Consider the following 288,358-nt stretch of genomic DNA (forward strand, 5'->3'; position numbering starts at 1 on the left):
GAAAGAGGAGATGGTGACTTTGTAACCTCACCCTCTAATGCAGGGGTTTTCAGCCTGGGAGTCCCAAGATGTGTTGGCCTTCAACTCCCAGAAATCCTAACAGCTGGTAAACTGGATGGGATTTTTGAGAGTTGTAGGACAAAACCTATGGGGACCCATAGGTTGAGAACTACTGCTCTAATGTCAGGGAAGCATATGTGATTGTGTTATTTGTTCTCCCCCTTTCCTCCCTCCATGGGATTTGGGGTGGCGGGGAGCACAGGAGGGTGTTCAACAACTCTGGCTGGCTGGAGCCATTGAGATTTGCCCCTTTGCAAACTGGCCTAACTAAGCTCCGGGAGACAGTATGGGCATTTTAAACTGCTAAAACTCATTGGCTAAAACTGCTAGGGCTCTTGCCCATTTAGCAATCAGATGTATGATATATATGAAGGCTTGCTACTTCGAGTCTGCATTTACTGGGAGCTAATGCCCACTAGTGTGAAGGGCCAGAGAGTAAGATCAGCTTAGCCAAAAGGTCACCTGAGAGGGAGTCAACTACATCTAATAATTTATTACCCAGCCTCCTGCCTTCCAAGTACACCCTGTACTTCTGTGCAATTTAGACGGAGATAAGTAAGCACAGACATGTGAATGTCTGCGGAAAACCTGGGAAAATGGTGAAGGTTTTTGTTTAAAGAAAAAAATGGGAAAATAGATTTTGGAATATTGTCTTTAAAAATGTTTGAAACAAGGTAGTCATACACTTACTCCCCCAAAATTTATTTCTGAACATTTTTTTAACAGGAAGACCTTTATTTTAAGGCAATGTATAATATTTGTTTATTGCAATTCCTAGTGTTGGTATCATTTTCTCACTTCTTTTTATGAGAATGAATGCATTATGTCTGCCTGACACTATGGAAGACTGAAGGAGACAAAATCACTGTTAGTGGTTTCTTGTTTTCTTTATTTCTAATTAAAGAGCAAAACCTTTCTTGAATAATCTCATAGCTCAATTTCTAAATTTTTTTTTTTTTTAGAAAAAGGGAACCCAGTTTGTAACAATTGTCTGGCTTAATTGTATTTTAATACACCAACCAGGATAATTTTGTGTCAAACGAAGCTGAAAAATTGTATCACATGATATATTTCTGTGCTTCTAAAATAAGAAACGTTCAATCCATAAAGCATGTATTATCACACACCCCTTGTTTCCTGGAAATTTCTGCTTCTTCTTTTTTAAAGACCATAGGAGGAAAAATGATTTTTTGGGCAGTGTATATTTCTCCTCCATTAAGTGAATCCGCACATCATAAAAGTAAGTTCAAATTACTGTTCAGGTTATTCCTTCTTATGTGAAAGCATGATATAATGTAGTTAAACCTTCATTATTGGCAAAACAAATTAATTATTTGTAACTGATTATTCCCAAAGTTTGAATAAGCCTGGTTAACATGCGCATATTTTCACAATTATTTTCTTAGAATGTAATATGTTCTAAAAAATAAATATGCACAAATACATTGTTTGTGTGTCTGTCTGTCTGTCTGTGTCTGTAGGACATAGGTATTTTAAATGGCCAGAAGTGGTACCATGGCTAAGACAGTAGAGTAGTCGGTGCTTGTTTTTGGGTCTCCTGGACAGACTAAACACTTGCCTTTCACCACTCTACTCAAAGAAGAAGATGGTTGTTTTTTTCTTTATAAGAGTTAAGATACAGTACTCACCTAAACCCGTAGACAGGTTAAGGACAGTTTTTGGTTGATTTTTGACTTAAATTATATGTGAGCTCATAAGGTATATTATCCATAGCCATTTGATTTTTTTCTGGTGCAAGAAACAACATATATTTACCTAAATAGTGTGAGGAGTACATCTAGTGACTGCATGACTATGAGACGTAAACCCCAAGTTCAGCAAACTGGGTAGATACTATTGTCATTTTTGATTTATGATGACCCTAAGGCAAACTTATTGCAGGATTTTTATTGCAAGATTTCTTCAGAGGCAGTTTCCCATGGCATTGCTTTGAGGCTTAGAGAGTATGACTAGGTCGAGATTACCCAGGATTGGAACCTTGGTCTCGGGAGTCCTAGTCCAACACTCACACACCACTATGATACACTGATTGTCTGGGAAGATGTGGCTTCTGAAAGACCTATATACTGTGTGCATTCCTTTGTTGTTTCTACATAATTAGGCCTGTGATAACTTCTTCGGGCCAAGTCTACAGCATGAAATCCATTATGCAAACTTTCAAAACTGGCTTCTTCATCAAACAAAGGTATTAAAAATTATACAGGAGAAAAATGGTGATAATGTTAGTCACAGGCCTGAGGTGTTGCCAGTTAAGATGGCATTGAGGGATTTCAGTGCAGGCAGAGTCGCTCCTGTTATTGGCCTTGTGAGGACCAGGGATGAAGAGCAATAAAAGGAAAGACAGGTGCTAAAATGTCAACTCTGTTAAGAACAGTAGAGTAACTTCTCTTGAGATCTCAAGAAAGTTTTCTGTTACTAATGGAGTTAACATTTAACATTGTCTTTTATTGCTTTTTGTCCCTAGTCCTCACAAGGCCAATGACACAGAACATCCATCAGGAAATTGTACATGAAATACAAATTGATTCATATGTGTGTAACCATAAGTGTGAACTTGAGGATAATTCTCCTAGTCAGCTGATGTACTTGAATGTTAAAAAGATACTTGCCATTTTTGATTCTGAGTGTAGTAAGAATGTTTCCTAGAATCTTTTTTGCAACTATATAGGCAATATATTTGTGTGGTGCTTATAGTTTGTTCTGGTAAATGAGATATGTAAGATTACCTACAATTGCTAAAATACAACAAATGTTAATAATAGCTATTTGCATGTATATACAGCCAGCTTGATCATTAGGAAAAATGAAGCAGCTGCCACATGTGATTGATGCTTCCCAAGGTCTAGGGAAGTGGTTCCTAACCTTTTTTTGACCAGGGACTACTTTGACCAGGAACCTGACCAAGGACCACTCTCCAACATTAGTACCAAAAGGGTCACAAACTTTAGATTTGGTTTGGTTATTTGGGGTGTTGATTCAGAAAACTGCCTTGGATAGACCACATCAGCTCTAGTTCATCAGCTCAGACACAGAACATATGCCATCTAGTAGTCACCATTTGCTCACCCACAGAAAACCGTATTTAATAATCTACAGCTGATGTGGTCTATCCAATGCAATTTTCTGAATCATGACCCCAAAGAACTCCACGAACAGGCCCCGGTGCTAATTTTCCCTGCATGTCTCGCAGACCTGATTTTAGGTCTCGTGACCCACGGATTAGGAACCACTGGTCTAGGGGTTGTAGCAAAACAAAGTTTTCTGGCCATTCACCTCTGTTGGAGGACATAACTGAATGCATCACCCTATCTGTTCTATTCACCAGGTGCAGTGAAAAAAGCTATGCCTGTTTTAGTTTTAAGTTAGCAATTCAGTCAGCTTCTGTATGCAGAATACGGCAGTATCTTCTCCTTTGCCTCAGGCAGCAAAGTATCCTGGGATAGTTCTACATGCATGTCCCTTAATGGATATATATAGATTCATGCCAAAAGCAGGAGCATTCTTAAAGTCTATGGCTTGCATGTTCTCTCATGGGTGCTTTGAGGACTGCACGTAATGTATTTAATCCTAGTCTGTTTTCTTGGACCAGTAATGAAGCTGTGTTTGTGCGCAGCTCTTCTTCTTGCTGGTGTGCATGCTTGAGAACTTCTGTGGGTACATGTATAGGGCAGGGTGTACTTACCATCTTTTTTTGTATATGCATTCATGGAAGAGATTTGTGTATTGCGGAGGTGTATGTTTGCTCATGGTAGATTTCTGCTGAGCTTGGCAAAGCCATTTTTGGACTGCTTTTCCTCAAATCCCTAGCAGCTGGCTGTGGGTGTCTGGAAACTACTCCAGAAAGGTAACCTCTTCCATAGTTCAGGGCTATCTGAAATGCATTATAGATACCTAGGCAAAGTGATGCACTGGGCCCTATCTATACCACCACTCACAGCAGCCACTACTGTGGATATGGCCAAGTTCTCACTGGCCATCTCCTATTCTATGATGGATGTTATTTCCTTGCTGCTCGTAGAACCAGGTTATATAGAAAATAAATTGTGCTCCCGCCTTTTTTATATATTTTTTTTCCGTGTCAGGAGTGACTTGAGAAACTGCAAGTCACTTCTGCTATGAGAGAATTGGCCATTTGCGAAGACATTGCCCAGGGGATGCCCGGATGTTTTACCATCCCGAGGGAGGCTTCTCTCATGTTACTGCATGGGAAGCTGGAGCTGACAGATGGGAGCTCATCTGCCCTGGATTTGAACCGCCGACCTTTCGGTTGGCAGTCCTACACACACAAAGGTTTAACCCATTGTGCCACCAGGTGCTCTTGTGTTTCCCTGAGAAGGAAGGAAAGAAGGAAATAAGGAAAGAAAGAGAAGAATGGGATAAAATGATGAGATGAGCACTTGGAGCTGCCTTCACTTCCCTGCCGCCATCTTATTTGTGTTCTTGATTGTCAGAACCCTGCTACTAGAGCCTGGATGTGGCTCTGAGTTTCAGGGTCACTGACATTGATAAGACACCTGCGTCTCAGGACTCGGAGAAGAAACGGCTGCTGGACTTGGCGGGGAATCTGCGCGGGGTTTTGCTGAGCGGGAAGAGACTTTTCAAATGAGGGGGAGGGTATATAAAGGATGGTTGGCCGGAGCCTCCCATTCTTGGCTTTTCTGATGTTTATGTTTCCTGCAGTAAAGTTTCTGGTGATATCACAGAGAGTCTCGTGTGTTCATTCAGGAGCGGCTGTAGTGTGCTGACACTAAGCCAAGAATACAGACACCATCCCGCTGTAGCGGTGAGGTGCAACATGCAAGTGGAGGATGAAGAGCTCTTGGGCGCAGGAGGAGGAAGGTCGGGAAGGGCCACTCCCGAGCCGGACGCTGAGTTCCACCAGCTGGCGGCTCTGGCGTCATCCACCGCTTATGCCCAGCCGAATGGGGTAACCCAGAGGCGTGGAGTGGTGCAGGGAGACAGCACCGGAGGACAGGAAGATTTACCTTCCCCAGCCCCACAAAGGATGGTGTTTCTGGAAGAGAGGATGTCGGCGATGGAGACCACCCTGGCAGTAATGTCGAGGGCGATGGAGCGCCTGGCGTTTTTGGCGGAGCCAGAGAGAGGAAGGGAACTTCGGGCTGGCTCAATGTGGGACATGAGTGTGGGAAGCAGCCAGGGCTTTGCAGACCTCCCAGCACCGAAGGGAAGGGAAATGCGAAAGGAGCCCGGCGCCAGGCCCAAGACCCAAACAAGCCTGACGCGGGTGGAGGAGAGTGACGACGAAGGGGAAAAGCCTCCGAGAATCCCGGCTACGCTCCCAGCTGAGACCCTAGTGCCCCTGGCGAATGCCGGGCGTGGCACAGGGCCAAGAGAAACAGCAGCGGGGCCCCCTGGTCCGCAAGGGGGCTTGCGACGGGCGGAGGATTGGGGATTGCCGCCACAGGGACCCCTACCGAGACGAGAGGAACTAAGGATCGAGTTTGGGGGAGAGTCCTCTGAACTGGATTTTTTCCTTACCACGGTGAGGGGCTATATGGAGGACAATGCTCACACTTTTAGGACAGAATCCAGCCGGATCCGGGCCATTGGTGCAGTGTTGAAGAGGGGAGCGGCTAGCTGGTACGTTCAGCTGCACGCGCGGCGCGACCCCTGTCTGGGGTCAGTCCGACGCTTTATGGGGGCCCTGGAGACCCGTTTCCGAGATCCATTGGAGCAAATCCGGGCGAGGGAGAAGTTGAAGACCGTCTCCCAGGGGCAGAGGTCGGTATCTGAGTATGCGGAGGAATTCCAATGCCTCGCCGAAAAGGTGCCGGAATGGTCTGCAGTGACAAAGATGGAACTCTTCAAAGAGGGGCTCAGGCGGGAGATCCTCTCCTGGGCTGTGCACCGTGATGAGCCTGACACACTGCATGGATGGATTCAGCTGGCGGGGCGCGTCGAGACATTGCTGGCCCAGGCGAGGAGGCACCGAGGAGGGCTACAGCAACGGCCGCAGATGAAAGAGGGGAGCCGGAAGGAGGGATCAACCCCAACCGGGAGGAGAGCGGAGCCGAGAGGGAACGTGAGTGCCAGCAGGAGTGGCTGCTTCGTGTGCGGCCGGTTGGGCCACAGGGCTGCCGAGTGCTGGCAGAGAAAAGGGGAAGGCGGAGGCCCGCCCAAACCAAGAGCCGTGGCAGGAAAACGCGCCGAGGAAGAACCACCGATGAGGCACCATTCGGGGGGGTTGGCAAGTCAGGACAAAGCTATGATAGTGGTCCCCATTCAGCTTGAAAATGGCAGCAAACAAGCAACATGCAAAGTGTTTGTGGATTGTGGATGTTCCAGGAACATCATTTCCCCTGAATTAGCCGGGGGATTGGGATGCGAAAGAACGAGCCTAGAATCCCCAATAGCATTTTCGCAGTTGGACGGATCCACAGCATCAGGATCGTTAGCTAGGCACAGTGCCGAAGATGTAAAGTATAAGATAAGGAGTTGGGAAGGAAAGGTGTCATTTGTGATATCACAAATAGCCAACTATAATGTTATACTAGGCATGCCGTGGCTGGGGCAGGCCAACCCGCAAATCAACTGGGAGGATAAGAGCATGATTTTCAGGATGAGTTTGGAAGAAGGGAGCCAGGAAGTCTAGAGGGAGCCGGGAAAAAGGGGGGAGGAAGACTCTATCAGAATAGCAGAACTGGCAGATAAATTACCCCCAGAGTATCGTGATTTTGTGGACGTGTTTGACGAGAAGGAAGCAGACAATTTCCCACCGAAGCGGAGGGTTGAAGTGAAAATAGAGCTAGTCCCAGGAGCAGAGCTTCCCAAGGCAAAGATATACCCGATGTCGGCTAGGGAAAAGGAGGAACTGAGAAAATACATTGATAAAAACCTAACGAGGGGTTTCATAGAACCTTCGAATTCCCCTTTAGGGGCACCTGTGTTGTTTAGGCGGAAAAAGGACCAAACGCTGAGACTCTGCATTGACTACAGAGGCCTGAATGCAATCAGTACTGTAAATAAATACCCTCTACCCTTAGTGAAGGACTTGATCGCCCAGTTATCGGAGGGGCAGATATTCACTAAATTAGATTTAATTGAGGCTTACCATAAATTGCAGATCAACCCAGAGGACAGGTGGAAGACGGCCTTCTCCTGCGCCTTCGGATTATTCAATTATTGTGTGCTCCCATTCGGTTTATGCGGGGGAGGGGCCGCGTTCATGCAATTAATCAACGAAGTGTTGCATCCATTATTGTACAAGGGAGTTTTTATTTTTTTAGATGATATATTGATAATGTCTCGGACCAAGGAGCAACACGTAGAACTAGTCAGGGAAGTCCTACAAAAGTTGAGGGAAGCGAAACTGTATGCGAAACTTGCCAAGTGCGAGTTCAATAAAGACCAGATAGACTTTCTAGGGTATAGGATTTCATCCCAGGGAGTGGCGATGGACCCTGCGAAGGTGGAAGACGTAAGGGGGTGGGAAGCCCCCAGAACACGGAAGCAGCTGCAATCCTTCCTGGGGTTCGCAAACTTCTATAGAACATTTATCAAGGACTTTGCGCGCCTCACTTTGCCATTAACTGATTTGTTAAAGACTAAAGGCAGGGGAGAAACAGCCAAAGTGAAGGCCCCTGGGGCCAAACTGACCTGGACAATAGAATGCCAGGAAGCTTTCGAAGCCCTAAAAAAGCGTTTTACTGAGGAGCCTGTCCTACAGCACCCTGATATGTCTAAGACCTTTGTAATACATTGCGATGCGTCAGACCGGGCATATGGGGCAGTCCTGCTGCAGAAAGACGAGGGGGGGAATCTGAAGCCATGTGGCTATCTGTCGAAAAAGTTTAGCGATACAGAAAAAAACTGGCTGATTTGGGAGAGGGAAGCCTTAGTGATTCTGAAAGCACTAGAGTGCTGGAGACACTTTCTGGAAGGGAGTGGAATACCGTTTGAGGTGTGGTCTGATCATAAAAATTTACAATATCTGAGATCCCCTCGCAAACTATCAGTGAAGCAGATTAGATGGGCCCAATATTTCAGCCGTTTTGATTTCAGACTCAAGTTCTTCCAGGGGAAACACAACATACTCGCTGATGCTCTCTCTCGGATGCCTCAGCACGGGGGAGGAATTCAGGAATCTGAGGGGAGCCTTTTCCTAGATAAGCAATGGGGCCTGGCAGTACTGACTCGAGCACAAGCGGCCAAAGAAAACAAACGTACTGCCATTTCCATGGGGGGAGGAGAAATATGGGAGGAAGAGTTGAAGCGAGCATATGGAATGGACGAATGGTTACAAACGAACAAAGAACAGGGAGAACTGTGTGGGGATTTGGTGTTTGTTAATAAGAAATTGTATATTCCTGAATGTTTGAGACAAGAAATGTTAAGGAAATGCCACAATAACAAGGGTGCAGGTCATCTAGGCCCTACCAGGACTATTAAACTGTTGGCCAAACAATGCTGGTGGCCCGGAATGAGGAAAGACGCCAGGGGGTACGTCACGCAGTGTGAATTATGTGCAGAGGGCAAAACACCACCTGGGAAGCCCCAGGGGCTATTGCAGAAGGTGGTGGAGCCCATGAGACCATGGGAATGCGTGGCAATGGGTTTTGTAGGCGAACTACCTCCCAGCAGAGGCCACAGATACATTTGGACAATATTGGACCTATTCTCAAAACAGGCGCACTTTGTGGCCCTGCCAAAACTCCCCTCAGCTGAAAAGCTCGCGGATTTGTATGTAAAGCATGTATATCGCCTACATGGGTGCCCCGACAAAATAATTAGCGACCGGGGAGTCCAATTCACTGCAAAATTTTGGGGAAAATTCTTACAGCTGTTAGGAGCAGAAAGGAACCTGAGCTCGGCCTTTCATCCCGCGACCAACGGGGGGGTCGAACGTACCCAACAAACACTGTGCCAATTCTTGAGGATGTACACCAATTATAGACAGGACGATTGGTCAGACCTTCTGCCGTTTGCTGAGATGGCATTTAACGGGGCCGTACATTCGGCCACAGGTCGTGCCCCATTCGAAATAGTATACAGACAGGAGGTGGCACCTTTCCCCAGGCTACCCGAGTGGAAGGAAGGAGAGGGCCAGATCGACAAGGAATGGCCGGCTAAAATTAAGCAAGGGTGGCAGAACGTGGTGGAGGCATTGCGGGAAACGCAAAAGAAGTACAAGCTCTTTGCAGATCGTAGGCGCCGAGAGGGGGACAAATTGGGCGAAGGAGATCTGGTTTGGCTGAGCACAAAAAACCTGAAATTGGGGTTCCCATCTAAGAAATTGGTTCCACGCTATATAGGGCCGTTCAGGGTGGCGAAAAGAATAAACGAAGTGACCTATCAGCTGAGGCTACCCAAGGACCTAGGAAAGGTACACCCGGTATTCCATTGCAGCCTGTTAAAAAAGTATAAAGGAACTCTGGACAGCGGAGAACAATGGTTGTGTTAAATCTTTTCCTTCCAGGATGAAGGAGAGGAGGACGCCATGTCAGAACCCTGCTACTAGAGCCTGGATGTGGCTCTGAGTTTCAGGGTCACTGACATTGATAAGACACCTGCGTCTCAGGACTCGGAGAAGAAACGGCTGCTGGACTTGGCGGGGAATCTGCGCGGGGTTTTGCTGAGCGGGAAGAGACTTTTCAAATGAGGGGGAGGGTATATAAAGGATGGTTGGCCAGAGCCTCCCATTCTTGGCTTTTCTGATGTTTATGTTTCCTGCAGTAAAGTTTCTGGTGATATCACAGAGAGTCTCGTGTGTTCATTCAGGAGCGGCTGTAGTGAGCTGACACTTGATTATGAATTAAGTCACAGAATACAAACTTGCCAACTCTCTACAACAAGTTGTATTTCTTCTTCTTCTACCAAAGTGGGAGATTTGAATGTGGAGGCAGATGATCAGAAAATCAGTCTTAAATTCTGGTTGATGCACAGATTAGCATGGAGCCCCTGTTTTCATGGGTCCCCTGGGCAACTGCCCAGCATAGCTTTGTGTTAAGATGGCTCTGCTTGAGTTCTAGGTCTCGCTCCCTGCCAAGCCATTGCCTATTTGTGCATGAGGCATGCTTTCCAGCCCAAATATTGTATACATGCTATTGTTTCATTGCACACAAGGTGCAGGCACTTCCCCAGACGCTCTTGTCTTTTTCAGAGCAGGTGGGCATGGTGCAGTGGCTGTTAAGGGCTGTTGTGTGCCAGCAAGCAGCTGTGTGGGTGGCATGTTGTTGTTGTTGTTGTCAACATTCTACCCATGACTAGCTGCTTTTCCACTTAGGGGTCAGGATCCCTGCCCAAAAGGAGTTCCTCAACTGCCGCTGCTCTCCTGCGTTCAGGAAGTGCGGTTCATTCTCCAGCTGCCCTGGGGCCTCTGGTTGTTTTCCCTCAGTGGCACCACCTCAACCAGCTGTTGTAGGCGCCTGTGCAGAAGGGGGAAGAGCATTTGACCAAATGTAGCTCATATAGTTACACCTGAGGAGTGGGGGAGGGAGAAGAGTTGCTTCCCAGCTGCTGTAAAAACAGCTGGGCTTGAAGGTAAACTCCATAGCTTCTCTGTCAAAAACACTTTCAAAGGCTCACACTCCGCAGCAGCTGGGAAGGATGGTGGCGACCTGCCCAGCAGCTGTGGCTTATGTCCTCCGATGCTGCAAGGGGGAGAGAGCTTTTACAACAGCTGTCGCCTGCATGGCTGCCTTTGCGGTGGGGGTCCACATGTGGGGCAGGGAGAAGGCCTCCAGTCGTGGCTGAGAGAGAGAGAGAGAGCGGTGGCTTCGGTCGCTCCCCCCCGCTTTGGCAATCCCTTGCACCTGTATTCCAACAACCAGCTGTTGCGCCTGCGCATGCGCGGGAAGGCTGGCAAGGTAGCAGCTGTTGCCTCTTGGGGCGGTTGAGGGGGGCGTCGGAGCGGTGTGCCCACCTCAAAGGCCCTCGGGGGCTTCCCCGCTGCTCTTGAGGGGAGAAGGTTGGAGGCGGAGGAGAGGCCTCTCCACACCCGAAAGGAGGGCGCAGGAGAGGAGAGAGAGAGAGAGACCCCCTTCCCCTCAAGTTCTTTGCGTGGCCCAATCTTTTGCCTCATTATTGCTCTCCTTTCTTGCGACTCTATTCCCCCAATTCTTCCCTTCAAAATGAACCTCTGGGCCGCCTTGCCTCCCAGCAACCCTGTCCCATTCCGTCACGGATGGTAACAAGAGGAAAACCGGTTCCTTGGGCTCCTTCAGACTGCCTTAGAGCCCCCTCCCCCTCCACCCCCTGCTGCTCGTCTCGCCGGGAGTCGTGAGGGCGTGAGCACCCCCCACTCTCAGCTTCTCAAATGTTGCAGCCCACGCGGGGCGGGGGTTTATGTATGTGTGGGAAAACACTGCCGAGGGCTTGTTTGTGTGTGTGTGTGTGTGGGGGGGGGGGGCTGGGGGGGGTAAACGATGGGGTTATAGTTGGGGAGGGGCCGTATGGGGAAGGCAGGCAGGCGGGAGGGCGCACCACACTCACACTCACACTCGCTCTCTCCCTCCAGCCTCCTTCCACGCACGCGCGCAGCCTCCTTCTCCCTCCTTCAATCTCTCCCTCTCCCTCCATCCCTCTCTCTCTCAGATCCAGCCCTCCCAGCAGCGATTGCTAGGAATTTGAATGAAGAGTGGTCCTCTCCCGCTGCTGCTGCCGCTGCCATCTTCCTCCTCCTCCTCCTCCCCCTCCCCTCCTGCTGGATCCCTGGTTGGGATGCAAAACCTGAACTTGGAGAAGCAGCATCTCTCGCGAAGAACCAGGTATGCCTCTCTCTATCTCTCTCTACCCCCCCCCCCCCTTTGGTACATGCACAATGGTGTTGCTGGGTGCATATTGCATTTCAGTCTCCATCTCACCCACTCTGTTCTGGCTAGCTCATCTCCCCGCTTTGGTGTGTGTATGTATGTGTGTTTGTGTGTGTGTGTTGCCTGCAGGAGAAGAGGGATCCGTCCCTTTCCCTTCTCCCCGTTGCCCCCCCCCCCCCCGCTCTCCACCCCCTCTTTCTTCGATCCCTAGGAAGGAAAATGAGGTATCTATGGGAGAAAAAAAAACGTGGGAAGGAGTCTCTGGAAAGGCGATACAGGTGAAGGAAGAGACAGAGAATGAACACATGTGTGTTCCAGCTTGCCCCTGCTCCCTCCCTCCTTGCCTGCCTCCCTCCCCAGTTGAGTTCTTAAGCCTGCTGCCTGCAGCTGTGTTTTGGCTGGATTTCTTTTCCACGATTTGCACGAATATTAGCAGCAGGAGGGAGGGCTTGAGGGTTTGATCCCCCTCCCCATTTGCAACCCTGGTGGTGATGGTGGAGCCTGGTGGTGGCAACAGGAGGAGAATCCCAGCCCTGCATCTTCCTCTGCTTCTGTGTCATCACAGCAAACTTTGGCAGGGGCTCTTTGCAGAGAGGCGGACAGCGCTTGTGCGTGGGTTTTGTGTTTGGGGTGATGGGGAAAAGCCTGGCTCTCTGTGGAAGCGGTTGGCCGAGTCTTGATACAGAAGAGGGTTTCTTTCTCTCTGCATGCGTTCATGTGTGCCTACTGCCCGGTATATAGATATGATATTAAGGTTGACCCAACTGTATGTTCTGGATGAGATGTGGCCATTTGTACCATGCCAGGCGTGGATACTGCTTGGAACGCCTGTACAAGTTTTGAGTGGGCTGTCCATCCAATATGTTTTACATTTTTTTCAAGGGGGTGGGGGGGAGAGTGTTTCTGTGGAAACAGGTGGGTGTATATTTTCTAATAGGCAGAATCCTGCTTTGGGGCACACGGCTCTAAAGAACCGGAACATGGGAAGAAGGCAAACAATTGCAGCACATCCTCACCTCTGGGTGGATAGAGCAAAGCGACTGCTGGTAGTATGTCAGAGCCTTGGTCTAGCCAGAGAGGGGCATAAATCTGAGTGCTGTTGCAGCCCGACGTGCTCAGGAACTGCTAGGCACATGCTTCTTGGAGCCTGCTTGCACATGTGTGTGTGCGCGTGCAAAAGTGCCGATGTAGGCATAATATTGACATTTTTTGATTCTGTTGAGGAAAGGAATGCTTTTTTTTATGTCCCACTAATTTTGAATGGTATCCCCCATTTATATGATTACAGATTTATGCTCCAAGAAATCTATGAATAAATCCATGTTGAACCTTTATAGAAGAAAAAACAGTTCCTCCACCCAGATCAGATTTGAGCAGTGCAGGTAGTAGAGGGGGTTCATATGCATGCTCCTTGGCATAACATAACTGTGCAGGGCAGAGTATATGGGCTGAGGAAATGGTGAACCTATTTGAAATAGGATACGTTAGTCAAAGAGTTTGGTACGATTTGTGCTTTGTATGATTTGTGCTTAGTAAACAGCAGGAGGAGCTGAGAACTAGGGTACTCTATTTGCCCTGGGCATCATGGGACCATATTTTGGTATTTGTAGTGGCGAGTGAATAGCCCCCTCCTGGTCGATCCAGGAAAAGTGCAGCTTGATGAGGTTGCTTACATTTTTCAAGCAAAGGCTATTATTTAAACAAAGCCTGCTCTCTCTCCATTCTCTCCATGATTTCTCACCACCACGGTTCACCTAGTGAGAAGGCCAGGTGATGAAACTGTAGGAGGTAGAGGTTTTGATGGCGATATGATAAAAATCAGACGGAAGGAGGGAGGGAAAAGCAGATCTTGTCTATACTTCCTTGCCTTGGACTGCCTTATGTGCATCATCAGCCTCAGAGATCTGGATACTCTCATTTTTTAAATGAACAGAAGCAAAAAACATAAAAGGAAGGGGTCCTGTAATATTTTTGGCAACTAATCTGCTAGCCTGTGTGATGCTTGTTTGTTTTAGCTCCTTTTCTGAGCTACTCAAATATAGGCAATATATATATGTTTATCTGAAATTGGGGGTCCATTAACACTTGCGTGATAGTGCACTGGAAAGATGTGGCTTTGTCAAATGCCACAAGTTTGGTAAACGTAGACATTTAACTGCTGACAGCCCCGGACATTTAAAAAAGTTTCTAAATTCAACAATGCACTACTGAATAGAGTAATTTAATTCTGAATACTGGTGCTGTGTATTTGAAAAGTGGGGAAATGAATAAATGTGTTTAGGGGCATTCACAAAATTGGTCTGATGTTGTCAGTATGCATATGCGAATGTTCATATTGATCAAAATTTGGACATTAATTGTAACTGTTTCCTGCATTCAACTTCATTCTAAATATGTTTGTTTTTGGAAGTAAATCTTTCGAATCCTCCCAGCCCCTGAGATGTACTTTCACATGTGAATACTTAATGGAAATTCTTCTTTGCGATGGTGGGGAGAGAGTACAGCCCAATATATGTCCTCTCAGAAGTATCTTCCAGGGAAATGGGTGCAGGTTTGCAGTCTAATTGGTCAATTAAAACTGTATAAGAATGTCTTTAGTAACTAGAGTCAGAGATGGCAGGAGTGAGCACTGGATATGGGTCTAAAACAGAAGGATCCTCAGATTTTTGTTGTACTACAACTCCCAGGATCTCTCATATTGTCCAAGTTCACTGATACTCCAGGATATCAAAGCCCAACAACATCTGAGGTGACAAAGAGGGGAAGCTACTGGTTTAAAAGAAGTTGGCCTAAGCATCTGTTCTGTTATGGACTATTTAGGGTGCTCTAGGTACATCTTTTGTCTGTTTCTAATATCCTATGGGAAAATGGGAACCAATAATGATTGCTATCATAGTACTGATTAAAAGAGAAAAAGAACAATTTAAATATGAATAAATGAATTAGGAGAACAGATGGAACTTAGTTGCATGGGTTGTAAAACCAGCATTAAATAGTTGCACTGCTACTGTCACAATGCCTGATGTTCAGCCAGATAATATATTAGTAAAAGGATGGGGAATGCATAGTCCTTTGGATATTGCTGGACTGCAGCTTCACAATTGGGAATTGTAGTTGGGAGAGTTACATTTCCCCAGCTCACCATATACTTTAGTATATGGTGAGGAAAAGGTTTGAGCATGGAAGGCATACACAGAAATGATGGTAGCCTTTTGGGAGAAAGAACTTTGTGGTATGTTGATAATGCAGACCATGAAGAGAGAAAATGCATCTTGTCTTGTTCCTGGTCAAATGTCCTGCTTTGGCTTGATTGGAATTATGTACTGAAGCAGATCTTGGGGGCGGGGATCTTTTTTTGAGCTAAAATTTCCAGCATTTACATTATGGCTCCAGTGGTCATGGTCTTAAAGTTGTGTATACTTGTGGGTGATTGGGAAGCGTAGTCTTAGTAAGGAATGTTTCCAATATCTGGATATTTGCATTTGAATCACTGACAAACCTGCGGTCATGTGCAAGGATGCATAGATCAAAACTGAGTGATCATCTATACTTTGAGTGGAGAATTTCATAGGTTCAATCCTTGGTATCTCTGGTAAAAAAAAAAAAGATGAAGTAGCAGGTTGACAGTGAATATTCTTGACAGCGATATGTCAGAAGGGGAGATATTCCTCTAGACCAGTGGTTCTCAATCTGTGGGTTCCCAGATGTTTTGGCCTTCAACTCCTAGAAATTCTAACAGCTGGTAAACTGGCTGGGATTTTTGGGAGTTGTAGGCCAAAACACCCATAGTTTGAGAACCACTGCTCTAGTCAAAGTCGATAATATTTGGTTAAGATGGTAACAGTATGTTCTAATGGGAACCAACCCATGATGTAGCGTTTAGAGTGTTGGACTATGACTCTGGGGACAAGGGTTTTCATCTTTGTTTGGCCTGGAAACCCACCTGTTGATCATGAACAAGTCATACACTCTTAGGGTGCATCTATATTGTAGAATGAATGCAGTTTGACTCCACTTTAACTGCCATGGCTCAATGCTATGGAATCCTGGGAGTTGTAGTTTGATGAGGCACCAGTACTCTTTGGCAAAGAAGGATACAGACCTTGTAAAATGACAACTCCCAAAATTCCATAGCATTAAACTATGGCAGTTAGAATAATGCCAAGTTGCATTAATTATCCAGTGTAGATGCACCCTCAGATTCAGAAGAGGGCAAAGGCAATTGCCCACTAAACAAACTTTGCCAAGAAAAACCCATGAGAGGTTTGCTGAGGGCAACTATACGTGATTTGAAAGCACACATCAAAATATAAGGCATTCCTTGTTGCTTTGCTTAGTAGGTGACAGAAATGATACTAGCAAACCTAGAGTAGTATATCTCTGTTACAATCTTTCCTACCCTGGTGCCTCCAGATGGGGCTGATGAGAGTTGTAGTTCAAAGCTTGTAGAGGAGTATCAGCTTAGGGAAGGCTGTTCTTTGGAGTTACTTCTCCTGGTTGGCATTTAAATAACTCTGAGTATGTGTGTGTGTGTATACATATTTACTGCAATATAGTTGCCTATATGGGTAAGCTATATAGGTAAAATATGTAGTTCATTATCTGTCTCCTGCTTTACTTCTGGGAACAGGGACTTATTTAATCATTACAGCATCTGTGTTATGTAGGTTAGCTGAAAGGCAGAGACTTGCCTAAGGCCACTTACAAAGCTTCTCAGCAAAGTAAAGATTTAAATTTGGTTTTTTTTATTTCTAATTTGGGTTTTTTTGCCTCATATTTGCCATGCAGACTTAAAAGCCTCGAAGGATTGTATTTGCTGGTGCTATTTGAACCTTCTCCCCAAAAGACTTTATCTCACACAACCATCTGCCATAGAAGACTAATATGCTGTACAGGTTTTTGGATGTCCTTCTGGGGCCCTTTTTGAAAATCCCAGGATCCCATAAAAATCCTGGGATTTTCAAGTGCAAGTGAAATTACATAGTGTGAAAGGATTTTTAAATCAATTATTATTCTAGCATTTGGGGGAGAGACTTGCCACCAAAACAATCTTTGAATACATTACTAGGTTCACCATTTCCAAGAGGGGCCACCACTGACGGGACGGGATCTGAGATTCAACATTTTAATTATCTCGCACGTGTCCCTAAATTAGCAAAATTCTAGGTCTCTGTGCTAAATGAAACCAGCTGCCTCCAATGAGGTGGGATCTAGGAGGAATCATATTAAAATTTACAATTTAGTGCATTGTGTGAAATGGCTGCTGCAAATGAAGGTCTGGGAGCTACCATTTTGATTTCTCAGGCTGGATCTACACTGCCATATAATCAAATTTCAGAATGCAGATTAACTGCTTTGAACTGGATTATATGAGTACACTGCCATGGAATCCAGTTCAATGCAGTTAATCTATATAGAAAAACTGGATTCTATGTCAGTGTAGATGGGGCTACACAGTTCTCAGAATAGTGTTAATTGCAGACATTGTGGGAAATTAAAATAGTGTCATCATCTAAATGCTGCTGCTATCACCCTTTAAACTTGCCAGGAGTAAGAAGAGGAACTTTTCTGAGTTTCACTTCACACCCGAAATGGGCCCTGATGCTGGGCAATGGACAGACATTTGGGGGGCCTCCTTGCTGCCTCTGTGTCTCTGAGAATACAAACTAGAGACTCTTTCTCAGCCCAATGTCCTTCATTGTCTATTGAATTACTCCTTTTTCATCCGCAAGCACCGTTTCCCCATGGTGACTGGGGACAATGGGAGTTGTAGTTTGACACATCTGGGTTACACTAAAGTAGAGGAAGTTCATGTATATACACAAAATTCCATTGTGGATGACTTTTTGGCAGAGAATCAAGAATGTCTTTCAATAAAGTTTATATACAATAATAGATCTGTTGTTGTTGAAGAATCACTGATAAATGTCCCGGGGAGACAGAGAGCATTTGAATGAAAAACAATGTTTTTTGATTCTCTTCCGCCAGTGGAAAGAAGTCTTGAGACGTGCAAATATTGTCAGAGAGTGGATAGAAAGTATATGCTATATATCAAGTAGAGGTATCTAACTATAAGCTGAAGTGCAAAAGATAAAAGGCTATCTTTTTTTTAGTCACGGTTTCCTGTGAAGTAGCTGTCTTCAGAATCTGTTGCCGTGAAAACAACAAAGAGTCTGTGGTGTTTTAAAGACTTGCAGATTAATCATGGCATAAACTGGTGGACAAGAGTCCACAGGACAAGAACAGACCATGTTTTCTTGGAGGTGGTTTTTTTCCAGTGAAATCTTAAAATTAGGCTGGCTGTGAATGCCATAACTCATAAATGTTGGTGCTGACAGTTTGAGAAAAGGAGGGGAGGTTGTCTAAGAGACGGAGTGGGTTTTGTTACTTTGAGTAAACAAACTGCAGCAATATTTACTTCTGCCCTTACTTTGCCATTGGTTGTTTTGGTTTTTGTTTAAAATAATATTTTGCATGATTTTCCATTTAGAAAGAATCTCAGAATGATGTAGAAGAAAATCCATTGCTAAAAGTAAGAAAACAATGATAACAACTGTTAAAACTATAGGTTACTATATTCATTCAATGATTCTGTAGCTCATTCCAGAACAAATGTGATACAGTGTTCCCTCACTACTTCGCGGTTCACTTTTCGCGGATTCGCTGTTTCGTGGTTTTTCAATGAACTCTAAAAAACTATTATAAATCATTAAAAATTACAATTTACAGCCTAAGAAAGGGAGGAAGGAGAAGCCAAAGGGAGAGAAAAGGAGTCCAAGCAGCAACAGGAGGAGAAGGAGGCAATTTATCAACACACAATTGGTTGATAAAGACTTAAAATAGTGTATAACTACTAAAATAATGTATAAATATTAAAATAAATATAGTGTCCCTACCTTGCGGATTTTCACTTATTGCGGATGGTACTGGAACCTAACCCCAGCGATAAGTGAGGGAACACTGTATAGCAGTTTGAACATTGGACCAGGACTCTGCTCAGGCATAAAAACTCACTGGATGACCTTGGGCAATTCATACTCTTTCAACCTAAAGGAAGGATTGGAAGATGCTCCCTGAAAAAGTCTTGCTAAGAAAACCCTATGCTAGGATTACAATGAATCTTGAAGGGTTATAACAACATAGAACCATAGAGTTAGAAGAGATCCCAAGGGCTAACGGTCCCGCTATGCACAATCAAAGCATTCCTGACACCCAGCCTCTGCTTAAAAACCTCCACTCCACAACACTGAAGTCATGCACCTGCATCTAGTGGTTTTGGCTGTTACAATGGGAATGAATTCATTCAGACAGAAAGGTTTAGTCCTCCTTGCTCCTCACTAAAAGGTCTAGGAAGAAAAGGAGCAACAACAATAAGTGGTTGCTAGGAATCAACCATTTATTGTACTAAAGATTGGGACGTTTTGCTCTGCGGTCACGTTTTGGTTTGAACACAAAAATTAACAAGCAAAGTGATTGAATATTGCTGCACTTACAGCTGGGCAAGGACATGGGAGAGGGCCTTTCCTGCTTCCACCTTCACCCCCCAATTATAGAACACCATTCCCTTAGATACCTGATGGGCACCAGCATTGTTGCTGTTTAAATGACAAGTAAAAACATGGCTTTTCATGAAACTATTTGGTTTTAAAACAACCTTCCAGAATCGAGCTTTTAAACTCTTTTAACCTGTCTTTCAATTTGTTAATTGTTTGATGTGGTTCTTAGTCTTTTAAAATTATTTTTATTCATTTTGGATTACATTTCTTATATTTTATTTTCGCCACCCTGAAAACTTCAGATAAAGGGTGGGGTATCAATGTATTTTAATAAACAATAAAATACATTTTAAAACCAACTCAGTGCAATAATTGCAAAAAAGAAATGCATAAATAAACCTGGCTTTATGTAGTGCATTTTTGTAGGTGAAATATTGGACATATATCTGGATCTAGGAAACCAGAGTTCAGACTTCTCCCCATAGCATGGGGCTGGGGAAGCCACCAGATTTCAGATGCCCTTCTCCTCTATCAAAATAGGAATGTCAGCAACCTACCATGCGTGATAATTGTGAGATTAAGCAAGGTAAAGATCATGTAGCAGTTGGCACATTAACAATCTTTCACAAATGAATGATGATCCTAATGGGTAGGAGGTTAAGCTTCAAGAAACACTTCTGTCCTTATTTTCTCAGTGGAGGGCTAAACTGGCAAGAATGTTTTCATGAGAACATTTGTTCTTTTTCCTCAGAAAATGAGACTGATAAATCAGTGTTGAAAAAGACCATTGACAATTTTCTGTGGGCTTGTTTGCCCCATTGCAACTGAAGAGCTTGGGAAATTTGATTTTTTAAAATTACAAGTCATGAAAATCTTCAGCTTTCATGAAGTAAATTAACTACTTGGCAAATTCATGCCCCATGACCATCCTGGTTGGGGGAATCTGAGAACTGTCATTCAAAAGAATAAGTGTTCCAAGCTCTGTTGTGTAGAAAATCCATGAATATTTGCAATCGCATTAGCCTTGCATTTTGGTCACTGATTCAGGACTCACGAGTGAGTACACTGTTAGATTCATCACACCAAATGCTTCACAATCAGTGTTTGCTGTTGTATGCCAATGTTAAAATCTCAGCAGAGTTCAGTGTGTACAATGCATTGGCCGATCTGTACCTCTGTCTCACTACAATCCTTGTGATTCTAAGCTATCTCTTGCCTCCCACCCTCTTGATTTCTCCTTCTATTCTACCAAAGGCAGAGCTGGTTTTCTGAGAAGGCCATAATTTGGCTGTCAACAGCATAGCATAAATAATGAATTTGCCAGCATGAACATCTGAGATGAAGGATGGTCTTAGAGTTAATATGAACTGCCTCCCTTGTTACAGTCACAGGAGGGTTTGTCCCATTCAGGATTCCATTAACAATGGAGAGCAGAAGGAGTGCAGAATGGTCCTTCTTGGAGCGTGCCAGGGACACAATGAAATGCAGAGGGGCCTATGAGGACAGCTGGCAATAGGGCACTGATGGGACAAGAAACTTTTAATATTGAGCTGCAGAGACCATTTCTGACACCCTCTTCTGTATATGTTATCTGCTAACGGTTAACACAGGGGTCCCCAAACTAAGGCCCGGGGGCCGGATGCGGCCCTCCAAGGTCATTTACCTGGCCCCCGCCCTCAGTTTTAGACTCAGGCTCCCCCAAAGTCTGAAATGACTTGAAGGCACACACCAACAACAACAGTTCTACTTAACTTGACTATGTCATTGGCCAGAAGCAGGCCCACACTTCCCATTGAAATCCTGATAGGTTTACTGTATGTTGGTTAAAATTGTTTTTATTTTTAAATATTGTATTGTTCTTTCATTTACTAATATTGTGCTATGGTAATAATATAATATATTGTGTATACATATAATATTGATAATACAGTAGAGTCTCCTTATCCTAGCTCACTTATCCAGGGTTCTGTATTATCCAAGGCAGTCTGCCTTTTAGTAGTCATTGTTTTTGTAGTAAATGTTGCAATGTTTTGGTGCTAAATTTGTAAATACAGTAATTACTACATAAGATTACTGTGTATTATACTGCTTTTCCTGTCAATTTCTTGTAAAACATGATGTTTTAGTGCTTAATTTGTAAAATCATAATGTAATTTTATGTTTAATAGGCCTTTTTCTTAATCCCTCCTTATTATCCAAGATTTTTGCTTCTCCAAGGTTCTGCTGGCCCGTTTATCTTGGATAAGTGAGACTCTACTGTAATGTTATAATGTAATACAATATAACATTTATTTATTACAGTATTTCTACCCCCGCCCTTCTCACCCAATAGGGGACTCAGGGCGGCTGATAATAATAATAAGACAATATAATAATATTAATTATATATTATATATTAAATGTAATATTACCAATAATATTACGGTATAGTGGTTTGGTATAGTAATATATAATGCTAATATTGTGCTATGCTAATAATATAATATAATGTATGTACATACAACTTGTAAGCCGCTCTGAGTCCCCTTCAGGGTGAGAGAGGATGGGGTATAAATGTAATAAGCAAACAAATAAATAATCATTGGGGGGTGTTCGCACTACAAATAAGACATGCACAGTGTAAAATTTGTTCTTTTTTTTTTTTCAAATGATAATTCGGCCCCTCAACAATCTGAGGGACCATGAACCGGCCCTCCACTTAAAAAGTTTGGGGACCCCTGGGTTAACACAAGCAAGCTACTAGTGATGAAGAGTGTCAGAGTATCTTTTCAAAATAATGCCAGGCTATCTCTTGTATTGTAGGACATTTGCAGTGGTTAGAAAAGAGCTGTGTTTAGATTAAGACACAGAGGTAGCAAATTCTTAATAACATTCCTTAGTTCCTCATTCTTGGATTCCCACCAAGGATCTAAAAAAGCAACTGAAGAGACCTTCAGGAAAACCATGGAAGCCAAGTTGATTCTGCCTCTTCCCACCTCGAGAAGTGGAATGTCAAAAATATACACACTTCAACTTCTCCCCATAAACCCACCGTCCTTTTTTGGGTACAAGGATAACTCTTGCTGTCCTGCTGTCTGAGGAGGGAAGCAAAGCATTTCCACCAGAACTTATTGCATATGGTGTGGTAGAACACAACAAGCCAACTGTCATATAGGAAGAGCATCCACTGCATAGGAGGAAGACTCAGTAGGAATAGATGTATCCCTGTACTTTCCCAGCATCGGATATGCTGCTTTGGGGGTCAAAAAAGAGGAGGCAGCTATATGTCCTCTCTTGAAGCACAAGCAACTTTTTAGGCCTTCTCTCCCATAGTGCCTTGGCTCTAAAGACTCTTCTCGCTAGACGTGCAAAAAATAGCTCTAGATAAGAGACAGTTTCTGGAGAGATAGGTGCATCTTGCTACAGCCCTCTCCTCCGGCTGGGACTGCTTCCACTGCACCTGCTACTGCCTGTTGTAGTCCTCGCTTGATTGTCATCATGATCATCATCTCTATCTCCGTCCTCTCTTTATCCTATATCCAGGAAGGATATGGGTGAGCAAGTGGCCAGCCATCTCCCTCTGAGGCATATAGGGGTGCTTTTCTTGCCACAGAAGCTATCACTCAGAGTAGTCGATTCTTTTCTTCGTGAATGAGCTAGCTCTGAAGAGTAGCCTATAGTGGCAGCTCTAAGAAATGTTAATCTGTTTCAGATTACCCAGGAATCTATCAGTACCTGATCTGCTTTCCATCCATCTCTACAATAGAGCACATTTAATTTGCACCTTGGAAGAAGGAAGCATGAAAGCTTGACTTCAGTGGCTACTTTAAAAAAAGGGGAACGAGAGAGAATTGCTGTGAAGCCCCAACAAAATGTTATGGAGCACTGGGAATGTGTTTCCCAATGAAGGACCTAAGAGCATCTCTTTGCTGAGCCTTAGGGCAATTGTCATGCATTTCCCCTCCGACAAGCTTTTGAGGGAATTTGGAGGCCAGTGAGCAACATTATTGCTGCTGTCCTGCATTGCTATCGGGAATTGTTTTGTATGACTGATGTTGTGGTGGTTATACTTGGCTTTGTTTGTTTGTTTTGAAAACTGCTCTGTATTCTTTAAAAATATAAAATATTTAAATACGTACATTGGAGTTGGAGACTCAGGAGGCCTGTTATGAATTTCTAGTTCTTTTGCATGCGTTCTTTGTGCATTCAGAGTACAAGCATTCTTCTCCTTCACAGGGATCTGTCCTCATGCAAAGATACCTTAATGTTTTTGCTGTGCGGCACGCAATGCGCAGATGAGTGCTATCTTGAATGTAGAGGTATTAAGGTAGTGCATATAGATAAGTGTTTTTTCCATTGCTGATGTCAGCACACCATGGTATTTGCATATTTCTGGGTATCATGAGCCACAGATGGCTTCTGCTCAGAGGAACAAGACTGCTGAGCTTCTTCTGCCTTATAATGACTCAGACCATTAGTCCATCACTTCCGATAAAGTTTCCTCTGATTGACAACAGCTTTTCACGTTCTTAAGTCAAGACCTTCCCTTGGAGATGGCAGAGATTAAACTCAAAAATATGCATAGTGATTCTTTACCACTCTGCTATAAATTATTTCATAAGAACTGGACAGTATGTTTTTTAAAAGAAGAAATGCTAGAGAGGTTGTTGGATCACTAATCTTTGGGATTTCCAGGGCCCGAAGAACTACTTTACAGCTTCCATGTAATGGCATAGCAGTGTTTCCCACAGACAGTCAAGTAAGCCTGAGCATCTAAAGAAAGCAAAGCAAGACCATTTTGTTCATGAGAAAAACCATCTCAGGTGGAAGGGTGAAATTATAATTCTTGTTAGTTCTTTGATCCTGTGTTTTAAGGTTTTATTGAGACTTTTGCTCTCTTTCACAGTACCAAACCATGGGGATGGAATGTGTATATTTTTAAAAATATAAAGAACAAGGCTCACCTAGACATCTGGTCACCAGGCAGGTGGCTAATTGCACCCATAGTCTCCAGTGAGAGATGTCAGATCTCCAAAAATCAGATGTTGCCTCTAGTTTGCTGTTGCACTGTGGGTGTATTGTAAGTTGTAATGTTTTACAGAGAACATGGTCAAAGAAGGTAGTACAAAATAGATGCACTTTTATGTGAAAAGGAAAATGGGATGGGAATGGAGGAAATAAAGTCAATGGTTCCTACACAAAACTATTGATGTCAAAACCAGCACAAATATTCAACTAAGCCAACTTAGTTTCATAATGCATTCTTGACAGTGGTGGTGAAGTGAATGTGCTTTAGGTTGTATTCTAAACTGTAAAGAAGCTATCCAAGGTATTTAGATTAAGGGTGCACCCACAGTGTAGTATTAACGCAGTGCGACTTCACTTAACAATTTTGTGCATTAGACAAAGTTTGTGTATACTGAACAAGCAGAAAGCAAAGATGTCACTATCTCAACTACCCATGTGTACAATTGTGCATTTTGGAAAATTTTGGAATTGGTATTCCAGATAAGGGACACTCAACTTGTATATATTATGAATGCAAAGGATATGTTCTATAAAAAAGGAAGTGGTAATCATCAGTTGTTTGATACAAGTAATAGATTCACATTACACAACAACATCATTTTGATGTCATTTTAACTGCCATGGCCATGTGTCGTGGAGTCCTGGGATCTGTAATTTTATGAGATGCTAGGAATTCCTGCTGAAGCAGCCTATACTGTAGTTCAAGAGGATGCACTAGATATTTTAAGTACTTCACCAAACTACAGAAGCCCCCAGATGGCGTAGTGGACTAAGTGACTTGAAGGTTGGGTTGCTGACCTGAAAGCTGCCAGGTTCGAATCCCACCTGGGGAGAGTGTGGATGAGCTCCCTCTATCAGCTCCAGCTCCATGCGGGGACATGAGAGAAGCCTCCCACAAGGATGGTAAAAACATCAAAACATCCAGGCGTCCCCTGGGCAACGTCCTTGCAGACGGCCAATTCTCTCACTCCAGAAGCAACTCCGGTTGCTCCTGACACAAAAAAAAAACAAAACAAAAACCAAACTACAGATCCCAGTGTTCCACCAGACAAAACTCTTGTCATCAAAGTGGCATCAAACTGTATAGTATGAATACATTGAATGTGATGTTTGTAATGCAATATGCCATGTACCTATTATCTGCCAACCATCTTAGTTTATGTGTGTTTTCCATTCTTATTCATTAAAAATGACACCAAATCAACTCCATGCTCAGACCTTTTTTCTAAATGACAGAACATATTTCATGGCTTCTTTCATTAAACGATCTCCTAGCAACATATTTATCTCAAGACATTTTGCTGCCTAAGGAAAAAAATGGCAACCTCCACTCACCTATCCAAGTCAAGGTGCATAATACTCAACGTGAGATTATTTTCATACATGAAACAGAAAATCCCATGAGCACTTTTCTCTGTCTCTGGAAGCAAAAATTACAACAGCTCATTTAATGGGTCTTAATTCATCTTCCTTTTGTGACATGCTAAATCAGCCATCAAAGGCAGATACATCACTCTGCTTTAGAAAAAGGTCAACACTTCCCAAAAGTCCACATATTTTAGGTTTTAACAAGGTTTACGTACAAGGTTTTGCGGATGAATTGTCTAAGTATATTATATTATATTGCTTTAAATGTATTTATTATATTATGCTAAACTGCTTAATTGTTTTAATTGCTTATGTTTTTATCCTTTGTATTGTATATTGGCATTGAATCTTGCCAGACTGTGAGCCGCCCTGAGTCCCTTCGGGTGAGAAGGGCGGCATAGAAATGATGGAAATAAATGATAAATAAGTAAATTAATATAAATACTTCTGGTTCCAAACATTTTAGATAAGCGATATTCAACCTGTGTCATGCAAACATAGTCTCATTAACTAGGGCCAGCCTGACGCTTAGGAAAATGGTGCATTTGTCCCATTTGTCCCAAGTTTCTGTATGAAACTTGTACCCCACACAACGTATGCCAGTATTAAATTTCCATAATAGAATTGTGGGGGGAAAGCAAAACACCGCAAAGATGAATTATAATGCTATACAGCAGTGGTTCTCAACCTGGGGTCCCCAGATGTTTTTGGCCTTCAACTCCCAGAAATCCTAACAACTGGTAAACTGGCTGGGATTTCTGGGAGATGTTCTGAAAACATCTGGTGACACCAGGTTGAGAATCACTTCTATACAGTGAAGCAACAGATCCCACATTCAGATTAAGTAATCATTGCATGTACACACATACACACTTTGCATACTGTTGCTACTGCTGTGAAATATCCTAGACATTTTTTCCAGTAGACTCAGATCAACCAAAAGGAGTATTCTGAGATCGTGAATGAGGCAGGGCAGTGAGTGCACAAGGGAGGGATTGCTGGGAAAAAATCCCTATTTTCTCAGCTCCCAAAAGCCATTGTGGCTGGGGGATTCTGGGACTTGTATTGTTGAAGGCTTTTATGGCCAGAATCACAATCTCTGAGGATGCCTGCCACAGATGTGGGTGAAACATCATGAGAGAAAGCTTCTGAACATGGCCATACAGCCCGAAAGACTCATAGCAACCTAAATTTTGGGAGCTGTAGTAAAAACTATTTTTTTTTCAAAGCTCTATTTCATTTTATTAAGTTTTTTTCTTGAGTGAGGTGTAAGGAATGTGGATGAAGGGCTGTAGACAGTCAAGGCAACAAAGGACTATGGTGGCACTCATAATAATTTGAAAGAGAACTGAAGTTGGCTAACTCCCCCCCCCCCCCCCCCCCGGCCAATTAAACTCTGTCCCCCAGTGTCAAAGACATATAACTGGGTGTCTCTGTATGACATTATTCAGAAACATTCTCTTGGTTCCTGGAGTTAATAGTTCTCTCTATACTGCTCTAGAAACTGCTTCCAATTCTGGGTGTCATGCTAGCACAGCGATGTTGACAAATTGGAGGGAATTCAGTAAAAGAGCAACAGCAAATGATTAAGGGGCTGGATAGATTGATTTATGAGGGATGATTAAAAGAACTAAATATGCATAGCTTGACTAAACAATGATAGGAGAGACAACGGTTTACAAGTATTTGCAAGGCATAAACACCAAGGAGGGGAAGATGAGGAAGTGTTATTTCTGAGGGCACTTGAAAGTTTAATAACTCCTAAGAGCAACATGATGAAAGAAATAGATAGCAGGATTTCAGCTTGCATTTGTGGGGGACTTTCCAAACTGCATGGATCACATGGATGTGGAAGGTGTGGCTGGTGACAAAATTGGTGCTGGCTTAGTGTGTAGGAGAACCATGTAATAACCCAAAGAACTATTTCAGTAAAAATATTGAAGTTTTTACAACTTCAATAATTATTTGATAGTTATGCATTCTGGGGCATTCAGTAGGAGTTGTAGTTCCAATGTTAACTTTGTTAGGCAATGAAATGTTCTAAACCTTTTCCAATCTGCACAGCAAATTCTCTTGGTTCTTTGTCTGTGTTTCAAGTGCCTTCAGTTTGGAAGGTGTTCATATTGCTTTTCACAGGCCAGTCCTCTCTTAGAAGGGCATATAGTCCAAGTAAAGTAGAAATACATTAGAATCATATTAAAAGGTCTCTGATGTTGTCCTAGTAGACAGTAAACAGCAAGACTGCTAACAGATTGAACAAATACAGCAGTTATCTGTCTCAGTTTTCTCATACTTATGCACTGATCAACAGATTTGGATTAGTATTACTATTTGTTATATCCCTTCTTTTTGCTAGGTATAAATGGCCAACAGGCAAATGAAAGAAAATACTAAAAAGTACTGGGAGGTTTTCTTGAGATGGTTATTAGAGATGGCAATCTGAGAAACATCTTTGCATCACTGCTAGCAACACGAGTGTTGCCATGTGTATGTTATATATAAGTGTCCCTGAGGAAGAGGACATGTTTAAAATGGTTACACATTGGTTACTCATTGAGGGTGTGTGGGCACAGGTCTGCCTTTAATTATTTTTCTCTTGATGAAAGCAAGTCATATCCTTTCCTAGGCTGATACTGGAAACCAATCATTTGGTTAGCATTAATTCCACAATGCCCTACATCTTCTGTTTGTACAGGGATAGGTCTATCTTGACTGAATTTTCCATGTCTGTCAAGAATTTAATAACAACAACAACAACTTTATTTTTGTACACTGCCTCCATCTCCCCGAAGGGACTTGGTGCAGCTTACATGGGGCTAAGCCCAAACGACACAGTTTAAAATGTAATGTACATAAAAATGCAATTCAACAATGTGACAAGGTGAGATCTATATTGGAGGGCTCGTGAGTTCATGCTGGGGATGATGGGAGTTATAGTAAAGCACTACTGGAGTCACTGTTTGGGTAACACTGCTATACCCAAGGTATCTATCATAACTAAGGTATTGTTGAACCCCAATTACTGAGAGTGGTAAGCGTTGGTAGAATCCTCATGCTTCATGTTGGAATTCTTCTAATGAAATCCACAATCCAAAAAAATTGGCAATGCTGCTATACTCAAGATATCTATCATAAATAATGTGTTCGGTAAGAGCTAGCTAGGGCTTAGCTAGGTACCATGTTATGCTGGCATCTGAAAAAGGGCTGAAGACCCATTGCAAAGGACTAGTATTCACAGCCCCAGAGACTGGAGTAGCTGCTATTCCAATCTCTGGAGAGATGCAACTGCCAGAACCCCCAAACAACTGTCCAGAGTATTGTTGGCTATACTGCAAACAATAACTTTCCAAGCTCTAGACAGACCTACAGTTCTGTGAATTGAAGCACAATGGTTAAGTGAGTTAGTCACTGACACTTCCATTATGAAAAGAGCTGGATAACAGGTATGAATGTCTCGAGTGTTGCAAATCTCTTAAGGCTTTGTGATGTGTTCGCAGCATTCCTATTCACGATGGATGTAAAGGTGAATGACAGTGCTGCATGTCCCAGTTGTCTGTTAAATAGAAGTTGAAAATAACATCTAGAAATCTGAGAACTTCGTTTTCTTTTTCTTCTTTTCAAAAATAGTTCTAACCCTCAGGGTTACAAAGAGAAACAATGTTAGTGTTAAAAATGTGGAGGATTGATTGGATCATGTTAGAAACCAAAGCCCCAGTGAGCCTGGAACTGCACGTGTAGGAGGATCCGGTCCATCATGTACTGAGGCCCTGATGGGTTCTGATAATAAAAAGATATTTGCTCTGAAATGCTTATCGCCATGATGAAGCAAGGGGTTTGGGGAGGTCAGAGAGAATTTGTTTTGCCAGAGGCAATATAATGCTGGAACAACAGGTTGAGTGATTGTTTTTATGTGCCTTCATGTCATTTCTTACTTATGGTGCCCCTAAGGTGAACTTATCACAGCTGTTTCTTGGCAAGATTTCTTCAGAGGAGCTTTGTCTTTGTCTTTTGTTTAGGCTGAGAGACTGTGACTTGCCCAATGTCACCCAGTGGGTTTTTATGGCCAAGCAGGGATCTGAATCCTTGTCTTTAATACTTTAACCCAGTGCTTAAACTATTACAGTATGCTGACTCTCTTGAGTGGTTTGTGGTATGAATTTCATGAAAATCAACCCTAGAGCCTGACTGCTACAGTATTTTTCATGTTGCGGGGAGGCGGGAAAGCCATGCTGGTCTGTTGCCGCATATCAGAGGGTCTTCTGGCAACTGATAGAATAAAATGAGAAACTTCATCCTAATTGTCCAATAAAATTAGTTGTTTGAAAGTGACATAAAGCTGTTGTTTTGCTTTCCTTCCCACCTACCCTAATTCCAGAATCTGTTACAGTGGGGATATCAGAGTTAGCCAAGGAGAAAAGAGAGATACAAATGCTGATGGTGGTGGGGGTGATGTTGACAGTGATGAAAATAATTTTCAGTGGTTACAAGGATTCAGTTTACCCTAGTGGCCGTGCAAACTTGGGGGTTCTGGTTGTTGTAGTCCAGAAAGGTAATGCTTCCCAAGCTCTGTTGGGAATATTTGGTTGGTGTGGTATGAAAAGGCGCTTTAGAAAGGAAAAAAAAAAACCCAGTATGTGAGTGCTTGTTCTGGGATGGATCAGTTGGTGAGAATCCCCTCTTATGATGTTTCCCATTCTTCATATTGTGACCACTGTTCTATCTAGCTGGCATCACAGTTCATTTATCTATTTTATTTGTTGGTTACTGTTTCTGCCACAAGATAGTGAAAGCCATGTAAATGAGAGCACCTGTGTGCCCTACTTAACAGAGGGCAGACATATTATGGGAAAGTATATCTTGTTCAAGACTGATGTAAATATGCAGAATCGCGAGAACAGAGACCTAGCAGGTCACAAATGTTTATCGTCAACAGTTAGCATATGAACAGCAGACTGAGCAGGTACGAGAGGCTGGAGACAACCAGTTTCCCATATTCTAATAGTTTAAACCTAAAGATCTTTTGGTTCTGCATATAATGCTGGTGAATCAATTGAAATGAAGGAATCAACTGAAATGAAAGCATTTGCACCAGCTGAATTCAAAAGCTATGATATTTCCAGCCTATAGAAGAGCATGCTGTACTTGCCTTCCATATAAAGATTAGGGGCAAAGAGGCCCTCAGAAAGAGGGAGCAATTCAGAACTAAAAGAGTAGAATATATAGGGATTCAAACCCAGCCTGGATTGATGGATCGCTCTATCATTGTTGCTTTCTTTCATATTCTATCTTTCCGTTCTTATATTCTATCTTTCCATCCTTATTCCATCCTTCTTTCCATCCTGAATATATTTTGGTTGTGCTATATCGCATAGAGCAGGACTATGGCACTTCCAGATGTTTAGGACAACAATCTGTTACCACCAGTTAAATTGGCTGAGGTTTCTTGAAGTTGAAGCTCAGAACATCTGGGGAGCCAAAGGTTTGTGGCACAAAGCTTCTCTGCCACAGAGTTCACCTCAGTCATGTTAAATTCTGAGTCCACTGGTGCTTTTTTTCAGTTTCTGGGCCTTTGGGTAAGAGAGAGATATGTTCTGACAACTTGTACTTTCATTGTCCGGCTGCATCCCAGGTCAGCTGAATTGCAGTAAACCATTCTTTTGTGTATTAAAGCAAACAAACAATCTTGCACCAAAGCATGTGGAAAGATTGTTACTAGTCTAGAAACATATAAGCTCACACAATCCACTTGGTGGATAAGACAACTTTACATACTATAGCAAGCTGAATGTGCTTGTCTTTGCCACCTCCCCAGCAGGTGCACAGCTATATCTTTGATGGGATTTTTCTCATCTTCTGTTTCTCATCTGATACGGTTTTAGTCTTATGTCAACATGGCTCTGAAAAGCCAGTATCTTCCTGCCATTTCAGCTTGTTTTTCTTTTTTCATGTTAAATTTTATGTCATAGAATTGTAGGATTACAGTAATGGTTTGAAGGTAGTGCTAAGATGACCTTTGTTTATTGTGGTGCAGCCCTCCCCGCTTCTCTCTATAGAGAAAGAATATGTCTAGGAGGGTGAGAGTGAGATTTGTTTTTTTTTTAAGTACAGGGATCTAAATTCATTTGTTACTGGATCTATTGAATCAATAGACTTTATAAAAATTTAAACCTGGCAGGTCCCTGTTGATTCACTGGATCTACTCTAGTAGAGAATAGTAAAGGTAAAGGTTTTCCCCTGACGTTAAGTCCAGTCATGTCTGACCCTGGGGATTGGTGCTCATCTCCATTTCTAAGCTGAAGAGCCAGCATTGTATATAGACACCTCCAAGGTCATGTGGCTGGCATGACTGCATGGAGCGCCATTACCTTCCCGCTGGAGCGGTACCTATTGATCTACTCACATTGGCATGTTTTTTAACTGCTAGGTTGGCAGGAGCTGGAGCTAACAGCGGCTGCTCACGCCGCTCCTGGGGTTTGAACCTGGGACCTTTCGGTCTCCAGCTCAATGCTTTAATGCACTTTGCCACCGGGGCTCCCTGGATTTAAGCCAGGGCATATATCTGAGCTAGGCCTAAAGCTATGATGAGGGAATTTTATATGGCCCTGAATAATTTTGGAATCCCAGCCTCTCATTTTCATAACACAAATATGCTTTGGAGTGTTGTGTGGTTTCGGGCTGTATGGCCGTGTTCTAGCAGCATTTTCTCCTGATGTTTTGCCTGTACTTGCAGCTGGCATCCTCAGAGGGTCCTCTGAAGATGCCAGTCACAGATGCAGATGAAACATCAGGAGAAAATGCTGCTAGAACACTGACATACAGCTCAGAAACCACACAACACTCTAGTGATTCTTGCCATGAAAGCCTTCAACAATGACTATGCTTTCATCACTGTGCTTCTGATAAACTTGAAAAACTAGATGATAGAACTTCCTCCCCCCAAAAAAGACCTTGATTTGGGAGATTTTAGAAAGGAAGATGTCTCGGTATTAAATCATGGAGGAAATTAATAATTATTGTTTCACAACAGAAATTTCATCAGTCCTGGATAGGCATTCATCAGTCCTGTGCCAATAAAATGCAAGAGCTGTAAAACGTCTAAATTACTCAGTGTTCCATGTTACAAATCCCATGAGTTAAAGCCCAGCTGTCATGTTTTTCCTGATTGTGATACTTACATAAATGTGAGTTTAAGTGAGAACAGTGTCAGTGTTTCAATGACGTAATGTAAGAATGTGCAGCATGAGTGGGGAGCTCATTCAGCTGGTGGCAGAAAAGAAGAATAGAGAGTTTTTTTGGTGACTGCTCCCAGGCTTTGGGACTCCCCCTACCCCCTTCCAAGAAGTCAAGGATTCCCTCCTTACAGTCCTTCTGGCAGAAAGTGAAAACTTTTCTGTTCCAAAAAGCTTGTATCAATTTATCACAAGGTTTTTAATAATTTCTGTTTTGTGGATTTTTACCTTTTTTCTTTAAATCATTTTGTTTCAAAGGGTAACAATTCTATGGACTGTTTGGTTGAATCTATGGATTTTTAATGGTAGTTGATTTACATTTTTGTAAGCCGGTTTGTGTATTAGGATTTAGGGATGAAGTGAAATACAGATGAATAAACAGCAGTGGCACTAATGGTGGAAAACAGAAATGAAGATCTGAGCTCTGCTGTTGCAGCCCATGTGAAGTTTGTGTCAAGGACAACTTCAGCATTACAGCAAATCCAACAGAGGAAGGAGATGCGATGGCAGAGAAACTCTTTCTGGTTTGGGAAAAGCACATCTGTCTTTGAAACACCTAAGCTGAAGGAAGCGAATACAGGATCAAATGCTTATAAGCTCCATGCAGAAAACTGTGAAGCAGGGTTTGCTAGAAGTGGCTAAAGTAATGTACAAGGGTGTTATCAATGGGTGTGAAAGCCATAGCTATTGGCTAGGATTCTTCAGGCTTGTAGATGGTGTTAGACACACATTTCCTATTGAAATGAATGGCTAACTGGCCAGCTTTGAAAGCTGCAAGCAAGAGCTTAGAAAAGATTAGGGGTCTGAGTATGCTTGAATGTGTCATTGACTCAAAGCATCTTCTCAATTTTCCAGCTTCCATTTTTCAGTTTGCATTCAAAACATAAACATCATCCTTCCCCTGCCTGCATGGCTTCAAATGGCCCTGTCTGGGTTTGTGTCTCCATAAAACCAACTGTTGTCAATCTCTCTATATAGTTTCATGACCTCCTGATTGACTGTACCAGTCCTTCTGGCCAGATACGCTTCTACTAGCCCTTTCCAGATCTACTTAGGCAAAGGGTTCCTTTTAACATTCTTAATATTGTTTCTGCATTTAACACTGTATTTAAACTAAGATGAAAGTATACACGCAAGAGTCCCAATGGTACCCATAGGCCTAGAGTAGTAATGGAACACATCAGGGGCTTTCTCAGAAAGCAAGACCCCAAAGAAGTGGCATGAGAAGCATAGTGCAATTGGGGACTGTGCAGAAATTAGAGAAAAGGCTTTTTGGGAAGGGTGGTGGGGGAGTCATGGCTGAACTCACAGAATAGTGAACCCATCCCAGGCTTTATTTAGAACTGTAATTGAACTCTCTAATGTGCTGAACCTAGGTTGGGGATAGGCCTAACACCAGGCATGGGTAAAGTTTTTTTTTTTTTACCTTTGGGCCGTATTGTGGGCCAGGCCAGGAGAGAAGGTGGCTGGACACATGCTGGGTGGGTGGGACAGGCCCGGGAGGGGGAGGGCCTGGGAGAGAGCAGGGCCAGAGGGGGCAGGGCTGGTCCCAGGTTATCCTCAGGTTGTCGTCCTGGCATAAGGATGGGTCTGCTCACCTCATCCTTATGCCGGGAGGAAAATGAGATGCAGTAATTGCCCCAATATTCCTCCCTCGATCTTCAGGCTGTCCTCTCAGTATTATGCAGGGAGAAGGGCAAGACAGGAGACATCCGAGAGTGCTCTGGAGCGCTCTCAAACACTGCGTGCCCATCCTCAGGCCATCCTCCTGATACAAGGACAAGGCCGCTTGCACCATCCTTATGCTGGGAGGAAGGCGAGATACACGGTGGCTGAGAGCACTCCAGAGGGCTCTCAGCTGCTGCGTGCCTTCCTCCTGTCCTTTCTGCATAAGGATGTGGCAGGCTACTGCATCTTTATGCTGAGAGGACAGGGAAAAAGAGGGCCTTGAGGTAAGTGTGTCTGGCCTCTGGGCCTTAGTTTGCCCATGCCTCCCTTACACAGTGTATTTCTTTAAAAATTCAGACTAAACCCTAGAGCAGTGGGTTGGTACTCAGATGTTTTGGCCTTCAATTCCCAGAAATCCTAACAGCTGGGAAATTGGTTGAGATTTATGGGAATTGTAGGCCAAAGCCCTGGGGACCCACAGATTGAGAACCATTGACTTAGAGTGCACATTGAAAGTAGTTGCTACTGGTATGTTTCAATGAATTTCACTATGATCAGTGTAGCATTGACAGTAGGCATTGATGTCTTTTCCTTTTTCTGTCCTTCATTGGTCATCATAGGGCCCATGTCTTCTGACATTTGAAGCAGATGCCATTTTAGTACTGTGTATGTATACTCGTATAATTATACATGACTATAGTTTTTGAAGCAGAGCTGTTGCACAAATGTAATTTGTTTTAAAAAAGAGTTATTGTAATACAGAGGAAATGACTGTAGCAGGCCTTACTTCTAAGTAAAAGGTTGTAAGTCCCATCCATTTTACCCGAGAATGCCTCATCTCTACTCTTGTCGATTTCTCAAAGAGACTTAATTAATCTGATCTAATCAGTTGTAACAACCCATTCCAGTCAGTTTCATAACTCAGATAGAAATCCTCCTGGCTTGATTTTCCTTGATTCCTAATTGCCTCTGAAAATAGAAAGGTACAGCAAGTGCTGGAGAAAGGAGGAGGGGAAATCTTTCACATATCACCCACCTTCTCCACAGTAGCTCCTTCCACTGTGCCTCAGGATATTGTTTTCCTGTCTATACCTGCAAAGAGGTTACATAGCTATTCCTCTCCTTCCTTTTTTAAATGCACATTCTAGTCAAGTGAACTTCCATGGGAATATGGGAGTGTTATCCCTGGATGGCAGAATCACCTGTGTACACAAATGCACTATGGCAATTGTACTTTTAAAATCTCATCTGGGAACATCCTTATGAGATTCAGAAGAAAACACGTATGTGGTGATGCTGAGAGATTTTTCTTAAAGATTGATGGCTGACGGGACAGATCAAGACACATTTTCTCATCATGCCCACTAGGATTTTTCTTCTGTCCGGCTATCATCTTGAGTCCTTTTAACTTTTATGTAGTGTTGGATCTATTCCTTAGTGGAGGAGGAGGAATTACCAACCTCTAAAAACATTCTAAAAATCTTAATTTAATTTCTATACCTTGTAGTTTCTTTTCTTGATATCCAAATGCACTCCATTTATACATTCTGGTAAATTCTTATACAGGATTCTGTTGGGATGCATTTATCCACAAACTAAGCAAACTGCACATTATCAAATTATGAAGGGGGCTCTACAGAAATAATTAAAATTATTAATATGTAGTAATAATAGACCAGAATAAACATGAGTCAGTGGGATTGACTTCTTAAAATGGACATACAGTAGAGTCTCACTTATCCAACATTCTGGATTATCCAACGCATTTTTGTAGTCAATGTTTTCAATACATCGTGATATTTTGGTGCTAAATTCGTGAATACAGTAATTACTACATAGCATTACTGCGTAGTGAACTACTTTTTCTGTCAAAATTGTTGTTAAACATGATGTTTTGGTGCTTAATTTGTAAAATCATAATCTAATTTGATGTGTAATAGGCTTTTCCTTAATCCCTCCTTATTATCCAACATATTTGCTTATCCAACATTCTGCCGGCCCGTTTATGTTGGATAAGTGAGACTCTACTGTACTCGCTTTAGTATGCAAGTAACCTCTGAGTATTCCTTACCTAAGAAAACCCTATGAAATTAACGGGGTTGCAATAAGTTGACAGGTGAGACATTCACTTCAATCTGGCAAAGAGAGACACATAGAATGTGTGGAACAAATATTACACAGCAAGAGGCCACCAAAATGAGTACATGTGTGTCTCATAATTTCGTAAGATGTTTCAATACATGAATTGTGTATTTTTAAAGTTAGATTTATATTCTAGTTTTTTCCCATAAGGAAATGGTATACAGCCTACATTAAAACGTGCCATCTAAAATACTATGAAATAATATAAAGCATTAAATACAAGCTACTTAAAATATTAGTTTAAAATAATTAAAAGCACATTAACACTTTTCCATGGTATTACCCTAAGTCATATTTAATCATGCTTAACTGTTGTGATGGGTCAAGGCTGTGATTTTTATCCGGTTTTGAGATACTTAATTGTTTAAAGTTTTCATTAGCATATTCTTGTGGATTACCCACCTCCCAAGTGGTGGGAGTTAACAATGGTAGTGCTATCTGGTATAATTAACTTGGGATGAAAAATAGATGGGTTGGCTTATTTTTTTTTTAGAATATTTATTTACATTTACAGAAATTGAATAAAATTAGAATATTGGAACAGAATACCATCATTTCCATTCCAACAGTGAATATCAATTCATGTCAGAAGCTTAGGTGCCTTCAGGTAGTTCACAGCTCGCTTGTTTTGTGCTTGATTCTTCCTAGGCTTGGCCCTTTTAGTAGGCAGAGTGAGTTGTTCAGACAACAAACAGCAAAGTACAACTGGTGGAAGGCAGAACTTTGTGTGCCACCTGGTAGGCTGCACCTCGTTAGTAACTCATCAAATAACTTTGCTTAAAGTAGAGGGATCTTGTCTGGTCTCTTGTAAGACTTTCAAAACTCCTAGTCAAGTTGTACAGGGAGCGAATATGGAGTGTCACATTTCCTTTTTGCTTTAGGCAGAAACTGTATTGGATTTGCCTGACATTTGAAAAAATACAAGTCTGTTGTGTTTTTTTTCCTGTCATTCATTTTGTCTCCATGCACTCTCATCAGCTGGAGTGGTATTTTCCCCTTGGAACTGCAGTATTTATCTCCTTCAAAAACACACATAAGGATTACCAATTATCTCCTCTTACTCCCACTGTGGAAACCTAAACCAACCACCCAGGGTTATTAACTAGCAATCTAACGAATGAGTGATCAGCTGGCAGAAAAGCAATATCAAGGGATAATCAGGGACTGTCTTTGATAAGCATTAGTCCCATCTGAAGTATCTTTATACTGAAAAGCTTCAATGTTGTTTGGGGAATTTACTTTTATTAAGAGCAATTTGTAGTGTTTGTGATTTTTTTGGTCATATGAATATAAAAGTCTACTTTTTATTTCTTCGTTTCACATTTTATGATGATTTTTTCAGCATCTTTCTTTCATTCCTTTTATTTAAATGATGGCAAAAGCAAATGTTGATTTTTAAATTTGATTTTTAAAATTGTTTTTTAAACAAGGAAACATTGCAATGAAACATTTATAATTGTATCTAGATACATTTATAATTGTATCTATAAAAATTTTAAAAAGTTTCATTAGAATGTTTTATTATTTTGTTATGCATTGCTTTGATGAGAAGGGCCATGGGACAGAAAAGGAGTAAATAAATACTTTTAAGGACTTAGTATAGTGCACATTTGCAGTAATGATAGTGATTTTCAAATAGTACTAAGTTCATTCTCTAGAGCAGGAACAAGATGTGTGTAGTACACCTATTCTAGAACACATCTAGCACCTCTTAATGTGTGTTATAATACATCAAAACCTGGACTTTTACTTTGGCCTCATGACTGTCAAGCAATGCAAATGATGACATTATCATTTGATAGTAGTATTAAAGTCTGTCCTTGAAAAACTATGATGTTAAATGTTAGTAATAAATATCACCTTATAATATTTCAGAAATGGAAATGGGAAATGTGTGGCCAAGCAACATGGTCAAGCTGGCAAAATTATGAATGAGGGAGAATATACAAGCTAGGAGAAGCTGCCGCAGTTTGCCATTGCCTGGGCCTGTTGGGAAAGGCAAGATTCTGTAAGATCCTTTTTTCCTCCACTCTAGAGTTAATTGAGTACAAACCTGAATTTTCCCATTTTGAACCAGTTTGCAGCAATCGAAGCAAGTTGAGGACAAAAGGGGGAAAGTGGTAGAGAGAGCCTGGGGCATTTCAACCATATCTTAAAAAGTGGGTTGAGAGAAGATCAGTCAGGACCTTCCCTGCCAAATTGGGACAGTTGGAGGCTATGTTTGCAGAGAACATGAGATAGGATTTGCTTCACATAGCTCCAGGACCTGGAACTTTCTGCCAAGGAAGGAGAATCTGGTTTTCTTTCTCTTGTCTTTCTGCTGGCAGTGAAAGACCTTTTTATTTAGGCCAGCCTTTGGACTCTAGGCTGGTCTGCATTTGGAGGATTGGGTGGCTGTCTGACTAGCTGGAAATTAGTAATATCTTGTACTGTTGTGTTTTTTAATTTGTTTCTGGTATAGTTGCTTTTAATGTCATTCCTTTTGGTAGAGAGGAGGATGTACATCCAAGAAAAACATACATGTGCATACTATATATACACACATAGAGAAATACACTCAAGGAGAAAAACGTGCTTACTGCTTCTCTTCTGACACCCACATGTGACCTCGACGCCAGCTGGCCTTTGTGTCTGTTTTGCCTTTATCCCTATTATGCACAAGTAATGAGGATTGGATCCCCCTGTAATTTTTGAAATCGTAGGTCTTTATCTTGAGTTTGCACAAGGTCATGAAAGAACCTTAAGGCACCAGCAGCATTTTCTTTGCCTTGAAGCAAGTTAAAAAATGTCTCAGCAGGATTAGTTGGAGGAGGGGGGGGGGAGTGAATAAAAGAGCGCCAGATTGGGAAAATGGATTTGTTGGGGCTGTAGGAGAGCCAAGCTCAGCATGGTTGCTTACAATCCTCCTCCCAAGAATCATGGACAGCTGGAAATTCCTTGGTGGACAGGCTAGATAATTAAAACGGTAGTAGACCAAAGAGCTTTAGTTAAAATTGGAAAAGTACTGAATCCAAGTTGTAAGTTAAAAGAAGGATGATCTAGCTGGGCAATTAACTTGAGGGTTTCTGTAACTCTCATGGTGATTTTCAAATATTGCTAAGCATAACACAAGGAATTGAGAGTGTGCCCCCCCCCCCCGATTATAAATGATTGCATCTCCCATTATTCCCATAACTCACCATCTTCATAATGTACAGTGGGGATTCATGGGTGTTGTTATTCATCAACATCTAGAAGGCTACACACTCCCCATTCATGTTCTCTGTGAGCTAAGGGGAATGTTGAGCTTTGTTTGGGTGTGAGGAATGATCATTCACACATCTTCACCATCTCAAGGGATAAAGAGGCATTATCACTGGATAGTTCTCTCAAGATCCTCTGATCTACTTTAATGGCTTCCTGGACCAAGTCCAATTAAAAGAGAAAGTGCTTCAAGAGCTTTGTCGTTGCCCATTAATAGCTATTGCTCAGACAGTAGTAAGCACACAGTCTTACTCAACATGTATTGAATTGCTATTGAAGTGATAGTAAATATTTTAAAAAAACTATTATGTACATATAAATTGTGCAACCTTTTTTTTTTGTAAATCTAGACCATCTTTTGTTCTTTTTTCATGTGCCTACCCTAATGAGTAAAAGAGAGACAGTAGGTAGGAACTGAAACTTTATCGCCCTCACAGGTACATTTGGTGGGCACAAGATGGCTGTTCCCTTTCTACGGAAAAAAGCAGGGTTATGATGATGGTGAGGGTGGTTTCAGGGGAAACCACCTGCAAACTAGGAAGGAAAATTTGAACTTTGCTAGCCTGTCTACATAGTCATAATCCATTTTTAAAGCCAAGTTTCCAAATTCTACCTTTTTATCTGTGCATTTTGATATTCTAACAGTATTTTGAAGGCACAAACCCAACCAGGAAACTTGGTTGTGTTGTGTTTTGTCATATCTTTTTAAAAAGCATGTTTAAATGGAGTGTACTGCCTTTTTAAAATACCCACCATTTTCCAAATTCTCCCATAAAAGCTACAAAAAAAGAGAAAAGAATTACACATTACCGCTTGAATTTTCCCTCTGGATTCTGCTTCTGTTCACTTCTATTTTTAGTTTTGCGTTTTTGAGCAGCATGTTCTTTAGTATGCAGTAATAACAACCATTGGTAGTAGTTGCCCATCTAAAAGGCTCTTGTCCTTCCATGATAAGGAGGCAGAGAATTGATTCTGTCGTCGTCCCCCTTAGCCAAGAAATGAAGCTTCTGTTGGAAAACAGTGATGAATAGAGAGGAGATTGCAAGGGAATAACAATTTTGTCACCTCCCAGGTCAGAAATTTGTTTTTGCTTTTGTTGTTCAGTGGGTGGGGAGTAAGGATTGTATACTCTTTGGTTGTTTCTCTTTATAAATTCGTAAAATGAGCTGGTGGCAGTGTGGACCTGGAGTCTGTTTCCTTGATTTTTTGTGGTGATATTAAAGAGCTTCATTTTAGGTTGCCGATTTCAATCCTGCTGCTTGAGCAGCCCTAGGCATTCAGATGCTAGGAGAAGAGGCTGGTTGGGGAGATTATTGTTCTTGGAGACAGAATGATTATAGTGTAACTGGGGTAGAATTTATCAGGCCCAGCATAATACGTTGGCCATCATAGATGAGCCAAGCGGCATCATACCCATTTCTTCTTTGGCCCTCTATGCTTTGGCACCTTAATAAGCAAGCTTTCTGTGAGCAGAAAAGCTGTGCCAACACTCCAGAGGTGCCAGAGACATATTTTCATTTCCATATGCTGCACAGCTAATGCAGCACTCTCCCCCCCCCCCCCCCCCCATTTCCTTCCTATGGCTCATGAAATCAAAACACTGAAAACATGGCTCTGGAATTAGGTTCTAAATGTATACGTATTAGGTGTGAGGTTGTAATGCTCTACTGGTGCTTCTCTAAGCAGCCTGCTCCACAAGACCTTTGGCTATTTCAGCCTGGATACAGATGGGCATAAAGGCTGATAGGAAAGGTATCTGGGCAGTTCAGCTCATTTCTTTTCTGACTGTGCAAACCAAAATGAATAAGATTGAAAGATCTATGATCTGCTCTCCTGCTTTCACCAGATCCCTTTGGTCTACAAATACAAAAGTCATCATGGCCAGTGGCCATGCTGCTTGAAACATTTTGGGAATTAGAGTTCATAAGATTTTTTTCAAGCTCTGAATTTCTTTATTTGTACATCAAATTGTGTATCTTTCTCTGTGTTTTATTTCCCTGATTTAAGTCAACACTTCATCCCCACGTTACTGTTATCCCATTTTTCTTGGAGTAGACAAAATACAGTGGAATAGCCTCTCTAGAACTCTTGCCATTGTAACATTGAATGGAAGGACTGGCTCAACCATTTGGCAGAGTGGCAAATGCTATAGGTGGGACAGAGCAAGCACCTCTATTTCTGCCATCTGCAACCAACTAAGCTATCCCGTTGTGCATCTCTCATGCTAGTCTGTTGCATCAAAGTATGTGGGAGAATTTTATCCTACTGTCTGTATGGTTGTAAGATTGAACAGCCAGTCACCAGTCAAGTTAAAATAGCCAATCAAGATGGCCCCTCTGTACATAGGTGGAATAGGAGAATACAACCCTATTATTTGTGTCAGTCAACAAAAATGAATGAATGAATAAATGAATGTCTTGTACTAGAACAATGACAGAGTTCTGATTATGGGAGTCCTCCATCTTGTCTGTTCTATGCATTGGTGTCTGGTGACATTAGGTGTATGGTGAATGTGATGCGGCTGCTAAGAAAGCCAACGGGATTCTGGCCTGCATAAATAGGGGTATAGCATCTAGATCCAGGGAAGTCATGCTACCCCTCTATTCTGCCTTGGTCAGACCACACCTGGAATACTGTGTCCAATTTTGGGCACCGCAGTTGAAGGGAGATGTTGACAAGCTGGAAAGCGTCCAGAGCAAGGGTCTGGAGAACAAGCCCTATGAGGAGCGGCTTAAAGAACTAGGCACGTTTAGCCTGCAAAAGAGAAGGCTGAGAGGAGACATGATAGCCATGTACAAATATGTGAGGGGAAGTCATAGGGAGGAGGGAGCAAGCTTGTTTTCTGTTGCCCTGCAGACTAGGACACAGAACAATGGCTTCAAACTACAGGAAAGGAGATTCCACCTGAACATCAGGAAGAACTTCCTCACTGTGAGAGCTGTTCGACAGTGGAACTCTCTCCCCCAGGCTGTGGTGGAGGCTCCTTCTTTGGAGGCTTTTAAGCAGACGCTGGATGGCCATATGTCAGGGGTGCTTTGAATGCTATTTCCTGCTTCTTGGCAGGGGGTTGGACTGGATGGCCCATGAGGTCTCTTCCAACCCTACTATTCTATGATTCTATGATTCTAAATGACTCCATAATTTAGTCTAAATTTAGTACTTGACCTCTTTTGGGGTCATTAAAATAACCTGAATTATTTTTATCCAGTTTTCAAATACAGTGGGCTCCAGATAAGTGTAATTTGTAATTGTCCCTCATTTCATTACTGACATCATTGATGTCTTGAGAAACCTATATTCTAATGCAGGCATGGGCAAACATTTTTGCCTTGGGGCCACATTGTGGGCCTGGCCAGGAGGGCCGGACTGGGAGGGCGGGGGGCTGGGCACATGCTGGGTGGGACAGACCAAGGAGGGAGGTGGCCTGGGAGAGGATGGGGCTGGGCCCGTGTCATCCCCAGGTTGTCTTCCTGGCATAAGGATGGGGCTGCTCACCCCATGCTTATGCCAGGAGGAAAAAGGGACATGCAACAACTTCCCCAGTCTTCCTCCCTTGATATTCAGGCTGTCCTCTCCGCATTATGCCAGGAAGAGGGTGAGACAGGCGACAACCAAGAGTGCTCCGGAGGGGTCTCAACCACTGTGTGTCTTCCTCGAGCCATCCTCCTGGCATAGGGACAAGGCTGTTCATACCATCCTTATATTGGGAGTAGGATGAGACATGAGGTCGCTGAGAGCACTCCAGAGGGCTCTCACCTGCTGCATGCCTTCCTCCCATGTCCTTTCTGCATAAGGATGTGGCAGGTCACCACGTCCTTATGCCAAGAGGACAGGGAAAATGAGGAGGACCTGAGGTAAGTGCTCAGGGGGCCGCATTCGGCCCCGGGCCTTAGTTTGCCCATGCCTGCTTTAATGGCTTCTGTCTCCAATCTGTAAAAGACTAGACATATTAGGCAGAGATTTTGTGAAAAGGTACAAAATTAACTTTGTAATTAGAGAAGGTTTTGTATTAATGATAGTCATGACATTTAAGATTAACAAGTCTTCAGTGCCTTTTCCTAAAAAAATACTCAAGTTAAAATCTATAAAAGCCATGAGAAAAGGAGTGGACACTTCACTTTACATATTAAAGTCTTCTCCAATTTGGTGCCTTCCAAATATGCTGAACCACAAATCCTATAGTTCCCTATTCATTATGACCAGTTTGCAGCCCACTATACCTAGAAGGCAGTTCGGAAGGTTGACCAATTGCTTCTCAAGGGAAACCATTGAGTTGATGATAGCATTCTTTCATGAAAAGGAGCAGAACATCATACTGGAATCATTTACTTCAATCTAAAGGTTTATAAAGAAGTGGCTACTACCTAAGGAAGGAAAGACGGCGAAGAAATAGAACACCACAGAAAACATCCCTGCGTATTTGTTCCAGTTTCCACATTCCTGTGAGAGATGCCCTTGATTATTAGTAACGTTATCTGAAATACCCAAAGGTATGGAGATATTTCATTTATTATAGTAAAGCCTGATTGGCTGAGAAGGGTCCAGTATGGGCGGTGGGCTGAAAAGAGGGACAAATGGAAAGGAGGCTTGTGGTAACAGAGAACGAAGGTCAGAAGAGTGTAATTAGCAAAGATGCCAGCAAAGGTTATCAGTTTTAGGCCTGGGAATAAAATCTGGAAGTTCAGTAAAACTTACTTGAAAGAGCATGAAAGTCTACAATTTCTGCTTCTGCTTGGATTAAAGTTGGAGGTGGCGTAAACCCCAGTTTATACTTCCTTTGAAGAGATGCTGCCAGGAAATCCAGAGCAGTGGGAAGAAAAGCCCCTCTGAACAGAAACATTGTGCAAGCTGGCATGATTCTTAATGTGTTTCCAAGTCTGTTTTGTTGAAAGAGATTGCATAATTTAAAAAGTCTGCATTTCTTTATAAAACAGATGTCAGAAACTCTTAGTCCATTGCTTCCATGAAAAGACGAAGCTTTACAGTCCCCGTTTCTCCAGTTAAGTTCCTCTGTTGTGTTGCTAGATGAAGAGCTCTGTCTGGAAAAACAGGGGCTTTGGGGGTAAAAATCTATGCATTTGTAACCACTGGAGAAATGGGCTCTTAGTAAACAGCTCTAAAGACAGGAGTGTTTTTAGGGAAGGTAAATGTCTGATAGGTAGAGTGCTCGTATATTATCAGCTTTGGGAATGGCCAATCAAAGAATTTTAAAACTGTTTTTAATGATTTGGATTACTTTTGATTGTGTCTGAGGTGAGTGGGGGCAAACTGTCTCATCCCTATTAATCAAAGAGGATTAACCTTGGTAAGGAGGAACCAAAGGGTCAGAGTGTCTCAGTGGCTAAATTGTCAAAATAAGGTTGTCACAGGGCTGGCCCTATCATTAAGAAGAATAAATCTCTATCCTCAAACAGCAGATGCTGGGTGCATTCGCTGCCTTTTTTGGGGGGCTGTATTTCCATGTCACCCATTCCCTGTTTTTTGAGGACATATTTGGATATGCTACCTAACTGGATTGCCCTAAACTAATCAACTGCCTTATCTAAGTTGAATGCTATAAAGGTTCAACTGCTAGTTAAGTTGGTTTATATATGTGGCAAATGGAAGAATTATACAATTTTGCCTTTGTTGTTAGGTAGCAAGATGCTCTGGGCCAGCCTTGATTTTGAATTAATTAGGAAAAAAATTAAAGAGAAACGGGCCTGTTGTGTATAGCACATTCTCCCCTAACCTGGTGCTTTTCAGATATGTTAGACTACAAGTTCAATGATTTCAGAGATGTTGGAAACTGTAAGTTCCATGAATTTACAGCAAGGGAGATGTAGCCCAACACATCTGAAAATGGTTTCCATAGAGTTTAGATTTTGAAAAGATGATCTGAAAAGTCATCCCTAAAACATTGTGAGCTGGCTATTCTAGAGGTGCAAGGGAGCCCCAAATCAGTGAGAGTTTGTGTGGCTCCTTAGAAGATACTTTTTGGGGCTGCAATTCCCAGAATGGCAATTAGCCATGTTGGCTTACTGATTCTGGGTATTGCAGGCCCTCCAAATAACTTTTCTGAGCTTTGTGTGTGCTCTAACATGTGGGCAGGCATGTGGTTTTACACAGTTTTGAAATACCTAGGCAATACCTTAGTTGCAAGCTTTTGGGACACTTTCAGTGCACAAATTACCAAAAATGTCTCCACCCCAGAAGGTTAAATATTCCTGTCTTTAATGAAATCAGAGTAAATGCTGATAGCTCACTTTGTCAATCTCATTGTTATTCTTCCTGGGGCCAGCAAGGTATAGGAATCAAGAAGCTTTCATCTTACAACCTGTTTGTTGCACATAAGAAAACTAGATTGCAGATCGGGGTTAGTGGAAAGTTTAGGACTCTCCTTGCAGCAATGTGAATCCCTCTGAGACAGTCTTGTTCTGCACGTTAACAGTGTGTGAAGTTTTATATATATTTAGGACCAAATCTAGAGAATTTACTTTTTTGGATTTAAACTCCCAGAATAAGGGTCCCTTCTTCGACTTTGCAAATTTCGTTTCCTTCTCTAAAGATGGCTCAGGGAAAATCCTGATGGCTTTGTCTGCTCTTTCTCTCTCTCTGTATGTATGTGCATGCATTTATAAAATTTATTTTCTGGTGATGGTGGCTCTTTTTCAAAGGTGCCTATTTTACTATAAATATATTCTGCACCTTTCTCTTTCCTTCTTCCCCCTACTGAATTAACTGCTTGTATTGAATTCAACTGATATAAACTGAAGACAAAGGGAGAAAATGGTAAAAGGAAGAAAACTTGGGCATTTTAAAAGCAGCTGAAAAAAGTGGAATGGCATGATTAAATGGAACTGTTCCTGCCAAATTGGGACAGTTGGAGAATATGGGACTAACGCTGTTAGTATGTTGAACTGGAACTTGAGCTGCATTGAACTTAGAAACTCAGACTGAAAAATTTGAGTGACTGACATTACAGAGATGTTATGAAAAGAAAGTGGGGAACAAGAGAGTCACAAACCATATATACCACTTAGAAGTCCCTTGAGGGAGACCAGGAGATAAATATTTCCTCCTTTCCCTCAAGAATTCCTTTCTGCATACTCAGATTTTTTTGATGGGGTAGCAGATGTGTCCAAAATCTTTGATTGAGAATGTTCCATGCAGTCCTACCTGTGATGTATCAGCGTGGGTGATGCTAGGCATTGAAATAACAAAGCAGTTCTCTATATAATTTAGCAATTAAGCCACATAGCCGCTTGCACTTTCTTAGCCCAATGTACCCCCTGTTCTTAGTTGGTGTTGCCCTTTGCAACTTTTCTCTCTCTGAAGGGGATTTGCATGTGTGATGCAGGAAGGGCACAGCTTGATTATTTTTAACATTGTGCATTATTATCTCCGTTATTAAGGCAACCTCTGCCTCACACGCTAATTAAGATTCAAGGATGTTAATTTAATCGGGAATTCGGGCTGAGACCACACAGAATCAGCTGGATTAAGTTAACCTCGTGGACTATTTAATATGTCTCCTAGAGGGACACTTTGGAGTAATGAGAATCCATCTTGAATGGCAATCAGGGACTCGCTCTTGTTTAAGAAGAGGCCCGAAATAGCCGTGCAGGTCATTTGAAATAAACAGGCAGAGAAGTGTGGATGGAAACAGTGGATGGAAGGGTTAGAGAGGCCCAAAGCATGAATGGGAGAGTTGGGTTGGGGAATGGATTAATTAAAGAAGAGAGGGCTCTTGGTGAGTGGTGAAATGTGTTCAAAGGCTTTTTCAAGCTCATGTTTTGGAACACATTTCAGTTCTCCCTGGACCTGAAGATACAGAGGGCTGGCTGCATGGTATGAAATGTGTTCAGAAGTAGAGTATGAGAGTGTTACTATTTATTTGTGGCCTCTGTGACTCACACATGACCACTCATTGGATCACAGATGACTCCCTGAAGAAGCACAGTTAAAGGTAAGTGACCTGTTCTTTGGTGGAATACAACATCCCAAATTGACATTGATTTGGGGAGTTGCAGTCCAAAAAGTAATATTTCCAAGCTCTGGGCAAAGGAGGGATAAAACAGTAGTAAATTGGAACACAGACTGTCTTATTACCAAACTCTTGACCTTTCCCCATCTCAAGATGTAATTCCCCCCTATAGTTCTATCCCATGAGTAATGAATACATATTTTAAGATTAGTCTGAGCTCCCATATTAAGCACATTATTGCTATAGTTCATGTTTGCTATACATCAAATCAGTGAATGGCTGGAGTGTTCAGGTGTTACAGGGCTCATTTTTGCAATTTACAGGGAAAACATAGGTCATGGCTTTATTATTATTATTATTATTATTATTATTATTATTATTATTGACACAACGATGTTGTATGACACGGCAAACAAGATAGACATGCTGGATTTCGTTTCACAAAACCACAAGTCGAACACTTCCCAAGTGTCTAGGACTGTGTGATGTATTTTCGGATGATGCGTGCAGATCCCAGCAGGGTGGCCTTTTGCAGTTGGCAGATCGTAATTTTGTCAATGTCTATTGTTTCCAAATGCCGGCTGAGATCTTTTGGCACGGCACCCAATGTGCCGATCACCACCGGGACCACCTGCACTGGTTTCTGCCAGAGTCTTTGAAGTTCAATCTTGAGGTGCTGATAGCGGCTGAGTTTTTCCTGTTGTTTTTCATCAATGCGACTGTCACCTGGGATGGCGACATCAATTATCCAAACCTTGTTCTTTTCCACAACTATGATATCTGGTGTGTTGTGTTCCAGAACTTTGTCAGTCTGGATTCGGAAGTCCCACAGTATCTTTGCGTGTTCATTTTCCACGACCTTTGCTGGTTTGTGATCCCACCAGTTCTTTGCTGCTGGGAGGTGGTGCTTGAGGCATACGTTCCAATGGATCATTTGGGCCACACAGTTGTGCCTCTGTTTATAGTCTGTCTGTGCAATTTTCTTACAGCAGCTGAGGAGATGATCAATGGTTTCGTCAGCTTCCTTGCACAGTCTGCATTTTGGGTCATCAGCTGATTTTTCAATCTTGGCCTTAATTGCATTTGTTCTGATGGCTTGCTCCTGGGCTGCAAGGATCAGGCCTTCTGTCTCCTTCTTCAGGGTCCCATTCGTGAGCCAGAGCCAGGTCTTCTCCTTGTCAGCTTTTCCTTCAATTTTGTCAAGGAACTTTCCATGCAATGTTTTGTTGTGCCAGCTGTCAGCTCTAGTTTGTAGTGTGGCTTTCTTGTACTGGTTTTTTGTCTGCTGTGCTTTGAGGAGTTTCTGATTTTTGACTTCAATCAAAGCAGGTTCTTCACTTTGCTTTACATATTCTGCCAGGGCATGTTCTTCTTCTTTGACTGCTTGTTTGACTTGTAAGAGTCCTCTGCCCCCTGATCTTCTAGGCTGTGATGACCCATGGGCCTTGTAGTCCTGCTCAGGACATTGTAATTCCTGATGAAGATGAAAACTTGGGTTTTTTACCTTCCCAGTCTGAACTGGATTCCTCTCAGCCAGATCTTTCCCAGGCAGATCTGGGAACCTTGCACCTGCAAGAAAGTTGTCTCCCAGAAGTATGTCAAACAAGCCCAGAGCCTACTTCTCCCGTGTTCTTGCGCCGGGAGTTTTGTAAACAACAGAGAAGTTTGGAATCAGCTTCGCGCAGGAGTGCGAGGATTGCAGCTAAGAATGTGGCCAATTAAGACTGCTTCTCGTGAGAATCTTTGGGGAGTCTCACATCTGGTCTCAGAGTTTAGCTTTCGGTTCTGATTCCCAGAGAACTGCTTCGGCGGGAAAGTTAGACTCTATTTAGGTGTTTTACCCGCGTAGTAACTTCGCGGAGTCAATTCGTCAGCCTACGGAGCGAGTTGTGTCTGGACAGCGCGCTCCGATTCAAGCCTCGCTCCTGCTCAAGCCTTGCCTTGCTATCCAGCCTTCGCCTTGCTTCCCAGCCTTTGTTTATCTACGGACTTTGCCTTGTTTCCCAGGATCAATCCTTGCCTTGTTCCACGGATTTTATCAAGTTATTCCACGGACCTTGTTCTTGTTCCTAGTTACCTTGTTCCACGTTCAAGCCTTGTTTCAAGTATCAAGTTATTTCCTAGCCTCGCTCAAGTTTCATGGACTAAAGGACCTTGTCATCTCCCCTCACTTTGCTTGGCAAAGTGAGTGTTTCGGTTATTGGATTACAACTTTGGACCTTAATATTTCCTATTGGACATTGCTTTTTTGGACTAATTCTGACCTTTCCTGAAAGGTCTAATTCGGGACTATTTTCTACACTTGTTTTTATTAACTTTATATATTCCTTCAATAAAGATATTAGATAGATTCTGGCCTCTGTGTATGGTTATTGGTGCTCTGCAGCCTGGATCGTGACAGTTTGACTCCGCCACCCTAAGCACCAATTAACCTCGGCCAGAATGTCTACCGGAGTCGTACCTGGGCCGAGCGGCCAGCCGATTACCTACACCATCGACAAGGATGAGGTGGACCGAATCCGTGATAAGCTCAATGCACAGGATGGAGAAATAAGGGGTTTGAAGGAACGCGGAATTCGTCTTCCGGCCATGGCGTTGCCAACCAAGTTTACTGGAGAAGCTTCTAAGGTTCATGTCTTCCGTCGCCAATGTCAAGCTTATCTAGAGGCCCGTGCTGCCGAGTTTCCCCAAGAAGACATCAAAGTGGCATGGGTTTACAGTCTTCTAGACGGGCCAGCGGCCAGCTGGGCGACGGCACTGTACGACCAAGCCTCTCCACACCTAAGATCAGCGCAACACTTCTTGGACCACCTCAAGGAGACTTGGGGAATCGAGGACAATTTGGAGGCAGCCGGTCACAAACTCCGTCGCCTTTTCCAAGGAGACAGACCTATGTCTCAGTATATAGCCGAGTTCCGAGTACTGGCCCACAACACCGGCTGGAACGATGTAGCCCTCAGGGGACAATTCCGGGAGGGTCTCAACATTGAAATGCTGGAAGAAATCTCCAAGGTGGATCCTCCCCAGACCCTCGAGGCACTCATTGATCAATGTTTACGGGCTGAAGTCATGATTGCCAACAGGAAACAGTGGGTTCGAGGCCAGGGCAGTAGAGCCGGGGCAAAACCCCCCGCTCCCGCCAGCGTTCAGCCACGTCCGGTGTGGAGACCCCCACCGCCAACCCCATACCCCAGAGGAGGCGAGGAGGTGCCGATGCAGTTGGGCAATGTGCGTCCCAGACTAGATGCCGCCGAGAAGGCCCGTCGTCAACGCTTAAACCTCTGCTGGTACTGCGGGAACGGGGGCCACTTCGCCAGAGAGTGCCCAGCCAAAGGGAAGCCTGCCGCCCGTCTTGCGGCGGCGTCCTCCACGGAGACGAAGGCGTCTGAGCCGACTGGCACACAGCCGGCGGGGGAAGCCAACGACCGGGTGTAGAGAGGCTCGCCAACCCGGTCAAAAAATCCATCCAAGAGCCGCCAACCGGGGTCCTGTTCCTTCTCGTGGTCACATTATGGTCAGCAAAAAGGGGACCCGTCATGATCCACGCCATGATAGACTCTGGAGCTACCAACAATTTCATCGATAGAGAGTATGCCGACTCTCTGGGATTACAATATCATGATTTCAAGAATGCCCGTGTGGTGCAAGCCATAGACGGCCGCCCCCTCAAGACGGGCCCCGTAAGTCAGTGGTCGGAACCCACCAGGATGTGGATAAGGGAACATATGGAAGAGATTTCCTTCTTTGTTACCGAGGTCCCCCATTTCCCTGTGATTTTGGGAATTCCATGGCTGACTCTCCACGACCCTAACATCTCCTGGTCCAACAGAGAACTGCAGTTTGCTTCACCGTACTGCCAAAACCATTGCCTCGTAGCCAAGGTATGCCATGCCACAGACACCGAGCCCATCATCACCTTGCCAAAGAAGTACTCCGAGTATTGGGATGTATTCAATGAGAAAGAAGCCGAAAAATTACCCCCACATAGACCTTATGACTGTGCCATTGACTTGGTGGAGGGGGCCCCGATCCCGCGAGGGCATCTCTACTCCCTGACTGAACCAGAGCAAGAAGCTCTCAGGGAATTCCTAGAGACAAACCTTCGCAAGGGATTCATCAGACCCTCTCAATCCCCAGCCGCCTCCCCAGTGATGTTTGTGAAGAAGAAGTCAGGGGAACTACGCTTGGTGGTGGACTACAGAGCATTGAACAATATCACCAAGCGGAACAGCTATCCCCTGCCCTTAATCTCGGATCTACTGGATCGGCTTCGAGGAGCCAAGGTTTACACCAAGCTGGATCTTCGGGGGGCTTACAACTTAGTTCGCATCAGGGAAGGGGACGAGTGGAAGACCGCCTTCCAGACCAAATTCGGATTATTTGAGTCCCGAGTTATGAATTTCGGTTTATGCGGAGCCCCCGCAACGTTCCAGCATTTTGTCAATGACATTTTTCAGGACTATCTAGACAGGTTCTTGATAATCTACCTGGACGATTTTTTGGTGTTTTCTAGATCACAATCAGAACATGAGAACCACGTCAAAATGGTGTTACAACGATTGCGGGATCATGGACTTTATGCCAAGCTGGAAAAATGCGCCTTTGATCTACAAGAGGTAGATTTCCTTGGTTACCGCATCTCGCCTCTAGGGCTTTCCATGGATCCAGCCAAGGTTTCAGCAGTATTGGAATGGCGGGCGCCAACTAACAAGAAAGAGGTGCAGCGTTTCTTGGGGTTCGCGAACTATTACCGCAAGTTCATTCCAGATTTTGCCCGCTGGTCCGACCCCATCACTAGCTGCATCCGTGGAAAGCAGCCTTTCCGCTGGACTGACCAAGCAGAGAAAGGGTTCCAGCAACTAAAGAAACTATTCACCTCCCAGCCAATTCTACAGCACCCAAATCCTGGAACCCCTTTTGTGGTGCAAGCGGACGCCTCTGATGTGGCAATTGGGGCTGTACTCTTACAACCGGTGGGAGATCACCTCCATCCCTGTGCCTTTTATTCTCGTCAACTAACCACACCAGAGAGGAATTACACCATTTGGGAAAAAGAACTACTGGCCATAAAGGCAGCCTTTGAAACTTGGAGACATTGGCTAGAAGGGGCCAAATTTCCCATTGAAGTCCACACTGATCATCGTAATCTAGAACATCTAAGAACTGCCCGCAAACTAAATCAGAGGCAGCAACGTTGGGCTTTATTCTTTGAACGTTTCAACTTCCAGATCCATTATGTGACCCCAGCCCAAACCAAGCAAGCAGACGCCCTGTCACGTAAACCGGAATACGCTGCAGGACGCAAGGAGACCTTTGAATCCCAACTGCTACAACCCGAGAACTTTGCCACGCTCACGGTGGGGAACACCAAATCCATTCCCATTGGTTCAACTTCCCCTACTCCAGGACCCATCTGTGCTCAAGAAATCAGGGCTAGTCAGCAAGCAGATGCCTGGGCGCAGGACCAACTTCGCCAAGGTCTGCATTTTCCCTTTTCGCTTAAAGATGGGCTGCTCTGCTATAGAAATCATGTTTATATCCCACCCGGACCGGGCAGGGAAAAAGCGCTTCGTCTGTGTCATGACTGCAAACCAGCAGGACACTTCGGACTATTTAAAACTATGCATTTGATCCTAAGGGATTTTTGGTGGCCCAAGATCCGCAAGGATGTGGAAAAATATGTCAACACCTGCCCAGTATGCCAGCGCTCCAAGATACGAAGGGAGAAGCCCTCAGGGCTTTTACACCCCCTTCCTACACCATCTCGCCCATGGGAAATAATTTCCGCGGATTTCATCACTGACCTACCACCTTCCTGTGGATTCACCACGATCTTAGTGGTGGTGGACCTTTTCACCAAGTTAGCCCATTTCATTCCCTGCGAAGGCCTCCCCACGGCCAAAGAAACTGCGGATCTATTTCTTCAACATGCTTTCAGACTACATGGATTGCCCAAGAGTTTAGTCACAGACCGTGGATCTCAATTCACCTCTCGTTTTTGGAAGGCACTACAAAAACTATTGGGCATAGACTCTCGCTTATCTTCAGCTCATCATCCCCAAACAGATGGGCAAACGGAGCGCACCAATGCCACTTTGGAGCAGTATCTTCGCTGTTATGTAAACTACCAACAGGACAATTGGGCTTCTCTGTTACCACTGTCTGAGTTTGCCTACAACAATGGAGTTCAAGCTTCTACAAAAGAAACGCCGTTCTTTGCAAACTACGGCTTCCATCCACGTTTCTTCCCCCCTGTCATTGAAACTTCAGAAGTTCCCGCAGCAGAAGATTGGCTGCAGGAACTCACAGCGGTGCAACAACTTTTGCTCCAGCAACTGGACCAAGCCAAGGAGGACTATAAACGCCACGCTGACAAACATCGCCAGCCGGGCCTCGAAATCAAGGTAGGAGATCGGGTTTTCCTATCCACTCGCTTTCTGCCCTCCCACCGCCCTTGCCGGAAGTTAGATGCCCGTTTCATTGGCCCCTATCCAGTGGTGGCGCAATTAAACCCCGTGACTTTCAAACTCCAACTTCCGCGTTCAATGCGCATTCACCCAGTGTTTCACCGTTCCCTGCTCCTTCCGGCGGATGGTGTGCGACCTGATACAGACCAACCGGCCCCCCCTCCTGTTTTGATGAATGGGGAGGAGGAGTTCGAGGTTGAGGACATTTTGGATTCTCGCTTTCACCGCCGCCGCCTACAATATCTCATTGACTGGGTGGGTTTTGGCCCTGAGGAACGCTCTTGGGAAGACGCCTCCACAGTCCATGCTCCTGATCTAACCCGTCGCTTTCATCAGACCTATCCCACCAAACCGCGACCTCGCGCCTCGGGGAGAGGGCCCCAGTTTGGGAGGGGCCTTGAGGAGGGGGATAGTGTGATGACCCATGGGCCTTGTAGTCCTGCTCAGGACATTGTAATTCCTGATGAAGATGAAAACTTGGGTTTTTTACCTTCCCAGTCTGAACTGGATTCCTCTCAGCCAGATCTTTCCCAGGCAGATCTGGGAACCTTGCACCTGCAAGAAAGTTGTCTCCCAGAAGTATGTCAAACAAGCCCAGAGCCTACTTCTCCCGTGTTCTTGCGCCGGGAGTTTTGTAAACAACAGAGAAGTTTGGAATCAGCTTCGCGCAGGAGTGCGAGGATTGCAGCTAAGAATGTGGCCAATTAAGACTGCTTCTCGTGAGAATCTTTGGGGAGTCTCACATCTGGTCTCAGAGTTTAGCTTTCGGTTCTGATTCCCAGAGAACTGCTTCGGCGGGAAAGTTAGACTCTATTTAGGTGTTTTACCCGCGTAGTAACTTCGCGGAGTCAATTCGTCAGCCTACGGAGCGAGTTGTGTCTGGACAGCGCGCTCCGATTCAAGCCTCGCTCCTGCTCAAGCCTTGCCTTGCTATCCAGCCTTCGCCTTGCTTCCCAGCCTTTGTTTATCTACGGACTTTGCCTTGTTTCCCAGGATCAATCCTTGCCTTGTTCCACGGATTTTATCAAGTTATTCCACGGACCTTGTTCTTGTTCCTAGTTACCTTGTTCCACGTTCAAGCCTTGTTTCAAGTATCAAGTTATTTCCTAGCCTCGCTCAAGTTTCATGGACTAAAGGACCTTGTCATCTCCCCTCACTTTGCTTGGCAAAGTGAGTGTTTCGGTTATTGGATTACAACTTTGGACCTTAATATTTCCTATTGGACATTGCTTTTTTGGACTAATTCTGACCTTTCCTGAAAGGTCTAATTCGGGACTATTTTCTACACTTGTTTTTATTAACTTTATATATTCCTTCAATAAAGATATTAGATAGATTCTGGCCTCTGTGTATGGTTATTGGTGCTCTGCAGCCTGGATCGTGACATAGGCAGATATAGCCGGTCAACATCACTGCGAGGGTGCAGTGAGTGATGAATGGTCATGAGTTTTCTTGTTTTTCTGTCCAAATTGTCCAGTTCCATCTGTGTCCAGTTTATAATGCCAGCAGTATATCTTATGACAGGCATGGCCCAGGTGTTTATGGCCTTGATGGTGTTGCCTCCATTGAGCTTGCTTTTGAGAATTTTTCTGACCCTTTGTGTGTATTCTTTACTGACCACAGTCTTCACATGTTCATGCTTGATGTTGTCCAGCTGTAATATGCCCAGATATTTATAGGCCTCTGGCTGGTGACACTTTATTGTTTGGCCATTAGGCATATTTATGCCCTCACTTTCAATGATTTTCCCCTTCTTCAATGCCACTGTCGAACATTTGTCCAAACCAAACTCCATGTTGATATCAGTGCTAAAAATTCGGACAGTGTTAGTAAGAGACTGGATTATTATTATTATTATTATTATTATTATTATTATTATTATTAATGCACCACTTTAGCTCCTCCAAAGGGGATGCAAAGTGGCTTTACAGTTTAAAACCCCTCTGATAGAATCCTCTTCCCATTTGCTTTCTAAAGGAGCTGGCAACACATTCAGATGTGTTCTGAGAGGAACTCAGCTGTCTTTATCATTTTCTACCTCATCTCCTTCATACTTTAACTTGAAGCCTGAATACGTTGTTTGTTTGTTTACGTATTTATTTAAACCATTCATCTATCAACTCTTAGATCGAAACAATTAGAGCAGCTCCTTTTTGGACTGCAACTCTCAGAACCTGGGTTACAGTTAAAAAAGAATTCGCTCTCCTAAGTTCCTCATCTTGCTTTTCCACAGTCATTGGGTTATGACACTCGTGTGAGGAGGGGCAGAAGGAGGTGTAACGTTTTAAAAAGCATGTACTATAATTATTTTATGTTGTTTTATATGTACTATTTGTGTACCACTTGAAATTGTATAATCTAGCAATGCATGTGAAAAAAACCTGTGATATGATTTAAGAACAGTATCAAATAATTTAAAGCACTTAATAATAATACATAATTAATACAGGCCAATAATCAACACAGAGAAAGAGAGCTATGGGACTAATTAACCAGCTGGGGAATGACTAAGTAAACACAATACTTTCAGTAGCATTCGTTTGAAGCTGAATGCCATTTCTGCCTTTCAGTGCACTGCCTTTTGGCAGAGTTTTGCTTTTTGAATTCCAAGAGATTGGGTGCCATCACCAAAAAGATCTAATCCTCCAGACTAGTAGCTACTGTTAAGGATAATTGCCAGGTAGGCCCTCCCTCTCTTTCTTTACCAAGTTCTATTATCACTGGAAAATAAAATAAAAATTCTATTACTTAACACAAAATTAAATACTATTAAAATAAAATGGAGAAACAGCAAACAAATCTATTCAGTCAGTTAACAGATGTGTACAGTCTAAAATGCCCTGGCAACTTAAGAACATTTTGATCTGATCCCCCCTAAATATTATGGCCTAAATCTAGCGGCTGCATTCAAGTAGTGTAGACCCTCCTGTGTATCAGAAAGCTTTCCATAAGTCTTGCTGTTCGGCCCAGCAGTTTATTCAGTGTGTCTTTTCTAGCTGGAAGAAGCAATTCGATTTAGGCCAACATTTGCATTCATCTTACTTCCCAAGATTTGAAGCTTCACCCACAAAATGTCCTTGGCCTTTGTGGAAGCTCACTGTACCTCTCATTCCAATGGAAGCCAGGGAATAGAGAATCTGAGGATATGTCTTAAGAGTTGGGCAGTCCTCTATAAGTTGCTGCACCTCAATTCCCAGCAACTGCAGCCAGCATAGCCAATGAAGAAGGATGCTGAGCATTGCAATCTAATAACATCTGGAAGGCCACACAGTTCCCACTCCTGATCTAAGTGCCTAGGCAGGTTGGTAAGCTTGTTCAACTGGTATAGCTGTTTGATCAACCCAATTTTACAGTCATAGAAGTACAGGATTGAGAACTTTAAATCAACCTGCATAATACATTCATTTATATATTGCTTTTTGGATCTGCAGATCCATATACAATTGACCCTTCATATTTCTTTGTTTGACTTTTGCACATTTCATTATTCACAAGTTTGAGTAACATGACCTCCCTAGGGATTTCTAGGAAAATCATGTTACAACTTCTGGCAGACATTAACTATAGAATTACACTGAGGACATAAACATTGCTAAAAGAGCATTCTCTCAGGTCAAAAAAAGTTTGTGGCTTTTTGTTTTTTGCAGTTTTCCCACTTTCATGGAGTCCTGTACCCTAACCCCAGCAAATGTGGAAGCCTGTGTATTTTTTACTGGCGTTATATTTCAAATATTTGCATGCTATTTTTTTAGTAAAGAAAAGTAGTAACACCAAACCAGAACATGTGGTATCCATGAATTAGGGTTTGAATTGTGCATCTTTTCAGATGTTTTTGAGGGGCTGTATTTCCTTATATGAACCTATTCACATTCTAGGATATTTGGGAGAGGCCCCTTTCTCTCACTGCATTCTTGGACTCATTTGGTGGGAACAAGGAAGAGGGCCTTCTTGGTGGCTGCTCCTAGATACTGGAGCTTTCTCACATAAGGAGATAAGGATGGCTCCCTCTGAGCTGTCCTTCATCTGGCAAATAAAAACATTTGTATTCTATCAGGCTTCCAGGGGTTGATTGTGAAAGGCCTTTTAAAAAGCTTTTTTAAAAATTAGCAAAACAGTACAGCATACAATTAATATTGTCTTCCAATACATTTTAAGTGGCTTTCACTCTACATAATTGCTTCCTTGTTTTTTTAAAGTAATCTTCGTAAGATTTTTGTATTGTTTTTCATCTGTATTGGGTTTTTATAATTTGTAAGCCTTGAGTCGCATTACTGGGAAAAAATATGATGTTAACATTTAACTATGTTGACCAGCAGTCCTTTAGCTAAACTGGCTGGGGCTGATAGGACTTCAACTCCAACTACATCTGAAGGGAAATTCCTATCCTTGCTCCAAAAAAACAATTATCTGACACTAAAACCATTTGAAGACATAAATAATAAACAGTAACAAAACAGTTCAGAGAATGTAGTTCCAGTGGCTACTGCACAAAATACAATCAAGCAATTAAAAATGAAGACAGTATTACAATTAAATGCACACATTGCAATCATATATAAAACAATTTAATACAGAAATCAGAATGGTTCTGATTTTAATCACTGTGAACTCCGATTCAGACGAGAATGAGGATATATTTATATATTCAAATGTGGCGTTTTCTGCAGTGCAGTCTTCTTTAACTGCCCCAACAATTCTCTAATGGAATTCTACAGTGCACAACATTGGCTTGCCTACAGCCAGTAAATGATGTGTAAATGTGGATTTGAATTTAATATTCATTAACAATATTTGTGTACTACCCTGAACTGACATTACCTTACTGTTTAATATGTAAAACCATAAAAAATGAGAAGTGACGTATTAAAACAGAATGTCGAGAAGAACAATAGAAGTTACAGTCAATAAATTCACAATAAAATCACAAGCGGCAAAACATTAACACAGCAGAGAGGGGGGAAGAAGCGCTGTATGGGTTTAAGATTAAAATATATGGGAAAATAAAAGGGCCATCATTTGTCATTGAATAGCCCATAATGAGGATACAACATCCAAATGTAAGTTTCCCAACCTGAGCCCCACACTTCTAACTCCTTCGCCACCATAGCTTTTTACTACCTTGTATTGAGGGTCTATTTTATCCCCCATGCTTTTTAACATCTACATGAAACCGCTGGGAGAGGTCATCCAGAGTTTTGGAGGGTGTTGCCATCTCTACGCAGATGACACACAAATCCACTACTCGTTCCCACCTGACTCCAAGGAAGCCCCTCGGGTGCTGAACCAGTGCCTGGCCGCTGTGGCGGACTGGATGAGGAGGAACAAGCTGAGGATCAATCCTGACAAGACAGAGGCCCTCCTGGTCAGTCGCTCGTCGGATCGGGGTATTGGGTGGCAACCTGTGCTGGACGGGGTTGCACTCCCCCTGAAATCACAGGTCCGCAGTTTGGGGGTCCTCCTGGATTCAGCGCTGACGCTTGAAGCGCAGGTGTCGGCGGTGGCCGGGAGGGCTTTTGCACAACTCAAACTTGTGCGCCAACTGCGACCATACCTCGTGAAGTCTGACTTGACCACGGTGGTGCATGCATTAGTTACCTCTAGACTGGACTACTGTAATGCGCTCTACGTGGGGCTTCCCTTGAAGACGGCCCGGAAGTTACAGCTGGTCCAACGTTCGGCAGCCAGACTAATAACGGGGGCGAGTTACAGGGAGAGATCTACTCCCCTGTTTAAGGAGCTCCACTGGCTGCCGTTCATCTTCCGGTCCCAATTCAAGGTGCAGACCATCATTTATAAAGCCCTAAACGGTTTGGGACCCGCCTACCTTCGTGACCGTATCTCCTATCATAAACCTGCCCGACCTCTCCGATCATCGGGGGAGGCCCTCCTGTCGCCACTACCTATATCTCAGGCTCGCCTTGTAGGAACAAGGGAGAGGGCCTTCTCTGCGGTGGCCCCTCGCTTGTGGAACTCGCTGCCCATTGAAATCAGGCAAGCCCCCACCCTTTTAGCCTTCAGGAAAGATTTAAAAACATGGCTCTTCCGGTGTGCTTTCGGAGAGTAAATGTTCTATGCTACTCCCCCCCGATATTTATCCTCTAGACTGGTTCACTATCTGATGTCCCGTCCCTCGAGGTTTTATTCTGATCCCTTTCTCACCCAGAGTTTTAATTTTTAATCTAGTTTTAAATGTAGTATTCATGCGGCCCGCTCGTGTTATATTGCTGTTTTGATCTTATGTTGTACTGTTTATTTTATGTAATGTATTATTTAATTGTATTATGTTATGGTTTATTGTATTATCTTGGGCATGGCCCCATGTAAGCCGCCCCGAGTCCCCGTTGGGGAGATGGTGGCGGGGTATAAATAAAGTTTTATTATTATTATTATTATTATTACCTTAATAGTTTAGTATTTAATTTGTCTATATTTTAATTTTAGCTTTCATTTGACTTATTTTTTTATGACAATGAACTACCCTGAAGGCATTTGCTGTTGTATGTTGTTCCCTATCCATGCCCGACTCCATGTGTTCATATGAGAGATTGGAAAATGTACTTGTTTGGACTGTGCTTCCAGTATCCCCCAACTAGCATAACCATTGGCTGTGGTTGAGATGCAGGCATTAGTGAGATGCACATCCCAGCGGGAATTTGGAACTAGGAAGGTTTCTTCCATGCTGTTATTAGTAAATTAATATCCTTGTTTGGCCACCTTTTCATCACAGTTTCAGTTTTAGCGGGTTGTAGTTTGAACAGCCCTAAAGGAAAACAGCTGGTAGTTCTGGAGGTCAGCCTTGAGAAAATCAATTGAACTGTGTGTTTAAATATTAACCCAAAGAGTTTTCATTTTTTGTGTAGTTGGCCTGTCAGATGCATAAAATGTTCATAGTGCAATCGTGCTCAAAGAGAAAGAAGCATTTTGAAAAGGATCAAAAGAAATCCAAGCAGGATGAAATGGATTCTGCTGGCAGGCACTTTAAAAAAGAGCAGAGACCGGAATCTAGGGCTTCCTTCATTCAATACTATGCTCATTTGGCCACATTTAATACTATGCTCATTGGACCCAGCAGCCAATTGTGTCCACCCAGGACAGGCGTGGCCTGTATAGTACCTCACGGACACTGCTAGATTTCAGCAACCAACCAGGAAACTCCTATGTAAGGCAAACATTTTACTTGTTTTAAATGGCTTGTGGTTTGTGTCTGCAATTCAGTGGCAAACTGCCACCCAAGACATTTTAAAGCATGGGAAATCCTTGCTTTCAATTGAACATTGGAGGTTTTGAGAGAAAGGCATGGCCCTGAGAGGTGCCCACAATATGCATGTTACCCACTCCTGTGTTAGAAAGAGGAGGAAAGATGTCAAATATCTATAGTGGGATCTAGGCACGGATTGTGAACGGCAGGGAAAGTCCTAAACTCTGGTATTGTACAGCTAACCTTCTTAGTGAACAAAATTTCCGAAAATAACAGAATAAATCATTTGGTAGAATCCCATTAGGAGTTTGAGGTCAGAGGAGGATTCCTAAACCTGCCAGCATCTGTACGTCTACAGAAGCGGCCCTTCTCTGAGCCTCTTGTACAATCTGTTCTGCCACTTTAAGTAGTGGCTTTAAACTCAGAGGGGGGAAACACAAACCCTTGGATTGCGTCAGAACTGGAATGGGCGAGATCACTGGCTTGCTTTAGTGCCCCCCCCCCCCATTTGATTCTCAGAGTCACCCCTTCATTTCACAAAGATGAGGAGGGGAAAAGCTGGCTGTGCACAGAAAGATTTGTCCTTCTGGCATTCTACAGTTGACCTTCTTGAAAGGCGGTGCCGGTTAAGGCCATCGTCTACTTGGAAAGGTTAATGAAATGCTGTCCAAATGTAACACTAGTGACGAAGCACCACTACTGCTGCATTAAAAATGATAATTAAGAACAAAGAAACAGGCAAGTGGACTCCCCCATTAACTGGTTGACATGTGGCCTCTGGAGCTGGATATTCTACAAGGAAGCAGATAGCCTGGAATAAGAAGCCATGTCCAACATGTAAGGTGGACAAAGGACAGCATGCTAGAGTCGGGGTGCTAATGTTGATGCTTCGTTTTTCCCTGCATAAAGAGTTTTGACTGTCGCATTGGTGAACTATTTGCTGTTATACAGGCGAATTGAGGTATTAACACTCAGACAGTCTAACCAGCTGACTTTACTAGCAGATGGCATGAAAGGAAGATTGATCAAAACCTATTACATCGTTTGGTTGTTGCTCGCCATGAGCATGGTTCTTAGCTAATCAGAATTATATGTGTTCATGCCAGAATGATATCCTCTATTAGCTGCAGACTCAAAGGATGTAAACTGTGGGGAGAAAAGTGCAGCTTGAGATTTTTCCTATTTGTGTGTATACATGCCTGGCAAAGTTCCTTTTTGTGGAGTCCAAGGGGAATAAAATGAATATAAATCATGCAGCCTATGTGACAATAATTTTATAACAAGGTTCAGAATCATATGGCCCTCAAGAGTTAGGGACTGCATGTCATAGTAGTCCTAGCCTACATAGCCAATAGTGTAAAATTTTGGGATTTGCAGTCCCAGAATGTTTGGAGACCTGCATGAGTTGCAACACTGCTTTATAAAATATCCTACTTTGCAGACATTTCTCTGTTTGAAGCTGTCCCCTTACCATTAGAAGTGTGATCCACTCCAGGACTGGTAAAAAAGGAGAGTTTGGGACATACAGTTGTCCTACCCCTATCCTGGGGTAGATGCCTGAGCATATGCATAGTACCACATTTTCTGTTAAAGAAGTAATGCCCAGGAACACATCTAGTTCATTAACTGGTGTATGACCATATTATATTCTTCTCCTACATAGTATGTTTCTGCTTATAAAAAAGCAGATCATAGAATCATAGAATAGTAGAGTTGGCTGAGACCTCATGGGCCATCCAGTCAAACCCCCTGGCAAGAAGCAGGAAATCGCATTCAAAGCACCCCTGACAGATGGCCATCCAGCCTCTGCTTAAAAGCCTTCAAAGAAGGAGCCCCCAGCACAGTCCGGGGGAGAGAGTTCCACTGCTGAACAGCTCTCACAGTGAAGAAGTTCTTCCTGATGTTCAGGTGGAATCTCCTTTCCTGTAGTTTGAAGCCATTGTTCCGCATCCTAGTCTGCAGGGCAGCAGAAAACAAACTTGTTCCCTCCTCCCTATGACTTCCCTTCACGTATTTGTACATGGCTATCATGTCTCCTCTCAGCCTTCTCTTCTGCATTCTAAACATGCTCAGTTCTTTAAGCCACTCCTCATAGGGCTTGTTCTCCAGACCCTTGATCATTTTAGTTGCCCTCCTCTGAACGCTTTCCAGCTTGTCAACATCTCCCTTCAATTGCAGTGCCCAGAATTGGACACAGTATTCCAGATGTGGTCTGACCAAGGCAGAATAGAGGGGTAGCATGACTTCCCTGGATCTAGACGCTATACCCCTATTTATGCAGGCCAGAATCCCATTGGCTTTTTAGCAGCTTCATCACATAGTAGGCTCATATTTAACTTGTTGTCCACGAGGACTCCAAGATCTTTTTAACATGTACTGCTGTCGAGCCAGGCGTCCCTCATTCTGTATCTTTGTATTCCATTTTTTCTGCTGAAATGAAGTATCTTGCATTTGTCCCTGTTGAACTTCATTTTGTTAGTTTCGGCCCATCTATCTAGTCTGTCAAGATTGTTTTGAATTCTGCTCCTGTCTTTTGGAGTGTTAGCTATCCCTCCCAGTTTGGTGTCGTCTGCAAACTTGATGATCGTGACTTCTAACCCTTCGTCTAAGTCGTTAAGCCACTTTCATGGCTTCCTATGTCTTGTGTTCATATTCTGTTTTTTCACTCACAAAGAGCCTCAACTATCCTCTTATAAAGTTATCAGTGAAAATCCTACCCAACCAGTTGTGTGAGTTTCTATCTGCTGTGCACTGACATCCAGAACATGTGCATCAATACAACAATTGTAATACAGTAGTTGTCATTTTCTAGAAAATGTATGCTTTACTTTTTGCCTTGTAGAGGTTTATTTTTCAGAGATATTTTAAACATTTTAGAATTTTGATAGTGTTTAATAATTTTATCATGTTCTTAGCTATCACACAAATTCAGGAAATGTTCCAGAAGCCTTCTCTCCTGAAGTTTTGCCCACATTGAAACGTCAGGAGAGAATGCTTCTGGAACATGGCCATACAGCCCAGGAAACTCACAGCAAACCATTGATTCCAGCCATGAAAGCCTTCGACAACAGGTTCAGGAAAGTTCTTGATATGAAGCTTTGGAGTAAAGAAGATGGAAGGAAAGTTAGAACATGCACGTGTTTTCAGGTGCATGACCCAGTTCTCTCCCAAGGGACCAGAATATAACAGCAGCCTATAATGGTTAAAAGTATGATGAAAGAGGGTTGGGCATTTGGACTAAAACATCCAGAATCCCCAACCAGTGGAATCATGGGAGTGGTAATCCCCCAAAGAAATCATTCGTCTATGAGTACTGTGCATCATAGAATGAAGACCGACAGATCAGGATCTATAGATAGATCTCAGGATGATTTACAATAGATGGCCAAACTCTCTCCCAGTTGTTCAACAATAGGAGTAATGTAAGGAATCCCATCTCATACCCACTAAATAAAGTAAGTTTTGAGGAAGTAAGACATTAATTGTTATTTATAAAGAATGTGAGTTTAGGTCCATTCTACAAGGAGTAGTATTGCTGAAAACTTTGGTCCAGATACACTGAATGTAACCGATTCCTTGGAATTTATCCAATGGGAGCAAATATGTCTATTCTATATATAACAAATACATTGCTGTATGAGGTTATTTCAAAATCCTTAGTTCTTAATTTAGATTCTTTTAGGGACAGATGGAACACTAAATTGAGAATCAAGCTAAAACCTCTGTGTTCAAAAGTTGCATTGCAATCACATTATCTGAACTGGGTATCTAAACGAGGCTTATATAACAAAAATTATGTTTAAGATATTGTGGACACCAATTTATATTTTTTAATTTTTCCATTAAGCATTTGCCAACTTGATAAAAGATCAACAGATATACAGACAACAATAAAGAAAAAAAAAGACAGTAAAGAAAGAATAAGAGTTGTGAAGCATAGCAAGAAAGGAATTTACATTTGACCTCCAACTTTTCTAACAATAATTATACATATTTATATAAAATAATTGCTGTGATTATGATTATCAGTAAAATATTTCTACTGTTTTACCAAATCTAATTATCAAATCCTATAGTTAACATGTTATTCTTCTTTCTTTGCCAAAAACCAATTAAAGGTTCCCAATCTTTCAAAAATGTCACCAGTGATTTTTCTCTGATCAATGCTGTTAGTTTGTCCATTTCAGCTAAATCCATCAATTTCAGGAGCCAGTCCTCATTATTGGTACAGCTGTATTTTTCAACTTCTGGGCATGCAGTAATCTTTCCAGTCATATATTGTAATAATTTTCTCCTACCAGACCTAGCTGAAGCAGTTCAGACTTCAGCTGAACATCAACTATTAAAATTTGAATCTCAATTTTTTTGGCTGTTCTACAAGTCCACCACCTATGATAAAAAGGTTTCATGTGTTACTCATTTTTCCATCACACATTTTGGACGATTTATTTTTTCACTGTTGGCTTCTCCCTGTAAGATTAGTGCTGAACCTGTGAGTGATTGGAAGCCATTCTTGTACATCTTTCATAGCTCTGTGAAGTTATTACCTCTTTCTCAACAAATATCAAAACAGTTAATGTACGTCATAAATTATTAACAAATAGAAGTTGAATATGTTTTATGGAACCATATGCCTAATTCCTAGGATTTTGGCAGGGAAATTATTTACTAGAATGCTGATAGCTAAATGTATAATTTTATATAATTGGAAACTTCAGAACACTCTTAATATCTGTTTTTGGATTCAAAGTCTTCTAACATTGGTCAATCGAGAAGCAATATTTTATGAGAAACCAAGTTGCAAGCAATTATTATAGTTTTATCAAACTCAGTGTGGAATAAAAATGATGTGTGTTCATAGTCTTGCAGCATACTATACCTTCCAACTATTTGTTTTCCCCTGTGCTTTTTTTTTATTAGTTTGCAACCAATACAGTTTTATTAGTTCATAGCTTTAGCTCAACAAATCTGAAATTATAACTCACTATAGGTTTGGGGTTCTTAATAATTTATCTTCAAACATTCAGCAAGTTAATTTGCCAAAAGCAGTAGGGAGGATAGGTATATTTTAAGATTTGGACTTATTGGTGTTTCAGCCCCTGCCCCACATAACTTTAGAAAAGTTTAGGGTTGGAAAAAACCCAACCCTCTAGGACAGGGGTCCCCAAACTAAGGCCCGGGGGCCGGATGCGGCCCTCCAAGGTCATTTACCTGGCCCCTGCCCTCATTTATAATATAATATTTTATATCAGTTTTAATAATGTATATCCAAAAGATATTGATAATAATATCATTTTATACAATATAATACTAATAATAATACCATATAATAATATTAATTATATGTTATATATTACATATAATATTACAGTATAGTGGTATAGTTCAATATAGTAATATATAATGCTAATATTGTGCTATGCTAATAATATAATATATTGTATGTACATACAGCTGCTCTGAGTTCCCTTCAGGGTGAGAAGGGTGGGATATAAATGTAGTAAATGAATAAATAAATAATTTTGGACTTAGGCTCTCCCAAAGTCTGAAATGACTTGAAGACACACAACAACAATCCTAATTAACCTGACTATCTCATTGGCCAGAAGCAGGCCCACACTTCCTATTGAAATCCTGATAGGTTTATGTTGGTTAAAATTATTTTCATTTTTAAATATTGTATTGTTCTTTCATTGTTATTGTTGTTGTTTTGCACTACAAATAAGATATGTGCAGTGTGCATAGGAATTTGTTAATTTTTTACCTCAAATGACAATTCGGCCCCTCAACAGTCTGAAGGATTGTGGATCGGCCCTCTGCTTTAAAAGTTTGAGGACCCCTGCTCTAGGACTTGTTGAAGACTCCAAATGCTCCTAGTCTCCCAATTTTTTAATTTATTTGGTGATTTTGACCTAATATCATAAAACATAGCATTTTTGCCCCATGTCTCATTCCCAAACCAAAACTAAAGCAAAAGTAAGCTAATTTCACTTCCTGTTTTCTTAGGACACACCCACACGACTCTGGGGCTCCTAATGAAAAATCCCCCAACTCTTCTGAAGTTGCTGATTTTTGCTTTAGTTGAGAAAACCAAATTGTGTCGCCTTTGACATCCCTTCCACTTCCACAGCCACAGCCATACTGACTGGAATATTCTTGAAATTGCTATCCAAAGGGTAAAGTTTGCAAGCACTGCAGAAATTTTTGCATTTGGCTAGAATATGAGTAGCTAGAATAAAGTGTTAGCTTATGCTACAGATCTGGGGGCATGGGTGGTTTTCCCTACTAAAAGATTGGCATTTTCCCCAACAGCATGGTAACCTCCATTTTGATGTTAGTAGGCTAAATCAGCAACTTAAAATGGCTCAGTGGTTGAGTCTACCCATTTAACAATTCAAAATGTATTTCAAAAGAGACATGGTGGTTCCAAGTAGATGGATTATTGATAAAAAGAGGTTAAAGTCTAGCTGCATCCTCAGAGACAAAGATGTTCTTATTCTGTTTTTATATGTTTTTATTTTGGCTACCCTTGCTCCAAATCACCAGATGCTCTGGGGTGCTATTGAGTTATTTCAGAATACAGGGGTGGTTGTTTTTCAACTTATTAGGCACCATTTTCTAAAAGGGAATCACTGTGATTTTGTGTAGGACTAAAACTCTGGAGACCAATGTTTGAACCACTGCCCAGCCATGAAATCTATTTGGTCACCTTGAGAAAGTTGCAATCTCTCAACTTGAGGAAGGCAATGGCAAACCTCTGGCCAAGAAAACTCTGTAAGAGTCTCCATAGTTCATAAACAACTTGAAGCCATACAACAACAGCAATTTTTCTAAAAACAAACTGTCTGCCAATATTGAATATATATCTGTTACAAACAAAAATAAAAACAATTTTAATGGAAAAACCATTTGATAGGTGTAGCACAGAAAATTGCCACTGCATATAACCAGCCTAATGGCAAATTTAATTTTACAAGAAATGAAGCAACCAACTTAAGGATGAAACCTAAGGAAGTGCTCACTAGATGAAATCCTACTTGACAATTTGTTTATATTTCCTCGGTCTGTAAATCAAACAAAAAATCTGCTTTGGCATGATTAGACCTAAAAATAGTTCTCTTCTGCATTTTGTCTTACATTAACAATATTTAGAAACAAATTGTTTTCAAACTTAAAAGATGCTGACACTGGTCTTCAAAATAACCCCAATGAGACAATCTTGAAAAGACTCTGTGCCAAAAACGGGGATGCAGTAAAGAGAATGAATTAAAAGGAGGTGAGCAGTGTAGAAGACAGTACACAGGCAAAAGGGCAAAAGAGAATGGCTTTAAAAAGAACATAAGGTTGATGGGATATAGAAAAAGTGAAATTAGTAATCAACTAAGAATTCTGCTTGTGGGACACCTGTATCTTGACAGTAACTGTGTGTGTAGAATTTTAAGCCACTAGATGTTTTGTTGATGCTGAGAAAACTTGATGTGAAAAGTTATACCTCTGAATTTTGTGGACTGGTTTGAAAGGTTGTGAGGGTGGGAAAGGGGAAAGAGTGGCAACCCTAGAGTTAAGGGTGCTTCCTGAAAGTGTTAGGAGAACAAAGTTGCAGAATAAACAGAAGATGCACCAGAAAGAAACGCACTGATGAGTTTCTCTCATTGGGGTTTTCAACTGTTGACATGCTTTTAACATAAGTTCCTTCTACCAGAGCTTGAAGAAGTTACTTTTGGGGCTATGTCTTCCAGAAGCCTTCCAAGCATCATGGCCATATGTCATACTTAGCTGAAGGAATTTTGGGATGAAACAAAGAAGCAACTGCCTGCTGGACAAACAAAATTTGGAATGGGGCTCTGTGTGTCAAGGGTAAACAAAGTATGGCCTTCCAGATGTTGTTAGATTATAACCCCCATGAGTACTTGCCAACATAGACAATGGCAAAAAATGGTGGGTATTGGTAGTCCAACATTGGGGGAGCTATGCTTCTCCTATCTCTGATTTTTGAACAGTTTGTGGTTTGTTAAGAGTGCTCTCTATATTGCAAAGTTTTCTGTGTGAATGAATGAAACTCCATGAGGACCTGAGGTAGAAGACCAGTTGGTACAATTCTGTGCCTCTCGTATAGTTTGATACATTGCAATCAGCAGCAAGCACTGCAGAGTGAATGTTAGCAAAGGTAAGGCAAATGTTAAGTTGTCAAATGTCAAGCAAAATTACCATCAAACTGATAATAAAACTAACAGAGAATAGTATGGCAAAACTGCTGGTAACCTTGTAGCCATTTGTAGCAATGAAGTGATTGTTGCTTGGAAAGGCTAGACGGCCTGAGTTAATGTAATGGTATAGAGCAGGAACGAGGAACATTTGACCTGCTGGATAATTTGGGGCTACAACTCTCACAGTCCGTTATCTTTGACCATGCTGCTTGGGAGCTGTGGAGGTTGAAGTCCAAAGCATGTAGATTTTAGAAGGCCAGCAGTCCCAAATTCTGATATAAAACATCAATTGAAGAAGACCATATTCAGTATACTTGAATAAGAAGATTTGTAACTGTTTGCTTGGGTGCATCTACACTGTAGAATTAATGCTGATTGACACCACTTTAACTTTCATGATTTTATGCTATGGAATCCTGTTGAGTCACTAGCATTCTTTGGCAGAGAAGGCTAAGGACCTTGTAACAATACAGCTCCCGTGATGAGCCATGACAGTTAAAGTGATGCCAAAGTGTATTAATTTTACAGTGTGGATGCACCCCTTATGTTCAGGTGGCCCAGAACTGCTTGTTCTCCTTGCAATGAGTAGTCATAGGAAGTTACTAAGTGTTGCTTTGATCATAGCTTCGAATCACTCTTGGTGTTCAAAAGGTCCTGCATGTATTCTTTGTTCCCAAATCCAGCTCATGTTCTGTGCAGAGTTTGATGGAGTTCCTGTTTTTGGACTATAGCTCCTAGATTCTCCTAGCTAGCATAGTTTCTTGGGAAATTTTTTTGGGTACAACTCCAAGGACCTCAAACTATAATCTGATCATGTTATCTTGACAAGAAAAATGTACTGCCACTCTCAGAAAGAGCATGGTCACTGGGAAATGTAGGCCAAAACGAAGACCCTCAACTATGTAATATTTCCAAGCTACTACTGTGGAAAAAACGTAGGCTGTGAAAGTAAGGAAAAGGACATCCAGTGCCATGAGGAGGTATGCCTCATTGTCTTAAGTAAGTATCAGAAACAAACATACTTTCTGTTTTATGGCAGAGGTGTATGGATTGCTCAGGAGAAAGAAAATCAGATGAAGAAAGGGTAGGCGTTTTATTCGGTTTGCATTTTGAAGTGATGTGACCTGATCCTCACCTTCTGGAATTATGTGCAGATTGGAACCCACTTATTGTTTGAATTTTCCAGGTTTCCTAATTTTGCAGCACAGTTTGTACCTCAAAAACTGTACAAAAGGGCAATGTACATTTCAGAGAAAAATGTATTTTTGTCAAGCGATAAATACAAAAGAATGTGTCCAAATGTTCATTTTTAAGAAACATAACAGACTAAATTAAAAAAGGATGAATTTATAGAGGAACATATGTGAAAATATCAGAGATCAGAAAGAGTTTGATCCTTCCACCCTCTAAATTGAAATGTTAACTAATGCAGAATTTCAATCCATTATAACAGTAAGCTGATACAGGATGACAAAACATCCCTTCTTTTTTTCTGAACAAATATTTCATTTTTGTGGAAACAATTAACAGTAGCATTTTTATTGTTTGTTCATGAAAATGGGAAGGATGTTTGTTTCCTGTGTTTCAGGCAGCTTGTTTTCCCTGATTTATTTATTTTGTGATAGTGCTAGAGAGGGTTTAGCATAAGGAAGATGCTTTGTGAGCTCGTTGTTCTGTTGAGCTTGCCGTGACGGCCATGTAATTAGCTCACATTATGCAATCAGGCTACTTTTCATACCTTTTCAATCGTTATTTGCATCTGTGACACATCTATAAACACCTGTATTTTACTGCTTCCAAGTTATGAAAGGCATGTATTGTTAAATGCCTCTTGGGATTCCCCTGTTGAAATATGAGCTATTAAAGGAGTCCTTTGTAATGTTACACCTGTTTTCATGGTTGTTGGGAAACGGTTCATAATAACATAAGAAAAGCCCTGTTGAATTGGAATGAGGGCCTATTTAATCCAATACCCTTTTCACAGTGGCCAACCGTTTATCAGCTGGAAACTTCCAGCAGGATGGAACTTCACCAGGAGCTTCCACCTCACATTTGCCAGTAACTGATCCATGGAGGTATATTATCTCTGATACTGATGTGGTATGCAGCCATCCTGTCTAGTAGGTAGCTAGTTATGGCCTTGAAGTCTATAAATTATCTGCCTTCATTTGAAAGTTGTCCAATCCAAGTCGGTAGCCATCATTGTACCTCGAAGCAGTGAATTCCAAAGTTTATCCATTCTGAAGCTCCCTACAATGCAGCTTCAGTGAATACCCTTAAATCAGGGGTCCCCAAACTAAGACTTGTGTGCTGGATATGGCTCTCCAAGGTCATCCACCTGCCCCCAGTCCTAAACTTTAGACTTAGGGTTGCCCTAAATCTGGAACGACTTGAAGGCACACAACGATAACAGTCCTAATTACCTTGATGATCTCATCAGGCAAAAGCAGTCCACACTTCCCATTGAAATGCTGGTAAGTTTATTTTGTTCTTTCATTTTTTTGCACTGCAAAGAAGATTTATGCAGTGTGCAAAGGAATTCATTCATTTCCCCCACCTCCCCAAATTATAGCCTGGACCCCAACAGTCTGAGGGACTGTGAAATGGCCCTCTGTTTAAGAAGTTTGACCTCTGCCCTAAATTCTAGTATTATGAGAGAGGGAAGCACTTTCAGAGTCATTTAAAAGGACTAAGGGTCAACCTTTGTTATCTGAAACTACACATGGGAAAGACTCAGTATGTTTCTGGATGGCAAATCACATCAGCCACAGCCAGCTTGGTGAAGGATGATAGGAGATGTAGACAAACAACATCTGATCAACAGGCATGAGAAATGGTGTATATGTATATGTGTTTTGAAATGGAGGCAGATTTCAGTTCTGCTGCTAGACCCAGGTTTCGTTTCAAGATGAGTGTGGCCTCTACTTGAGAGAAACTTCTATTCCACACTGCAGTAAGTGTTAAGTAGAGAGCTCTCTCTCAAGTGCCCTCTTCCTGACACAGTAGTTGCAACTGGAGTAGCTGCCACAGTGTCAGCATGTCAGGGCTGAGTGACAAACCAAGGAAGCTGGTCATATGTGTTGGTTGCATTCTGTGTGGTGTTAAATCTATGTAGTGTTCCTCTTCTCTGAAGTACTCTCTTTCATTCTCCCTCTTCCCCCTCCAGTCTGCATTATTTAAGGAACGTAATGCAAAAGAGATGTTACGGAAGAATGTGAGGAAGGGGAGCTAATGTAGGTGAAAACAGGGTTTGGGATGGAGGGGAGGGGAGGCTACTAGTTTAACAGACCTAATTTCTCCTCCAGAAAAGTACATCATGCAATGCCTCTTAAAGTTAATGCGACTGAGGGAGAGTCTCTCGAGCTTAATTAAATGGAAAGGGAGTCGATGTGGATGTTGGCACAGCAGGAAATTTGGGAGGTTTCTTTAGTTGCTCTCTCTGTGCTTCCTCTTTTGATCAAGTGAAGGCACATCTTCACAAAGAGGACAGAAGCAGGCACACATTTGCATAGAGTTTTCATGTGCTGATTTATATGTTTGGATGCAAATTTAGAAATGATTATGACCTTTTAAATCAGGGAGGGACAACTTCACTAATTTAAATTTGGCAGACAGGATTTAGTGTGGGCTGCACCCCTGCTGAAAATGCCTTTTGGTTTCATCCTCCTAAAACACAGAGCCAATAATTATAACAGATGTGGACTAAAACAGCACTTCAAACAAAAAATAAAACAGTCCTTCAAACAGAAGCAGCCCTTCAACAGAAAATACAGATATTCCAAAGTCCGCATTTGGCTATATTTTTTTTAGGCTAGCCAAAAAGAAATATATACTTTTATGTGTAAGCTTTTAATATACAGTAGAGTCTCACTTATCCAACACTCGCTTATCCAACGTTCTGGATTATCCAACGCATTTTTGTAGTCAATGTTTTCAATATATCGTGATATTTTGGTGCTAAATTCGTAAACACAGTAATTACTACATAGTATTACTGCATATTGAACTACTTTTTCTGTCAAATTTGTTGTGTAACATGATGCTTTGGTGCTTAATTTGTAAAATCATAACTTAATTTGGTGTTTAATAGTCTTCTCCTTAATCTCTCCTTGTTATCCAACATATTTACTTATCCAACATTCTGCCGGCCCGTTTATGTTGGATAAGTGAGACTCTACTGTAATACATTTTTCATCAGGCAGATACTTTTTAAAAAGAAACATGCAGGAGAAAGGGCAAGGAAATGATGATGTCAAAGTAATGTTGTCTGCATATTTTTGAAGAATGTATGGAGGAAGAATATGGAAATAATTTAGGCTCATCATGCCATAAGCTCAGTGGCTCTGTGCTCATTGGGAGCAACAAAGAAGACCAATACCATTTGGCCTGCCATTTTAGAACGTGTGTGTGTGTGTGTGTGTGTGTGTGTGTGTGTGTGTGTGAGAGAGAGAGAGAGAGAGAGAGAGAGCTTCACAAACAATGGCACTACTGTTCCATGGTGGTGGGATGGGATTGCATGCTTCTTTGAGACAAGAGGTTATGCTGCTGGTAATAGTGCTGTTGGTGGGGATCCTATATCAAACAGGCGTTTGCTCAATGTCCCAAACATCTATTGGGCAGCAGCAGCAGCAATGCAGAGATGTCTCAGACACAATGGCACTGCAACCACAGCCAACACATGTTAGTACTCAGAGCCGGCCCAAGGAAATTTTCAAGTGTAAGCGAAAAAGGATTTTGGTGCCCCCCCAAAAAAAAAACCTCAATCACCGAGAAAGCAGGCTCCGTGGAAATGGGCGATCTGCCCTGCACGCATGCGCACAGGACAGATCGCCCATTTCCGCCCTACCTGCTCAACGCAGGCACAGATCAGCTGGCGATCTGTGCCTGCGTTGAGCAGGCTCCGTGGAAATGAGCGATCTGCCCTGCACGCATGCGCACAGGACAGATCGCCCATTTCCGCCCTACCTGCTCAACGCAGGCACAGATCGGCTGGCGATCTGCGCCTGCGTTGAGCAGGCACCATGGAAATGGGCGATCTGCCCCGCGCGCGTGCGCACGGGACAGATCGCCCATTTCCTCCCTGCCTGCTCAACGCAGGCACAGATCGGCTGGCGATCTGCGCCTGTGTTGAGCCCAGGCTGCAAGGCCGTTGAGCCAAACGGCGGCGGCGCAGCGGCAGCATCGGCGGCGCTACGGGGGCGCTGTCGACGCCTCGACAGCGCCCCTAGCGGCGTGCGCCCGAGGCGGGCGCTTCAGCGGCCTTATAGGTTAAACCGGCCCTGTTAGTACTGCACAGAAAGATGCACCATTTTCCTATACAAACCTATCATGAGGCAATCCAGAATGAAACAAAAGGGAGTGCAGAGAGAAATGCATTCAATGAGCTGGGTCTGCTTCCTTCTGAACTGGGGTACAGCAGAGGTTTTCTTTGAGGAGCATTATGACAAATGACTTAACTTCACTGAAACCAAAAGGAAGTTAAGCTCTTGATTTGCTGTAAGGTGAAAGGAAAGTCCAACACATATTATACGAATATGGAATGTGAGACGAATGAATCATTTGTTAATAACCCCCACAAATATTTGCAAAATCAAACTTGTCACTATCCAGTGTGAAGTTCAAGACTCTCTTTGAAGGTGGAGAGCAGCGGGTTCCTCAGGGAGTCTCTATACTGTCAGGACTGGAGATAAATTTGGGTACTGGATCAGGCTGTACTTGGTAAAGAAAGACATGCCACTTTATCATTGAGAATATACACATTGCGACTTGCATGTAACTGTGGGCAATTGAAGGACTTATCAGGAAGGTTACTTCTGGAACAAAGTTCAAATAGGTTTTGTATAATGAGATATATGTCTTTTAAAATAATGGTTTGGGGAAGGTTGGGTAGTGTGACTGTTCCACTTAACTGTCATGACAACATCATATGGAATCTTGTAACTTGCAGTTTAAGCAAAGTTTGTGGGCTTCACTAAACTACAAACCCCAGTATTCCCCAGGGTGCAGCTATAGCAGTGGAATAATAATAGCAACTTTTAATGTGTGTGTCACAGTCTGGTTTGGTTCTCTCTCTCTCTCTCACACACACACATACATACACATAACTTATTACTTGGTTTCTCTACGTGTGATTATTGTAGCCATTGTGACTGTTCACTGAATGTTTGTGAACTGGCTTAATCAGAAAGCATTGTGTCCCAACAGTTTGAAATGTTCTCAATGTGTGAAAGCCATGGAGGAGCTTCCTATAGTCTTCAAGCATAACCATGTGTGAACCAATCTCAGGTGTGTGTGCTGGATTTAGAGGAAAATAGCCACCATAGTCCACAAGCTCTGTGTCCTGGAGTTTTTTTTAAAATAGATACAACATCAACTGTAGAGTGCTGCATATACATGCTGAATGCACTGATTTCTTTTTCCAAAATCTGAAACTGGGAAACCTGCTAATCTCTGTATTTTGCATCTGCAGGCTATGCCGGCTGTTTCATTTCAAATGTGTCTTCAAGAACCATCATGGCTAGACATTTTCTAAAGCACATACATTGTGCCGCAAATCTCTGGAAGCAATCCAAAATCCCACACTAAATTGCAATCGTGGGCAGTTTTAGAAGGTAAACCCTCCAGTGTATAAAATATCTAGTTAGAGAAACAGCTCCTGTGTATACAGTGATATGTAGATAGACAGATTCTGCTTCTGCAGCATCTGAATTTTGTTATTTCACCATTTCTGATGCAAACACCTACCTTAGAGACCGCATCTCCCTCTATGAACCCACACGTTCTCTTTGCTCGTCGGGGGAGGCCCTTCTCTCTCTCCCACCACCCTCACAGTCGCGGTTGGTGGGGACGAGAGAGAGGGCCTTCTCCGTCGTGGCCCCCTGTCACGCCCCAGGCTGCAGAGCACCAATAACCATACACAGAGGCCAGAATCTATCTAATATCTTTATTGAAGGAATATATAAAGTTAATAAAAACAAGTGTAGAAAATAGTCCAGAATTAGACCTTTCAGGAAAGGTCAGAATTAGTCCAAAAAAGCAATGTCCAATAAGAAATATTAAGGTCCAAAGTTGTAATCCAATAACCGAAACACTCACTTTGCCAAGCAAAGTGAGGGGAGATGACAAGGTCCTTTAGTCCATGAAACTTGAGCGAGGCTAGGAAATAACTTGATACTTGAAACAAGGCTTGAACGTGGAACAAGGTAACTAAGAACAAGAACAAGGTCCGTGGAATAACTTGATAAAATCCGTGGAACAAGGCAAGGATTGATCCTGGGAAACAAGGCAAAGTCCGTAGATAAACAAAGGCTGGGAAGCAAGGCGAAGGCTGGATAGCAAGGCAAGGCTTGAGCAGGAGCGAGGCTTGAATCGGAGCGCGCTGTCCAGACACAACTCGCTCCGTAGGCTGACGAATTGACTCCGCGAAGTTACTACGCGGGTAAAACACCTAAATAGAGTCTAACTTTCCCGCCGAAGCAGTTCTCTGGGAATCAGAACCGAAAGCTAAACTCTGAGACCAGATGTGAGACTCCCCAAAGATTCTCACGAGAAGCAGTCTTAATTGGCCACATTCTTAGCTGCAATCCTCGCACTCCTGCGCGAAGCTGATTCCAAACTTCTCTGTTGTTTACAAAACTCCCGGCGCAAGAACACGGGAGAAGTAGGCTCTGGGCTTGTTTGACATACTTCTGGGAGACAACTTTCTTGCAGGTGCAAGGTTCCCAGATCTGCCTGGGAAAGATCTGGCTGAGAGGAATCCAGTTCAGACTGGGAAGGTAAAAAACCCAAGTTTTCATCTTCATCAGGAATTACAATGTCCTGAGCAGGACTACAAGGCCCATGGGTCATCACACTATCCCCCTCCTCAAGGCCCCTCCCAAACTGGGGCCCTCTCCCCGAGGCGCGAGGTCGCGGTTTGGTGGGATAGGTCTGATGAAAGCGACGGGTTAGATCAGGAGCATGGACTGTGGAGGCGTCTTCCCAAGAGCGTTCCTCAGGGCCAAAACCCACCCAGTCAATGAGATATTGTAGGCGGCGGCGGTGAAAGCGAGAATCCAAAATGTCCTCAACCTCGAACTCCTCCTCCCCATTCATCAAAACAGGAGGGGGGGCCGGTTGGTCTGTATCAGGTCGCACACCATCCGCCGGAAGGAGCAGGGAACGGTGAAACACTGGGTGAATGCGCATTGAACGCGGAAGTTGGAGTTTGAAAGTCACGGGGTTTAATTGCGCCACCACTGGATAGGGGCCAATGAAACGGGCATCTAACTTCCGGCAAGGGCGGTGGGAGGGCAGAAAGCGAGTGGACAGGAAAACCCGATCTCCTACCTTGATTTCGAGGCCCGGCTGGCGATGTTTGTCAGCGTGGCGTTTATAGTCCTCCTTGGCTCGGTCCAGTTGCTGGAGCAAAAGTTGTTGCACCGCTGTGAGTTCCTGCAGCCAATCCTCTGCTGCGGGAACTTCTGAAGTTTCAATGACAGGGGGGAAGAAACGTGGATGGAAGCCGTAGTTTGCAAAGAACGGCGTTTCTTTTGTAGAAGCTTGAACTCCATTGTTGTAGGCAAACTCAGACAGTGGTAACAGAGAAGCCCAATTGTCCTGTTGGTAGTTTACATAACAGCGAAGATACTGCTCCAAAGTGGCATTGGTGCGCTCCGTTTGCCCATCTGTTTGGGGATGATGAGCTGAAGATAAGCGAGAGTCTATGCCCAATAGTTTTTGTAGTGCCTTCCAAAAACGAGAGGTGAATTGAGATCCACGGTCTGTGACTAAACTCTTGGGCAATCCATGTAGTCTGAAAACATGTTGAAGAAATAGATCCGCAGTTTCTTTGGCCGTGGAGAGGCCTTCGCAGGGAATGAAATGGGCTAACTTGGTGAAAAGGTCCACCACCACTAAGATCGTGGTGAATCCACAGGAAGGTGGTAGGTCAGTGATGAAATCCGCGGAAATTATTTCCCATGGGCGAGATGGGGTAGGAAGGGGGTGTAAAAGCCCTGAGGGCTTCTCCCTTCGTATCTTGGAGCGCTGGCATACTGGGCAGGTGTTGACATATTTTTCCACATCCTTGCGGATCTTGGGCCACCAAAAATCCCTTAGGATCAAATGCATAGTTTTAAATAGTCCGAAGTGTCCTGCTGGTTTGCAGTCATGACACAGACGAAGCGCTTTTTCCCTGCCCGGTCCGGGTGGGATATAAACATGATTTCTATAGCAGAGCAGCCCATCTTTAAGCGAAAAGGGAAAATGCAGACCTTGGCGAAGTTGGTCCTGCGCCCAGGCATCTGCTTGCTGACTAGCCCTGATTTCTTGAGCACAGATGGGTCCTGGAGTAGGGGAAGTTGAACCAATGGGAATGGATTTGGTGTTCCCCACCGTGAGCGTGGCAAAGTTCTCGGGTTGTAGCAGTTGGGATTCAAAGGTCTCCTTGCGTCCTGCAGCGTATTCCGGTTTACGTGACAGGGCGTCTGCTTGCTTGGTTTGGGCTGGGGTCACATAATGGATCTGGAAGTTGAAACGTTCAAAGAATAAAGCCCAACGTTGCTGCCTCTGATTTAGTTTGCGGGCAGTTCTTAGATGTTCTAGATTACGATGATCAGTGTGGACTTCAATGGGAAATTTGGCCCCTTCTAGCCAATGTCTCCAAGTTTCAAAGGCTGCCTTTATGGCCAGTAGTTCTTTTTCCCAAATGGTGTAATTCCTCTCTGGTGTGGTTAGTTGACGAGAATAAAAGGCACAGGGATGGAGGTGATCTCCCACCGGTTGTAAGAGTACAGCCCCAATTGCCACATCAGAGGCGTCCGCTTGCACCACAAAAGGGGTTCCAGGATTTGGGTGCTGTAGAATTGGCTGGGAGGTGAATAGTTTCTTTAGTTGCTGGAACCCTTTCTCTGCTTGATCAGTCCAGCGGAAAGGCTGCTTTCCACGGATGCAGCTAGTGATGGGGTCGGACCAGCGGGCAAAATCTGGAATGAACTTGCGGTAATAGTTCGCGAACCCCAAGAAACGCTGCACCTCTTTCTTGTTAGTTGGCGCCCGCCATTCCAATACTGCTGAAACCTTGGCTGGATCCATGGAAAGCCCTAGAGGCGAGATGCGGTAACCAAGGAAATCTACCTCTTGTAGATCAAAGGCGCATTTTTCCAGCTTGGCATAAAGTCCATGATCCCGCAATCGTTGTAACACCATTTTGACGTGGTTCTCATGTTCTGATTGTGATCTAGAAAACACCAAAAAATCGTCCAGGTAGATTATCAAGAACCTGTCTAGATAGTCCTGAAAAATGTCATTGACAAAATGCTGGAACGTTGCGGGGGCTCCGCATAAACCGAAATTCATAACTCGGGACTCAAATAATCCGAATTTGGTCTGGAAGGCGGTCTTCCACTCGTCCCCTTCCCTGATGCGAACTAAGTTGTAAGCCCCCCGAAGATCCAGCTTGGTGTAAACCTTGGCTCCTCGAAGCCGATCCAGTAGATCCGAGATTAAGGGCAGGGGATAGCTGTTCCGCTTGGTGATATTGTTCAATGCTCTGTAGTCCACCACCAAGCGTAGTTCCCCTGACTTCTTCTTCACAAACATCACTGGGGAGGCGGCTGGGGATTGAGAGGGTCTGATGAATCCCTTGCGAAGGTTTGTCTCTAGGAATTCCCTGAGAGCTTCTTGCTCTGGTTCAGTCAGGGAGTAGAGATGCCCTCGCGGGATCGGGGCCCCCTCCACCAAGTCAATGGCACAGTCATAAGGTCTATGTGGGGGTAATTTTTCGGCTTCTTTCTCATTGAATACATCCCAATACTCGGAGTACTTCTTTGGCAAGGTGATGATGGGCTCGGTGTCTGTGGCATGGCATACCTTGGCTACGAGGCAATGGTTTTGGCAGTACGGTGAAGCAAACTGCAGTTCTCTGTTGGACCAGGAGATGTTAGGGTCGTGGAGAGTCAGCCATGGAATTCCCAAAATCACAGGGAAATGGGGGACCTCGGTAACAAAGAAGGAAATTTCTTCCATATGTTCCCTTATCCACATCCTGGTGGGTTCCGACCACTGACTTACGGGGCCCGTCTTGAGGGGGCGGCCGTCTATGGCTTGCACCACACGGGCATTCTTGAAATCATGATATTGTAATCCCAGAGAGTCGGCATACTCTCTATCGATGAAATTGTTGGTAGCTCCAGAGTCTATCATGGCGTGGATCATGACGGGTCCCCTTTTTGCTGACCATAATGTGACCACGAGAAGGAACAGGACCCCGGTTGGCGGCTCTTGGATGGATTTTTTGACCGGGTTGGCGAGCCTCTCTACACCCGGTCGTTGGCTTCCCCCGCCGGCTGTGTGCCAGTCGGCTCAGACGCCTTCGTCTCCGTGGAGGACGCCGCCGCAAGACGGGCGGCAGGCTTCCCTTTGGCTGGGCACTCTCTGGCGAAGTGGCCCCCGTTCCCGCAGTACCAGCAGAGGTTTAAGCGTTGACGACGGGCCTTCTCGGCGGCATCTAGTCTGGGACGCACATTGCCCAACTGCATCGGCACCTCCTCGCCTCCTCTGGGGTATGGGGTTGGCGGTGGGGGTCTCCACACCGGACGTGGCTGAACGCTGGCGGGAGCGGGGGGGTTTGCCCCGGCTCTACTGCCCTGGCCTCGAACCCACTGTTTCCTGTTAGCAATCATGACTTCAGCCCGTAAACATTGATCAATGAGTGCCTCGAGGGTCTGGGGAGGATCCACCTTGGAGATTTCTTCCAGCATTTCAATGTTGAGACCCTCCCGGAATTGTCCCCTGAGGGCTACATCGTTCCAGCCGGTGTTGTGGGCCAGTACTCGGAACTCGGCTATATACTGAGACATAGGTCTGTCTCCTTGGAAAAGGCGACGGAGTTTGTGACCGGCTGCCTCCAAATTGTCCTCGATTCCCCAAGTCTCCTTGAGGTGGTCCAAGAAGTGTTGCGCTGATCTTAGGTGTGGAGAGGCTTGGTCGTACAGTGCCGTCGCCCAGCTGGCCGCTGGCCCGTCTAGAAGACTGTAAACCCATGCCACTTTGATGTCTTCTTGGGGAAACTCGGCAGCACGGGCCTCTAGATAAGCTTGACATTGGCGACGGAAGACATGAACCTTAGAAGCTTCTCCAGTAAACTTGGTTGGCAACGCCATGGCCGGAAGACGAATTCCGCGTTCCTTCAAACCCCTTATTTCTCCATCTTGTGCATTGAGCTTATCACGGATTCGGTCCACCTCATCCTTGTCGATGGTGTAGGTAATCGGCTGGCCGCTCGGCCCAGGTACGACTCCGGTAGACATTCTGGCCGAGGTTAATTGGTGCTTAGGGTGGCGGAGTCAACTGTCACGCCCCAGGCTGCAGAGCACCAATAACCATACACAGAGGCCAGAATCTATCTAATATCTTTATTGAAGGAATATATAAAGTTAATAAAAACAAGTGTAGAAAATAGTCCAGAATTAGACCTTTCAGGAAAGGTCAGAATTAGTCCAAAAAAGCAATGTCCAATAAGAAATATTAAGGTCCAAAGTTGTAATCCAATAACCGAAACACTCACTTTGCCAAGCAAAGTGAGGGGAGATGACAAGGTCCTTTAGTCCATGAAACTTGAGCGAGGCTAGGAAATAACTTGATACTTGAAACAAGGCTTGAACGTGGAACAAGGTAACTAAGAACAAGAACAAGGTCCGTGGAATAACTTGATAAAATCCGTGGAACAAGGCAAGGATTGATCCTGGGAAACAAGGCAAAGTCCGTAGATAAACAAAGGCTGGGAAGCAAGGCGAAGGCTGGATAGCAAGGCAAGGCTTGAGCAGGAGCGAGGCTTGAATCGGAGCGCGCTGTCCAGACACAACTCGCTCCGTAGGCTGACGAATTGACTCCGCGAAGTTACTACGCGGGTAAAACACCTAAATAGAGTCTAACTTTCCCGCCGAAGCAGTTCTCTGGGAATCAGAACCGAAAGCTAAACTCTGAGACCAGATGTGAGACTCCCCAAAGATTCTCACGAGAAGCAGTCTTAATTGGCCACATTCTTAGCTGCAATCCTCGCACTCCTGCGCGAAGCTGATTCCAAACTTCTCTGTTGTTTACAAAACTCCCGGCGCAAGAACACGGGAGAAGTAGGCTCTGGGCTTGTTTGACATACTTCTGGGAGACAACTTTCTTGCAGGTGCAAGGTTCCCAGATCTGCCTGGGAAAGATCTGGCTGAGAGGAATCCAGTTCAGACTGGGAAGGTAAAAAACCCAAGTTTTCATCTTCATCAGGAATTACAATGTCCTGAGCAGGACTACAAGGCCCATGGGTCATCACACCCCCCGGCTTTGGAACTCTCTACCTAGAGAGATCAGACAGACCCCTACCCTCCTCTCCTTCCGGAAGAGCTTAAAAACCTGGCTGTTCCAAAAGGCCTTCGATGTTTAGTTGTTGCTGGATTGATCTATCTGTCCATTCCATAATAGTCCCATTGTTGTTGTCTTGCCATTTTATACCGCACTTTATTGTCCATTCAACTTGAGATTTCCTTTTCCCATTTCGTAACACTCTGCATTTCGCCTGGGATCTACGAATTAGTCTCCTGTTTTTAACACTGTATCCCGCGTGTTGATTTTAATTATTGTTTTTATTGATGTTGATGTTTTTTTACTGGGATAATTGTTTTATTGCTTTGTTGCTGTTATTTGTTTGTTTTATCGGGCCTGGCCCCATGTAAGCTGCCCCGATCAGGCTGTACTTGGTAGGGAAAGACATGCCGCTTTATCATCAAGAGAATATACACATTGCAACTCTATAAAATTGAGTAGATCTCTTAAATCAGTGGAATTTATATAAGTGTCAACTTGGCAGATGCCTTTTGATTCAGTGGCCCTACTCTAGTTGGGATTGACAAATGGAATAAGGGCACTAGTTTATCTGCAACAAATATGGCTGCTGAAGGAAATCACAGCCCAAAATGAAGGGTGGTTCTTCCACCTCTTTTAATCTTACACAAGGTGAGTGTCTCTGCCCCACATATCTGCCTCACACCTTTATAGTGTGTTGTTGTTGTTGTTGTTGTTTGCTTTCAACACACAAGTAGATGCTATTATGTTAGGATTTAGTCAGGAGTGCCATTGCTTTCCTCAGAGGCTGAGAGAGTGTAGCATGCCCATGGTCACTTAGGGAGTTTCTGTAGCTGAGTGAGGATTCAAACTCTGGCTTAATTTTGACTAGTTTTAAAGTACTCTCAAATAAGATTAGCACTACATAGAAAACACCCTTGCATACACATGTCCTAGTATGTTTAATCCAAAGCTTGTTTAGTAGTTTAAAATATTGAGTTGAAAATTGTTTGATAATACTGGCATCGTGAGTAAATAAGTCATTAGACTCCTCTTTTCTACCATATGTCTTTTACAGTGTCTTCACTGTACAAAAAATACAACATAGAAAAAGCATATCTCATCTTCCCATCATGTTAAGAAAGCTTTATATAATGCTATTCATAGCATCCATTTCATGTTGCCCTCTACCATCTCTCCTTACGCTTTTCCATCCTTCCTTTGACCTGGGCACTTTGACTTGTTCTCCCTTCCTAATGTCTGCTTACCATTTCAGTTTATGCTTTACTTTGCTGTATTTAGGATTTGCAATCACATCCCCTGGTGTGTTGCTATCACCCAATTTCACAGCATTCTGGGCTGGTGGGACCTCAAGAATCTTCTTTGCATGCAAATTAGGACTCTATTACCAAAGTGAAGGAGGACAAGAGAGAGAGGAGGAAATTTTAAATCTGTGCAGGCGGCTTCTTCTCTGGACTAGCAGATCCTGAACTGTGGTGGACCCTAGAAAGAGAAAGTGATGGGTAGAAAATGGTGAGGCTAAGGTGAAGAATTGACATTGATCATGGATGTACACAAGAAGTAGTTGAGGTTTATCCCTCATGGCCACTTTCCAACATATAAACCCTGAAAAAAATGCATGACAAGTTGTGCCCCCATAGACTTCTGGGAGTGCTTACTTGCTACTTGGATGTAACCCAATCTGGTTGTTTTGAAAGAGAAGGGGGACATAAACTGGTAATGGCTATCTAGATTTGATACAAATAAGCACTGGGTCAAATGGAAGAAGAAGTAAAGATTCATTGGTTATCACCCTTTCTTGTGAGGCTAGATAATATGGGAAGGCAGAGATATTTTCAAGCAATTTAAAGGCAGCCATGATTCAGTACAGAATCTAGGAGGATGTGTGGGTGGGTTTATGTGTCTTTATGCCTATGCATTCAGTATTTGCTGATGCATATCTCTGTACATTAGGGACTATTTTGTTCTGGTTGTATCTGTGAGATGCTGTGACTTGTCACAATGCTATCTTAGTCTGTTTTTTCTGAGCATTTGCACATTTACTTTTGAGAAAGAGGGACAGGCAGACAAAAATGTAGGTTGCCAGACAGATTATTCAAAGTGCATCCTTTTTTTCATATGGAGTTCAAAACTATTTTCTAAACTTTGCAAAAGCTCTTCATGGTAGGTTATTTGAAGGGCTTGCAACTTTTTCATGCTAAGCTGGTGTATTTTGTGAGGACTGAGCTGGGATTTGGAGACATGTTTTCCCTATCAGTGCATGCTGGCTACTGCACCCCATTGACTGTTATCCCAGTTTTGCCTTTACATATGATTTATATAGTCTCTCTACATTGTATTCAATGTATGTTCGCATCCCTTGCAAGTGAAGAACTGTCATTACAACATGATGTAATGTTTTGAAGACTGGACTACATGGAATCCTAGTGGGTGACATGGCTCTTCTCAGCTACAGAAGAGAACAAAGATAAATGCTCTGTGAACAAATCTTACCAAGGATATTCCATTATAGATTCCCCTTAGGTAGCAATTTAAAGGCACACAACAATCACAAAGTAAGTGAAGGTAAAACATTGTCACTTATATGATCTCAAAAGATCTTTGTAGCTCAAATGATATTTGGTGACATTCCATTTTCATTGTTTACAAAGCATTCAGACAATTTCTTTGCCTATTCAACTATATCTGCTCCAAGTGTAAACAGTTGATTCTCATGGAACAGAGGATCCTACATCTCGAGGACCGTATTAAGACCCTTAAGAACATTCAGGAACTCAAGCTCTTCTTGGATACCGCACATCACTCTGTTCTAGATATGCAACAATTATTGCACCAACCCCAGCATGATACGGTACCTTATGGGGAGATCAATTCAAATGTGGACAACCCTCAGGCTTGGAAGGAGGTCACCAGTAGAAAGAGACACAGGACCAGGCAGCCTCCGCAGAATTCATTTAGTCAGCTTGAGTTACACAACAGATTCCAAATTCTTACACCACTAACATGTGATCAGGAAACACATCTTGTGGAGGACCACCACTTAGATACCACTCATTGGGCCACCCTCAACCAATGCGTGGGGGATAGCCCTGATGGGGACAATGCATCATCACATTCACACTTATACAATCATGCTGATGCTCCATTCCCAATCGTAGACCAGGTGCAACAGGAACACCCTTGGGAGAGTGATGGGCTCTTGGACGCCTTTCAATGGATTGTCCTTGATGAATGCACTTGGGATGTCGAGAAGGAGGACAACAGTTTGCACAATCCACTTCAACAGGAGCACTTTTTAGGGGACCTACACACTACCTTGCACAAAAAGGACCCTGTCAATCCTCAAAGAAACAGGTCTTGGTAGTAGGCGACTCTCTCTTTAGAGGAATGGAAGCCATCATCTCCAGACCGGATGGGATGACTCAAGAAATATTCTGCCTCCCGGGGCAAAAATACACCATATCACTCAGAGGCTTGCCAGGCTCCTAAAGCCCCATCATCCTCCCCCCTCATGTTGATTCATGTAGGAACCAATGACACTGCTAGGCATACTTTTCAAAAAATCACAAACAATTTTTGAACTCTCGGAGCAAAGCTAAAAATATATAATGTCTTTGATTTTGGCAGTTATATGTGAAAACTGTTTACCAAATGGTCTGATAATTTTGCTTGGAAGCAGTTTTTGGAAAAGTTACTTTTTATGTACATCTACCGAAAAACTCTAATTATGAATGTTTGAGAGTTATTGTTCAAAAGATGAATTTTTCAAAGCTTTGCTCAGAGACACAGTGAAACTGAACCACACAGAAAGCAGCTTCTTACTGCACCAACCATTACAAAATCTGGAAGAGGAAACAGTTTTGTTACAAAAGTGGACATTTCTTTAAGAAGCAGGTCATGTGTATGATTTACCGGTAGCTTGTGGGTGTATGTGTAGGCCAACATGGGGTTGTTGATTTGGAATGAAAAGAAACTGGGCACATATATTTCTGTAGCCACTTTATACCCTATCCTTTTTAGGGTGCATTATTACCACAAACAGAGCTTTTGCTCGTGCTATGTTTCCTCCACTGGCCTAGGAAGAGGCAGTGTCTACATTCACCATGATGCAATGGCAACTATGCTTTCAAGGACCTTTGCACTTTTCCCCATTCTGATTAAGGTCTTGGGAGTAATTGCAGGCTGGCTCTTTTCCATGCCACATAGTTACTCAGGGCATCTGTGGTCATGTTGGCAACAGCCCTATTGTAGTTTCGGCCAGCATTATTCCAGTAGTCAGAAGGAAATTCCTACTATGCATTGACTTCCAGCATTATGTTATTGAATAATATAGGAAGGAGATGGTGGGGCACATGGATGGTTTCTATGCTATTGTTACTCACAAATGTGATTAAAGTACACTGCATAGTTTCAACATAAATGATATTGTATGATGGAACAGATCAGAAAGACACTCAAAGCAATTACCCCTATGGTTGTGTGACTGTCTTGTTTGAAAATATTTCTTGTACTTTGCATGTGGGCCTAAAAACCTGGCATTCTCCTGTGGAGTGGCTTAGGCAGGATTGTGTTGGAGGACCCGGGGGGGTGGGGGGACTATGCCCTCTTTCTCACTTCATGTAGGGCCCAGAGAGTAACTATTCCATGTCCAAGAGAATAAATGACCAACCCAAATGTAGATACCTGCTTGCCCATTGCGAAGATGAACAGTCAAAAAAGGCCCTCTTCGCCCTGACTTATGCTAGCATCTCTAGACCCATCTGTCTCGTTTCCCCTTTAAATTCACTTGTCTCGTTCCATGATCATTGATATGCCCTTCTGGGTTATACCCCACACTGACTGTGGAGTAAGCAGCTGTGCACCCCCTCCTTCATTCTCCCATTCTCTCACATACATACACTCAAATGTGCTCACTATTCATTTGTGGCATATCCTGTTGCCATTGGAAACCTAAGAAAGAAGTGAATATACCCTCCAACTCTCTGGCTTTTTCTTCCCCCTCCCTCCCCCCATTCCTTTGCAGACGGAGAGCTTAGCAATGAATCCGCTGAAGCTCCGATCCATCAAAGAGCCAGATCAACGAGGCACAGACCATCCCTAGACGTGATTAAATATCCCTTTCTTCCAAGGCTCGGAGACAACACGGATTTACCTGACCTGTCTTCTTCACGATTTGGCGTTCAAAGCACAACCATCTGGAGGAGGTAAGAGAACCTTCTTGCCTAGTGATATGCCCCCTTATCCCTTTTCCTTTCTCCCACATCTGTTCTCTGTGCAGAGGTGCATCTAAGGTGGGAGAAGAACCTTCCTCACTGCTCATTCTCTGCTGAACTCATGCTCTTGCTTGCTCTCAATTGCCCAGCCTCCTTTGGCAGCTCAGCGTGTAGCTGCTCTTTGGAAATCAGTATGTAGGAAGGTGACCGGTGCGGTTTAGTTGTGTGCCACCCAAAGCTTTCTTCTCTTTACTTGTCTTTTTCTTCTTGCATCTGTTCCTTTCTTGCCTTAACTCTCATTCCTCTACTCAGCACCCTTGCAGTGCATGCCTCTCCTCTCTTTGTCAAACAAGCATTGATTTTTTTGTGTTTGATAAGCAAAGAGAGGGCAATGCAATCCCCCCTCCTTCCACACTGAGTTAATATTATACATACTTGCTTGCAGTGGAGTGCAGCAGGCCGCAGATATTCCTCTTCAGACAACATATACTTTGCAGGTCTTGATGATGAATGGGATGCCATCCCATCGGGGCATCTGCCAGTGGTGTTTGTCCTGAGCTAAACATGTGCTTGGAAATCTGTAATGCTGAGATAACTTCTTAAAATGTCCCATCTCCCCACCATGTGTTTTTAGACATTTAGAACGTTTCTAGTCAATCACATTTCTTTCTCCAAGTTAGCAATTTAGCAGGGTTTAGAGATTATGTGTTCAGAATAGTTTTTTACAATCCAATCGGAGGAGGGATTTCCTGACAATCAGTCAGTGCTTAACTTCTCAGGTTCATAATGCAAGTGGGACATTTTTGGGGGAGGAGAGGGGAAGCTCGGAGATTCCAGATGTTTTGGAACTCATCTCCTAGAAGTTGTAGTAATCACAGCCAATGGTGTAAAGGATTATAGAAGGTGTAGTCCAAAATATCTGGAGAGGCATTGTTTCCCACCCATGTGTTGGTGGGTACTGGCATAGATAAACGAAACAGAATGAAGGCAAGAACTCTAAACTGGATGAAACAACCTCCAAAGTGCTGAAGAACATAGAACTGATGAATCACTGAACTCTATTGTGTATGTAACAATATGTGCATCTTTTATTGCGATACCTGATTCATATGCAGCTTACAGAAATAAAATCCTAACATACAATGTCATTAATGTCATGCAAAATCTACTAACTGAAATGTATTCATACCATTTTAAAATGCAAAGGTCTAATTTCTAAATGTCTGAATAGGCAAGGTATATTCATTTAGAACTTTAACACATTAATAAAAACAATCATAACACCAAAGTGCAGCTAGAGAAAGCAAGACATGATTAGCAAAATCCAAACACGTCAATTACTGGTACTCAGTAATATCCCATTGTATCGAGCTTTTCACATGATTAGATAACCAAAATTCTTTGTTCCTATATTACAGAAAGTAAAGCAAAACCCATATAGAGGATCAAACAATTGGATACATCTTTAGTAAACCATTTTGTTGAATGTTCCCATACATAATTATGCTTTTAAGTAATTGATTATTGATAGACTATATTCTCACAGGTTTGATTACAAAATCTTATTACTGTGGAAAGAAGTAGGATGTGTTTTTAAATTGGATACAACAAGCTTTAAAGGATTTATGTCTAAACCCAACTTGATTTCTTTTCTGAGAATATAATCATAATATAATTTATGTTTTTGGGGGAGTGTTTTCCTCTGTCCACCATGCTATGAAGTTTCATAACTGGATTATATGACTGTGTATTTGGTATTATTTTTATTACATAGAAAGCATCAACCTGGTAACTGTCATAGTAAATGTTATAGTAAATGTCACTAAGTGCATGTTTTTGGACTTCATTTACAATTGCCAGTTATTGTAAGTAGTGGTTGGGGATTGTAGGAGCTGTAGTCCTATAAAATCTAAACACTAGAGTTTTGATACAACTGTTTCATGGTTGTGAGACATTATACATTTAAGAAGATAGTAATAAAAAGGTATTCGTTCACCAAGCTTGAACTGAAGCCAATTGAATTTAGTTGGCTGTCTACAGACTGTAAGGTAAGGCTGTTAAAAATAAGCAAATTAGTCCCAAGCTAAAACATTTATTTATTTATCTCAAAAAAAAATCAGACTCAAAGCAGCTCATTTCAAGCTCAAACCCCAAAATAAAACAAAACATAAACAAATTCAAACACCAAGCCACAATAAGTCATGGCTTAAAACAAATGGAAACACAATTCTTCAGACTCTCCCCATAATGTAACTTGAAGTGAACTACTAAGCGTAAAACAGTGATAAGTTGGCCACACGCCAGATAGTATACAGTATTACCTAAATGAATCTGCTCCCTCCGTTGTGATGGAGGATCTATCCTGTCACCAGTGCTTAAGTAAAATTCAAATGCCAGTCCAGTTTGCTTCTGCATGTAGAGTGTTTCTGTGTGCATGTATGGATTCATCATGTTATTCTTTGCCTCAGGTAGCAAAATGTCTTGGGTTGGCCCCTGTCTATCAGAATCTGGAAATAGAAATGTGTGCTGATGGCTGTTGTGAGAGTACAGGCAAATGAGGATAAACAAATGTGTAGGCACTACTGAGTGTGTTCAAGGAAAAGGCAGGAGGAAGAGGAGGAACAGCTCACTTGGCTAATCATCTACATTGTTGTTTTATTGCTTGTTTTATGAAAAAACTAATGACTCCAAGGTGGGACAGAAATGGGAGAAATAATATCTCTGTCCCAAGGAGAGTGAAGAAACAGGCATGTGCTGTTGTTCAGCAAAAGAGAAGGACTACATTATAAAAACTTATTAAAACCTGGTTTAAACTTATTCAGGGATTAGCAGTTGATTCAGGTATTAGCCATCTTTCTACATGTTAAGCAGATGAGCCAGGGTGCATCTACATTGTAAAATTAATTCAGTTTGACACTACTGTAAGAGCTATGGCTTGTTTCTATAGAATCACAGGAATTGTAGATTAAGAAGGTCTTTAGTCTTCTCTGCCAAAGAGTGCTGGTGCCTCACCAAACTGCAAAGCCTAGGGTTCCATAGCATTGAGTCATGGCTGTTAAAGTGGTGTCAAACTTTATTTTACTGTGTAGATGCACCCATAGTGGGTGATAGTATACGGACTTTTGCCATGCTACTTGTAGCATGTGGTCTGGGAGGGCTGCCCTCGAAGATGACTCTGGGATTACAGATAATGCAAAGTGGAACAAGAAAATGGTTGTTCTTGAGGCCACATAGACAACATATAGCACCACTTTTAAAGGAATTGCAGTTTGCTTCCAGTCTGAATTCAAAGTGCTGGTCATGACATTCAAAGCCTCAAAAGACCATGACACCTTAAGAAATGCCTTTCACTGTACATATCTTCCCAAGGACTGAGATCTGCTGGAGGGACCTTCCCTTGTGACCCATCAATAGGAGCATCCCAGTGATGGGATGCCATCCCCTTGAAAGCCCAACTCTTCCCCTTATTGCTCTCTTTTGATCCCAGGTCAAAATACGGCTTTTTATTTGGAGCCTTATTTAGTTTTAAGCTTGCATATTATTATTATTTTTTTGGGGGGGGGACCAACCTCATTTAGCCTTTTAAGACTGTTTTACTTGTTGAGTTGTTTTCATATGTTTTAAAGTCTTTTAGAAACTATTCATAAATTAAATACGGAATGATTTACATTATTTATATTGTTCTATATGTTTGCTGCCCTGGGCTCTCATGAAGAAGAGGCAGGATACAAATATTTAAACAAACAAACAAACAAACAAACAAATATAAGTACAGTAGAGTCTCACTTATCCAAGACTTGCTTATCCAACGTTCTGGATTATCCAACACATTTTTGTAGTCAATGTTTTCAATACATTGTGATATTTTGGTGCTAAATTCGTAAATACAGTAATTATTACATAGCATTACTGCGTATTGAACTACTTTTTCTGTCAAATTTGTGGTATAACATGATGTTTTGGTGCTTAATTTGTAAAATCATAACCTAATTTGATTTTTAATAGGCTTTTCCTTAATCCCTCCTTATTATCCAACATATTCACTTATCCAACATTCTGTCGGCCTGTTTATGTTAGATAAGTGAGACTCTACTGTAAATGCAAACAAACTTAATGGCAGTTCCCCTCATGTAAACTTCCTTATTCCATCTTCTTTCCTTCTTTTTGCTAGGAATATAAGGAGTACTTGCAAATGTTCTTGTCTTTAGTGCAAAAGGTGGTTTCAAATCAACAATGTTTCCCCTTGAAAAAATGGTGATTTGCCATCAGGTTTTCTGCTTGTGAGACTTTTAAAAATTATTTGCATCACATCGACATTTTTTGTCCAGAATATGAGACATATTACAAAAGTACTCCGTTATCTGTGCAAAATACACAGAAATTATTGTAATCTTGCCTAACAAGGAGAAAAAATTGAGAAATAGTTATACTTTTGCATTTGAAGATAAAACATACAAATATTTACAACCTTAGTTATTTCTCCCACTCCAGAGTATATGCTACTTTGGGGCAGTGACTTTCTTCTTATTTAGTACAGACATACCTCAGTTATCCTATACATTTGGCTGTTATAGTGTTATTCTTCCACTTCGATGGCCATGGCAACATCCTCTGGAATTCTGGGATTTGTGGTGTGGTGAGACCCTGGAACTCTAAAGGTTCCTCCCTAAACTTTAAATCCCAGAATTTCATATGATGTTGTCATGGCAGGTAAAGTGGAAGAATAACACTATAACAGTGCAGTGTGATAAGGAGGTAAACACCTATGACAAAGTAGCATCTTTTAAAAAAATCTTTTTACGGGACACCAACCAGTCTGACCATTTTTTATCTTTTGTCTAGTTGGAGGTGTGTTTGGTTGTTTTGCAGCCACTGGCTTTGAGAGGATAGTAAAAGAGGGGTTAGAGAATAGCAGACTTTCATTGCTGAGTTACAGCATTGTGTTTGCACTAAAGAATACAATAAAACTTGACCTGAGAAAGATTGGGATTCTACTCTAGGTGATCCTATTGCAGCTGTGTGCTTACATACAATAACAGGCAAAATAAACAGCTGCTTCCAGAATCACTTACTGAGCCTATGTGGAAAGCAAAACCAAAGGGAAAGAGGTAAGCAGATTAGCCTGTCTGCTTATCCTGGCATGTTGGAACAGCACAGGCCTATAAGTTTCACTAGCAAAATGGAAATCGTAAGAAAAGTGGAGGATGTTGAAAGAAAAAAATAATACCATAATTCCAGGATGCATTTGAGAAGAAACTTTCAAATACAGTAGAGTCTCACATATCCAACATAAACGGGCCGGCAGAACGTTGGATAAGTAAATATGTTGATAATAAGGAGGGATTAAGGAAAAGCCTATTAATCATCAAATTAGGTTATGATTTTACAAATTAAGCACCCAAACATCACGTTATACAACAAATTTGACAGAAAAAGTAGTTCAATATGAAATATTGCTATGTAGTAATTACTGTATTTACGAATTTAGCACCAAAATATCACGATTTATTGAAAACATCGACTACAAAAATGCATTGGATAATCCAGAACGTTGGATAAGTGAGACTCTACTGTAGTCTCTAGAAGGTTCACAGTGTTTTTGTTTACTTATGCAAGGCTAACTCCCCTGAATGTTTTTGACATATGCAAAATATTAGTTTTGAACTGCGCTTTATTTTTGCAATGTAGGGAACTGTCCATATTTTTTCCATGTTATTTCTACTTCTGCTAACAGGGTTTCTGTTAAAGAAGTGACACCCAGGAGCACATCTGCTTCATTGATAAAGCTGTATTATCTGATAGATGACAGCAAATATGATATTCTCCTGGGTTTGTTCATGCTAGGTTTTCAGAATTTCATGTGATTGCACTTTCTGGTAGTTGTCTGTTTTGGATAGTTAGGAAGTTAAATCATTGTCTCTGATTAAGAAAATTGAAGTCTTAGAGTGCATCAACACTGTCGAATTAATGCAGTTTGACACCACTAACTGCCTTGGCCCAATGCTATAGAATCATTGGAATTGTAGGCACCAGAATTCTTTGGTAGAGAAGGCTAGAGAATAGGCAAAACATCAGGAGAGAATGCTTCTGGAACATGGCCATACTCACAGCAACCCAGTGATTCTGGCCATGAAAGCCTTCAACAACACATTGAAGGCTAGAGACTTTGTAAAAGTACAACTCCTGTGATTCCATAGCATTGAACCAAGGCACTTAGTGGTGCCAAACTACATTAATTTGTCAGTGTTGATGCACCCACAGCCTCCATTAGAGTCCTATCCTGAAAAGCCTTTCAGCCCATATCAGCCAGGCTTCAGCCACTTTAAGCCATGTCAGCATTTGGTGAGACATTGCAGTTGCAGCACACTGTTGCTGTTGCTCCACATTGAATTTATTTTTGTCTGTTTTGGCATATTTATTGTAAGCACTTCAAAAAAATCCCCATTTGGAATCATATTTCAAAAATAAACCAATAAAACAACTGGTTAAGTATCATATGCTGCAAAAGAGAATGAGAGAAGTTGGGAAAGAGAGGAAGAGGTATTGCATATCCTTAAAGCAGAAGGAAAAAAAAGGATCTAGGGGAAGAGCAGGAAAGACATTCAGCTTTTTGTGGCCAAGTGTTGAGTTAGGTTTCAGTCTGGTGCACCCACTTGTAGCCAAACATTCAAATGTATCTAAGGTCATTTGCTTGATGGATTCTCTGCCTGGAAGGTGGGGAACATCTTTCAACCCAATGTTCAGATTTACTTTTAGAGAAATTCTCAGTGACTGTATTCCAGTAGTATTCCAGTGGTGGGCAGGGCCAAAGGCAAAAGGATGGCACAAAAATCCCAACATATTTTAGCTTTATGCTCCTAACTGTCAATACCAAATCCTTGAAAGAGGCACTTCACCTTTTAGAAGGTTGAAGGTTTCACCTATAAAAAGTGAAATCCCACTCAGTGATGGTGATGTCAGTAGTTATGACATTGAGATGGAGGCATGGGTCTCTGCCCCTAATGAAGCACATGGCTTAGTAATGAGTTAAGCAGTCAATGAAGCACATTACTTGGGTTCCTCCATTTGGTGTCCCAGCCACAACCTCAGTGTGTGTCTTTTTGTACATGGAGTTTTCCTCATGACAGCAGACAAGGCAGGGCAGGCAAGATGGGATAGGAAAACCTAGAAATCATGGAAACTGAGCATCAGACTGCAGTTTTGTATGGGATTCTTCCAACCGGCACCCTCCATCAAAAACCCAAGGAGTTGCATGGCATCTCCCAATTCTTCCTTAGAGGGAATGTTTCTGGGGAAGCTTCCTATTCACGCTACTTGATGGGTCAGATGGGCTTAACCTCTGCAGCAGAGCTGTGTTCTTGGTCATGATAGTCTTTTTATGTGCTATTCTCTGTTGCTTGCCTGCAAGGTAGATGTTCACACCTCTGTTTTTCATTTAGTCATCCCCCCCTTCTCTGCACATTTAGAGGAATATGTAGAAGTTGGCATCTTTAACTGTGGATATGTAAAGGGTTTAATCTCTGAAGCTCTGTGTTCACCTTTCACCAGGGCCAGTGCAGTGGATGTAGGGCATTGTCTGGCAGATAATGTTGGCTCAGTAACTGTTCTTTGCTGAAGGGACTTTTCCTCGAATTAGGAGTTGTGCCGCTTGGCTCAAGTTGCTGCTCTTTCATACTTCAAAAACACATTTTGCCTCCCTGTTGCTAGTAAATGAGCCTTGAGTCACTGCACACTCGGCTTCTTCTGTTTATAACTCTGTTCCTTTTACCCAGTTCTATCCTTCACTTCTTAGTCATAGGCACACACACACACATTCCAGGCTTGCAATTCTCATTTTTAATGTTTATGTAATGCAGAGGAGGAAATGTTGGATAGGTTTCCCTCCTCTTCTATTTAGAAACCCTCTATCTCCCTCTCCATACTCCATACTCTGGGAGAGGTAATACATTTGACCATAATTGTTTGTACTGTAGCAGCCTTTACCATTGCTTTGTCCTCTTTTGGATGAGTCTTCATCGAGTGATTGCACTAGAAGTTGTTGTTGTTGTTGTTGTTGTTGTTGTTGTTGTTGGGAGCTGCTTTTGGTACAGAGATGTCTTCTGGATCTGAACTGGACAGGACTTGGAAATAATTCTTTAAATATTAATCTGTTCTTCATTCCTTAAAAATGCAATTCTTTTACAATTAAAATTTATTACTTAATTGTTATGTGCTAACAAGTGTTGCACCTTTGAATAATACATAATTGTTTTGTTAATGTAATAAATTAGTAGTAATCATTTTGAATCAATGGGATTTGAATGTGGAGGAAAGTAACACCGAGAGATTAATTCATATCTAATTCTGCAACCAAGTCATTTGATTCCCATGTTTATAACAGAGGAATACTCGCATCTCACACCAAGTATGTGGAAACCTTTGTTTTTTTTTTGGACTATAACTCCAGCCAGCATACCTATTGGCTATGCTGACTAGACGATTCTGGGTGCTGTGGTGAAAAAAAGATATTGGAGTTTTTCTCATGATCATAGGGACTAGAGTTAAAATTAGAAGAGGAATAAGGCATAGTTTTTGTGTAGTTGAATGCAGAAAGCTGGTGAAAGCACATGAGGAAGTTGACTCACAAGCTAACAGATTTTGAGTATTGCTTGGAAAATTGCATTTAAAAAGTAATTAGTCACAGAGCTGATGAGAATTGCAATCCATCAGTATCTGGAAAGCCACATGTTTCTTATTCATTCTCTAAGAATTAGCAACCCATCTATTAATAAATTGATATCTTTCAATTGCCAGTTTAGGAAACTGTGTCAAAATGTACAATTAATTGTTGTTTTTTTGTATTAGTGAATAGTGTGTGTATGAGGGGCATAGATTGACCTTATAACATAATTTATACTATATTGTACTCAGGATGTGGTGTTTGCAGGGAGAAAGGGCTGTTAGTCTTCTAGTAGAAAAGAGAGTGGAAAGGAAGGAAAGAAGTCAAATATACATCATAGTTATGAAACTCATTTGCGAACATTTATTATTGGCCATTTATTGTTATCATGGAAACAACTTTCTACTTCATTAAAAACTATCAACTGAACAATACAGCCACTGTCCTAACTTCTGAATAGTTCTGGATACTTCCAGTAACATCTCTTTGTATTTTAACAATATTCTAAAAATGGAGAGATAATACAAACCTAAAAATATTCAGTGATAAGCATACAGTTAGAGACTCTTGCATAGGGAAGAAAATGATTTATTCTCTAGTCTCTAGTAAAGGTCTTTAATTAGTTGTAACTCAATAGATACAATTTGTAAGGATGAGTATTTTTTTTAAAAAAAAACAAGAGGTCATAACAATAGAAAAGCAGGTAACAGTGATGATTTAAATGGAGGATTTTTAGCTGATTTAAATCAAGATTTCAATTACAGTCATAGGTACAAGTCTGTTTCTGTTGTGACTAGGTGTTTCAGCTGAAGCAGAGCTTTAATGCCTTTAGAGTCCTTAAAATGGCAAAACAGATTGAAAAACTAGGAAGAAATATGATCTCTGGAAATTTCCATGAACAGTGCAGGTTATCCAAAGTATGGGGATAGAATCTTTAAAAAGCAAGAGTAAAAGATCATTTGTGCTGATATATATGACCTTAAATATCACTGATATAAAATCTGGAATGCAATTTTGGGTATATTGTCATTAGGTCACTAGAAAGGTTGTGTTTAGTCAGACAGAGAAGACTTATGTAATCCAGTATTCTGTTCCTATAGTAGCCATTTACTTTCTCCTTGAAAGCCCACAAATAAGACATGAGAATACATTAACACCTTTCTACCTGTGTTCTCCAATAACTGGAACTTAGAGCTATTTTGGTTCTGATAGTTGAAGATACTGTCTAGCTCTAGCTAATGCCGTAGGTTTGGCATGAATCAGAATGGCACACAACAAACCACCATCAAAAACAACAGATATTGTAAAGTTCTACTTCAAAACTTTAAATCAATTTTAAATTTGACGAGCTTTATTTTATTGGCGCAGTGGGTACCATTTGTAATCATGGATTCAATTCAACTATAGCTGAAATTATTCCCATCCATTTTATAGAAAAGACACCATTTTACTATACCAGGGATCCCTAAACTAAGGCCAATGGGCCAGATATGGTCCTCCAAGTTTATTTACCCCCACCCCAAAACTAGATTTAGTGTCACCCTAAATCTGAAATGACTTGAAGACACACAACAACAACAATCCTAATTAACTTGACTATTATCAGGTAAAAGAAGGCCCACACTTCTCATTAAAATGCTAGTAAGTTTATATTGCTTAAAATTGTTCTTTGTTTTAAATATTGTATTTTTCTTTCATGGTGTTTTTAAAACTAAAAATAAAGCATGTGCAGTGTGCATAGGAATTTGTTTTTGTTTGGTTTTTCAAACTATAGTCCGGCCCCTCAACAGTCTGAAGAACCGTGAACAGGCCCCTGCTTTAAAAGTTTGAGAACCCCTGTACTATGCCATTATATATAATAGCACTTGAGCAGTCACAGATTTTGATATCCATGTAAGGTCTTGAAACCAAATCCCAGCAGTTACCAAGGATACATGTTATATCTAATTCTCTTATAAAGCCTGCTAAACAGTTTCCTCTTTAAAAAGAAAGAGAGAAAAACTAAGTGACAAATGATGTCTATTCTGTTCCTGGGATGGAGAATCTCTTCCGGTTTTGAGCATGAACTTTATAGGTGGAGTTGATTTGGGGCATGCTGTTTAGCATCTTAGATTACATTTTAAAGGTTTGGACTAAGACCTGTAATGAGCTATCAGCCTAACATTGTAATGGTGGCAGCAATTCTATACAGAAAGCTGAAGTGAATATTGTCAGACCTCACCTGGAATGCTGTGGCCAGTTATGGGCACAATTCAAAAGGACTTTGACAAGCTGTATGTGTGCAAAGAAGTGCAACCAAAATGGTAGAATATCTGGAAATGATGTTTTGTGAGGAGTGGCTTAGTAAACTGGGTGTGTATACTATAGAATAAATTAAAAAGTGACATGGTAAAAATTTAAAAATATTTTAAATATTGTTATGTTCAAGATGGAGCCAGCTTGTTTTCTACCGAAAAATCCCAGGGTGCTTCCAGGAGAGGTAGTTCACTGTGTTTTGGTTACAAAGGCACTATTTTGGGAGTCTGGAGAGGTCCAAGTCCACTTTTTACATTGCATGTTGCTTGCCTTGCTTTATCATTTCACTGGTCCAGAATAATTTATGGTGTACTTTTGAGATGGAGAGAAACTATCTTTTGATGTGTTTGGCTACACATCTTGACAAAGGATCAGATGTTTGCCCCTGCAAATTTGCAGTCTTCCATAGCCATAACTACAATGCTCACAATGCACATTTAGAAATTCACTCTGTATAATACAGTGGAACTTATATTTCCAAATAAATATATCCAGAATGGCATTATTTGTGAATTTAGCATAGTAGATTGAGGAAGAACCTCATTAGTCATTCAACATCTTTAAAATTATTAACCACAGATATGATTTGATGAATTAATTAAAATTTTCCACAGCCATCACCACCTTAGTTTAGAATGTACTCAAAGGGAAATCATCTTTTCTATTCCCTATTGTGATATTACTACACTCACTACCTAAAAAAAGCAAAGCTTGATTTGATTTTCAAAACCAAAGTATATTACTTTCCCCCATTTAAACCAAACTGAGCACATTTGGCCAATTACCAATATATAGGTGTGTGAATGAATGCTTGTATGTCTATATGTATTCAGAAATGGTTTCCATTGTCTACTATTAATTTTAGGTCAATATGTACAGTGTTGCAAATCACATATTGTGTGATTGATGTGCTAATGGAAAAAGAAACAATTCATGCAACTGTCAGTGGCACAGTTTTTATACATATTAGGTATGGTGGCTGCAGGTATATTTACATTCACATATACAATCTGGATTAGGCTCCACCCAGAAGAATGGTCTCTTAACACTTTGTCTCCAGTTGCAATCCCAGTCTAGGTCAGGCACAATACACTTGCTATTCTTAAAGGAAAGAAGGGTTTCATTAGCATGAGAGGGAAATCTTCCCCCAATACAAATAGCAAGACAGTGAATCCTGATCTGGATTAGGCACAATGAGTTAAAGTCTCCAAAATCCCTTGGGTGCCAGTTTCAACCATCTATTCCCTGCTCTTATGATTCATTTTTTGAAAAACCATTCACGCAATGGCTAATTGTTTGATTGATATTTTGTCTAGTCTGGCTCTGGTATTTCTTTAATAAGGTGATGGGTACAATTTTTCATTGTTAGTTCAGCAGATGGCTAGAGGGACTGTCTAAAATAGCATCCTTGCAACTCCTGTTATGGTATGAGAGGCAGTTTCCATGTCAAATTGACCTTAGGTTCTTTGGGAACTGCCATGTGCTATGAATGTTTCCTGCTATAAGAGCCTTTCAAAGTGAGGGCCTTTTTTTTGGATACAAATAACACTACTCTCTCGTAATGCTTTGCTAATGTTGCGTCAAGGCACCAGATCCCATCTTATCTTGGAAGCTAAGCAGGGCCAGCCCTTGTTAGTACTTGGATGGGAGACCACCAATGAATACAAGGTATTGTAAGCTATATTTCAGAGGAAGGAACTGTCAAAACCACTTCTGATTTCCCATGAAAAGCCTATGAAATACATGAGGTCATCGTAAGTTGACAGGTGGCTTGAAGGCACATATATACCTGCAAGCGGCTGGAATAACCCCTTTCATCTGAAGGTCTATTTGACCTCATCAAATGGACGACCACCCCCTGCTATTTCACCAGCCTCCATGGCGAAATGGCAGGGATGTGGCATGATTCTGTCACTCTGTGTGCCACTCCCGAATGGCGATGCTTCCCGCATCACACAGGGGAAGCATTTGCAAAGTGGCACTGAAGTGTTCTGGCAGCACAACACTGGAAACCTTCCCATGTTAGGAGGGAAGTATTTTGTGACAGTTCAACTCAGACTGGGGTGGGGGTTTAAACAGGAAGTTTAGTGATGTCATGTGATGGGCAGTATGCCCATTTGTCGCTGGACTTTCCCTCTAGCATCCTAGGATGCTAAAAAAGGTAAGTGTGGTGAGGTCCTTTAAGACATCTTTAAGGAGCCTTCATCAGGGCTACAAATACAATTTTCTTTTGTGTGCTGTTTATTTTAAAGAACTACTAAAAGGAGGAATTGATCTTCCAAAAAGTGGGGATGTGGCATGGAGAGAAGAGGAAATGAACAGAGTGAGAAAGAAGAAAGTGTAAGCAGTAAGAAAAGTGATGTATATAAAGGGAAAAAAGGGTTACTTATATGTTGAGAGGAATATGTATCTTTTATAGAAATACATTTTAATATGTGTATTTGTGGTATTTTTACAATGTTTATGTGCTTTCATTATTCTGCAACCCACCTTGAGCCATGAGGAGAGGCAAATAAGAAATAATTATTATTATTATTATTATTATTATTATTATTATTATTATTATTATTATTATTATTATTAATAATGATAGAATCCAGCTTTGGCTTCTAAACTCTGGAAAGGAAGCCATGGGCCTGAATGTGAAAGACCTGAGTAGTACAGATTAAAGCCAGCCTAATGGCATATAAACAAAAACAGCTCTCTACATGTTACTGCATTGCAACTTCAATTGGTCTTGGTGGGTGTACTTGGTGAGGGATGAGGGTAGTTATCATTCAACAGCATCAAGAAAACTAAACACTTCCTGACTTATTTTCTCTCCAAAATAATAGACTGGCTTTTTGACAAGCGCCCAGCATGGTGGGACATAGAATCACTTCACCAGGTACCCAGCTTGTAATTGCTGTGCCAGCACTCCTATTACTCTTTGGAAGTCTTGTGGTGGCTTGTTGAGTCTCAATCTAGGTGTGCAGTGAAGCAACTGGATAAAGACTTAAAAACATAGATTAAAGACTTAAGCACTATGTGTCTGCTTACCCGTTTTCTCCCATGTGCAAAATTTCACAGGTTGATAGAAACAAATCTTTTGAATGGGAAATGTTCACTTTCTGTATAGAAAGAGGAACAACAGTTTCTGCATTTTGTGGGCAATCTTATATTGCACATTAGGTTGTATAGAATCATAGAATAGAGTTGGAAGAGATCACATGGGTCATCTAGTCCAACTCCTCACCATGCAAGAAAAGCACAAACTATCCTTGACAGATGGTCATCCAGCCTCTGTTTAAAAGTTTCAAGGAAGGAGCTTCCACCACACTCTGAGGCAGAGAACAGCTTGTATGGTCAATTTCAGCAATTTGCTTTTTGCAGATTCCCCCCCCCCCTTTTTTTTTTTTTTTTTTTTTTTTACAAAATTCAGGATTGTGGAGTGTTTGAGTGGTCAAGCACCCATACAAATGGTTGGAGGCCACATTTTACCAGGAGGCTTCACTTTTCTCACCATTATTTTAGGGCAGAGGTGGGCACCTGTAGCCTTCCAGGTGGTTTAGCCTATAACTCTCATTGGCTATACCCAGAATAATCAGTGACCAGAGATGCAGTTGCACTCCACAAACATCTTCTCCTAGTTCGCCAACTCTTTGGTAGGCCATTGAGATTACATCTTCTGGACATTTAATGCAATATTTCCTAACATCTAGATAGTGATGATGACACTGAAAATCTCTTTTTTTATATAATGGAAGGGAAAGTAGTGTGCTGGTGGGACTCAGATGCTCAGGCTATTGACTTCTGCCTTCTTGCTCATATCGATGAACTATGTGTTTTCTGCAGAACACCACAATATTCTGGGATTTTTGTTACAAATCAGATAACTTAATTTAGGTAGAGGTAGAGTCATTCAGAATTAGTTGGTTTCATGTTTGTAGATGGGGTGGCAGCAATGTAGCTGGGTTTGTAAATAACATAGATGGCAGGACAAGGACAATGGCTAACAGTAAGATTTCTGTATGCCAGCGCAGAGGCAAATGTTCTCTCTCAAGACACTGTTTGTTTGCAAATAGAAAGGGAGTTTGTAGTGCTCCATTCTGGAAACAGAGGGAGGATTCAGTGAGGAGGAATGGGCGGGATTCTTTGCTGTTGCTAAACACAGCAGCCATGCCATGAGCTCAAAGGGAAGCCTGGCACTAATAGCCCCCCTTCCCTCAAATGCCTGTTGACAGAAATTGGTTGGGTTTGTAGCAAGGGAAATGAAAAAGAGAGGCACATGCATGTTAATCAAGTTGGATGCAGGAGGAAAAAGAGCACCCAGGAGAGATAGGAATGGACACACCTAGTAAAGGGTGATGGAAAGGATGGCAAAGCTAAGGGAAATAGATGCTCATCTTGAATGGGAGGGCATTGACTGGGAAGCTATTTTGAGAACAAGAAAGGAGATTAAATTAGAATGTAAAGGAAGGGGGAAAGTCATATTATTTTGTTATACACTTATGATCTCCTTACCCACAGTACCTGTGTTTTCACCTATCAGCATCTGACAAAGTATGCCCTCTCTAGGATTTTCTAGGTCCTCTGGGCAATTCTATTGTACGCTTCTACCAGAAGTCACCATGGAGTCACCCCAAGAGAGGATATCTCTCTGGGGATTTTCTGGTTCCACCAGGGTGACACTATGGTAACTTCTAGCAGAAACCATTCATTTCAATAGTGTTTGCTATTATTGACAATTTTCATGTTTTCACTATTAGTTCAGGCGTGTATCCCTACTGATACGGGGGTTATACTGTTTGTATGTTTTCTGTATATATATAAGGGAGCCAGCATGGTCTAGTTATTTGGACTACAACTCTGGAGACCAGGCTTAAAATTCCCATTTGACCATGGAAACCCGATGGATGACCTTGGACAAGTCACTCTCTTAGCCTCAGAGAAAGGCAAAGTCAAATGCTCTCTGAAAAGACCTTGAACATGAGCGTGTGTGGCTTCCCCCCCATAGACTGTATGGCAACACGGGAGCTCTCCCATGTTGCCCTGCCAGTGGCATACGTCAGCTCCGTCCTGTTTCACCCATGGAGTGGACTCGACATCATGTGATGGGAGCTGGCTGGCTCCATGGGTGACTTGGGCTAAAATTGGTGCATGCTGCTGATTTTAGTCCAACAACAATATTCTATTGTACCACTTTCAAATCTAGTAGGGTGCCAGCAGACAGCGGGAGATTGGTCATACCTCTAGCTTTGAGAAGAACAACTTCCTTTTCACATATCAATTGCTCTGTGTCCTAGTCTCTAGAGCAGTGTTTCTCAAACTATGCTCCTCCAGATGTTTTGGACTTCAGCTCCCACAATTCCTAACAACTGGTAAGCTGGCTGAGATCTCTGGGAGCTAAAGTTCAAAACACCTGGAGGAGCACAGTTTGAGAAACACTGCTCTAGAGCATAGTATCATGGACTAATAGTTGGAAGACCACGTGGGCCATCTAGTTCAACCCCCTGCCATGCAGGAAAAGCCCAGAATTGGACGTAGTATTCCAGGTGATACCTGGCCAAGGCAGAATATACTTCTTTTGGTCTTGACAGTATATCCATTGGTACAGCCTAGAACTACAGTAGAGTCTCACTTATCCAACCTTCACTCATCCAACGTTCTGTATTATCTAACGCAGTCTGCCTTTTAGTAGTCAATGTTTTTGTAGTTAATGTTTTCAATACGTTGCAATGTTTTGGTGCTAAATTAGTAAATACAGTAATTACAACATAACGTTACCAAGTACTGAACTGCTTTTTCCTGTTGATTTGTTTTAAAACATGATGTTTTGGTGCTTAATTTGTAAAATCATAACATAATTTGACATTTAATAGGCTTTTCCTTAATCCCTCCTCATTATCCAACTTTTTCTCTTATCCAACATTCTGCTGGCCCGTTTATGTTGGGTAAATGAGGCTCTACTATACATCGCTTTTTTAGCTGCGGCAACACATTGATTAATGTTCAGCCTGTGATCTGCAAAGGATGAAAGATCCCTTTCACATGTAGTTTTCAGTCAAGGATCACACGCCCTATATCAGTGGATTTTAGTTTTTTCTGCTTAGGTTTTCTACTGAAATAAAATCTAATCCATGCTGTCTGTAAGATTATGTAAGATTATGGCAGCTGCATTCCAGAAAAATAATGTTTGCAAGCTCATAAAACCTGCATAATGGCGCCTAAATTGTAGACCAACAATTGCTGTGAAAGTCTGGCCTGCTGCTTGGCAGCACCTGTCAAGTCTTAGGTGGCTATGAATTTTTCACAATAATCTTACACAGATGTTGCCAGCCTTTCTGCCTCCAGATAACTCCACTAATACACAGGGCTGTATTAATAGCCTAAATTGGATGAATGATAATAATGATAATTGATGATAGCTTGTGGCACCAAGCCTCTGAAATCCTAGATTCATTATATCCTTACTGAAAGGCAATTGTGAACCTGTGAATTGTGAATCGATGAATTGATGTATCAAGGTGGAGGCTAGTTGTGTGCTTATTTTAAATGCACATGCAGGGAAAATGCAAGACAGGCATTATCTCCTTTGATCATATATGCATGGATGTACTTGTGATAATAAGACCTACAAACTGATCCTGCTAGCAACTATATGCATCATCATAAATCCCAGAATGTACTACTGTTAATGGACACATATTCAGTAGTGGTGTGCTTATCCAAACTGTCCAAATGTGTTGGTGCATAGCAATAGACACTCTTCTATGTGCACCCCCCACCTACTCAACCAAACAGTATTTGCTGTCCATGGGATTTTGGAGGTTTACTCTTCCTTTTTTTCATTCTTATTAGAACAATGGTGTTTTTCAATCTGATATTTTCCAATGTTGATCTACTAGTAAGGTTTACAAATGTGGCACATTTCAGATGATTTGAGGATTTCTTACTTATGATGTGGGTTGCGATGTTTGATGTGTGTCCCCTGCTATTTTCTACATGTGATCTGCAACCTACAGTCTCTTTTTGGTTCTGTTCCCTCAAATGGCTCCTTTTGGATTTTTAATTTTTTTTTGTATGCTCTCTTTAAGGAGCCCCGGTGGCGAAGTGCGTTAAAGCACTGAGCTGGAGACCGAAAGGTCCCAGGTTCAAACCCCGGGAGTGGCGTGAGTGGCCGCTGTTAGCTCCAGCTCCTGCCAACCTAGCAGTTCAAAAACATGCAAATGTGAGTAGATCAATAGGTACCACTCCGGCGGGAAGGTAACGGCACTCCATGCAGTCATGCTGGCCACATGACCTTGGAGATATCTATGGACAACGTCGGCTCTTCGGCTTAGAAATGGAGATAAGCACCAACCCCCAGAGTCAGTCACGACTGGACTTAACGTCAGGGGAAACCTTTACCCTTTTATGCTCTCTTTATAGCATTAGCACTAAATTGCTAATCTCCATTGATGTTATTGTTGTACTCCCACTCTACACAGTACTTACCAGTCTCCTATCTAGATTGAATTAGTCTCCTATCCAGGAAAACTCCCAATTCCTTAGCAATTCTGCCAGCTAGTAAGACACTCAAGTTTCTGTTGCCTCATCAGGAGTTCATGGAGCTCTTTCTTATTTAACTGCCCACCTCTCTGCTTTTTCCCCCTTGTTGCTTTCTTGCCTTCTTATAACTGTGGCAGGATTTGTTTTGCTTTTCCTTTTCCTCCACACAGCTCTAGTCTAAAGACTTTCTGTATAGGGATGATCACACCTCTTCATACATGTGTTGTTTGGGGGATTCTGTGAGCTGTGGTCCTGAAAATTTACTTTCCCAAGCTGTATTCTATATACTTTCGAAGCATTACTATTCAAGAAACCTTTCTCTGATAATCCTGAACCATTTTTAGAATAGTGTACTAATTAAGGTTAAAGACAATGAGATAAACAGAAAGATAAATATATATATATATATATGAGCTTTCAAAAAAAAACCAATACAGTGAGATCCTTATATCTGTATTTGTGGGGTATATGTTTCTGATTGGAGTACAGTTATATGCTAGTCCTCCAACAAACATACACTCATAAGAGACATGATTATTCTAGTTGCTGCTAAGCAAAACTTGCCCACTGAATATACTGATTTAGGGGTTTCAGTCAAAAATGTAATTTTGCAAGCTCTTTTGCTAGTCCAAGCAAACTAGACTCTTGTTTAGGACATGATTGTTGTTGAATTGCAGTTCCCACCATTCTTGACCATTGACTGTATTGGCTAAGGCTTCTGGAAGTTATAACCCAACAAAATCTGGATGGGGCTATCATGCTGTACCTTAGCTTCAGAATCCTTTTCTAAAAGTGTATCCCTGTATGGTCAGAGAACATACCCAAGAAGAACATACCCTGTTGGTAGGCTCAAGGTTTGGAGAAATAATAATAAAAAACAAGAAAAATATTATTTTATTATTATTTTACTTATACCCCACTTTATCTCCCCAAAGTGGACTCAAAGGGGAAAGCCAACTTAGTGGAAACCATGAATATTTAACAGCTGTGGAACAATGGCAGATTGCTTAGAGAAATGGAAAATTGGTGCTGAATGTGTGTGTTCATTTGGGAGAAGAGCATTGTGGAAGATAGCATAGCTGCCTGGGACTCCAAACAGGTCCTAATGATAATGTGGAAACCTCGCTTTCAGCCGAGCATTAGCAACTGCAGCTTTCTCCCCCCTAAACACCAAGAATAGGAAACCTTAAGTTAGGCATTTCCTCATTCATTCTTGTACTCAGTTGAGTAGTACATGTATCAATCAATATAGCTTTCTTGTGGATCACAGACCAAGTCCTCTTTGGTCTCAGGATGTCAGAGAAAGCAGAAGATAAAATTTGGCTGCATTTATCCTGGAGGAAAAGTAAGTTGTGGGTTCCTTTGATACTTCTATTGAGATGTTTGGGATTGGTGCTACTTAAAAGCAATTGCTCTAGATTTAGGAATAGAAAGTGAGATAGAAACACCAATTTACACTATCAACAAATGATTTTAAGACTATCAGGATTGTTTTCCTTCAATGTAACATGGGAACCAGTATCATATTTGTGCCCCTTGGTTGCAACCGATTCTTTCTTTCCTAATAACACTCCCAGGATTGATAGCCAAAGACTTGGTTCAAAGACCACCGCATTGAATGGCAGTGGTGTAAATGAAAGCCAAGTTAATTAAATCCTACACACTTGTGAAGTGTTCCAAAAAGATATTTCCAAACTGGGTGAGTGAGCAGTAGGTTGAAATTACTATGGGAATTGGGAATCCAAGTTTCTAACTTCTCATCAGGTATGATATTATCTTCTTTTCTCTCTTCCCCTCATCAAAAACAGCCCTCAGTTTGTCCGTTTATGGGACAAAAATATATTCAAAGAATTCCTAAGATGTTTCTTGGATGCAACTATTAAAGTTACCCTGGTTATCAAAAGTGCTATGCATAGAAATGCCAGCTGGAAAGATGGGATGGATATCTGGAGGAAGTGCTACGAAGACTGATCTGAGAGGTATCCTTCATTTAGGCATAATGAGGGAACCAGGTGGTGATTAGTGTGATGGAGAAGGATTTTAGAAGTGCGCAATCTGATCCTCACTGAGCTGTAAAACCATGTAACTGACCGGAGACCAGTCACTGCCTCATAGGATTTTATCACATGAAGCTGCCATTCAGCTGTATTTATGTGATCATAGATACTGGCAATTTACCAGGATGATGCACAACAGCAACGCTTGACTGGTCTATCCTGGCGACACTTTACCGTCCTGCAATTGTGCTGCTCTGTCTGGATTTATTTATTTTTAAATGGTAAAGAAGTGGACTTGCATGAGTTAATATTGCTGGGATCATGGTGCAATCCAGGGCTATTATTTATTTATTTATTTATTTTTCAAACTTATATGCCGCCACTCCCCTAGGGCTCGGAGCAGCTTACAAGAACCGGCTAAAATCAACAATTTAAAAATATCTTAAAAACATCTTTAAAAAACATCTTAAAAAAAATTATTAGTGGGTATGTCTGTCAATACCAGGAGACAGGTTTGTTGTGAGAAGGTGGCAGACTGGCAGTAGATTATCCACAGCATTGTGTGATAGGAATTATCACCAAAGGTGCATTTTGCTTCTATGCTGGTTCTCAGACTAACTTTCTCCTTGACAGGGTGGTTGTTGGAGAAGGTGGCTTTCTGGCAGCAGTAGGAATAATAGAAAGGATGGGGTATCTGTGCTGATAGTGCTCAGTGTGCCTTTTTATTTGAGAGAAGTATCTGGGTAAGAGATGTGACAGATACTGCATATGACAGTTGACAAGTTAGATCTGGGACTCCAAATTGTTAGTTACGCTATACGTTAGCTCTTAGTTTAATGAAGTTACTTTGTTGTTATTTTAAACATCAAGTTGTCACCTTGATACATAGATGCAGTATTACAGGTTCAGGGAATATGTTGAAGGAGGTTTTAATTAAACCTTTGAAGACGGCGAGGAAGTGGCTTGAAGGGAAAGAGAAGAATTTCAACACATCAGGAGTGCTGTGGTGAGAAGGGTAGGAAGGCAAATGAGGAGAAGAAGACACAGACAAAAAACCTCAGAGGGAAGGATGTTTTTTTGATTAAAAAAAATCTACTAAGCCCTATTATGCAATAATGCAAAATAGAAAGGCCTCTGCCAAAACGACTTACAGTCTAGCAGATATGATGCTGAGGGCCAAAGAGACAAAGGAAAGTAAAAAAGTAAGATGCAGGTACATTAGTGTTACATAATGGCCGATGGTACGGTAGTTGATGGAACACTGAACATGTTTTAAATATTCACATCAATTTTAAAGTTGTAATAAAATGAGGGTTTTTTTTAAGGAATGGGTTTAACCTTAGTTCTCTATCTCTGATTCCAGTTACATGGATAGAACATTTCTGTTTTCTCATTTGTTTCAGGTTTAATTTTATAAGGGGTTATTTTTTCAGTTTTATCAAGGAAAGCCTACATCATGAGGCAAAGTGAGTCATTTGATGGCCAATCCTGGAGAATTATTGGACCCTCCCCACCATGGTACTACTTTTTGGTGGTGATGGAATTGTGTGCATCTATGAGGCAAGAGGCTATGAGACATGGAATGATAAGGTAAAAAGGAAATAGGAAGACAAGAATGCTGCATTATTGATGGAGAGACTCAATTAAGGAAGCCATGGCCCGGAATATGCAAGATCTGATCAGAGATGTTGAGAATGGTGATTTAGATCTCTCTCATTCATGGATTTGCCATAAATTGAAGTCAGCTTGGTAGCAACTAACAACAATAGTAGTAACCATTCTCTCAGGCCCTTGGTCATTTCCTTGTTTTGAGGAATAGAGATGAGCATGTTACGAGGTTTATCTAAAACACTATGAAATAACCTTTTGCTCCCAAGTATGGCTGAAAATATTTGGGGGCAAATATTATAGAAAGGCTGAGAATAGAGAACCAGGATGCTGTAGTGGTTTGAGTGTAGAGTTAATCTGGAGTTTGAATCCTGGCTCAGCCACCACAAACTATTGAGTAACCTTAGGCAAATTACACCCTTGCAGCCATATCCCAAGCAGGGACACCCAGTGGTTGGTTCATTTTAGGGTTACCATAAGCTGGAAATGACTTGAAGATGGACAACATCAGCCAGGCTGAGAGCCCTGTCCTGTGGTTCATCTCAACATAAGACTCAGCCTTCAGCTTCTGTGTATGGAGAGGAAACCATTTTGACCTTTTGTTCAGGCATCAAACTGTCATGGGCTAGCTCTGATTTTTTTTGCATGCTTAAAACGTTAAGCAGAGCTTGGAAACATTTCTTTCCTGCATTAAAAGAAAGTGAAATGGCCTTTGATAACTTGTGGATTTGAAGAGTTGCAGTCTGAAAAGGAACTTTTCCAAGCTCTGCTGCAACGCTTTGTGACGTCACAAGCAGCAGGGAAGCCCCAGTGTAACTGATGATACAGAGAGGAGAGTTTGTATAATGTAGCTACTTGTTTGAGTTTCCCAGATTTTCCTTGCTCTTTACCTCTGCCACTGATTCAAAGCTGAAAGGCAATCAATGGAGTTATGGCTCTGCATTGTTCACCTCAAAAGCTCTGATTCACTCCCTTTCATTCTTGGCCTGGTCTCTCTTCTCTCCTTGAAGCTGAACAGCCTGCAGAATTTAGGTGTGTAAAGTATATACTGTATAAGCAGCCACCCCCCATTGTAGTGATTTGAGCATTGGATAATGATTCTGGAAATCAGAGTCTGAGTCCTCACTCTGCCATGAAATCCACAGGGTGATCTTCAGCACATCACACGCTCTCAGCCTTAGAGGAAGGCAGAGACAAAGGCAAACCTCTTCTAAACACATCTTGCCAAGAAATACTTCGATAGGTTTGCCTTAGGGTAGTCATGGTTCGGAAACAACTTCAAGGCATACAAACAAAATCTCCCATTTCCAGCAAGGACCTAGGGTCATATAATGATTTATCAGAGGCCAGCTTGGCCCAAAGAAGCTGAGAGAAACAATACGGCACAGGAAGCATGCTTCTGGAAACTTAGATCATTCTTGAATGGAGATGATGATGATGATGATGATGATGATGATGATGTTTGTTACCCACCTCTCCTACATACTATAAAGATTAGAACATGATAATAATGGAATGTAAATTTAAAATTCATAGTTCAAAGTTGACTGGGTAGGCCTGCCAGAAGAGATCGGTCTTTATTTGTGTCAAAATTTGACAACTTATTTAGCTGTCAAAACTCTTTTGGCAGGTCATTTCACTGTCCAGGGGCCGCTGATAAAAAGGTCCTCTAGGAGATAGTTGCCAATTGGGTTCTGACTGATTGATGTAAATGTCCCTCAAAGGACCTCAGTATCTGGAACGGATTGTATAAGAAAAGGTGATTCTGCAGGTAACCTGAACCTAAACCATGTAGGGCTTTAAAGATTATAACCAACATTTTTTTTAAAATTTTGCCTGGAAACTAATTGGAAGCCAGTGGGGTGATTTTCATATACGTTCAATATGTTCAGCTTCTAGATGTTCCTGTGACCAATCTGGCTGCCATGTTTCAAACTAACTGGAGCTTCTGAACTTGTTACGGAGACAGCCCAATGTACAGTGCATTGCAGAACTCTTTGAGGTGTCTAGTGTGTACACTACCAACTTTAGGTTTTCCCATTATATGAAGAGGTTTGGATTCCTGATGTTCTGATTGAAGGGACACATTAGAGATGAGTAACCTGGACAACTCAAAGGATCAGTTTTTAGTCTCTGGGCTACCTAGATTGAGAACAATGCCAAAGAATGAAATAAGCAAAAGAGAAAATGGTTGAAATTCCACTTCAAGTAGTAAAAATTGGACTTTAAAGGGTATGTGTAACCTAAATAAAAACAAATTGCTGCTTCAGTTGGCTTCCAGGAGATAGAATTCACTCTTTTCTTGAGAAAATATCTCCTTTCCCAATCTAGAGCCTTAGAGGGCTAAATGCAGCCCCAGAGCTGTGTATTGCCTATTCTTCAGTGATACGGTAAGTTTGCTGTGTATCACACTGCATTGCAATTTGCTCACTGTGGATATTACATCTGCGAAATGGTTGGACCATCATTTTCAAGTCCTGAGGTTTTTGGATGAATGGATTTGTATACTGGTTGGGGAAGGTAAAAATTGTAGATCAACAGATCATTTTTTCTTTTTAAAAAAATTCTTAAAAGTAATTTTGTGGTTTATGTAATGGCCAGCCCATTAGAACCAGGCACAGCCCTCAGCTTTGGAAAAGGAATGAGATAGTTCCAAGTTCAATACTAGCAGGACTAGAACATCAATGCTCTGACTGACTGACTTGCACATACCAGCCACTTGGTGCAGGGAAAAACACATCATCTGCTGAAAGCCAGAACAGTTTTTTTCTGAGCTATGTCTAGAAGAAAAAGCTGTGCATAGTGAATATAGTAGAGTCAAAGCTAAAACAGTATGTCTCTGCCTGTGTGTTGAGTTTTAAAGTGCTTGGAACCTTTCTAGCCAGTCTAAGCAACAGAGTTTTCCTTTCATGTAAAAGCTACAGTGGCATCCCTCTTTCTTCCACTATTTCTCTTCTCCAATCCACAGAGTATTTCTGTGTTTGCCTTTGGCTTTGCTCCTTTGAGGCATAGCTGGAAAGCAAACTAGTTCTGTCATTAAGCATCAGCATTGGATGCTGAAGAGGCCTCCACTGTGGCCATTGGCAAAATACTGATGGAGAGTATTTTACAGCCCAGCTCAGCATTTTCATTTGTGGGTGAATGATTCAATTTTTTTCTTTTTGGCCTTTGAAAATATGCACCTCTGGGCCAGCCTTAACCTCAACTGAGTGCACTTCAGATGTGTTGAAGTACATCCTCTATAATCCCCAGTCAGCAAGAATGTTGTGCAGGAGCACTGGAGGTATAAACCTAAATATCTTCAAACATCTTTAATGGCTAGGAGTCTCTTTCTGAACACAGTTAAACATGCTGTTTATGACTGTAAAGCCCTGTATGGCTCTGGTCCAGACTATCTAAAAGCCCATGTCTCCCCTTACAAGCTTACATGAGTCTTTACAGTATTAGAGCAAAGGATTTTTCTCTATTTCATCATCCATATACACTTGCCTAGTGATGACAGAGAGAAAGCTTTCTCAGTAACTGCTCCTGAACTATAAAACTCCCTTTTAAGGGAGACTTGATTGGTCCCCTCTCTGTCCACCTTTTAGCCAGCAGTCAAATAATTTCTTTTTCAAACAGGTCTTCAGCTTTAAATTGGTTGGAATAGGATGTGTGAGGGAGTCAGCATATTGTCGTAGTTTGAGCATTGGACTACAACTGTGTAGACCAGGGTCAGTCATGAAACCCACTGGGTGAACTTGGGCAAATCACAGTATCTCAGCTTCAGAGGAAGTCGTTGGCAAACCTCTTCTGAATGCTTATTATTTTGACTCATTTTTATTTTGGATTAGAGAAAACAGCATGCTGACAATAAGAACTACAATCAAGGAACCATTACAAATTAATACTAATGAAAACTGCAAAGCTAGGTCAAGTTAAATGCCAGTTTTATCCAGCAGTGCCCGGCTATAGTTTATAGGCTGGGTATAAGAAAGAAAACAAGACCCTGGGTGAAATCCACAGTTGATACCATTCGAAGTAGAGTCTTGGAGGTGGGTGAGATTTCTTACTCAGGTACAATAGATTCCAATGAGTCTGTTCTGGGCAGAACTAGTACTGGATTAACTTGTCTATTCTCTGTTTCTAGCATCTGGTATCTTCATCCTAAATGTGGGTGTCTGGTTTACACAATAAATACCCATTGATGGAGCAATTTTCCATTGATATATTTGATCCCCTGTACAGAAATATCTTCCCTTCCCAATAATTATGCAGATTGCACTTGGGAAAGAGAACAGGACTCCCACATCTTTTACAGTTGTGTGGGAGAGGAAATTTCAGCAGATGTAACTTGTTCACCTGTTGACATTTCCTTTCCTACTAGTTGTGTGGGAGAAGGAATGTCAGCAGGTGTAGCTTGTGCACCTGCTGAAATTTCCTCTACTGTATGACTGTTAAAATTGAGAGTTACCTGTTCTCTTTTCATGTGGACATCTTATTTCACACTGAATCCTTGACGTGGGTTATTATCATCCCTATTTCACAGATCTAGAAACTACTCAGTGAGCACCTAGCATCCATTGAGATTTGGTTCCATGATCTCACCCATGTTGATACCAAAATCCATGGATGCTGAAGTCCCCTTATATACAGTGGTATAGTAAAATGATGCCCTTTATTCTAAATGTTTGTTTTCTGGAATTTTAACGTATTTCTGGAATATTTTCAAGATGAGAATGGTGGATTCCATGGATGAAGAATCTGTGCATAAGGAGTTGAGTTTACCCAGCCTTTCCCCCCTGTTTTAATTATTTTTAATCAAAAGGCAGATATTGTAAAGGCTATTTTTAAAAAAATATAAGACTATCCAACTGAGGAATTATGCTGGAGTTGTAGTCCAAAAAGTAACTTTCCCAAAATCTGAGAAGGGTTACATAAACAAAAACCATCCCGGGAATATATTCTTGAACATAACATGCCATAATGCTAATATGTGCTTTATCATCTGGCACTTAATCTGGTGGAACAATCAGAAGAAAAAGAAGCTTTGTTTTCATTTTTAAGAAGATCAAGTTTCTAAATCTAATGGCAGGAAGCCTGATAATCTCACACCAGAGTTTTGTTATTTGTCTATATCTCCAAATCAGAAAACATTGAGAACCAGAAGTTACTAGTTTTTCTCACCATGTGTTTGTCTGTGTGTGTCCTCGAGGCGCCCTTTGACTTTTGGTGACCTCACGAATTTCATGATGTTTCCTTTGGAATGTAGCTTCAGCACCTGGTATTTGATGGAGGTCTCCCATCCAAATACTAATTAGGTCTGACCCTACTTTGCTACCAAGATCAGATGGGATCTGGCACTTTTAGGATACTGTTCAGTAATTAGTAGGGAAGAGTGGGGACTCAGTAGGGTTTCCAGTAACCAGGGGTACAACCCACTTCATTGTAGAATATTTACTACTATTTTGCCCATGTTTTTGGCCCTCTCCCACTTTCCACAAGATTTTAAAGACTTCAAAAACACAAATTTTGCATTCAAAGAAATGCAAGATAGAATATGTTTATTTAATCTGAAGGGGGGATTTTGATTTTTCAGCTGGGAGGTTTGGATGCTTCTAGTACAGAGTTTTCTCCTCCCCTTTCAGTGTTAGTCACTGAATGACGAAAAATGTCAAGGAGCACTTTCTCAGCCGGTAGAGGCCAGTGCTAATTTTATACCTGCTGCAGTTTAAGGCCAGCAAATTCAATTAAAATGATTATTGAAAATAAATTGGATTTTCCATGTGAATTTTCTACCCCACAAGCAGTAGCACCTGAGCTGGAAATCCAAGTCAAAAAGGTTATTTGTTACCATTTTTCTCCCAGGAAGGCAGATTAGCACTTTGCATCCACTGCATGCGAAGAGGTATTTTCCAGCATTATTTCACATGCTGGAGAAAAATCAGGGAAGGGGAAGGAGGAAGAGAGAATGAAATAACTTTTAAAGATGGGTAACTAAAATGAAGAAGATAAAGCTATGGAAATATTCAGCCCTCCATATATTTTCTTGGGTGATTTGGGTCTGGGAGGCTGAGAACATGAAGATGGTCTCCACAACCATATTCCTTTCAAGAAGACCCCAGAAATGGAGACAGTTTTTATTAATTTTTGTTTTTGTACCCCTTCCCTAAGCATCACCATAGAGCATAAACCTGTCACGCCCAGGGCAACGAGAGCACTAAGAACCGACACACGGAGGCCAAAAACTATCTAATATCTTTATTAAAAAAATATGTAAGAATAATAAAAACAAGTAGGAAATATAGTCCAATAAAAGACCTTTCAGGAAAGGTCAGAAATAGTCCAAAATTATATTGTCCAATATTTTATATTAGAGTCCAAAGTTGAAGATCCAAACCGAAACACACTCTATTTGCAAGCAATAGAGTGGGGAAACGTCCAAATTCTTTCCGAAGTTCAGAGTAAGTCCAAAGCAAAGTTAGAAACAAGGCTTGAAACTAAAAACAAGGTCCAAGGCTGGGAACAAGGCAAGATAGTTCTTGAATACTTGGCTAGACAAGGCAAGGCAAGGAACTGGAGTTGCGGACTTTGCGAAGTCCACACTTGGCTGGAACCACGAAATCACTCCCGAAGTAGATCTGTTGACTCCGCACGGAATTCTTCCTGTCGGGCACTTTTATCCCGGTTTCATTTCTCTGCAAAGCAAGTGTCCAGCTTCCTTTCCCAAGGGAAAGGAGAACGAAACACATCTCCCTCCAGATGCGTTCCTCCCTAGAAATTCCCAGGGGAACATGGCTAATTAGTGTCTTGTTTAGCTGCTATTCTCAAGCTCCTCCGAACCTGCTCTTTCTCACTCCTGCCCGCCGCATAGGACTGTTTCCTGGGAAAAGGAGGGGAGGCAGTGGGAAAGGCCTGGTCAAGGTCTTCCGTAATGGGCTCTCGGGTAGAAACATCAACATCAGGCATCTGGAAAGATTCCGGCTCTTGCTGAGCCGGCAGAAATCCTCTATTTTCCTCCTCATCAGCCACCATGGCACTGGGACCAGGACTCCATGGCCCATGGGACATCACAAAACCCAACCTATTATATTAACAAACAGATACAGAATAGCAAGTTCGCAAGGTCCAGTATAGTTGTTAGCAACATGAGATTGCATGAACTAGGATGAGTAAGGGAACATGATATGTCTTCAAAAAGTATAAGGAAACCAATTTGATATCTTCTGGGAGTTTCTTTTCCTAGTATTTGAGTAAAACACTTTATCTCAAACCAATTTCTTCTCTTCTCTCTTCTTTTGTAAAGTGGATGGGTCTTATTTTTTCCCATAAAATATTTTAATGCCACATTACAGTAATGATTGTTTGCAATTCAAATTGAGCATTTCTTATCCAACATACTTGGGACTAGAAGTGTTTTGGATTTTGGATCCCCCCCCCCCCCCAGATTGTGGATACCCGTGTTGGCATATATGTACATAGTGAGATGTCTTGGAGAAGGAAATGATGTCTAAGCACAAAATTCATTCGTATTTTATATATAATGAAATAAAAATACACATATGCTTAATAATTATGTACCTAAAACAAAGTACCGTATGTTCACATTGAACTATCAGAAACAAAAGCATCACTATCTCAACCATTCAAGTGGACAATTTTGGATTTTGGGATTCTGGATAAGGGATGATCACATTGTTGCCATGACAGTCCTTTCCCTCCATCCTCCCCAGCCACTGTGAGGAATGCAATGAAGCCCAGAGAGAACATGGAAGTGTGAAAAATGTGGAAGAAGATACTGTTCCCCGCTGCCTGAAATTGCCTATAGTGACTCCCAGAGCAGACCCACCCCTGAAATAGTGGCTGCCAGCAGCAAAGAAACTGTGAGAACAGTTTAGACTATGACTTTTTTCAATTTTTATGGTCTAAGGTGGTGTATAGGGGATAGTAGGAGCTGTAGTCCACAAAAGTAATTCTTCTAAGTACCTTGCAGGAATGCAGCTGTCACGACCCAGGCTGCAGAGCACCAATAACCATACACAGAGGCCAGAATCTAACTAATATCTTTATTAAGGAATTGTATAAGGGAAATAAAAGCAAGTGTAGGAAATAGTTCAGGAGTAGACCTTTCAGGGAAGGTCAAAATTAGTCCAAAGAAACAATGTCCAATATGAAATATTAAGGTCCAAAGTTGTAATCCAATAACCGAAACACTCACTTCGCCAAGCGAAGTGAGGGGAGATGACAAGGTCCTTTAGTCCATGAAACTTGAGCAAGGCTAGGTAATAACTTGATACTTGGAACACAAGGCTTGAACAAGGCAACAAGAAACGAGGAGCAAAACCAAGATCCGTGGAATTTACTTGGCAAGGTCCGGGAAGCAAGGCAAGATCCGTGGAAGTAAACAAGGCTGGGAACGAAGGCTTGGAAACAGGAACAAGGCTTGGAAACAGGAACGAGGCTTGGAAACGGAGTAGCTGTCCACACACGCTACTCCAGTAGCTGACGAATTGACTCCGCAAGATTCCAAAAGGGGCAAGGAACCTAAATAGGGCCTCGTTTCCCACCAGAGAACACTTCTCTGGGGAAACCAGAAACGAAAGTCAATCTCTGTGTCCAGATGTATGACTCCCTAAAATTTCTCATGGAAGCAGGCTTAATCATCAGAATGCTTTGCTGCGATTCTCAGGCTTCGGCGATTAGCCTGCTGAACTCCTTTTTGTTGTAGATAATAATTACGGCGAGAAAATGGGGGAGATTTTGACTCAGGGCTTGTTTGGCAGATTTCTGGAATACAAACCTCCTGCAGGTGCAAGGGCTCTAATTCAGGCTGGGAAAGTTCCCTTTCTGGCTGAAAAGGTGGAAAACCCAAGTTTTCCTCTTCATCTGTCACAACAGCACTAGGAACGGGACTACATGGCCCATGAGTCATCACACTATCCCCCTCCTCAAGCCCCCTCTCAAACTGGGACTCTCTCCCCGAGGCGCGAGGCCGCGGCTTGGCGGGATAGGTCTGATGGAAACGGCGGGTTAAATCTGGGGCATGGACTGTGGAAGCGTCTTCCCAAGAGCGTTCCTCGGGACCAAAACCCACCCAGTCAATGAGATATTGAAGGCGGCGGCGGTGAAAGCGAGAATCCAAAATGTCCTGAACCTCGAATTCCTCCTCCCCATCCACCAAAATAGGAGTGGGGGCCGGCCGGTCTACATCAGGGCGCACACCTTCCGCCGGAAGGAGCAGAGAGCGATGAAACACTGGATGAATGCGCATAGAGCGTGGGAGTTGGAGTTTGAAAGTCACGGGGTTAAGTTGCGCCACCACTGGATAGGGACCAATGAAACGGGCATCTAACTTCCGGCAAGGGCGATGGGAGGGCAAAAAGCGAGTGGACAGAAGAACCCGGTCTCCTACCTTGATTTCGGGCCCCGGCTGGCGATGTTTGTCCGCGTGACGTTTATAGTCCTCCTTGGCTTGGTCTAGTTGCTGGAGCAAAAGTTGTTGCACCGCTGTGAGTTCCTGCAGCCAGTCTTCGGCTGCGGGAACTTCTGAGGTTTCAATGACAGGAGGAAAGAAACGTGGATGGAAGCCGTAGTTTGCAAAGAACGGGGTTTCTTTAGTCGAGGCCTGGACACCATTTTTATAGGCAAACTCTGACAGCGGTAACAGGGAAGCCCAATTGTCCTGCTGGTAGTTCACATAACAGCGAAGGTATTGTTCCAGAGTGGCATTGGTGCGCTCAGTTTGCCCATCCGTTTGGGGATAGTGAGCCGAAGATAAACGAGAGTCTATGCCCAATAGTTTTTGTAGTGCTTTCCAGAAACGAGAGGTGAATTGGGACCCACGGTCTGTGACCAAACTCTTGGGCAATCCATGCAATCTGAAAACATGTTGAAGGAATAAATCTGCAGTCTCTTTGGCCGTGGGAAGGCCATCGCAGGGAATGAAATGGGCTAACTTAGTAAAAAGGTCCACCACCACTAGGATTGTGGTGAATCCACAAGAAGGTGGTAGATCAGTGATAAAATCCGCAGAGATTATTTCCCATGGGCGAGATGGGGTAGGGAGGGGATGCAGAAGCCCTGAGGGCTTTTCCCTTCTTGTCTTGGAGCGCTGGCATACTGGGCAGGTGTTGACATATTTTTCCACATCCTTGCGGATCTTGGGCCACCAGAAATCTCTTAGGATCAAATGCATGGTTTTAAATAGTCCGTAGTGCCCTGCTGGCTTGCAGTCATGACACAGACGAAGTGCTTTTTCCCTGCCCGGTCCTGGAGGAATGTAGACATGATTTCTATAGCAGAGTAGCCCATCCTTAAGCGAAAAGGGGAAATGTAGTCCTTGGCGAAGTTGGTCCTGTGCCCAGGCATCTGCTTGCTGACTAGCCCTGATTTCCTGAGCACAAAGGGGCCCTGGAGTAGAGGGAGTTGATTCAATGGGAGTGGATTTGGTGTTTCCCACTGTGAGCGTGGCAAAGTTCTCGGGCTGTAGCAGCTGGGACTCAAAGGTCTCTTTGCGCCCTGCAGCATATTCCGGTTTCCGTGACAGAGCATCTGCTTGCTTGGTCTGGGCTGGGGTTACATAATGGATTTGGAAGTTAAAACGTTCAAAGAATAAAGCCCAGCGTTGTTGCCTCTGATTTAGCTTGCGGGCAGTTCTTAGATGCTCTAGGTTCCGATGATCAGTATGGACTTCAATGGGAAATTTGGCCCCTTCTAACCAATGTCTCCAAGTTTCAAAGGCTGCCTTTATGGCCAAAAGTTCCTTTTCCCAAATAGTGTAATTCCTCTCTGGTGCGGTCAATTGACGGGAATAAAAGGCACAAGGGTGAAGATGATCTCCCACTGGTTGTAGGAGTACAGCCCCAATCGCCACATCGGAGGCGTCCGCCTGCACGACAAAAGGGGTTTCAGGATCTGGGTGCTGAAGGATTGGCTGGGACGTGAATAATTTCTTTAGTTGCTGGAACCCTTTCTCTGCTTGTTCTGTCCAGCGGAAGGGCTGTTTTCCCCGGATGCAGCTGGTGATTGGATCAGACCAGCGGGCAAAGTCTGGAATGAACTTGCGGTAGTAGTTCGCGAACCCCAAGAAACGTTGCACCTCTTTCTTGTTGGTTGGCGCCCGCCATTCCAATACTGCTGTAACCTTTGCCGGGTCCATGGTGAGCCCTAGTGGCGAGACACGATATCCCAGGAAATCTACCTCTTGTAGATCAAAAGTGCATTTTTCCAGCTTGACATAAAGTCCATGATCCCGCAATCGTTGTAACACCATTCTGACGTGGGTCTCATGTTCTGATTGTGATCTAGAAAACACCAAAAAATCGTCCAGGTAGATAATCAAGAACCGGTCTAGATAATCCTGAAAGATATCGTTGACAAAATGCTGGAACGTTGCGGGAGCTCCAAATAAACCGAAATTCATGACCAGGGTTTCGAATAAACCGAATTTAGTCTGGAAGGCAGTCTTCCACTCGTCCCCTTCCCTGATGCGAACTAGATTATAAGCTCCTCGTAGATCCAGTTTGGTGTAAACCTTAGCCCCTCGAAGCCGGTCTAAGAGGTCCGAGATCAAAGGCAGGGGATACCGGTTTCGCTTAGTGATATTGTTCAATGCTCTATAGTCCACCACCAAGCGTAGGTCCCCTGACTTCTTTTTCACAAACATCACCGGGGAAGCGGCTGGGGATTGAGAGGGTCTGATAAACCCCTTGCGGAGGTTTGTCTCTAAGAACTCCCTGAGAGCTTCTTGCTCTGGTTCAGTCAGGGAGTAGAGGTGTCCTCGCGGGATCGGGGCCCCCTCCACCAAGTCAATGGCACAGTCATAAGGTCTATGTGGGGGTAGTCTCTCGGCTTCTTTTTCATTGAATACATCCCAATATTCTGAGTACTTCTTGGGCAAGGTGATGATGGGTTCAGCGTCTGTGGCATGACAGACCTTGGCTACAAGGCAATGGTTTTGGCAATATTTTGAAGCAAACTGCAGTTCTCTGTTGGACCAGGAGATGTTTGGGTCGTGGAGTGTCAGCCATGGAATTCCCAAAATCACAGGGAAGTGGGGAACCTCGGTAACAAAGAAGGAAATCTCTTCCATGTGTTCCCTTATCCACATTCTGGTGGGCTCCGACCACTGGCTTACTGGACCTGTCTTGAGGGGGCGGCCATCGATGGCTTGCACCACACGGGCGTTCTTGAAGTCGTGATATTGTAATCCCAGAGAGTCGGCATACTCTCTATCAATGAAGTTGTTTGTGGCTCCTGAGTCTATCATGGCATGGACCATGACGGGTCCTTTTTTCACTGACCACAAGGTGACCACTAGAAGAAATAGGACCCCGGTTGGCGGCTCTTGAGTGGGGTTTTTGACCGGGTTGGCGAGCCTCTCTACGCCCGGTCGCTGGCTTCCCCCGCCGGCTGTGCGCCAGCCGCCTCAGACGTCTTCGTCTCCGTGGAGGACGCCGCCGCCAGATGAGCGGCGGGCTTCCCTTTGGCTGGACACTCTCTGGCAAAGTGGCCCCCGTATCCGCAGTACCAACAGAGATTTAGGCGTTGGCGGCGGGCCTTCTCGGCGGCATCTAATCTGGGACGCACATTGCCCAACTGCATCGGCACCTCCTCGCTTCCTCTGGGGTATGGGGCTGGTGGCGGGGGTCTCCACACTGGACGCGGCTGGACGCCGGTGGGAGCGGGAGGTCTCGCTCCGGTCCTACCGCTCTGGCCTCGGATCCATTGTCTTCTGTTGGCAATCATGACTTCAGCTCGTAAACATTGATCAATGAGTGCTTCAAGAGAGTGTGGAGGATCCACCTTGGAGATTTCCTCCAGCATCTCGATATTGAGACCCTCCCGAAATTGTCCTCTGAGGGCTATATCGTTCCATCCGGTGTTATGGGCCAGCACTCGGAACTCGGCTATGTACTGGGACATGGGTCTGTCCCCTTGGGAGAGGCGCCGGAGTTTGTGGCCGGCTGCCTCCAAATTGTCCTCAATCCCCCAAGTCGCCTTAATGTGATCTAAGAATTGTTGCGCTGATCTTAGATGTGGGGAGTCTTGGTCGAACAGTGCCGTCGCCCAGTTGGCCGCTGGCCCGTCTAGGAGACTGTAGATCCACGCCACCTTGATGTCTTCTTGGGGAAACTCGGCATTACGGGCCTCTAGATAAGCCTGGCATTGGCGACGGAAAACATGTACATTAGAAGCTTCTCCAGCAAACTTGGTTGGCAACGCCAGGGCCGGGAGACGGATTCCGCGTTCCTTCAATCCCCTTATTTCTCCCTCCTGCGCATTGAGCTTATCACGGATGCGGTCCACTTCATCCTTGTCGATGGTGTAGCTGAGTGGTTGGGCCCCCGGTCCGGCTCCGGTAGACATTCTGGCCTAGGTTAATTGGTGCTTAGGGTGGCGGAGTCAAACTGTCACGACCCAGGCTGCAGAGCACCAATAACCATACACAGAGGCCAGAATCTAACTAATATCTTTATTAAGGAATTGTATAAGGGAAATAAAAGCAAGTGTAGGAAATAGTTCAGGAGTAGACCTTTCAGGGAAGGTCAAAATTAGTCCAAAGAAACAATGTCCAATATGAAATATTAAGGTCCAAAGTTGTAATCCAATAACCGAAACACTCACTTCGCCAAGCGAAGTGAGGGGAGATGACAAGGTCCTTTAGTCCATGAAACTTGAGCAAGGCTAGGTAATAACTTGATACTTGGAACACAAGGCTTGAACAAGGCAACAAGAAACGAGGAGCAAAACCAAGATCCGTGGAATTTACTTGGCAAGGTCCGGGAAGCAAGGCAAGATCCGTGGAAGTAAACAAGGCTGGGAACGAAGGCTTGGAAACAGGAACAAGGCTTGGAAACAGGAACGAGGCTTGGAAACGGAGTAGCTGTCCACACACGCTACTCCAGTAGCTGACGAATTGACTCCGCAAGATTCCAAAAGGGGCAAGGAACCTAAATAGGGCCTCGTTTCCCACCAGAGAACACTTCTCTGGGGAAACCAGAAACGAAAGTCAATCTCTGTGTCCAGATGTATGACTCCCTAAAATTTCTCATGGAAGCAGGCTTAATCATCAGAATGCTTTGCTGCGATTCTCAGGCTTCGGCGATTAGCCTGCTGAACTCCTTTTTGTTGTAGATAATAATTACGGCGAGAAAATGGGGGAGATTTTGACTCAGGGCTTGTTTGGCAGATTTCTGGAATACAAACCTCCTGCAGGTGCAAGGGCTCTAATTCAGGCTGGGAAAGTTCCCTTTCTGGCTGAAAAGGTGGAAAACCCAAGTTTTCCTCTTCATCTGTCACAACAGCACTAGGAACGGGACTACATGGCCCATGAGTCATCACAGCAGCTCAATGTTGTTCCCCCTTCAGCCTCAAAGCCTTGCCCCACTCAGATTCCCATTTGCTCCCTCATGCTCTCCTGCAGTGTATTCAAAAACATTCTCATCTCTAAGAAATGTCTTAACAAATTAATTTATTTTAAAAAATAAATCATTTCAAAACTTTTGAAAAAATTGTTTGCATTTAAAAACTATCTTTTTTGTGATGACGAATGTGTTTCTTCTGAAAATAAATATTGAGGGGGTGCAAATTTTGTTCACAGCTGATTTTGTTTTGTTAAAACATGCAAAAAAATGTAAAATGACAAAACGTTCATGATCTCATTCATCAGAGTGAAAAGTTTAGAAACCCTTTGTTCTTGGCAAAGATTTACCTCTATCTATGCATGAGTGTGTGCGCACGTGTGCTCTCTCTGTATATATTTGGCACTTTCTCTCTACTCTGGCTATCTTATAGGAAATGTATCTTCCTAAAGAATTTTCAGACTAATGTTCTTAATGAAACTCTGGTGGCCACATATTTCCCAATAAAGCTTCCACAATGGGAATCCCAAAGGTGGGAAAGAAAGTGATTCGGAATAGAGGAGATGGAGTCTGGGAGGAAAAGTTAAGAAAGCTTCTTTGCAGTTCCTTAATCGCGGCATTCTCCAAAGCTTATTTCTTACCTGAAGACATTTTCCAAGTGCCCCCAACTGGATTTAGATGTATGATTTTTTGAGTACAAATACTTAATAGTACAGGGGGAGGGTTGTGAACACTGAATGTGGCCAAGGGCATTTGATTAATCACAGTCAGTTCAGAAGAGGGATTTTCAAAAACAACAATAAACCACAAGGAGAGAAAGGGTTAAATCCACCCTTTTATACCTGCTGTGATTAATTGGCAGCCTCCATCCCTGCTGCTGCTGTGGATGCAGTTTGCATTTTAAAAACCAGCACGAAGATATTGATATTGTTGCAGAGTTTGACCCTGAGATGCTTAGACATAACTTCATGGAAAACAGTTTTTGTGGAAATGTTTAAATGAAAAGTGAGGTGATACAGATAGGTCAGGGGTTGGTATTATGAGGTTCATAGTTTGCATGCAGCACCAGTAAAGTAATTTTTATTACTTAACAGTCCCATGTCAATGTCATTAAAATGTCGCCATCAACAAATGATTCTCTCAGAACAATCTTAGTATTTGCTGCTGTGGTCCTAGCACTTGCCATTTGGTTCTTCTATCCCTTCAACAAAGAAAGACATATCCTGTGTTACAGAAGTGCTTTTTACATTATAGAGAGCTAATATGGGAGTTGCCACCAAATTGTCATGGTAGCAGCTGCCCTATTGAGTAAATATTCCAGATTTGAAGAATAAAAGTCAAAGCAGTCCAGGGATGAGTAGGCAATATTGTCTTTTAGATCAAGATTTGTTAGGCTATTGATATGCGATTGTTGTTTTAATTGCATGTCATCAAATCATTTCCAATTTACAACAACTTTTAAGGCTATCTGATAACTGGGTTTTCCTGGCAGAATTCATTTAGAGATTGCTTTCCTTGGAGGGCAAGAGAGTGTGACTTGCCCTAGGTCACCCAGTTGTTTCTAGAGCCCAACAGAAATGTTAATCTTGATTTTACAGAATCCATCACTCAAACCACTACCCCACACTACCTGGTCTGGGGACTGGCAGTTTCACCTTCCCTTTGGCAAGGAGCCAGCATTTAGTATTATATTGGTTCACAGTGGGTTCAATGCTTTCTTTTCTGGAAACTTTCTATGGCCCAGAGGCCAATGTCTTATGGACCTACAATGGTCTACAGACCAGCATGCCTTTATTTCATCTGCTGCCATCATATACATACTATACATACATATTGGTCTGTATGCCTGCTTGTCTGGTAAACGTTAATCCACAAGGAAAAGAGGGGACTTTCTTTTCTTTTCTCTTTCTTTCTTTCTTTCTTTCTTTCTTTCTTTCTTTCTTTCTTTCTTTCTTTCTTTCTTTCTTTCTTTCTTTCTTTCTTTCTTTCTTTCTTTCTGAAAAAAGTCTTAAATCTTCCAGCTTATGTATATATTTCACTGGCCTTCTTTGGGGCAATATGCAATCTCACTACAGAAATTTCTGGAGCTGAAAATCTCATTCCATTTACTATACTTTTTTAGTACATAGACCAAAACACGGTGGGCTTTTATCAAAATAAAACAAAATAAAAAGACCATCTGTTGAGCAGTTGGAGATGTAGTTTCCCTTTTTTTCCCAGTAGATTTTGTTGGGTGCTCTCCAGTATCCGTCTCTTCTGATATATTTTTTAGCCACCCTTTGGGACAGATTATCTTTCCAAGGCACTTTGCAGTAGTCAATAAAACAACATAATAAGATCATAGAAAAGGCAGCATCAAAATATTATAACTTAATAAGATTGCACAACAAATGTACAGCAATACCACATAAATCAATAGATCAGATACAGCAATCAGATAAAAAACCTAACAGCAGCAGATACAACAGAATGATTATTCAAAAACTGACAGGATTGAGAAAAAAAGTTACTGCCTGGCTAAAAGCCTACCATGAAGGGGACAAATTTATTTTCCAGGTTAGGAAAGGCTCTGTCCATGGTGTTTACTAGCCTTACAGATGGTTGAGACATCAGATCCTCCATATGCTGTTTTTACAGTTTGGCCAACTACATATGAGTGCCAGTGGTCCTTTAACGTATTTGTGGTCTTTATTTGTTTATAGAGGTTTAATCCAAATAAACAGGCAACCACTATTTATGCAGAACAGCAAATAAAGTGATCAGAATGTCTAGCTCAAAAAAAAAACACACCTTTTGTTGCTAGATTAGTAGTTAGCCCTTGCTGATGTTAAAATCACAGGACCCCAGTGAAAGTGAAGAACTGCACATAATGAATTGCTTTTTTTTTGTTACCTGAGAGAACACCTCTCCAGGAATTTCTAGATTCTCCGACATGACTCTGTGGTCTATTTTTTCCAGAAGCTGGTTACAGAATCATACTAGAGGACTTAGAGATTTAAAGAGAGATCCTTTTAATCACATCCATGAATAATTAAACTCTCAAATGTCAAATCTACAAATGTGGAGGGCCTATTGTGAATAATAGGAGCTTCTGAACTATTTCTAAGAGCAATGTTCACACTTGGAAAGTTTCTTTCAAAAAGTAATTAATGAAGGCAGGAGTGGGAATCATGTGTCCATTTACTCCAAGTGTTGTTTTATCAAAGCTTCCAGCATTCATTACCTTTGGATATGCTTCCTAGGCTTGTTGGGATTTGCAGCCTAATAACATATGGAGAACCATTCCTAATGAAAGTTTCAAAATCCTTAAATAGTCAGTTATTTTTTAGAACAACACAACATCTGAATTCTATAAAATGGTGGCTTATGGTACAAAATTTTGCCCCTCCCATGCACCTTTTGGTTACCTCAAAATCCATGACAGCACAAGATGGCAGCACAATGCAGAACATATGTCAGCACTCGAACCATATACCTCCTATACACCTATACCTCCTCTACCGTTTAGTGAAGCCATGCACTTCCAGTTGTAAAAGCAGTCAAAAATTACAGTTACATTACAAAAAATTGCATTTATGCTACAAAATATTATCTCTAGTTAGACTACTTTGTGATAATCATAATAATTGCTTAATATTCTAAATATTTAGTAAAACTACATAATGTACCATGGTTAAAAAACATATTGTAGTGATACCTACATCAGGCCTATTTTCATCTATATCTGTTTTAATTCCTGCAAGCCATGTTGAGTTCCCCATTCTGGGTGGAATACATGGTCTATCTATTGTCTGTCTGTCTGTCTGTCTGTCTGTCTATCTATCTATCTATCTATCTATCTATCTATCTATCTATCTATCCATCCACACAGACAGATACATATTAAGAAGATAAATACATTAAACTTTTGTTTCAGCATAAAACATTAATTGCAAGTAATTGGTTATTGTTCATTCTGATTTTTTAAAGTTACAGTAAACAAATAACATAATATTCAAATAAAGTCCCAATAACAACACATAGATATCCCAGAGCCAAATTCCTTAGGGCACCATTCATTAGGATCGATATACAGTCTGAGCTCCAAGCCCAAATAACTATGGTCATGCTGAAAGAGTTCAAAAGTGTGGGCAGCAACAAGAATTCCAATTCTATAGTCAACAAAGCCGGCAGGTTGAAGATAGCAGAGTATAAAGTTAAAGGCAAAATCCAAATGCAGAAGTACAGAGTCAACAAGGCTAATAATCCAGAGTCTAGAGTTTCACCACTAAGCAAGATGTTGCCTCCCTCAACAAGACTGAAAACTTGAGAACCTTTTATTTTATGTTTTCAGATGTTGCTTGTGAAGAGCCTGTTTCTCTGCTAATCAATCAGACCTCGCAGCACACTCATGTCTGAATTGTGAAAGAGACAGAACACTTAACCCTTCATCAGCTTGTCCTGATGTCCTGGCGTCTGCTTGCTCCTCCTGCTGGGAAGTGGTAGCTGCTGCTGAAGACCCTTCTTCAGTAAGTAAGGTAGGCTGGGAGGGTTGCTGGGAGCTGCTGATCTCCAACTGCAATACCAGCCCTTTTTGCAACCCCTCGTCCATACTGTCAGAGCTGTCCAGAACACTATTGGCTAGATGTGACATGGGAGAGTTAGGAACAGGATATCCAGTTGGAATCCTAGAAGTGCAACAAAACACTTCTGAAAGATGCCCATCCTAACTTTGTTTAATGAACTTCAAAGACAGAGAGCCCTCTACTTTTTGAGGAAGTGCATCAAACTGTAAAAGAGCTCTTACAATAAAAAGGGTTTTCCTATTGTTTAGGTATAATCTCTTTTCTTGTAATTTGAAGCCACTGGTTCACATTTTAGTCTCTGGAACAAGCCTCCATCTTCTACATGACATTTCTTCTGATATTTAAATATAGCTCAGCCTTCTCTTCTCCAAACTAAACATACCCAGCTCCCTAATCCAATCCAAATAGGGCTTGCCTTCCAAACCTTTGATCCTCTTAGTCATCTTTCTCTGTAGATATCCCACTGGGACTGTGGTGAGATCCGACCACAGCAGAATAAGGTGGGACAACTACTTCTCTTGGTCTGGATGCTATGCTCCTGTCAATGCAATCCAGAATTACACTGGGTTTTTTTTTTTTTTTTGCTTCTGCACCATACTGTTAAATCATGATTCGCTTGTGGTCTACTGAGACCCTGTAAATCTGTTTCACACATACTGAATTCGGGACACTTATCATTTATCCTATATTAGTGTGTTCCATTTTTCCTTCCTAAATGTAGCACATGTTGACATGAGTTTTATTAGTTTTGGCCCTACCTTCCATACTGTCAAGGGCTGTATCCACACTGCAGAGTTATAGCAGTTAGACACCACATTAACTGCCATGACCCAAGGCTATGGAATTCTGGGATTTATATTTTGTGGGATATTCATTCTTCTCTATTAGAGAGCTCTGGTGCCACAACAAACTACAAATCCCAAGATTCCATAGGATGTATTCTTGGCAGTTGAAGTGGCATCAAACTGTTATAATTCTGAGGTGTGAATGAGAGGTAAATTATTTTGAATTCTCTTCCTCTCCTCTGGAGTATTTGCAATATCCTACATCCTATTTGATGTTAACTGAAAATTTGGTAAACATGCTTTCTATTCTACCATCATTTTCACACTGGGCAAAGACAGTACCGCAAGGTCCCCAACTAGTAACTTCTCCCCAGGATGAAGAGTTAACCATTAGCGAGAACAGTGCTTTTGTGCATCGTTTTGAAGTCAAAACCAGGCCAGGGCAGCACTTTAATGAGGCCAACTAGAGCTTTGCAAAAATAGGCAAGATATCAGAATTTTCAGATCTGTTCATGGGGCAAGAGGTTAACAAACAGCAAAAAGGGAGAAGAAGGGGGAAGCTTTACTTGTGGCTGAAGTCATGAAGTCTGCAGGGTTCATTTTAGTTTGCCTTCAATTTAGAAAGAAGGGAAGAAATTTAGATTAGGGCCACAGCACTGAAAAGAAGCTAACCCATTCACTGTTAGGTTGTTTTGGAATTAGTTTACCTGATGGGAGAGGCTTATAGGTGCCATAGCATGCATATCCAGTGTGACAAATAGGGATGAAGACGGTATAAACTGGCCACCTGGGGGAAATGGTTAAAACCTAGTGCCATCCGTCTGATTTAAGCCAACTCCTCTGTTCCTGCTTTGCCCTTTTATCTAAAATCAGAAAGGCAGGAGATTAATCTCACCCTCAAGCAGTGATTCTGAATGTTGTTTTTTTGACGGTTTTCCCTCTCTCTTCAAAAAGACAACATCTACTTTGCTTTGGATACGGTGTGATTTTCCTAGCTTATCCCCTTGAAATAAATAGCATAATTGGAAAAGAAAACATTCATATTTACATAGACAATAGCAACATGAGCAAATCTTAGAAATCCTTTTTTTAAAAACAGCACAAAGGCTGTTGTACTGCCATTGTTTGTTAAAGCGCAACAGACACAATCCAGCTCTAGCAAAGGTTAGCAGTGGCTAAACCATTGGAAATCGATGGAACTTAATGAGTCGTGACTGAGTCTCATTCTATTATTTTCAATGGAACTTAGTCACAATTAACTTTTGCTGGTTGTTGCCTGAGGCTTAAAGGTCAGTTGTCCTACACGTTTTAACCACAGGTTTTCTTCAGCAGCGCCTTTTTGACAAAAGTCACTTTGAGTTTGTTTTTTTCCATAACTTTATTGTCAACTAAGGTTTGTGCTGTGGGATTATGAGAAATCCAGGCAGCTTTCCCACAACTGGCATAGCTTTTGTGGATAAATTGAATTTACTAATGCTATCTTTAAACTATGCTATTTGTTGTTAGAGGTGCATTTATTTATCACCATTGATCCCTCTCCTCCGTAGGAGGGTAACTTGAGCTGTGACTTTATGAAAGTCATAGACATCTAATCAGCTTTTGGACAAGTTGCCCCTTTGGGCTATAACTCACAAAATCTCACAGCTAGCTTGGCTGGGGGATTCTGGGTGTTATAATACAACAGAGTAGTTTTACAAACTATTGTATAATGATCTATGGAGATAAAACAACTCAAAAGATTCAGGAAACAAACTTTTAAAATACTCAGCTTGGAGAACAATAAGGCATTTCAGCAGCATATATATGTAAGCACTAAAGCTGGGTTTACTTTCCTTAAGTTGCAGATCTGTACACCATCTTTCATGTTGTGTGTTAAATTAGTTTACTGCTGCTCCCCTGATGCTAAACACATTTGCATGGTAATGCACTCTGTTTCCAAGAAAAGGATAATGTATTTTTAAAGCAAAAATTGTAAAATGGGCATCTGGAACTATGTATATATGCAAACACGTAGTCTCTGTTAAATTCATTTACAAGCAAGACAAAAAGAGACAGCAGCAACTAGCATGCCCATGCCAGTCCAGTAAACATGTTGCACAGATTTTCCACTGCCCACCCCACATACTCTTCTCCCAATGGCCATCTAGTTCACCCTCCCTCCATCAGTCTAATTAGCTGCAGGGTGCCAGGCGTTGTCTCCAAAGCCCAGCTTTGACTGCAGCACTACTTTTTGCAAAAACAGGGAGTGGGGGCGGGGGAAAGGGCGGAGAGATGACTGGTTTGGATGAAAACTCCTAGAAACCCCTAATTAGCATGATCAAAGATCTGTAATTTCCTGGGACTTATAGTTTGATGAGACACTGAAAGTTACAGACCTTGCAAAATGATGACTCCCAGGATTCCAGAGCACTGAACCTTGGCAGTTAAAATAGTGCCAAACTGTGTTAATTCTATAGTATAGATACACCAATAGAGATTCAAAATTGACAAGAAAAAGTGTTAGGAACGTATGATGGGTCACATGAGTAATATATCTGCATATCACCGTTGGGATGTAAAAACACTGCTAAAGAGTTATTTCCAATAATAGCACTCAGGTTGCTTGATGCAGTGCACCAAACTCCCCTGTGCCTTCCTTTAGTCGTGCAAGACTGAGAATTTTTGTCCTCTGTTCCTCTGTACTTTTTTAACTGCTGTAGTGATGTAACAGGAAGTGTTTTGTGTACCAATGATTAGGAGCATAATAGTGCTGCTATTTTGAATCTGGTGCTTCCTATTCCTAGCCTTTCCTGCCCTCTGGATGATTCCTTCAACTATTACATTTCGGCAATTTTCTTGAATATTCTGTTTCTTTCAGTAGGGCTGCTTGGGAGCCAGCAGTTCATTGATAATTACATCCTTAGCTGTGATCCACAAATCACTTATTGCTAAAGAGCTTCATTGAAAAGCTACAGGACTGCCTCCGTAATTTGTAGATTGCAGCCTTTGGTAATTTACATTGCAGCACTTGGGAGCAGCTGGAGCAGAGATGCAGCCGCATTGCTTCCTGTAGGTTACAGCCTTTGACTCTTGCAGGGCCAAGATACATCTGCATCATTTTCGGTATAACTACCCTGGTCGGTATTCAGTCTCTCATTTTCTTCTTCTGGTTTTTTCCCCCTTGGCTGTATCCCACATACTGTTCAGGAATCTCCCTGAATAAGCAGGTCTAGCCAGACAGTTTGAGTACCTGGAAATCTGCAACGACAGGGAAAATCTGCATCATTCTCCCTGTTAACTTACGTCCGAGATACTCAAACATTGTGATGCAATCATGTCACCCCATCTGCTTTCCGCAAGAAATGAGTCAATGAGGAAAGGTCTGGCATAGAAATTCTAAGTGCATCATTTCCTCTCCATTACGGCAATTGGGAATCTCCAGCCTTAAAATATGATGGCACTGTGCCCACTTGTCCTATACCGCAGCCTCAGCAAACTTCTATCATTGAGGCTTGGCAGCCGAATCTCAGAGTAGTACCTGGGGATACAATGCCTGTCCCAGCCCCTCTGCAGATCAGTGGCTGGAGCTTACCGTCAGAAATGGGGAAATGTCACAGCCGTCCCATTGTGATCCTGGCATTTAGCATGTACAAATTAATTTCCACAAGCTCCCAAGAACTGGAGTTTGTCATGTTGCAAACCTGACTTTGTAGATTCAGGAGAAAATCCTAAAAGCTTTTGGTAATAGAGATTTAGTGCATTTAATGCCGATGGAATTAAAAGTCCCTAGGCACTCGCTGCAAATGGATTTACATCACAGAGATTAGAAAGAGGGAGAGAGAAAAAATTGGTGTCCAAGAGACTCGGGGGAGCAGCTGTCATCGAGTTTCTCTGGAAGATTCTACCCGCTAAGTAATGAGCCAGTGGCTTCTGCAGTCATGTCTTCTGGTGCACTTTCATGCAGACACATACCCCAAACTTTCTCTCGTGGTACTGTTTGGGTCCATTCATCCATATGTCAGGTGAATTGAATTGTCAGGTGAATTGAATATAGCAGAAACAGATGCATGTAGACTCACTGCAGGTGTAATCCTGCGGATAACTTAACCAAGGTTATGAAATTGCATACATTGTAGGCTCTCCTTGCCTAGACCCCTTTCCTCTTTCACAAGAGACCCACAATCTATAATTGTGGTTTTATGTCACATCTGCACTGATACTAACCACACTGTAAAAGTTGAAGAGGTTCCCTCTTAACCACAAATAGCCTCAAATCTTGGCTTGAAAGCATGCTTAAGATGATGATTTAGTACAGGCATGGGCAAACTTTGAAACTCCGGGTATTTTGGACTTCAACTCCAATAATAATAACAACAACAACAACAACAACCGTTTGTCCACGGACAAACGACTGGAAATTTCAAAATTAATAGAGGGGCTAGACAAGGATGCCCGCTCTCGCCTCTAATTTTTATTTTGGCACTAGAAATCTTATTGAGATCAATTAGGGAAGATAAAAAGCTAGTAGGAATAAAAATAGAGAAACAGGAAACAAAAGTCCGAGCATTTGCGGATGACGTAATCTGCATAATAGAAAACCCTAAGGACAATACTAAGCTTTGGCTAAATAAAATTGAAGAATTCGGTAAATTAGCAGGGTTTAAAATTAATAAAGATAAATCGGTAATCTTGACAAAGAACATGACATTACAGGACCAAGAAATATTAAAGAAGCAATCGGGACTCCAACTAGCAAATAAAATTAAATATTTAGGCATTTGGATTGCGGCAAAAAATAATCGCTTGTTGGAGCTTAATTATATGAGGAAATGGAAAGAAATAAAAAAAGATTTGGAGGAATGGAAAAATTTAAAGATATCTCTTCTAGGCAGAATCGCTACAGTTAAAATGTCAGTCCTCCCAAAGATGCTGTACCTGTTCAGAAACATCCCTATAATAAGAAACAATCAACTATTTAATAATTGGTATAAGGATATAAGAAAGTTCATATGGAATAACAAAAAGCCTAGGATTAAACTATCGACGATGTTAACCCCCAAAGAAAGAGGCGGGCTCGACCTGCCAGATCTTAAACTATATCATGAGGCCTGTGCACTGGATTGGATTAGGGATTGGGTGAATCTAAAAAAAGTGAAAATCTTATCACTAGAAGGCTATAATTTAAGAAGGGGCTGGCATGGATATTTATGGCACGATAAACATAAAATAGAAAGAAATTTTGGTAACCACTTCGTTAGATCGGCTCTATTAAGAATTTGGATCAAGTATAAAAGATTCTTCCATGAAAAGACACCGCTCTGGCTTTCGCCGCTAGAAGCGAATCAAAGACGAGAACTAGGATGGTCATCCTGGCCAACTTATAAGGAGGTACTAAACTGGTCAAACACAAAGGAAGGACAACCAGAGATCAAGAAATTAGAAGAAATTCAAATTAACTATAAGAATGTGTCATGGTTTCATTACTACCAATTAAAAGAAAGTTTCAATGTTGACAAAAAAGTGGGATTCAACTCAAGTAATGAGTTTTGGGATATAACACTACAAAGAAATAAAAAGGTGATAACTATTTTATATAATAAATTAGTGGAGTGGGCCACGGAAAAAGAAGTAACAAAGGAATCGATGTTAAAATGGTCAAGAGACTTAAATAGACCAATTCTAATAAATGAGTGGGAGGAGTTATGGAATAAAAAAATTAAGTACTGCCGGGCCACCGACCTTAAAGAAAATTGGATTAAAACAATTCACAGGTGGTACCTGACGCCTAAAAAAATTGCCACAATGTACAAAAATACAGATAATAAATGTTGGAGATGTAGAGAACAGGTTGGGTCATATATCCACATGTGGTGGAGCTGTAAAAAAGTTAAAAAGTTCTGGTCAACAATTAATTTGGAATGTAGGAAAATTCTAAAAATTAATTTGGAATGTAAGCCGGACCATTACCTACTAGGTTTATATAATATTTATGAAAAAGAGAATAAAGTAGAAGCCAAAAATAAGGAGAATTTAGACAAAATCTATACTTACTTAATAACGGCAGCGAGATTGGTAATTGCCAAACATTGGAAACACCCAGAAACACCTACTAGAGAGATGTGGCTAGACAAAGTAATGGACATCAAGAATATGGATAAGCTAACTTTTTTGATTAAAAAAAATACAGGAGGAATAATGAAAGAAACGGACTGGACATACTTTGAAGAATACATAGAAGAAGAGTTAAGAAGATGAATCAAGCAGGAAGACTAACAGAAGATAGTAGAGCGGAAGTCCACCCCATCCCCTCCCCCCACCCCAATTAGGGCTCCTCTCCTACCCCCAATCCCTATTTCTTCCCCTGGACTGCTCCCCCCTCACGCCACCACCCCCTTTCCCCTCCCCAACACCCATCCTATAACCCTTCATCTTCCCTCTCTCCATTCCCTTAGGAGATAATTGTTAAATAAAATTCTACAATAAAAATTATTTTTTAAAAAACAAAAAAAACAACAACAACAATTATTACTATTTCTTGCCTGCCTCTCCACATGACTCAAGGTGGGTTACAACATTGTTAAAACACACATTCACCTAAAAACATTCTTTAAAATACATAAAAACCTAAGTCCCAGCCAACTTACTGGCTGTTAGGAGTTGTAGGAGTTGAAGTCCAACACACCTGGAGGGCCAAAGATTTGCCATACCTGACTTAGTAGGATAAACTGGAGGCAGAGGAAAGGAAAAGTCACATGTTAGATTATGACTATGGAGACCCAAATTGGAATCTCTGCTTTACTATAAAAGTTCACTGGATGACTTTGGATACATCACATACTCTCACTCTCAGAAAACCTTGTGATAGGGTCACTATAAGTTAGAAATGATTTGAAGGCACACACTAGCAACACAGGAAAAGGAAACAATGTTATGTTTCCCCGTCTTTGACAATGAAAGCTGTTGCTTTAAAACAACCACTTTAGTTCATTTTCTTTATCTGTTGTATTTTCCTCATTTTCTGCTGTGTTGGCTTTGGGTAAGCTATCCTTTGTGTACTGTTGCAGAAAGATGTTATTGTTTCAGTGATAGTGCTGTTGCTGATGATACAGAGAAGATTTGACCCACAGAAGTTGCTTATCTGTCCTCCCCCTCTTCCCTTGTTGGGTTCTTTGCAAACACATACAATAACATGTTTATTAATTCCCCAAGATGACAGGTATTGCTTAGACAGATTTTCAAGCTATGTATGTCAAGCTGTGAACGGAACAGTTCTAGACCTGGTACCAAATGAAGGTCTTTGAAGATCTGGGGAGGGCTTGTTGTTTACTAACAAATCACCCATGTTGATGGTCATTTATAATCCAGAAGACTAGCAGGCCTGGGGTGGGTGTAAGCGACATGGTAGAAAAAGGTAATTTGGCATAAAATGATTCTTGTCACTTGTGCTTTTCCTTGAGGTCCTTTCTCTTTTCTTTTAGTTCAATGCTGTGGTGCTAAATCTTGTTGCTGTTGCTGTTGTTAACTGTCATCAAGTCGACTTTGACTTATGATGACCCTATGAACGAGAGACCTCCAAGTCATCCTATCCTCAACGGCCCTGTTCAGGTCTTGCAGACTAAGAGCTGTGGCTTCCTTGATTTAATCTTTTCATCTGGAATGTGGTCTTCCTCTTTTTTGCTGCCTTTTTCTTTAACTAGCATTTTGCCTTTTCTAGCATCTCCTCATGATATGGCCAAAGTATGGCAGTCTCCATTTAGTCATCTTGGCTTCTTGGGAGAGTCCAGGCTTCATTTGCTCTAGGATTTACTTGTTTTGCCTTTTAGTAGTCCACGGTATATGTAAAACCCTTCTCCAGCACCATATTTAAAATGAGTTGATGTTTTCCCTATCAGCTTTCCTCACTGTCCAGCTTACATGGCCATAAATAGAAATGGGAAATATAATGGCCTGGGCAATCCTAACTTTCATATTCAATTATATATCTTGACACTTCAGGATCTTATCTAGTTCCCTCATAACAGCACTTCCAGGTCTTAGTCTTCTTCTGATGTCTTGACTGCAATCATCATTCTGATTAATGGTTGAGCCAAAGTATGGAACATCTTGAATTACTTCAATATTTTATTGTATGCTTTAAAGTTATGTGGTCACTATTTTTCAACTAGAACCCTGCCAGTGCACATTCATTCTGGAATTTTTCAGTAATCATTCCAAGTTTTTTTTGCTATTTTCTGCTAATAGTATGGTGTTGTTTGCATATATTAAATATGCTAAATGTATTAAATGTGTGATGTGCTTTCTGGATTTAGCCAGGAGTTATAAGGATTTATGCAGCCTAAAATGCAAGAATCTCAAATGAATCTCTGCTGTTCCACACTTGACCTTTGGGCCAATGGCTAGGGATTCTGGGAATTAAAGTCCAAACACGTGAAAGCTCAAAGACTAGGAATTATTGCCTAAGACAGTTGCAAGGGCAGAGATGAGCAAATCACATGTTGCCTCACCTGCCAAGTTCACCCTCTATATCCCATTTATTATGTGCATTTTTATTCGACTAGAAATCTATGCCATTCCCATTTTGCAGCTGTAGTTGTATTAATTTCACTTTGTTTTTACAAAAGAAATATTGTGATGGTGGTGATGCCTAACCATTCTGTTTGTTTTTCCTAAATGTTCAGAGCAATTTACACAGTTCATCTTGAAGTCAAAGTAGATTATATGATTAACATATTTGTGTTTTGCAGAGGTTTTCCCCCAAGTGATAAAAGATAGCTGTTTATCATGGCAGGAGTTTCTTTCCCCTCAGTTGTGTATTTAGATGCTTTTACTGAGTATGTTTTGTTTTGTGAATTGTCCTTGGAAAATAAGCACAATTTTATTTTGCAAGCTTGATTCATGGGGCATGTATTTCGGATGAAATCTTGGGACTTCATAACACATGCAGGAGGGAAGCAGGGGAAAGTGAGGGAAAGGGTCGGAAAGAGTAGGGAAAAAAATCTTACCCCGTTCTCAGCAGGGTTCATCTTTGCAATGGCCATCTCACAACCTTTCTTGTCTGCTTTTTGTTTTCTCTTGCTTCCCTCCTCCCTGCTTTCTGGATGCCGATGTTGGGTAATACTCTGACTCCTGAGAAGGGAGTCTTCTCTCCCTTGTAGTATGCTGGCAAGATGCAATACTAGGCTATAAGAATGGTATATATATATATATATATTAGAAAAACAACAACTTAAATGTATATACTCTCGTGTAGGTTTTTGCGTGTGTATTGTGGTATGCTAGTATATAGAGTATTTTCTTTACAGTCCCAACCGGGTACTAACTTATTGTGAAACATATAAAGTAAAACACACATAAACCTCCAACTGAAAACAGTCCACAATTATGGTATATATACAATTATACAACCTTATTGAGTAACATATAAAGTAAAGCATACATCAAACTCAACGGAAAACAGTCCACAGCTGTTGTGTGTATGTAGAACAAAACTATGCAACAACAAGTAATCCCGGGTACACTGCCTCGTTTCGGGAAGTCCTTCTTCAGGTTGTTGTTATTTATGTAAGGTCTTAAATAGTCTTTTGATGTATGGTATTTTTCTTCTTACTGAGATTCTCAGGATCTTCTGCGGTATGTTGTGGATTTATTGCTGTCTCTTTAATCTTAATTACTTGCTTGGTCCTGCTTCAGTTCAAGGCTTTTCAATGTAGTCAATTTCTAAACATAAACATAGGTACATACTAATAGTAACTATGATGGTTATACCAAAATAGATATGTATAAACACCCCATATGTTTTCCAATTCCTAATCTAGTACATAAAAGAGTTTACAAAAATACAATTGACTTACACGTCGTTACTCTTGCAGGGCTCTGTGTTTTTTCTCAAGTTGCAAGTGCCCTATGGCTTGCATGGTGAACTGAAATACTCAATTCACTAAAGATAACAGGTGAAATCAATCCTATCATTCAGTCCTTTGGGGAATACAGAGTTTAATTTAAAGGTCCAGAAAGACTCCCTTTGTAGAAGAAGTCTTTTATTGTCTCCAATGGGTTTTACCTTCTCTATCACAAAGAAATTAGTGTGTGTGTTACAATTGATGGCATATTGGAATTGGAGAAATATAATATCTGGAGAGTATCTAAGCTTTTCTGGTGGTACAGTATGGTTTCTGAACTGTGGGGCTGGCAATTAGATCATCCCAGGGCAAGAGGTTGATTCAGTAATTAGAACTAAATCTGTGTGGATTAGAGATGTTGTGAATATACAAGAAAACATATTTGAACACATCGAGGCACCCCACTGAGCACATGATTGACTTATGGAAATTGGATTTAAAAAACAAAAAAACAGGAACGTTATGAAACAAAATATTTTGGCAAAACAAAATTTTGTTAAAAACAAAAGATTTTCCCACAGAATCCACCACTGTGCACAAAAAGCAGTGTCTTCTAGACAAATATATTTTCTGTACAAAAAAGATTGCTTTGTGAGAAAACCAGATTTTTTTGCACTTTTTTTCCATAGTAAATCCTTGGGATGCAAAGAATTGTTTAAAGTATACAAAAACTCTGATAACCTCACCCTGTGAAGAGAAACCATTTGAAATTCTTCATTCTTACATGAAAGAAGCAAAGATTTACATCTCTAGTTTAGATACAGAAGATGCTGCATAGATGCTGAATAATTTGTTTATATTCTTAATATTGTTATACTGCTTTTTATCACAAGAAAAATAATATGCACAATCAGGAGAGTGCCCAAAAAGTCAGAAACAGCTATATTTTAATGCTCTAAAATCATAATTGGAAGCATTAAAAGCACATCTAAAATGGATTTAAAAGGCCAGGAGGTATCTGGACACCTTTTCTGAAAGCAGAGTGGGAGAGTGATAGGAAATGTGAAAGAAGTGGTTTTAGAGTGACATAGGTTAATGTGCCCTCATGCATGCTCATCAGAGTAAATTCTAGCATCTTCAAAAGTTAAATGTCCAGAATGAGATAGAATTGCCAAAATAAAAAATGAAGAGGATGCCTGTGCCATTAAGTATTTTGTAGAAGAGGTGTTGCTTGTTACCTTGCTGCATGAAAAGCAACACCTGTTGAAATCCAGACTTCTGCACAACTATTATAGGTATAAGAGCCCTCCCTGGTTTTGAGGTTGGGAACCCTAACTCCTATATGGTAGCTAGGTCCCAAGCTACATGGAGAAGCAATGGAAGGTCTAGGGAGGTCACTCTGCCCTGTCTTCAAAGCTTCCTGGACACTCAAGACGTTTCAAAACAGAAAGGATTGGATATTCATCTTTTTTAAAAAAAAGTTTATTTAAAACCTCCAAAAGGTCCCTTTCTTTGAGCTTTAAAATTGAGGCTTGGAAGATTATAGGATACGGTTCTTCATGGCCATGGTTTTTGTTTGCAAAGGAGGCTTGGGGTGTCCTTCAGGGACACAGGGAGTGGAATTCTGATCACTGGTTAGAAAAAACAGCTGAAATTAAGCTTGAAGAAAGCATATGTATAAAATATGTTTCTACACACATTCCTATATCTTTCTTATGCATGCTCAGGCATGTATATGTATATATCATTCAATATATTCACTGCCCACGATATATGAATATTCTAAATTTTGCCTCACATTCTTCCACGTGTGCTAATAAATCCTCTTTTGCTAATATGCATGCATTAGCCTTTACTCCCACGCTCAACAGCACCTATTACCAATCTGTGCACCCACAGCCACCCCGATGTGCTGCTGAGCGCCTTCTCTCTTGAATGTGCCAGATCACTTGACCTCCCTTAGAAGAGTGGAGATTACCTGTGCGCAATGAGATTGTGAAATAACCACAATTGTCCAAGAAATCATGCATATAAGCAGCCTTCTGGTTTTTGAAAGGTTTCTGCGTATGCACTCAGTCAGCATCCTTTCCATAATAATACCGCTTAGCTGTGCAATGTAGAATGAAAGTGCTTGCGCATTTACAAGAAGGGTTTGTGGAGGCAGCTTTGAAGGCATCACTCAGGTTGGCTTGGATTTCTTTTATTGAGCTAGGAGGTCAGAGCAGCATTATCTAGTAAAGGCATCAGTTTTACCAGAAGCTTTTGAAATGCAGGGAAAGGGGAGGGGAGATAAAGAATGATTTCCTGTGCTAGACCTTCAGGGTTTTTTCTTGGGGAGGAGGAAGCTATTATCTGTCAGGCAAGCAGAAGGATTATTACCACCAACACCCTACCTTTGGCTCTCATTTCTGCATGTCCTTGGATCCTGTCACTGTTGCTTTGTATTGTGCAGAGATGCCTCAGCATAATAAACTCAAGCTTTGCTTTTAAGTGGGGTGACCTCAAATGGAGGAGTAATTCAAATCCCTTTTCAACAGTATTTATCCCCTCTTCAGGTGGGAAAAGATTCAATGTGGAAAAAAGGAGGGAGTGTTTTTTTTTCTCCTGGTGCTGAGCACACCATTCACTCAACACTGATTCCAGCTTAAATACATCCTTCTCTGCTTTCGGATCTCTCCAAGAGAAGCAGGGAAAGACGATGCTTTTCTCTCCTCAAAGTGAGGCAATTCTATAGCATTGTTTTAGTATGTTTCAACAGCACTATTCACTTGTGTCCTGTAATTTAGGAATTGGAACACCCAATATTATAATTCTTACAGCCTCATCACACAGGTAAATTTACCCATCCAATGACACTTTCACCACAGTTGAGGGACGGAGCCTGACAGATCCCATCAAATGATATGCATCTACTTCTAGCGGGGCTCCGGGCGGCAGTGCTTTCCATAGGTAAAGGGCGATGCAGATGATGTGGGCCATGAGGTGATAGGTTCCCCATGCTGCCTGCTGGATTTGCTGGATCCCTCCGCTATCATGTACGATGTGGCCCTCAATGTGTTGAGATCCTTATATATACCCAGGAAGCAAGATATACCAAATGGCATTGAACATCCAATAGTAAATTGTTATAATTTCATATGTTGACAGTTTATATTGGAGGCCATGCAATATTATTTGACTTATGTGCAGTGATGAGACAAAATCACTGTACAGACCTTAGTTGGGTGACAAGTTTCCCAGTCAGAAAAACTGCCATTTCTTCTGAAGTCACCAAACAGAAAGGGTGTTGTTTACCTATTTTCATGGCTTCTTGTTCTCTATTTTTTTTTTTGCAACCATCCTTGTCCAAGGGATGTAAGATAGCTACTGAGAGTCCAGCCTGATGTAGTCTGGGACCTGATATTTGGTAAATTGACAATATGACAATTCAATTCATTAAGCAATTCATTATTGCTATAGAGCAGGGGAGGATAGATGGTAGATCAGGTCTTGCTGATACATCCAGAGCTTGGAAAAGTTTCTTTGGGGATGGGGGCACAACTTCCAGGTGAGAAAACCTAATATTCCTGCTGTTTGTTTTCCAGTTTTGGAAAAGTTGAAAGCTTGGTAAATCTCTGGATGATCAGCAGGTGTCTCTGTTTACTGATGGTTGAACAACTATAATAAGAACAGGTTTACTTATCTCCTAAATTAGGATGTTGAAATCATGTGTAATGTTTCAGATGCAGGTGACTGACCACCCTGATGAGAATGAACATATGGGTTGAGCATACATTCAGAAGGTCTTGATTCTACAGTTCTGCATATCCCTAGTTTTATTACTCTTTGGTTTCACACGTGGCTTTTACTACTGCAGTGCTGTTCAAAATGGTTGTCCCTGGATCTGTGCCATTGGCTGCTGGTCCCTGGTAAACTTCCAGGTAAGAAAAAAACACTTGTACCCAATGGGCAGAAATTTAATGGTGATCTTGGGGGAAAAATTGCTGGTCCCCTCAGATAGTTTGAAATCACTGGGTTAGTGAACCTCAGGGTTCTCATTGCTACACATTTGCTGTACCAGAAATTAATTACTTTGAACACCCCCAGGCTTTGAAACCAAATGACATGAATATAAGAAAATTTGGGGGACTGTATGAGGCCAACTGACTTCAGGAAATTTAAGGAAATACTGAGCATGATTCCATGGATAGGAATACTAAAAGAAAAGGGAGTTAATGATGGATGAGAGTTTCTTAAAAGTGAAATACTGAAGGCACAATTGTAAACAGTGCCAGCAAGGAGAAAAATAGAATAAGTGTAAAACAACCAGAATGGATGTCCAGAGAGTTTTTAACTGAACCAAGATTTAAAAGAGACATGCACAATAAATGGAAAAGGATTGAAATCACCAAAGAGGAATTAAAACAAATAACTAACACATGTAGGGAAAAGGTTTGTAAGGCAAAAGCACAAAATCAGTTCAGGCATGCCAGAGAAATTAAAAATATTAAAAGGGATTATTTGGTTATGTCAGTTCAAAAACAAAGAACAAGGAAACGGCAGGACCTTTGTGTGGAGAAGATGGTGTAATGCTGACAGAGGATAGGGAAAAGGCAGAACTACTCAACACCTTCTTTGTCTCAGTTTTCTCACAAAAAGAAATCAGTTTCAATCTGAGCAATATGAAGTGAACAAAGTAATAGGGGAAATACAACCCAAAATAGGTAAAAAAGTTGTCCGGGAATACCTGGCAACCCTAAACAAATTCTGGTCTCTAGGGCCAGATCGACTACATCCACGATGAACTAGCAGAACTAGGGGCCACAGTGGCACAGTGGGTTAAACCACTAAGCTGCAGAACTTGCTGGCCGGAAGGTTGGCAGTTTAAATCTGAAGGATGAGGTGAGCTCCCATTATTAGCCCTAGCTTCTCCCAACCTAGCAGTTTGAAAACATGCAAATGTGAGTAGATCAATAGGTATCGCTTTGGCGGGAAGGTAACAGTGCTCCATGCAGTCAAGATAGCCACATGTCCTAGAAGGCATCTTCAGCTTAGAAATGGGGATGAGCACCGGCCACCAGAGTTGGACTAGACTTAATGTTGAGGGAAAACCTTTACCTTTACCTAGCAGAAGTGATTTCAGAATCACTGGCAATAGTCTTTGAGAATTCTTGGAGAACAGGAGAAGTCCCAGCAGACTGGAGGAGGGCAAATGTTGTCCCTGTCTCCAAGAAGGGGAAAAAAAGGACCCAAACAATTACCGCTCAGTCAGCCTGACAGTACCAGGAAAGATTCTGGAGCAAATCATTAAGGAGGCGGTCTGCAACCACTTAGAAAGGAATGCTATGATCTCTAAATGTCAACATGAATTTCTCAAAAACAAGTCATGCCAGACTAATCTTATCTCCTTTTTTCAATAGAGTTACAAGCTTGGTAGATGCAGGGAATGCTGTAGGTGTAGCATATCTTGATTTTAGTAAGGCCTTTGACAAGGTCCTTCATAACCTGCTTGCAAACAAATAATCAAATGTGAGCTAAGCAATGCTACTATTACGTTGATCTATAATTGGTTAAGCATCTGAAAACAAGGAATGCTCACCAATGGTTCCTCTTCATCCTGGAAAGAAGTGACTAGTGGAGTAGATCAATAGGTATCACTTTGGCGGGAAGGCAACAGTGCTCCATGCAGTCAAGCTAGCCACATGTCCTAGAAGGCATCTTCAGCTTAAAAATGAGGATGAGCACCGGCCACCAGAGTTGGACTAGACTTAATGTTGAGGGTTTGGTCTTGGGCCCAGTACTGTTCAACATCTTTATTAATGACTTGGATGAAGGTTTAAAGGGCGTGCTTATCAGGTTTATAAATGATACCAAATTAGAAGAGTTAGGTAATACTCCAGAGGACAGGAACAAAATGACCTTAACAGATTCGAGAGTTGGGCCAAAACTAACAAAATGAATTTTAACAAAGACAAATACAAAATATTCTACACTTAGGCAGAAAAAGTGAAATGCATATATACAGAATAGGTGGTGCCTGGCTCGACAACAGTACATGTGAAAAAGATCTTGGAGTCTTCATGGACAACAAGTTGAACATGAGGCAACAGTGTGATGCAGCAGCTAAAAAAATGGATGGGATTTTGGACTGCATCCGAAGGAGTAAAGTGTCTAGGTTGAGGGAATGTGTCCAAAGAAGGGAGACCAAAATGATCAAAGGTCTGGAGACCATGCCCTATGAGAAGTGTTCAAATTGTTCAATAGGTTCAAATTACAGGAAAGGAGATTCCACCTGAATATTAGGAAGAACTTCCTGACTATAAGAGCTGTTCAATGGTGGAACTCTCTGCTTTGGAGTGTAGTGGAGGCTTCTTCTTTGGAAGCTTTTAAACAGAGGCTGAATATCTATCTGTCATGCTTTGATCATGCATTTCCTTTATGGCAGGGGATTGGACTAGATGATCCATGTGGTCTCTTCCAACTCTATGATTCTAGGTTGAAATGTAAAAGAAATGTCACTCAGTTTGGGTTTTATTCTTTTTTGAAATACAATCTGTCCCTTTGCGGAGACCACAGTGGGAAGGGAAAGCAAGGCATTGCCATGGATAGAGAGAGGCTCCAAATGTAATCCTCCTGCTGACATGGCAATATAAGGGGATTTCTGTTCCATGGTGTCTCTGACAAGCTCAGACTCATTAGCTGAGAGATTCAGTGTGAAGATAATATGCTGGTTGTTTAATAAAGCTGAAGAATTTAATTTTGGAATATTAAAATGGAAATTGAGGAGGATGACAGGGGCAGCTGCAAGCTTGTAGCCAAAGTGAAGGATTAAGTGCTGCAGTCGGATCCTGCAAATTACTGGAGTGCATCCAGAATGGCCAGCCTTCATGTTTCTGACACATTCAGAAATGGTCAGGATGCACAGTAGTTATAATCAGAGCATGGAAGTTTTCTTGCTTCTGGACCAAACTTCACAAAATATCTAAGCCCCTTCCTTCAAAGGAAACATCCCCAAATGCAGATTTAATTAACTTGACATTGCCCCTTTATTTCTCTTTGTATTATATTTCTTTGCTACTTTTTACCAGAGTGGCTCCAGAGTGTTTTGCACAATTAAAACCAATCAGAGCCTCACAAATTGTTTTCTTTTTTAAAAAGTAGTCACACATTCTCACACAGTCACTGCATACATTTACAACTACTGTAAGGTTATTTTTGGATAAGTAACTCTTTCTAGTTAGAAACACAGAGTTGGGAAAGGGTGGAAGGACCACTTAGTCTAACTCCATTCTGCCACACAGGAATAAACTATCAAAGCACATTCCCAATAGATGGCTGTTCAGCCTCTGCTTAAAAACCTCCACCACCCTCCGAGGTGCCATATCCCACTTTAAAACAGCTCTTACAGTCAAGAAGTTCTTCTTAATGTTTAGGTGGAATGTCTTTTTCAGATACCTGTATTACTGTCTTTTATATTCTGAAACAGAATATTCAGATTTTATTGTGATATCTGGATGATTTTCTGTCTATATTAATAAATCTTAAAATTGTAGTTTAAAAACCTACTTAAAAACTAGATTGACAATCCACAAGTCAATGTTAAGCAGTGTATGTCAACATTTATGAAAGGCCTTTATCAAAAAGGGAACCCGAGGTTTGAAATGCAAGTACTTAGTCCGTTCCTTCATCATCATCATCATCATCATCATCATCATCATCATCATCATCATCATCATCATCATCATCATCCTGCCCTGTCTTTCCAAGGAGACTCAGAACCTAAAAGAAGTATCAACTCCCTCTACTCTCTGCCTTGCAGCACTGGTTCTGGCCTTTCTGAATGCTTGGGTAGAAAAATGCCAGCTTTGGAAGCAGCTCTGTCGGGCTTCCCCTCAAAATAATGTAAAGAGAGCAGAGGGGTTTGGTGCTTCTTTTGGGTTCTCTCAAAATAGGCTTAGTTCTTACCCTCTGCCAGTCTACTCAGACAAGGGATGGTTTCTTTTTCTGATAAGAGATAATACTGTACTGTAGGTTTTGTCAAAAAATGAACCATCCCCTTCTCTGAATAGAGTGGTGAAAAGCTTTTTGAATGCCTATACATAAGTATATATTGGAATTGGTCCCTGTGAATAATTAACCGTTAATGCTAATGTTTCAGTTACAAAGGGGAGGGAAACAGGACCATTTTGTCACCTTTTTGTGCCAGTCTCCTTGGCAACTTATTTTAGAACACTATCAGCAATGTTGGAATGATGCACAAACTAAATCAATTGTTGTTGAACACATCAGATTTATTTTCTCTGCTATTTTGAAAAATAAAGAAAACAGTGCACTTCTTTCTGGTGATACATTGAGTTGGGATGGGCAAACTGCAGTCCCCAGATGTTGTTGCTTTGCAACTCCCACCAGCACTAATCTACATAGACAACAACATCTGCAGGTTCACACTTTGTTTACCCCTACTGTTTAACTTTATGGAGCTTGGGGGAGAAAAGGACCATTTGTAATGAGCTAGAGGCTCATTTAGTCCTACAGACATACCAAGTGCTGAAACAACAGATTGGAAGAGACTGGACTCCACTTCTGTTTTGACTATTTAAACTTTTGGGATGGTGTTTCAGATCTAACTAGGCTTCACATATCATTTTCAGCAAAACGGTTGCTATCCTAAACCTTCAGGAGCAATTTTAGAGGATAAAGATTTTTTCCACACACTTCAAAATGGGCTTCAGGGCTTTGCTTTACTCACAGCCTGATTTAGATCCCTGACATGTCTTAATCCAGCACTAGATATAGATTTAGTTTAGCCAAGAAAAACCTGCAATAGATTTGCCTTAAGGTTGCCATAAGTCGGAAATGACTTGAAGGTATACAATAACAACAACAAAAATATGCTTTAGTTGAAGTGAATCAAGGGCTAGGACTTGTGGGTTCATTTATTGATTGCGTTCCCACACATAACTTCAGCAGTAGTTAACATGGTTTTCATGTTCATGGGAACTATATACATGACAATCAATATCCCCAACAAAACCAGATGATTTCTATATTGATTTTCTATGGTTCACACTATCAAAATACATATAGAAAAAATCAGAAGCCTCATGCTGACATCAGCTATACAATACCTTGGGAGTTCAAACATGTAACACACATTAATACCAATGGTATACTTTGTTAATAAAATAGTCACAGAATAGCTCTACTTCGTGAAAACAAAGTCTAGATTTTTTCAGAGCTTAATTGTTTCATTTTCTTGATTCACATTACTTTTTGCCTCACTTCTCTTCAACCCAGATTAAAGACCTCACCCCACAAGGGTGGACAAATGGGGGAATCAGCGGTGTTCAGTAGCCTTCCATTTCAAAAGGAAATTGAGAATTTAACTATAGTTGCCACCCCACTTTAAAATCCAACAGTTCCATTCCGCCTTAAAATACAACTTTGCCTTCAAATAATTTGTTTTAATCATTTCTATGCACAGGTAGAGCAGTAGAGTCGATTCCTCCATGACTTCACAATCCTCCTGCTTCTATATACTTTAAAGATGAAATCCCATCTTTAAACCAGAATCAGTTCTGTGTTTGATGGAATCCATCTTTAAGGTGAATAAAAAGAAGAAGATAAGAAGACGACCCCCTCCCTTTTTGTGGAATGAGGTCCTAAGTGTGCTTTAGATGTGTTTCATTCTTTCCCATACATCTCCCCATCTTAGTACCTTACCTTAATTCAGTATTGTTTTCTACTGCTATTTCTTCTCTCAAAATCTCAGTCTAACATTTTCTTAGGGTTATTCAACTATAGAGCTGAATAGAGACGAGGAAGTAATTTAGTATGAACCATCCTACTAATTTGTACTTTTTGAACTGTTTCAGTCATTTATGTCTCTTGCTTCCCCTCCAACTGTCCAGATTTGGCAGAGGCCTTCCTTATTAATCCGCTGTTGTCCCACTTTTTCAGCTGCTTTAAAAATGTCTCAGCTTCTCTCATTAACTTCCATTTTCCTCCTTTGTCCTCAGCTTGTTTTCAGTTGGTGCAGATTAATTTCAAAGTGCAAAAGTAGTTTGCACTCAGGAAATTCAGCAGCAGGGAGAGAAGTGGTAGGAGAATCCTTCCCTTCCCAATAGACTCAGGCAAAAGCAAACTGCAGCAGTTTGCCTAACATGACTGTTCTTCCTCAATATAGGCAGTCCTCAAGTTACAAACTTCTGATGTACATACAACTCCTAGTTACAAACTGGAGTGAGTCAACAGAAAGTGAGATAAAATCTCCCAGGAGGGGAAAATCATTCATTTTTGAGTTATGATGGGAAAAAAGTCTCTCTGTGGAAGTTTTATCACTTATCCTTTTTTTCCTGACCAACCCAACATTTTAAAAATCCTATTGTCACAAGAACAAAAATATAATTAATAGGGGGTATAGACAACAAAACAAATGTTACAGGGGTTTTAACCCTTCCCTGTGCTAACCAGAATGGTGGTGGTGGTGGTGGGGGGGGGGGGATTGTCTGGAGTTTGACTTAAAAATGTACCTGTTCTGATTTACATACAAATTCAATTTAGAAACAAACCTATAGCACCTATCTTGTTAGTAACCTGGAGACTGCCTGTATTTATTATTTATTATTCATTTATTTACAACATTTATATTTTGCTTTTCTCACCTTGTAGGAGATTCAGGGCAGACCCCAGAACATATACACGACAAACATTCAATGCCATTAGACATACAGGACAGACAACAGATAGAGGTTTTATGTCAGCATTTCTCCAACTTTGGCGTCCTAGAAGTTGTGTTTGATTCCAGCCACAGGGGGGTGCTGCCACTTCATTTGCTATGACAACGAGCCCTTGATCACAAACTTTCCTCCTGTTCTTTGATTGCTGGCATTTTTGGTATTTTTGGTTCCATAAAATACCTCCCCACTTAAGTGGTGCCTAATTTCTCTACTCACAGCTGTTTTTGAACTGCTTAGATGGACAGTGAGCTGGGCTGAAGGTCGGGTGCTCACCTCAACCTGGGCTTTGAACTGCCAATGTTTCAGTCAGTAGAGATCTAATGTTGCTGGTGATTAGCCAGCTGTGCTAAAGCCCAGCCCTGCAATAACCTTTGCCATCTTGGATCACACTGGGGTATTGCCTGGCTATATATGCCCCCGTTTTTATCTGTGAAACATTGAAGAATGTGCTTTTGTACTTATTTGTACTTATTGGAGGTGTATAATGTAAAACTAAATCTGCACAAAAATATGCATTTAGGGGAAATTGTATTGAAATACGTATTTAAAGGGTAAAACTTCATAGAAAGAATCAGGGAAGTGTGCTTGCAGAAATATCTGCATTTTTATGTATGTACACATAAACATAGTTTAATGTAGATTTCAAATGATAAATCTTTGCAAAATGATATCAACAGTGGAGAGATTTGTGCTTGAAAAATGTAAATGAGAGAGACAACAAGGCAAGTAAATTTTAATATTACTCTACTCCTCAGTCACTACGGTGGCACAAACACTTTTGTCACTTGAATTTATTCCTGTGAGTGACCCATAGGAGGCTCTCATAAATATTTCATCAGGCCTTGGGACACAGCAAGATCCTCATCCTGTTCCACAGAGACACGTTTCACATGAAAGGGAAAATATATATATTTCATTCCTGAAAGATGTGTCACTTTATGATGGTAGGTTGTGTCACTTTACAATTTCACTTTCATGGCTTTTCCCCTGGCAAAACAAATGCATTATTTAAGTTGCAATCTCCTTTTTCTAGAGTCCTTTGGACCACTCTGCCCATTTTTCATCCTTTGGCTGAGCCCTTCGAAACACTCATTATTTACCGGTGTATGTACAAGCCACTGGGTATCACAGAAAATATCTGTAAATCCCAGAAGATTCACAAACTTTTCACACCACTGAAAATTCATCCTTGAGCATGTGTTATTTGACATTTACTATCTTTTGCCTGCTCTGAAGTGTTTCAGCACCATCCCGCCAGAGCTTAAAGGGAAGCATATGATCACTGTTGCTGCTTCTATGACGAACTACTTAGGCATATTAGTACAAAGGGCCTGCATACGATAGCATAACTTCAAACAAACCTCTGTGTGAGGGTTAGCCAGATGGTTGTTTGAGAAGGCAAAAATTGTGGAGCAGGTGTTATCTACCTTCGCTTTTGCCTAATTTTCCCTCTCCTTCCAGATCAATCATGGTGACAGAAGATTATGTAGGTTAATGCATGAACTCCTGCACTATTAAGCTAGTTGCCCCAAACTCTAGATTTCTAGAAGCTGCGTTCTCAAACTTATGTTATATTTTTGAAAAATGTTAATCATAGAATTTGGAATTTGGATAAGACCTCAGAGGCCATCTAATCTTTTCATTATTCTGTGCAGTAGGCTTGTAGCTATAGTAACCTGACAGATGGTTGTTCACTCTCTAGGCAAATACCTTCAGTAAAGGACCACATCTGAATGCAGTTTTGCACCGTGTTGAACACTTCCTACTGTTGGGAGATTACCCTGCAATTCTGACTCATGAATTTTGGGCCTGCTTTGTGAAGTTATGAAAAGAAGTCTGTTCTATTTTCTGTCGAAGAAACATTTAGGAATTGGTGCATTCTCATAGCCTTTGTATGATCCTAAGCATTAACGTTTCCCCTTCCAGTTACTAAACATGTTCAATATGTGCAAATGGTGTTCTCCTGGTAGGACACTTGGTGTCTTCTTGAGAATATGATCATGACAATGTAGATCTGAGGAAGCTTTCTTAGAGGTAGAAGAGATGATCAACCGAAGTCATTATTGGTAACACTGGGGTATTTTCAGATCTTCAGTCCAACATTTCTTAGATCTGACCTGCAGAAATATGATGGTGTAACACCTCTGGGATCCTTACTGATAAGGGCATACCTCCTTTTGTTGGAAGACTTTTTAAAAAACCTAAAATAATTCCTACGATTTTAACTTTATAGTTCTTTTTGTTGTGTTTGATAATTCCCTGACTAGGTTGTTACACAGTAACCTCAGGATTACTTTACTGTGCAACCAGTTCTGGTCTCACTTTTTTAAATTTAAAAAATCCCAGCAGTCAATATATGCTGTAAATAAAAATTTAAGTATACATATACACGGACTGTTGTTCTCTGAAGTTTACAGATTAGCTAGATGCATGAAGAAAGAGTATGGAAGAAAGGTCAATTTGAAAAAGCCAGAGTGAGGAGTTGGGTTTTAACAAGATTCTAAATCTGCTTTAGGACCTTATTGTATACCTACGTGTGTGTGTGTGTGTGTGTGTGTGTGTGTGTGTGTGTGTGAGAGAGAGAGAGAGAGAGAGAGAGAGAGAGAGAGAGAGAGAGGTGAACAAGAACAAGCTTAGTAGGAGATGCCTTTCCCCCCTCCATCAGTGACTGCAGATGGAGTGTTCTTTCTCTCTTTTGAACAGGTCTCATTGCCAAAATACTCAAGCTGGGGTCTTTTAGAGAGAGGACTTGGGCATAACTACGATATTATGATGGAAAGCCATAATAAGGTTTAGTAGGCTTTAGAATGAGTGATGAAGAAGGTTTACTCACACTCCAGCACATGACGTACACAATGTTTTTCTTCCAAATGACTTCCACTCTGGAGAAACAACAAAGTGATCAAAGGTCCTCAGGGACTTGAAGGCCAGACCCTTCTGCCTATGCATGTGTTTTTATGCTGTGTAGAAAGAAAGGCTTGATCATAAATTTCATTCTTGTGAAAAAGAATGAATAGTTTTACCCCACAGTTTTTGAAGACAGCTTACCATTTGGGAACTATTCTGTGCACAAATATTGCTTTGGTTTTTTGTGTGCAGAAAATGGCATTGTCTGTGTATATCAGAATATAAAAATATTGAAAAAAAGAAAGCAATACTTTAAAATGTAGAAATGCTGTTTTCTCTGCAGAGAAAAACATCATTTCCTGTGATGAGAAGATTCTTGTTTTCCTTGTTCTTCTCCTAGAAAATTCTAGTCTCATAGGCAGGAGTCCACATTGCTATGGTCGTTTCCTATATACTGGGGGTTATGGTCACACAATACAGGTTTAAGACTTCTGCCTTTGATTACTTTGGAAACTTTTTTTTTCATGTCAGGAGCGACTTGAGAAACTGCAAATCACTTCTGGTGTGAGAAAATTGGCCGTCTGCAAGGACGTTGTCCATAGGATGCCCAGATGTTTGATGTTTTACATCCTGTGGGAGGCCTTTCTCATGTCCCCACATGAGATAACTTACTATTCCAAGGAACAATTGGGTCTCTTATCTCGAGTGAAAGTGCACCCTGTGGAGACATGTACTTTTGATGCATGCTGTAAATGACCACCTAACCAGAATTACCACTGAATATTGTGAGATGGATAGCTACCAGATCTTGGGTGGCACATTGACCCTTCATGGGAAACCTCCACCCCTAAAGTTCTTTGATTAGCCAAGGAGCTGGAACTGTTTGTAAGGTGGGAGGGAGCTCGAGATTGGCAGTCAAATCTTTACAAATTTTGTGCATGCTTGTATAAAGTAATAAAAACACAAAAGACTGACAATACAAATAATAGCTTTAAGCACCTAACAATATGACTATGATGAAGACGCTGGAAAAAAATAAACAAAACATTATAAAATTGTTTAAAGTATAACTTTAACACTGGTAGAATTTCCTATAGCAAAGAAAGAGGAATACAATAAGCCTTCCACATTCACTGTGGTGAAGGACACAGGATGCCTGTGAAAGTGAAAATCCATCATTACAAAAGTGGCTGCATTTTTATTTCTGAGAGAACACTTCTCAGATAATTTCGCTATCTTCCTGCTCAATTCTATTGTCAACTTCTCATAAATGCTGACCGTAGAATTGCACTGGAGGACCTAGAGATTCCTAGAGAGGTGTTCTCTCTAAGAACCTCTGGTTCTTCCATTATGTTACTGTGCTCAACTTCCTAGATACATTTTAATCAAATTCAAATCTGCAAATGTCAAACCATCAAACGGGGAGAGCCAACTATATATTAGACCTAATTAATAAAATGAAAAGATGACGACACACCTAGGACACTTTTGCAGTTCTTCAGGTGACTGAATTGTATTGGAGTCTTCGTGCTATTTCCCCATGGTACCTGATTGTTTCAAGGGAGGCGTTATCACACAGCCTAGCTTTTTTAGGATAGTGGTGGGGCTCTGGTCCCCTCCCCATTCTGAGATTCATGGATTTAACTTTCCTTTCTTCATCTCCTCAGCAGTCCTTTCTTCCTGCACCTCTAAGGTATTCCTGCCACCTCCTCTTCCTTGTTTTCTCTTGTCCTTCATCCCTCCTCCTACAAGCACAAACAGGCCTTGTCTATTCACTCCCTGCCACGAGATGCCTCCTACTCATTCCTGCCTTACTCCCTGGGCTGCTTCAGGGAGGGGAGGGCTTGCAAGAGTACCACCAGATGCCTGCGACTCGCTTGATACCATGCTAGAGTTGCCATGGGAGACCCAGGGTGGCAAGGAAGCCGGGAAAGGAAGAGAAAGAAAGAGCCTTCACAACCATGCCAAGGATCAGAGCCAAAACTCCTCAATTCAATGGAGAACCCTTCCTTTTGTCTTCCTCCTCCCCACCCTCCACAGACCTCTCTTTATGAAGGCATGTTGCAGAATGCCATCTTTGAAGACCCCTCAATTAGCATCCCCGTGTGTCCTGAACAGAGCCCTTCATTACAACACAGGAATACTCAGGGGGCAACACATTAGTGTGTGTTTCAGGGTGGGATCACTGCCAAGACCCCATTCCTTTCATGGAAGAGATGTAGAGTGTGTGTATGGGATTCTTGCCAAGCAGAGGCACGTTTCTCCTCAATCCCATTCTTTTTGCACGGAGGAGGAAGAAATAAAAGCCCAAAACAATCTGAGAAAGTAAAATGGGGGAGAAGGGGAAGAAAAACCCAAGTAAGAGGAATAGCCAATAAATCCGCCTCTGTCCTTCGGACTCCTTAGTTGGGAGTGTTTTGGGACAGTTTGCTCCTATTTATCTTGAAGCATATGTGCATGCAGGTTGGGGGTCATTACCATCCCAACCGATACCTCCGGAAGCCTGTGTGTGCACTCAGAGGTGTTAATTAGCAAGAGGAGGACTGATTAGATTAGGCATTAAATGTTTGTTTTTCCTTCTTCTGGTATTCATAATTGAGCAGATGGAGACTTTGGAGCACGGGATGACAGGCGGCCAAGAAGCCTAATTGGGAATGGAAAATCCTTTTCCACCCTCCGCTTCAGTGCACTTTGTGGGGCAGGAAGAAAAGGTGGAGGCAGGCATCCACTGACTTTGTACACATTCCTTAAATAACCCTTTATCCTGTGACAGCAGCTACTCACTGTGTTGTATACAGAAGAGTAGGTTGTTCCTCTCATGATTGGGGACATTTTGTTTAGTTTTGGCTGGTGTGCTTGCTCAAGGAGCAGAGTGAAGAGTAGAATGGACTGGACTGCACTAGACTACGAGTGAAGAAATCTATATCTAGATGTTCTTCTCAGTACAAACAGAAAACCAGCAGGGAAGACAAAGTAGTTTACAGTATGTCTTTCACTTTTGTGGAGGTTAGGGGCACAGGGCCCCAATTAAAATGGAGAAAAAACAAATAAAAACACTATTTATAATCCAAGAGAATACCTCTCTAAGAGTCTCTGGATTCCCCCAGAGTGACTGTGGTGAAATTATGACAGAAGCTGACTGCTCTAGTGATTTCCAGGAAAATGTTCTCTCTAGGAATCTCTAGGGCTTTCAGTGCAACATGTTTGAGTGGAAGTAGATCATAGAATTACCCTGGGGGACCTAGAAATTCCAGAAGAGAACATATTAATCAATTCTACAATTAATCAAATCTGCAAAAGATCAACCTACAGATGTGGAGAGCTGACTATATGCTCTGGTAGCCACTACTACATAGGTTCTGTTTCCAGTCACCACTCTCTACCTTCAGAAAAAGACTGTTTCAGAGGAAGACCACTGAGGCAGGTTTACATAGAAAGAGGGAGCTCCATAAATAACTGGTTTACTGGAACACAGAAATTTGCCTTATGCAATCTCAAACTATTTATCTGTTTGGTCCTGTATGGTCTACATCAGAGGTGGGCAGCTGCAGTGTGTGTGTGTGTGTGTGTTTTCTAACTTTTCAGTGAACTGTATTGGCTCGTTATTTCCAAAACAGAAGAGACTACATGGTCAATTTTGTTTTGAAAACAAAACACTAAGTTCAAGACCCCAGTGTCATCGCAGAAATGAAGATTCCAGTCGGGGGCAGGGCCTCCTTCGGTTGTCACACAACATTGGTGATGGTCAGCATAGGGCTCCATCCCAAAAACAGGATGGATGCTAAAATTGCCCCATCTGATGAACCCCTTAGCAGTGAGATTGTGCTGAGATGTGCTTGGCCCATGATCCACATAATTCCAATTTTTTAAAAAATAAAGCTTTCCAGCATTCCAGGGAGACAGAGGTTATATTTTCTGCCAATTTCTGCTTTAAAACACAAATAACTGAATCTTGCTTTTTCTCCATGCCTTCACTACTGAGCTTTGGTTTTTCCTCATTAAGCCATGGATTCTGGAAAAAGCATGATGCAGAAACGTGTATTTATGCAAATTAAAGGTACTGTTGTAGTCTTAAAATGTAATCGGTGAGACTTTGAGATCAGTGGGTGTCCAGCTGTTTTTAAACTTCAAATCAAAGCACCTCTAGTAAGCTTAGCCAATCACAAAGAATGCTGGGTGTTTGCAGTCAAATAGCACCTCACTCTATCCACCTTAACATGATTGGAAAGTGGATTCTAATTTTCACATTCCAGACTGGAATGCTTCAAAATTTCATTTCAGAATTTGTTTTGTAACAGTTTTATTCTGGCACAATAAAACTAAAACACTAGCCAACATTTTAAGCTAGTTTCTCAAAATTACTGAATACAGATTTATTTACCTTTTCAACATGGCTTTTGTTGCTAGAGAAGGTGCCAGATGTAATTTCCCTCCCCTCGCCTGACCTTTACATTACACGTCCATTGGAGCTTTCTTACAACTATTTTTGTTTATCAACGCCTTTAATTGAAAGTTAATTAACTCAAGAGTTTTTATTTGAGAATCATTACTGCAAATAAGGCAGATGAAAGTTCAAGATTAATAAAAGCCAATAGCTGTAGCAATCCAAATGTAAAGGGATACAAATCAAAATACAGAAAATTCTGCACACAGAATCTATTATGTGTCGGAACAGATAACAAAAGCAATTCTATTTTATTTTGCATCGTTCAGTGTTGTGGCAGATAAGAATCATCACCAAGCATTTAAATGCTCTTTGGAAGAGTCATTTAAAATACCACTTTAAAAAATCTGTATTTCATCAGACTGCTTGTGTTACAAAGCATAGCTATCAAAGGTCACTCCTTTACATTTAGTGTTCTTGTTTAGTCTCTCTGAAGTCACTTCTAGGATGGCTCAGAGTCTTTCCTTAGTCATCCATGCTGGGCATCTTGGGAAAAGACCTGTCACTCAAAGAAGCCAACTTAATATCTGCAAGTCCTGAAAGACCCGCTGTGGTACCATCTGCCTAATAGAAGAGGGAGTAGGGCTGAGTTGGCATGTTCCCTTCTCTCCTATGAGAGTCAACATCAAGGGTTTGTGTGTCAAGTATTGTGAGGTTTTCCTGTTCTGGCATACATTGGGCATGACAGATCTTTCTGGCATGACAATTGGGGATGCCCCTCTGGACAAGCTACACGGCAGGAATTTTGAGTTTTAACCTGGCATGTTCATGAAGTGGGACGCTAACCTAGAAGGCAAGAATACAAGTCTTGGCAAGAATAAATATGCATGTGTATAGATTGTATGATATGTGTATGAAGTACAGTGTTCCCTCACTTATTGTGGGAGTTACATTCCAGGACCAACCACGAAAAATGAAAATCCGCGAAGTAGGGGCGCTATATTTGTGTTGTTTACAATCTCCCTCTGTCCCCTCCTCACCTCTCAAGTACGTGCATACCTTGTGAGGCGAAAACAAAGCTGCTTCAGCCTCCTTTCTCTCCTTAGGCTTCTCCTTAGGAAGGAAGTAGAAAGAGGGATTTATAATACTATTTTATGATTTACACTATAATTTTAGTGTTCTTAAAAAAAAACGCGAAACACAAGGGCACGAAAAGCGGTCCGCGAAGTAGTGAGGGAACACTGTACTCTGCTTCAAGGATGAAGCAGATTTTTGTTTCAGTTCATTTTACAATCACTTTGTGATTGAAAGGCCCTCAGATTTACCAGGGTCTTATTTATGGCTGGGTGGAGAGCCATGGATTGATGGATGCCATTTTCCTTGTGGGCACTGTCTTCTTGATTGCATAGCAAATTATCCAGGCACACAAACTCTTCTTGTGCTGCCAGCAGCCTGGCAGATCATGAACTAGGGCCCTGAACTTTGGGGTAGGACTTTCCAAGCAGAGGTAATGGGCAAAATGACTCAATTAAAAAACATTTCTAGAGAGGTCATATTTTGTCAAATGCAATTAGGTGAAACTATAGATAGTGATCTCACTTCCAGCATGGCTCCATTGACATGGAAATGATTTGCTATCCCTGTTTTCTCTTTCTTTCTTTCTTTCTTTCTTTCTTTCTTTCTTTCTTTCTTTCTTTCTTTCTTTCTTTCTGTCTTTTTTTCACTCTCCACTTAGAAACATTCAGATTGCCTTAAAGACAGCTCACATAATCGTTTTTGTCCCTTTATGGGCAGGGAAGTACTTTGTTGCTCGACTTTAAAAGACAAAACAAAAACAGAAAAACCAAGGCACAATATGTAATTAATGTATTTTGATGTGTAAAAATGAGTTTGTCAACAGTTAGGGCTCTTCATTAGGAGAAATATTAAATCATTGAAAATATTGTTTATTTTCTCCTCTTATTCCATGCCTTAATTATTGTGCAGGCATTATTCTGTATATAACAAATGTATACAAAATCTGTTTTCTGTGCAGAAAGCAGGATTTTCTTTTTACACACTCCCTCCCTCATTTTTTTTTCAACTTAGTAATTCCAGCATTATAGTTCATGGCATTTGAATATGTTGACAATATGGTGGATGGATTTTTTTTTTGGAATGGGAAAAAACTACAATAATTGTTCAGACTTGGAAACATGGACAACAATGGCAAAGATTTGGATGCCCAGCATAAACATGGTGTGTGAGGAACAATTGCGTGTTAGAGGCATTCTCAAAACATAGGACTCACTCAGTTGTGTCATATTTAATTTTCAAAATTGTAAGAATTGGAGAAATGGGGCAGTGTAATATTTTCCTATTTATTGACTGGTCCTGCATATTAGTATTACGAGAGGTGGAGAAGGATAAATCTCAGATCCACTTTCACTACTCCATGTAAAATTGACCCCCTGCATGTTGCTTTGGGTAAAGATGCAAGGTTTCTGATGTATATTTGAACATTATATATTTGAATGCAGATTTTGAAGTTCTTATTGGAAATGTCTGCTTATTTGTCTCTACATATGAGGTACCATATGCACTCTGCATCCATTTTGGATTTCTCATGGGTGTCTAAAAAGTGCATAATTGCATCCCATATTATTATTTGTTAGTGACATGCATGCAGAGGTTTCATTCATATTGCTACCATTATATTTTTAAAGCACTACATTTGTGGTTGGTGGAAATTGCAGATCCAGACTCTGCAATCTGTAGGCTCCATTGTATATGTAGATCCAATTATGAGTTAGAGATCTCTTGATTGACTTTTTAAAACTGCTGTCCTCCTTTGCCTCCTACCGAAGCAAGTAAGTATTCCCAGCTTTTGTTTGCACCACATCAGAGATGGGTTCCTGATTTGAATTCATTGTTCATGTTGCCAAGGCAATAGGAAAGGCAGCAAATAAATTAAACTATCCTCCCCAGCACTCATCATCCACCCAGCAACAATACAATAATGACAGAGTAGAAATCAAGCTTACTCTGCCCTTTTCCAGTTGCACTTGAAGCCCTCCTCTCTCAAAAAAAGCAATAAAATGCCTGAAAGTCCCATCCCTGTGGAAGGAAGACAATTAGGTCAAGTGTAGAAGTACTCTTTGAGTTTTCAGTTGATTAACAGGGCTGTTATTATTTTTGCTTTGACTGCACACAGAAGGGCAATCTAGCCTCTCTTTCCAAAGTGTGTTGTTCAACTTTATGCATAAGGTCAGTCACAGAGTGACCTTCACATGACTGTGGTTCCAGATAATCCCATGGCTGTACAGGACAAGTAGACCTAAGTAATGTAGCTGGCAGGAATTTCCCCATAACTTTTGTCCTACATGCCACAAAAGCTGCTTTAAGAACCACCACTTGGAAAAGATACTTTTTGGAGCAACAGTTCCTGGATTCTTGGTGCTGTCTGCAAAAAGACGTTCCTCTTTATTCTTTTTCTTTTTGAAAATAATATTTTTTATCTTTGTTCTGTGATGAATCTGGCTGGTTCTAATACCATGACTGGTGCCTTCAGGATAGCTAAGCTTACTAGTTACCTAATAACCACTGGGCTTTTGCACAATGGTTTTCCCTCCATGAAGAGCCATTGCATTCTTGCTTTCTTTGTTGAGAATATGCCCCTCAATTCCTTATGCAGATTTCCCATATAATCCTACATTCGAGCACCTCTTTTGAAAAAGTAAGCCATGCCTTTATCCCTCTGTTTATCTGAGAACACAATTCTTAGTTCAAAGTTTTTATGCTCACAACAGATTACAGCACTCTGAGGTATTGCTAAATTCTACATTGGTCCATGTTTGTGCACTGAATAAAAAAGATGACAACCTCCCAAAGGCCACTTTGTACATCACATATAGTGCTGGAACTTGATTCCGCCCTGGATCTCCTTTTCATTCCAGAGCATAAGAAAGCTATCGAAGATTAAGAACCTTTTTGGGTTATAGAGTTTGGCGCTTTGAATAGTTCAGATCAAGATACAGAGCAGATATATTACCCTGTGGAATGGAGGACACCAACCACCCAAGAGTCTCAGACTCCCAGAAACAGGGGCATACCTTCTGTTCGTTATATTGTTCAGGCAGTCAGAAAAATTTGTAATGACCAAGCTGTGAAAAATTAATTTGTCCACCTGCAGTTAAGCTGCTGCAGTCCGACTGATGGGTACTTTTTTGTCCTGCTCTAGCCATAGATACTTATACTCAGTATAATTTTGCTTGGCTTTTCCTCAGGAAACCAATTCAGGTCTCCCTAGTGATTGTTTGTGTGTAAACACTGTGTTGCAACATGACAATGTGACAGCATAAGTGGTTTGAAGCTGTTAACACTTTGTCTGCCACATGTAGTATTAAAACTGGGGCATTTTATTCTTTCTTCCTGTGCATAAGCACTTCTGAGGTTCTGCCAGATCAAATGACATGATTGCACCCCATGACTTCGTCCTCATGAATATGGGCATTTTATAAAAAGGTGTAGAATTGGTAGGAATCATCTGATGAGTTAGAACTAGTTATAATGCAGCAGCCCTCAAAAACTCTCTCTCTCTCTCTCTCTCTCTCTCTCTCTCTCTCTCTATATATATATATATATATATATATATACACACATACACACACATTTCACAAGTGTTAATTAACAGAAATGAAGAGGAGAAAAAACACATGTTTGTGAAGATTTCTTAGAGACTATAAACCAGTGGCAGAGAAAAAGCTAATAAATGCAAATTAATGGCATAAATTTGGGGTTTACTTCACAAATATTAATATGCTTGGTAAAAAAGTGGTTCTTTCTGCTATTGCTATATGATTCTTTTTTTTTCCAGCCATAATTGCATTTTCAATGTTTTCACTCTTAAATTCATTTTAATTTGGTCTTTCATGTGCCTCCAAAGCCCTGCTTTATTTCCTCCCAGAGAAAATTTCTATTTTGGGAATAGTTTTTCCCCTCCAAGCTTTTCTGAAAACTCACATGTACACATATTTACAGTTGGAAAGATGTTTCAGAAGGGGTCCTTGCTGCATGTAGATCAGGAATGAACATTTTGTTTAGCAGTGAGCGCTAGGTTATAAATGCAAGAGCTAGAAACTTGGTTAGAAGAAAAACAATAACCCTGAACTCTGGACAATGCTTAGGGTGGCCAGATAAAAGCTGAAACAAGTACATCACCATGGTTCAGGATTCCACCCCAAAACACGTATCTACGTGTTGCTCAAATCTGATATTCAAATTATCACTAAATATCACTGTAATTGAAAACTTGCAAAATTTCACGTGCTTCTAGATTTGATGTGGTAAACCAGTGATTCCTCCCCCCCCCCCCCCCAGTGTGCCAAGCTCCAGTACTATAGCTGTGCCATGTTATTGTATTCACATGATCTTCTGAAAACATCCTGCAATACAAGCAGCCAATAGCTGTGGACTGGCACTATGAATGACACTGCTTTAATTCGTTGTTGCATTTTGTTCAATATCTAATTGGATAGAGGCTAAACCATCAATGGGGTGGTGAATTTTCATCTTTAAAGGAGCTATCCTAACCTTTCCAATAAGTTCAGTAACTTAATAGCAGCTTTAAAATTCAGTGTAAAGCCCAAAATAGATTTACTGCTCAACTAGCATCAGGTCCACCAGCTGCCATTGCAATCTTGGAAAAAGGCTTTCTAGCCAAATTATCAAGAGAACATTCATTGAAAAATATAGCAACATGACCAAAATAGTTATTACTGTGGATACAGTTTCTCAGCAGCATTGTGAGAAACAGTGATCCAGGGGTTCTCAAACTTTTTCAGCCATCAAGACCTTTTTGAAGCAAAAGTTTTTCATGGAGCCCCCAAGAAATGATTATATAGTATTATTATATTATATAAAATTACTATATATCAGGCACGGGCAAACTTTTTGACACACTGTATTTCAAAATTTGACAGATGGGCTGGGCCAATCGCAGGTGGATGGAGAGTGTTTATGTGAACTAACTGAAAAAAAATGAACACATTCCGATGCACACTGCACATATCTTGTTTGTAGTGCAAAAAAGAAAAAAAAAAGAAAAAAAGAGAGAGAACATTACAATATTTACAATGAAAAACAATTTTAACCAATGTAAACTTAACAGTATGTCAGTGGAAGATCCCAGAGGTCATCCAGTCCAACCCCCTTCTGCCATGTAGGAAAAGCACAGCCAAAGTATGCCCAACAGATGGCCTTTGTAGTAGTAGTAGTAATAGCAGAAACCCCAAGGGCCATCCAGTCCAATTCCCTTCTGCCTTGTAGGGAAAGCACAATCAAAGCACCTCCTGAACAGTGGTAGGGAAATGGGGTTTTGAAAGCAAGCAAGGTAAGGGGGAAGGGATCTCAGCGGCAAAGAAAAAAAGGCTTTTGGCGGAAAGGGAGGTGGAGGAAAGGGCTCTTGGGGGTGAGGGAAAGGCTTTTGGCAGCAAAGGAGGCAGGGGAGGAGCAGGAAAGAGGAAGGAAAGCTTGGAAGGGAAGGGGAAGAGGGTGGAAAAGCCTCAGTATGCTTCACGGAGCCCCAAGAGCTCAGGGAAGCACAATTTAAGAACTGCTGGATTAAACCATTGGCTGTGAATGATTGCACTCAGACAAATAAAATAGCATCCAATTGGTGAGGAAATCACCTTAGACAGGGGAGTGCTTGTATATGAATTTACTGACCACAGAAAAGCAGGGCTGATCTTTGGATGCTCCTTGTGTTTTTCCTGGCAGTCCTGGTACAGTGCTGTCTGGCTATGGAAACTGTGACTCACAACAAAACCAGGGAAAGCAGGTGAAGCTTATGAAGTTTTCATTGTTTTTCCTTTGATCTCCCTCTTCCTTTTCCTTCCCCAAAATTCCGAAAAACAGTGTTTCTGAAATAACAATTATCTTGGTTTTGCTGAATCCATCCTAAAATGCTAACATTTATTGTAGTGGAGTTTGAAGCCTTGCCTAATTCAATTTAAGTTGAAAGCCCTGTGTCTGAGTCCTAGAATCTGGGATTCTATCCAGAGAATCTTATCATTATCTTCTTTGTGAAGGTCCAGTAGGTAAACGTAAGCTTGGCAAACCCTGGTTTATATTTGAGAACAATTTTCTCTACAAATCAATATCCTTCACCATCCCCAATAATTTTTTACTTTTAGTGAAGTAAAAGCATAGTAGAGACTCCATGCATGGTCCCATTAAAAAGCCCATACATTCTTAACTCATTTGATTTGAGCCATATTAAGCTTGATAAAAATTTCTAATTATTGAAGTAAATATTAAATATTAAATTAGGTACCTGATAATGGCCCGAGTCATTATCAGATATTATCTTCTTTATAATCAAGACTCCATCAGATTATTACACCATCAGTGAGAATATAATTTTACAAGTCCACAAAATTATCAGAAACAGTGATTTCCTACATGCCATTTAATAAAATGTGGTGATCTGTTGTCTTTTGAAAATTTCAGCTAGGTCTGAATGAAAGACAGAGATCATCATGACCATATTTCTATAGATGATAAAACAGGTTTGTGTTAACTGCTCAAGACTTGAGTTCCTAACAATGCAAGGATTTCAATATACTATCTTAAATCTGATTTTGGAAGCTAAGCAGGGTTGAGCCTGCTTGAATGGCTGACCCCAGGAGAATGCTAGATATCTCTTAAGTCAGTGGTTCTCAACCTGGGGTCCCAAGATGTCTTTAGCCTTCAACTCCCAGAAATCCTAACAGCTGGTAAACTGACTGGGATTTCTGGGGGTTGTAGGCCAAAAACATCTAGGGACCCCAGGTTGAGAATCACTGCTCTAAGTAGAGTTAGAAATTAATTCTACCTGAAACCATAGAGAACCACTTCAATCAGAATTGACAATACTGGGCTACGCAGACTAGTAGTTTGACTGGTCATGATCAGTTTCTCCACCTTCTACAGCAGCTGGCTCCCACGGTTGAAAAAAATGTCACATAGGAAATTTACAATCTACATAGCATTCTGGACCATCTGTTGTAGAATATGGAAGAACTGATCAAAAACTTTACTTTTGCTCTGTATATGCACAGGACTACCAATGAAGGCCAGAGGGTGAAATTCTTCATCAGTTGTCTTCTTGAAGAAAGCAACAAGACATTTTAGCAATTTATTTCCTTTTGCAAGAGAGACTTTGAAAAATCACAGTTTTAGAAGCTTATTCATAATTTGGGACTATTCTGCACAAAATTTGCAAATGATTGCTTTGTACAGAAAACCCTTTCTGTTCCAAAAAACTTTATTTCTGATCCAGGAAACAGCCTTGTCTGTACAGGAAACAGAAGGGTGGCTGCACCTGGGCAATGGCGGCTAAGGTACTGAAGTAGAACAGCAATGATGTGAAGGCTTCCAATGTCCAGAATATGCTGTTTTCTTCACAAATCAGTCAAGTGTGAATTTTGGCAGAATATGCCCCCAATTGCAGCATTTTGTGTGTGTTTGTAATATTCTGTGCAGAAAATGCTGGGGTTTTTTTTTTTTTTGCATAAACAATCCTATGTGAATTTTGCACATAATTAGTCCTAAATGGCAAATATTCTTGTCAACCCATAATTTTATTTGCAAAGTTTCTTGACACTCAAAAGACATATTTATCAAGCATTTCTTAAACATGTTATAATATTCTTTTCATTCAGCTTGAAAAACTATCACATGCAGAGCTGGAAAAGCCACTTTTTGGCACCCCCAAACTTCCCAGCCAGCATAGCCACTTCTCAAAGATGTTGTAATCCAAAATGTAATTTTCCTAGGCCCCATTTCAGAGGACAGAATGTTGGGTTTGAGAATAGGAAAGCTACCACCAGCTTTTTTATTCACCTTTGAAGTTTACTGGATAGAAAGCCAATAATTCTTTGTCTTTCATCCAGAGCTAATAATTATTTGCCTTCCTCTCATCGCCCTTCTTTTGCTTTCTAATTTTTTTGGATCATAGCTCCCATAATCCATTACAACTGGCCAAACCAGCTTGGGCTTCTGGAAAATTAAGCCCAGAACATCTGTAGGGTCAGAAGTTTCTCATTGCTACCAAAGTGAACTTTGAAAGTGATTAAATGAAGGTAGTTTTTTTTTGCTAAAGAAACTTGTACGGTCAAATATTCTAGAATAAAGATAATATCTCAGTTACCAACAAGCCTCTTCCCCTCAGTATTTACCCCACCACCACCATTCCATGTTTGGCATAAGTGAATGATCCAAACTCACATATTTTCTGCTTTTCAATCCTTCTACCATCTCTTTCATTTTATAGGAAGCCCTCTCTCTCCCTGGGTCTGTGACTCTGTAGAAATCTCCAAACCTCCAACCTCTTAATGGTGTACACAGCACTGTCAAATTTCAAGCATACATTCTCTCTGCTACAGGTAGCCCAGTGATGCAAGAAACAAATTAAGTGGTCATCAAGTGAACAGCTAGACTTGTTTACTCATCACTCAGATGAGAGAGAAGGAAAGGAAGGAAGTTGAGTGTGAAGACTGACAGACAAAATAAGGAAAACAGTAAGATAGCTGACTCGGGAGATGAGGATAAATGCATTTGCCTGTGAATGTTTTATTTTAAAAAAATAATGCTTTCTCCTCCTTTTTCACATTGCATTTTCTCTCTTGTGTATACACTTTGACTCCTTGCCCATGCTGAACTAATGATAAAGAGAAAATGTTCTCATTTCTTGCTGAGTCCAAGCTGTCCAACCAGGTCACTGATTGTTTGCCCCATCTGTTGCTTGGTCATTTGAATGCCACCTGCTTGGTTTACACTTAAGATCAAAACTCTTTAAAATACCTCCCTCCTCCTGGGCCTTCTCAAAGCCTTGCCTACATGAGCACACAGCAAAAGAGCAAACACACACCCCTCAGTTACACCTTTCCTTAAAAGCAGCAGGACCACCCCAATCTGTATTGTTGCTGATGATGTGTAAATTTCAGTTTTCAGTTGCTGTGCTGGCAGCTGGGAGGGAGAATAGAATCTCATTTCGACTTGTAAAACAGATCTTATTGTTGAAACGACTGCTAGGAGAATAAACACGGGAGAGGACTTGTCATTTTTAATGGTGATTCATGTTTCTGGCCATTACTGTGCACACATTACACCCCTGGAGACCTGGACACCAGTGCATTTCGCATCATTGTTCCTCCATTTCAACACCATAAGTGCTGTTGCCCAGCCCTCCTTCTTGAAAGAACATTCAACAGTTTAAGTGTAATTCAGGAAATAAAACAACAATGATTTATGGATCATTGGACTCTTAAGTGCAAAAAGTTGCAATTATTGACTGTGTGTCTGCTAAGGAGAACAGGAGAAGAAGGTATTAGTGATATTTTCTAAAGAAGGATGAATCAATTGCAATGAATATTCAAAATGGCAATGAGAAGAGTGCCTCCTCCCCCAAAGGGAAAAAGAGTGGATGGTTTATGGTTTAAAACTTGGCAGGTAACTGTTGTCTGCGGAGCAAAGCTTTGCAAATTCACTGTACAACATGCTGTTCTTACAATGGAAAGTAAAAACTTCTTATCTACACCATGGATAAAGTCTAGCCCTCCAGATACTATTATATTACTGCAGGGCTGCATTTTGGTCAGCTCTGCTTGAAACCATGGATTTCATCTTTTGCAGTGGGCACAGGTGTTGGAGCTAAAATCCAAAGCATGTGCAGCAAAGATCGAGGAACACAGTTGTAAGCAATAGTCTGAATCATGGCAGGGGTTTAGCCAGGGCTAACAGTAGTAGTAATCCTTCAACATCTGAAGTGGCATGATTACCCCTTGCTGGTCTAGACCCTGCAATCTATTGCAAACAAAAGGAATCTAAGGTGAACCTAGCACTTTGCTACTAACAGTTGGACCTTGTTATCCACAGGAGACTGGTTCCAGCACACACTCTCACAGATTCAAAAACTCACAGATTTGCTCTTGTCCCCACCCAGCAAAGGGCTTTTTTGTGTCAGAAGTGACTTGAGAAACTGCAAAAGGGAAGAGACTGCAAGGTGGCTCCCCAGGCTCTTGCTTCAATTTACCATTCCAGGCAGCCCTCTCTCTTATTCCTTTCCTTTCTTTCACCCTCTTACTTCCACCCCGCCCCACCTCAGTGGTTGCTTCACAACAGCTTCTGACATGGTCCATTTGTGAGATCACATTCCCCCCCCCCCCAAATATTTTTGATCTGTGGTTGATTGAATCCATTGGTACAGAATCTTTGGGCGTGAAGGACTAACTATATATGACAGCTCCATTCTTATCAGTTGAACATTTCCAGGAAGACATACATAAAACATTTCCTTATTGGAGTGAATTTTGTGGCCCTGTCATGCAGAAACTTGCATGCAGAAACAGAATTCTAGACTGTGTCTCTGTTCCAGACACAAATGCCAGAGGTTGTTTGTATGGAATGTCTAACCGTTGAGGGCAATTATTCCTTAATGCTGTACTTGTCCCCTCCTCTTTCTCTGAACTTAAGCATGTATTATGCCTGCCATTGCATCCTGCTTTTCTTCATTTTCAATGAGTCATCTCTTGTCAGCATCCAGCCTTTGGCAGAACCCCTGACTTTTCAAAAATGTTATTTTTTGGAACCATAATGAATTGTGAAAAGAAAACAAGTTAATACAATTGTGCATAATGCATGTGTCTGAAAACTTAGTTTTCTTCTTTGTGCATACAATGTTAATCTTGTACCTGCAGAACTAGTACCCATGGTTTCTTCTATCTGTGTATCTGACAAAATATGTCCTCTTTGGCAATTTTCTATATTCTCCAGGTGGTTCTATAGTATGCTTCTGGTGGAGGCTATGATAGAATTGCCCTGAGGGATCTAGAAAATTCCTAGACAGAATATATATTTAGGTATTTTCTAGGTCCCCGAAGGTGACTTTATGGTAACTTCCATGAGAAAGCATTCCTTTCAATAGAATTTGTTAATTTCAGTTATTATCCATGGATCCCTGTTTCCGTAATAACTTTGGAAATGTATCCCTCTTGGATACAAGGGTCATGTTGTCGTAAATTTGTTTTACAAGAATTCTAGATCTTTTGGGAAAAAGCTTTGAAAAATTCAGTTATAACTATAAAATCTCTCATTTGCTTAATCAGTGGCTTGATTTAAATGCAATTCTGGGGTGGGGGAGATTCTGAAGAATATCTGTCTTGTAACATTCCACAGTGCTTGTTTGAGGACCTGTTGCATAGATCAAGGGTGGGAAAACTTTGACTCTTCAATAAATTTTGGTCTCAAACTGCCACCACCCACATTTGATATGGTGAGTGACAAAGGATTCTGCAAACTGTAGTCTAAACACCTGCTTAGCCAACAATTATCAACCCCTGACACTGGTAGAAATAGCACACAGTATAACTCAGAGCTCAGACACCTATTATTCTAATTTTGCAGTGCATGTAAGCTGCAGAAAGGATGATCTTGTTTCTGGCTTTATAGAAGAATGGTTATTGTTACATATTTTGCAATTTTCCTGCTTCTTGGCAGGGGTTTGGACTGGATGGCCCATGAGGTCTCTTCCAACTCTATGATTCTATGAAAGCACCCATCTGACTCTGCTTGAAGGGATCTGTTGTCCACTTTAATGGATTGTTGTTGTTGTTGTTTTTTGCTTTCAAGTCATTTTTGACCTTGAGGCAAACCTATCATGGATGGAAAGTCAGAGGGGCTTCATGTGTTACATGGTGAAGCGGAGTTTGAACCCTGGTTCCCCATAATCCTATTCCTAATGCTAAAACCACCACTCTGTGCAGGCTGCCTTTTTAAAGATAAAAAGTATATTAAGACTGGTGACTAGGAACAGAAGGAACTTTCAAAGCTATTTGAGTGAGTGATGAAAAATGGGTTTCCCAAGTGTCAAGAAACTCTGACAAAGAGCATGTGTTTGTGGGCCAGATTTGGCCGGTAGCCTGCTGGTTCCTCATGCAACATATCAGTTCTGAAGTGATAGTAGTCTTGTGAGATCTCAGGTTCAGAGCCATTTTCTTTGATCCTCAGGAATAGTGTATGCATATGGCTCATATTTTCCTAATTGCTTCGACATACAGCCGACAATTGTAGCTCTATGATTCTTCCTTAATTGTTCTGGCTGCTTCCTAAGGGATATTGAGTTTGTAAATTGGTAGGACTGGAGTTTCCGACTGATAATTCTAAATGCCCCACTTCAAACTGTAAATTTCAGACTCCCTTAAATAAATAAATAAACTTTATCTATATCTCGCCCCATCTCCCCGAAGGAACACGGGGTGGCTTAAGCTGGGGCCGTGGTAATTAAATTGAAAACATAGTGCTATAACTGTGTACTGTGAAAGGACCCATATGGTGGTTTAAAAACCCCCTTTTATCATTGGTATGACATACTCTGTACAGTTGTGGTTGATGATAAATGTATCATGCACATGGAAGGAATATCATTCTTGTAACATTACTCACATAATATCATCAGAGCCCACCTCTTGTACAGCACATGTGTTTTGGCACTAAGGTTTTGGCTCTGAAATCCCAGAATTTTGGGTGGACCTGACCTAGGAACACTAGGTGTGAGTCATGTCTGTCTTGCTAATAACATTTGGTTGAAATAAATAAAATAAGATCTGCCTTCTCTGATGCTTTTTATGTCTAACCCTTGAGTACATTCAGAGAGTTTTCATTTTCTCCCTAACCTCACAGACACTTAACGTCCATCTCCATTTCCTTCCATTTATTGCTGCATTACAAATGGTTTTAAGCTGCCATTTCCATTTCAGGCTCTTGTTTGTATTCTTCAAGAAATAGCAGCCTGCTATAAATTAATAACTTGGCATAGATGACCTCAAGAACTAGGCTGAAGTCATTGTCAGCGTACTAACAGCATGACTGCAAGAATAAAGAAGCTGTAGCAACTATTCTCACAGTTCTTAAAATGTCCTAAAAACACCCTACCAGCTACAGACTTTACAACATAGGACATCACAGCTATTGGGCAGCTTCTCTCAATCTGGTGATCACTTAGGTGTGGGCTACAAGCCCTGTTATTCCCAGGCAACATAACACTTCTGTTCATCAGGTTGGAATAGGCTGCTTTAGAGCTCCCAACCAAGGAGGGCTGGTTTGGTCTCATCACTACTGTCATCAGGGCAAACACAAACCTTTTTATTGCCCTGACAAGATGACAGTGGAAATTGTTTCACACTTTGAAGAGCTTCCTTCTTGCCTAGATTAAAATCTGAAGAGGATTCACCACCCATTGACTAAGAGCCAGCATCTGCCATTGTCGGGTGGGATTTCTAGTGGGACGGTGTTGTGTTTTAAAAATTGGGATGATAGACTTTGTGGCTCAGTACTACTGCAAAGTTCTATGTGGGTGAAGATTTGCTTTAGATTTTGAGAACCAATGTACATTATTTTAGTTTTTAGAACTAGTGCACACTGCATGAAAAATAAAATTCAGATTGTATCTTCCAGAACTCCACATCTGGCATAGTAATTGGAAGAAACTGGGAGTTGTAATCCAAAACTGTTACATTTTAAAGCTGGTAACATGGGAGCCATATCCTTTATTTTCCCTCTATACCACCTTGTAATATATGATAGAAAACCTATGGGGATGGAGTAGGGTGGGGGGGGGGGGGGTAGAGAGAATGTGTTATTTGATGCCTTCCTATGTAAATGTCATTCTTGTGCTGGGTCAGAAGGAATGACCCATGTTGTTTTTTTACTGCACATTTCCAGACCATCTTAGGAAAAATCCAAATGAAAGTGTCTCTTACAATGACATATTCATTGGCCACCAAAAGCTTTCATGACTTTCCATAATAGGTGGACTGAAACTATCCAAATCTTTCATCATTGGCTAAGGTTGCTAGAACTGATGGAAAGTACAGCCCAGCAACATGTGGAGGAACTGAGTTGTCTAGTCTGCAATACACTGATATATGTTCTCCTGATCTACCTTGTGTCTTCTGGCTTTTAGAAATTGACTAGCTTTGCCTGGCCACGCGTTGCTGTGGCTTATGGGAATCATTTGTTGGCCAGGTGGAATAGCAGTGAATAGCCTTGCAGCCTCAAAGCCTGGCCGTTTTCTGGAGTAGCTGGAGTAGCACCCTCAATCAAAGAGCCGCTTTGAAGCCTGGCTACTTCCTTAGTAGGGGAATCCTTGTTTGGCCAGTTTGAACTGCACTGAATAGTCTTGCAGCTTAAAAGTTGGCCGCTTTCTACATAGGGCATCCTTTCAAGGCCTGGTTGTATGTGACAGAGTAGCCTTGTGATTTCTGAATAGCCTTGCTGCTTGCAAGCCTGGCCGTTTTCTACCTTGTGGAATCCTTGGTTGGCCAGTTTGAATAGCAATTAATAGTCTCAGTGTGGCAGGTATGAATGCTGCAATTAGCCACCTTGATTAGCATTTAATGGCCTTGCAGCTTCAAAGTCTGTTTGCTTCCTGCCTGGGAGAATCCTTTGTTGGGAAGTGTTAGCTGGCCCTGATGGTTTCCTTTCTGGAATTCCCAATTGCCCTGCTTTCAGAATGTTGCTCTTTATTTACTGTCCTGGTTTTAGAGATTATATTGTTCTGTATTATTCTACCACAGTAATTATTTCATATTATAGTAGAGTCTCACTTATCCAACATTCGCTTATCCAATGTTCTGGATTATCCAACGCAGTCGGCCTTTTAGTAGTCAGTGTTTTTGTAGTCAATGTTTTCATTACATTGTGATGTCTTGGTGCTAAATTCGTAAATAAAGTAATTACTACATAGCATCACCATGCATTGAACTACTTTTTCTGTCAAATTAGTAGTATAACATGATGTTTTGGTGCTTAATTTGTAAAATTATAATGTAATTTGACGTTTAATAGACTTTTCCTTAATCCCTTCTTATTATCCAACATATTCGCTTATCCAACATTCTGCCGGCCCGTTTATGTTGGATAAGTGAGACTCTACTGTACATTTATAATCTTATATTATCTGCTTAGAATTGGATTAAATGAGGCCCCTTCTACACAGCTGTATAAAATGCACACTGAAGTGGATTATATGGCAGTGTGGACTCAAGATAATCCAGTTCAAAGCAGATAATATAAGATTATAAATGGGTAATATTAGCTGTGTGGAAGGGCCTTGAGTCTACACTGCCATATAATCCAGTTCAAATCAGATAATCTGTATTTTATAGGCAGTGTGGATCAGGCCTGATTGAAGAGGCCCTGGGCACCATTAAATGGCTGAGTGGGTTGCTAGGAGACAAAGTGGGTGGAGCTTAGCCTTCTAACTGGCAGCAATGGGGAAAAACAGTTATTCACCTCCCTCTAATTAGGACTTTATTTTTCTTGTTTTTTTGATGTAAAAACACGGATCGGATGACCATGTCTTTTGTGGCCAAATTTGGCGTGTTTGGGTTGTGTAGTTTTGTTGTTTAAGTTAAGGGGAAAACTATCAGAACATTTTTATTTATATAGATTGTAGCTAATGTCAAAGACAAATATTCCAGAATACATCATCATTTTCCTTTGGACGTTGTGAACCATGTGGGTGTATATTCTTTTTGTAAATAAATCTGTTCTATCCATTTGTGCTGGAATACAACTCCCATAATCATCAACCAGAAGCTCAATGGCCTTTTGCAGTCTAGCACACTTGGAAAGAGCCAGTTGAAGGGAGGCATAGCCTTTTAATTTCCAAAATAATTTTGAAATTTGATTGAAGTTAGCATATGACTATAGTGTTCTATCTCCTTTTTCAGACAATGGATTAGTCAGCTGGTCCAATACAACAGAACCATGGTTGAGCATAAAAAAGGTTCCGGGTTCAATTTCTGTTGTTGTTTGTCTTCAAATGGTTTCTGACTCATTATGACTTTAAGGCAAACATATTATGGAGTTTTCTTAGCAAGATTTGTTCAGTGGAGTTTTCCAATGGCTGTCTTCTGAAGCTGAGAGTGTGTGAGTTGCGTAAGGTCACCCAGTGGGTTTCCATGGTCAAGCAGGAATGCAAACTTTGGTCTTCAGAGTCCTAGTTCAGCACCCAAGCCACTAAACCACACTGTTTCTCCCATTAAATGAAAAGTTAATGGCTTCTCCTATTACAAGGATCTCAAATAGCAGTAGTGGCGACCTTGAGGTTGTTCCATTGGAAGTTATCATAAGTTGATCTGGAGGACCTAGTCAATTTGCTTGGACCACAATGATGACTTTATGGTAACTTCCAGCAGTTCATTTCAATAGGGTTGCCTGTTATTCATGTTTCCGGAGTAAGCTTAGGAACATAGTCCTCGTGGATACAAGAGCCGTACTGTAAATGGAAACCAATCTGCAATAACGTAGTCATTATGTAGTTCATTTCTTGAGTCATGAGCTGTTTGTATCATTTTAGAGCAATCACTATATGTCTAGTCAAAAAATGATCCCAGTTTTATACTAATAAGATTCTGATTTTCTTTTGTCTACAAAGAGAGTAAACCCAATGCTGGTGAATGTGTAATTTTTTGATTTGTAATTTCTTCCATGTGATTGAAACCCTCCACTCAAAATCTTTGGACTCCTAGAGAACACCATCACATGTGAAAGAAAGTGCCCATAGCCTTACAGTTTCTCCAGCGTTCAGCAGATATTTGCTCATTTATATAACTGAGTTTTAGAAGAGTAATGCATCATCGATAAATCATTTTAAAACATTGTTCATGTGTTTTAGCTGAAATTAATTTTAACGGAGAGACTTTCCATAATGAGGACCATAAATTATATTCTATTATCAACTCTATACTTTTTCCCAGACCAATTTTGAACCCATTACATTAACATAAGTATTGTCAGTCACAACTATAATAGATTTTTGATGTTAATGCAGCAACTCCAGAGTTGCTTTGAAATACCAGTGACTCAAATTTAGTTAATTAATGATTCATTATAAACTTTATTTCAGAATGGGATATAAAAGGTAAAGCCTAGTGAATTTCAAAATATGAATCAAATCTAGTGCAACTCAGTGGTCATGCTCCACTCAAAGATGACTGTAGGGTTTCATTAGAGGACCTGGAGATTTCCAAAAAGGTGTTCCCTCTTTTGAAATCATTAATTTACCCAGAATGATTTGAGGAAGTTGACTATAGGATCACAAGTGAAGAACCTAGAGATTCCAAGAGAGAACCTTTTAGATCAAATATATGAATAATCAACTCCTCAAAAGTTAACTGAAAATGTGGAAAATTGACTGTACATCTTTCAATTTTTTTTCTATAAAAGTACTTTTAAAATACAGTGAGTTAGGTAGGTATGAGGTTGGTTGAAATAATATTTTGTGGGACTGAATTTCTTGCAAGGGAGTTGGGGTCACATCTGTTCCATAGGTCACACAATCACCACTCCTGTATAGAGCAGGCAGTCCTGAGAGTCAGTTTCTTGAATGGTGGTGGAAGATAATGTGCTTCCATGTCTAGCTAAAGAAGGGAAATGAATAACACTGTGTCAATGAACAGAAAAGACTTTCAGAAGTGGAGAACAGAGGAGGGATATGAATCACCAATTTGGAAACCACTGAGTGAACAGGATAGCACAAAGCCCAGAGCTGATGATATTACTGAATTAACGAAGTGTGTGTAATAGGGAAGGAAAAATCTGTCAGTTTCGGTTTTTCTTGCATTCAGATAGATTACATATCAACTTCTTTCCATCCCAAATATGAAGAATCCTGAGAAAGTTTTAAACAATTATCTAAAACAACATTCCTGTCCATTTGCATTGGCCAAATTCTATAGGTGCAGCTGTTGGTTCAGAGGAGCAGCTCAAAAAGGATGGTGGGGACAACTCTCATCCAGCAGAAGCTTATACTTCCTGATGCATCTATGGGAATTCTATATTTCCTACATGGTAATTTATGGTAATGTATGGGTTGATGTTTTGTATCATCAAGTTATCTCCAAACTATGGAGGTTTTCTTGCTTTTCTTTCTTTATTCAGAGAAAGTTTCCCATTGCCTTTCTTGAAGTCTAAGAGAAAGTTAATTGCCAAGGTCACTCACTAGGTTTCTCTGGCCAAACAGGATTCAAACTCTGGACACCCAGAGGCCTCTTCTAGTGATGAATGTATGTATGTAAAGAACCATGGGTCACTGGTTCAAATCAGCTTAGCATGTTTTAATAAGTTTTTATTTGTTCATCGCTTCAGTCCTTATGAGATGGGAGGTGATACAGATATACTTTAAATAGATATACAAATACTCTAACACTCAAACTACTATGAAATGCTGGCTTTTTAGTTTGTTGTTTTCACTGTGTGCCTTCAAGTCATTTCAAACGTATGGTAACTCTAAGGCAAATCTGTCATGGGGCTTATCTGGGGCTGAAAGTAGATGACTCTCTCAAGGTCACCCAGTAGGTTTTCATGGCTAAGTGGAGGATTAAAACCTGGTTTCCAGAGTCATAGTCAAATGCTCAAACCACTACACCATGTAAAAACTTAAATAATACATTTCAGCCTTTAGATTTGACTCTAAACCTTTTGCTTGCTGTGGTCTGTCACCAGGCAAAACATCTTGTTTGTTGGATCATTGATACTAACATTAAGTACTACTACCCAGAGGGCTTGTTCTCTACAGTCTGTTTTTGTGTTTTGCTTCTGTGGGGGAGCTTTACTGGATACCTGGGCAAATCTAACTGCTCTTAAATACTTTTTTTATCTGAGGGAGATTAATTGTTTACCCTTTTCTGTATTGGATGGTTAATTTACCATGAACAACTTAGTCCTTGTAGGAATGGTTCTATTGCATATTTGGCTCATCTTTATAAAGATGGCTGAATTAAACTGGCAACACCTATTATTTTAACACTTCAAAATACAGTAGAATCTTCGCTTATCCAATGGTCTGGATTATCCAACGCATTTTTGTAGTCAATGTTTTCAATATAGCGTGATATTTTGGTGCTAAATTCGTAAATACAGTAATTATTACATAGCATTACTGCGTATTGAACTACTTTTTCTGTCAAATTTGTTGTATAACATGATGTTTTGGTGCATAATTTGTAAAATCATAACCTAATTTGATGTTTAATAGGCTTTTCCTTAATCCCTCCTTATTATCCAACATATTCGCTTATCCAACATTCTGCCGGCCCATTTATGTTGGATAAGTGAGACTCTACTGTATAAATGGAACCTCAACTTAAGAGTGTTTTGAGTTGCTTGGTCCGTGTTTTGCTTTGACATACAAGCAGTGTGTTTGAGTTAGGTGCTAGTATGTGAGGGAGTACTAGCAAGAGAGTACAGGGCTTCAAGGGAGCAGCTTTCATGCCTCATGCTCTTGTCTGCTTTGGGAGATAGCTGTCTGCTTTGCTCTTGTCAACTTTGAGGAACTTTGGATTAGTTGATTTTGTGTGGTTTTTATTCCTGATATGATTAGTTTCAAGAAGAGAGAGGGAGGGAGGAGAGCAGGAAAGAGAGAGGCTACAATGAGTTTAAGTAAAGGTAAAGGTTTCCCTGACGTTAAGTCCAGTCATGACCTACTCTAGGGGTTGGTGTTCATCTCCATTTCTAAGCCGAAGAGCCGGCGTTGTCCATAGACATCTCCAAGGTCATGTGGCTGGCATGACTGCATGGAGCGCCGTTACCTTCCCACCAGAGCGGTACCTATTGATCTACTCATATTTGCATATTTTCAAATTGCTAGATTGGGAGGAGCTGGGGCTGACAGCGGGCGCTCATTCCCTCCCGGGATTTGAACCTGGGACTTTTTGGTCTGCAAGTTCAGCAGCTCAGCGCTTTAACACACTGTGCCACCAGGGGCAATATAGTATAGGGGCAATGAGTACAGAATGAAGAAAATAATGCTTCTGCCTCTTTACTTTGTGCTTTGTGCTTCCTTACCACAACTTTGTGCTTCTACCATTGTGCCACAACTTTGTGCTTCTACCATTTTAAAGTTGATCTTTCCTTTGTTATTGTTCCATGTGAATTTCCAAAGGCATTTTCGCAGTGGAAAGAAGAAATTGATAAAAAATATTTGCATCTAATTTTGAGAATTCAAGTAGCGAATAGTTAAATCCTAAGATACTGTTTTTGAAGGAATGGTGGAAGAAGGGCTATAATAGTAAGTACTTCAACTGCTTTAGAATGTCTGGCATCACACAAACTGAAGCGATGAAATGTTATTTTATTAAAATATTTCTATATGCCAACCAGAGTCAAAAATATTATCAATTTTCCTTAAACAGTTTTAGCTCATAGGGCCAAGCTAAGGAATCAGATTACATGATGAGATGACCCAGTAGAGACTATCTTGCTTTATATAACAGATACCTCTGTATTTGCCCCTTGAACTTTTTGTGGTGTTCTCCTGGTTACACTCCTATATACTGCATAGAAATTATGCTTGATGTTGGTAATATATTGGCTTGGTTCTCATTCATCAACTCTGACACCCCTCTCTTACTTTCAGTCTTCTCTATGCCACTAAATCAGATTGGCTGCTATACAATATTGTAAGATCATCTTATTCACCATGATCCCTGGTTGCCTGGGATCACATGTTGAGTTAATTCAGAAAGAGCTAATACATATGAGGAAGGGCAGCAAAGTAACAATAGAGAGAAAAAAACATTGGCAGTGAACAATATAGGAAAAGGGATGGAATGTTAATAATCTGATGCCCATTAGCTCAAAAATGCAAATGGCTTGGCTAGATCTCCTATGGAGACTGCTTGCTCACTGCTCTGGCTATGTAATCCCCAACCAGTATTGACATCCATCGATTCTTACTGAAGATATGACATCCCTGGTTCAAGCCTCAGGATCTCTAATAGTGTTATACATAATGCATGTTTTGTAGATTTTAGTGATTTCTATCCATTGTATAGGAAGGAGCCACAGCTCAACACTCCAAGACATGCCCTGGATTAAACCTCTGGCATTTCTTTAAAACAACTTAAGCTACTGTAAGGATCTCTACGTGATATTTTGAAAAGCTGCCACCTATTAAAGCACACAGTTTTGGGCTAGATGGAGCTAAATTTGGAACATTCACTTTAAAAATGGAAGTTGTTTTAAAGAATTTACTATTCCTACCATTTGTAGTTGATATATTCGATAACTATGCGAATCATTATATTATGCAGCTTTTTTTAATTTTCAAAGTAATAACTTTGCACACCAGAGCTCTTGTCCATGCAAAACTTTCTAGACTGTCAAAACAGAACATATACTGCAAAATCTTCCTGTGCTTAAAATATCTTCTCGTCTCTAATCACTGATCTGAGATAAGGGGAAGAAGAAAATAAGGAGCCAAACTTCACTATTCATTATGCCAAAAATTTAATGAGCGCGGCCCTTCTTATGTTAAAAGCAAAATGTAAAGTCATTTCCCCTCTTGCTTGGAATAAGCCGCCCACACTTTTAATTCTTCTAAGTCCTGAGACGTACCAACGATCTGTCTTGTTCTAAGGCAGAAACATACGGTATGATAGCAGATAATGCAAAGAATTCAGCACACAGAATTTTGGACCTATAGCTTTTCTTGTCGTGAGTGGAAGCAACTAATTATAGATAACGAATTACCTGTAATTCTTATTAAAAGGCAGCAACTGCATTGTATGAGAACTACAACTTAAGAGGAAAGCACTCTTGTACTGTATGTAAAATACCTACAATTATTTTGAAAGTAATTTTTATAGTTACATGTCAGCTCACCACAGCCGCTCCTGAATGAACACACGAGACTCTCTGTGTTATCACCAGAAACTTTTACTGTAGGAAACATGAACATCAAAAAAGCCAAGAATGGGAGGCTCCGGCCAACCATCCTTTATATACCCTCCCCCTCATTTGAAAAGTCTCTTCCCGCTCAGCAAAACCCCGCGCAAATTCCCCGCCAAGTCCAGCAGCCGTTTCTTCTCCGAGTCCTGAGCCGCAGGTGTCTTATCAATGTCAGTGACCCTGAAACTCAGAGCCACATCCAGGCTCTAGTAGCAGGGTCCTGACATGGCGTCCTCCTCCCCTTCGTCCTGGAAGGAAAAGATTAAACACAACTATTGTTCTCCGCTGTCCAGAGTTCCTTTATACTTTTTTAACAGGCTGCAATGGAATACCGGGTGTACCTTTCCTAGGTCCTTGGGTAGCCTTAGCTCATAGGTCACTTCGTTTATTCTTTTTGCTACCCTGAACGGCCCTATATAGCGTGGAGCCAATTTTTTAGATGGGAACCCCAATTTCAGGTTTTTTGTGCTCAGCCAAACCAGATCCCCTTCGCCCAATTTGTCCCCCTCTCGGCGCCTACGATCGGCAAAGAGCTTGTACTTCTTTTGTGTTTCCCGCAATGCCTCCACCACGGTCTGCCACCCTTGCTTAATTTTGGCCGGCCATTCCTTGTCGGTCTGGCCCTCTCCTTCCTTCCACTCGGGTAGCCTGGGGAAAGGTGCCACCTCCTGTCCGTATACTATTTCGAATGGGGCACGACCTGTGGCCGAATGTACGGCCCCGTTAAAAGCCATCTCAGCAAATGGTAGAAGGTCCGCCCAATCATCCTGTCTATAATTGGTGTACATCCTCAAGAATTGGCACAGTGTTTGTTGGGTGCGTTCGACTCCCCCGTTGGTTGCGGGATGAAAAGCCGAGCTCAGGTTCCTTTCTGCTCCTAACAGCTGTAAGAATTTTCCCCAAAATTTTGCAGTAAATTGGACTCCCCGGTCGCTAATTATTTTGTCGGGACACCCATGTAGGCGATATACATGCTTCACATACAAATCAGCAAGTTTTTCAGCTGAGGGGAGTTTCGGCAGGGCCACAAAGTGTGCCTGTTTTGAGAATAGGTCCAATATTGTCCAAATGTATCTGTGGCCTCTGCTGGGGGGTAGTTCGCCTACAAAATCCATGGCCACGCATTCCCATGGCCTCATGGGCTCCACCACCTTCTGCAATAGCCCCTGGGGCTTCCCCGGTGGTGTTTTTCCCTCTGCACATAATTCACACTGCGTGACGTACCCCCTGGCGTCTTTCCTCATTCCGGGCCACCAGCATTGTTTGGCCAACAGTTTAATAGTCCGGGTGGGGCCTAGATGACCCGCACCCTTGTTATCGTGGCACTTCCTTAACATTTCTCGTCTTAAACATTCAGGAATATACAATTTCTTATTTACAAACACCAAATCCCCACACAATTCTCCCTTTTCCTTGTTAGTTTGTAACCATTTGTCCATTCCATACGCTCGCTTCAACTCTTCCTCCCATATTTCTCCTCCCCCCGTGGAAATGGCAGTACGTTTGTTTTCTTTGGCCGCTTGTGCTCGAGTTAGTACTGCCAGGCCCCACTGCTTATCTAGGAACAGGCTCCCTTCAGATTCCTGAATTCCTCCCCCGTGCTGAGGCATCCGAGAGAGAGCGTCAGCGAGTATGTTATGTTTCCCCTGGAAGAATCTGAGTCTGAAATCAAAACGGCTGAAATATTGGGCCCATCTAATTTGCTTCGCTGATAGTTTACGAGGGGATCTTAGATACTGTAAATTTCTATGATCAGTCCACACCTCAAACGGTGTTCCACTTCCTTCCAGAAAGTGTCTCCAGCACTCTAGTGCTTTTAGAATCGCTAAGGCTTCTCTCTCCCAAATCGGCCAGTTTTTTTCTGTATCGCTAAACTTTTTTGACAGATAGCCACATGGCTTCAGGTTCCCCCCCTCGTCTTTCTGCAGCAGAACTGCCCCATATGCCCGGTCTGACGCATCGCAATGTAGTACAAAGGCCTTAGACATATCAGGGTGCTGTAGGACAGGTTCCTCAGTAAAACGCTTTTTAAGGGCTTCGAAAGCTTCCTGGCATTCTATTGTCCATGTCAGTTTGGCCCCTGGGGCCTTCACTTTGGCTGTTTCTCCCCTGCCTTTAGTTTTTAACAAATCCGTTAATGGCAAAGTGAGGCGCGCAAAGTCCTTGATAAATGTTCTATAGAAGTTTGCGAACCCTAGGAAGGATTGCAGCTGCTTCCGTGTTTTGGGGGCTTCCCACCCCCTCACGTCTTCCACCTTCGCAGGGTCCATCGCCACTCCCTGGGAGGAAATCCTATATCCCAGAAAGTCTATCTGGTCTTTATTGAACTCGCACTTGGCAAGCTTCGCATACAGTTTCGCTTCCCTCAACTTTTGTAGGACTTCCCTGACTAGTTCTACGTGTTGTTCCTTAGTTCGAGACATTATCAATATGTCATCTAAAAAAATAAAGACTCCCTTGTACAACAATGGATGCAATACTTCGTTGATTAATTGCATGAACGCGGCCCCTCCCCCGCACAAACCGAAGGGGAGCACACGATAATTGAATAATCCGAATGCGCAGGAGAAGGCCGTCTTCCACCTGTCCTCTGGTTTGATCTGCAATTTATGGTAGGCCTCAATTAAGTCCAATTTAGTGAATATCTGTCCTTCCGATAACTGGGCGATCAAGTCCTTCACTAAGGGTAGGGGGTATTTATTTACAGTACTGATTGCATTTAGGCCCCTGTAGTCAATGCAGAGCCTCAGCGTTTGGTCCTTTTTCCGCCTGAACAACACAGGCGCCCCTAGAGGGGAATTTGAAGGCTCTATGAAACCCCTCGCTAGGTTTTTATCAATGTATTTTCTCAGTTCCTCCTTTTCCCTAGCTGACATCGGGTATATTTTTGCCTTGGGAAGCTCTGCTCCTGGGACTAGCTCTATTTTCACTTCAACTCTCCGCTTCGGTGGGAAATTGTCTGCTTCCTTCTCATCAAACACGTCCACAAAATCCCGATACTCTGGGGGTAATTTATCTGCCAGTTCTGCTATTCTGATAGAGTCTTCCTCCCCCCTTTTCCCTGGCTCCCTCTCAACTTCCTGGCTCCCTTCTTCCAAATTCATCCTGAAGATCATGCTCTTATCCTCCCAGTTGATTTGCGGGTTGGCCTGCCCCAGCCACGGCATGCCTAGTATAACATTATAGCTGGCTATTTGTGATATCACAAATGACACCTTTCCTTCCCAACTCCCTATCTTACACTTTACATCTTCGGCACTGTACTTAGCTAACGATCCCGATGCTGTGGATCCGTCCAACTGCGAAAAAGCTATTGGGGATTCTAGGTTCGTTCTTTCGCATCCCAATCCCTCGGCTAATTCAGGGGAGATGATGTTCCTGGAACATCCACAATCCACAAATGCTTTGCAGGTTGCTTGTTTGCTGCCATTTTCAAGCTGAATGGGGACCACTATCATAGCTTTGTCCTGACTTACCAACCCCCCCGAGTGGTGCCTCATCGGTGGTTCTTCCTCGGCGTGTTTTCCTGCCACGGCTCTGGGTTTGGGCTGGCCTCCGCCTTCCCCTTTTCTCTGCCAGCACTCGGCAGCCCTGTGGCCCAACCGGCCGCACACGAAGCAGCCACTCCTGCTGGCGCTCACGTTCCCTGTCGGCTCCGTTCTCCTCCCGGCTGGGGTTGATCCCTCCTTCCGGCTCCCCTCTTTCATCTGCGGCCGCTGCTGTAGCCCTCCTCGGTGCCTCCTCGCCTGGGCCAGCGATGTCTCGACGCGCCCCGCCAGCTGAATCCATCCGCGCAGTGTGTCAGGCTCATCACGATGCACCGCCCAGGAGAGGATCTCCCGCCTGAGACCCTCTTTGAAGAGTTCTATCTTTGTTACTGCAGACCATTCCGGCACCTTTTCGGCGAGGCATTGGAACTCCTCCGCATACTCAGATACCGACCTCTGCCCCTGGGAGACGGTCTTCAACTTCTCCCTCGCCCGGATCTGCTCCAGTGGATCTCGGAAACGGGTCTCCAGGGCCCCCATAAAGCGTCGGAGTGACCCCAGACATGGGTCGCGCCGCGCGTGCAGCTGAACGTACCAGCTGGCCGCTCCCCTCTTCAACACTGCACCAATGGCCCGTATCCGGCTGGATTCCGTTCTAAAAGTGTGAGCATTGTCCTCCATATAGCCCCTCACCGTGGTCAGGAAAAAATCCAGTTCAGAGGACTCTCCCCCAAACTCGATCCTTAGTTCCTCTCGTCTCGGTAGGGGTCCCTGTGGTGGCAATCCCCAATTCTCCGCCCGTCGCAAGCCCCCTTGCGGACCAGTGGGCCCCGCTGCTGCTTCTCTTGGCCCTGTGCCACGCCCGGCATTCGCCAGGGGCACCAGGGTCTCAGCTGGGAGCGTAGCTGGGATTCTCGGAGGTTTTTCCCCTTCGTCGTCACTCTCCTCCACCCGCGTCAGGCTTGTTTGGGTCTTGGGCCGGGCGCCGGGCTCCTTTCGCATTTCCCTTCCCTTCGGTGCTGGGAGGTCTGCAAAGCCCTGGCTGCTTCCCACGCTCACGTCCCACATTGAGCCAGCCCGAAGTTCCCTTCCTCTCTCTGGCTCCGCCAAAAACGCCAGGCGCTCCATCGCCCTCGACATCACTGCCAGGGTGGTCTCCATCGCCGACATCCTCTCCTCCAGAAACACCATCCTTTGTGGGCCTGGGGAAGGTGAGCCTTCCTCTCCTCCGGTGCTGTCTCCCCGCACCACTCCACGCCTCTGGGTTACCCCATTTGGCTGGGCATAAGCGGTGGATGACGCCAGGGCCGCCAGCTGGTGGAACTCAGCGTCCGGCTCGGGAGTGGCCCTTTCCGACCTTCCTCCTCCTGCGCCCAAGAGCTCTTCATCCTCCACTTGCATGTTACACCTCACCGCTACAGCGGGATGGTGTCCGTATTCTTGGCTTTGTGTCAGCTCACCACAGCCGCTCCTGAATGAACACACGAGACTCTCTGTGTTATCACCAGAAACTTTTACTGTAGGAAACATGAACATCAAAAAAGCCAAGAATGGGAGGCTCCGGCCAACCATCCTTTATATACCCTCCCCCTCATTTGAAAAGTCTCTTCCCGCTCAGCAAAACCCCGCGCAAATTCCCCGCCAAGTCCAGCAGCCGTTTCTTCTCCGAGTCCTGAGCCGCAGGTGTCTTATCAATGTCAGTGACCCTGAAACTCAGAGCCACATCCAGGCTCTAGTAGCAGGGTCCTGACAGTTACAGGTGTATGTCCTCACATGATGGTGGATAGAGACTATTGCCTACAGCGTGACTCACATTATGGCCCATGCATCTTCCTTCTGCTTTCTTGTGGTTTTTGAAATAACAAGGTAGGCAGGAGAATTGTGTGTTTTGTACCAAACATCAGTGGCTTGTAGCATACTGATAACTGTTTTAAAAAATTTAAGAAAACAGGGAGGAGTTATTTTTAAAAAATCAGCTGTGATGATAACTAGCTAGTTTTGGGAGCACCTTGGAACTATAACAATAACTACTGGCAATCACTTAAAATAAATATCCATGCTGTGCTGTTTACATATTACCTGGCACCATACTATCAGACAACATTCAGAAGATGAGAGATTAGTCTGAATACTGAATATGTACACACATAAAATGTCAATTGTTCAGTAATGAATTATGGAACCAGTCCTCACACAGGGGCACTTGGTTAAATAACTTCTGAGTATGACTTGTTCTAACTGAAGGACCGGATTCAAGGACTCCTCCACAAAGCTCACTTATCTCTAAATGATCACAGTGGAAATTGTTCTGGCGAATAAGGAAGCATGTCTGGGAATTTCTGTTTGCATTGACTTGAGGCAAGAAGGGTGTCTGTACAGCTGTCTTTTTAGCTTACGAGTGGAGTTGTAATAGATGAAGAGCATGTTTGATGGAGAAAGAGCCAGGGAGAGATTGAGATAATCAGATAGTATATTCATGGTAGAACTGTTTGATGGTTGGATGCTTAGTTTTTAATGAGCAGAGGACATGAGCCAAGTAGCGATACTAGGCATACCACTGGCTCTTTGGACATGCAGATGGATTTTCTCTCAAAGTTTCTATCTCCTTTGCAAATCAAAGAGTCTTGGTCATCTGTGAGAACTGGTCATGTGGTGGGTAGAGGTACAAGAAGCAGTTGAATTGTCTTGAGCCTAGTTGGTGAAAAAGAGAAGTGGTTTTTGTAGCTGGGCAGCAGCTATGGGAGACTGCAGGATCACACTATCACTTTTTAGGGGGTGGAGAGAGACTGATACAGTATGACCTCCCATAGATAAGGGACTGGTATCTGTGGTTTCACCTACCCGCATCTGACAAAATATGCCTTCTCTTGGTTCTCCAGATGGTTCTATTGCATACTTCTGCAGGTATCTTCTCTAGGAATTTGCAAAGTCCTCCAGGACAACTCTATCGTAACTTCCAGCAGAAGTTGTTCATTTTAACAGAGTTCTCTGCTATCCATAGTTTCCGATTTCCACAATAAGTTGAAGAATGTATCCCCCATGGGTAAGGAGGTTGCAGTATACTGTTTTACAGATCAGGACTGTTTATTTATGTTGCCTGCCTGCTCCCTTCTGTTCAACTAGTACATTTCACACAGCACAACTATTCCTTCAAAAGGTTGCCCTGGGTCATCTTATCCATCACGGAAGTAGCAGGAACACAAAACAGGAGAGGGACAGAGAAGTTTGATGGAACAAGAGATGAAGCGAGAAGTGGATACTTGCTGATAAGAGTATTAAGTGGCTGATCTATTATTTTAACAAGCGGAGGTCACTGGATCCAATGGTGTCAGGAACATTCAGTGGGATACAGACCCCAGCGAAAATGGCAGCTGTTAACTAAGCAATGCCTCTGTTTGTGTGGGACTGAGGTCAGGTATTGATGTCTCTCTGCTGGGTAAACAGTCTTATGTTTCCAAGTGGCAAGTGGAGTTCAGTCTGGGACCCAGTTCACCTTGTCATTTTGCACAAATGATCACAAAGTGCTCTCCCTCCCCAGCAGGGCTTGCTCAGAGACATTCGTTATCACCCCGGCTCCATTTGCGCTTATGTTAACTGCTGCGTTGACATTCCTGTTAGCAACCACCATTCTCTTGCATAATGAAAGAAAACAAGATTTTTTTAAAAAGAAAGAAAACGAATGAAAATGCCCGCAAAGAGGGAGAGCACCCACAATGCTCTTCTAGCTGCAAAGGAATAACTGACAGGAAGGGTGCAAAAAAGAAAAGGAAGAGGAAAAGGAGTGAGAAAGGGAAGACGAAAAAACAGAGGGAGAGAGAATGCTAGTGAGTGAAATATTCTGAAGATGAAAAGAAATTACCATACGCCAGGATCCTGTTATTCAACCTAATTTTCAAAGGACTGCAGCTGTCGCACTGAGATAATCTGTTAATTATAACCGTCATTGTGTTTTGGCAATGGAAGAATTTGGAGGGGGGACAGGCTGTAAAGCAAGCTGAGGTGTGTTGGGGGAGGCAGGACTGTGTCAAAACGTGTGTCAGGTGCTAGCTTTCTGGTGGGTGATGGAAGCATGCCTGATGGGGAGTCCTTGAACGTTGCACAAGCTCTCCATATCCAGGTGTCTGTGAAGGAAAGGACAGGAAATACAGCATATCTGCAGAGTATTTGTTTGGGTACAGAGAGAAAATTGAATAAATAGCACACGTGTACTTGCTAAATGAGGCCTATCAACATATATGAATTCTTCTGATTAATTTCCATGTACCACATTATTTTGCATGTGTAGGAACAAGTCCTATTGTACACAGTAGGATTTCTAAGTAAAAACAGGATCAGACTTAGATGGGATAAGAAGACCATATATTTGCACTACTCAGAGGCAAGATTGGGCTAGCTATCCAAATATGCTATAATGGAATTTAGGTCAAAAATACTGTTTCTTTGTCATATCATGATACAGATCTAAAAAATCTTATCTTTGATAAATCCACATAATTGGATCTTGGCCTAAAATGGGGTTGAAGAATAGGTGGCTATCCAGAAGTTGTGAATTTTCTAATCTTATATCACACCTGACTGTTAAACATGTTGTTTGGAGTATCCAAGGATATTTCTAACACTGATCTATGTGTTCTCATACAAACTGCCTTTTGCACGATGCACAATATTTCCCCCCTATTTATGTATGCAATAATTTAACCTTCTCATGCATTCTCTCTGCATTCTAAACCTTTTGCACCCTTTGCATATGCCCCACCAGATCCACTGCAGGCACAGTGCTCAGTATGTTCCATGAGAGCTTTCCAGATAGTTACAGGAGATTCAAGTAAGCAAGTCAAGCCATATCTTAGAAGGAACTGTAGAATAGACAGTGATACTGTGATACTGCAGGGAGATTTTCACGTTGCAGTCCAATGGCATAGTGTTACCAAGCTCTGGCTTTTCCCTCAAATCCAAAGTGTTGAAAAAAAACGATGTGGTAGAAATTCATTGAATAATTGAGATGCAGTGCCCATCTACTCTGTCTATAACATCTCTCCTAACCTAACTCAACCTATCTAAACTTTTAAAGATGGAATTCTATCTTACTTTAAATGTTTGAACAATGATAGCAGTAAACCATGTCCATCAATGCATCAATTTTGATCTTATAATTTTGGAGCAAGAATTACAGTTTTCTTCCAGTGTTTGAAAATCCCAAAGTGTTCCAGGGTTTTAAAAGCCACTATCCTTAGGGGAACTAAAATAGCATTTAAATGGAAGAATCCCTAAGTTCGGCCCCAGCTGTCCTTTTGGAGGCTGTAAATATTTTTCCCAGGAAAGGGGAGGCTTCGGATGGTCAAAAACTTTTGTGGGATGCCTGTAGCCATGGCCCAAAATGTTCCCATCTCTGTGTAAAATATGAAATCAACCTGCTAATGCTCAAGTTATGGATGGCTTCAGCATTATGTCAGCTTGCATCCCTGAATTTGTATGGTGCATCTTTAGACAAGCCTCTGGAAATTTAGTATTCAGGCATTTCTTATGCTTTACATTTGTATTGCAGTCCAACACAATGTGATCATCTTCATGCTGGTAAAAACTGTACCATTTGACTTGAACTGGTGCAAATGAATGGGTTTCTAAGAGTCTGGGTAAAGTTTCATTTCAGTTCAGTTTGTTTTTGTAAAAGTCACCTCAAATTTGCAAGGTGCATATTCAGGACAGAGAGAGCTTGAGGTTTCAAACATTCACATGTAGGAAAGGAGAAAACTAACATATCTTCCACTCTTTCCTCAGAGGAAAAAAATCACCTTAGAGTTATTTCCATGCAGAAAGGTGGGAATATGAGGGAAGTTTTCAACCGCTTCTGCACAGGACTAACACAAATTGAAATGCTCTTCAAATCCAAAAACTATGAACTACAACTCCTACAGTGGTCCTGTTAACATGATGTGCCAGCTGAAGGCTGTAGTCCCAAAAGTGGGAGAATGAAGAAGAACATAAACAAGCAATTTTTCAATTTCTAGCTCCACTCTTTCCATAGAAATTTGCAAATGATCTTTTTGCACAACTCCCACAATGCCCTGATGGCTGTTGTAGACCAAGCAGTGAAAGAATACAGATCTAGCATATTTTTCTTTCCTAGCTAACATTTCTCCCCAATGCTGGGTGGGGAATTCTGGTTTTTCAAATCCTGTTCTTTCCCCATAAGGCCACAGCTGCTACACTGGTTACGTTTCTTTAGCAGCCCTGCATTCCTCACTTACGACCTCATCACATTGAGAAATTTCCCTGTTGTAGGGCACTTCAGCCTCTTTTCAAGCATGGAGAGGCACGGAGCTCATCACATAACATTAAACTACTTCCAGCCATCGTGCATAGCCCTTCTTGGTAGAAAAGAGGCAAAAGTGTCCTGAAAAGAGGGAACTCTGGTGAATAATAATAATAATAATAATAATAATAATAATAATAATAAGAAGAAGAAGAAGAAGAAGAAGAAGAAGTTTATTTCTAGACTGCCCTCTCTCCCCAGAGAGACTCAGGGCAGTTAACATACATATAAATGGCAAACATTCAATGCCACAATTTCTTCATTAATATCAAAAGTATAAAATGACAATAACATACACATAATAAAATTCCACATTAGAAAAAACAATAGATTTAAACATGACAGTCAGTAAAAACATTATTGCACAGAGCAAGCGTATACCTGGAGCAATGTAAGTGACCAAGTTGCTGAAAATCTTCAGTCCTTGTTTCATTTAGACTATAGCTGCTATGGGAAGACAGTTATATTAATCATCCTCCTCTCCATATTCTAAGGTGCATAGATGTGTCTTTAACAGTTTCTTAAAGGAGAGGAGGGTGAGGGCCATTTTATTTTTTTTAGGGAGGGAGTTCCAGAGGCGGAGGGTGATCATGGAGAAGGTCCCCTCTCTCGTTCCCACCAGCCATGCTTGTGACGGGTGGGACCGAGAGCAGGGCCTCCTCCGCTGACCGAAGTGCCCGAGATGGTCTATACAGGGAGATGTGATTTGACAAATAGCCTGGACCTGAGCCATTTAGGGCTTTATAGGTTATGACCAGCACTTTGTATTTAGCTCAGAAATGGACCGGCAGCCAGTGGAGCTGCCGCAACATGGGAGTGGTTCTCTCCCTGTACAGGGCTCCAGTTAGTAACCTGGCTGCTGATCAACCTCATCACATTGAGAAATTTCCCTGTTGTAGGACACTTTTCAAGCATGGAGAGGCATGGAGCTTATCACATGATGTTAAACTACTTCTGGAATTGACAAGAGGCAGAAATGTCGTGAAAGGAGGGAACTCTGAATACAGCCAGCAGTCCAGAGCTCCTGCCTCCTATCGTGCTTTACTCCCATGGTTCCAGCTGAAAAGCAGGTGGGATGGGAACCATCATAGTTCCCCATCCTGTTTCATTGCCCATCCCATCAGTCTCCTTTACCATATGGGGTTTGGAGCAGGGCAATTTTATCCCATAGAAAGAAGTGGTTTAAATTGGAGCACTGTCTCTTGTATCATATGGGGTTTGGGGCAGAGCAATGTTATTCCATAGAAAGAAGTGGTTTTAAACTGGAGCACAACCTCTTGTATCATATGGGTTTGGGGCAGAGAATTTTTTTTTCTCATGGAAAGAAGTGGTTTTAAACAGGTGTCAGTCTCCTTTAATGTAAAGGGCCTTGGGCTAAGGAAGGGATCTCTTGGCCTTCAGATATTGTAATTTTTTCTGATTTAAAAAAGTAATACTGACCATGTGATGAATGTAAAATGAATGTATTGCCAGCTTTTAGGTTTCCACATGTAAGTGTGATGGGGAAGCAGAACTCAGAACGGGATGGCTGACGATCTATAGGGGCAATTCTCTATGCTAAAAGGACAGTCACCTATGCTTTCCCATCTCAATTTGATGAGGTCAAAAGTCAAGCAAATTGTCTTCCCAGCCTTTTGTGCTTCTTTATGGTGGGGGCTGCTGCACAGAACTTGCTGATTTTTGAGTGCCCTGCTCCCTTCAGGGAGAGAATGACGCATAGTGATTTATTAGTGATAACTGTTTGGATGGATTCTGTAATCCCCTGCTGATCCCTCCATCCTGCCCCTTCTCTTGCTTGGCCATACCACTCCCTGCTGTCGGCTGCTTCAAGCTCTCCAATGGGACCAGGGAAGATGCAAATCCTCTTTAATCTTTAATAATGATATTAATATGCATGCTAAAATTTGGCTTTGTAAAACCAAAGGGTTTCTGCTTTTGCCCGGCCTGGGATAAGAAAGACGTTTCTGAATCCCCGTCCACTTTCCGCATTATCCCCCTGCCGAGCACTTGTATCGGCTACAAATGAGATTTTCCCTTCCAAAGCCTTCACCTCCATTTCATGGCATCTGATCGACCACAATGATCTCCTTTGGATTTCTCTCTTCCTTACCGCCTAAAGAATTAGGGTTCTGATCATTGCAAAGGGCTTATTTACATGATTGTGTTTTTTGATGTGCAATTACTTTGGCTTTGAACAGTTTATGTTAGCAACGATTCTCTTCTAAGCTCATGTGCAAGATGGAGATAGTTTGTTATACAGGCAAAGTATATTTGTAAGGCGAGGTGAGAATACAGTTTGGAAAGTTACTTTTGAAGTCATCAATTACCATTACAAGGTTAATTAGGAGAATATCACAGTCTTATTTAGGCTATAATTCCCAACTAGAATTCCTCGGCCAATACTCCCAAGAAAATAACTTTTCCAGCCAATATTCTGGGTAACTATTTCTGATTGTTGGTTCTTCGGCTTTCAGTTCATGATCCATAACTAAAGTATTATTTTTTCTGAAATTAAAATTCCCCCTAATTAAAATGTAAACAACTGCCATATTTATAAGTTCCATATCTGTAATACTATTCATTTAAAATGTGGTGACTTTGTCCTCTTTTGTTTTGAAATTAAGTCTGCACAAGGCTTAGCAATGTTTTAACTATTTTTTCACACAATAGTCTGGGGAAGTCATAATTATTTCTTTTTTGTTGACAGAATACTGAGAAGTAGCAATCTCGTGCTCACGCCCACCTTCCCAGTGTAGAGAATCAGTTGAACCTCAGTAATTCATCTGCAAAATAGAAATATGAACAAACATCCCCACCTAACTTCATCAAAGAGTTGTTGGTGAAATGGAAAGCAGAAAGATGAACAAAACTCTATGGAGTGCACACGCACACACAATATTCATTTGGCAAAATTGCTGCATTTTTAATTAGAGTGAGTATTCATTTCAGAATTAAAAATAATTCACTCCTAATTAGCAATCAGCAACTGGAGGCCCAAAGGAATCCCACAGTGAAAATGTTCTGACTCCACATCTTTTTGACCTGATTCAGTGCTTAAGGCAGTGAATTTCAGTTGTCTGAAAAGGTGTGGTGTATAGTCCGTCTCCCTTCCAAGATTAAAAAAAAAGGTTTTACTACCAGTCCAAACACCAGAGGGATTAGAATGCTGTGTCCAGTGATGTCATTCAAATTCAGAGGTTGTAGGAGAAATTCTGAACTGCATTATGTTTGCATTATAGCATGCAAATTTCCTGATTTGAATCCTGTTTTATTTTTATTTCATTTCTCCCCCCAAATTCATTTCTGCTCTGAAGATTATCCTTGCAGCAAGGTGACAGTGCTGTGAGAGTATTTCCTGAAGTGCCAGTCTCATGCTGTATGAATTCTAATGATATGAGTTTCCTTGTAGTCATGTGTGTCAATGGACCCTTCCAAATATTGTTGAGCCGCATTGTCCCTGACCCCTTATTTGTGTCTATACTGGCTAGGACTAATGGCAGTTGCAGTTCAGTTACATCTGAAGAGCCATTATCTATGCAGATCCCATTAAAAAGGAGATCTTTTCACCAAACAAGGTAACAGCATATAGGATGTTTATACAAAGATTCAGAACTGTTATCAGCCAAGCCTTCTTTTTTATTTGTTCACCACTAATAGGCAGATCTGGTTCCATGAAGGCAGTTGACTGTAGCTATTGTAATTTGGTAAAGAAATGGTTTGTGGGGCTATTGGAATGCCTGCTGCCAATACCCACTATCCATCACTGGGGCTATCTTTTAATTTGGAATTGGCTCCCATGGGAAGTGGGAATGCCAATTTTACAATCCAGAGTGATAATCCCTTTCTCTAGAGACATGAATTTGAATCCTATTGTCAGCTGCTAACAGAGTAAACTCATAAAATCAGTGATAATTACTGATGTTTTGACACCACTCAACAGCTGATTAATGGGTATGCTCTAGTTGAGATTCACAAATAGGATTCAGATCATAATTTCCCTTGGGTTTTTTTTTGTATTTTTAAATCTTATTTCCCTTGTTGGAATACTAAATAAGGCCTCCTCTTTAGGGTTGTTCCTAACCTTTGGCTTTTTCAATATTATGAATTTCAGTTCTGAAAAGCCTTAGCTAGCATGGCTGATGGTAAAGAATTGTAGCAGTTTAAGCCCAACAATATCTGAAGGGTCAAAGGTTGAGAGCCATTGTACTAAATGGCCTGTGTGACTGATTTTGTTTAAAACAGTGTTTTGAAGTTGGATGAGATGGCTTACAAAAGCTATTATATGTTTCTGGTGGAAACCACAAAATGGTGCCCAGTAGTCTAACCAGAGGCCTAAATACTTAAAATGCACCAGATCCTGTCAGATCTTGAAAACACGGAAGGGTCACCCTTGGATAGTATTTGAATGGGAGACAGTAGACTATTTCAGAAAACGGAACTTGCAATCCACCTCTGCATCTTCTTTTCCTCAGAAAGCCCTATGAAAGTCATGGGGTCACCATAAGTTGACAGGTGACTTGAAGGCACATAATGTAGTCAAACCCAAATCTTGTCAGCATGGGTCTAATTCATTTAGTTGAAATTTTACATATTCATGTGGTTAAGGGTTGTAAGTATGCAGATAATGTTCTTACTTCCTTCTTTCGAGTGACCTGAACTCAGGTAGGTGACATATCAGGCATAATTATGGCAAGATGTTGCTGAAACCAAAAAGAACATACACCAGCTCATATTTCCAAACATGCAATGTTTCATTCATCATTCCAGAGAAGACCCCTGGGAATATGGTCACAATTGATTTCTGTTTTTTTTTAAAATTCAGTTTCAGAGAATTGGCTTAAGTGGTTCAATTCAAATCTGTACACAACTAGCCTATTTAAACTGTTTGCTAATATGTAAACAGTCCTATTTACCCAGTTACATAAGTAAGTTGCATAATGGAGAATTCACATATGCAACTACTGACAGACCTGTTAGCAGAAATGTGCAGACTGAGGCAGAGCAGAACAGGATCATGGGAAAGGGGAGGCGCATCATGAAGTCTTGCTAGTTCTCCAGCACAATGTGATGCTCTTTTTGCAAGTTGTTGTCCTGGCCATTCTCCAATGTTGCTTCATTTCTCCTTTTCCACTACTTGAAATTAGGGTTGACAGAGTAAAAACTGGAGAGGTCTCCTGTATCTTTAACAATGGAACAGAAGAAGCTATTTTCACAGGTATTACTCTTTACCTGGTTTCAAAATAAGCAAAACCTGCTGAAATTTCCTTTTTTAAACTAGTGTTGCCAGGTTTTCAAAATAGCAGTAAAAGACAGATGAAATTTATGACATACAGTGTTGACAGTCAGGAAGTAACTATCAACAAGTTTGTGCTTTACCTAAGTACCAAATGGAAGTCTTGATTATACTTAACTGAGCCATGTGTTCTTTGTAAAATGTAACATATTGTCCACATTCATAAATTATATATGCACACATATCTGTCTTTCTGGAGGCCCCATATTCCAAAATACAGGATTTTTTTCTCCCACATTTCATTTAGCCCAGTGGTTCCCAAACATATTTGGCCTACCGCCCCCTTTCCAGAAAAAAATATTACTCAGCACCCCCTGAAAAGGGGGGCATGGCTTAGAGGGGTGGCCGTGGCTCCTGATCAAGGGGGCGGGGCTGAGCCTCTCCCCTAGTCCAAGATGCAGGGCTGGGATTGGGATGGGTGGAGTTACGAGCTCTGAGGCAGGGCTGAGTTACGAGCTCTGAGGCAGGGCTGAGCTTTTATCCCTGTCCTGCAGCGCCTGCCAGGACACAGGGGGCAGGGCTAGAGGAGGGGGCAGGGCCTCTTCCCAAGTGCCTGACGGGGCTGGACCTCTATACCTCGCCCCCGTGTTCTAACAAGCACCTCAGGGGAGGTATACAGAGGCTCAGCCCTGTCTCATGCTCTTGGGAAGAGGCCCCACCCCTAGCCCCTGTCACGACCCAGGCTACAGAGCACCAATAACCATACGCAGAAGCCAGAATCTATCTAATATCTTTATTAAGGAAATATATAAAGTTAGTAAAAGCAAATGTAAAAGATAGTCCAGAAGCAGACCTTTCAGGAAAGGTCAAAACTAGTCCAAGGAAATAATGTCCAATATGAAATATTAAGGTCCAAAGTTGTAATCCAATAACCGAAACACTCACTTTGCCAAGCAAAGTGAGGGGAGATGACAAGGTCCTTTAGTCCATAAAACTTGAGCGTGGCTAGGAAATATCTTGATACTAGAAACAAGGCTTGAACGTGGAACAAGGTAACTAAGAACAAGAACAAGGTCCGTGGAATAACTTGGTAAAATCCGTGAAACAAGGCAAGGATTAGTCCTGGGAAACAAGGCAAGGTCCGCAGGTAAACAAGGCTGGGAAGCAAGGCGAAGGCTGGATAGCAAGGCAAGGCTTGAGCATGAGCGAGGCTTCAACCGGAACGCGCTGTCCAGACACAACTCGCTCCGTAGGCTGACGAATTGACTCCGCGAAGTTGCTACGCGGGCAAAACACCTATATAGAGTCCAACTTTCTCACCAAAGCGGTTCTCTGGGAATCAGAAACGAAAGCTAAACTCTGAGACCAGATGTTAAACTCCTTAAAGATTCTCACGAGAACCAGTGTTAATTGGCAACATTCTTAGCTGCTATCCTCGCACTCCTGCGCGAAGCTGAATCCAAACTTCTCTGTTGTTTACAAAACTCCCGGCGCAAGAACACGGGAGAAGTAGGCTCTGGGGTTGTTTGACATACTTCTGGGGCACAACTTTCTTGCAGGTGCAAGGTTCCCAGATCTGCCTGGGAAAGATCTGGCTGAGAGGAATCCAGTTCAGACTGGGAAGGTAAAAAACCCAAGTTTTCATCTTCATCAGGAATTACAATGTCCTGAGCAGGACTGCAAGGCCCATGGTTCATCACACTATCCCCCTCCTCAGGGCCCCTCCCAAACTGGGATCCTCTCCCCGAGGCGCGAGGTCGCGGTTTGGTGGGATAGGTCAGATGAAAGCGACGGGTTAGATCAGGAGCATGGACTGTGGAGGCGTCTTCCCAAGAGCGTTCCTCAGGCCCAAAACCCACCCAGTCAATGAGATATTGTAGGCGGCGGCGATGAAAGCGAGAATCCAAAATGTCCTCAACCTCAAACTCCTCCTCCCCATTCATCAAAACAGGAGGGGGGGCCGGTTGGTCTGTATCAGGACGCACACCATCCGCCGGAAGGAGCAGGGAACGGTGAAACACTGGGTGGATGCGCATTGAACGCGGAAGTTGGAGTTTGAAAGTCACGGGGTTTAATTGCGCCACCACTGGATAGGGGCCGATGAAACGGGCATCTAACTTCCGGCAAGGGCGGTGGGAGGGCAGAAAGCGAGTGGACAGAAAAACCCGATCTCCTACCTTGATTTCAGGGCCCGGCTGGCGGTGTTTGTCAGCGTGGCGTTTATAGTCCTCTTTGGCTTGGTCCAGTTGCTGGAGCAAAAGTTGTTGCACCGCTGTGAGTTCCTGCAACCAATCCTCTGCTGCGGGAACTTCTGAAGTTTCAATGACAGGGGGAAAGAAACGTGGATGGAAGCCGTAGTTTGCAAAGAACGGCGTTTCTTTTGTAGAAGCTTGAACTCCATTATTGTAGGCAAACTCAGACAGTGGTAACAGAGAAGCCCAATTGTCCTGTTGGTAGTTTACATAACAGCGAAGATACTGCTCCAAAGTGGCATTGGTGCGCTCCGTTTGCCCATCTGTTTGGGGATGATGAGCTGAAGATAAGCGAGAGTCTATGCCCAGTAGTTTTTGTAGTGCCTTCCAAAAACGAGAGGTGAATTGAGATCCACGGTCTGTGACTAAACTCTTGGGCAATCCATGTAGTCTGAAAACATGCTGAAGAAATAGATCCGCAGTTTCTTTGGCCGTGGGGAGGCCTTCGCAGGGAATGAAATGGGCTAACTTGGTGAAAAGGTCCACCACCACTAAGATCGTGGTGAATCCACAGGAAGGTGGTAGGTCAGTGATGAAATCCGCGGAAATTATTTCCCATGGGCGAGATGGGGTAGGAAGGGGGTGTAAAAGCCCTGAGGGCTTTTCCCTTCGTATCTTGGAGCGCTGGCATACTGGGCAGGTGTTGACATATTTTTCTACATCCTTGCGGATCTTGGGCCACCAAAAATCCCTTAGGATCAAATGCATAGTTTTAAATAGTCCGAAGTGTCCTGCTGGTTTGCAGTCATGACACAGGCGAAGCGCTTTCTCCCTGCCCGGTCCGGGTGGGATATAAACATGATTTCTATAGCAGAGCAGCCCATCTTTAAGCGAAAAGGGAAAATGCAGACCTTGGCGAAGTTGGTCCTGCGCCCAGGCATCTGCTTGCTGACTAGCCCTGATTTCTTGAGCACAGATGGGTCCTGGAGTAGGGGAAGTTGAACCAATGGGAATGGATTTGGTGTTCCCCACCGTGAGCGTGGCAAAGTTCTCGGGTTGTAGCAGTTGGGATTCAAAGGTCTCCTTGCGTCCTGCAGCGTATTCCGGTTTACGTGACAGGGCGTCTGCTTGCTTGGTTTGGGCTGGGGTCACATAATGGATCTGGAAGTTGAAACGTTCAAAGAATAAAGCCCAACGTTGCTGCCTCTGGTTTAGTTTGCGGGCAGTTCTTAGGTGTTCTAGATTACGATGATCAGTGTGGACTTCAATGGGAAATTTGGCCCCTTCTAGCCAATGTCTCCAAGTTTCAAAAGCTGCCTTTATGGCCAGTAGTTCTTTTTCCCAAATGGTATAATTTTTCTCTGGTGTGGTTAGTTGACGGGAGTAAAAGGCACAGGGATGAAGGTGGTCTCCCACCGGTTGTAAGAGTACAGCCCCAATTGCCACATCCGAGGCGTCCGCTTGCACAACGAAAGGGGTTCCAGGATCTGGGTGCTGTAGAATTGGCTGGGACGTGAATAATTTCTTTAGTTGCTGGAACCCTTTCTCTGCTTGATCAGTCCAGCGGAAGGGCTGTTTTCCACGGATGCAGCTAGTGATTGGGTCAGACCAGTGGGCAAAATCTGGAATGAACTTGCGGTAATAATTCGCGAACCCCAAGAAACGCTGCACCTCTTTCTTGTTAGTTGGCGCCCGCCATTCCAATACTGCTGAAACCTTGGCTGGATCCATGGAGAGCCCTAAAGGCGAGATGCGGTAACCAAGGAAATCTACCTCTTGTAGATCAAAGGCGCATTTTTCCAGTTTGGCATAAAGTCCATGATCCCGCAATCGTTGTAACACCATTTTGACGTGGTTCTCATGTTCTGATTGTGATCTAGAAAACACCAAAAAATCGTCCAGGTAGATTATCAAGAACCTGTCCAGATAGTCCTGAAAAATGTCATTGACAAAATGCTGGAACGTTGCGGGGGCTCCGCATAAACCGAAATTCATAACTCGGGACTCGAATAATCCGAATTTGGTCTGGAAGGCGGTCTTCCACTCGTCCCCTTCCCTGATGCGAACTAAGTTGTAAGCCCCCCGAAGATCCAGCTTGGTGTAAACCTTGGCTCCTCGAAGCCGATCCAGTAGATCCGAGATTAAGGGCAGGGGATAGCTGTTCCGCTTGGTGATATTGTTCAATGCTCTGTAGTCCACCACCAATCGTAGTTCCCCTGACTTCTTCTTCACAAACATCACTGGAGAGGCGGCTGGGGATTGAGAGGGTCTGATGAATCCCTTGCGAAGGTTTGTCTCTAGGAATTCCCTGAGAGCTTCTTGCTCTGGTTCAGTCAGGGAGTAGAGATGCCCTCGCGGGATCGGGGCCCCCTCCACCAAGTCAATGGCACAGTCATAAGGTCTATGTGGGGGTAATTTCTCGGCTTCTTTCTCATTGAATACATCCCAATACTCGGAGTACTTCTTTGGCAAGGTGATGATGGGCTCGGTGTCTGTGGCATGGCATACCTTGGCTACGAGGCAATGGTTTTGGCAGTACGGTGAAGCAAACTGCAGTTCTCTGTTGGACCAGGAGATGTTAGGGTCGTGGAGAGTCAGCCATGGAATTCCCAAAATCACAGGGAAATGGGGAACCTCGGTAACAAAGAAGGAAATCTCTTCCATATGTTCTCTTATCCACATCCTGGTGGGTTCCGACCATTGACTTACGGGGCCCGTCTTGAGGGGGCGGCCGTCTATGGCTTGCACCACACGGGCATTCTTGAAATCATGATATTGTAATCCCAGAGAGTCGGCATACTCTCTATCAATGAAGTTGTTGGTAGCTCCAGAGTCTATCATGGCGTGGATCATGACGGGTCCCCTTTTTGCTGACCATAATGTGACCACGAGAAGGAACAGGACCCCGGTTGGCGGCTCTTGAATGGATTTTTTGACCGGGTTGGCGAGCCTCTCTACACCCGGTCGTTGGCTTCCCCCGCCGGCTGTGTGCCAGTCGGCTCAGACGTCTTCGTCTCCGTGGAGGACGCCGCCGCAAGCCGGGCGGCAGGCTTCCCCTTGGCTGGGCACTCTCTGGCGAAGTGGCCCCCGTTCCCGCAGTACCAACAGAGGTTTAAGCGTTGACGACGGGCCTTCTCGGCGGCATCTAGTCTGGGACGCACATTGCCCAACTGCATCGGCACCTCCTCGCCTCCTCTGGGGTATGGGGTTGGCGGTGGGGGTCTCCACACTGGACGTGGCTGAACGCTGGCGGGAGCGGGGGGTTTTGCCCCGGCTCTACTGCCCTGGCCTCGAACCCACTGTTTCCTGTTGGCAATCATGACTTCAGCCCGTAAACATTGATCAATGAGTGCCTCGAGGGTCTGGGGAGGATCCACCTTGGAGATTTCTTCCAGCATTTCAATGTTGAGACCCTCCCGGAATTGTCCTCTGAGGGCTACCTCGTTCCAGCCGGTGTTGTGGGCCAGCACTCGGAACTCGGCTATATACTGAGACATAGGTCTGTCTCCTTGGAAAAGGCGACGGAGTTTGTGGCCGGCTGCCTCCAAATTGTCCTCGATTCCCCAAGTCTCCTTGAGGTGGTCCAAGAAATGTTGCGCTGATCTTAGGTGTGGAGAGGCTTGGTCGAACAGTGCCGTCGCCCAGTTGGCCGCTGGCCCGTCTAGAAGACTGTAAACCCATGCCACTTTGATGTCTTCTTGGGGAAACTCGGCATCACGGGCCTCTAGATAAGCTTGACATTGGCGACGGAAAACATGAACCTTGGAAGCTTCTCCAGTAAACTTGGTAGGCAACGCCATGGCCGGGAGGCGGATTCCGCGCTCCCGCAAGCCCTTTATTTCTCCATCCTGGGCGTTGAGTCTGTCGCGGATGCGATCCACTTCGTCCTTGCTGATGGTGTAGCTCAGTGGCTGCCCACCGGGTACGGTTCCGGTAGACATTCTGGCCAAGGTTAATTGGTGCTTAGGGTGGCGGAGTCAAACTGTCACGACCCAGGCTACAGAGCACCAATAACCATACGCAGAAGCCAGAATCTATCTAATATCTTTATTAAGGAAATATATAAAGTTAGTAAAAGCAAATGTAAAAGATAGTCCAGAAGCAGACCTTTCAGGAAAGGTCAAAACTAGTCCAAGGAAATAATGTCCAATATGAAATATTAAGGTCCAAAGTTGTAATCCAATAACCGAAACACTCACTTTGCCAAGCAAAGTGAGGGGAGATGACAAGGTCCTTTAGTCCATAAAACTTGAGCGTGGCTAGGAAATATCTTGATACTAGAAACAAGGCTTGAACGTGGAACAAGGTAACTAAGAACAAGAACAAGGTCCGTGGAATAACTTGGTAAAATCCGTGAAACAAGGCAAGGATTAGTCCTGGGAAACAAGGCAAGGTCCGCAGGTAAACAAGGCTGGGAAGCAAGGCGAAGGCTGGATAGCAAGGCAAGGCTTGAGCATGAGCGAGGCTTCAACCGGAACGCGCTGTCCAGACACAACTCGCTCCGTAGGCTGACGAATTGACTCCGCGAAGTTGCTACGCGGGCAAAACACCTATATAGAGTCCAACTTTCTCACCAAAGCGGTTCTCTGGGAATCAGAAACGAAAGCTAAACTCTGAGACCAGATGTTAAACTCCTTAAAGATTCTCACGAGAACCAGTGTTAATTGGCAACATTCTTAGCTGCTATCCTCGCACTCCTGCGCGAAGCTGAATCCAAACTTCTCTGTTGTTTACAAAACTCCCGGCGCAAGAACACGGGAGAAGTAGGCTCTGGGGTTGTTTGACATACTTCTGGGGCACAACTTTCTTGCAGGTGCAAGGTTCCCAGATCTGCCTGGGAAAGATCTGGCTGAGAGGAATCCAGTTCAGACTGGGAAGGTAAAAAACCCAAGTTTTCATCTTCATCAGGAATTACAATGTCCTGAGCAGGACTGCAAGGCCCATGGTTCATCACAGCCCCATCCTTTAGTCCTAAAAGGCCTCTCAGGAGAGCTATAGAGTCTCAGACCTGTCTCAGGCTCTTGGAAGGAGGCCCCGCCCCCTTCCCTGGCTCCACCCTCACTGTCCCAACAAGCGCCTCAGGAGAGGTATAGATTCTTAGCCCTGTCTCGGGCTCTTGGGAAGAAGCCACGCCCACTCATCTAGCTCTGCCCCCTGTGTCCTAAGAGAAGCCTCAGGGGCTCAGCCCTGTCTCCGGCACTTGGGAAGAGGCCCCGCCCCTCCCCTGGCCCCACCCCCGTGTCCTAATAGGTGCCATCACGGCCCCCCTGGATCACTCCAGTGCCCACCAGGGGGCGGTAACGCCCACTTTGGGAATCATTGATTTAGCCTATATAAACAAAAACTTTCCAACCCTCAAATAGGAGATATTTCATAAAACAAGGGACACCTTGCAATGCCATGCAACACAACCAATAAAGATACAAGAGTCCTATGTGGTTTTCAGTTTAGCAACTCTATTTGAAACTAATGGCAGGGATAAGACCTGAATTTGAGGTAGATAAGGGACCCAGTTTTGAAGCTTCATGGGAGTAATGGGAATTGGATTTAACAGATCCAAACTCGTGGAAAGCTTAGTTTTGGGGTACTGATGGGTGGTGATAATTTATGCCTGTAGTGCTTTTCATGGGCATCATAGAAGCATCTGTTGTGAATAGTCATAAAGACCTCTTAGCAGAGTTCAGGCCTTGTAAAAATTTCTTGGATGGTAGCTCTCATAATCTTCAGAAAGCATAGCCAATGGAAAATTGGCTGGGGAATTATTGAAATTAAAGCCCAAAGAGTATGTTTTTATGCTTTGGGAGAGATGCATTACTTTTCCATTGTAAATCACCCCATCCAGCCAATCTAGAATTGCATATCTATTTATCTAGCTAGTTACCAACCCACCCTAATAATGATCCTTCTGCGTCATCAACATGTTTGAAATAGCCAACTTCAAGTCAAAACTAGAGTAGACTAGAGTCAACAATAAGTCAACAGTTATGTAAATTTTGTTGGTGCAATAAGATCCAGTGTAACATAGTGGTTTAGATTTTGGACTAGTAATCTGGAGACCAGGGTTCAAATTTCAGGCATGGAAACCTACTGGATGACCTTGGGCAAGTCACACTCTCCCAGGCTCAGAGGAAGGCAACAGCAAGCTGCCTCTAAACCGATCTTGCCAAGAAAACCTTGTGATACATTCATCGTAGAGTTTCTATAGGTCAGAGCAACAATTGGTTCAATAGTCTATTCCTGTTGGGCTAAGAAATTTGATTTAGATCAATAAATGACACCAAAATTGTATCTAAACAGGCTATTAAAATCAGACTTACATATATGGAGGGGAGGATTCAAGATGAAAAGTGAATTAACAAAGAAGGGCAGATGAAATTGCCCATAGACAGATCATGCATCACCAGTGCCATATAGTCAGTGAAGAACAATGAGCACAAATTACACATTAATGAATTGACTGATCATTGGTATCAGTTGGAGAGTGGATGAAAAATAAATGCAAAGTTAAATGACAATGGATACCTGATAACATATTATAAATTGGCAAATCACAAATTAGGAGCATAGAACCTTGAATGGTAGAAGGGTCAAATTAAACTGAGCAAAATGAAATAAACTGAAAATAAATAAAGAACCGAGGTGGGCTTTTTTCACATGTTAAGGAATCGCCCCACTTTAAATTTAATACTTCTGTATCTCTCATACCACCAAAATCCTTTGATTTATTCTATCCCTTTTTATATGTTAAAGGCCCAGACACAAAATCCACCCCAAAGTCTTTCCATCCACCCTAAAGTCTCCAGTACACTTGATCTTGAGTAAATAATTATTGTTTCAGATTACAGCTCCCAGAATCTCCTAACCCTAATCATGCTGTCTATGGGATTGTGGACATTGTAGTACAAAAAAAGGATTTTTTTACATGCACAGGCCTGATCTTGAGGCCTCTTCAGACCATCTGCTGCCCTCTTGCATTTGCGCATTAATAGATAAACTCAACTACTGTCTTCCAAATTGAAATTCACAAAAAGGACCTCTTTAGTCTTCTCTTGGTAAGTCTAACAATGGAGAATCGGTCTTGGGTTCTTCAGTTGTTCTCTCCTTGCTCACTCTTTTACGCAAGCCAGATTTGGGCAAAGGACAGCTAAAGTCACTTCTAGTGGTTCAAGCTTGCATCCTGTGATTTGCATTGAGTGGGACATTAAACGCCTCTTGCTATGGTATCTTGGTTTATATGAGCTGAGTCAAATAGCAGAGCCAATGTAGTTGGTCCTTTGACTAGCTTTGGACTGGGCAGACCTACTGTGTAAGGCTTGCAGAATCTGTTCTGTTTTCCACTCAGGCCCGGTCCAACCGCCAGGCGAAACATTTGCCACCCCCACCTCCCTCTCCTCCTTCCCATGCCTTCCCACAGGGGGCGGGGCTGCATGGTGTGTGTGGGGGGCGCGCGCTGGGGGTGGGGCCAGGCTGTGCGGCGGGAAGGCCCAGCCAGGCCACGGCAGGAAGGCCTGGCCCTGCCTCCCGCGCCACACAGCCCCCCATGCCGTGCGTCCCCACCCCCCCGCACTGCGGGGAGGGAGGGGTGTGCCAAAAAGTACCTTTGCCTACTAAGGAAAATTACCTCAGGATGGCTCTGTTTCTATTGGAATATTGCTTCTCAACCTTTGGTGCTCCAGGGGTTTTAGATTTCAAATCCCAGTGTCACCAGTTAGCACAGCCAATTTTCAGGGATGTTGGGATATAAAGTCCAAAACATCTAGGGGACAAAAAGTTGAGTGTACCTTAACTCTTGTGATAGGGCTGTAAATCTTTCTTAAATTTCAAAAAAATTCTCTCATTGCTTAGCAAGATTTCAAGCTGTTTTGTGGGGTTTTAGACTTTTTTGCATTTTACCTTGTTTTGTACATTTTTATGGAAAAACCAACCGAAATTGCACACTAATCGTTTTTGCTTTTACATAAGACAAAAAAATTGTAGTGGTTGGCAATTTTTCAACTATTTTCAAGCCCTTCTTTTCTGATTAAGGATCAGAATCTTTTGGAATATCATTTACATCCCTATCCTCAAGTCCATTGTTTGGAGCTAGGAACAAATTGTTGGCTCAGAATGGCAAACACAGAATGCAGAAGCACATTCCTAAAAGAGGTGTGCAGAACAGCTGAAATACAATTAGTTTTGGAGTTTCAGATGGCCCCTGCTTCATTTTGTAAAGATTTGGAGGGGCCCCATTCCAATTTGTAACCCAAATCTTTGAAGCTATTTAATTTCTTCGTTAAGATTTCTTCCATTATAACAGAGGAGAAACTTCAAGGCTTATATCTGTTATTTTTATGGCTATCAGAACAAAAATTGGAACACTTGTAGGCAACATTTATGACTTTAAGCCTGCCAAGTTTCAGAATGTATCAGTCATCCACTAATTTTTTGGAAATTTGTAAAAATTTTACAAATTTGTACAAATTTTACAAATATTTTTAAAAACAAAACTGCAAGAGGTATCCCCTTGAATTTCTGGATAATGAGACAACATAAGCCGGACATCAACCCTGCAAAGGTTCAGAAAGATTGGGTAATCTACTGATTTTTAGTATTTTTTAAAATGTTTTTTCAATAAAAATTATTTTTTTAAAACTACAAGAAGTATTCCCTTAAATTGTGACATGGTGAGACAACATGAGCTGGGCAGCAAGCCTGCCATGTTTCAGAACAATCATTCTATCCACAGATTTTAAAGATTTTTTTTCCAGTTTAAGCACATGTGTTTAACTTACACTCGTGCCTTAACATGGGCAGCCCCATTCTTCTGGCACGAGTAGACTTCTGGGAAATGTAGTTTAGGGCCGGGCCTTTTGAATACTCTGCTACAGAGGTCCTCACCTTCCCAAACTACATTTCTCAGAATTCTGCTTGTGCCAGAAGAACATTCTGTAATTTGGAGTTAGATCATTTCAACAGAGGAAGGTATAGGCTGGATATGAAAGGACAGAAACAAATAGAATCATCAAAAAGCTACTATAAGTGTAAGTTTTAAGAAACACACAGAAACAGAATGGACCTCGAAACACATGTGTTTATCTCTCTCCTGAAAACACCACAAAGACACAGAATTGCTGAGGGGAGTAGACCAGCTTTGCAGAAAGCCGCATGATTGGCTTTCTTCTTCTGACTGGCTGACAAGGGGAAAAAACAATATGTAGCTGCCCTTGTGAATCACATTAGCCCCTGCCCCTCCCATCCCAGACAATTATGGGCAATGTATGTTACATTGAAAAAAAAGCTCCAAAATAACTAATCTTTACAAATCGCTACAAAAGTTTTGGAGCTTGTGTTTCGATTTGTAATGTTTTGGAGGGGGTCACTTTCCAATTAGTAATTCAGAGATTCATATTAATGAATCATACGAATTTCCAAATTGAACTCCAAAGCTTTGCACACATCTAATTCCCAGTAATTCCTAATACCAGAACTCCATGCAATACAGACCCGTTCACATGCAAATTTGTCTACTTTCAACATTTCAACAGTATAATTAAAAATGGGAGATTTTTTAAATGACTGTAGTTAATCTTTGTAGTGGTTGTCAGTTCCCATATCATTAGAGTGTGTGTTCAGTTTGGATTTTACTCTAAGCCTTAGGGTGCACCTACATTGTAGAATGAGTGCTGTTTGACACAATTTTAACTGTCATGGCTCAATATTATGGAATGATAGGAGTTGCAGTTTTACAACTTTCTTTGCCAAAGAGTGCTTGTGCCTTACCAATTACAGCTCCCATGATTACATAGCACCGAGCCATAGTAGTTAAGGTGGCATCAAACTACATTAATTTTTCAGTGCAGATGCACTCTTAAAGAAATTATCCATGAAGCTGAGGCAGTTTTAGGGGTTGGGTTCAGCACCTTGGACAACTCCTTTTAATAGCAAATCATGATTCCTCTTTGACTTGGAAGCCATTGATCATGACTAATCAAGCAAAAGTGAGCAAGGAACTCATACTGATTTATTGTAAATCACCAAAATGATATATCAGTAAATCCTGATTATGGAGTTCTGCCTCTTCCTACTCTGCCTCTTTTTCTTTTGCCCTATTTGATATCAGTGTGATATCAGACTGAGATACTTTCTGTTTGAGAGCAGTTGCTCCTTTTTCATTGTATTTTTCATGTTACTGTACTGAGCTTTGTATTGAGGATTTTGGTGTCACTATATGTTATATGGTCATTACAGTTCTCCTTTTGCATAGACTATATTGTGTTTGTTCACAATGCTGTCATTAATAACATGGGGTGTGGTCATCATTTTTTTTCATATCCGCAGCAGGTCTTGGAACCAAATCCCTGTAGATGCAATGACCTGACTATATAACAAAAACAAATTACATGCAACAAACTACATGCAAAACCTTTCATACACAAATCTATACTACTTAAATATAATAAATTCTATAACAAAAAAAGGAACTGAATAGAAAAAAGGATGACTTCCAGCAGGCCTGTAGCCAAGATTTTGATTCGGGGTGGGGTGGGGGCTGGGATTTTGGTTTGGGGGGGGCTGAGTCTGAGTGAGAGAGGATCTACCCTAGCAAACATTTTGTATCGTTATCCCAATACCCCCATGCATATGGGATATAGTGAGCATGGTGATCAGATCATGATATGAATAAATATAACAGTTTAAATAATAAATGTAAGGCCTTCTCGCAGACCACCCTGAGAAATTTTTTGGGGGGGGGGGGGCTGAAGCCCCTCAAGCCCCCCCCCCCCCCCCCGCTACATGCCTTACTTCCAGGTATCCTTTCTGCAGTTGTATTTTCACTCTTAAAATCTGCCTTTCTCATCCTTAGCTATAGATTACATTTCATCTCTATATTTATCTCTTATTAATTGATATAACCATTACCAACAATCATTAAATTGCCCTATTTTTAAAAATGGAAATTAGTTTTATTGACAATCTTATGACTATTTTTAATTATAATTATTATTTATTTACTTTTATCCCACCTTTCTCCCACAAATGGGACTCAAAGGGGCGTACATAAGACTACAAAGTACATAATACAAAATCCTCATCCCACAAACCCTAAGGTATGGACAATAAATCAACACATTATGTAGACCCAAATTGCATAAATATAAATAAGCATAAAAACACATAATGGTGCTATTTGCATTACATTTTAAAACTGCACTATAATAATAGTTTTAAAATACTATACAAATATCATCAGGTTTTTTTAAAAAAAAGAGTCACAAAGTTCCCAATAAAAGCAGATCAGATACAGTTCAAGCTTGCATAAAGTGAAAACGAGCCAGTGAATAAAATGCTTTCAGTTAAAGGTCAGTTGAAACAAACAATTCTCCAGAGCCCTTTTAAAGGGTATAATGCAGACGTGGAGAAAATAGGTCCTGTGGGACATATGTATGTTCCCCAGAATCATTTCTGAGGCCTGTTATGTGTGCTAGGAAATGAAAATTCCCCCTAATAAAGTTGCCCCCGCTTGACTACATAACCTTCCTTGATAGGGAGTTCCTCAGATTTGAGCCCACTAGTCACTAGTGCCCACCAAAATTACTTCTGTTAATGTCAGGCTAACAAGGAGAACTTCTGAGCACTATGGTGTGTGTATTGGAGGGAAAGGGTCAGCTGCATCTACAGTATATCAACTCCCTATGCCTTCAAACCAATGGTGTTCTTTTATTAGCTCAACTAGTATTGAACTTCCAATAGCTAATTGTGGCTCCCTGGCCACTTTGAAATTGAATTGGGAGATTAATAGAGAGGGTTAATTTGAGGGGTTCTTGCGGGCCAGACTGAGATTTTCGGTGCACCATATATGCCATTTGCAACACTGTCTTATAGCCATACATAGGCCTCACCTGGAATACTGTATCCAATTTTGGTCATTACAGTTCAGGAAAGGTATTGACAAGCTGGAACATATCCAGAGGACACCAAGATGGTCTGGTGCCATGCTTTATGAGGAGTGGCTTAAGGAACTGGATAAGTTTAGTCCAAAAAAGAGAACATTGAGAGGTGACATGATAGCCATGTTTAAACATTTGAAAGGTTATCATATTTAATATGGAGCAAGCTTGTTTTCTGCAGCTGTATTTACTAGGACACAGAACAGTGGATTCAAATTGCAATTCCGCCTAAACATTGGGAAAAACTTAACCAACAGTAAGAGTTATTCAGCAGTGGAATATGCTGCCATATCAATTTTGAGATGCAAGTATACTGGCCATGATGGCTGCGGGATTCTGAGAGCTGTAGTCCAGAAAGTAATATTTCCAAATGCTCCTTAAATCGTATTGAAATCAAGGAGACCTAAAGCACAGAGGCATGCATATCTATTGAGAAATGTTCACTGGGGCTTAATCCTAGGCAAGTGCACATGAAACTCAGGGGCAGTGAGGTGAATGAAACTTCAAATTCCCTTGTTAGAAAGCTGTGGCAGATCTATGGAAAACAGTCCGAATTCCACAGTTATGAAGAAAGAAAAATGCACTAAAAATGAGAAAGATAATAAGAATAAAAGGTAAAGGTTTTCCCTGACATTAAGTCCAGTCATGTCTGACTCTGGGGGTTGGTGCTCATCTCCATTTCTAAGCTGAAGAGCCGGCCTTGTCCGTAGACACCTCCAAGGTCATGTTGCCGGCATGACTGCATGGAGCACCGTTACCTTCCCGCCAGAGCAGTACCTATTGATCTACTCACATTGGCATGTTTTCCAACTGCTAGGTTGGCAGAAGCTGGAGCTAACAGCGGGCACTCACGCTGCTCCCGGGGTTTGAACCTGGGACCTTTCGGTCTGCAAGTTCAGCAGCTCAGTGCTTTAACACACTTCGCCACCGAGGAATGTATAAGAATACATAAACAATAAAACCATGCTTTATGTACTTATATAATTAAAACAATAAATAACAAGGAAACACCATTGTTAGAATTTCCAGGATTGATTATCAATGGAATAGCCCACTGGCAATCCTGAGAAGGTCTTAAAACTCTGTGAGAAATAGAATCAAGCAGTATAACCTACAGTCCCGGGCTTCAGACAGAGAGCTGGAGAAATGTGAACATATTACAAATCACATAAAGGAGCCAGGTAACATATTTTATAGTAGCCAAAAAAGGGCACCTCTGGCACTGGAGGCAGGTGTGCTATTTGAACATGAAATGGTAACAGAGGCCAGATATTGCCTTGCCATCTCTTTGCTTGCTCTGACATCCCTACAGCTTTCCTTTGAGCACTGGACAAGTTCTGTCAAGCATAAATGTCTAATAGGGAGGCTCTTAGCACCGTTTATGTGATGGTAGAATAAGTGCCTTCTTTCTAATGCTCTTATTCCTTGGGGTGCCGTCACAGAACACTGCATGCAAATAATGCATTCCCAAATGTGCAAGTTTTTGATAAACTGGTTCACTCTCCATTAAGTTACTTGTGACTTGAACCAGTGGGTTTGCAATGTAGATATAGTGATGAGCACCTCTCAGTAGAAGCTTCCCATTGCATCAGGTTTTGTGCATCTTAGCACCAGTGCTGAGAAGTGTCTAATTACAAATCACTCTCTCTGTGTGTGCATGCCCTCAAGTTGCTCATCGACTTATGGTGACCCCATTATTTTCATCAGTTTTTTTTAAAGGAAAAGAATGCTTAGAAGTCATTTGCTAATTCCTTCCTCTGAAATCTAGCCCACAGCACCTGGCATTCATTGGCAGTTTTCTTTCCAAGTACAAAATCAAATTTCATATTATTTCTTTTCCCCAGTAACAAACTTTTTAAAAGTAATTTATTGTGTAACTCACTGTGATGACTGTTATCATAATAGATTTAAATAGCAGCTTGTCACATTGAATATTAGTTTTCTGCTACTGTTGTGGGAGAGACTTCTTAAGAGTGATAACAAGAGTGCAAAAACTTGGAAAATTCCACAGCAACTGCATCTAAAATTTCCTTTAAAATTAAATAGGAAATATTACTCATTGTATCCATTCTCACATGGAGTAATAGTATTCCTCCTTGTTGTCATAGCTTTCAAAATGTAACTTTATCACGTTCTCCCTAAGAAAAGTAACTTATTAAGCTTTCTCCTATGCTTATGCCATATTGTTTCCAAGGACCAATCGTAAAAGAAGGAAATAGAGCCCATTCTGTAACAGGCTTGTAGCTTATAGCATTCAGATGTGTTTTTCTTAAGCAACATTCAGCATTTATTTAGTGGCCACATAGACTATTACTGATGACGCACTATGATGAGATCTTTGGATGGATGCTCTTCATCTATAATCTTGTACCGAAAAGTAAAATTCTGGCTTTTGCCTTCTCCCACCTATCCCCTTCATGTAACACTTGATGAAGATGACAGCATGTTTGGACCATAATGTGATAAAAACAAACCTGGAAGGGAATTGTTGCTGAACCCAGATTTCTCTGTTCTCCACCCAGAGAGACTGAATCAATGTTAGAGGATAATAACTCCCATATCAGTAGGGACAGTAAATCTGCTCCATGTTTTCATCAGAACTATAAAGGTGCTAGACCAGGGTCCAAACGCTATCTTCAAAATAGACTCATCACGTTGAATAGCTTCCTCAAAACTGGGACTAAAATCCAGAGCATATTTACTATTCTCAACCAACCTGGCAGCCTCTACTGTACCTTGTTACCGGCCCTTCTCTATTGGATGAGGGCACTTATTTTCCACAATTTCCACATTATCTGGAATGGAGTGCTGTATGCCATTTTGCCTGCTCTCTGCCTATCAATACCTGAAATGGCCAAAATGGACAAACTAAATTTAACGTCATAGCAAATAAATACACAGAAACTTCAAGATTAATGGAAACCCTTTATTGAATACATGGGAAACCAGAGGAAGATGACCGCAGTAGTTTTTGTGGACTAAAATAACACAAATGGTATATAGATGCATTGCGTACTATTAGCTCATTCTATATTTAAGAGACTCTGGAGACCTTAGATAATTGACCTAATAGTACTCTCTAATTTGAACAGAGCTTATTGTAAGCCTTGCTGTTTAGGTATTTTAGAAGGACATGCGGATATACAAAAATACAACTTTTCTGAAGTGTTAAAAAGAAATAAAAAAGAGAAGAAAATATGACATTGTAATATAGTGAATTCTCAAGTATATAATACTAATTTACTAACAGAGGGAATTGATTGCTATGGATTTGTATGGCAATAATTAAAACTAGAATAATACATCCAAAGAACTGGAAAAGAATATTGAAAGAGTATCAGATATGAGAAGATGTGGCAACAAGTCTTGACACTGGATGACAGGAGAATGTATATAATTTTAGATTATGTTTTTAATAATACTTGTGTGGAAGATATGGATGTAATAACTATAACAGACATAATGTTTTTGTTTCCCCAATCCCCCTCCTCTTCTTCTGTGATACAGCAGATATTTATATAACTCCAATTTACTAATTACTAATGAGAGGTCCACAATCCCACCCCTCTCTATTTTTCTCTGTTTTTGGTGTGAGTGAATAACTATGTGTTTTTGAGAGAGAGGAGGGGGGAGTCACTAAATGCAGGTCAGCATCTTTCTTGGCTGCTACTAATGCACAAGGCTGTTTTCTCCTATTACTGGTATCTCTTCAGCTGGCTGGTGATTTATAGTTAGGGTTTGGTTGACTTGAGGTCTGTCTTCCTCCCTCAAGTGATAGATGGTCTCTGAGCTTGGGTTATGACAGCAGGTTGTTTGTGCAGGTCTCATTGTTGAGGGATAGGCCTATGATGGTCTAGGTCAACTGGGAGAAGGAGAGTTAATGAGCTTCGCTTAGATTTGCTGATCCATACAATTTTCCATGGATCAGAAATCTCTGGAATTGAAATGAAAGAAGTGAAACTAGAGAAGAGTCTTTCTCCCTCTGGTTGGGGGGGGGGGGGGTTGGCCAAGATGGCCCTTGTGGTCTCTTCCAACCCTTTGATTCCAGCAGCCTCTTGTCCTGCCTGAAGGATCAAGGTGTAATTCTCTACATCAGGCTTCATATTCTTATTCAACAATATAGTCAGTAGCTTTAGGCACAAACCAGACTGTGATTACTGAATGAGATCTAATTAGATGTACACAGTTAGTGACAAAGTTAGTTTCTTCTGAGAAAGATCACTGGCATGGGAATGGGAGGCACTGTTTTACAGTGGCTCTGTTCTTTCCTGGAGGGCCATACCCAGAATGTGGTGCTGGGGGATTCCAGTTCAAACCCCTGGCCATTGATTTGTAGGGTTCCTCAGGATTCCATTTTGTCCTCCATGCTTCTCAAGGTATACATGAAACAACTGGGAGATGTCATCTGGAGTTTTGGAGTACGGAGTATGCAGATGACACTCAACTCTACTACTCCTTTCCACCTAAAGCCAAGGAAGCTGTCCTGATCTTAAACCAGTGTCTGTCACAGTACTGGATTGGATGAGGGAAAACAAATTGAAACTTAATCCAGACAAGACAGAGGTACTCCTGGTCAGTTGGAAGGCAGACCAGGGAATAGGGATCGAGCCTGTGCTAGATGGGGTCACACTCCCCCTAAAGACACAGGTTTGCAGTTTGGGGGTCTTCCTGGACTCAGCACTGAACCTGGAGAGTACCTGCAGCAGCCAGGAGAGCCTTTGTCTAATTAAAACTTATGTGCCAATTGTGCCCGTTTCTTGATAAACCAGATCTGACTACGGTGGCCCGTGCCTAAGTTACATTCCACCTGGATTACTGTAATGTGCTGAATAATGCTTGGAAATTTCAGCTGGTCCAAAGAGCTTGAAGGAACTGGCCGCGGTGATGGCCGACAGGGAGCTCTGGCGTGGACTGGTCCATGAGGTCACGAAGAGTCGGAGATGACTAAACGACTGAGCAGCAGCAAAGAGTTGCAGCCAGGTTGTTCACTAGGGCTGGCTACAGAGAACAGACCCCCCCCCCCCCCCAATTGAAGCAGCTACACTGGCTGCCAGTCTGTTTCTGGGCACAATTCAAAATGCTGGTTATGACCTCTTAAACTCTAGATGATTCAGGTCCAGGCTATTTGGCTGACCACATTTGGCTTGTACAAATCTGCCCGGGCCCTGAGACCCTCAGTTGAGGCCCTTTTCTTTGTCTCACCTCCATTTCAAGCTTGGTTGGTAGGAACGAGAGAGACAGCCTTCTTGGTGGCTGCCCCCTGACTTTGGAACTCCCTGCCCAGGGAAGCCAAAGTGGCCCCCTCCTTGCTGTCCTTCCATCGGCAGGTGAAAACCTTTTTATTCACTCAGGCTTTTAAAGAAGAAGATTTATAAGATCAAGTCAGGGGGTATGGTTTTTAACTCTAAATATGTTTTAATGGATTTTAACTGTACATTTTAATATTGTTTATATTTAATTCTCTTTTAATGTTTGCATATTGATATATTTTAAATAATAAACTAATGCTTTTATGTTAAGCCGCTTTGAGTCTCCTTCAGGAGAGATAAAGTGGGGTATAATAATAATAATAATAATAATAATAATAATAATAATAATAATAATAATAATAATAATAATCACAACCCGGTGGTGATGGGCACACTGGGTGCCGTGCCAAAAGATCTCAGCCGGCATTTGGAAACAATAGACATTGACAGAATTACGATCTGTCAACTGCAAAAGGCCACCCTACTGGGATCTGCACGTATCATCTGAAAATACATCACACAGTCCTAAACGCTTGGGAAGTGTTCGACTTGTGATTTTGTGATATGAAATCCAGCATGTCTATCTTGTTTGCTGTGTCATACAATAAAATAATAATAACAACAACAATAGTAATAATAACGAACATGGATGATAGCTATATTTTATAAGGATTCTGGAAGCTTTAGGAAAAAATACCTTTTATAAGAACTGTACTGAACACTTTGTTTGAAAGAGGCAAAGTGAAAAAGAAACTTCAGTAGAGGAGGCACTTGGTTTGACACAGTTTTGCTCAAAAGATGGATCTGTTTATTTACACAAGTATAAATTTAGAGATACTGTATTTCTTAAATTCTAAGACATGATTTTCCCCATATAAATATCTCTAAAAATGGGGTGCAGCTTAAAATCAAGGGTGCTTGTTTACATAAAAATAAATCTTTTTTCTATTGGTGGCACTGAAATTAGCGTGCATCTTTCAAACAGCATCTTAGGATCAAAGAAATATGGTAATTACTGTAATTTCATAGAATCAGAGTTGGATAAGATTGCAAGGGCTGTCCAGTCAAACCCCTTGCCATGCAGGAACACACAGTCAAAGTACTCCTGATAGAATGTGTAGTTAAGTAAGTTTCAATAACACTGAACTTTGTGTTTTGCTCACATGGTGGTGGGATCTCCCCTCCTCCTTCTCCATCTTTAATGTACTTACCTATCCAACTTACCTATCCGAACGTATCTCCTCCCATGAGCCCATGAGAATTTTAAGATCGTCTGGGGAGGCCCTGATCTCAGTCCCACCTGCCTCACAAGTGCGGCTGATGGGAACGAGAGATAGGGCCTTCTCGGTGGTGGCTCCTCGGCTGTGGAACTCCCTCCCCAGTGACATCCGGCAGGCTCCATCCCTTCTGAGTTTTCGAAAAAAGGTGAAGACCTGGCTTTGCGAACAAGCATTTACTGAATGAATTATGATGGCTTTAACTCGGTCCGGATTAAGGTTTACGTGCAAGGTTTATGTGGACGAATGGATTAAGTATTTTTATTGTACTGTTTTAAATGTATTTATTGGATTATTTTAAATTGATTGTTTTAATTGTTATGTTTTACTTTTGTACTGTATTGAATTTGCCAGATTGTGAGCCGCCCTGAGTCCCTTCGGGTGAGAAGGGCGGCATAGAAATGATGGAAATAAATAATAAATAAATGTACTTCTGACTACCAGAATCTACTCATTTCCAGATGATGTGTGGGGCAGAGAAGTGTTATAGCCCCTTTCAAACTTTTAGAAGGTCAAATTGTCATTTCATATATATTTTCACCTGTTTTTTTTTAAACGTTCTTTCTTTTAAAAATAAATTTACACATTTTGATAATTTCATATATATATCCTGATATTTTATAACCAGGCCATGTTAATCAGCTAAACAGAATTCTTGCCCTTCTCCACCAATACATGGAGATTGATGGCTATGAGGTCAACAGGGTTGTGAATCTGCTTCGGTTTTAGTCTTGAGTTTACATAAAGTATCCTTAAATAGATTCATTTACTGCCCCACTGACTTCAGAAATTTCAGTCTCATCTTGGATGTACAAGTTTGTTTCCTTCTCCCACATTCCATCTTTTAAAAAAAATCAAGTACTTTTCATCCCCATCCATTCCTCCATAGACAGACTAGGTGAGTTGAGATAATAGGGTAATGATGAATGCTGAGGCTGGATCAAGTGAGAAGTAGTAACAGAAAAGCAGATAAACCAAATCTGGATTGATGATTGAGAGACTGCAAAAAATGTGTAGGGATTATGAAAGGTGAGTAAAATAAAAGTCAAAGAAGATATAATGAATATATAAAGATGGGGGGGGGGTTAAATATGAGGACTAGTATCTGTGAACTGATGTAGAACGCCACACATTCTTTTCAACCCTTCAAGTTTGAGATGAAAAGAAGTATCAAAGCAAACATCTTTAAGATACATACATTTATGAATGATAGCTGAAAGATCTGTGTAGAACTTTCCTTTTACTGCAGCAATAACAACAAAAGCAACAACACTTTTGTTGCCACAGGAGAATGGCAGCAGTATTCCCAAGTAATGATTGGGAATGTTATGTCTCCAGATTTCTTCTACATCTTATGCCCCAAATGGCATCAGGAAGTTACTGCTTATTCAATTTGCTGCCCTCAATTTGCTGTTCCTGACTAGGCACCATATAGTCCCTGCCTCTCCCTCCAGCTTCAGCAGTTAAACTGCATCATCTGATTTCCAGACATTTTGCACGCTCTGGCCAAGGAGGGTATCTGCTTTCTAGAGGACATTCCTTGGTGACTGGGTGTCCAGTTTATCTGGTTTGAAGAGACAGAACAGTAAGCAGAGAGAAAATGACACTATCCATCATTAGCAACGTTGAGCCTGGGAGCAAGCATTCAGGACACTTGACCTCATTCTTGTCCACCATGGGGTGATGTATTGTTGTATGACTGCTAAAATTGCATTAATTCTGTTTCAGTTTGAATGTGTGCAATTATTTTTTAAATGGCAAATGTAAATTTGATGCAAATATGCATCTTTTAACCTCTTCTTTAGAGATTCATTTCCTTGTTTTTGAATTTATGCTTAAATGGCTATTATGTATAATGTTGTTTGACATCACAGGTGAGCTGATTTTGCAATTCTTAGGGACCACAAACTTACTTGTCCATTTCATTACTTGGTTTGCTTTGCCAGTCTCTCCTAGTTCATCTTCCCTGCATTCTTCTTCCCACTCCCCCATCCTCCTCATCTTGGCTCTTGGTTTTAGATTACTGAATATTCAAAGGCTTCTTTCTCCAACTTGATCTGTGATCCTTTAATCCAGCTGCCCCAGTAATTCTGCAGACCCAGATCAGCACAGATCTCTCCCTGCACAGATTAAGTTCCTCAAGGGTTTGCATCCCCCCCCCCATTCTCACTTTTCTTCATTTTATATTGTGGCCTTTGCATCTAGAAGTTGGAAATTGGTCTTTGTTCTAGCAGGGAAGGATTTAGCGATAGTCTTAGCGAAGATCTTTCAGAAAACACAAGAAATCAAAGTTGTGGCCTGAGCATATAATGAAACTTTTGTTAAAAGGAACTAAGGAATGCTTCACTTTATTTCTGGAACTGGAGTGTACATATTTGAGGCAGTGATTGGAATCTCTAGTTGGGTAAATGGGACCTTTGGGCCATTTTTGCAGCCACCCTTCTTTTTTCAGCCCCCAAATCCGGAACCTGTTTTTCAAACCCTTCCTGGAAAAAAATGATGAAAAGATTCCCACTCATAAAAACCTCCAGCTTATGTCAGTGGGATGGTGACTTTAGCAATACGTTTTGTTCCTAAACTCAAAGTATGGTCTTAGAGGAGCTGTCCAGGTTACTATATGAGAGCTGTTTCAGCACCTTGGACAACTGCCTCTTTCACTTGGGAGCTTCTCTCTGCCATCACTTCTAGGTGTGCTGATTTTTGTCTTAGACCAAAGATCAGGGATCTCTGCACTTTGTTTTTTTCCTCAGCTATTAATGTGCAACAGAGTTGTTTTACAAAACAGGTTTTGATTTTGAGGGTTTTGTAAGGCTGGAATAGCCGGTGGCAGGTCATATAGGTTGAAGATTGGCCCCTGGACTTTGGCAGCTTGCCTGTCCCTAGTGTAATCTGAACTTGTATATGTGCTAACTACTACATTATAACTAAATGCCATAAAGGCACCAGATCCTTTATGAAATTGGAAGCTAAGCATGTCTAGCTCTGGCTATTACCTGAATGGGAGACTTAAGTAAGTAAGTAAAAGTTTTATTTCTATCCCACCCTATCTCCCCATGGGGACTCAGGGCGGTTCACAACATAAAAGGCAACTATTCATGCTGTATAATACAAGAATAAACTAAAATGATTCAAAATAAACATTATCAGAGCATTCAACAATAAAGCCAATCACATGAAAACAACAATAATAAATTACACAATATTAATAAAACAGAAGTTAAAAGCCGTGTCTGCCAATGAATATAAGGTGCTTTAGGGTGTATATCAGAAAAAGAAACTGGCAAACCCACCACTGGGTATTCCTTGCCAAAGAAAAAAGAAATGAATGGGTTTGTCAAAGATTGACAAGTGACTTGAAGAGAAAGACACATAAACTGCTCTGCAATGCTTTACAGCTCTACAATGTTCTACAGCTTGTTGTTGTGTAAACCTACATGCTTAATTGTAGAATTACCAAACTTGGTGTGATAGCTAATGGGAATAATATTAAATAAAAATAAAACTTTATTTCTATCTCACCCTATTTCCCCGGGGACCCAGGACAATTTACAACATATAGCTGCAAACATTCAATGCCATAAAGTGCAGGAAAACAATAAACAATCATAAACAGGTGATAAAATCCTAAACATCAAATAACAATAAGGCAGGACAATAAATTATACAAACATAACTAAAATACACAATTAGTATGCATTTAAAACAAGACTCCATAATTAAGGTAAAGGGAATAAGGTAAAAATTGTAGTAAAGTTTAACCTGATCTAACAGCTACCTAACATGCCTCCCAAATTAACAGTTCATGTTTCTGCATTTATTCCTTTAGAATGCACATTTCTGAAATAGTTTTTAACTAAAATCTGGATTTAGACCAATACTTTAAACATTTTTGTGCCCATTTGTGACCTACTTCAATCAAGCCTTTTCAGCTTCTTTGATCTATTTTGCATGAACATGGAGTAAAATAACTTTCACACCATGTTTTTTAAAGGTTTTTAGTGCTACCTATAGCACCTATGTCAAAGTTTTTCCTGAATTTAATCGTAAATGAAATTACCAATATTAAACCAGGCAATGCCAGGTAAACTTCCTAGCCACTTATATTTTTTTAAAAATGCATTCTTTCCTTGGAATATAATATGATGTCCTTGTTTCCTTCTTTTCTGCTATGCTTTGCATCCTCTCCGGTATGCTTTGTCCATGTTTTAAATAATACAGTCTCTAGAGGACATTCAACTTGCTCCTAGGAAGGCTTTTGGCTAACTGCCATCATTTGGTTCTGCTCACCCCATCAGGTATAAGAGCCTGTTGGAGACACTTTAAGGAGTAACTTTGAAGCCTCCCATGGGTATCCTTACTTTGTAGATTCCACTGCTGACAAATGGCTGCTGATGCAAGCATTGTTTTCTATCTTTAGAAAGCTGCTCGCATCAGCTGTGGCAGAAGGGGTGCCCACAAGGTATGGAAACCCCAGGGAGCATTCAGGTTGTTCTTTGGGGTTTTGACTTGCTCTCAAGGGCAATCTTATTGTTGTTTCTCCATTTCTGATTGGGTGCATAAACCCATGTGATTTCAAAATTGAGAACAGCCTTAGAAGAAATATTCAAAACAGGGCACAGTGAAAATTGTTTCTCTATACATATATATTTTCACCTGATTGTTTTGAAACTCTGTTCACCAAATGATCCCCCACCCACTACCTTTGTAGCCATTGTTTATGAGGTCCAACTGAGAGAATGCGTGGCTTGTCACAAACTATGAATTTCTTTAAATAAAAGTGGACAAAGTGTGGTCCATGGACTACATGCACCCCAGAGCTATTTTTGTGTCCCTTGTCTGCCAGAGGTCAGAACATTTGAATCACCAAAGCCCCCCCCTCTCCCCTCAAGACCTGAGACCATTTTAAAAAATTGAGCATTTGGGATGAAAAAGTAAGATTTTTGTGGCAGAGAATGCAGTGTGTCTTGTGACAAACAGTTGTGACAGGGCTCCTATTGAGAGATAGATAATTGCTACATCATCGGAACTCCATTTCCCATAAAGGATTCCAGCTAAAGTTACAAAAGGAAACAGAGAATTGCTGGGGTTCTGGGAATCCCAGCCAGTGTCATCTTATAAACAAACCTATATATATATATATATATATATATATATATATATATATATATATATTCATGGCTATCACTTCTCTTCTAGAGCTTCATCGGTGAATGTACCACAGGGTGAACTAAGTTTTTCCAAGGATTTGTAAGATGTTCAGCTAATTTTTCAGTTCTTAGCTTCTCCTGGCAAAGAGAGGTTGGGTGGAATGGGGATATGCTGAGGGGGATTCTTCCCTTGCATCAGTGATGGCTAGTGGCTCCCATGTCAGTGAGTGATGAGTCCACATTGGGTTTTATTGCCATGAGTGTACAAGCTTCAAGGCTCCGTAGGCCTCAGGACCTACAGGCCCTTAGTGATGGATGATACTTTGCTTCATTTCTTCTTGAGGAATTAAGACTATTCAAAGCAGGAAATGCTGCAGCCTGGTATTATAACTTGACTCAAATGTGTGTCAAGACATTGAGGGATTGAAAACAACCCCCTTCCAACTGCATAGCTTACTTTTACTTGTCACTGTGTTTGTAATCTAAAACTCAGGAACATCAAACCAAAATGCTAACATACCTCTTGAACATTTTTTCTGCCAGGTTCTCCCTTTTTTATTGCTAAGGCTGGATTTCCCAATTATGCATGATCGTATGGTGTCTTTCATAAGGTGCTGGGCAAAGGGGTGAGAGGAAAGCATGGCATGGAGTGTAGCAAATGGCTAAAGTTGGAAAAAGAAAGGTTTATTCATTTGGCTTTGAACATAGTGTTTTTTTCAGCTCTGAGAGCTGAAACTGCAATGATAGGATGGACAAAAGTGCTGTTGAGCCAACAGAGAAGAGGTCTGCAAAGGATATTAACATGCTTTTAGAAAGCTTAGTAGCATCGTTTTAGGGGCAGAGGTATTTCAACTATTAGTAAATCTTGAGATAAGATATTATGTACCTTCCTTCAAGGAGAAAATTAGCAAAGAATTATATCCCTAGTGTGGGCAGATTGAATGGTAGACTTGGATTTCCAGTGTTCATTAAATGCACAATTCATTTACATAGGCTTGGAAAAGTTGGAATATGGTTATGTACCTCCCAGAATATTTTATAAAGTTAAAATCTAAAATGTAATTTTGCTAAGCAATGTTAATTTGTGGAACTCACTGAAACAGGAGTTGGAGATGGACACTTTATTGATAGACAAATTTATAGAGAGCCATGCTAAATGGACCTTCCATACAAATAAATTGCTTTGATGCCTGCCTTATAAGACTTGTGGAAATACCTTTTTTCAGTGTGACAGGAAACACAATGCTGTATCTTTACAGACCTTTTGTCTTATCTAATAGGACTCCCTTTAAAATGTTTATTTATTTATTTATTACAATATTTATATCCCGCCCTTCTCACCCAACAGGGGACTCAGGGCGGCTTACAATAAAACAGACATATAAAAACTGTACAATACACTATAAATCAGTTAAAAAAATTAACTTACATAAAACATTCATAAAATGCATTTATAAAATATAGATAGGCGTGTACAAGTTTAAAAGACTGGGTCTGTCAATTGAGTTCCAGTTGTTAACACTTTGTCCCTCAGGATGTTACATAACATACAGCCTGTTTCACAGTATATTATATAACAATTAGCACCAGGTGTGAAAAAGCTGGTTTGTGTATAGCTATTTGTATACTAGAAAAAGAAACAAAGCTCTTGTAGCAAGTTACCTTAAATCCTTTGGTAAGAAAAGTGATATTCTTCGCAAGTAAGCATGTTTTTGTAATGTATTCCTACTGTTTTTGGGTCATGGAAGTCTCACTCCTTGACCACAGTGAAACCTGTATAATCCTTTCAACCTCTTCCCCCAGCTTATGTTTTACCAGATATTGCCTATGCAGTTCCAAACACACATGTGGAGTCTTGAGGCCCAGGGAACTGTACTATATGTGTTTGTTGAAAGGGGAAAAAAACATGAGGTCTTCAGCATGCTGAATGCTGCAGCCGCTATGAAGTTCCACACAACTATGGCAAATCCACACTGCCTGGATATAATAGGTTTGAAAGTACAGTCAGCTCTCCACATTTGCTGGGGTTACACAAAACCTCCACAGTGGGGAAATGATAAATAAAAAGTGGTTTTTTAAATGTCAAAGAATACCTCCCTAGGAATGTCTAGAACCTCCAGTGTGACTTCATGGTCAACGTTCTCTGGATGGTGACCGAAGAAGCACACTGAAATACAGAGAGATTCTTAGAAATTTAAAAAATCAAATCTGCAAATAATCAAATCTGCAGAAGTCAAACTTGCAAATGCCGAGGACTGAATGTACAGGTAGAGCACACATTTCCTCATTATAGGGATAACCCATATTCTTAAAAGGAGAGTTAAGCCTAAGGATAACTAGCAGTGTTGCTGACATGCTTTCCCTATGCCTCAGCATGCATCCAGGCCAGCTGTGACCAGTTGTACAGTTCTCTCCACCAATTAAAAGTACTCATCAAGACCATATTGGCACCCACCCTCCCTCCAAATTTCTGTTAAGGCAAGAGAATTATTTTCGGAACAGGAGCGGTTATACAACAAATGAATTATTTATCTTTTTTGCATCCAGGAAGAGAAAAGCATTTAGTTAGCAGCCTGCTTTATTTATCTTCTCTGTGTTTGTTTATGTGTGCTTGCACATGCACGCACACAAAACCGAGACAGAGGGTGCGCGGGAGATCTGTGTAGGAACAGCTGAAAATCCCTATTGACGGAGGGGGTGTACGCTAAGCTGACTTAACCACAGCTGTATGCCTTTCTTTTCTCCCCTCCCATTTTCTGAGTTCTTTCTCCCCACCCAAGATTGTGACTTTGTTACATAACACAGCCCAAGTACCCTTCTGGCTATCAATGATACACAAGATTATGTGACAAGGGCTTCATTCGCCAAAGCTTATCAACATACAGGCAATGCTAATCCAACACATGCCCCTCCTCTTTCTACAGTGCTTTGCACTCAGTTTCTCCACATCCCTGTGAAACTAACAAACCTAGCTGTCTTTTTTATATTTCAATTCCTCCTTAATTGATGGCTCTCCTTGTCTCTTGTGTGTTTCCTTTCCAGATTTCAGCGACAGATGGATCTTTCTCTTTCCCCGTTCTTTTCTCTTCTACTCTTTCTGTCTCCCTTTCTTCCCTCCCCAATTTCAGCTCTGCTTCCTATATATCTATATTTTTTGTTTTCAACATGCTTGATCTGAAGTTCTGAAGCCTTGCTTGGTGGAGACCAGTGAGACAAGAAGGAGGAAGCAGCAGCACCCAACGGAGCATTCGCAAGATACGAAGGCAGCTCTGCCTTGTTCTTCCAGCTGCATCATGGTGTCGTTGAGGGGCGGATGTGGAAGATTCACACAAAAACAATTTGTCATTGAATGTTTTGTTTTTGTTGGGCTTTGAGAAGAAGCACAAAGTATATATATATATATATATATATATATATATATATATATATATATATCCATTTATATCTCTCTGCAAGTACAATTTTCATCCAGCCCGTTTGATCGCACAGGAGCTAGACATTTTTATCTCCATCTCTGTGTGGAAAAGACACTGTAACAATGGTGGCATCACATAGGACTGGGGTCCACAGGCCCTTCCGTTGCTAAGTGCCAAGTGTGTCTACAGATTCAACTCTGCTCTCCTCTCTTTCTTTGGCTGTGTTTTTTTTTGCCTCTTTTGGCCTAAAGGGGTAACATAGCCCATCATGCTTCGTTTGGGATTCTGGGTGGCTACCTTGCTTTGTTTATTTGCTCCTGGCTTGGTCTATAGTGATTGCTGGCTCATTGAAGGAGATAAAGGTTATGTGTGGCTTGCGATTTGCAGCCAGAACCAGCCTCCATATGAGACCATTCCCCAGCACATCAACAGCACTGTGCATGACTTGCGATTGAATGAGAACAAACTCAAAGTGGTCCTTTATTCCTCTCTCAACCGCTTTGGGAACTTAACAGACCTCAACCTAACCAAAAACGAGATCTCCTACATTGAGGATGGGGCCTTCATGGGACAGTCTAACCTGCAGGTATTGCAACTGGGCTACAATAAGCTCACCAACCTGACTGAGGGCATGCTGCGTGGCATGGGCCGCCTCCAGTTTCTCTTTGTGCAGCACAACCTGATTGAGGTGGTCACTCCCAATGCCTTTGTGGAATGTTCCAGCCTGATCAGCATTGATCTGTCCTCCAACCGCCTCAGTCGGCTGGAGGGAAGCACTTTCACCAGCCTGAACAACCTGATGGTATGTGAACTAGCTGGGAATCCATTCAACTGTGACTGCAACCTCTATGGCTTTCTCATGTGGTTGGTGGCCTTCAACAATGTCACAAAAAACTATGACCGCCTGCAGTGTGAGACTCCCCGAGAGTTCGCTGGATATCCACTTCTCATGCCTCGGCCTCATCACAGCCGCAATGCCATCACCATCTTCAAGTCAATGTGTGGTGATGGCACCTTTCCCCCCATCTCAAGGATCAAACCCACCCAATTCATAACTGATTCTCAGAGAGACCCAGACGACATTGCTGAAAACTCAGGCATAAGCCCAGGGGATTTTCTCTCAGTTGAACCTCCAGCATCTTCCACCACCGATTCTTCAGTTAACCCCAGCATCAAGCTGCAGCATGTGACTATCACCTCAGCTACCTTGATGGTCACAATCCCATCTCCCTTTAGCAAGATGTATGTGCTTGTTCAGTACAACAACAGTTACATCTCTGATGTAATGACTCTGAAGAAAAAGAAAGAAGTTGTCACTCTCACACATCTAAAGGCTCATACAGATTATACTTTTTGTGTGGCTTCTATACGCAATTCTAAACGCTTCAACCACACCTGCCTCTCATTTGCCACTCGCAGTAAAGGGAGAGAAGAGCCAGTGCCCAACACCTCCACCACAACCCATTACATCATGACTATCTTAGGATGCCTTTTTGGGATGGTTATTATTCTTGGCATTGTTTATTATTGTCTGCGGAAACGTAGAATACAAGAAGAGAAGCAAAAATCCCTTAATGTCAAGAAAACCATACTAGAGATGCGTTATGGCTCTGACATTGACACCAGTTCAATGGTACATCCATCACAGAAATTAGGAGAGCCACCTGTTATCCCGGTATCACGGATGTCTTCACTTCCCTCCATGATTGGTGAGAAGATGCCTTCATCCAAATCTATGGATACTGGGATGGAAACTCCTAAGGTTACCACCAAGGGCAATTACATTGAAGTTCGGACAGGTGGTGGGGATGGGCTAGACAGGTCACAGAGAGATGATGACCTGCATGAACTGGACAATGGGCAAGGTTCAGCAGCTGAGATCTCAACAATTGCCAAGGAAGTGGACAAAGTGAACCAGATAATCAACAATTGCATTGATGCTCTAAAGTTGGACACAGCCTCTTTCTTGGGGGGAGGGGGAGGTGTTGACTCTGACATGGCTTTTGAATGCCAGTCCATACCAGCTGGCTCTTCTGGTGGGTTAGAACGGCCAAGTTTTCTCTCACCACCCTACAAGGAGAGTTCCCACCACCCCCTGCAGCGCCAACTCAGTGCAGATGCTGCTGTGACCAGGAAAACCTGCAGTGTCTCCTCCAGTGGCTCTATCAAGAGTGCCAAGGTCTTCAGTCTTGATGTACCTGATCACCCACCGTTAAGCAAGGCAGATTCCAAATACATTGAGAAAGGAAGCCCACTCAATAGCCCCTTGGATCGTCTTCCCCTTGTGTCCCCAGGTGCCATTCACCACCTGGAGGTGAAACCTTCCTATCACTGCAGTGAACACCGGCATTCCTTCCCAGCTCTCTACTATGAGGAGAGTGGTGACACCTTAAGCCAACGGGTGTCCTTCTTGAAACCACTCTCCCGTTCCAAGCGGGACTCCACATATTCTCAGCTCTCACCCAGACATTACTTCTCGGGCTATTCCTCCAGCCCAGAGTACTCCTCAGAGAGCACCCATAAGATCTGGGAGCGTTTCCGGCCTTACAAGAAGCACCACCGGGAGGAAGTTTACATGGCAGCTGGCCATGCTCTGCGGAAGAAAGTCCAGTTTGCCAAGGATGAAGATCTCCATGATATCTTGGATTACTGGAAAGGTGTCTCTGCTCAGCAGAAGTTGTGACTCTCTCACTGAAAAGAAAGAAAACCCATCCACACTTATACCAAGTTATCCACCTGACTGTGAAAACAACCAACCTGGCAAAAGAAACTGAAAATCACCCAAGTTTACAAAACAAACAAAAAGAGCAGGAAAAACCACAAGTAAAATGAATTGTCTCCACTGCATTATGGGGAACATTGTTACTCTTTCAAAGGAGACATTTGCTTTTATATTGTGGTGAAGAGAGAGGGAATGGCTGTAAGAGGGGCTCCTGGGCAGAGGTGAGAGGAGAAGGATGTTAACCAGGCATAGACATAAGATACTAACCATCACTTTTCTTTACCTGTTCTTTTTTTTCCAAAAATGGAAGTGTTTTTTCTCATCTTCTAGTGTGAGAGACAATGATAATATAACCATATCCTTCTCTTTCCTTCCCATGTTTTAAAGTGACCCTTTAATCAGAGCATAGCAGCTGCCTTTCAAAGTGGACCACATCTAGTCAGAGTAGTATTTACATGGCCCAACCTTGTAGCCAGGAGCCAATTGTCAAGGAGCCAAATATATTGTTAGTACTCAGCTGACACTTGCTCAATCCACGCGAGATACTATGACAAGCCACTGCTGGTGTGGGTAATTTGAAACACTATCCCGGCTCATAGAAAAGTGGGTGAGGTCCAGCCTTTATCATACATGGGGTCAATTCATAGAAATTGCTTTGAAGTGAGTCATGGCCCACAGATTTCATGGAGCTTATTCTAAATGTGACTAAGGTTGGATCTGAGCTACTGACTCACACCAAACAGTGACATGCAGAGGACTCCAAAAGTCAATACAAAAATATAGTGTCACACAAATAAATGTCCTCTCCATACTTAGGGTCACCTTGGCCTACTCTCATACTTCCACATGCTCCATATCTTGCTGATATACGTGCAAGCAAAAATAAGGGTAAAAATGTATGCATATGGTTTGGGTGAGTGTAGGTTTGCTTTCTCATTAGCCCGGCACCATAATTGATGTGGGCAACTGGCTACAGATCACACTGGCTTCATTTGCCATGAAATGATCAGTGTTCTTATGAGAGGTTTTTCTGTCATTTCCATATCTCCCACACACATATATGTTAGGGAGAAAGAGGCGACAGTACACTAGCTTTCAAGGAGTCCCCCAAACCTCAGTAAAACATTCAGATGTCTTCCAAGAAGAGAGGGACATGGGTGCTATCCTACAGAGGGAAAAAGAAACCACCACCAGGAGTTAAAGGAGAATAGAACAGTACCTACAGTCCCTCTGCGTTCTCAAGGAGCTTCAATGGCAGCACCATGATTTAGACAACAGCACACATCTCCCTTCCAGGCTAGATTGCATATCCTTGTGGAGCAGAATCTTATGGCAGGATAGCAGGCAAGCTCTAGTTTATGACTCCTCACTTTAAAAGATTGGAGATATATATTGAGGCATCCCGAATCATAGACATCCTCTGATGATGTTGCCAGGCCAGTCAGATTCACCCATTGACCAGCCCCCTTGCTGTTTTCCTGGTTCTCCATACCCAGTCCTGGCTTCCATACACTCCTGGGAAAGGGATGCCACTCACCAATGCAAAAAGTAGCAAATTTTTGAAATACAATGAGAAAAGGACAAAAGGAAGCTAAGAGTTGCTGAGATATATGGGGTTACTCATATGCATTATTATGCAGCTGCATTTTAAAACTTTACTCTGATCTGGTCTCCAGAGGCCATAGGGGCAGAGATGATTTAATCAAGGAACTAATATAAATAAATAATAAAAATTGAAAAACCTCGGTGAGCCCTTAGCATACTGCTACACCATTGGTAATTTGCTCATCCATATAACAGACCCAGTCTTTGATGGCTCTGTTTTCTACAGAAAATGATAGGGAACAGAATTAGTTTGCTGGAATGTCATGAAAACAGTGGGGCTTAAGAGGACACAGCTAACATGTTCTATCGATTTCAGTGGAATCTAACCATGAGTAACTTGGCCTAGATGCAACCTAAGTTCTTGTGCCAATAAAAAAGGCAATCCTCCTGCTTTTACTCCTACCCTTTCTGCTATTTGGCACATTTTATCATACCAAAAGGTATCTTCCTTTAGCTCACAGCCATTCTACTTCTTCTTATTCCTGCCTCTCAGCAAAGATCCATGAACACACCAATAAAGCACAAGCTTTATTGCAGCCACGGAATGCACTAGTGATTTATTTTCAAGATTTAACTTTGCAAGGGGAAACCTCTACTTCCCATTATTATTTGTAAACCTCAACAGTATTGTCCAGAGAGCAGAGATGGGGTTGATGAGATCCTAGTTCTAAAATTCCAAACTAGATCTCATTTCCATTGCAAGGCATGGAACTTTCCTCCTCTCAAGAGAGGCAACATTGCACTGAAGGTGAGCTTCGCTGATCTGTCTGCACCTTAATGTATCCTCCCCTTTCTAGTTGTTGCCCTGCAAGGAGGAACAGCAACAACAAAGAATAATGATGTAAAGCTGAACTTTTCAAAACTTGATGTAGCATATCCAACATCTTTGCTCATCTGTGTAGTGTTACTAGTGCTAGGCAGCTGGGATCCATGGTCTTGTAGGGAATGTCTGAAAAGGCAACAGCTTACTGTTCACTCTTAGCTGAAGGATTAGGCAACCTAGTACCCTTTAGTTGTTTTTGACTACAAGCCCCATAATCCCTGACCATTCTGGTTGACATTGAGGAATGGGATAGTCCAAATAATGGGGAACATGAGGGGTTGCCTACTCCTGACTTGTTGCATTTCATCCCACACCAACTTCTTTGCTTCACACAGCACCCCAGACAAAAAGGAGTAGCTTTGGGGCTACTTGTGAGTGAAAACCTGCAGTTGGGGTTTTAAATCTCAGGGATTTTGTCACCACAGGAAACAAGTAGAGGAGATTCCACAGAGACGTGAAAATATTAGGGAGATGTTTTCTGTGAGGACCCAATGGAAAACTTTTGTGGGTTAGCATAGGGACCACAGATTGAAAATGTTACTTTTTGTGACCTAAATCCCATGATTGCTGGGGAATGAGGGGCTACTCAAAGTTATAGAATGAAATAATTGTTTCCAAGCCCTAGTAGAAAGGGATTCCAAAGATAAAAGCTCTGGGGTCTTCTCTGTGTGTGGGACACACCAAAAGGGGAACTTCCTAGCCAGACTTCCAGGAGTATATTATCTTTGAGATCTAGCCAGGAACCCTCATGAGTACATTCCTTTGGAAGAAATAGTGACTGCATTTTCAGGTTGGGGGGCATATTCACTGTGAAAATCTTGCCCATTGAGAAATGTTTTAAATATATATATATATATATATATATATATATATATATATATATATATAGAGAGAGAGAGAGAGAGAGAGAGAGAGAGAGAGAGAGAGAGTAAGGTACATACTATCAGGATCCAGTTTAATGGAATCCAAAATTAAATCCCTGTTGGAAAAATGCTGAAACTAAAGTTCCATTGGAGTTCCAAATGAAAACCCAGATGTCTTGCTCTGTTGTCCTTTGCATGCCAGCATGTTTCTCCCTGCAGTGATCTTCGAAAATTATAACAGCAGAACCAAGCACAGTTTAGGATCCCCATGAAGGATTCAGAAGGCATCTTTGGTAACATGCCCTTAAGGTGCTTAAAGCAGTAGGAGAGATGGGAGTTTGTTAACGAGAGGAGGCTTTAGTACCACTTGGATGTGGGATACCTGGCTTTCTAAATTATGGAGAAATTGAATATAAAGAGTCTCTAATAATTATAAAGGTGTAGGGCTGCTGCGTTCTCTGGAAGATACAGGATTGCTTGGATCCAGTTTGGACAGGAAGCTGGGCTTTTTATGTTGATGCAGATGCAGTTTTTCCTATAATAGTCTTGCAGTGGTAGGAATCTCCCCAGAAACAACAACAACTTAATGTAACTTTTCAAAAATACATGCTGATGCCATCCCCATGTAGATTTTCATGACCCTAGGGAAATGAGATAACTTGCCTTTTGACTCGGAATCAGGGTAAAGAGGAATGAGGTTGGAAGGAAGGTGCAAGCAAAGATTGTTCCTCATTTCTACTGCTTCACTCCAGCCTCCCCTTGTCATCCCATAATTTATGCTATGGAACAGGATGGGCCACGGGTGATTGTGTACTGCTGTTGACTTTGACTCCCTCCCTTCCACCTCTCTCCACAATACAGAGACAAGGGATTCAGAACACTAGTGGGGAGGGGGGAGTGGTTGAGTAAGTGGGGCATGTAGCAAGCCAAGCATCTTCTAGATGTGAAGGAAAGGTTGCAAGTGATCTGTATCCTTCTTATGTCCTGCAAAGCAAGCCTTGGGCTGTGGGCAGAATATTGCATAACATGGGGCAGTTCCAACAGGGGAGGAATGGCAAGGCGAGATAATAGTGAAAGAAGACTTGCTCCAAATTCCCCTGGCCCCTTCCTTGTAGCTAGTTTGGGACTTCAACTGCAACGTACACACACTACCAGTCTGAGAAAAAAAAGAGGAGATCTAAGCGTTATATTTGCATGATGATTTTACTGTATTTTTCTGAGCAAAAACATCTTTTGTGTATGTGCTGGTTTGTCAGAACTAAATCTAACCATGCTCTTTTGCTTTTTCCTCCCACTTTGCCCCACCCCACAAATTCCTCCATACTCCCTTACCACCATTGTGAGTTGAAATCTTTGGGAGAGAGCGGACTCCAAAGAGAACCCAAACCTAGTGCCACCAGCAAAATAGTAACCCCCTTCTGATCCAGTCCACATTGCCCTGCTGGTTTCGGCTTGGGTAACTTTTTGAGGCCTAAGTGATGGCTCCAGTCTTTTAATCTATATTCATTCTATAATAATTATCCACCCCCACCCCCCCATGAACCCTGATTCTGTAGAAATGCTTGTGAAGCAATGGCTGTCAGGCAAGAGGACTCCTAGTTCTTGGTCAAAAGCATCTACTGCTAGCCTATCATGCCAATAAAACTGTTGTTCAGGGATATAATAAAAAGTTTAATTTTAAAGGCATGACCTGAAGGCCTCATCCAAAGTGAATTGGTTTTAATGGGAGCAAAAAACACCCCTCTATTGTTGTAGATTCTGTGAATTGTATTTCCTCAAAAGCCTGCAGGTAATTTGGTAACCTAAGCAACAATTGTTGATCAAGTGATCTTGACAGTGATCTGCCTTTTCTGAAATGACCATCCCCAAATTTAATCTATCCTCTTTCATACTCCTGTAGTTCTTACCACGGAGACCAGAACATCTTTGGGGGAAAAATTCCTTGGGGCAAATGAACGAAGAAATCTGATACTTATGTTGGAGAAGTTCTTGTTTCCTTTCCTTGCTACACTTGAACCTAGCAATTATTGGACATCAGAGATATCGTGCTTATCCCATTGAAAAGAAGAGGAAATGCTGGAGTTGATTTCCTGTTCTGTTCTGATAAATCTTCTAGTTATATCTCTGCAAGAGAAGAGCCTATGCTTGGTTGTTTACTTGCCTCTTTTGAGTGCAGTGCTGTGGAAATACAGATGCCTGTCCCCCATGGAATGGATTCTGGTCACAACCCATCCCCATGTGAGTTGTCCTGAAGAAGAATATGACCAAGATATCAAGCATCTCCTGGAACTGAATGGCAGATGGCTAAGGAGGGTCAGGAGAACATGGACGCAGTGAACTATCACATTAAAACTATGACCTGTGAAAAAAAGACATTGTGTAGATTCCAGTGCATGATTGCCATAGGCACAGCCACAGCAAATACTGCAGTGCTGTTCTTGCCTCATTCTCTGCTATCTTCCATCCTATGCCAGATAATTCCTCCTGAGGTGGGCGTGAAATATTCATGAACGACAAATGAAAATTTATGTCAAGGAATCTTGGCTGCGGCGGTGTCGATGTGTTTGCAATGCTAATCAGGCTGGCTTCTTGCTAGAGGCACTCAGAGGCAGTGATGTGGGGTGGGAAATAGTTAATACAGTCAGGACCCCACAAAAAACAAAGGAGACAAGATATGGTGGGAGAGAAAGAGAAGAGGGAAGGCAGAAGAAGCAGGTGACCAAAAAAGAAGAAAAGAGGTATATGAATACAGAGAAGCAGTTTGTGGACTAGACTACAGAAAACAGAATGAATGAGCAAGAAAACCAAAAGATAAATGTATAGGTGCCACAAATTTTCTGAGTCAAGTTTAGTGTCAACCCTCCCCTAAACCAGCATAAGGGCTTCTTTGCACTTTCTCACAACTTGCAGCTCCACATTGCCTCTGACAGTTAAGCAACACAATGGAAATAGAGATGAAAATAGGTGGATAGGATGGAAATGATGAACTAGCTGCATGAAATTGCACTCGTTTAAAGCTGTGTTATGATTACTAGCCAGTATACCCAAATAATGGGAAGCTGGAGCCCATCTATTCTAGACAGAGAATGGTATAGAGCTGACCTGAATTATTGAATCATTCTGTTTCCCCAAGGATTGTGCAGGTTATCTTTATCTTTCCACCAGTCAGACCACTTTGTCCACATTCATCTCATATCAGGCCAAATACTAAGGTGGGATGAAATTCAGATAGGTTTGCTGTAGCCTGCACACACACTGTTTTACCTACGGCTGATCCAATGCGGAAAGTCAAATTTCAAGAAATATCAATTGAACCCAGACCCTGAGAAACTTAAATGAGTTCCTACTGACATAACATTTTGGAGGTGTCAGGAAAATGCAGTGGAAATTGGGTGGTACAGTGGAGACATGGAGATTTCACAACACTGCAAAGTCATCTGATGCTTTAAACTCTCACAATTCCTGTTTGCCATACAGAAGGAAATACAAATGCCCTTCTAGATGCTGTTAGACAGCTCATTATCCATCATTGGGTACGTTGAATAGTGCCAATAATTCTGTTTGTGGATCAGTTGGAAGGAGACCCTTCCTTTCGAAATAGTGAAGAAAATCCCCTTCAGGTTATGAGTCCAGCCATATCCTGAGATACACCCTTTCCCTAGCTCTGATTTGAGGAAACATTTTATAGCATATCAACCCTATGTATTCTTTCTCCTGCTAAAAAGTCAAAAAATGGGAAGTCTGCACTTATTAAATGCTTTGACAGGAAAACTGATAGCAGTGTTATGTGGTGAGGTGATGGTGGAAGACTGAGGAGAAACAGATAGAATTAGGAAACTAATGAGACAGAGTTTGAGAAGGCATAGGAACAGGTCAGAGAAAACACTAAGTTATTGTGCCAGTTATTTTGAAGGCCAAGAGCCTGTTCTATATAGTTCCCTTTAGCAACATCTCATCCATTGGAATCAAACCATTGAAGTATGATACAGTACAGGGCATAGTGTGCAATATAAACATGCCTACATGAATATTTCCTCAACTGATCACCAGAATATCCAGCACCACTAAAACTTATTGAGAAGAAGGCAGCCACAGAAGGAAGCCAAGAAGTGAAATATCTGCTCCATCTTCTTTGTTCTTAAATGCAACGGAACAGTGAACAGAATGTGCAGGTAGTCCACTTTTATATGGAAGCCACCACCACATTGCGCAACAGCCATGACAGCTGCACACAGATGAAAGTGCAACTCTTCCAGGATCAGGGACAACAGCCTCCGTAGAGTCACGGTGTACAAACTACAACACTGGGAAGTTGTTCTTTAATGGATCTCACTGTGAAATGTTTTGTACTGAGCTCTTTTTTTTCCTGGGTGGGTGGGGGATTTTTTGTGGACTTTGAGGAAACTTTCATCCCATGCTGCCATGCTCCTTAATCTTCAAATATTTGCTTTTATGATACTATGTGGAGTTTTGCTCTATGGAGTAGATTGCAGTCACCTTGCAATCTTTTGTGGACGTTCCTTTCTGTTGCAAACTGGAAGAAAGGACCACATCCATCTACCCTCTGCCCACCTTTTCCACCTTGATCTGCTGTATCTCATTCAGGAGGAAGATTTAACTCCATATATTTCAGGGCAGCAAACCTACCTGAAAGTGGACTGAAAATGGAAATTTCTTCCAAACCTTACACACATACATACATCTTCTCCATCTTCCCGAGGGATGCATTTTCTTAGGTCCTTACCTCTCCCACCATTAACTTCCTCCATTCTTGGCCTTTGTGTCAATTATGAGGCCTTGCTTTCAGGTGACTCCTACACTCCTAATATCAAATGACAACACCAGGAGAAGGAGCCAGTAGTAAGAAGGGTGGAATCCCAGCAAAGCCCTGCCACCCACAAGCACAGAATTGGGGTACAAGAGTTGGGGGTAGTGCCCCTTCATCTCTAGGTCTCCTTCTCAAGTCCCACTTCTGCTCCCCTTGAATGTAATACACAATTGGAGGCAGCTGCCAGTTTGGGTCCTCGCCAGTCGCTTGGGTTCCCTCCTCCTGTAATGATCCTGTGAACTTTGGTTGTGTATGGAGATTTATTTTTGAAGTTTGGTTTTATTTTAGGTTTGGTTTTGAATTGATCTTTCTTTAGTCCCCTGCCCCCTTCCATATTTTAAACTGAATGGCACGAAATTGTTTTCCTTGAATCGGAGATTCCTGTATGGAGAAAATCAATTTCTATATTTGCAATAAATTTCTTATTAAAAAAAAGAGAGAAACAATTAAGCATGTCTCTGACCTTGGCTACCTGTTACCTTCACTATCAGAACCAGTATGTCTTTTAGGAACAATTTCTAGGGAAGATAAGCAGGAAGGTGTTGCTGCATTCATGTACTACTTGTAGCTACGTATCATCTTCCTATTGACTATTGTAGGGATCTAATTAGGAACCAACTTGGACTTGGTCAAATCCAGTTGGGCACTTCCTGCATTTCTATACTTTTTGTTTTTGTTATTGCTCCCCTCCCCCTCAAAAACCGACACTTATATTTGTGTGTTTTCTCAGTAGCTAGGAGAATTTAGCCAACCTCGGATACTATGCACCTGCACAGGTGCAGGAAAGGCTGTGATTTTTTGTATTTTGTCAGAGACAACAAGGTGCTTTGGCCACCCTTGCCAGTGACAAACTTACATCCTATCTCTTTGTAATCCCTCCTTGCCGGCTCACTATATTTCCATAGAGAGTAGTTGGCAAGGTCTCAAACATTGAGAAAGTGTTTGGGGTGGCAATGTGGGCTAGAGATGGGGGGAAATCAGCCCCAATAGCCTTGAAGAAAAGCAGTATATTCACACCTCCTCAGATTTATTGTGAGAAAATAAACACCTCATATCAAGCATTTACACATTTACAAGGTTTACAGGGTGTTTCCAAGTAAAAGTGTATACAAAACATTGAGTCTATTTTAAAAAGGAATTGGAAAAGTTAGCAAATGAGGTACATGGTGCACATTCATGTGCAAATTAGGTAACATGCATAAAATGGGGGTCATTTAAGTGGAGGAAGAAAACATCAGGTTTGTCAAGCTGAGAGAAAACATGAATGGGAGGGAAATTCAAGAGGCAATTGGAGAAACTCTCCAATATTGAGACCCTGGTTTGGAAAGCTTTCAGTTCAGCCAAGTGATTCAAGGTTTGCAAAACAGACCAAGCTGCTGTCCAGGGTACAGGCTGCCCTTATTTGGATTTCCTGGGTCTGAAGGGTCTTTTGATTCCAGGCAGGAATGGCAGAATTTCAAAACAATGACAAATGATCTTCTATGGACAAACTTATTTGCATCAATCAGATTTTTATAATGTAAGGTTAGATGATTAACCCTGCCCCAGTGATCTGAAATGTGTGGGGAGAGGCATCAGCATAGTGTCTATCCTATGCCAACCAGATACCTGAATAAGCACAGCCAATAATGTCAGAACTTTTCTCTGTGACTGATAATTTGTTTCTTCTTAGGGAAGATACATTTCCTCTTATTTGGAAATATGTAAGTGGCCACCATATGGGCTAACTAGCCAATGCCTGAAGCACTATTTGAGAAATGTATGTATATACTGTTATTGCCCCACTTATCATAAAATTGACCTTGCACCTGCATCACATAGTAGTTTGATACAATTTTAACCATCATAGCATCATCATAGGGATTCCTGGGATCTATAGTTAGGTATGACACCACTGTAGTAGTGTAATTCCCTAGCAGAGTACAATTATAATTACTCACCAAAATACTGATCCCAAAGCTGCAGAAGATGACAAAGTCATGATAGTTAAAGTGGTATCCAACTGCTGTAATTCTATATCATAGAAACATTGCAAGATAAGGAGCACTATTGAGTTGACATCACTAGGTACGTAGATTGACTGCCTGAGAGGTATTGGTATTCTGCTCCAGCATCTTCAGCAATTATTTCTCAGCCTACTGAAGACCTGCAGAAATGTACAGTTTATTCGATTTTCCCACTAGCTAGCCAGCATTGTACAGTCAGTGCTAAGCATTTCCTTTGACAGGAGGTCAAAGATGGGCTGGCATACAATGAGAAAAATGGCCATTGGTTTACGTCTTGCTGCATCAGTGGAGCAAACAGAATTCTACTCACCATGGAGATGAAAGATACTGACTTTCTGACCCAAAGAAGCCTACTACACCTTTAGCAACTGCAAGGTAAGGGTAAACATGGCAGCTGCAGCATTAACAAGATAAACTGTATGGCAAGTATACTTTTAGAATCCCAGGATTGGAAACATAATGGAGAACACACAGGAAAAAGAAGAGTGGAACAGTCTGTAATGCTTAACATTCTCACCTTATTAACCTACTAGACTGGATCCCATTTGACAGGTCTCTTGGCAACATATTTCAGGTAAGAACTTGGAAATGTTATTTTTGGGCTACAGCTTCCAGAATCCCCTGCAGCATGAGGGCAAGAATTGTTTTGGGAGCAGTATTCCCACAAACCCTATTTTTGGTTGTTTTCCCACAGTTTCAGTGGATCCTGGTGATTTACCTGGCAGTGTCATAGAAAGACTGCAGCAACAGCACTGTGAACAACCATTTCAATTTCCAGTGTTCCCCAGGTGCAATTGCTTTGTGACATTGTCGTGCCCTCCAATATTTCACAGATCAAAACCAAGACATGTCTAGCCAAGCAACATCAAGAATGTGGTCAAGATTTCAAAAGTAAATAATCTCCTAGTACTCAAGTTAGGAAAGGCTATAGCAGTTTGCTGTTGCCTGAGACTACTGGGGCGGGCAACATTTCATACACTCCCTTCTCCTTGCTGAATTAATTGAGTGCAAGCCACTTTTGCACTTTAAGTTTGATTTGCAGCAATTAAAATAAAGCTGATCAGAAAGGGGGAAAGGGGGAGAAGAGAAAGAAACAGGGAGATTTCAAAAGCATTTGAAAAAATGTAATGGCAGAGGATTAATCAGAGCTGTCCCTGCCAAACTGGAACAGTTGGAGGGAAGATGTGGAAAATGAGAATAGTATTATGGTAAATTCCCAGTAATCTGGTATGGAAGTCACAGAGCAAGTATCTATGCAGGGTGAAGTCTTGTTATTGTCCCAGAAGCCTGCTTAAAAGGTTGTAAACTCATACCTGGCTGGACTACTTGTTGACTTCATCACTTACTGCTCCTTACAGCACTGTCACCAGGTATCACCAGCCCTATTGCTGATGAGGACCACAGTGATCTGGTAGATCACCCACCTAATATGTGGCCATTAATGACGCAAAAAAGCCCCCACCAATGTTCTTATTTACTTGAGTGCTGAGAAAAAGTACCCTTAAAGCAGTACCCTTAAAAAAAGAGAAAAAAAACTTGATCCTGTTACATTTATCCATATGGTTTGGCTCTATTGCTGGACCAATTAATGAAGCAAACCCCCAAAGAAACTCTCACACACATTTCAAGGCTAAAGGATTTCAGGACCAAAGGCACTTGCAAAATTAATTACACCAACAAGAGTTCTTTTGCAAAAATACATAAATATATCCTTTTCTTTGGAAATGTTTTGACTTTTGTAAAAAGATCTTTTGGTTTGTTTTGCTTTCTTTTAGAAAGAACTCACATTTTTGTTGGCTCTCTTTGCAGGCTACAGTTGCTAAATTGTGCTTGCAAGAATCACAAAGATGTTCCAATTTGTGGAGAAGCAAAAGCATTTCCTTTGAGGCTCCTGCAATTTCAGAATACAGCTTCGATGAATTCGTTCATTTTAGCCTTTTTAACTCTGGGAAATGAAGATGACAGACACAGTAAGGTGTGACAAGATGTTGTAAGGGAGGAAGGACCAGTCTTCAAATCAACAAACTGGATAATTGCCACTGCTTGGAACCAGTACTTTTTGGACTATAGTTCCCAGAAGCTGTCCGCTGACATGGCTATGCTGGCTGAAGGATGCAGGCAGTTGTAGTATAAGTAGAGGGGAAGCATTCCAGTTGATAGCACAATTGACCTCAGTATTTTGCTTCTGGAAACTCAGCAGCAAATGGCAGCCTCCCTCACAGAGTAGTGATATTTCCATTATTCTTCTTGGTCCTTTAAAATGGGACAGGCTCAAAGTCATAATGCTCTGTGAATTTTACAGGCTTTTCTCCCCTGTGGTATAGCACTCTAAAGACAAAAGGTGGCAATTGGCACATTTAAAAACACTAAAAATCTGACTAATCATGTCATGTTCATATTAAATTCTATTACATTTATACTGCAAATTTTACATTAGAGATTTTGTAACTATGGAATGTAACTTGACATTCAGTAGCTGTCAAGGAGGTTATTAATTTTCTTAACCTCACTGCCCACCCCTGAAATCAAGATAATAATTCAGACTACTGCCTCGTCCATTTCCCTGTCTGTTCTGTTGTGCAAACTGTTGCCGTCAATCATTGTACTTAAGGACCTTGGTTTCACAGAATTTTCCAACAGAGACTGATCATTCTTTTTCTGGAGTGTTTGCGGGGAAATTGCTTCTTTTTTAAACATTTGGAGGGTTCCCATCTCAATTGGAGTCCTCTTTTTCAAGGGTTCCAATTTAAAGGGAAAACCTTTATGGAGATTGGAAGGTCTCAGTTAGAGATGCATTGCTGTTCATTCATAAAGGAAGAGAAAGTGACAATAGACGGTCCAGGTCTAACTGGCTCCCCTTTGTGTAGTATACTTTTCAGAAATTAATGAATATGGATCTTATTCACCTCTACTCCCATTTGTGTTATAGCAGCAGTAATGTTGTCTGTTTAGGTTATTGGCAAACAACTAGTTTTGCAGGCAGTGGGAGTCTCATCCTTCATATGTCTTAGCCCTAGTCCCACATCTCACATCTAAGAGGATATGAATATTGCATTTATTAAAAATCACCAGCTCAAAAGACATGTGATGGACATAAATATCCCCAGGATATAAAAACATACACCTAAAATCTGCCTATGAAACATGATTATTTGGGCAGGCTGCATCATCAAACATTTCAGGAAGCAAAAGCTATGTAATATAAGCTTGGCATTTTGAGCTAATCTCCCTAATGATAACAGTTTTCAAAACCTTATGGGACATATAATATTTAAATTACAAGTCACATTTTTGGTTAAAAAAAGAAAACACTTAAAGAATGGAGGAAGAAGCAGCTCAGTTGCGTTATAGTAACAACTTCCAGTCCATTAGCTTAGGTATGAACAAGAATAATGGCTTCATGGCATGCATCATATATCCATGTATCCATAAATACATCAGTCCTCCCAATTGCATGTGTAACAACATGAATCTCCCCAGAAAAGGTTTTGACCCCAAGGGAACTGGTGTTTGGTAAGCAGATTTATTGTTTTCACACATCAATACTAATAGACCATTTTCAAAGACTACTACCAGTCATGTGAAAGATCTCACACAACTCTTTGAAGATTTAAAGATGAGGTCACAGTTTGCATCTTTCTGTATTCTCTTACTTTTCTATCCAACCACCACAACTGAGAATTGTCTTAAAAAACTGTGGCTTTGATATCACTCTTGGTGTATCTGAGGAAGTGGATCAATATCCACTAAAGCTCATGCTGCACTATAAATCAGTTAGTCTTAAAGGTGATTCTAGATTTCTCTCTTGCCCCCATTTTTTTTATTTCTTACCCTTAGTGATAAATCAGTAAGGTTAGGGCAAAGCTTGGCAGAATTGCTTTTTTGGTCTACCAAAAGATTGAAGATTTCTGGGAATTGTAGAAAATAATTTTTCTGAACTCTGGGTTTGTAATTCCAATATCCTGATGATTGACTGTCTTGAGCAACATCAGGGTGGCAAGGAAAAGAAGCTTCATGTAAAATGCAAATATGTCTCTAAGAGATATAATCATTGCAATGTTCTAGAAGAAAGAAAAAAGCACAGGATCAGAGGGCACTTGGTCAATTCATTCATATCTTAAGTTTGGCTATGAAATGTACCTCACATTTCTTTGAAATTCAAATATCAAAATTGTTTTCCCCATCATCGCCTCGTTTGAAGTGTGTTGAGGTATAAAGTCTTGTTTAAATGAATACTCGATTTGAAAAATGACCTACCAGACACCTTCCTCAATTATCTGGTTCTCTTCATGACCTATTTCTATTTGCATAAAAAATCATCCTCCCTCTCCCAGCTGTTACAAAAGCAGAAAATCAAAAGCCTACCAAGAAAAATGAAACACTTTGTCTGATGATATTAATACAAAGCCTGTCCTTTGCAATACTATGCCTCCAGAAGGTCTGTATAATATTAGCATACCCTCCCAACTGTTACAAATTTCAAGGCATCACAGAAATGTAGTTGCTTGTTATTTGACCCATAGAGTGTTGCTCTTCTTCATCTGCATGCTTGACTCTAGAAACTTTTGTGTGAAATGAAATCTGGGAATCATGGGAGGATGCTGGTAGAAGCTTCTAGTCTGTTCCTCATTTACATTCCACTACAGTCTGCTTGGCACTTGGAGGTTCTTGGGAAGTCATGAAGTCCATGGCTTCTCAAAGCAGTATCTATACAGTACTACTACGGTGCTGCCAAAAGGGAAAAAAAGAAAGAAAGAAATGAAACCTCACCATTTTCATTAAGGAAATGCAAGCTCTGGAGTCTGGTGTCCATTTCTTTAGTTTCAGGCCATTCCGGGTTCTGAATCCCCACCTCTACTTTGAAAACAAAATAAGAATATTTCAATTTTATATTCCATACATTCATCTACATCTGCATCTATGTGGTTTGCTCTTGAGAAGAAGTTCTGTTCTTAATATTCATAACAACAACAATGTTCAATTTTGAGCCCTTCTAAAGGGAGAGTTGCCAGAGGAAAAATGGGAGAGGGCCCCGGTATCTTAAAAGGTTCTGTAGAAAAGGGAGATTCAGAAGGGATTGCTTCGTATGTGACATCTCCTGAAAATACTTCTTATTTAGGTAATATTGAAAAGCTCCAGCTACATGGCCAACCCATGCTGTGGTGTCCTTCTGCTCAGCCAATGGCAGTGAGCAGTGGGATGGGCATCCTCGAAATGGGATACAAAGGTCAAGTGTGGCAAGAAATGACTGGGCAACTGAAGATTTCTAACTTTCCCCAACCCTGCAAAACTGGATGCATTTGGATTTTCCCTTTCCTGACATCTGCTTTTTACAAGGGCTTTGCGTAAATCAAACCACAAGAGTCTTCTACCTCTTCCCTTTCCCCCAATCAAGTTTCTGATAGTGGTGCTACGAGATTTCCTTTAGAGAAACTCAGTGGGTAATTTTTCCCTGTCCCTCATTTATTCAAATATAAATGGGGTATTTCAACTCCCACCCCCTGAAATCTGAAAAACCTCTGGTCCCAAGAATTTGGAATAAGGGAAACTCAACCTGTAGTTTCATTCTCTGAAGACAACTTGGTCTAGGCAGGTTATACTGGAAGTAATCATGGATGGAATTGCCATTTGGACTGAATGATTTCCTGCTTCTAGAATTATAACCCAGGGACTCAACATCTGCCATATTGCATGGAATTCTGTGCACTTCTCCTTAGGGCCAGGCTCCATTTGAATGTATTAGCATTATCTCTGGATAAAGCTGGGTGGTGGGGCCAAACACAGAAGATGTTAGTGGATGTAACCATACCACTGAAATCAGTAACACCCACACACAGGTGAAAGGGCTTTCCTTCCATAGACTAGATCAGAACCACAAAGGCCAGAGATTCCCTGCTTCTGTCCTAGACACCACAATATTTTTCTCCATTTATGGTACTTATTAACAATTAAATTGATGGAAGAATACTAATAATCAATCTGTGCCAGTGGCTTCTAGTTGCGTTTTCTCCCTTCTATGGTCCAAAGGTCATTGATAGGGGAGGAAAACGTTCCTCACCCTTACTTTGGCTAGAAGGAGCACATTCCTAAGAGTTTATGCAGAGAGGGAAAATAGACATAACATACTACAAAAAAGTGACTTCTCTTCTTCACTGTGTCTGTAAAAATGCCATCAACACAAAAACCTGGAGGCTTTCATGGGCCGGGAGTATGATGCAGCCAGGTCCACTCTGCCTCGGGAAATGAATCAAGATTATCAGGGCATACATATATGTGTGTGTGTAATGAAAATGAAGAAAGCTGTTCTAAACAACAAAATATGTCTCGCCAGAAAAGATGACATTAAGAATTCATTGCTGCTTCTGTACCCAATTTTCCAGCCCACTGCTCTGTCCTGCTTGTCTCGCTCTAGCTCAGGCTTCTGGCTGACGATGCAAGAGGAAAGAGACAGGGATGTTGCCCAGAATGCCAGGTATGGTCAGCATCTAACCAATCTCAGAGATACAGATGCTGTTTGAGCAGGGTTTCAGGGTGGGGATGGAGAATGAAGCTTTATCAATGTGCGTCACTTTGCCATCAGGAACAACATTAGCATCACCACCACCATCATCATTGTCGTCTTCACCAGCCACTCATATTTTTTGGACTCTGCACCCTTTTTTCCTTTTAGCCCCCAATGTTTCCAGCCAAGTTTGGTGAAGAAGAAAGGAGAAAGCCAGGTAAGCAGGAAAGAGCTGTCTCTACATGGGTGCTCATCCCAACTTGCACATGATCAGTGGTACCAATTGACACAGATCTTCATCAGAATGGTTACTGAGAAATGCTAAGACAAGGAACTCTTTTCTTACCATCTTGAGCTTAAAATGGAAATGTATCATGCCCAACATCCTTAGCTGTCTTGTAGCAGAATTCCCTGAACAGCAGTCCTACAAATGTGTTGTCCTAAACACATCTGGGAAAGCAGGAATAGGGAAGGCGTGGCAAGATAGACATGTCTGAAGGAAAAGGACATTTGAGTAAGCATGGCTTGAGGAATAAAGGCAAGACAACATGCTACTATGGAGCAAGAGTTAATTACTTTGACAATGTGCAGTCCTCCAATCCTCAGGGAGCAACATACAATCATCCAGATGATCTTGAATTGAAATTCTCATCATCCCTCATTATTGACTATGCTGTCTAAGGTTTATGGAAAAACCCATTTGGAATAATTCATATTCCTCATCTCTGTACTGTACAGAGAGTTATGAATGAAACCTCTTCCTTCCTGTTCTGTGCCAGACTTTCACTGGACTCCATTTGACATACATTACTGCTGTAAAATAATCTTGATTGGTAGTAAGTGATGCAGCAGATGGTATACAGCAGGGGAGCATTTCCAGTCTTTTCACTGATTAGGGCTAGTGCATACTTATTGTATGCCTTCAAGTCATTTCCAGTTTATGGCAACCTAAGATAAAGCTACAGTGATAACATTTTTTCAGGTGGGGTGGGGGTGCCAGTGACTTTCTTTGAGGCTGAGAGAATGTAACTTGTACAATGTCATCCAGTGGGTTTCTATGGCTGAATAGGGTTTTGAACCCTGGTATCCAGAGAAGCTAGTCCAACACTTAAACCACTGCTCTCTCAAATGTCATAACTTCCAACATTACATCAGAGTATGGTAAAGATGGTAAAATTATCAGTATTAAGTCTGCAGCAATTTGCTTTTGCCTGAGCCTACTGGGACAGGCAAGATTCCATTCCCGCCGCTCCCATTAAATGATTGCTCATTTCTCTTGCATTTTGAACTTGGTTTGTAGCAGCTGAAGTAAACTGAGGGCAAAGAGGGAAAGTGAGGGTAGGAGACAGAAGCAGGGGCATTTTAAATGCTATTGCAAATGTGAAGAAGGGTAACTGATAGAATCCATCCTTGCCAAGTGGGGACAATTGGTGAGTATTAAATCAAATATGCATTCATATAAAGAGACTGTTTTCTAACACGCCATTGAACAGAATGCTGTCCTCTGTAAAACAAGGCGTCAGGTCACTCTATAGGGCCTCAAACTCGAGGGAAATTATATCATATGCATACCTGACTGTCCCTCTCTTTTTCCCCAGAGAGGTAATTGCAAGGAATCACAAGCCAGAGCATCAGAAAAGTTCGAGGGGGTCTCTTAAAGAACAGGGAGATCTCAGTTGACCCAATTTGTCTTGGCCTCTTTTCCTTTATTAGTTTCCTTCACTGTCCATTTGTCCACTGGCCTAGTCTCCCATCTTTGTCTTTAGCATGCAAGCAGACGCCACTGAGATAATTTGTATTTTTTTGACATCATCTGTTGAGCGTTCCACTGGCATCGGGCTGCTGGAATGAAGCTGTGATGCTGGTAATTAGGACTAATTATAGGCTTCTGGGCTGTGTAAACCAGACCAGCTTGGTAAGGATAATTTTCCTCCAGTTCAGGACCACAGACAGAAAGGAGGGATGAAAAGAAGCAGCAAATGGGGAACCAACCCTAGAGGCCAATGGTGATGCGGGAAGAGATCTTTCAGAACACAAAACCCAGAAAAGTTACTTTTGGAGGACTGCATCTCCTAGAATCCTTCAGACAGCATGGGGACAATTTAAGGTTGTTGTTGTTATTGATTCATGGTGACCCTACCTACTATAGAGGGCTGAGAATGTGTAACTCACTCAAGATCAGGGGACTCCCATGAATCCATGGGGAATCAAATCCTGGTCTCCAGCATTGTAATCCACTGTTCAAACAATCCCAAAAGCAACAGTTAGCAACACGTTCTCATCACTCTTGGATCCCAGCAGCCTTTCCAGATTCCAACCGTCATTGTTCTGGCCTTTGAGGGAGAAGAACAGCAGCTAGTGAATATCTTCTTCATGTTATATAAGAGAAAACTGAAGATTTCTTGTAAATTGGCATTACTTTATTAGCAAAATTATTAAACTGAATAACATCTATGGAAAAATAAGACGATAAAAGAACAGTATTTCCAAGACTGAAATTTGGAGGATTTGGAAAATTAGTTACTGAAGTTAATCTGCTATAGAAAAAAGGATCATTCATCTAGAAGTACAAAATAACAAGATTACATGTGACTGTGTCATATATATGAATATAAGCTTTTTATGGTGCAACCCTCTAGTGGTCAAAGTGCTCAGAACTAGAGACAATTTTGAGAAACTGATTGGTTGTTTTAACCCCATAGGTGCTGGACTTTTATTTTGGACTTCAATTTCTACAGTTTCTATGGACTGAAATTAAACCAAGAGTAAAATTATCTGAGTCAAGGAGGCCTCAATAGAATTACCATCTGAAAAGCAAATATAGCAGAAATGAATCTGAAAATGCTTGAAGACATTAAGCTGATGAGGCAGGAAATGACCAAAACGAGCAAATCCAAGCCAAACTGAAATGAGAAGTGAAATAAAGAGAATCAAGGGATCAATTGCACAATTGTCAAAGAATGTGAACCAAATGAATGACAGAAGTAGAAAATTTGGGAAGTAAGACTGCAAGTATAACCAGAGAGATTTATTTATCCTGTCAAAAGCAAATTGAGGGTACAGGTATAATGTATTTTAAAAAACACAAAGTTTAAAATTTGGCATTATACTAAATTTCTTTTGACTAGAAGCTGGCCACTTGGAGTGCCTCTGGTGTAGCTGTGAGAAGGTCTTCCATTGTGCATGTGGCAGGGCTCAGACTGCATTGTAGTAGGTGGTCTGTGGTTTGCTCTTTTCCACACTCTCATATCATGGACTCCACTTTGTAGCCCCATTTCTAAGATTGGCTCTGAATCTCGTGGTGCCAGAGCGCTGTCTATTCAATGCCTTCCAAGTCATCCAATCTTCTGTGTGATCAGGAGGGAGTTTCTCATCTGGTCTCAGCCACTGATTGAGGTTCTGGTTTCTGACCTGCCACTTCTGGACTCTCACTTGCTGAGGTGTTCCTGTGAGTATCTCTATAGATCTTAGAAAGCTATTTCTTGATTTAACACATTGCCATGCTGGCTGATATCTGAACAGAGGGTGGGCCAGAGATGTCAATGCCTTGGTCCTTTCATTACTGACTGCTACTTCCCAGTGGATATCAGGGGGTTCAATATCGGCTAAGCAGTAAAATTTCTCCAGTTATGTAGGACGTAGACATCTTGCGATAATGCGGCATGTCTCTGTTTTAATGTGGTGAGAGATATTCCATACTGGGCATGTGTATTCAGCAGCAGAGCAGCAAAGTGCAAGGGCAAGTGTCTTCACTGTGTCTGGTCATGGTCTCCAGGTTGTACCAGTCAGATTTCATATGATATTATTTCTGGCACCCACTTTTTGCTTGATATTCAAGAAGTGCTTCTTGTAAATCAGGGCACAGTCCAGAGTAACTCCCAGTTATTTTGGTGTGCTGCAATGCTCCAGTGGGATTCTTTCCCAGGTAATTTTCAGAGCTTGAGATGCTTGTCTGTTCTTAAGGCAAAAAGCACATGACCAGAGAGATGGGGAGACATTTGAATAGCCTGACATTATTTGAACTGCTGACAAATAATATTGTTTGAGATGTAGGACCTCACCACACTGATCAAATCAAGCATCCTTGGATGCTTCCCTCCAAACACAGGAGCCTTTCCATGTTGTGCTAGCTGCAATGGAGTCATGCAGAAGTGGCACGCGGGATGATGGCTTCATACCTCACATCTGCCTTTCGCCATGCTTTCTGGAGAAAAGGCACCGGGGGGGGGGGGCTCCCCCATGTAATAAGGTCATTAGATTAATACTTGAGGGATCTTAAGGGAAATATTAATGTGAGAATTGACATGGAGGAGTTAAGATGCATACTGCCCCAGTGAAGTGGATGTGCTCCCAGGGTTTTTGAACAGCAGTTTCACATTTACAAAAAAATGTCACATCTGGAGCATATTTACACTGGGCTCAAATTGCCCCATGTAGATGAGCTCATAGTGAAAACAAATATAATTCTGGTCTCTAAGAACTTGGCTACTAGAATTGGTAAAGTTGGTGTATTATCTACATAACTCTCATATCATGATCTGGTGACTTTTACTTGAAAAAGATATGCAGTTCTTTTAGATGGAGATGGAATGAAACACTGGTACAAAATGGTAGATAATTTTTAAAAAGTCAAACAATTTTTGAAAATAATTTGAACAAAGAATGATGTGGGATATGAGCAAAGGGGTTAAGAAGGGTTGTTTCATCCAGCATAATTCTGAATTTAAAAGAAAAAAACCAAGTGATTGTGGATGAGATAAAGAGAAAGGAAATGAGTTTTTAAAGTCTCTATCAAAGATTGCTATTACTAATCAAATTACGATTTTGCAGAGTCAGTTATCTATGTTAATAATGAGATAAAAAGAAAGATGAATTATGTTAAAGTAAAAGAAATTTTAATTTGCAAATAAACTGGGGAAATAGCTAGTATGTAAATTGCAAAAAGATGAAGAAAAATGATATGAAATATATGAGAGAAGGATGTGGTACTAAATGACAGAAAGTGTTTTCCTGGTACTACTCTTCATTATGTAAATGTCAAGAGACAAAAATTACAGCTCAATATCATTACTGAATAATGGTTATACATTGTTCACAATACCCATGTTGATTCTCTATGATGGGAAAGAGGTGGGGTAAAAATAAAGTAATTAAGTAAAAATAAACACCATGATTTTGGCTGAAGGATAGTTCATGGAGATCGGTGTGGGCTTTTTATCAAAAAGGCAATTGCAAGATAACTTTTGACATGTGCTAGACATTTTGGAAGACTTAGAACACCATAATGAAAAGCAAACTCCATTTATCCTTTTGGATGCTGAAAAGGCTTTAAACAATTTGAACTGGATTTTCTGGAAGATATGAATTTTGAAAATAACTGACAGAGGGGTTCATATGGTGTAGCAGTTGGAGCCTTGGGCTATGGCTCTGGAAACTTAGGATCATGGTTTCAGATATGACTTCAAGGCTCACAACACCAACCATAGCAGCATTCTATGGAATCCTGGAATCTGAATTTTATAGGGATATCTGGAGTTCTTAGTCAGAGAGATCTGATACATCTCCAAACTGCAAACCTCAGAATTCCATAGGGTTATTAAAGTGAATCATAATGTTATAATTGTGAAGTATAAAAGAGCCCAATATTTAATACTGTATAGACTGATAACAGTAATCAATATTCTGCTACCAGTAAATCAGAACTGCTTTGGTTGGTGTGGCTGCCTGATCTTTTAAGGTGAGGTTTTTTGGGGGGAGGACTGGATCATGAGATATATTAGCTACATCATTATTGCTATCCGCCTCATGCAGGAAATTCAAATTGTCTTTTAAAATTTGAACATACGTATTCATTAATTGAAGTCTTGGCTAATATTTAAATGTTAAAAGTCTAGCTGGGAGATTGATAAAGTTGTGGTCTAAATAAGTAATTTTTCCAAGCTCTGAGACATAGAAAATGTGCAGCCTCAATCTGGGAACCTCTTCAGTGCCCATTGAGCTGTCCTAGAAGTGCCTAGAAGCCCATTGAGCTGTCCAAACCCTTCTTAGCTGTGATTTTTCTCTTTTCATATGAACTGCCAACTCTTCAAAAAGAACATCACAGAAAAGAAAGATGAATAATGGGAGGCAAAGGTAATATTTAATAACACAATGACTCAGATGCAGAGCCTTTGGAATGCTATGCTTTGTCTTGGGAAGCTGGATACCCTTGCAGAAGACTGTGTCAATAGTTGCTTCTCCTGAAAGACCCCAAGGGAGATGTCACATCTCCTCACCAGTACTCTTTTTCCAGTATATCCTGCCTGAATGCAAGTTTCTTTTTACAGAATGCAAAAGCCTTGTTGACAAGGGCAGAGATGCAAAGAACATAGAAAAATGGAAGAGACAGAGGTTTCTGCTTCCCACCTAGCTGGTGTCTTGCAGTGAAGTAGAGATGGATTGGGCTCTCATTGCAAAGCAGGCTGTGGGCCAACCCCATAGCAGACCCTCATTTCTCTCTGCCACCATCGAATAATTGAGCTGGGAATATGGGAGATAGGAGAATATGCTGGTGCACAGAGAAATTGTATTTCTTTCATCAGCCACTTTGGGACCTGATGAAACATTATTCATTTATTCATTTTTATTATCTTTATTTATACTCCACCTTTCTCCTTGTGGGGACTCAAGGCAGCTAACACTCCACACTAAACAAGTTTAAAAAGGTGCAATACAAAAGTAAAATAACAACAACAATTAAATAACTGTGTGGTAAAAACAGAATACACTAAAACGGCCTCTAGAACTCATATTCCGCCCAATCCCACCCAACTGCCCCAAAGTCTGACCCTTATCTTCCCCCAAATGCCTGTAGACATAAGAAGGTCTAGACCTGCTTGCAGAAGGCCAACAGGGATGAGGCCATCCTGGTCTCTCTTGGGAGGGAGTTCCACAGCCTGGGAGCAGCCATCAAAAAGGCCCTCTCCCATGTTCCCACCAAGCGCACTTGAGACACTTTCCAAGAATAATCCTAAACTGACAGGAGTCTACATATTTTGTGTGTAAAATCCATAAGTGGGGTGTGTGTACACAAAACAATATTTTCTGCAAATGACTGAGGTCATACATGGGACATGGAGCTATAATGTTGTAATAACTATCCTCTGTCCCTTGATCTGATCACTTCAACCAGGAGAGTAGTGAGACAATTTTCATGTGCGAGTGCAGAGACAAAAATGGGAGAGGGGCAGAAGAGTTGAATCACTGGTCACTGCAAAAGTGGTTTCTGTGGGAATTATGTTTTTACAAACAAAATAATTATTTTTAATTGGAAACTATGTTGTGAAGCATACAAAAAAGCAAGCCAATTTAAAAAGGAATATTTTACGCATGCAAAATAGTTGCTTACATTAAATAACATTGAGTAGGAAGTTAATGAATATTGAACAAGTCATCCTACTATAACCATGAGATCTCCTAATAAAATCTAATGCATCATGTTTCGTTGAAAACCTATGGAGAAACTATTCATTTGAAAGAAAACCCCCACAAATGTTAAGGTGCTGTCAAACTGCACACATTATACAGTGTAGTTACAACCATAGTTCGGTTATGGGTCCCTTTCTGGTCCATCATATCCCGGTATTTTGTGCTGGCTTCCCTCCCTATCATCAGCCCTGGGATCTTGACACCTTCAAAAATTACACATTAGAGAAACATCAGCAGGAGAAGCTATAGTTCATGGGATTTTTCTTCTTCTCTATTATTAAAGGTATAAAGCACAATGTTTGGATTTAGACCTGATTCATGACCTTTAGTAATAAAGATAGTTGCCCCCTCCCCTCAAATTTGAAATACACATGCACATATGAAAGGTTTGTGTGCACATGGACTGTCAAATCATTGATTGTTTGAAGAGTTTATTTTAAAACACATGCTCTGCAATGAAGAGATGTACACAATTGTTTACAGCAATGCTATCAGAGCGATAGAGCAGCACAGGTTTAAAAACCCTTTCATCTAACCAGTAATTAGCAAATCACTTGATTGTCACACCACCCTGAACTTGGAAACAATTTTAATTTGTGAAAGGCTTACCCAAAATGCAGTGTGTTACACTGATAGTTACCATCTGGCAATTCCACCCCCCCTTCTCTCCAGATCTCTCTCTACAAAAGCTTTCCTACAAGCTTATGAAGAATTTTTAATCTGCATTGAGCTAAGTGATTTGACATACATAAACAGACATTCTCCATTTTCACACTTCTGGGGAAACCAGTAGTTCTGTCTACAGGATGACTGTTAATCATTTATATAGAAATTTGATGGGCAAAGAGCTTTTCATACTTAGCATGTCCTTGCCATGACCCTGTGAAGAGGTTCATCAGAGTGGCTGTTCTGGAGGCCTTATCGTTCCACTCTGCATCCATAGTAAAAGGAGATGGACCCATGGCACCTCTTCTCCTGCTTAGGTTCGCTGACTTTTCAACTAGTCTGTGTCTCTAAGAAGACCAGAAGGAATTTGGCTTCTCTGAATCGTCCAGTGCCATTTTATGGGATGCTTCCCACCCAAGAATAATTAAAATACAGAATTTTTATTACCTGCTTTTTCTGGTGGGATGAGTGAGTCTTAGCTGGCTGTGGGTGTTTCCTTTCTGGAATACCCTTATGTCCTAAGTAGCCCTATACACTGACATCTCCATCCCATCCTCTAGATATCAGCCAGCACACCAACACCTTAAATCAGGAAACAGTTTTCTAAGATCTACAGAGATACTCACAGAAAAACCTCAGCAAGCAGGAGTCCAGAAGTGGCAGGTTAGAACCTGGAACCTCAATAACTGGCTTTTTTGTGTGTGTGTGTCAGGAGCAACCGGAGTTGCTTCTGGTGTGAGAGAATTGGCCATCTGCAAGGATGTTGCCCAGGGGACGCCCAGATGTTTTGATGTTTTTACCATCCTTGTGGGAGGCTTCTCTCATGTCCCCGCATGGAGCTGGAGCTGATAGAGGGAGCTCATCCTCTCTCTCCCCAGGTGGGATTCAAACCTGGCAGCCTTCAGGTCAGCAACCCAACCTCCAAGTCACAAGGCTTTAATCCACTATGCCACCGGGGGTGCCAATCACTGGCTGATACCGGATGAGAAACTCCCTCCTGATCACACTGAAGATTGGGCGACTTGGAAGGCACTGAGATTCAAAGCCAATCTTAAAAAATGGGGCTACAAAGTGGAGTCCACAAAACGTGACAGTGGAGAAGAGCAAACCACAGACCACCTACTGCAATGTAGTCTGAGTCCTGCCACATTCACAATGGAGGACCTTCTTATAGGAACACCAGAGGAACCCCAAGTGGCCAGCTACTGGTCAAAGGACATTTAGTATAATGCCAAGTTTTTTAACTTTGTGTTTTTAAATACATTACAAGTGTACCCTCAGTTTTGCTTCTGATACGATAAATAAAATAAAGTCTTATGCCCTAGCACTATGTAACATGATTCCCCTTCCCAGGTTATGAATATTATTTCCTAATTGGTTCTATCATAAAATAGAAAAAGTTTATTAAAGTGTTAATTTTTTTTGCAGAACATCTTGCAACACATTTTGCTATAGTTTTTCAATGAATATCTTACAGTCTCATCTAAGTCAACATAGGTTGTGGCAGCCACAAAAATGACGTTTGTGGAGTATAACAACTACTTTCAAAGTAAGTACCACACAATTAAACAGGAAACAATACTTTCAAAACAGGAACAGATTTTTTTTTCAAATAGTGTTACATAGTGTAATTGAAGTACTACCTCTGTGACTAATGCAGGTGGGATCTAAAAGCATTGCAAGGATATGTCTGAGCCCAAGAGACTGATGCACATGTTGGCATGATTACATCTGAGAACCTGCATACATGGGGACTGGGGAAAAACTCCCACTGAAATCAATTGGGTTGACTTAAGCATGGCTATCTTTGGAAAGTGTCCAGTGGGTTTAAGCAAAACATAAGTGCATTATGTTTGTTTTGGGCTGACAGATGGAAGGGGACAGGTGCTTTTCCAGAAGTAGTCACTTCAGCATTTCTTGGTTGTTGTTTTGACCTAAAATGACACTTCAGGGATTGGGATGGCAGTAAGCAAAAGGGATGTCATTATGTTATGATGTGAACACCCCAGGGATCCAGTCTGTGCCTTTCAGGCAGGAAAGCCTCTCCTTTCCATGCAAAAGGATCACCTGTCATGGCAGTTGTTCTCCTCCAGTACCAGACAGATGTCAACCACAGTGATTAGAAGCAGCTGCAACTCATGTGGAGGTGAGGAGGTGAAAGGCTGCTTTTTATTCCTTGCTACACATTATGAAAAAAAATTCCAGATATCTTGTGGAGAAAGAAGTTGGTTTCCAAACACACTGAGCATCACTGTAGATGCTGAGGAAACAACTCTTGTCCTGGCCAAAGCCTGAAACTGTTGCAGTTGTTATGTGCATGCAAGGCGAATTCAACATATGGCGACCCTATCCTAAATATTTATTGGCAAAAGATTTACTCATATGAGATTTACCATGGTCTTCCTCTAAGGCTGAGAAAGTGTGATTTTCTAATATTTGCTGGTGCATCTTTGGGACATTTTGAATTCCTCCAACAGGACCAGTATGTTGGTTTGTTCTTATGTGGTTTCAGATCAATGAAAGATTATCACAACCCCATACCTGGGTTACCATGGCAAGATTTGTTGGTGTATGTGTCTTATTGCCTTCTTCTAGGTCTTGGAGACTGGGTCCTAGGTAAGTCAATGGCTCAGTGAGGATTGAAACTCAGGTTTCAAAGTATCTTGGTATTTATTTATTTCCTGCCTTTTCTCAAAAATGGGACTCAAAGTAGCATACAAACAGAATAGCTGCAACAAGATGTACTACGAAAGTTATAGTTAGTACTCAAACCACTGCTCTTGCTTGAATTTATCTGAAGCTGTTACTTTTTTGGAATAACAAACTTCCAGAATCTTTCAGCCCTGGTCATGTTCATTGGGAGAATTCTGGGAAATATCATCCAAAATAGTAATGGTCCAGGTTTCCGTCTTGCTATAACTAACAGTTTCTCAAACTGGCTTCACATGAAATATATATGATGTCTGTTTGCAAGTACAGTCACAGAGAAGCCAACCCCAAGAGATGATATGGTGTGTTGGAGATGGTCTCTCCTGTCCCTTCCAACTTCAGTTTGTCTACAGCATCGTTCATCCAGTCTCACCATCTCTCAGGAGAGAGAGCAAATGGAAAGGCTGTTAGATACCAGCATGTGGATGTTCTTGCTAAGTCAGATGGTGCTCCTGTAATGGATCCACCAGCTGCTGACAGCAGGCATGGTTACTAATTGTTACACAAGGGAACTAAATGGATAGAGTTGTTCTTTATACTTTCAAAAACAAAGGCCTATAATCCTGAGCTATGGAAAATTTCCTTTTGAATCTAGTAGTAGTTATAACCTCATCTTCCCTGCAGGCCATTCACTCATTATAAAAGATATCTTGGGTGATTTGACAGCAAACAGGGAGGCCACAGGGGAAAACTCCCACAGATACTAGTTCCCATAGGTACAAACAAACCAGGGTCATATCGAGTGCACCGCAGGGGATGGGGAATGTGTGGTCTTCCTGATGTTGTTGGACTGCATCTCCCATCAGCCCTAGTCAAGATTGCCAATGTGAAGCATGCTGGGCATTACGAACCAACATCAACTGGAAGATAACGTATGCCAATCCTTATCATGTACAGCAACATTTTTAAATGTACTTATCTATGCCTGCCTTTTCGTGACCCCAACCTGTTTCTGCACAAAGTATCCATTTTTTGCAAGAATGTTACAAAAGCTCACAAAAATGAGTTATAGGTGGCAAGAGCAAGTTTGTAAAATCAAACTTGGTTTTGTTTCCACTTCCTTTATTTGAGTGCAAAATCGGACCCCCCCCCCCCCCTTAGCATAACATTTTGGTTTCCTTGGCAACAAATTTGGATTTGGGGAGCTAGGGAAAAAGAGAGAATGTAAGCAGCCCTGCCTGTAGGTTTGGAGCAGGATTTCTGCACTAGAGGTGAAAAAACTCCAGGGTGAAAGGAACAAAAGTGAAGCTAAATAATACTACAGCAGTATTCACAATACATGTGTTCCCTGCTTGTCCCCAAATTTTCTCTGTTTTTTTTTTTTTTTTGATGTAGACCTAGACATTGCACTGGACTGGGAATAGTGAGCCAGACGCTGATGGGCAAAGGTCATATTCAAGGTGTTCATCTGTTTCCCCCCCTGACCCTGCCAGTGTTGACTGATCATAGAAGACCAAGGATGCAAACTGGGCACTCTGAGGCTCATCCATCTTGGTCAGAGGTGTGATCTAAACATAGCACAGTAAAGAGAAAAGATTGCAAGGTTTTTTTCATGGCCATAGCCTAAGATAGCTGTGCAAGCTACCCTGAATACTTGCTAGCATAAAATAAACTTGAAAAAAAGATAAGAACAAGAAATTCAGTACTGTATAATGACTAGAGTGTTGCCCTAAGGCTTCGGGATAGCCGGATTCAAGTCCCTCCTTCTTGCCAAGCCACTGGATCACCTTGGCCAATCTCCTCCTCTCCTTCTCACCTTCCTCACAGGGTTGTTTTGAGAATAATGTAGCAAAAAAGAGTGCTTAATATTTGCTTTCAGCTCATTTGAGGAACAGAGGGATATAAACATAACCAGCAAAAAAAAAAGTAAATAGTTGCTATAGGCTGCAGTCCAAGACCTGCTCAGTGTAGTACAAATATTCACAAACTTCAACACTACACAATCTCCATGCAGAAGAGCAACATTGTGAAATATATACCAATGGCCGGGTAGTTTTTTGTAATGTACAACTGCAAGATGAAATTCTGTTTCCACCACTGGCAACAGAATATGTTTGTAGTGCCATGGCAATAGTTTGCCTAACAGTGCTTATGCAAGTATGTGCCACTAAGAGAATGCCAGCCATAGTTTCACTTACTGATTATTGCATTCTTTTATTTGTTCATTTGTTAATTGCATTATAGTATGAGAGAATAGATACAGTGCCAAGACTAGTATTTCCTGCATCTCTTTCTTTTATTTGTGGTTTGTAGGTTTGACTCCTGTTGCAAGGAGGGCACAAATTCTCTCCCTGTTTGCTGATCTAAAGAAAAGAAAGTTGTGCAGAGAGGGAAAACAGCAGTTGTGGTATCAAGATGTCCTGGGGGGGGGGGGGGGTTGAGATCCACATTTGGGTAGGAGGCCAGTCTGACTTCGTCTCATCTACAGTTCCGGTGCCTAACCTTTAATGTGTTGTCTAAGGCTTTCATGGCCGGGATCACAGGGTTGTTGTATGTTCTCCGGGATGTATGGCCATGTTCCAGAAGTATTCTCTCCTGACGTTTCACCCACATCTATGCAGGCATCCTCAGAGATTGTGAGGTATGAAGAATACCTCCATACCTTACAACCTCTGAGGATGTCTGCCACAGATGTGGGCGAAACATCAGGAGAGAATACTTCTGGGACATGGCCATACAGCCCGGAAAACATACACCAACCCTGTCTAACCTTTAGTTTGACAAGGAGCATATAGCTTCCAAAGTATTATCAAGGTTAATTCTCATTTCCAAGAATTTGCCATACTTAAAATCAAGAAGCCCATGGCTCCAAGTGGGACTGTTCTATAAGACAACAATTTAGAATATCTCTATGATTAGCAAGCATTTTCAAGCTTTTGACTGACTTGTAGCCCCTTAAAGGAAGATGTACTATGAAGATTTCCTTTTTACTTAAGGACTCTTTCTGGATAATAGTTGTCTACTTGAGGTCCATCTAATATGACATGAACATCAGCAGGCATGGGGCTTATCCCAATACCAGTAAATAAAGTATCTTCCTGCTCAGATAAGGGTCTGCAATAGAATTGGCATTTCAGGATTGCATAAGGCTCTGACGTTTCTGAGCCCAAAGGTGAAATTATCAAGCTTATGTTTTTAGTATTAACCACAGATGCTTACAGCTTGCCACTCGAACACATATACACAGAAAAGCCCCTTATTATCCTGTTTGGAAAGTAAGAAAGAAATCTTAGCTAAAGTGTCTGTTCCCAGATAAGGGTGAACTGAAGGGATTATTCCTTCTCACTTAGGGAGAAAGGAGAGGAACATCTTATCTAGTCAAAAGATGGATGCAGAACAGAATGGAAGGTGATTCCTTGGTGCTACAATGAATGGAAGGGAATGAGGAAGCTAATGAATACATACCACCACCCAACTAGAGAACCTTTGAAAACTGCAGTAACAAGTGAAACAATCATTTCAAATTGTAGCAAGCTGTTGCTTTATTAACTGCATGAGAGATTTGCACATATCTCTTTCCTCTTGATTGGAGATGAATCTACCAAAACTGGAGAATTTGTACTCTTGACTCCTGCCTGAAAAGGACTCATGAAAACTAGAGACTCAGGGCCAGGTCCTAATATCAGACAACCCTAGTCTGCAGTTACACTTAGCTATTTCACATCTTCAATGACTTGCATTGGGACAAGCGGAAAAATGTTTTAGCCGATAGAGGGGGGAAAATAACCTTCTGGCTTTTCTAGCAAGAGTCTCCTCATTTTAACCTTTCGGCTCCCTGTCAGTTCTGTCTTGGATGCACAGGTTGTGCTGACAGACACGTGTCAGCTCAGAATGGCCGTTGTGTTGGTATTCGCCTTAACAAAACTGATCCCTTGGCAGCCTGTCTTCCTCCTCAGATCTGAGTATTCCCAGAGTTTTGTTCTGTCACTCCTTAGACAAGCTGTTTTCCTAATGAGAGGCCTACTTCAGCTTCTCCTAAAGTTGACATCAAGCGGATTTCAAAAGAAAAGTATGCAAGTGACAAAAAATGGACCTAGTAGATGCAAGGTGAATCCCTTGTCACCCTTCTCCAGAATTTAGTTGCTGTCTCCTCACCTTGTCCCACTTGCATAGAGCTACAGAAGCCAAATTCTTTAAACAAATGATATATTTCCTTCATTTGGCTCAGAAAAGCTGACACCATATAGAATAGACAATGGCTGCAGCCCATAGGTGATGTGGACACAAAACAATAGTTGCTGAATGCTGGTTCATCACAGATGTTTCTGGAGCTAAAGGATCTGTGTTGGTTAGATGTCAGCTTGATAGAACCAGACAATTGTGCTCCTTTTGGGAATGTGTTGGCTGAAAACTTTTCTTTCTTTCTTTCTTTCTTTCTTTCTTTCTTTCTTTCTTTCTTTCTTTCTTTCTTTCTTTCTTTCTTTCTTTCGTGTCAAAAACATTGCACAAATAAGTCTAAAACTGATAAAATAAAGGGAGCAGCTAAATAATGTTAGGGCAAAAATGGGCAACAGCGACCACATTGTCTATAGCTTTAAACAGTTCTTCCTCCATGCATGAGGCAGGGCATGGCGGGCAAGCATACAGATGCTGAATTGTTTGTTCTACTCCACAGTTGCACAACATGGTGGATTCCTGTAGGTAGTGCCATTTTGCCAGGTTGTCTTTTGATCTGCCAACTCCACTTCTAAGTTTGTTCAGGGACTTCCAAGTTACACATTTTTGATTTGCTCCTGGAGGAAGACCCTCATGGGGGGGGGGGGGGGCTCCAGTTGGAATTGCCTGACTTTGCTACCCAGAGTGATATTTTTTGCTATTGCTGGAGGGACATTTAGAGGAGTGCCCATTCTCATGAAACTTTCCCTTGATTTAAATCTACTGGGAGGAGGCTGATAGCAGTACAGTGGGTAGTTTTTACAGAGTTCAACTGTATTTCTCTTGCATTTGGCAGCAACTTCCCATATTTTGTGCTGCATATCACATTTTTTGCTGAAAACCATTGGCGACCATTGCGTTGCTCGGCATGGGACCAGGAAGTAGCTTGTATTCTCACGAGATTTCACGAGCTTTCCGTGAGATCTCATAGAAATCTTGCGAGATCTCGCAGAAATCTCGCGATATTTCACGAGATCTCATGAAATATCGTGAGAATACAAAATACATGATGGTTCTGTTGCGAGCGATCCAGTGGTCGTTGCCGCCACCCGCCGCCACCGCCTCAGGTGCTCCTAGGAAGGCGCTGCGCCCGAGGCGGGGGCTTCAGCAGCGTCCATGACGAACCGGGCCTGAACCTACCCTACATATCTAAGCAGGGCACAGCACCAAACTCAGAAATAACAGAGTGAGGTGCTTCATGCCTTGGTTTGGTAATAGGTTTGTTGCTTAAATCCATACATTTTACATTCTAAATATGTTCACATTTTATATTTTATTAATGAGTACTTTCGCTTGTTTTTGTAGCATTTCAGGTCAATATCAACATGTACAACAGAAAAAGAGAACAATTTGTGCCCCAAATATCAAACCAATACATGCACACAGACATGGATACAGACACAGAGGGAAATATGATAACCACTCTGAACCCTATCCCTAATCTACAATATATATCTCTATGTACACTGGGCCCATGTGCAAAACAGCAAGCATGATCTACATATTTCCACTCCCTTGGTACATACATGAGTTAGAATCATAGAATCATAAAATAATAGAGTTGAAAGAGACCACATGGGCCACCCAGTCCAACCCCTTGCCATGCAGGAAAAGCACAATCAGAGCACCCCTGACAGATGGCCATCTAACCTCTGTTTAAAAGCCTCCAAAGGAGCTTTCCCCACAAGTGACAAGCATCTATTGTACACACAAATAGTGATCTGACTGCTGTTTGTGTTTCTTTCTTTATCATGTTTTGTGCTGAAGTGTGACAATGCTTATTCTAGATCTAATCAGGTTACTGATCTTTGTTAAAGGCAGAGCAAGGAAAAGTTACAACTCCCAGAATGAGCGACTTTCCCATTTTTTGTTAGAGGAGCACTGTTATTTCTCACTCTTAGATGTTGTCAGAAACTTGGCATTTAGTTAAGTCTAAACTTGTTTGCAAACATGAAATATGAGCATAGGCGGAGATACACACAAAGATTAAACATTTAAGCACCACAACACATTATTTAACAACTGTTGTCAATTGAAAGGCAGTCAGCCAGCACCCAATATTTCATGCATTTTTTGCCTGTCTTTTCTTCTGTTTTTCTTTAAACTCACTGTGCACCTCATCTCCAAACTGCAATGGAGTCTATTGTTTCTAATGACACTCATTCATTTTCACACAGCATTCTTAAGTTGGAGGGGGAAGTGGGCTTCCACACATTTCAACAGTTTTTTAAACCCAAAACTAACAATCTAAGCATGCTAAGTGGTCAAGTAAGCTTTGCACAAATAAACAAAAACATTTAAATCTTTTAGAGACCACTTCAAAGCTTCTTCTAAAATGAATCAAGGTCCCACTGTTCTTATGATTTCCATTTCAGTAACCAAACTTATAGATCTTTTTTTGGGGAAAAATATATGCTAGAGATAGCTGGTGAGGCAATCTAATCTGTTTCCCCCCTTCTTGTTTTTTGTTTGTGCCTGCTCAGAAAGAGATTATAGAGGCAGCGGCTGTTTTGTTGTTAAATGCAATTCAGCCTTGAATTCTGGTGATTGAAATATTTCCAAGCCACCCTATTCCCAACAGGCCTGCTCAGCTCTTACAGACTTAATCGTTATTACTTCTCTGGTTAAGCTTATCTATTTGGAATATGGACTTCCTTTTTTTCTACTGCCCTCCATTTTACCAAACATTACCATATTTTTCTAATGAGTCATCTCTTCATATAATATAGCCAAAGCATGACAACCTCAGTTTAATCATCATAGCTTCCGAGGAGGATTCAGGTCTGATTTGCTCAGGCACCCATTTTATTTGTCTTTTTAGTAGTCCATGGTATCCACCGAATTCCAGCAGCATATCTCATATGAGTTGAGTTGCTTCCTATCGGCTTTTTTCATTGTCTAGTTATCACAACCATACACAGGAATGGGAAATATGATGGCATGGGCCATCCTAATTTTAATATTGAGTGATAAATCATTACACTTCAAAATGTTGTCTGGTTCCTTCATAGCTGCCCTTCCAACAGCTAGTCTGTTTATCTTGCTTATATTAGACAGGCTACTGCAAAATCAGCTCAAGTAGCATCCCTTTCTTTCCCAGCTCACACTTTATTACAATGTTTACTACAGATGTGAATGCTGCAATCTCACCCCAAAGGTTTGTATTTCTCTAGCTCTCCTTCATCATCTTCTCAATCTTGCCAAAAAGGGAATTTGGCAGCTGTAAAAGTGTAAAAGACTTTGTATGAGGCAGCTTCTTTGTCAGAGACTTTGTCAACAGAAGTATGCCTTTGAATCGCTTTAAAAAGTAGTCTGACACAGCATCTTAGACATGAGTTTATCAGTCATCGGGGTGGAAAGTTAGGTTGCTGCACACCAAGTAGGTCAGCTTTTAATTTCACTGCTTTACCAGAAATCTGGATCTGCAATCAGAGGACATCTATGAAAGAATAATAAATATGGAGAAAGTTTGGAATGAAAGGGACTGATTTATGAGCTACGCATAAAAGAAATATATTTAGCTTCATTAAGCAGTGACTAAGAGGATATGAGATAACCATCTGCAAATATATGACAGATGCAAACAATACTTTGGTGGAAAGCTGGGTTCAGAAATAATGGTTAGACTATGATTCTAAGAAAAACTGGAGCCGGGGTGGGGGCCAATATCACAATGACTCTTTTCACCTGTTTCCTTCTCCCACCGGAGGCTGGCCATCTCTGCATCAGCAAAACATGAGAGGAAGAATAAGAGCCTGAGCTGATACGACAACTCCACCAGCTCATTGAAAAAGTGTGGGTGACCGAGAAAATCCCAGCAGACTTCAAGGATGCCACCATCATCACCCTTTTCAAGAAAGGGGACAGAACAGACTGCGGGAACTATCGCGGTATCTCCCTTCTAACCTCCGCTGGGAAAATCCTCACAATAATCCTTGCAAACCGCCTTCTCCCTGTCTCAGAAGACACCCTCCCAGAATCCCAGAATGGCTTCCGCCCCTCCAGAGGAACAGTGGACATGATCTTCACTGCACAACAGCTCCAAGAAAAATGCAGGGAACAAAACCAACCTCTGTACATGGCATTCATTGACCTTGCAAAGGCATTCGACACAGTGAATCACAGCGCTCTCTGGACCATCCTCCAAAAAATCGGGTGCCCTGACAAATTTGTGAACATCCTGCGGCTCCTCCATGATGACATGATGGCAACAGTCTTGGACAGCAATGGCTCCCAAAGTGACCCATTTAAGGTAGAATCAGGTGTCAAGCAGGGATGTGTTATTGCCCCCACCTTATTTTCCATCTTCATCACTATGATACTTCACCTTGTTGATGGGAAGCTTCCCACCAGTGTGGAAATTATCTATCGGACAGATGGCAAGCTATTTAACCTCAGCAGACGGAGAGCCAAAACCAAGGTCACCACAACATCTGTTATAGAACTCCAATATGCCGATGACAATGTAGCCTGTGCGCACTCAGAAGAAGACCTACAAGCCACTCTAAACACCTTCGCAGAAGTATACGAGAAGCTTGGCCTCTCATTGAACATCGAGAAAACCAAAGTGCTCTTCCAACAGGCACCAGCTAATCCCTCTGCAATGCCAGGAATACAACTTAATAGTGTAACATTAGAAAATGTTGACCATTTCCGCTACCTTGGCAGCCACCTCTCCACAAAAGTCAGCATCAACACTGAAAGACAACACCGCCTGAGCTCTGCGAGTGCAGCATTTTTCAGAATGAAGCAGAGTGTGTGTGATGATCGGAATATCCATAGAGATACCAAGGCTTACAAAGCCATTGTTCTCCCAACCCTGCTCTACGCCTGTGAAACGTGGACGGTCTACAGATGTCACACTCAACTCCTAGAGCATTTCCATCAGTGTTGCCTCAGAAAAATCCTGCAAATCTCTTGGGAAGACAGGAGGACAAATGTCAGCGTGATTGGAAGAAGCAAAGATCACCAGCATTGAAGCGATGCTCCTACGCCATCAACTCCGCTGGACTGGCCACATTGTCCGAATGCCTGATCACCGTCTCCCAAAGCAGCTACTCTATTCCAAACTCAAGAATGGGAAACATTATGTTGGTGGGCGGGAAAAGAGATATAAAGATGGGCTTAAAGCCAACCTTAAAAACTGTGGCATGGACACTGACAACTGGGAAGCCCTGGCCCTTGAGTGCTCTAATTGGAGTTCGAAGAGGCACGAATGGAGGGCTTAAGGGAGAAACATGCCAAGAGGAAGGCCCGTCAAGCCAACCCTGACCGGGACCGCCTTCCACCTGGAAACCGATGTCCTCACTGCAGGAAAACATGCAAATCAAGAATAGGTCTCTTCAGCCACCTAAGAACCCACCCCCAAGAAACCAAAGATGGAAGACAATCCTCCTCGAACTATGAGGGATTGCCTAAGTAAGTAAATAAGTAGATGTCATCCATGGTAAAAGCTAACTGTCTATTCAATAAGTGTAGGTGGACAATTTCAACCCCACCCCCAGTATAAATGTAGTTCTTAATTTTTTCCATTAGACTTGTAACAGACACCTTTCCAACAGAATATGGAATTGTAAACTCATAGCTTTGGAAATGACCCCAAAAATTATAACCCAGCCCTTATGATTGCAGACATCAATGGCTAAAGGTCTGCCCAGAAGTGGCCATATAACCACTGTTTAAAAATCTCAATTGAAGGAGAATCTTCCACCTCCTTAGTCTATTCTACTGGCAAACAATTCTGGTCTTCAGGACTATTTAGTCAGTAATTCCTTTCTTGTAATCCATTTTTTTGAGTCCTATCCTTTGGAACAGCAGAAGGCAGGCTTATTCCATTTTCTACATAACAGTTCATCAGATATTTCATGACTATTCCTGACACTTATTCAAAGAAAGATTTTTCTTCCATGTTCTGCTCCTTTAGAGTTTGTTACTGATCTCCTGTGCAGAGACCAACAAAGAGAGTGTCTCACAACTCTCCTCAAACTTTGCCAGTTAGGCAGAATGGTCAAACCAAATATGCATTTGAAATGGAGTGAGAGGTTGTCTTGGTAAGATGGTAGTAGCTTCATTGAACTCCAGGGTCTTTTGCTGTTAGCCCACATTTTTTGTCCCCAAACAAAAAAAAAAGGTCTCAGGTGTTGTGCAAGGGAAGCTGGTTCTGGTTAAATGACTCATAGTGCATTTCTGCTGGGAAATGGGTTACATTCCTGGTCATCCTCTAATTGCTTTCTCCTATTTTCTTTTCTGCAACCAACATCTGGATTCACTTACTGGGTTTCTCTTAGTCTGATAGCACTAAATAATTACCTGCTGAAAACAGGTCCGAATTGCCTGGAGCTTGTCAAAACCCAATCAGCCAGCTATGAAACAAGCATCTGGAGCTCTACTCGGTAAGATAGGATGTTCCACTGTTAGTTATCAAAGGAGTATGTGCGTGTGAGTGTACATGTATATATGTGAGAGAGATAAATAGGAGAGAGCAAGAGACAGCAAGCAGCAATGAGGAACTTACCAGTTGGAATGGAAAAGAGTTCAGCTGAAAGCGAGATGTTCAAAATTGTCCTTGTGAGACATAATGCTTTTCAATTGCTTGACAATTTTTGACAATATGAATTGCTTGACAGTTCATATGTTCTGAAGCTTACAGTGTATTAAGCTGGAATATGTACAAGCGCATTTTAGTTAAGGGGGAAGATGGACAAAATTGCATATCAAATATGCTTGCGATTTCCATGCTAAAATGAAAAAGGCTTGTACTCTCATACAAATGAAACATGGGATGAAAATTCAGGCAGAATGTTGAGAAATGCAATGATATTGAGACAAGTTTTCACATGAAGAAAGGAGATTTTTTTTAAAAAATAAGCAGAACAAAGTATGTTGTGTACCTGTGGGTTGGGAGGATATTCCCTTAGAGCACTTACTACTGTATCTCCAGTTGCTTTTTGTGATAGCTTTGGAAAGAGGGAGGCTCAAGATACCAAACTACTTTGTGTCCAACTAGAGTGAAAGAAGGACGTTTGGCACCGTAAGCTTCATTAGAGTAGAAGAATGGTGCTAGAAATGCCATCTTCCTCAAAGATTCTATTTGAACTATTTCTCTAATGTTATGAGGGGCAAAAGGAATGCAAATGAGAATTCTATCTCCAAATGATTTTTTCCCTTCATTTACCAAATTCTTAGCATAGCAAAAACTCAGAACTTCAGCCAAGCATTTAGAAATAGGAGTAGGTAAAGCCATGAAAGGACTGAAAATACAGCAAATATAAAATTCAAGGTGTGAATCAATGATTTTCACTGTCTCACTCTTTGCAACTCTAGATCGGAATTGGGAACAAAAGAGAAATTTAGTTCTTGCTGTTGTTCTTGTAGACCTGAGTTTCCAACTAATGGTGACACCAAGGCAAATCTATCTTGGGGTTTTCTTGGTAAGATTTGTTTAGAGGGGTTTGCCCTTGCCTTCCTATGAAGATAGGAAAGTGTTATTTTACTACACCCGCATGATCCACCACCATTTATAAAAACGTTATACAGAACACTTCTCCAGCTGGCTTTTATTTATCATGCTGAGTCATTCTGAATGCAACATCCCGTGTACAATATTTCCAGTTGCTGACTTGTGAGAGCCCAGACATGAATGCAATGACATCTGTGTACTTAGAGGTATGTACTCAGCAACTGGTATTCAATGCTGAGTGCAATATTTGTATTCTAGTTAGTAACATGTGATATTTTGAATGTCCATGAGTTCATCAAATTCCCCTTTAAACCTGTGCAAATTCACAACTATGACTACAGTTTATGACAACGAATCCATTAATTCAAGTAGGCACTGTGCAAAGAAGTACAAATGTTTTTCTGTCTTGAATCTCCTGCCCTCCAGCTTCAGTGGGTGTCTTCAGGTTCTATCTTATGATAAAGGTGTCTCCTTTATTTCTCTACACCAGGGGTTCTCAAACTGTGCTCCATGGAGCCCTTGGGGCTCCACGTGTGATAGTCAGCGGGGCTCCATGGTGCCACGCTGCTTCCCGCCTTCCCCTCTTTCCTCCTCCTCCTCCTCCTGAGAAATGCCCACACCTCCTTTCCTTGCCATCCACCCAACCTTCTTTGCTTCGAAAACCGTATTTCCCTCCCATTGCTCAGGGGGTGCTGTGATTATGTTTTTTCCTGCATGGTAGAAGGGAGTTGAACTAGATGGTCCCTGGGGTTGCTCCTATTACTATTATTATTACTCCTACTTCTACTGCTATTACTATAGGGGCTGGATTGCTTTCTTCTCAGGGGAACTTTGTGCTTTTCCTTCATGGCATAAGGGAGTTGACTGGATGGCCTCCGGAGTAGTCCACTGAAATACTGTTAAGTTTATGTTGGTTAAAATTGTTCTTAATTTTGAATATTGTATTGTATTGTTCCTTCTTTCCTTCCTTCCTTGCTTTTTTGTACTACCAACTAGATATGTGCAGTGTGCATAAGAATTTGTTGATTTTTTAAAATTAGTTTACACAAACACTCTCCATCCATCTGTCTCTGGCCTGGCCCATCTGTCAAATTTTAAAATGCAATGTGGCCCCTGTGTCCAAAGGTTTGCCTATGGCTTATATATATATGTTATATATAATATATAATATATAATATAAATATTTCTTGGGTCTCCATGAGAAATCTTTGCTTCAATCTGAAAAAGTTTGAGACCCCTGCTCTACACTATGCATAATTTGAATTACTTATTCTCTTTGGACTGGTTTCTGAGAAACATTCCCCCTCTCCCCAAATCATCTAAAATTGAAATAGGCAGGCCATGGCATCCAGTTTTGATTTGGGCTAATTTTTAACTGAATGTTGGCAATTTTGCAATATGTCCAAGGGGATTGGAATTGTGAGAGCAAAGCTACTGTATTCTATGATGGGTTTGAGCTGTTCTAGAGATAAGTTGTCCAGAACAATATTTTGGGGCTTCTGTGGAAGTATTAAGAGGCTGCTTTTTGGGGCAGCAAGGACCCCATTTGGCTCACAGACTACACTTTGACCACTCTAATTTAAAACCTCACACAGGGTTGATTCAGTTCCTTTGCAAGATTCGATGTAACCCATAAATTTTCTCATCTGTTATTCTTCCATATTTATATTAGCATCTTCTGTTGGCCTTGAATTGTTTTAGGGTATGTATTTTTAAAAAGCAAAATTGCTACTTTATTGGTGCAATCGGTTCATCAATTTTATGAGAACATCTTGTAAATAAAATAAAACCAAGCCAAATAAAATACGTTTTAAAACATGCTGAAGTTGATAGGATCCCCTATGTTCTAAGACTCAGAAAGTTCTCAGGTTTTGAGAAATCTTTTTAGATGGTTTTGTGGTGGAAGAAAATATGGATGGCTATTCATGAATATGTATTGAAGATGATAAAGCAAAATCACTGAGGGAAGCAAAATATGTTTAGCTGTTTTTGTTGGACAATGCAGATTTCTAAGAAGTTGGGAACACTTGAACTGGAAAATAGTTACTGCAAAGCTTGGTTGTATCTAGGACAGATCTGTAGTTCTAAAACTTTTAAAAAAGTAAACACATGATTCCTTATACATTGTCATTAAAAGCTGTTTTGTTTATATTTACAGTATTTATATTATTTGATCACCTATTTGTAAATAATACACTTGTTTTAATTTGGATAGGGAGTTTAGCTGGTGATAGAAACCTTGTGGGATAATGGCTTGAGTGTTGGACTCCAATTATGGAGAACACAGTTTGAATCCCTGATGTGACTGTGCATTTATACACTCTAGGCCCCTTTGACACTGCATGTCGCAATGTCTCTTTAAAAAACCCGTAAAAGTTAAACATTTGTAACTAGAAACATTATTTTGCTCTTACTCATTGTATTGATTTTAAATATAATTTCATCATGCATTTGTTGCCCAGAAAAGTTACCAGTTATAGGTAGCAGGGCCCGATGGCTCCCATATTATTAGGCCAGTGAATCTGCACCAGGTTTTACTCCAGTATTTAAAGAAACCATCTAAGTTGCTGAACTCTGTTCCCAAAGAGAGACAATGCCTTGCCTTTCTTCTTTAATGTTTGGAATAAAATTGAGACCTCACTGTTTGGAAATCACAAGCAAATATTGTAAATATTGTGTTGATAGTTTATTTATTTATTTATTTATTTACAGCATTTATATTCCGCCCTTCTCACCCTGAAGGGGACTCAGGGTGGATCACATTACACATATAGGCAAACATTCAATGCCTTTTAACATAGGACAAAGACAAACAACATAGCTCCGAGTGGGCCTCGAACTTATGACCTCCTGGTCAGTGATTCATTGCAGTTAATTGCACTGGCTTGCTCTCCCGTCTGCACCACAGCCCCATAGTTGTCCTTTTCACTTTGTATACCAGAGTATGTTTGTCCCATCCCAAAGCTCTTTTTTATTACTTTTTTATTTACTTTACTCTTCTAATATTTGACAAAATAAAAGGGTGACAACATTGCTAACGATCAGTCTCATGGATCACTGTAGACCAGTGGTTCCCAACCCTTGGGCTGCAGCCCAGCAGTGGGCTGCGAGAAATAAAATCCGGTCCACGAACCTCCTCCTTTCTTTCTTTCTTTAGTTTATTTTTACATCAGCTCTAGATTAAATATTGTTTTCTGTGGGTGAGCAGATGGCAACTACTGGGTGGCATATGTTCTGTATCAGAAACTAGAGCTGATGTGGTTTATCCAATGCAATTTTCTGAATCAGCACCACAAATAACCAAAATGAATCTAAAGTTGACCAACAACTGACTCATAACCCTTTTGGTACTAATGTTGGAGAGTGGGCCCTGGTCAAAGTGGGCCCTAGTCAAGTGGACTTTGGTCAAAAAATGGTTGGGAACCACTGCTCTAGACTTCCATTCTACCCTCTTCTTCTTTGCAGGATATGCCTTAAAGAAAGCGAGGCAAATGCTTCAGGCAGTATAAGCTAGGGGGCAACAGTGACAGCAGCTCCTTTTGCAATTCATTTTGGATGATCTTTTCTTTAAACAGAGAACTAGTTGTGCCATATGGCTTGCTTAGACATACATAAATCTAGTGTGCTCAGGTTAGTTCATCACGACTATCACCAGTGATGAAGTAAAATCTAGTTTCGAATCTTTCCGGCTTCTGTATGTGGAATGAATAGGGAGCCACCATCTTGTGCTGTATCTTGTTTTGTAAACTATCTTGAGCCAGCCCTGTTCACTGAGGAGTTTGCGCCTCTTTAACTGTTTCTGATTTGGCCAAAATTATAAATTGAATGAAGCTAGAAGGGTGATGCTTGAGGTGAAACATTGGCAGCTTCCATGATTTGAAAACTAAATGCTCTTCATCTTCCATTGGCTGGAGGACACTAACCATGAAGTAGAAAATTATAATTAGCAGAAAGGATGCTCAGAAACCCTGTAAATCAATATAATCTCACATCCTTGAACTCTGTGAATGGAATGAGTTCCATTCTTTATGGGCCCTTGTGCAAAAGAGATTGTTTGCTCCTGTAAGCACTGATCATTTGTGTATGCCATGGGCAATGAGCCGAAAGGGCCTCTTCTCCACCGGGATTTAATGCTGGAGGAACAATTATCTAATTTTAAGATTCATATGTGTACTAGCTGCTGGGGTTCCAGGACTCATTCATGTGGTTTAATGAGTCCCAAGGGTCTCATTTAGACAGGCCATCATAAAATCACAAAATTATGGGAGGTAGGAATTGAAGAGGTGAGGGGGGGGGGGGGGAAAAGAGGAGTATTTAATCTAGATTACTATGGCAACCATGTTTTGCCAAACTGTGACTGGCAAGAAAGAAGAATAGGTAAAGTAGAACCCTGTAAACACATGTGGTCAGCATCACTAGCTGCTGATAAAATGATACAGGAGAGAACTGTTCCCTTCCTAACAGAATGAGCCTGTATGCTCCTAATGTATTTAACTTGTTCTAGACAGATATACTAATCAAAAGGGACAAAGCTCAGTATGTGAAGGATGTGGCAGAACACCTAAGGTGCATTTGCTTCTTCACCTCTTTGCTTTTTCTCTCACATTGATCCAATTGAGACTCTTTCCAGCCCTGTGGTTTTTGGCAATGATACCAATTCATTGATCTGTTGGTGTGGTTATTCCCCTTTTGTTCTCCTTTCTCCCTCACCCAAATTCTCTACAGAATCAGAGTTCATGAGGATCTCAGCAGGTAGGAGAAGCTAGTCAAAACTATAAAAATGAATTTCAACAAGAATAAACCTGGCTGAAGTATATGGGAGAAAAGGCTCCAGGGTCTTGGTAGACCACAAACTACTTAGTACATCATGCGAGTTCACCATGTAGTACAGAGGCAAAAAAAAAGAAGTCCAACACAATTTTAGGTTGCATCAATAGGACTTTAGTGTTTTGATTAAGAGAAATAATGTCCAGTGTGTCCAATTTGGGGCACCACAATTTAAGCAAGCTATGGAGAAGCATGAACATATCTGGAAGAGTGATAAAGATGATAAAGGCTGAGGGATTTGGTATATACTGTATGTTTAACCTGAGAAGAGAAAACTGAAAGGTGGTATGAAAGACATATTTAACTATCTGAAGGACTTACATGTCAATTTATTATTGTTATATTTATATCCTGCTTTTTCTCTCCACAATGAGACTCAAAGTGGCTTACATAAAAGCATTTAATAAAATTTAAAAATGTATAAATATACAAATATTAAAACAGAATTAAATATCATTAGTATGAAAAACAATTCATTTAAAAACCATCAAAACATAATGGTGCAAGCTCCAGAGGACAGGGCCTGAAATGATGGAATCCAAGATTCCAAGATTCTGACTGTTAGTACAAATTTCCTAATAAAAAGAGCTTTTTGATAGAGGAATTCTCCTTTTTTGGTGGTTTATAAATGGAGGCTGGATAACCCCCTACCTTTACTCACAAGAAATTGGAGAAGATGGTCTTTGCAATCCCTTTTATTCCACGAATCTCTTCTTTATATCTTACCACACCACAGAATTAGTTCAAGCATCTTCAGGGAATGGTAGCTCTGTGAGACTGCAGGGGGCTAGAGATCAAAGAGAATGCTCAGCAGCCTCAGCAGACTACAATTTCCAAGTTTCCTTTGTGGGAAGGCATTCAACTTACACTGGTAAAAAGTCAATACAATTTTAATGTAGAACTGTCTATCCATTACAGCTCTCTTCCCTTTCATCCAGATTTTGCTATCTGTTTGCTTTCCTCTTCAATATTATTATTTTGTTAATTCCCAACACTTCTCCATCTGTGCCTTCTGTGACACAATTCATCTCTAGCTATGAGTTTGCTTATTTCTCAACTTCTTCTCAGATAATATGCATATAAACTCTTAGGCGATCCCTCGTAGTTCAAGGATGATGGTCCTCCATTCCTTGGAAGCCACCTGTTCGTGATTTTTTTTTTTTTAGTGTGTGGAGGTCGGTGCACGGCCGGTCAACACACAGTCTTCACAGAGTGAGGTCCCAGCAGTGGTGTGATTACACAATGACAGTGGCTTCTCAGTCTGTTGCAGCCTTCTTCCGCCTTCACAGCCATTGTAACATGTACCATGTTATCCTCCGCCTGCTCCGCCATTGAGGTCTTTGGGTCTTTGGATTGTTCCCGGTCTGGATCCTCCCCTGTGGCCACTCCTGGGAGTGCATGACTCCAGTGGTTGTGCCCTCAGGTTCACTGGAACACGTAAGCCCCCTCACCACGTCAAGGTGACAATCCATTGAGGTGCATATAAACTCCTCTCCATGGATACATGAATCCATTTGGCTTATTCGTACTCCAACTGCTAGCCAAAGACCTTGAGGTAGTCTACAATATATTTTAAGCACAGAAGAAATAGATAAAAATTGTGATGGGGTGACGTGTGTGATGGGGTGACGTGTGTGTGTATCTTTCCTGCCCTGTGTTCCAGCTCTTCCCAAGCTTCTGAAAGTGCATCTATTCTAAGAATTACTGCAGTTTGACATCATGTTAACTGTCATGGCTCAATGCTATGGAATCATGGGAGTTGTAATTTTACAATGCCTTTAGCCTTCTCTGATAGTGCAATGGTGCCTTCCCAAACTACAGGTCCCTATTAGGTCAGTTATTCTGATAATTTCACTAGAAAAAGCCTTCTTCTATGGACCAGACAGATAATGTCTGATGGCCAGATGTTGCTCTTCAACGATGGCTCTCCCATCACTGTTATAGTTGGTGAACATCACAAAGAGACAGAAACAACTATGTTGTTGTTAGAATTATAATTGGAAAATGTCCATTGTTACAAAAGAAGAGGAGGAGCATTTATTGAAAAGGTCTCTAGACAAAATGAAAATCTCTCTCCAGTTTGGTATGGACTCTCATAATCTTTTCCCACTAACTAATGTTGGTCAGGAGCAGATGGGAGTTCCAATGCTTATTTGGAAAGATACAGTTTCTCAACTGAGAGACACATTGATGATGATGACCAAAACTTGATAACCTTTCCAGATAGAGCCATCCAGAGAGGTGGGAGTTGTACAACTCTGCAGATGTTGGATTACAAGCTCCAACCATTCTAGTAAGGCCTGCCCAGAATGAGGAATGCTGGGAATTGTAATCCATGAACATCTGCACAAAGCTGTTGCCCTTTTACATAAGCCCTATCACATGGAAATCAGGAGAATGGAATTCTATATTGTATTTTATGATAAATGGTTCTGGTAATATAGAAGCATTTGAGAACAATCTCATAGGATTATTTGTTTATCATTTTTATTACCTGATGTTTTGCTTCTGGCAGAGCACCAGAAATTCAGCATCCACTTAACAGATAGTAAAATGAGGGCTCAGTTTACCTCCTAAATCAGTGCCAAAACTATTAAATTGCTGCTTTATTCTCAGTCCCTCAACATTCAAGCATCTGATTGTGCAGAAATGCAATATATATTTCACAGTGTGGCAGATGAACCAGCGCTGGGGATAAAGGTGCTACAAGACAGATTTCTAGGGTGCACTGTTGTGTGTATAATTGCTGGCAGAGGGAGGCTGTGACAACTCAGTGTTACTGTCTATAAATATGAAACTTCAAAAGCCCTTCTGCCACCTACAGAAAGTCTTACGTCATTCACTAATTAGAAATCGTGTAGTCTCCAGCTGTAATTAGGAATCTTGTAGTTTCTAGTCTTTTGAGTTAAACAATCCTATTCCAAAACCATATTCACACTGTACAGTTGGATTTCATTTCCATAATAGCTGGAAAAAGATAGAGATAGCAGTAGGGAAGAAGAAGATACGGTCATTGGCCTCTTACTAATGAGAATGATCTCATAGGATTTGTACAAAACTTAGAAATATTAATTAAAGGCACTGAAAAATGATTCCTCACATTTCTGTCCTTTTGGCAAATCTTATTCATTTCAAGGGGGCTCATGCCAAAGAACATGCCCATTACTCTTGGATGATATAGCTTCAGTGTCTATCAGATTTATTGTAAGACCCAGTGATGCTTCCTAAAGATTACATAGGGAGACCTCCACCTAATACCATGTAGATAGGAGCAGGGCTGGGTCAGATATTTAGGCTGATATCCCCTCTTTATCTGGAATTATACTGCATATCTACTCAAAAGCAGTAAATCCTGTTAAGTTCAATGGGTCTTAGAACCTATTAAGTACTAAGGCCCATTAGTACTTAATCATGTCACTCTTGGGAATCATGTCACTCTTCAGATATTACTGGACTGCAGCTTTACATAGCCCTGACCAGTATATCTAATGGTGCTGCATGCTGGGAGTTGCAGTCCAGCAACACATGGATGGCCACACATGGTGACACCTGGCACTCATGTCAGTGGGACAGTGAATCCTATTTGCATTGTAGCCTGGCTATTCAAGCTGCTAAATTCTAACCCCGCCCCCAAAATAATCAAGTTTAACATCTCAGATAATTCTTTTTATAACATTTTAGGTTTTCTGCTAACATGGAAGCTAGTAGCTGCCACTAGTCATGCAAATCCCAATGAATACATTTAGGCCTACTTCTGAGTATACATAAAACAAAAAGTTTCCATTGCTTCTGTAAATGCTTGCACAAGTCCATAGACTAACAGATGAGGTGTCATAAATATTAAAACAACTATTTTCGTATTTATAGTCTTTTTAAGTCCTGCATCAGACACTGTTTAACTAATCCAGTGAATATAATTTTGATAAGAGAATTTGCATTTTATTTTCTAAAACAGTTCTTATTTTTATGTTGATGTTAATAACCTTTTTAGTAGATTCATCTAGAAAGCTAGCTGACTGAAGATGGGAAAACACTCACATACGTTTGACAAATCAGTGTATATAATGGTCCAGTTTAAAAAGAAGAGGAGGAGGGTGGAGAAGGAAGGGCAACAACAAGTTCAAAGCTGTGATACCAAGCCACCGGGAATATTTGCACAATAGCAGACTACACAAAGCCCTTCCCCATCTGATGCAAAATTCTGAGATCTTGCATCAGGAGACAAATGTGTTTCATAGAGCAATATATCTGTAACTGGGCTAGTTGGTTGAAACATTCTGAGAGTTCTAGCATACCTTCCCCACCCCAAAGAAAAACGCTTCATAAGCCATGCATATATTGAAGAATGAGGGGCCAATGATGATGCATCCCATTATTTTCCTTTGAATTGATATGCTACAACATGCACTAGTGGGACCCTCAGGGATTCAAGAAACATTTCTACAGATGGGTTCCTTGCAGCACATCCAGCCAAAGTAAAATAGCTGGATGCAGTTGAGTTTGTAATTTCAACTTTTGGGAAAGGTGAGAGATATCCACGAATTTATCAACAAGAGGGGTCAAATTGACAAGGCAGAAGCTGAATAGCAACTTACACATGTTCTAGCACAGAAAGAGGGGGTGAGCTCTTAATTAATTTCTGTAAAACATGAATAAATAGTTTTAATTACAAATTACTTGGGCATAATTAAATACATGCCAGCAATCATTATAAGATATGCTATTTGGGGACCAGAGAAGGAAATGTAGGTAGAGAGCATATTGAAATGGTATTGGGTAAGGGAAATTATAGAATGAGAGGTAATAATGGGATAGGGGAGAACCATAGGGTGTAGGCTGCCCCCAAACTATCCCTTATATCAACCTTGGGTGTATTAATCCTTTCCAGATCTGTTCACCTGGATGATTCACTGCAAATCATCAGGCAAGGCCTGTCTGGGTGTGGGAAAACTTCAGCAATATCTAATTTGACTCCATAAATAACTATGAAATGGTGAAGAATAACATAAGGAGGAATCCTCACAAGTCAACCTAAAGTAACTACTTTATATTCATTGATACAAGAGCAGGAAACCCTATTATAGGATCAACCATATACAATATGATAATGGAAAGCAACTGTCTCAGGTGGTAGAAGTTGCAGAAGCTGCAATGACAGCCAACTGGATCTTCTTTCATAGACTTTCTTTCACAGCCATCCATACATAATGTGAAAGTTTGGAACAGATATTATCTCACTTTGGAGGAAATTTGGAAGGCCAAGTCCAAATGACTCGGCAACCATACCTTTCCTAATGCTATGGTAAAGCATGTGGGAAGGATGTAGCTGTCTTGAATCCCGGTTCTGGACCTCCTGTAAATGACGTAGAAAAGAGTTTTATCTTTTTCTTACATAGACATTGACAATGTTTAATATCTGTGTTTTTCCCCTCCTGTTTGCATTGATGCTATTTGGAGCTGCAAATATTAGTCCTTCGGTTTCCTTTTCTCAGTATCCCATTCTGTAATCATTACCAGTTGTTTCCCTTCTCAGCTTTTCCTTCTCTGCTTTTAATGTACTGGCTTTATGCTGATTTGTTCTGCCAGGCTTCAAAGAGATTTTTCAAGGTTTTCTTCCTATATACATCCTTTGTTTCCTTCATGTTCCATATATTCTCTATATATACATCTATCAACATTGTTCTTTCTTGTCTTTGCTATATTCACTCAATGATTTTTTCCTGTCTTCAACAATTTGCTTCACTTGTAATACCTCCCAGCAACCAATTCTGTGCAGTTGATATAATTGATTAATATCACTTTCAGAATGTAGAGGGCGGTTTGCTGTCACAATTCCCCAGGTTTTTCTATCTAGTTCATCTAGTCTGAGTCCAATCAACAGTTCCAACACTATATTGAATGACTGGTATGGCCTTGGGGCTGTAACCTGAATTATGCTTCTGCTGTAAAGTTTGATTTTAGGCAGTTGGATACTTCTTTGTATACCAATACCAGTGATTTTTTTCACTTTCCTTTACTTGTTTGTTTGTTGTGTTTTTTTATTATTTGGGGGAGAAATCAATGAGTGGTAGGAGGAGTGCTTTGTGTTTTCTTTTTTTCTCATTTTTCTTAATGCAAATATTTTGCTGCCAGAGACAGAATAGCAAATGCCCCTCATCTTCAGTCAAAGATTATGCAAGAAGTGTAAGTATTTTGGAGTGGGCAGAGATAAGGACGTTGCCTTCCCAATAAAAATTCTGCCACCAAATGACATTTTGTCCCAGCCTCCAAATGTCTAACATTGCATGAGTGAGACTGAAAACCATTTACGCTTAGATCACTTCTATTTGCTGTATCCACATTCCCTTGGTAACTGCCTGCTCCTTTTCTTTAGATGCCTAATACATACTCAACTGATGTTTTGGAGATTTGCTAGAAATTTAGACTTTGAATGAAAGATTAATTTTAAGGGGCAAGATTCTTATTTGGGGGAACAACTCCATCATCTCCTTTGAAACCTTCACCCCTATATGGTTCCCAAACAGCCAAGATAATATGACATAAAATGTCTTTCTCTTCCAGTCAAAATAAAATGATAATAATAAATGTGTGCTAACTAGTCATCTGCTGACCTCTAATAACATCTGAAATCTGCTGCCTGAAGACACTGTCCTACTAAGCCCAGCAGTAGGGCTGGCCTTGGTTAAAGCTCTCCTCCTGCGTGCCTGTCCTGCAAGTTGTCGCATGTCACCATCCCCATATGAGCACGATGTGATTACCAAACCATTTCTTCCTCCTAATGTAACATTTTTTGCCCTTAGTTGCCATAATTATCCCTCTTCCATCTGTTTCCTGGCTGTCAGACAAGGCCTTCCACCAATGCTTGTCTCTCTCACACCCTCATGTCTTCCACAAAATAAGCGCAGGAATGAAGTGCCAGTCAGAAAAATATGCAAATGATGAGTGCTGATTTACTGCAACTACTTTGCTTAATTAGTACCTTTAATTTGCATACTATGCAAATGAAATTGCTAGGATTTGGGTGTTTGAGTAAGTAGGCTCTTCAGCTCTACAACAAGACCTCTTGAACTTGATGGAAAGGGCTGCTACTTTGTAAAAAGTTTAAGCTGCTGTTTTAACCACAGCCTGATACTGACATTTTGCAGATAAAAGCTTTTGCTGGTATAGAGATCAGTGACAGGGAAAAAGCTTCTTCTGGTTAAGGGTTGAGATGTTAACAGGTGAAGGAGGAGTCATAAATGATAGAAAGTGTGTGGAATGGTTAGAGATCCTGATTGAGGAGTACAGACAGCAATGACTTGGAGAAACAAACTGAAACCTTTATTATGGAAACTCCATTCTAAGGGGAAGGTTAGTCAGAATGCCAATCTAATCTAGTTGCATTCTAGGGAAGAGCTGAGAGAGGACTGACAGAAAGAAAGGAGGCGGAAAAGCATCCCTAAGAGTACCAGTTTATGCAACAAAGAGGTCAGGATTGCAAGATAAGAAAGAGGACATTTTGGGTCATTCAAACTATCTACATCTATTACTACTGTCTGCACTGAGGCATTCTTGGCTTTTCAATGCTAAGCATTTTTTTTTTACAATAAAAGGATTGACTCCTGTTCATTATCCCCCACTCAATTGTTGAACAGGTAGCTAACACATAGGTAAATTTAAATGATTAACAAAGTATACTCTAGTCAAGAACAGCAATAGGGTTTAAGGACTGTGGAAGGAAATATCTTGTGTCTCTTTGCTCAACACCTTTGCAACAGGTATGGAAGGTCAACCAAAGTTTCTGGGTGTGACTCTTCCCTTTGCTCTTGCTTTTCGCCAGGAGAATAACAGTTGCTGCTTGTCCCCTGAAGGACTGTTAGCTCCTGGGCAAAGCCTTGCAGCTTGCTTGAAAATGATAATACTTTTGATTCTCTTTCCATAGTTTCCTTGACTGTCTTGTGGTGCAGATACTGACTGGTCCTTGAAATTAATCTGCAACCTTTGCCATTGGAGGTGTATCTATACCAGTGGTTCTCAACCTGTGGGTCCCCATGTGTTTTGGCCTACAACTCCCAGAAATCCCAGGCAGTTTACCAGATGTTAGGATTTCTGGGAGTCAGAGCCGGTCCAACAATGAGGTGAATTAAGCAGTCGCTCTGGGCGCCAAACATACGGGGGCGCAGTCGAGACTGCTTTTTCTGTTGATTTGTTGTAAAACATGATGTTTTGGTGCTTAATTTGTAAAATCTTAATGTAATTTGATGTTTAATATGCTTTTCCTTAATCTCTCCTTATTATCCAACATTTTCGCTTATCCAACGCTTTTATTTTTTCAGTGATTTTTTTTTTGGGGGGGGGGGGGGCGTTGCCAAAGTTCTGTTTGCCTACACTTGAAAAATACCTAGGGCCGGCTCTGCTGGGAGTTGAAGGCTAAAACATTTGGGTACCCAGAGGTTGAGAACCACTGATTTATACTGTAGAAATAATGTACTTTAACATCACTAACTGATGTTGCTTAATATAATGGAATCGTGTGAATTGTAGTTTTATACAAATTTTAGCCTTCTCTGCAAATAGTGCTGATGTCTCAGCAACCTACAGTGTAGATGTACCCTAAGTCTTGCCCAACCAGGAACAGGGCAGCTTCTCCCCAGATGTTTATGCTTTGTTCTGAAGCAATTTCAGCCCGTAAAAATATCTCATATTTTTCCTGTGGAAACTTCACTTTTTATGGTTTGGTCCTTGGGAATAGAATGTAGCAGAGGCCAGAGATTTGGAACATTGCTATATACAGCAACGGCGCTCCAAGCAGTCATGACCTTGGAGGTGTCTACGGACAACGCCGGCTCTTCGGCTTAGAAATGGAGATGAGCACCAACCCCCGGAGTCAGACATGACTGGACTTAACACCTTTACCTTTACCTATATACAGCTTGTATACCTCCATAGGCTTTCTCAAGTTCAGAATTGGGCTACAAACTCTTCTTTCAATTTCCTTCCTTCCTTCCTTCCTTCCTTCCTTCCTTCCTTCCTTCCTCTTATATGCCATTGTCCCCCAACGGGGGATCAAAGGGGGCTCACAAAAGTAAAGGAAGATCAGGTAGAATCTGTCAATAAAAATTAAAATACAATCAAATTGAAAACATTTTTAAAGTATAAAATTATTCAAAAGTATAACAACGTTTAAAAAGTGGAGCACAATCTCCCTTCCTGACCCATTAAAAAACTACATTTGAGCAGTTACTGATCAAAACCCTGTTTGAAGAACACAAAAAACTTTGCCTGTCACTGAAGGGAGAGCACGGGGGGGGGGGGGGCAACCATAGTCAGGAGCAGTCCTTGAGAAGGATCTTAAATTCTCACCTGTATATGAGGGAGATCTGGCTGCGACATCCCAGAGTTGATTCGGCTGATCTGGCTGGCTAGGCAGATTTAGAAGGCAGAACATTCAAAACTGGCATTCTGACATGGTACAATTGATTTCTCCACCTTGCATCCTTCCCACCTCAAACCTTTGTATGTGTAACTATACTAGGCTTACGGAGTAATTTATGTTAAAGTTCCAAGACCTCTCTTCATAGTCCATCTTCATGACTAACATCACTCTTGAGCTAGCTAACAGTTCTTTCTGGAGCTATACACTGATACTGCTAGCAAGTGGTGTATCTTCACCTTTGGCCAACATTTCTTCTTCTTCTTCTTAATAATAATAATAATAATAATAATAATAATAATAATAATAATAATAATAATAACTTTATTTTTATACCCCGCCCATCTCCCCGAAGGGACTCGGGCAGCTTACATGGGGCCAGGCCCGATAAAACAAACAAATAACAGTAACAAAGCAATAAAACAATTATCCCAGTAAAAAACATCAACATCAATAAAAACAATCATTAAAATCAACAAGCAGGATACAGTGTTAAAAACAGGAGACTAATTCGTAGATCTCAGGCGAAATGCAGAGTGTTACGAAATGGGAAAAGGAAATCTCAAGTTGAATGGACAATAAAGTGCGGTATAAAATGGCAAGACAACAACAATGGGACTATTATGGAATGGGCAGATAGATCAATCCAGCAACAACTAAACATCGAAGGCCTTTTGGAAGAGCCAGGTTTTTAAGCTCTTCCGGAAGGAGAGGAGGGTAGGGGCCTGCCTGATCTCTCTAGGTAGAGAGTTCCAAAGCCGGGGGGCCACGACGGAGAAGGCCCTCTCTCTCGTCCCCACCAACCGCGACTGTGAGGGTGGTGGGAGAGAGAGAAGGGCCTCCCCCGACGAGCGAAGAGAACGTGTGGGTTCATAGAGGGAGATGCGGTCTCTAAGGTAGGTGGGTCCCAAACCGTTTAGGGCTTTGTAGGTGATAACCTGCACCTTGAATTGGGCCCAGAAAGTAAATGGCAGCCAGTGAAGCTCCTTAAACAGAGGCGTTGAACTCGCCCTGTAATTCGCTCCGGTTAGAAGCCTGGCTGCCGAACGCTGTACTAGTTGTAATTTCCGGGCCGTCTTCAAAGGCAGCCCCACGTAGAGCGCATTGCAATAGTCCAGTCTAGAGGTAACTAAGGCATGGACCACCCTGGTCAGATCAGACTTCTCGAGGTACGGTCGCAGTTGGCGCACAAGTTTTAGTTGTGCAAAGGCCCCCCCAGCCATGGCCGACACCTGAGCCTCAAGCGTCAGCCCTGAATTCTTGGCTCACTCTTTGCCTGGGCCCCTTCACATTTTTCGTTTAAGAGTTAGAAATTCCTGGATTTGTGTGTGTGTGTGTGTGTGTGTGTGTTTACCTCCCCTCTCTCAGAGAAGACTGTACATATATGCCTGTGTGGTTTGACTGAATGAGAAAGAGATTGTATAGGTAAGTGTGCAGAATAATTTGGGGTTCCTGATATTCTCCAGTATGATGCCAGCTTGTCTTCCGCTCTTGCTCCATTTGGGGTTCCTGGGAAAGATGTGCATAAATCTGAACATGGCTGAGCAGCAGGTGTTGACCCCATTACAACAAATAGAAAAGGAAGGCAATGCAAGGACTGACAAGAGCCAGAGCCAGAAAATGAGGGCAAGAACATAAGCCAAAACAAACTCTTATCATGAGTGAGCTCTCCTTTCTTCCTCTTTTACACACACACACACACACACCATCAAAATTACAAGGAGGAATGAAACAGGCAGCTAGAGCCTTGAGATAAAAAGGAGTGAATCAGCCCACGCTGATTGAGTACAGAGCCGATTACACATGGCTGATGGGGAATGAGAGGCACTGAGTCAGAAGAAAGTGGAAATTCCACATGCTGCAGCGCACAAGAAACGATTGTGCCAGCACTTCAGACAGCTAATGGGCAGAGCTGAGGGCAGGTCCAACATGGAGCCTCCTCTCAGCAATTTACTCAACAAGTACTCTGTGTCCCTCTACCTGTATAAAGGCTTGGGAAAGCAAGATAATAAACTAATGGAGGGATGTGAAGGCTTGAGTTTGCAAGTTACCTTCTAACAAAGTTCGCCGTCTTCCATTCTAATCTCTCTTATCAACCTGCTTTGATTTAAGATCCTGGAGGAGACTCATTTCTCAGCCCTGTGAACCTTATAGGCACTGCTGCTGAAAGCATGAAACAGGGCCTTCCTGGTGGCTACTCTATGTCTGCCTGCCTACCTACACTTTTTTCTTATGCAAGTCAAGGGTTTTTAAATTTAGTTAGGTCTTGTATTAAATATAGGCAAAGAATAAGTCCAAAACTGGAAAAAAATCTTGACACTCCAGGGTTCTCTTCATCAGGGTTTTCTGATATTTGTGAAACATTTTGATGATCTTAAAACTATTTTTAGAAACTTTTTTCGCCTTTGCTACAAATGACCTCTATCTTTAATATACACAAAAATCCATATACGTTATCAGGGATCTTCTGTCATTAACCAAATGCCAGCTGAGGAGTGGGGCTAAGATCCCAATAGTCCTGTCTTTTCTGTTTGAAAACACTGTTGTTTTTTATGTCAGTGAGGCAGTGAATCTACTTCAGATGTTACTCTGATCTTTAATGGAAGAATGAAAGTGTTGAGCTTTATCCTTGAAATACGTTTAGCACTTTAAATCACTTCTTTTAAATTTGGACTAAAATTCAGGGTTGATGATTAACACCCCACTACTTGTTAATTGGCACTTAAAAATAGCCTTAGTGAGTATCCCTGAATCATCATATTTAAAGTTAAAGTCAGCATATCCAAAAGTTCACTGATTTCTCCCCCAGTTCCAAACAAAATCTGATCTTATATAAATGCCATGATGAAAAATGTCTTGGTTGAATATTTTCCCAACCAATGGCACACAACAATGGAAGAAATGAACAGTTTTTGTCTGAAAATAACCACAATAAAATTAGAGCATTGACTTTAAGGAGGACTGATGCATGTAAATGCTTTATTTTGTTACTATGTTAATAGTGATTCACCCCATGCAGCTCAACACACTTGCCACATTTCCTTGGGAGATCTCGGAGCTCTAGTAGTTTTTATGTAGCATTCATCACTCCAAATATATATCTATATCTGTTTTGGCTCAACTTTACCACAAGGTTTTGAAAAAATTATGAATCCATTACTTCAGGATTTGTTTCCAAACATCGCCCTTTGATGGATTTTCTTCCGCAGTGGTTATCCAGTAGCTTCAAATAAAATTTGGCAGGCTTATTCCATCACCTTTTTTCCAGAGGGGAATACACACACAAAGGCACGTACATAAGGACGTGCATGTGTATAAGACATCATGTCAGCATCTACAACAGATTTTGTAAACAGGCGCATGACTGAGTTAATACCTGCCCATGGGGTTTTTCATTCTGACAGAGGTTTCCACCAGGCAATCTTCCAGATGTGCTCCCCTATGAAGGAAACACTGCACTGAAATTGGTCCTTTGGTAGCGGGGTGTATATTTATAACAAAGCAGCAGAAAGTCTGGATGACAAGCTTAGTATTCAGCTGCCTCTACTACCTGATTTCCCCTTGGAGTAATGACTTAACTTGAGAAAGGATGACTTCAAAGTTACCATAACCTTCCCCCCCCCCCCCAACTCCTATTCCAAAATGCCCTCCCTTCAACTCTGCAAAGAACAAATCCAAAACAGCAAACCTTCCTCATTAACTCAGCTGTGTTTTAAATGCCACAGCGTAAAGCAGCCAGTGCCATACTGTCATGAGGTCCCACCCCAAGGGGGATCACGTGGGATTCAGTGCTGAAAGTGTCCTTCAGTACAACACCAAGATCACCCGCTTGGCTTTTCCTTCCATGTGATGCTGCCTGCTCCTTGCTTCTCCAGTCCCCTTAAGGCTAACCAGGTACACTGTAGGATTCCTTTCTATGTAGATATTCAGTAGTGTTTGTAGATGGTATTTCTTGGGTCCTTTCATCCAGGAAGGGCTTCTAACATAACCCTTCCTGGTAGGAGTGTGTATGCATAGCATATCTATCTAATGCCTATACATGGACATGCGACAAATGTGTATCTGATCTATTGTATGCATATGCAAGAAGCAGGTATGGATAGTTGCAGCTAACTGTTGTGAGCTTTTATATTCTTTGCAAGCATCCTAGAATGTTTGCAGGACACTTTATCTATGCTCATTGCAGAACACAAACTCACTTCTGGCAGGGCTCCATAGATGAACCGTGCCACAAGCATCCTAGAACACTCCGCCCAGAACACGGGAGGCTTCCCATGTTCTGTAGGCAGCAACAGGGCTAGTGTAGGGGGAAACCATGTAGCAACATTTCCCCACATGTGATAAGATTACCCCACTGGCCCGCGGATTCACCACGGAGGCTAGTGAATTCCCCTGCTGCCCCTCATCAATGTGATAGCTTCTAAGACAACTTTAGATCAAGTTCCACAGTAAAAAAAGACCCCAAGATAGAAGAACAAATACAATATGATGACGACTATCACTTGCAATCAACAGACTCTTAAAATATCACATTTAACAACTATTTATAAACGTTCGCTGGAATTAATGATTGGCAATGTGTAGCCTAGATTGCAAATTCATAATGAATTAATATTTCTTATTTCTATGTACTAAATAGTTTAAGTAATATATAGTCATTCACTGGGTAACAGATGACATGGGTGATGAGAATCTGTTCTCCTCTCATTCAGGAAACATTACATTGACATTTTTGTGTCCAACCAGCAATTTCTGACATGCAGAGGAATTGAGACAGGGATGCTACTTCTGGCTGACACACTGGAGATTGCTGGACCACTACAATACTACTTAGCCATAAAAGATTGTAGCCAGATTTTGAAATTAGGATAAAGTCAACAAATTGCCCACAGCAATTCTTATATCATAAGTGGGAACCATGCAAACCACATGTGGTCCAAAACCATATTTTCTGCCCAAGTCAGCCATCCCAAAATAGAATGAAACTTAGAAATCCTGGAAATATACAGGAGTAAAGGTCTCAGGAGAAAGGGTTCTTTCTCCTGTGGCCCCTCAGATCTTGGTTTAGCATAATATCTATATTTTTCACCCACAATCAGAACTATTCTGCCTGTTCGTTTATTGAAGCAGAAGTCATCTTTTAGTCATTTCCTAGTTCACATGGAATAGCTAGTGCAGCCCTCAGATGATTCAGGGAAAAACAGTCCATATGGGTTGCTCACCCCACCTTATAGGCATGGAAGGAATAGTTGACTAGTTGGAACACCAAAGGGAGCATTTGAGTGAGCAGGTGATGATGCATCATGTGTAGTGTCCTTTGAGTGCCACGACGTGTCAACTTTCAATTGGAAAAGACAAGCAAAACCAAAAGGGAGGAGGAAGAATCAGATTAGGAAGTCTGGGACCTTCACGGTATGAATGGCAGGAGCGTTACCAGTAAGAGGTCAGGATATTCTGCAACATTGCAAGATCTTTCTTTAGGCATGACTAATTGGGAATAAAGTGTTGGGCTTTAATGTCTCTCCATTCACTTTAATGAGTCCCTTCAGGTTTTCTTACTGAAGTTTAAGGGAGCACCTTTGAAGCCCTTGAAACTGTAATAGCTTTTTTTTTGTTTTGAGGACTGACTCAATAACAATTTGCTACTAGAGGCAGTGACTGTTTCGTGGACAAAACTTAATTGAACTGGTAGCTGAACCTTCATCAGTGGCATAGAATAGGCTCCCCACCATATCTGAAGACACCAGACTTGCTTAGCAGGTCAAGAGAGACATTGTGCCAGGCACAATATTTCCCTCCCTGGGGGTGGAGGGAGGTCCTTGGGGTGTCAGGGGGAAGGGCTGAATTGGGGATATTGTCATTGATTCCTCCCCAGCATCTACTGCTCAAAATAGCTGCTTCACTTTACCTAATGGCAGGACTGAATTTCCTCAAATTATGATGCACATATTTATTTTGCACATTATAGTATGTGTAGTTTGCTGTGTATCTTATATTTGTTTGTAATTTATATTTGGCTGCTATTGAACTGCAGCTCCCACCATCCTCACCATTATATTGCTAATGCTGACTGGATGTGCAATCCAGTAATACCTGAGGGCCTGCCTGTTTCTTATCCATATTGTTTTCTATGTCTATACACACAGCAATAAGGTCATATTTTGGGATCTTTTGAGGACTATGAGATGACCTTGAAATGCCTTTTACATTGTATTTAATTGAAGTAAAATTGCTGGATGCGTGTCCCTTCTGCAGCTGCTCTCCACCAACATGGAAATAGCTATATTTTCTGCCATATTGAAAATATGGGTTATTCTGTATGCAAACATTCCTTTCTTGTACCACATTGAGTAACATCTTACAGAAGCTCTGGCTCTCATGTCTTATTGCTTTTAGTGTAGGAATCTTGCAAAAACTGAGTCTGGAGGGGCAAAATTAAAATGTATTTGATGCCCAGGTGCTACTAAAAAAAGAAGTACAATTAACAGCCTGAACATGCTAATCAGCACAGATTTGCACCTGTGAAGGCAATGATAGGAAGGCTTCAGGAAGTTATGCAAGGAGAAAAATTACAGGAAGAAGATACTTGAAATAATATAAAAACACTACATCACGGGAAAGAGCTGAGAGAAAGGCATCTGAGGATTAGAGTTCTGAATAGTTTGTTTTTTTGTTTTTGTTTTTTGCACTACAGTATCAATAATTCCATGGAAACCACCCAAAAGGACCTTTTCCAATCTCTGGTGAAAATTGGGAAAGAGTGGCAAAGGAACACGAGGGTCCCAAAACTGCAAAAGAGACAATATCTCTGTCACATCTGTGTCTTCAGGCCACTCGGAGAAAGCTTCCCCCTCCCCCCTCCAAAGCTCCTGTTGTGTCATTTTGATGCATCAGGAGCTTTCTCCGAGGAGCCTGGATGCATCCAGGACCTGCTGGTAAGTTTAGAGGGGAACCAGGGGGCTGGGAGGGGAGGGTGGGAGTGCCATCCTGCTCTTTCGAGATCTTTCGGGCTCTTAGAACCCAAAGAACCAGGATGGCAGTGGGGATAGACCCCCAGGATTGTGGAAGGGGGTCCCAAGAATCAACCCCTATAGGCCCAATACCTGGACAGATTTAGACCATGCAGTAAGGTCTAGATCTTTTCAGATTTTTTTTTTAATCCAGTGTAAAATGGAATATCCCAGTTTACTCTGGTTTAATCTGGATTAACCTGAGGGGCTGCTTGGATGCCTCAGGTTAAACCAAAACCCATCATGAGTTTTGAGCCTGTGTGGAAGGGCCCTCAGATGGGAACTTCACACCCCTATTCAGAACATCATTGGTGGTACTACTCAGAAATAAAGAGCTATGGACAATGGAATTGGACATGTGAATCATCATTATT

At 41.5% G+C, this 288,358-nt stretch overlaps 1 protein-coding gene across 11 annotated transcripts; it reads left to right on the plus strand.

The window, feature by feature from the left end:
- The first annotated feature begins 10,725 nt into the window (after nt 1–10,725).
- Nucleotides 10,726–236,221, plus strand: elfn2 (extracellular leucine rich repeat and fibronectin type III domain containing 2). 11 transcript variants are annotated; one of them, XM_008110671.3, is made up of 5 exons: nt 10,726–10,907; nt 11,635–11,807; nt 88,199–88,379; nt 129,153–129,336; nt 224,557–236,221. In XM_008110671.3, the coding sequence occupies exon 5, from the start codon at nt 225,199–225,201 to the stop codon at nt 227,611–227,613; it is 2,415 nt and encodes an 804-aa protein (XP_008108878.1). In that variant the 5' UTR covers nt 10,726–10,907; nt 11,635–11,807; nt 88,199–88,379; nt 129,153–129,336; nt 224,557–225,198; the 3' UTR covers nt 227,614–236,221. The 11 variants fall into 11 exon arrangements, 10 of the variants coding, with proteins under 10 accessions (XP_008108878.1, XP_008108880.1, XP_008108882.1 ...); XM_008110673.3 differs by lacking the exon at nt 10,726–10,907 and adding an exon at nt 10,942–11,327; XM_008110675.3 differs by lacking the exon at nt 10,726–10,907 and adding an exon at nt 11,370–11,387.
- Nucleotides 236,222–288,358: the final 52,137 nt, after the last annotated feature.

The sequence above is a fragment of the Anolis carolinensis genome, chromosome 5 (genome assembly GCF_035594765.1).
Source record: "Anolis carolinensis isolate JA03-04 chromosome 5, rAnoCar3.1.pri, whole genome shotgun sequence".
Lineage (NCBI taxonomy): Eukaryota > Metazoa > Chordata > Lepidosauria > Squamata > Dactyloidae > Anolis > Anolis carolinensis.

Coding starts and splice junctions, on each gene's coding strand:
- elfn2 (XM_008110671.3), top strand. CDS start 225,199: ATGCTTCGTTTGGGATTCTGGGTGGCTACCTTGCTTTGTTTATTTGCT.